Raw genomic sequence first — 288,358 nt, 5'->3', positions numbered from 1 at the left:
CAACTGCTTGGCACTGTATGTTCAGGAAGGCATTCTTATCTCTCCTTGCTATTTTCTGAAATTCTGCATTGAGAACCTTGTATCTTTCTCTTTCCCCCATAACTTTTGCCATCCTCCTTTCCTCAGCTATTTGCAAAGCCTCTTCAGATAACCACTTTGCTTTTTTGCGTGGCGTTCGTGTGCTGTGCGATGTCAGCGCACGTTAAAGATCCCCAGGTGGTCAAAATTACTCCGTAGCCCTCCACTACGGCCCCCCTTTCTCTCTATCCACTTTCACTCCCACCTTCATCCCTTCCCTTACGGCGCGGTTCAGGTGTCCACAGAGCAAGTGTGACAGATACTGCGCCTTTCCCTTCCTATGAACCAACCAACCAACCAACCATTTCTTTTGCTTTGTAACTACCTTAGTAGCAACTTCTTGTATTATATCACGAACATCAGTCCATATCTCTTATGGCGCTTTGTCTTCTAGATCTAATTCTCGAAATCGATTCCTCACTTCCACAGCATATTCTAATGGAATTTGATCCAGATCCTGCCTGAAAGGCTTTCTAGTTTACTGCGTTTTCCTCAATCGAAGCTTAATTTTGGCAACAAGAAGCAGTTGATCGGTGCCACAATCGGCCCCAGGCCTTGTTTTTACTGCTTGTATAGCGCTTCTCCATCTCTGCCGGCAAAGAATATAATCGATCTGATTCCTGTACAGACCGTCCGGTGAAGTCCATGTGTACAGGCGCCTCTTGTGCTGTTGAAAATGAGTATTCGCTATGGTCAGGTTGCTTTCTTGACAAACCTCTACTAGCCTCTTCCCAGCTTCATTTGGCTCACCAAGACCGAACTTGCCTGTAATTCCGGATATTTCTTCACTCCCGACCTTAGCATTCCAGTCTACAATGAGAAAAACGACGTCTGATGATGGGGTGCGGTCTAAAAGGCATTGTAGGTCCGCATAAAGTCTCTCAACGTCAGCTTCTTCAGCAGTAGTGGTCGGTGCATAGACTTGGATAACTGTTATGTTGAAAGAAAGGGTGACCTTGGATCCGAAGTGAAATCATTCGGTCGTTTATGGGGTTGTACCCTAGCACTGCTTTGCCCATTCTCCTGTTTACTATGAGAGCGACCCCATTCCTTCTCTTGGATTCGTGTCCACAATAAAAGACATAATGGTCGCCGGAGTTAAATTCTCCATTCCGGTCCACTTGAGCTCGCTGATACCCAAGATATCAATGTTCAATCTGTCCATTTCTCGCTTGACGACATCCAGTTTACCTTGCGTCATAGATCTTACATTCCATGTTGCTATGTGATATATCTCCTTGCAACATCGGACTTTCCGGTCGCTTCCCGACACATCCACAACTGAGCGTCCTTTTGGCTTTAGCCCAGCCGCTTCATTCGTTCTGGAGCTACTAGGAATCGCCCTTTGTTCATCCTCAGTAACATGCGGGACGCATTCCAACCTGGGGGGCTCATCTTCTGGCGCCATATCATTAATGGTATTGTGACTGGCCATAGGGTTTTCTTGGCAGGAAATACTGGAGTGGGTTGCCATTACCTTCTCCAGTGAATCACATTTTGTCAGAACTCTCTGCCATGACCTGTCTGTCTTGGGTGGCCCTACACAGCAGAGCTTACAACTTCATCGAGTTTCGGAAGCCCCTCCGCCACGACAAGGCAGTGATCCGTGAAGGGGAATTCTGTACTTACTCCATAAGGATTAGCAGTTTTGTCCTAAACAAACATAACTTTGTTCTTCAAAATGTTTTTAAAATCTTAACTAATTACTGGAACAGTAGAACCAGTGTCTACCAACGCCATCATAGACAAACCATCAACAAGCACATTGTTCTTTAACATGCTCACAGACGCAGGAATAATAGGTGGCAGCGCATGTTGTCCAGCGACCCCATTGGCCGCACTGGGTAGTTTTCCTGCATTGGAGGCGGAGATCGGCGCCGGGTAGACGGGGGCACATGAAATAACGAAGGTGTCACAATACGGTCAGACGCTGTAGAATGGCTGCGGAGCCCTTCGTTTTGAAAACGGCCCATCCGGGAGGGATGTTTTGGCTGTCGATGCAGGGCGGCGCGTCGGTTCGATGCCGTCGGGGGATACCTGAACGACGCGCGCCGATTGCACTAGCGGGAAATGTGACCAGCGACACCACACCGGTAGCACACGGGAATAAGCCGATCAGAAAGCGGCGCTTCCTTACAAGGTAGGACGCGGCGAATATTCAAATCTTGGTTCCGGGTCAACGTAGTTTTTCCGCGGTAGGCGCGGTTGGAGTAGGGCCGAGGATCCCTGATGATAAGAGGACTGCCTTGGTCGCGGGGTGTCTTCGCGGCAGGCGAAATCGGTGTCATTGGCTGGTATATAGCAGACGGTGGTGGGCACGTACGTGCATGGGCTGGAAAAGCATATGCTTCATGTAGTCAAGGGTTCGACGAAGGTTCGTCTGGTTAGGCATGGTAGTTGAGTAAAAAGAGTTGCAGTCACTGACCAACTCAACATGAAAAAAGAAGACGTTTCGGAACCCCTACGGGTTTCTTGATCGCAATGAGGCGGACAAGCCGAGGGAATGGAAATTTAAAGGTGAAGCTGGTGAAGTAATGATTGTGAATAGATTAATGGCATGTTTCCTGTTGTGCAATTCATGACTCCGGTTGTCGTCTGGATGAAAGACGACTCAAGCAGCAGCCGCGTTGTCAGATTGTTTTCTTTAGCTAGGATTGTAGCATCATCCCAGGCAATTTGGTGCCCCGTTTTGTGCGCGTGCTCTGCCAGTGCACTTGCAGCAATCTTATTGTTCCGGACGTCACGCTGGTGTTCTTTCAATCTTCGTGTGAATTCCCAGTTTCACCGATATAAACTTCACTGCAATCGCCACAGGGTATCTTATAAACCACACCAGGGAATTGAACAGAAGGCAAGGGGTCCTTAACATTAACAAGCATATTACGAAGCTTGCAGGTCGGCACGTGTCCAATGCGCAAGTCATATTTTGAAAATACGCGGGAAAGAGCTTCGCTAATACCACGCATATAAGGGATCCTTGCGCTGGCCGAAACAGTCTTGGGAGTGGTTATCCTTGGTTGCAAAACAGTTTTCGAGGATTGAGAAAACTGTTTATATATATATATATATATATATATATATATATATATATATATATATATATATATATATATCGCTGGCGTCGCTTTGATGTCGACACCCCGTCTGGCACCACCTCATAAGTGACTTTGGTTAAACGTCGCTGAACAACATAGGGTCCGAAGTATCACCGCAAAAGTTTTTCGGAAAGTCCACGGCGGCGAATAGGCGTCCAGACCCACACTTCGTCGCCAGGTTTGTACATTACGTGTCGGTGTTTATGGTTGTAGCGTTGTGCATCATGCTCTTGCTGATTTTTGATCCGCACACGCGCTAGTTGGCGAGCTTCCTCTGCACGCTGAGCGAATTCCTCGGCGTCCTGATCGAGATCATCGGTGTCGGCATTCGGGAGCAACATTGCATCCAGCATAGTTGTTACTGGTCGCCCGTGAAGCAGGCTGAATGGTGCCATGCGAGTGTTGTCTTGGCGTGCCGTATTGTAGGCGAACGTGACGCAGGGAAGAATTTCGTCCCAATTATTATGGTTCACGTTGGCGTACATGCAAAGCATGTCTGCGATGGTCTTATTGAGGCGTTCCGTCAACCCACTGGTTTGAGGGTGATAGGCTGTAGTTTTACGGTGACTGGTACCACTGATGCGAAGAATGGTCTCCAAACGTTCGGCCATAAATGCAGTTCCTCGGTCAGTTATAATGAGTGCCAGAGCGCCATGCCTCAGGAAAATGTTCTCAACGAAGAACCTAGCTGCTTCGGCGGCGGTACCCTTGGCAGAGCCTCGGTCTCCGTGTAGCAGGTCAGTTAATCGGTGGCGACAATTATCCATTTATTCCTGGCTGTAGACGTCAGAAATGGTCCGAGGACGTTCATGCTAATTTGCTTAAAAGGTGTCGTTGGCACTTGAAGAGGGTGGAGTAGGCCGGCTGGTTTCACAGGGGGTGATTTACGGCGTACGTACATAGTTGTTTCACTGTTGCCGGCAGTTCTGGCCAGTAGTATCCGTGCTGTACTCTAGCCAATGTGCGGGTGTAGCCCAGGTGACCGGCGGTTGGCTCGTCGTGGCACGCTTGCAAAACTTCAGTGTGGAGAGCCGATGGGACAACGAGTAGATGACTGTTTCCCCGAGGACGGAAGTTCTTCTTGTAAAGTACGTTGTTGCGAATAAAGAATGAAGAAATTACTCGGGCGAAAATCTTAAGGAAAACCGTAGTTCGCTTCTCCAAGAAATCAATAAGAGGGAGCAATTCCTGGTCCTCTCGCTTCTGTTGGGAAAGCGTTCGCAGTGTCTTCGTCGGTCATAGTGCAAGGTTCGACCGGTGCTCGCGAAAGGCAATCTGCATCCGCGTGCTTGTTTCCATTGTAAATAACTGCCATGTCGAATTCTCGTAATCGAAGACTCCAATGCGCAAGTCTCCCTGAAGGGTCCTTTAAGTTCGTCAGCCAACAGAGAGAGTGATGGTGACTGACGACTTGAAAAGGGCGAGCGTACAAATAAGGGCGGAACTTCATAACCGCCCATACCACTGCAAGGCATTCTTTTTCGGTTGTCGAGTAGTTCGCTTCTGCTTTATATAAGGTCCTCCTGGCGTAAGCAATTACTTTTTCCACACCATCCTGGCGCTGCACCAGCACAGCTCCTAAGCCCACGCTGCTGGCATCCGTATGAAGCAGTGTAGGGGCGTCGTCATTAAAGTGCGCCAGGACAGGTAGTGTCTGTAGACGCATCCGCAGCTCATTGAAAGCATGTCGCTGTCCTTCACCCCAGCGAAAGACAGCGTTGTTACGCGTCAGTGAAGTTAATGGCCAAGCAATTCGTGAGAAGCCTGCAATAAACGGACGGTAATAGGCGCAAAGACCCAGGAAGCGCCGCAATGTCTTTTTGTCCGTAGGTGTTGGGAACTTGTCGACTGCGGAGAGCTTTTCAGAATCAGGCCGGACACCTTCTTGGCTAAGAACGTGACCTAAAAACTGCAGTTCTTCGTAACCGAAGTGGCACTTCTCGGGTTTTAGTGCAAGGCCCGCAGATCGTATGACCTGAAACACAGCTAGCAAACGGCGTAGATGCTCTTCAAATGTGGCCGAAAACACGATTACGTCGTCAATATGCACCAGACATGTTTGCCACTGAAGTCCCGAAAGCATAGTGTCTATCAGCCTCTGGAACGTTGCTCGTCCGAGCATAAACCGAACGGAAGGACCCTAAACTGATACAATTCGTCGGCAGTGACGAATGCTGTCTTCTCCCGATCCCTCTCATCTACTTCGAGGTGCCAATATCCACTTTTCAAGTCCAATAATGAGAAGTAACGTGCACTTCGCAGGCGATCAAGGGAATCGTCCATGCGAGGGAGAGGGTACACGTCTTTTTTGGTCACTTGGGTGAGTTTGCGATAGTTTACGCAAAATTGTAAGCACCCGTCCTTCTTTTTTGACAAGTACCACGGGGGAAGCCCAGGGACTCTGTGACGGCTGGATAACGTCGTCTCTAAGCATTTCGGCCACCTGGCGCTGAATGGCTTCACGTTCTTTCGGAGCCACCCGGTAAGGATTTGGTCGAATCGGGCGAATCGAGTCATCCGTGATAATTCGATGTTTTGTCAAAGGCATTCGGCCGATCCGCGGTTGTGAAGCAAAGCAGTCTCGAAATTGGCCTATTAGATGGTCTACGATGGTTACGGGCGTCTTGCGAACTGATCCTTCCTGTTGCAGTAAGCAGCAGTGGTGCGCATCTGGGAGGCAGTCGAAAAAGGCCACAGTTGTGCCTTTCGGAATTTGCTGACGCTCGTCACTGAAATTTGTCAGCTGCACTTCGGTATGCCCATTGGTCAAGTTGACTAGCCCTCGAGCTATAGAAACACCTCGGCTAAGTACCAGGGTAACTGCCTATTCGGCGACGCCATCGCCTGTATGTGCCACGTCGCATTTCACTTCAACAAGAGAGCATGATCGCGGAGGTAATGTCACCATCTCATTGGCGACGCGTAAGGGCATCGGCGGTACTTCCGCATAACCAAGGTCTTTGTTGTTATTGATGAAGGCAACGACGCTGTCAAGAATGCTTATTACAGCCCCATGAAGACGCAGAAAATCTATGCCAAAGATGAGGTCGTTGCAGCAGTCAGGCAGAATAACAAAGCTGCCAACAAACACCGCGTTTCCTATTCCTATCCGGGCAGTGCACTTCCCTGTCAGTGCCAGTAGCTGACCCCCGGCACTTCTTATTACTGGCCCAGTTTATTAGGGCTTTACTTTGCGCAGCGTGTCAGCCAGTGTCTGGCTAATAATTGAAAAATCCGCTCCGGTATCCTTCAAAACATGTACCTCCAGCCCATCAATGGAAACGGCGAGATCAGCGCTAACAACGTTATCTGGGTCGCTTGTCCCTTTCGGCATTTGCGGCGGAAGTGCGTCAAGGTCGGCGCTGTCAGTTTCGTCGTCATGGCTGATCATCTGGTACGGCATTTTCGGCGGTGGGGCGGCAATTTCTATGTTAACGGCGGCGTCAGAAGCACTGGTTGTCGGCAATTGCGGCGGTGGTGAAGGTTTTGACACTTTTCGACTGGTTACAACCTCCCCTCGCGAGGTTGCGGCTGTTAGTTTCCCCGGTGAGGGCTTGGGGACCGCCGTCCGCTAACGTCAGCAGTGGTGCGACGCATCGGCGAAGAATAACGCTGTAGCGATGGAGAGGAGCGGCGGTGGAAGCCCGGGGATTCGGTTTCACTGCTGACCGGAGGGTTGTCCTCGATTTGAGCAGAGTCAGCGTCGAAGCAGCGGAGAGAAGAAACAGGCGGAAAGGCCTGCCCCTCTTCGCGCTGGCGGCAGTAGAAACAGAGTGGTCGGCTGTCATAACTGCGCCATCTGTCAGTTCGGCGAGGTTGAGAGCACCTGGAAGGTGCCCACTGAGGCCCCTGAAAGAACCGCGTCTCCTGACGGCTAGGTGAGCTCGGTGGGGCGTGGTCTTGAGGCGGGCAACGAAGGACCGTGGCATAGCTCTCGGGTTGCAGCTCGTGGTATGGTGCAGGAATGTCGGCCGTGTAGCTTACCGGTTGAGGAGCGTGGTATGGTTCGGAAATGGCTGCCGTGTTGTCCACTGGATGAGACTCGTTGTATGGTGCAGACGGTGATAGGGCGTACCGAATTTCATTCCTCACAGCTTCCACGAGGGCCTGTGATGACTGAGCTTTCGTAGCCGTAATTCGCTGCAGCTCCTCAAGGACAATTTCTACAATTTCTCTGTTGCAGTCAGCGCCGCCGCAGTCGTCGAGACACAGTTGGCAGATCGGTTGTACTGGCGGCACCGGTCTTGGAGGTATCGCTCTATAGCCGTAGCGGCCTTAACAAACTCACTCATGGTTTTAGGTGGGTTGCGTACCAAGCCGGCAAACACCTTCTCTTTGACACCGTGCATGAGATGCCGTAGCTTTCTTGGCTCACTCATATCAGAGTCGGCACGGCGAAAAAGGCGAGCCATGTCTTCCGCAAACACAGCCACGCTCTCATTCGGCTTCTGGACGCGCACTTCAAGCAGGCGCAGCGCATTGTCTCGTCGATCAGTTCTCGCAAAAGTGTCTACCAGGTGACGGTGGAAGTCATTCCACGTGGATAAGCTAACCTCGTGGTTTTCAATCCACGTGCTAGCATTATCCTGAAGGGCAAAATAAACATTGAAAAGCATCTGGTCTGCGCTCCATTGATTTATCTTGGCCACTCGCTCAAACTGGTCAAGCCAGTCCTCAACATCTTGAAACGCTTCTCCGCGAAAGCACTCTGGCACCTTGGCGTTCTGAAGAGTCACCGGCGTAGGGTTGGGATGTGCCTTCGCTTGGGAGACCTGATGAACTTGGGCGTTTGAAGAGTCGTTCGGCAGATGACTGCACTCCGGGGCTAGGCCTAGAAGGCGACGGCTAGAACGAAGGACAGGCGTGTCGATGTCTGGGATCCGCTGTGGACTGCCAAAATGAGTCTTACGCATACCCCAGCGCGCTCCATCAGCGTCGCGTCTCGATAGAACGCTAAGGAGGGCCTAAATATAAGACGGTTTTAATAGTAGACTAGAACGAGTCTTGCGCTCAAGCTTCCTTCTCTTCCAGCCTCGCGCTTGTGGTCACAGGCGTCAACTTTTGAGTCGTCTTCTACGCGGCAATATGAAGGAAAAAAGCCAACAGTCGGCGAGGCCAAAGAAAGCATTGGGGATTGTACTTTATGCCTTTTTTTTTTAATTTTTACTTCTGTAATCACTTAAATTATTACTGTAATCTGTTTAGGGGAAAGATAAACAAGCACGAACTAGAAGAAAAAACAACGTGCCGATGATGGAAACCGAACCGACGGCCTCGAAATATCGCGTCCGGTGCTCTTCCCTCTGGGCTACATTGGCCGCTGTCCCTCCTGCTATTTTCTTGGGTATTAATGTTGCCTGTATACGAGCCTTGAGGGTGTTCACCAGCGCCACCCTCAACCATAGCGGTGGACGTGGAGAGAGAGAGAGAAAACTTTTAATGAGCATATAATCAGTAAAAATTCGCAGGAGCTGGGTGGTCGGTGCCCCTAGTCCAGGGCTCCGCTGGCAGCAGCTGATTTGCGGACTAGCTGGATAAACCAGGCTTGCTGGTCCATGTTGTCGCTGGTAAGGGCCGCCTCCCACTGCTCGTGTGTCGGGCATGGCACTATTAACGTTGGGTCAGGTTTGTCAGGACGTGGAACGTCCTGTGTTACCGCCAGCGTCACGTAGAACAGACGCGATATTCGGAGGTCGTGGGTTCGGTTCCCACCATCGGCACGTTATTTTTTCTTCTACTTTGTGTTTATATATCTTTACCCTACACAGATTACATTACTAATTTATGTCATTACCGGAGTAAAAATTTAAAAAAGACAAAGTACAATCCCCTATGCTTTCCTTGGCCTCGCCGACTGTTGGCTTCTTTCCTTCATGTATTACAGTCATACATGGCAGTAATTGAATTACAGTAATAAAATTACTGTAATTTATTATTTTTCAGTAATTTGAAATTAAATGAATTACTTTTTCGGTTTGGTAATTTAGTCATGTAATGAATTACGTTTTGGCAGTCATTTCGCCGCATAAGTAATTAATTCCTTTCGAAATTACTTTTACCTAAATGTACCATTACTCCTTCAATAGACAACAAAGTAGAGTGCTGCAAAAGCAGGAACGACGTGCCACAAGCCAAAGCCAGCGTAACGGATCGGCAAAACGAGAAAACATTGAGCAAGACAGTGCGCCTGAGGCCTGTGTAGCAGTTCACAGTGTGGCTATCCCATGGCAGCCTTTCTCCAAGCAGCAGGAAACAAGGCGTCAAGGGAATGACGAAGGGACATGGTGCAAGAAGGCCGGAGTTGAAAACTAGTTGGAAGCGCGGCGTGTTGCGTCGGCTAGGGCACAGTTTGTGCCTGGTTACACTCATCACCGCGGGGCGAGGGAGGGTTGGGGCGGGGTAGACAGGCAGAAGGGTCCATGCCGTGAGCCGCCGTGGCGTGAGCATTACTGAGCGCAAAGTCCCGAGGACGATTCTTCGGACTACGGAAGCAATAAACAGCCTAGCTTCCTCGGGACCTTCGAATGGCGGAGACAGCTCCGGGCCAGCAAGACGCTGGGTTCACCGCTCATTTCACAACCGTTCGACCATGCTTCTGCTTTTGTTGTTTTTCTTTTTGTGGTTGTCTTATTTTTTCAACTTCAGGTGCTGTAGGAAAGAGGGAAGGAATAGTTCTCGGGGACGGAATTTGGCGGGAAGATGAAAGAATGTGCGTCTGGAGAACAAGTTTTTTGTTTAGTAGCTTTACTTAGTTTTTGCATGTATGAAAACTAGAAACTAATTTATAAGTAATTGAACTACTCAGTTGAAGTAATTGCAATGTAAATTCATTACCTTTCAGGAGCAGTAATGAGTAATGTAGTTTAATTACTTTTCTGCGATTTTGAGCAAGGTAATTAGTAATGTAAATAAATTCCTTTTCAAAAGTAATTTTTACCATGTATGATTATAGTGAGTACCCTCATTTCCCCTTCATTTATCTGCTTGTAGCTTACGGGGGTCTCGTTTCTGGCAGTCTTGAAGCCATAGGCATCGTAAGAGGGTTCTAGCACAGCTTTCGCCCTCGCTCTTGATCATGTTCTACGGGACGCTGGCGGTAACACAGGACGTTACACGTCCACCGCTAAGGTTGAGGGTGGCGCTAGTGAACACTCTCAAGGTTCGTATACAGACAACATTAATACCCGAGAAAGTAGCAGGGGGTACTGCGGCCGATGTAGCTTGGAAGAGCACCGGACGCGATATTCGAAGGTCGTGGGCTCGGTCCCCACCATCGGCACGTTGTTTTTTCTTCTACTTTGTGTTTAATTATCTTTGCCCTAAGCAGATTACATTACTCATTTCTGTGATTATACAAGTAAAAATAAAAAAAAAGACAAAACATAATCCCCAATGCTTTCCTTGGCCTCGTCGACTGTTGGCTTCATACAAGTAAAAACTAAAAAAATAGACAAAACATAATCCCCAATGCTTTCCTTGGCCTCGTCGACTGTTGGCTTCTTTCCTTCATCTATTATAACGAGCACGTACCCTCATTTCCCCTTCATTTATCTGCTTGTAGCTTGCGGGGGTCTCGGTTCTGGCAGTCTTGAAGCCATAGGTATCGTAAGAGGGTTCTAGCACAGCTTTCGCCCTCGCTCTTGATCACGTTCTACGGGACGCTGGCGGTAACACAGGACGTTCCACGTCCGCCGCTATGGTTTAGGGTGGCGCTGGTGAACACTCTCAAGGTTCGTAAAAAGACAACGTTAATACCCGAGAAAGTAGCAGGGGGGGGGGGGGGGGGGGACAGCGGCCGATATAGCTCAGTTGGAAGAGAACCGGACGCGATATTCGGAGGTCGTGGGTTCGGTCCCCACCATCGGCACGTTGTTTTTCTTCTACTTTGTGTTTAATAATCTTTCCCCTAAACAGATTACATTACTCATTTCTGTGATTATACAAGTAAAAATTAAAAAAAGACATAAAACAATAATCCCCAATGCTTTCCTTGGCCTCGCCGACTGTTGGCTTCTTTCCTTCATCTATTATAACGAGCACTCCCATTTCCCCTTCATTTACCTGCTTATATATATATATTGAAGAGGGGTTTTCTTGGGGGTTATTCGAAGGACTAGAGACGGCGACCGGTGACACAAGACTATCGTAGAGCGAAGCACAATCTCGTCCGAGCTCTCAGTGCGCGCGCCAGCTGATCGGCGTCTTCATCGTCGTTAGTGTCGGCGCTGAATCATATTCTTCCTTACAATTGCCCCGGCGGAAAGAGGGGGCCATCCTGCCGACTTAAGGCGAGGGTATGACAAGGGAATAGCAGTATGGCTTAAGTCGAATGACGTGAACAACTTCTCGGTCGCGGTGACGGTGGTTCGAAGAAGGCGTTGCTGGTTCCACGACGTAGTTAACCGGTGATGTGCGCTCTAATACACAATAAGGACCATTATACTTTGCAGAGAATTTGGAATCAGCCGGAATACAGAGCCAAGCGAGGGTGTTGGTATGAAAGTCAGCAGCGGGCTTGCCGTGATCGCTCTCATGTCGGTGAAGATCTTGAATGTTCGACTTGAATGAGCGAGCCATCTGACGGCACTGCTCAGCATTACGGGCAACAGCAGAAAGAGAAGTGTACTCTGAACTGTCGGGGTGGTAAGGAAGTATGGTGTCCAGTAGACAGGAAGGCATGGCAAAATCCAGTCGTTGTTTGAGACGCTGTGTTATAGGCATGAGTGACGTACGAAAGCACCTGATCCCTATTAGACGCGTCAGAATAAACGTACTGGCGAGCATGTCACCAAGAGTTCAGTTAAACCTTTCTGTGAGGCCGTTGGTTTGAGGATAGTAAGCTGTGGTGGTTCGATGTATTGTTTGGCATGCTTCCAACAGCTCGCTGACCACTTGAGATAGGAAGACGTGGCCGCGGTCACTGAGAAGTTCACGAGGCGCCCCGTGACAGAACGAAGTGACGCAGGATGAAGGAGGCGACGTCACAAGCACTAGCCGTAGGCAGGGCTGCAGTCTCCGCGTAGCGAGTGAGGTGATCCACGGCGACTATTATCCAGCGGTTGCCTGATGTCGAAGATGGAAGGGGGTCATAGAGGTCGATGCCGACACGATGAAAGGGTCGCGCTGGACAAGGCAATGGCTTTAATGGGCTGGCGGAGGAGCGCGGAGATGATTTCCGCTGCTGACAAGCAGTACAGGAGCGAATATAGCAGCGGACAAAGTTGTACATCCCCCGCCAGTAGTACCGCTGGTGGAAAGGCTAGTATGTCTTCAAGCCAGCATGTGCACTTTGCGGAGCGACGCTGGCGGTACGAAGAGAGTCCAGAAGACGGGGTGGTAACTTTACGAAGCGAGCGGCAAAAACTTTCGCTAATGACGGAGAGAGTGGCCCCTGTATCGACGAGTGCAAGTGCACGAACACCGTCAACAAAAACTTCGAGAACGTTCGGCGGAGACAGACGAGGACTTGTGGTAGGCGAAATGTGCGCAGTTCGTGCCCCAAGAACTGCGGCTGCTAGTTTTCCGAGTCTAGTGTCACGCTGCGACGCCGCATTGGCAACAAGGACCGACGGCGAGGGGACGGCGAGCGGTGCAATGGAATGTTCTGGTGGCCCGATGAGCTGTGCGGCTGCCCTGGAGATTTCACCGAAGGTGGGCGCAAGGTGTCGCATACTGATAATTGCTGTCAGCCATAGTGCGTGCAGGGGCAGAACGCAGAATACGACGGCACTGGCAAGCGACGTGGCCTGAAATACCGCAGGCATAGCAGATAGGCCGGTTGTCATTCGTGCGCCAAGGATTGTAGGGAGGCGGCGTATATCGGAACCGTGGAGCGACAGTCGGTGGCGCCATAGTCGGCACATACGCAAAGGACTGTGGCGGCGGAGGGCGGGCGGTAACTTGTGCATAGGTGGGAGGCATTTGTACTTGCACAGGTAGAGGCGGCACGACAACAGGGGGGCTGTAACTCAATGGTGCAGTGAGAGGTGTGGGCTGCAGTGGAACAGGGTCGACATGAGGTGTGACAGGCTCTGGCTGGCCGAAACTGGGAAGGGCTTCTGCAAACTCCTGCGATCAATAACACGGAAAGTTGAGCTAGTTGGTACATAATTTTAAGGAATAACAGCGCGGAGACGAAGGACAAGGAAGAAGACAACACCTGCGCTGACTATCAACTGCAGTTTATTAGAAAGAAACACGCAAAATATACTCTTTTCACAACCAATAACGCATGTGCGACACCAATCGCCAAACAGATACCTCAGTCTTTTGAATCAAGATAGATTAGTTCACAGTCATGGACAGATACAGAAGGGGTGCTTACACAGGAGTCATGATTTTTATGAATATGAAAGGCTTCACTGATTTCCCTTGTTAGTTTATCTTTGTGTTTGTACAGAATTTTTGTTTGATTAAAAAGGGGAACACATTAATTTTTAGAACAATTCAGTTGGTTGTTAAGCGGACAGTTCCTGTAATGCAGAGCAAGATTTGAGGATGGGGCGCCCTTCAATGAAGTGTTGTGGTCTCGTAAGCAGGTATTTAAGCACCTTCCCGTTTGACCTATGTAGGTCTTCCCGCATGTAAAAGGCACTTCATACACAACTCCTTCTGCGCAACCGACAAACCTCAAGTCATGCTTTATCTGGCACCCTCTTTTCATTTTTCTTTGTTTCTTTTCATCTTCCCTAGATTTTGCTTAACCATGGCGCATATTTTTCCCAGCTTTTTGGGGGCAGAAAAAAGAACATCTACTCCATATCTGCTACCTACTTGCTTCAAACGGTGAGACATTTGGTGAATATACGGCAGGACTGCAATTTTATTTTTCTGTTTTTGGGAATGCTGAGGTGATAGTTGTCTACCGCACGATTTCATCCCTTTTAGTATCTTGCTGCATGCAAGAACTATGGTATCATCCGGAAACCCCGCTGTTCTTAGTCTTTGAACCTGTCGATTAAAACTGTCACTGATAGTATGTACACATGACTTATAAATGGCGGCACCTAAACAAGAAACAGCTATACCACATTTTACAATCTTGGAATGCGCAGAATAATAACTAAGTAAAGGCTTTTCAGATCTCTGCAGAAAGGACCAGCACACATGATCCGGCTTCATTTCCAGTCTAATATCTAAAAATTGCAGCTCATTCCCATTAGGCTTTTCAAAGGTGAATGTAAGGCCGTGTCCACTGTACTCAAAAACCTTTAACACGTCAATGAGCTGCCTATTGAAGTCACCGGGATCCACAAAAAACAAGGTAATCATCGACGTACCTGAAGATGCGTTTTGTTTTGACCGACAGGTTACTTACAATGGCTTTATCTACATAGCTAAGAAAGATGTTGCTTAGTACCGGAGCCACCTTTGAGGCAATGCATGCCTGCGTGATGATGTGTCGGATCGCAGGGGTACGTAGCTGGGCTGTAGACGACGGGCGTGGGCCAGACAAAAGCCCAAGCTGTCGGGAGACCTCATCTCGAACAAAATATTTGATGTCCGCCAAAAGGTCGCTGTTCAAAGTCAGGCCAGAGATGGACGCAGCAGGTGCGGGAGAGCGACGAGTGCAGAGGCGTTGCTTGAGCATTTCGTCGAAACTTTGGCAAAGGTTGTATACTGAGGCCACCGCGGTTGGGCTCTTTGCCCACAGCATGTGAAATGCATCGACATCAATGCCCTTCATTATGTAGTTTATCTTGGCAGCCTCATCCATAGACTGGTCGACACGCTTGCATAAATTTACGAGGTCTTCAATGTAGCTTGTGAAGGTTTCCCCTTCATGCTGAACTCGTACGCGCAGGGCTTCTTCAGTGCGTAGTTTCCGAACTGTGGGACGACCGAAAAAGTCCGTGAACTTCGCCTTGAAGTTGGCCCAAGTTGGCATGTCGGCTTCATGATTTCGGTGCCATAGGTTAGCAACGTCACTCAGGTAGAAGATGATGTTGTTGATCTTCATGCGGTCATCCCAGTTGTTATGATGACTCACCCGCTCGTACGAGGCTAGCCAATCTTCGACGTCCTGGTCGCCCTGCCCGCTGAAAACTGCGGGATCTCGCTGCCGAATTGTACCGGACTGCGCAGCGGCTGCCACCGGCTGTTGGCCTACCTCGTTTGTCGCCATAGGTATCGTACGACTGCAGAGCTCCACGGTGATCAAGAGTCGTACCCAGGTCACGTTCCACCAAATGAAGAGGGGTTTATTGGGGGTTATTCGAAGGACTGGAGACGGCGAGCGGTGACAAAAGACGATCGTAGAGCGAAGCACAGCCTCGTCCTAACAAGACAGTCCGAGCTCTCAGTGCGCGCGCCAGCTGATCGGCGTCTTCATCGTCGTTAGTATCGGCGCTGTATCATCTTCTTCCTTACAATATATATATATATATATATATTGCAAAAGAAGGCTAGGTCGAGACGGCGAAGTCGTGACGGCAAGGACAGCGAAGCCTTGTCTAGCGTTTTAATCTGGTCACGAACCCAACCGCGCGCCAGAGCCGGCGCCGCGGGACGATGATGATGGTATGTACAAATGAAAGAAGATCATGGCATGTACAAATGAAAGAAGGTCCACAGAAGGCTCGCAATATATATATATATATATATATATATATATATATATATATATATATATATATATATATATATATATATATATATATATATATAAAACCGATTTGCCCTATCGCGGTGAAACAAATTCAAAGCTGTTCAGAGTCGCTTATACTAACCTACAGTACTAACCTACTAACCTACAATGGCTCATGCTCGCGGCAGTGTACATCCGTGCGCTGTAATTGTACCAGCTGTGGCCTCTCCTTCACGCAGCGGCGCACCCTCCTCCTCTCCTTAGCAACCGGCGCACCGGTGGGGGCCGAACTGTGCATTTCAACCGTGACGTCACACAGTAGCGGTAGAACGAGCGCGCGCTCGTCGGTGGTGGTACCACCTCGTGAGACGCATGGCTCCGAAGCGGCCCTAAAATTCCGCCCCAAGCAGTACGGGGAAGCAGCGGCGTACACCGGATTTCCCAAATTATCGCCGAAGAGCGTGAAATGCGGGCACAAGTCCCTCGTTTAATATGAAGACCTTTGGGTAATTCAAAGAGATATCAGCGAACACTGGTGACCATTCCACTGGGCCGCCATGTACAATATGGAATAACCAGTGTGTTGATCACAAGGCTTTCGCCAAGCACACTTTAGAATTTCCAAACTGTCTTCGGTATATTTTTTTCGTTCTCTACAGTTGATTAATCAGTAAAGGCTGATTAAGATTTTTTTAATTATTGGCTTCACAAAAAAAGCGTCAATGCGAAAGTTGTAGATCTAGAAGAAGAGCTCGCTGCGTTGTTTCCATCAAACTAGCGTTTACGTAAAGAGATATTTTACCAGCTGATAACGACACCTGGCGCAATAAATAAAATTCCTCGTCACAGCGGCGTCATTTTAAAGCCTCGAGACGCGTCCGAGATAACAAAACTTTTCTTGGCCGTGCTCTCTACACTGAAACTGGTTGTACGGGATGGTGAATGATTTAATATAACAGCTAGTCACGTGACAGCATTTTTGAATTCCTTATAAGTCGTAGCATGATGAAAACAACGTAGCTATGAGTTTTTCGAAAAGATCTATAAATTTTGCTCTCCCACTTTTTCTCTGAAGCCAAGAATTAAAAAAAATAGCTATTAGTCTGTATTGATTAATCAACTGTAGGAACGAAAAGGTACTGAAGTTGAGCATAGGTGACTCTGAACATCTCTGAATTCGTTTGACTGCGCTAGGGCAAACTGTTTTTGTTTTTTTTTTAACTTGGTCCGGGTTAGCTGGGACACTCTATATATATTGTGACGTTGTTTGTGGGCCCAAGTCCGTTCCGGAGCTCTGGGCAGGTAACACGTCAGGCAAACGAACACACGCTTTTCTTGACAGCTAAACAATAACCACTACACATATACAGCCTACACTTAAGGTCTGATGTCGAGAAACGGCCTACTGTTTCTTGGGAACACTGTTGGATAGATGCAGGTGACGGTTCCCTGCAGTCGGGCGATGGTCTGCAGTCGGATGCAGCGCTGCGCATGAACCCAGAGACCGGGGGCCGGGTATGACGCTGGCCCTGTTCAAGCCCAGTGCCAGGTAGTGCGGTGGGTCACGACCCAGATACTGCGGCGTATTAGATGCAGCGGTCAGGTGCGTTGGCGCAGGCGAGCTGACTAGCCCACAGGGTGGCGGAGCGGGCACCAGAGCCCGGTGTCTGGCAGGTGCTAATCTTCACCGACTGGCTTCAAGGAGAGGTCAGCATCGAAGTGGTGCACAACTTGAGCTTTCGCTCTTCCTTGCGATGCGCATGAATAGCACTCTGTCGGTTGACGGAAGGGGTTCGCAAGCTTTTGCTCACTCTGACATGCCGCAGTCTTTCGAAACAATGCATTTGGTGTGGAGAGGACACGTCGGTGCTCTTGTCGCTGTGTGATTCAGTCGCGCGAATCGCGTGCGTGAAAGCTGGCACACGTCCAAACACGTGCTCGTGACGCAGCTGCCACTTGCTCCTCGATCATTTCGCCATGAAACGTCTTTCCGCCCTGTCGCCCTTGTCCCTCCTATTTCCGCATAAACTCGGTAAGGTTTAGTAGCTGCTCAATGAAGACAAATGGGTTACAGAACTTAAAGAGAAAAAAAACTTGGCTGACTATTCACAAATACTGTTTCAAAATCGCCCCTGCATTGCATGAAGCGGCATTAAGTGGACAGTTTGGCCCTGCGCCGAGAGTGACAAAAGAACTCGGAAATAAGCTTTAACTGATAAGGTAACAACTGCGCGATTTGTATTTCGAACAAATTCAAATTAGTTCAGTATTTCCCATAGGGCGTGAAGTTACATTTAGGAAAATAAAAGGATTATATATTTTATCATTCAAGAAATGCTACAATATGATTTTGGACCATTAGAAGGGGCGAAGTCACGCTATTACCAGTAGGAGCGCAGTAAGACTTCAGTATCGAATAGGAAAAAGCAAACGCGAAATACATTCCCGAGAGATACTCAGTGTGAGTTAGTTAAGAGGCAAATGTCGCACTGAAAACAGACAACAAACTCAGTACGCCAATAAGAGCTACAATAACGTCACTTTCCGGAAAATAGAATAGGTGAAATGAAACGTGTGACAGCTACAGCAAAACAGAGTTGCCCGATAGACAAAATCCATCGAAGCTCAGCTTCCACCTTGTCTGTAGTGTGGACGTTCGGCTAATATAGGTGAGGCATGTGATTCATCTGTCTTTTTTGGAAATGTACAATTATTTTACGAACATTCTTTTTTTTTTACCTTTTCCGAACGAAAACGAATGGACATCGATGTTCTGTTTTATAATAATCGTTTTAGAGGTTATTTAGGTTATTTGAAGACGCCGATTAGATAAGCAAATTTTCTGCATGGGAGCCTGAGGAAAAAATATTTCACGTTATATTGCGCGCTCATTTAAAATAATTAACAATTTTGCATTAGTAACCAAACACCAACAGAAAGGCAACAGATGTACAGAAATCAGAACAGAAGTAGAGCGCCGTACGAATAGGGGGCAGTCATATACAGGTGTCTGCACGTAACACAAATGGAGCGCTGAGGAAATGTCACTGGGAACATACAGATGAAAGGCACAGGCTTTTTAATTCTTTCCTGGCTTCCTTCAGGATGGTCATATCGTTTAGTTCGGGAGGTGTAGAGTTAAACATAAAAGGCACATAGTTTGGTTTGGTAAAACTTTATTTCCCACAGTAGGGGTCCTGGAGGACACTCGGCTAGGCGCCAGGTGTAGTTTACCATAACTGGTGTAAATTCTAGGTATGCTGTATTTTTCTGCCGTCTTAGTGTTTTTGGTTTGGTAAGGGGTGTTTTATACTCTGTTTCGTAATATCTTGAAATAAGAACGGCATAACTGCGCAGCTGCTGTATGTTTAACTATTCAATTTCTTTCATTACGTTACTTATTTTCAGGTTATGCAGTCTACTGCCGTAGACTATACTCCGAGCAATTCTGCGTAGGCACCTGTTTATTCTTTCCTTTCTGTTAGCTGAACGAATGCCATACACACTAATGCCGTATCGAAGCACGCTTTCCTCAAGAACCTCATATATTTTATACCTATAGTGTGAGCGCCAGCAGCCTCACGCAGTCTACGAATGTATGACGCTGCTGTTCGAAGCTTTTTACAGATATGTGTAATATGCTCTTTTCAGTTTAGAAGCTTGTCTAGGCATAAACCGAGGTATTTTACATGTGTGCTGTAGTCTAGAGATGATATGTCAGTCTATTACGCAGTACGCATTCAGGCGCGCTTTCACTGGCTATATTCATACAAAAGCCGGTTTTTAACCGAGTCAATGAGCGAAATTACGAATGCAACTTTTCCCTAGTTGCGCTACTGAACTTCTTTCGTAGCTGTAACCTCCAAACTCAACCTCATAGGTGCAGACATTTATTTATATGTTTTAATCTCGAGGGTGTGGGCCATGCCATGTGTGTTGGGCATGATGACATTTTTTCAAATAAATGGGGCTCATTGGCTGCACGGCGTCGTCCTACGGTGGACCATTCTCGGAGGGGAGGGAGGAAAAAAAAACGAACAATGAGGGTGACTGCCGCTCGTAGCTGTGTGAGGTGATGCTGATTGATACAATGCTTGCGAAATAAGATGCGAAGGTTCGTTGGTCTGAAATATTAAACAAACGTCCCATATGAGTAAGAGAGCATTAAACTGCTCCACTATTTCGTTCAAGAGGGGCTCAAAGATGAAGAGACAACTTTGTTATGCGTTCCTAGTGCAAATGAATGTTATAATACGCGTGACCTTTCAAAGTGTGCGTCGTGTCCCGTCTTTCCAAAGCTCGGAATAAAGCAGCTGAATTTTTGGCTCTGAACAAATCCAGGCGCCGAAAAAAGCGGGCGGCGCACCGTAGCGTGGCAACAACAGACACGCCAGCTGCAGCGGTCCGCGGCGGGACACTGCTTTGAAATAACGCAGGCAGGGGTAAACACTGCTGCTGAGGACAATGTGCAGCATATTTTTTAAACAAACAAAACAATCGGAGGTGGACGTAACAAACACATTGCCGATTCTTTAGGGGCACTCTTGCAAGGAGTGTTTACTGTCTGCGAAGAGATGAGACTCTTTATTTAGCGTCTCAACAGCGGCAGCCAGCAATGCTCGTCAGTCACTGACTGAAGAAGCGGCGGCAATTCTTCAGTGCAGAAGCATGCATTGCCTCCATCCCTGTTTGCTGCAGTCAGTGTTAATTACTCCGCAATTTCGAAACAATGTGTTTACATTCATTCATAAAATATTTTCAAGCGCGATTCTTATAAACACATCGAGGGTGCTTCCAACAGCCAATAGTAAATGACAGCGTGCCTTGTACAGCTGGGATGAAACAGCACTGAACAGGGGTGGGAGCCTTGGGTCGAAAATCCGAGCCAACGTTTCGACAAAGGGGACTTGTCTTCGTCTGGGCCAAGGCGAAGACAAGACGAATGCAAAAACTGCTGTTCTTCTTTTGTGCATCCTACTATAACCATTTCGTACAACAGGCTAGCTCACCAGCACGCTGGTGAAGACGCAAAATGCGCAGCCGACATAATCCTCAGTACAGTCTCTGTTAAGAGTGAACAGGGCGTGCTCCTTGGCCCTGCTGTGTGGCCATCGTTCGAACAATGCATCGACACCGTTACAAGTACCTAACGAAGAGCTATGGTCCTCACATCGCCGAATGTCAAGGCGTTTACGGTTGATGCAAATACCTGACTTAGCAAACTGGAGGCAAACATACTTCATGGACGCTTAACCAAGATAAAGGCTTTTCCTTTACTTGTTGTAGCGTTCAGTGCCTTCCACCTCCCTGGGCAATCGCCACTAAAGATTATCGCAGGTCATCAAAAGGGACCGAAATTCCAGCGGCTGCTGCTCTTCGCGTTCCCGTTATTGTTCACGGTGTATGTGCTGACTCTTGAGCCTCGTACAAACCTCCATTGGCAGTTGCACTAGGAGGAACAGTTTCGAGGCACCTCCGCCTCACCGCTGTATCGCCCAGACAGAAAAAAATAGGTCTCCCTGTGACGTAGTTTCTTGAGTCTCTTTCACGCTCCGTTTAATTAATGCCGTCGAAGATTAATGACCCCCACGGAAGACCCAACAAATGCCTTCGAAATTTCCGCGGTGGCGGGGGCGATATATTCTTGCCAGCGGGTTTGCTTGATGGGTTTACAGCACAAAGAGGGGGATTTCTGGAGGAGCCTATGCAGGGCAGAGAGTAACGAGCTGTGACAGAAAACTTTCGGAGAGCCTTGCTGTCTGGGGAGCCATAAGAGCCCGCACCTTGCCAGCCGAGTGTCGTAGGGAGCGCTGGTAAGAATAATTGGCGCACGTCTGGTTTGGCATCCAGCTCTGCCGAAGTGATGCAAGCCGGCCACCACGTAACGTACGTCGCATAGCCGCCAGACCGGCGTCAAAAATTTGAATTTGAAAACGTAAAGGGAAACAAGGTGTTGGAATCTTCCATCACGGTGAACATCGCCGAACATACGTTTGACTACCGCCGGTCTCTTCTGTCCACGCTTCTGTGCTCCGTTTGTAAAAGGGTCTCTGCAAAGTACAACGCCTAATCTTTGGCGACACTTGAAGGAACGTTCTTGCGGGCTAGTTTGTCACTTGTTTTATGACGTTGTTTATTACCACAGGGCGTAAATGAATATATGTAGAAAGAAAATTAAAAGGGTATTAAATGAAAAAACAAATGGTTGGCTACTCTAAGTTTAAGAGGGAACGATGATGTGGGCCCATATTCTTACATTGGGTCATGTTCGAGCGATGAAAAACGGCGCTAGAAGATGAAGCTGTTTTCGTTGCTTCCCATTCGTCGCCTTGCAGTGCAGTTGTTCGGGTATACTTCAGGTTGCGTAGCTGCCTATAGTCACCGTCCGCGAGCTGCTGAAGCGCCTCCCATAGAATCACGGTCTCACGGAGTGGTCACAGAGAGAGAGAATAAACTTTATTTGTGTAAAGTAATTACGCGGCTGGTTCGCCCAGGTCTGGGGTGGTGAAATTACAAAGAGGGCACCGGGTGTAGAATTAAGAAGGAAACATTTCACACGAAATGCATAGAAGATTGCTTAGTAGCGAGAGACTGTGTGGTACTGCATGCCTCCAATTTCGCTAGCACTCTGACTTCCGCGTTTCACCAATGTTGTCGTCGTGAAGAACACGCCTCTGGCTGTTTGGCAGGTGACATGCCAGGGCACTGACTGGATTGGTCCAATGAGATAACCGAACTGGCGGAAGCACCACTTTTGAGAATCGAACCCTCAGGGATCCCAAACCAGACATGGCATGGCTAAGCGGGGAATATACTCTAGTTGATTACGAACGTATGCTAATACGTGCATAAAAGTGGGACCTGAAACCAAAGTAAAACCCGGAGCGCTAGGGCACCTAATTAGAATTTGCCCTATCCGCGCTAAATATGTCGCAATTTTTGTAATCTGAATTCGCTCACCAACAAGCCCAACTCTCCGCTCTACTAATGACACCTTGAAGAGAACGCACAAGACGTACCGCACCCGTCAAAGCAGTCTATTGTGACAAAAAACAACAACAACAAAACCAGTACACCATACATAAAATGGAAATGTGGATGCAATAACTGTGAACGCACATGCGTGTCTCTTTTTTTGTATTCTCCTATTCTTCTGCGGCCTTCCTTTAAACCTGACCTCGCGAAGAGGAGGCTGAGAAAGAGAACTTTACGTACAGAACATTACTTAGGGCTGGTCTGGGTTGATATCACAGTGCTCCGGTGAGCGAACGTGGAGAAATGGTCGGCGGCGGCGTTCCAAGGAAGCGGTGTCCGATTGGTTTTGGGACGATGATAGCAGGATGACATACAAGGAATTCAGGCGGGGCTACTTCCCTATTTCTCGTACCAGAATACTAGAGGAAGGAAGAACAGAGTGCCTATGGTGAATGTTTACACGCCTAAGCGATGCGGTTTAATTCAGCTCTGAACGAAGGGATCGGTGATTCCCTAGTTAATTCACCAGCAATTATAATTGCGAAGCTGAAGCTTCAATTTAATCGCACATCTGCTACACGGTGATGATTGTGACCCGTTAAAAAGTCGTCTAAACTATCTGCATACTCTGCGGAGAAGTGGCACCGCTGGAAAATTTCGATTGAAAAACTTCGAATAATTAACCTTCCTTGTTTCATTGTTAATTGGGTTTCAACATACCTCACTAACCGAAAACAGTTTGTTAGTATCGATACTTATCATTCCAATGAACTAGGGTCTTTATTATTTTTAATTTATTTTAATGACATTGCCAGGGCGGTCACAGAACCAGCTCAAATAAAATTGTTCGCTGATTTTGTGTACTGTTCAGTGAGGTAACCGGTCGCGATGATCGGATAACCCTGAACAATCAAATTCAAAACCTTCTTTCTTGGTGCAATCTTTGGAACATGGAGGTAAATGCTAACAAAACAGTTTACAAAAAGATAACTAAAAAAATAAGCAGCATATCTTTTCCTTATACTCTTGGATCTGAGCCACTAATCGAGGTTAGGGAATACAAATATCTTTGCGTCACAATAACTCATAACCTGAAATGGAACATTCACATTTCTAACGTATGTGAGTCAGCCTTTCGTAAACTTTGTCTTCTACGTCATAGACTAAAACAAGCTCCCGCTGAAACTATATTTTTAGCCTACACATCAATAATAAGACCAAAACTGGAGCATGCCTGCATAGTGTGGCACCCTTACACAAAAACAAACATTGATGCACTAGAAAGAATACAGCGTAAAGCAATCAGATCTATTTTTTCGAAATACCTTATAACTGATTCCCCGATAGAAATAATGAGACAACATGGCATTCAGACATTGGAAATAGGAAGGAAAATACAACGGCTGAAATTTATTTTTCTTCTTAAAAATAATCTCCTCACTCCTGAGCCTTATGTAACGCCAATGGCAGCACGCCGAACACGTCATCGTCATGCTGACTCCCTATAATGCCAGAACTAGAATTTTTATTCTTTTTTGCCACGCACTACAACTGATTGGAATAATTTACCTCAGTCGCTACTAAACAGTATTGATTCCGTTGACCGTTTGAATTACTGATTTCATGTTCTTGTGAATTAGTAATTACTCAAATTGATCCTTGTGTTATATTCCTTCTCACTGCTTAAACTATACTGACGGTTCATTTGTACATTTACTCTTCACTTTTTGTTTTGGGGATTGTTTTGTTGCAAGAGCGAGTGTTGCTTTTACCCATTTTGTTATCGCAGCTGGTAGGCTGCATTGCTATTGTGCACACAATTAATTTGGTCCTTTTGTTCTTACGTCTGCTAATGTAATTAATCTATACTTCGTATGCCCATCCTGCCTGGGTCGCAACGAGGCCTGCAGCATTGTATAAATAAATAAATAAATAAATAAATAAATAAATAAATAAATAAATAAATAAATAAATAAATAAATAAATAAATAAAAAATGTCACCAAGCTTCGTGTGTGTTTTTCAGTGCACTGGTTTTCCCCCTTCCAAGCATTCAATTAAGACACGCCTTATTTGCAACAACGCTGAGAAAAGCAAAATATGTTTTTGAGACGCAGCCTGGAACGCTGAAGTACCTTTGCTGCTATGGGGCAGGCATTTTATTTTTCAAAATATTTTTTAAATCATTACAAAAAATGGTCAGGCCAGCTAACGGGCAAATTCGGCGCTTTTCTCTTCATATTTCTTGACTTACTAATTGCATCACATTCGATCCTCGGTGTCCCCTGTCTCCGACCGAAGAAAATGATTTCCATAAATAAATGTAAAAATGTTTTGAAGAAGAAAAACCGGCAATCTAATTCGAATCTAGTTTAACGGCCAAAAACGACGTTCTGGTTGACGAAATGGAGTATGCTTTGCAAGCGATATTAAAGAAAAAATAATCTTAGCCGCTTTGAGTGGCTGAAATAGAGACTGGAAGTGTCTGCGCACTTTGGAACCAGAATGTCAGCTGTAGAGGCTAAACTCGCTCGTTTCGTTCCTTTGGCCCTGCATGAGACGTAGAATGACACTCTGGTATGTTATTACTAAAACATTGAAGAGGATCTACCGCTGAGGAGAAAAGCAGACGATTGCCCTCATGCATGTCCTAATAGCAAACGCATTATGGACACTAGCGAAACTTGAGAAACAATTTAAGGCGATAAAACCCTCCTTAACTCCGACGTCAGCGTCGACTGGAATATGTAAACATTTTTTTGTAGATCGGTTTCGTTCCAAGCTTACACGACAAGTCCCGAAGGCTAGTAAATCGATTTGTAGAGGGCAAAGTAAAATACATATGTTTCAGGTATGCAATTTCTTTATGCCAGGCTTGTCGTAGAGGCTTGTCCCAAGACTCGTATTGTCTGTATTTTTTATATAATAATTACCGTCGTACTCCTCATGCAAAGACCATCAGTCGTGTGCTGTAATTTTGCCCTCATAACTTGGTAATCCGACGCACCAATCTAAGGTTTCAGAGGCCATTAACTAATGGCACAAACCTTCTAAAGCCTCTTAATCGTGAAATAAAGTGACCACATCACCAGCTTAGCCGTTCCGGTTTGTATAACCATAGTCCTACTATGGGGACGAATATAATAATATTAATAATAAGTAATAGTAATTGGTTCACAGGAAGGGAAGTATCTGTCACACTTGCTCTGTGGACACCTGAAGGGAGGAAGGCAGGAGTGAAAGTGGAAAGAGAGAAAGGGGAGCCGTAGTGGAGGGCTACGGAGTAATTTCGACCATCTGGGGATCTTTAACGTGCGCTGACATCGCACAGCACACGGGTGCCACTTCGTTTTGCCCCCCTCGAAACGCAGCCGCCGTGGTCGCTGAGTAGCATTCACAGATATTCCTTATCACAGTGCACCAGGCTTTCCACATGGTGTGATCAAGTCATACCTTCGTAATCGCATCATCATCATCATCATCCTTAGGAGGAAAGTATCTCTCGCATTGCTCCCAGCTGCATCCACTTGACCTCTGCGGTATTCCGCTCACCTAACTTTCTACGCTTTCGTTCCCTTAGCATCCGTCGGTTGTCCTTTCTTTGCACTGCATGCTCATTTATTCTTGATTTCCACTAGAATATTATAACTGGAGCTATTTTTTCTGACCCACTGTGCCTGCTTCCTATCGCTTCACGTTACACCTACTCTTTTAGTTTCCATAGCATTCTGCGTTCTCCTCAGCTTGAGTAGAGCCCTTTTAGTTAGTCTCCACGCTTCAACCCCACAGGTGAGTACAGGTAACATGCAACTGTTATATAGCGATACCGGTAAGCTGCTAGTCTTAATCCTCGAGTACCCGCAAATGCACTCCGTCCTAATCTTATCCTAATGGTCGCTTTTATTGTCCGGACCTACCATTACTACCACACATATTCGCCTACCACTTCCAGTATTTCGCCAAGCCAGGATCACCACCGAATCGAACAATACTGAAGCATTCTCAACAAACCCTTATCCCTAACTGGTCCCTTTTTAAGTTCTTGAATACAACCTCTAAGCAAGATAGAAGAGTATTGGGGAGATCGTGTCGTCTTGTCTAACACCTTTTCTTATGGGAATTTCGTTGCTTTCTTTATGCCGAACTATGTTTGCTGTGCAGCCACTATAGATATATTCCAGTAATTTCACATACGGCTCATCTATACCCTTATTTGGCAACGCCTGCACGAATTCGCGGGTTTTGACTGAGTCAAATGGCTTTTCAATTAATGCTATGTATAAACACCTTTTGTCTATACCAACTAGCCCAGCTTTTTGCTTTGGCTATGTATAAGGGTTATATTCCGAGCATTTTTCTATCACCTGGTTGATGGTAGAGATAGGATTGATGGTAGAGTACGCCTTCCGAAAAGCTGCTTGATCCCTTGGTTGATTGAAGTGATGCCATGATTCTATTTTTTCTGCCATGATCTAGTAAATACCTTGAACGTAATGGATACTAAGCGGATTGGTCAATAATTTTGAGTCGCCTTCTCATGAATTAAGGTAATGTTTGCGTTCTTACCTGATTCCGGTGCCGTCGATGTCGCCAGGCATTGCGTATACAGGGTGCCCAGTTTTACTAGCACGATATCACCTCCGTCCTTCAACTAATCTACAATTACCTGGTCCTCTCCAGCTGCGTTCCCCCTTTTCATAGTTTCTAATACTTTCTTGACCTCGTCCTTCGCCTTATTGGCTTCTGCTGCTACCAACGTCATTGTTGCCCTGACTACTTAGGTTCTTGCATATGTTAGTAAAACTTTTTCGCTCGCTCCTAGTAAAGTCTAAACGATTATTCTTTTCATCGACACTACCTTTATTAATCCGCAACAACCCTAAACAGTTCTGGAGGATTATTAACCCAAAACGTTCAAATACACGCGTCTTCTTAACTAACGAGTCAGGCATTCCTTTATCTGATGGCGACATTGCTGAGGCCCTCAATCGTACTTTCACTGCAGTTTTCACTCGAGAGACTAACGCAAACCTCCCTCCCTTTTCCATTTTACCTCATCCGAACATGACGGACATCACATTTACACCTCATGGCATAGCAAAAATTATCGACTCTTTGAAGCTCACATCATCGTCAGGAGTTGACGGAATCAACACAAAGGTTTTGAAGAACACCAAGCATATAACTAGCATAATCCTAACACACATTTTTCAGCAGTCTTTATCATCTGGCACAGTCCCTCAAGACTGGAAAGTGGGCAAGATCGTTCCAGTTCCTAAGAAGGGCTCAGGTAACACTTTTCGCCCCATTTCTCTCACAAGCGTATGTTCTAAAATCATGGAACACGTTATTTACTCACATGTCGTCAACTTCCTAACATCCATCAAATTTTTCCATCCCAATCAGCACGGTTTTCAGAAAGGCCTTTCTTGTGACACGCAACTTGCATTGTTTTTAAACGACATTAGTTCCAACTTAGACCTTAATATTCCTACTGATGCACTCTTCTTAGATTTCGAAAAAGCATTTGATAAGGTTCCCCACAAGCGACTATTACTAAAACTGTCAAGAATTAACTTAAATGCATCTGTATTTAATTGGATCGAAGATTTCCTTACTAACCGCTCCCAGTTTGTTCTCGCTAACGATTACTCTTCCAGCCTCACCCTTGTTCTCTCCGGTGTACCCCAAGGTACCGTACTTGGTCCTCTTCTTTTCCTTATTTATATTAATGACCTACCCAACTCCATCTCTTCTAATATCCGCCTTTTTGCCGATGACTGTGTCATTTACCGTCCCATACATAACCCTAATGATAATTTGGCTCTTCAGGCCGATCTGGCAAAAGTCGAGGAATGGTGTCGAAATTGGTTAATGACCCTAAATGTTAACAAAACGGCCCTAATTACCTTCCACAGACGCCAACACTATTCTTCGTACAACTACTTACTAAACGGAACCACTATCTCCTCGGTATCCTTTTTGAAATATTTAGGTGTCACAATTTCCAGTGATCTTACATGGCATTCTCACGTTACATCCGTTACTAACGATGCTAACCGCACACTTGGCTTTCTTCGGCGTAACCTAGCTCAGGCACCTTCTTCTGTTAAACATCTAACTTATGTAACCCTTGTAAGGCCCAAATTGGAGTACGCATGCGCATTGTGGGACCCGCATCTTCAAAACTTGATATCTACCATTGAATTAACACAAAACCGTGCAGCTAGATTTATCTTCTCTGACTATTCTCGTAATACTAGCGCCACTAATCTAAAAGCTAATGCCGGTCTCCCAAGCTTGCAAGCACGCCGTAAAATATCCAGACTCTGTTTATTTCATATATTTTATCATGCCTTATCATCTAGCACAGCAGTCATCATGCCGATTCATCGAACATCCAGTCGCATCAGCCACACCTTTGCTGTTTATCCGCCACATGCCCGAACGACAACGCACCTCAACTCATTTTTTGTAAGGACAGCCATTGACTGGAACGATCTTCCCGCTGACATCGTCGCTCACTCTAACCCAAGCCATTTCAGAACCGCCATTGAAAACTTTTTTTGTTAAATACTGTCAAGCCTACCCCTCATGTAAAACCCCGTACTCCTGGGGTCTTTGAGGTATTGGAAATAAATAAATAAATAAATAAAAACTCTTCGCCTAATTTGACTATCTTGTATATTGTGTACATTTCCCGTCTTGCCCCTTAGCTCATATACCTGGTATTCCCCCTTCACCTCTTTAAGGCTCCACTGTTCTTTAAAGCATGCTCTATTTTCTCCATGTTTGACACTTAGCACCTTTTTGCAGGCTTTGGCGTTTTTTAATGAAATATTTTGTATGCTCACATATTTTACCGGTATCCTCTTTAATTATCCTACCGTCTACTTCCGCCGCTCACTGACTAATGATATGTCGGAAGGTACTGTCCATGTTGATTTGTAAACAGAAGCAAATGCTCTTCCTAAATATGCGAATAATATTGTTAAGGGAAATATAAAGATCTTACATTATGCTTATTGGCGTATATTGTCACGTAGTGGTGACAAGGCCGTAGACACCCAAAGAAGACACAGGCTTGATGGTACTGAAATAACTCTTTATTGGGCTGACTTGCGCTCTCAAAAGAACTAAGCAACTCAGCGGCGGCGATAGCACCAAACGTGCCCGTCGATCGTCGAACAAAGAATGCCCGTCGCACTCGTCAACGCTCAATTTAGACTGCTCAGAACGATCTAGATAACGTAATAGAGAAATGGATTGCGTAAAGAGCGGACACTCTGCGAAATCTGGCCGCAGGAAATGACGCATGAATGATAACGCTAGTAACAGCTTCACGCACTACGAAATGGATGGCGCCACCAGCATTTGTCGCGCAGCGTGCGCGGGCGCTGGTGCTGCCGGCGCAGACCTAAGCAGACTGCGGAAGGGCCGTCTACGCGGGCTGCGTGTTCGTGAGGTCTGACTGCGGTTTCCTTGCCTTCGAAGCGGAACTACTGCAGTTTGTCAGGACGGCAAGGTGTGGAACGTTATTTTAGTTTAAAACGTTGCATTTCGAGCAGTTTATGCTGACCGCGCCGGCCGGTTTCTTGAATTGCGCACGTCATGGGTCGGCCAGTTCGTGACACCCTGGCAGCAAAGGTAAGATGCAAACAACGCTGCATTTCAAGCAGTTTAGCTGAGCACTCGCGGTTGTGTGCTCGGTAATGGCGTAACAAGGGCTCGCCGGTTACTGCGCACTTAGATAAGAGCGAAACCATGTTCTTTGCTTGGTTTGCCTAGTGGTTACTTCTGCCTGGTTTCTCGTTCAGTTTCACGTGTTGGGGTGTTTTTTATGGCCTTCACTAGTGCACAATCTCTTTTAGGTGATCTGTTGGCCGAGTGAAATCTGAGCATCGAGAGTAGGCTAATGTGTTAAAGCCGAGCGTTTTCGTGTGGCATTTACGGGACCGTTGTTTTTAGCACGGCAGGAAAAAAAAGGTACCGCACAAAATCTGGACAACTAGAAACTTGTGTGCCGAGCGAGGATCATCTGCAACGAAAATCCCGCGTTGAATGCGCTTTAAAAAAGGCGATAGAAAAGGAAATGCCGAGTGCTTCTAAAGGTGGATTCACACGACGGACCGAATAGCGAAGCGATCGGTCACGTGACCTCTGATCCGAGGTCCGTCCGTCCGCGGCGAGCATTCACACGGTGGGAGAGAATAGCAGACGACAGAGCGGACTTACTCTTTCTCCCAGGCACTGCGCGAGAGGAGAGCCTTGTTCTGGCGCGCTGTTATCGAGGGTAGCCTAGGCTATGCATGGACGGTGGGTGAATGCGCGGGTTGCGGCGGCCTACAGCTACTGCTGCTGCGCCGTTTTGCCAAAGTATTGTGGTGACTGTTTCGCTCGATGTGGTATACTACGCAGGCAGTTCTCTGCAGTGCAAACGATCGCGCTTACTCTATGAGAGCTGCATGAAAATACTGCTTTCAACCCTTGGAAGACGACCATTCGGACTGCTGCCCCTATGCTCCCGGTACGTGCCAAATGCCAAAACTGATGCGCGCCAAAACGCTTGAGGAAAGCGATGAATACATTCAAGCGACTGCTCTGTGCAGTCACAAAACTTACGCATTCGGTATCGCGCAGTGCAAGAGCCTGTCACTGTAAATTCTGTGAAAACCATGTACTGCGAATGAAGGCAAAAACAGGCTAGTTCGACTCCAAAATAGAAACGACTGCCGTCAGTCGTCAGAAGCCGCTTCTCGCTTTCCTCCAGCGTTTTAGTGCAATGTATGTTACGTTGTCTATGCTTGGGCACCGGGAGCATAGCTGGAAAGCGTTCCGCGAGAGAAATAAATAAATAAAAAAATGTCTTGTCCGTGAAGGATCCGAATTGTGAAAAGGACTCTCGACCTTGTCGCGAATTGCTGCTCGCGGACTGAAGCGAAGCAGCGGAAATCACTGACGTAGGGCCACGTCACAGCGAATCGTGAGAGCGATTCGCTATTCGGTCCGTCGTGTGAATCCACCTTAAGCAGCTTGATACTAAAGAAGTGGCGCGCCGATAATTCCGTCCTCTCCGTTTCTGAAGACATGCATTCCACCCGCGCATTTATTTTCAGTGCAACTAACGCGCACTATGGTAACTCCTGTGTTGTTGCCGCCAGGTATCAAATATTTTTATGGAATGAAACCAGTAGTCGGCTGTCAATGCAGCTTTTAAAACCAAAGACTAACATCGCAAAATGAAGCAGTGCTCAAAACATATTCGCGGCTCCCTCACAATACTGTGTATTATTTTAAACACAGATTTCAAACAAATATACCTCAAGTAGTCTTGGGAATTATGCCACAGACACATTGCTTTTAGCTTAAATCCGTACCCTTCTCCATACAATCATGTGTTTTTGGATACGATTTGGCAGTAAATTCCAGCAGACGGTTACGTCTTTCATCCTCAGCATCACCTTTTTCAGAAAGTTCGAAGGGTTCCTAATCACAAATTGTCTGTAAGCCCGAATTAATTTGGAAAACATTGACTAATGTTACAAAGTGCCTTGTATTCATTTTACAATGACAGTGTAACTAGCACTCATTAAAGGGCAGCTGCATCACTTTTTAAAAAGAAAGAGTTCGGAATACAGATATACAGTTTACGACCCCCTGAACACGAATCCGACATTAAATGTAGTCATAAGTGACCGCAAACTACTTTTTAATCAGAAAAACGTGCACCAACGCCGTGGGGCGTTTTGAAAGTGGCGCTCTTGCCTGTGATTGGTAAAGCGCGCCGTGACGTCAATGACGGCGTGCCATTCAGTGGTAGCGGCGGTCCAAGCGATTGTACATGCACGCACGTGCTTTTCTGTGGATGTATGCTGCTGAACATGCAACGATCACGCTGCTCAGGGGAATATGATATTGAGCCGTACTTGTTAGAACCAGCGGCGGCTTCGAACAAGGTCACACTGGCGGCAGCGGCGACATGACGAGAGAGGAGAGCGCTAAACTTTCCCCGCATGGGAAATTCACAATGGTACGTACCGCTGCGCTGCACTGCTGTATGCGCCTGTGATCCGCTCTCAATTGAACATATCTGCGTTACCCGTGCCCTAAATCTCCTGCCAGACTCGAACCAAGCAGTGTCACGTCAATGCGCTTGATGTGACGATTGTAAACAAATGAACTCATCTAGACGAGCCGACGCCCCAGTTTTGTTGCGTGAATTTAGTCATTTATATGTCAGCAAGAGCAGCAAAAGTCATGCTCGGCGGAGAGGTGCTCTTGTGTGCGAAGACAGGAGGCACAGCACCGGTTTTCAATCGCTCAGATTTGTTCGGTATCCCAAAAGATCGCATCAACGACAAGCTTTGTTGATAGTCACTGTCGCGAAAATTATCTGAGCAGATCAGCGACGATTTTGTAGGCTTGAAATCCTTCCTATTGACCGCGGCAACCCACTGCGCCGATAGCTTGCGCTCCTTTGGGAATTTATGAAACGCGACATCCTCTCGGCCGCCAGTGTTCGTGCAGCCATAGGCTGCGCAGAACCACGGCATGGTCGTTATTTTCGTGAAGAACGGTGCAAGATGCACTGAAAAAGCTTGCGGTAACGTTCTCAAGAAGAAAACAAGCGCGAGACAAGAAAAAGGTTGCACTGCGTATAGCCTGCAAGCGACAGGTGGTGCACGGCCTGCTCGGGCAATAGAAGCGGAAGAGTGGTAGACACCGTCCTTGACGTCACTACCACCTGTCGTACTCCTGTCGTCTGCTACTGACATCCCCCCTCCAGCGCTGTGCACTGCGGAGAAGCCTGAACGGGGTAGCAACTTTAATCGATGACTATTTCAAAAGCCAAAATATTTCGTATACTTAACATACAAACCCTGCAGATTCGACCCTCTGAAGAGCATCAAATTCTAAAACCGGTGCAGCTTCCCTTAGCCAGAATGCTCAACAGTGTAAATGTAAGAATGGTTCCTCTATTATGCGCGTCTTTATAGCCAGGGTCTCTTTAGGACGGTATATAGAAACCTATCAAGCTTAGCTTGCAATGTCGACATATGGTCACTTTGTTGGTATGTGAAAATATTTACTGATATTAATATTTCAGGAAACAATTGGGACATTTATTTCATGCCTATTAACCCATTTTTCATGTTAAATAAAAATTATATCATAGTAGAAATACCTGATGTGCACATTAAATCACGTGAAATGGCTAGCCGAAAGTGAAACCTCAAACCTATCGATCGATTCCTGGAATGCGGAATATTGGTCCGGACCTCTTGCACGTATGCTGCAATGGTCTCACCAGGGCACACAGCAGAGACTGCCGAACTCCGGCAACAGCTGGAAAATTTACAGTAGAAATATATGTCATCGTGATCCACATTTTACTGACTTTGTAAACAGATTAAACGGGAGAAATCTGTAAAGGAATAAAGTTACGACTATTCGTCAATGATTTATCGAATCTCGCGTACATACCCACGTAAAATACACAAATTAAGCTACACGACGAAGATTCCTACCAGTAATTTCCGAGCATTGCTCCATTTTCCGACGTTAGTCTTTGGTTTTAAAAGCTGCATTGACAGCCGACTACGCGTTTCCTTCCATAAAAATATTTGATACCTGGCGGCAACAACACAGGGGATACCACAGTGCGCGTTAGGTGCACTGAAAACAAATGCGCGGGTAGAATGCATGTTTTCAGAAACGGAGAGGACGGAATTATCGGCGCGTCACTTCTTTAGCATCACGCTGTTTAGAAGCACCTCGGCGTTTTCTTTTCTATTGTCTTTTTTTTTAAGCACATTTCCTGCGGGTTTTTTGGAGCAGATGATGATCCTCGACACACAAGCTTCTGGTTCTCCAGACTTTGTGCGATACCTTTTTTTTTCTACCGGCTTAACAATAACGGTCCCGTATGTAGCACATACAACGCGAAAACGCTCGTATTTAACACATTAGCCTACTCTCAATGCTCAGATTTCACCCGGCCAACAAACCACCTAAACGAGATTGCGCACTGGTGAAGGCCATAAAAAACACCCCAACACGTGAAACTCAACGAGAAACCGCGCAAAGGTAACCGCTAGGCCACTAGGTAACCACGAGGCCAACGTCAATCGTGGGTTCGCTCTTATCTAACTGCGCCATTACCGAGGACATACAGGCCTTCTCTTCACAACCGGGCCAGCCAGAGTGCTCAACTAAACTGCTTGAAATGCAGCGTAGTTTGCAAACATAAAAAAATACCAAACCTTGCCTTTGCTGGAAGCTGCCGGGGTGTCACGAACTGGCCGGCGCGGTGAGCATAAACTGCTATAAATGCAACGTTTTAAACCAAAATAACGTTCCTCACCTTGCCGTCCTGACAAACTGCAGTAGTTCCGCTTCGAAGGCCAAGGAAGCCGCATTCAGACCTCACGAACACGCCGCCCGCGTAGACGGCCCTGCCCTTCCGCAGTCTGCTTCGGTCTGCGCCGGCAGCACCCGCGCGCGCGGCGCGACAAATGCTAGTGGCGCCATCCATTTCGTAGTGCGTGAAGCTGTTACTAGCGTTATCATTTAAGCGTCATTCCTTGGGGCCAGATTTCGCCGAGTGTCCGTCTTTACCCAATCCCTTTCTCTATGTGCCAGCGGCTGTCGAACTGGAACAAATAAAGATTTAAACAGTTCGCGGCAATATACCGCCTGCACCCTGTGCTATGCGCCGTCAAATGGGCGCCAATTGAGCCGTGCGCTGCTCTGACGCATTTTCTTGAGCAGAGGCGTGCCGTACTGCTGTTCGAGGGGAGCAAAAAACTTGAAGTTCGCCTTGTAGGTATAGAAACGTTCTATTACCACAGCCTTTCCATACCACGATATATTTTTATTTCTATAGTTACGTTGACTATGGGGGACGGAGCCATCTCACTTCTTGGGGGATGCCTATAGTACTCGCAATTAAGGGCTTAATATCGGAGATACAGCTTTGTTCTAAAGTGTAGAGCCCAGAGGGCTGAGCCGCGTAGTGGCGCTGATTCATCATTAGCGGAGGTCCTTCTTATTGGAGATGACAAGACAAAAAACTCCCCAACAACCAAAGATTCGGAAGACTTTAAAGGCCCACTGTCCACCCTCTGGTCGAAAATATTTTCTTCCCCGGTGACTGTGAGGCTTTACCCCTAGAACGCAAGTCCGCAAAATGTTTTCGAAAAGAGTAACTAATAACGCAATCACCCGATTCTGTCATGCTTCTCTCCTTCCGCTCCCTCGCAAAGGACTGTCCACTGGATGCCTGAGTCTTCCGGAGAAGGCCAGAGAGTGTTTTGCTACGTGCCCTTCTGCTGTTATTTAAGCATCCCCGAAAATACATCCGCAACACAGCAAGCTAGCCTGCACAGTCCGCTGCGATTTCTAGCGGGCGCATATTTGGCAATGGTCCCCACGTGTTTTGGACGTATGCTTTGGAAGCAAGCTTCAGAGGGCCCACCAAAGACCATAGGCGTTCCTTGTGGTCGCGTTGGGAACGCAGAATAGTTCCGAAACTGTACCGCTCTTTTTGGTGGCAGTGCCGTCCTTCTCTTCCCTTGTTCTTGCTTCGCAGCGAGCGTGTGCATGAGGGCATGTCCAAGCTTAGCTCCTTTCTGCCCGGGATCAGACACACGGCTTTTCCAAGTCGTCACAATACCGTTGTTTACAGCCGGCTCGCGCGAGGGGGAGAGAGAGCGGGGCTAGTAAACACGCGTTGGGCCATCTCATCATCCTCCACGAGCAGCGGTGTCGCAAGAAGCTTCCCGCTAGCCCGGACCCGTGAGTCACAGCTTGGCGCGCACTCCAGGGCTGCCAGCGCTGCCAGCGACTGTCACCGCCGGTTGATGGCAATCGCAGCACCCTCACCATCCTCCTCACTACCAGCGAACTCCCGCGGCACGGAGCCATTCGTCTCTGCGCCACGGCTCAAGAAAGCCGCGGAGTCCCGTTTCTCGAGCTTTGCCTTGGTCTCCAAACGCGTAGGACGCCACTCATTTGTCTCAACCACAGCCGCCCCTTGAAGACTTTCGTGTCTCGTTATCTGCGATGAGGCCTAACGCTGTATACTACCAAAGAACGCCCCAAATCGTTCGGCTAGGAAACGGCAAAGGTGGCAGCCGGCTACGGTGCACCAAGAACCGAATTACGCTACGATCACTCCACAAAAACTGTCACGAGTCTACAGGAAACCGATTAGCTACACCGTTCCTATCGGTCGATTCCGACCGGCAGACTTCTTGACCAATAGGAGCAGGGAATCAGGGGTAGGTTAGGGCAGTTTTTGTGATGTAATCTTTCATTCGGTTCCTGTAACCCCTAGCTTTTCTGAACGCATGATGTGAAGGATGGGATAGGAAGAGTCAGAGGCGCGGGGTACTGCGTGCATGTATACAAAAAAGACAACTCAATCAGTTCGGGCCAATATGGGATAATAATGCAAACACGGGGGCCAGTTGGTTGATCATTCTGTGAAATACAGCGCTACTTGCGTCTTCCATTTGCCTCTGTATATCAAGTAGCGCAGTATTTCACAGAACCCATATGGGATGCCGAGGCCATTTTCTTCCTATCGCTTTCTCTTGCCATCGAATCAGCGTTTCAGTTTACTTCTCGGCTGAGTGACAGCGAAGCGACCTTGCCAAATTCCTAGCGATTGCGAGCCCTAGGACGCTCCAGAGCTGCTAAGGGGCTGAAGTTACCGCAGCAAGCCGCATCTTTGGCAGCTTACCTTGCGTGATTCTTCAAGATGGCAAGCGATTATGTCCTCGCAGACTGCACAGAAATGCGCCAGCGGCACCTGTGACTGGGCGGCTTTGACGTCACTACTGGGGCATGTCAAGACTCTCTCCTTGTCACGCCTTCAAAGCTTAATGTGCAGAGACGGTTTCGAATGTGTATTATATTTACACGTTATCTGATATTTTGAGAGCTCAGCATCGGTTTGCAGCACCAATTAGACTAATTTACCGCTTAGACGTTTGCACCTCCGGAGGATCATGTTCGACGCCATCGATCTGGTTGTTCTACTTAATGTGCTCTCCTGCACGATGATGGCCGTGCTTTCGTCAACTCCGTTGTTAAACAGCTCACTTGGTGACATACGCGTGGTTGAAAACTGACGGGGCTCATCAGCCTCAGGGAAGCCTCTCTAATCCTAATATTTGGTTTTCAGCTAAGTTTAAGAGGCTCAAAGCAAGTAAGCAGGAACTATTACACCGACTTATTTTGTATCACTGCTGCATGAAGCTGCAAGCTCCTCACTAATGGACACACGGCTTCATCAGGACTCATCTGGTCTCAATTCTGGTTGCATATCATTGCGGTCAGGTGGTCGTGAGCATCCGTACTAAGCGGAGAAATATGGTTTCGCTTTTTTCGGCTTGTCTGATGACTCGGTCCTTGACGCCACATTCGAGCGCACTGCCCTGATAGGGTGGTGACATCGGCTGCGTCCCAAAATGGGCAGAGTCACCGATGTAAGGCCCAGTGGAGTGTTGGCTGTAAGACTGCATGGAATTTATTGGCAGAAGTTTCTTTCTCAGTTGTCGATATTTCATATGATGCTGGCAGAACGCAAGCCTGAAAACTCTGCGAATTCACTAGACGCACAGAAAATGTCACGAAGCGATAGTGATGTAGCGGCAATAAAAATAGAATAGAAATAGAAGAATGACCAGCTATGCGTTGTCTCTTGATCAGTAAACGGTCAATGAGTCAGCTTACCTAGAGCTCAATACGCTAGCTTCCTCTACAAGATGCAGGCCCGTGCAAATGCTAAAATTTAGGGAACATTCGCTCCATGCTGTATACCCTGCGATACTGGATTAGATAAGGTTTAGTGGATGGTTGGTAACCATGAGAGCAGTTTACACCAGAGCTGATGACTCGAAATGTCCGAAACAGCGCCGTCTTCGTGCATATATAGCATGCAGCATGGCGCCTATGAACATTTAGCCAAACGGCTCTATCATCTTTCCCAGGAAGGCCATTCAAGCTCGCCCAAAATGCCAACCAGAGTTACAACTTGAAGGAAGTCTGCGGCGATAGCTGGGCTGAATTCTTGAGAAGCCTTACACTGGCGATGTTAAAGTGACAGAAATTTACAGCGTGCAGTGGAGGAAGACACTAGAAACGGAACGGCGAGACACGCGAGTGTTGACTGACCGGAGTTTATTTTGAACCTCGTCCCGGCATATATATTTTCACGTACTCAGTACGTAACGGGGGTGTTTATTGGTAGTCTAAAGCGCTGCGAGTCACGCAAGGAACACCAGCACACACCACTGTGTCTTCCGTTTCTTCTTCTCTCCAGCCTCTTCTTCCTTTCCTGACGCCCCGAAGCACGTGACACTTCCCCCCTCGCAGACGAAGCCCCAGGACAAACAGTTTAAGGAAGGTGCCGGGGATGGAACCTTTTTAGCCGAGCCACATGCACCACCTGGGTCCGGCGTGAGCATCGGCCACTTTCGGTGCGGCGTGAAATTACATAGTTCACGTCACTCAGGCGCTCCAAAACGACAAAAGGGCCGCTATAAAGAAACAGCAGCTTCTGGGCTAAACCACGCTTGCGTAGTGGCGTCCACAGCAACACTAAATCACCTGGCACATAAGAGACATGTGGGCGGCGGTTGTCATAACGCTCCTTCGAACGTTCCTGTGAGTCCAGGATGCGGAGGCGGGCAAAGCGGCGAGCTTCTTCGGCTCGACATAAAGTAGTGGCGATAGAAGGCTCGTTGTGGAGGGAGAAAGGGAGGATAGTATCAAGACAACTGCGGGGAACTCGAGCATACAGGAGGTAAAACGGACTGTAGCCAGTCGTCTCATGCTGTGCAGTGTTATACGCGAATGTAATAAAAGGGAGGATTTCATCCCAGTTATTGTGATCAGAGCCCACGTACATCGCCAACATAGTGGTCAGAGTGCGGTTGGTCCGCTCAACAAGTCCATTCGATTGCAGGTGATACGGCGTTGTATGACGGTAATCGCAGGTGCATAGACGAAGGAGTTCTTCGATAACTTCAGCAATAAATTGGCGCCCACGGTCACTGATCAGAACTCGAGGAGGGCCATGGCGCAGGACGAGAAATCGCAGAAGAAATAGGGATACTTCGTAAGCAGTGGCTGAGGGTATTGCGGCTGTTTCTGAATATCGAGTGAGATGGTCAACACATACCACTATCCACCGGTTACCGTTAGAAGATCGCGGAAAAGGAGCCAAGAGGTCGATGCCCACCTGCTCAAAGGGTGTGGTCGGAGGCGCAATAGGGTGCAGCAGTCCAGGTGGACGGGAAGTAGGGAGCTTGTACTGCTGGCACTTGACGCAACTGGCTACATAGCGCTGAATGACTTGACGCATTTTCGGCCAGTAAAAGCGTTCCTGTGTGCGATGAAGGGTCCGGGCGACACCCAAGTGGCCCGACGGGGTATCGTCGTGCATCATTTCAAGAACGGGAATGCGGAAGTTTTCCGGCACGTCGAGGAGAAAGCGTGCACCTCCGCGGTTGAAATTCTTCTTGTAGAGTAGACCGGCGCGAACGCAGAAACACGCATCTCTTGAATCATGAGCGGCAGAGAAGAGCGGTGCCAAAGTCTGATCGTTGCGTTGTTCTGTCTGGAACAGTTGAGGGTCAGGAAACGTTGCCGAGATAGGTGCCAGGTAGTCATCAAAGTTGTCACCATCACTACCAGTTGATGAAAGCGGCAAGCGTGACAGACAGTCAGCGTCAGCATGTTGGCGGCCGCTTTTGTATGCCACAGTGAAGTTAAACTCTTGCAACGGCAATGCCCATCGAGCGAGCCGGCCGCAAGGGTCACGAAGATTTACGAGCCAACAGAGCGAATGGTGGTCAGTGACGATGGTAAAAACATTCCTATATAGGTAGGAACGGAATCGTTGCACCGCAAAAACCACTGCGAGGCAGTCTTGTTCAGTAACGGTGTAGTTGCACTCCGCCTTGCTCAACGAACGACTAGCATAAGCTATCACGTGCTGATCGGTGCCATGACGCTGGAGGAGCACAGCACCAACACCTACGCCACTAGCGTCGGTGTGAACTTGGATGGGGCGGAAGGACAGAAGTGACGTAGGATAGGTCCTGATGTCAGAAGGAATTTGAGGTGGCGGAAGGCAGAGTCGCAGTCAGTAGTCCAATTGAACGGTGCATCTTTGTGCAAAAGGCACGTGAGCGGGTATGCGATGTCAGCGAATCTGGGCACAAACCGACGAAAATAGGAACGCAGTCCTAAAAAGCTCCGAAACTGCTTCACTAATTTCGGTGCTGTAAAGCTGGTTACAGCCGCAATCTTCTGAGGATCCGACCGAACACCAAGTAACCAAGAATAATTGTTTGGCGTTCGCCAAAGTGGCACTTCTTAGAGTTGAGGACGAGGCCTGCTCTCTCAATGCAATCAAGAACGATGGCGAGGCGGCTATTGTGTTCCTGAAAGGTCTTGCCGAAGATCACAACGTCGTCCAAATAGCACAAACAAATTTTCCACTTGAGTCCGCGCAGAATGGTGTCTATGAATCGTTCGAACATGGCAGGCGCATTGCACAATCCAAAGGGCATTACGTTGAACTCATAGAGACCATTCAGTCAGTTCAGTTCAGTCGTTCAGTCGTGTCCGACTCTTCGTGACCCTATGGACCATTTCACGCCACGCTTTCCGGTCTCTCACTATCTTCCTAACATCACATAACTTCATCTGCAGTGCCTCGAGGATGCCATCTAACCATCGCGTTCGCTGCCTACCCCTTCTCCGGCGACCGTCAACCTTTCCCAACATCAAATCTTTCTCCAGCGACTCCTCTCTTCTCATCAGATGACCATACAGACCATCGGGGGTCACAAATGCCGTCTTTTCTTTGTCGCTTGGGTTCATCAGTATCTGCCAGTACCCCGATCTCAAGTCTACCGAGGAGAAGTATGACGCCGAATGAAGACAGTCGATTGCATCGTCAATACGTGGAAGTGGATATACATCTTTTTTGGTGAGGGCGTTAAGGCGACGATAGTCCACACAGAAACGCCATGTGTTGTCTTTCTTTTTAACGAGAATAACTGGAACCGCCCAAGGACTTGAAGATTCCTGGATAACGCCCCGTTGGAGCATGTCATGAACTTGTTCGTCAATAAGCTGACGTTCGGCCGAAGACACACGATAGGGCTTCTGTCTGATCGGGCGAGAAATTCCAGTATCAATCGAATGATGGATGCGAGAATTTGGAATCGGTGGCTAATGATCTCTGGCGAAGTCGAAAACCGAAACATGCTTGGAGAGCAGGTCTGTCAAAATTCGGCGCTCCTGTGCTCCCAACGCTGTGTTTATCATTGCCTGGATTCGAGACTCTGCAAAATGAGATGTTTTCTCTTCAGGAGCATGGTTACTTAGTGCCGCCGCGTAATTCGACACACCTTCCTCGTAATGAGCGAGCCTCATGCCACGAGGCAACACAGCTGGCTCGTCTGAATAGTTTACAGTCCACAGCAAAGTGTGGCCTCTGGTGACTGAAACTATGCAACGAGGCACCAAGACACTCTTCTTTGCACAGGCCAGCGTAGATGAAGTAACTTGAATGAATTCTCCGGACATCGCAGGTACATCTGTATCTTCAGACACAGAAAACGCTCCTAAATCGAGCGACGAGGTTTCTACAAGGGCCGACATCAACGCAGCATTAAGCGAGATCGGTCCACTACGGCAGTCTAACGTTGCACCACACTGTTGCAAAAAAGTCTATACCTAGAATTACTTCATGCGTGGAACGAGGCAACGCATTGAATTCCGTTCGAAACGATTGGCCCCCAATCACAACTTTCGCATAGCACACACCCAAAGGCACCAATGATTCACCGCCAACACCGCGGAATACCACAGCTTGATTCACGCTAAACATCACTCTATGTCCTAATCGATTCTTGAATGCTAAGCTCATAACAGAGACTGTTGCGCCAGTGTCAATTAGTGCCATGGTGGGGATGCCGTCAATGGATACTTCGAGTTTGTTCTTTAACATTGGGAACGTTGATTTTCCGGCGACCTCACCCCCATCGGCCGCGTGTTCCAGTTTCCCGAAGGGGAAGAACGGCGCCGAGGAGACGGTGATTGTCGCTGTCTTTGGGTTGGCGGCGTCAAGCTGCAGTTCGAAGCAGGCGATCCGTTTAGCATCTGTGCCGGGTATGTATCCAGAGTCGGTGGCGGATAAGATTCAGTGTCGAAATGATTAGAAACGTTGGGCAGCGGTCGATGATCTTGTGGTAGCAGGATCCGCCGACGGCAATACCGGGAGATGTGTCCGGTCATGCCACAGCTATAACACACGGGTTGCTGGCCCCACCGGTCCGAGTAAATGCGGGCGGAAACTGGTTCTGGTTGGCGGTAGTAATCGGGACGGCGTTGCTGACGAACCACCTGGCGTGTGTAGGTGGTTGTTCGGCCCATCCGTGGCTGAGAAGCGCTTAAATCGTTATGCTGTCTGCCCTCGCCAAAGCGTGACGCATTTAAAGCCGGAGTCCAGGCAGTTGATGGGGTCGCGGGTTCTGCTTGCAGCGCGCAACCGTCATACTGGTGTTCGTCCCGGCACGCAGAGTCTTTGTCACGCAACAATTTTTCCCGCACAATCAAGCGTATCAGATCAGCCATGGACTCCGGAGCACTGACATCAACGCTCGCAACAGATGTGACGTTGGCCAGTCGCCCAAATTTAGGAGTGATACGGCGCAACTTCAAGGTTTCAAAAGTGTGGCAGTGCCTGATGAAGTCAGCTATAGAGTTCAAATTGTCTTTGCTGATAAGAAAATTATAGACATCTACAGCGATACCTTTAAGCAAGTGCCCCACTTTATCTTCATCGGACATCCGAGGGTTTACCACCTTGCACAATTTCACAATATCCTCGATATATGCGGTGCATGTCTCGCCAGGCACCTGGGCCCGCTGCATCAACGTTTGTTCTGCGCGTTTCTTCTTCGCGGATCCGTCGCCAAAGCAGTCCTTTATCTCCTCTGTGAAACAATCCCAGCTGGTAAGTGAGTCTTCATGATTATCAAACCAAACTAGGGCAGTGCCTTCCAAGAAGAACACTACGTTCGCTAGTTTCATGGTCGCGTCCCAACGATTGTACCGGCTCACCCGTTCGTAGTTGGTTAGCCACTCGTCGACGTCCTCGTCAGATTTTCCACCAAATGTGCGCGGCTCGCGGTTGTTCTGCCAGTTGCTCACCACAGGTGTTGTTCGGTCAGCGTCGCCGTCTTGAGCCATGTCAGATGGTAGGGGTGGCAAATCAGCGAGCCGGCGGCTTCGTCGAAGACAACGGGGATCCGTGTTGATCTACCCCGCACCTCCATCACAACTGTCACGTACTCAGCACGTAGCGGGGGTGTTTATTGGTAGTCTAAAGCGCTGCGAGTCACGCAAGGACACCAGCACACACCACTGTGTCTTCCGTTTCTTCTTCTCTCCAGCCTCTTCTTCCTTTCCTGACGCCCTGAAGCACGTGACAATATATATAGATAACCACGGCTGACATGACGTGTACTCCGAAAGTGTCATGTGGTTTGTGTCTTCGTCCACAGCGCGGTATTCATTCTGCTCATGTTACACCAATATGTCCAAATTTCCATTTAATGGCCGTGGAAAGTCGCGATTGCTTCCGGTGAGAAGAAACGTAAAATGCCCAGCCTTGTTAAGGGGTGGTTCAAGGAGATCGGGGTCTGTGCAGTGCAGGCTCGCATAGATGCTTGCAAAAAGTGCTGAAAATGAAATTGGGACGGAGCTCAGCTGCGTGTGAGACAACAGAGTTAATGGCTCCCATTTCAAGCCCTTTCCGTTCGCGCACTCTGCTACTGGCTGATCATAGTTTGTTATCCCACACTTAATGATTTGTATAGAAGCAACCACATTAAGCGTATGACCACCCGATGCGAAGCACCACTTCAACCAAGCCGACGAACAGGCCTGTGTGTCGCTGGGGTGGCTCGGAGTGCACGGCTAGGTTCCATGTTCGACTCCCCTCCTGCTCTCCCGCCAGATTTTCTAGGGAATGGAGGGTTGAATGCTGTCACCTCATTATACAGTTTTAGTGGAACGTATTTGCGCCTCCGCTCTTTTCAGCCGGAGAGCGGAATCGCTACTGCGCATGCGCCAAACGTGGGTCGGCACCTCCTTTTCACTCGGACGGCTGATTGGGCTAGTTGGTAAGGATTCATAATGCAAAAAGACGACGGACAAGAAAATGGCACACAAGGCGCTGACTATAAACTGAATTGTATTGGGAAAAACGCATCTCTCTCTAAAAGTGTCCCTGTGCTACAAGTCACGCGCTTAAACAACATATGACTCTGGTCAATCAACTATCAACATGAACGGTCAATAAACATGAATTCCTTTTCATACAAAGTCAATGTGGTGCTGCTAACGCAGCAATCCCCCGCTTTTTGTTTTTGAAAGCCTCTGCCACATTTCGGGTTATTTTATCCCTATGCCTCAATAGCACTACTGTCCTCATCAAGTCTCTTTTCAAAAATAGACTAAGCGCTAACAAGACATTCGCAAGAGTCTAAAATCTCTGACGAAGTTAGCAGAGTTCTTTCGAAGGGGTCGAAGTTCAGCCTCGAACCTGCGAGTGTGGCCCATGAGCCTCTCTCATTGAATAGGAGTGTTACGGCGTCGCCTGAAGACCGCGAGAGATGCTGTCAAGAACAGTTCCGAAGAGAGCCGCTCTAAGATCGTCACTTTTTTCAAGGAAAGCGGCTAATGTAAGTGGGAATCTAGAAAGGCCTGGTTAAAAACATTTTGCCCCCTCTGTACAAACGATTGCTATAAGCATGTTTCTCAAGACAAGTTTCGTTTCGTTGCATTGTTAGTGAGCGCGAACGGCATATAAGCCAATTTCTCTTGAAACATCTGAACTCGCATGAAGTACAGGATCTATGTGCTACAAAAAACTCCACTGATGTTACAGGTCTCTTACAGCCCTGTGGAACTGTAGGCAGCTTTTTCTCAGTAGGAGTTAAAGATCTTTTCCATTCTTTTTTCACACAAACAACTATTTTTAGCGGTTAAGTCTTGTATTGAAAAAAAAAAAGCTATTGTGCGTTTCCGTAATGCATTGGGCATGCCAATAGATAGGTTTTTGACCTTGTTGGAATTTTATCTTAGAATGGTTCAATTTGAGGATCAGGTTTGCATACAGAAAAAGGGCATTTGCATTGGTTCTTGTGTTGCTCCTGTTTTAAGTAACATTTTTCTCTAATCCTTTGGCACAGTTCTCGACAGTAATTTTGATATAGGGAACGTTCTAAAGGTGTTCAGGTATGTATATAATTTTCTAATAGTGTTAAACAGACGGGAACCATCTACTTACCAAGCCTCTATAAATGAAATTCCAGATGTTTTTAGAGTGTAGCCATTCCTTGAAGTACACCTTTGAACTACCAGAAATCAATAAGTGCAGGTTTTGGATCTAGATCTCTACTTTCTACAAGGAGGAACTTGCGGGATGTACCACCACCCAGCATAAAAAGCGCTTTTATCTTACGAATCGGCCCACTCGGATGGATGGGATGGAATATAGGGCGTCCCCTTTTAAACGGGGTGGTAGCAGTAGCTATCATGCTCATTTTTCTCCATATATCTTAATTATTGATTTAGAATGGTTAACTAAACCATCATTCTATTTATTAAATTTTGCTCCTACATTACTAACATTATGTCACTTCTCTGCTTTTAAGCCACCAATCTTCCAGCCGTTTTTTGCTAGTTTCCACCGCCGGTTTATTCACCCGGCCACTGTTATCTCTAAACCCCAGAGCTTCAGGAACAGTGATTGCGCCTGCATCAACTTCTGGATGGATACCATTGCATTCGAGTATAATATGGTCAATTGTTTCACTGGAGTTTCCACATACAGCACATGCGTCATCTCCATTGTTAAACTTCTTTTTGTAGCTGCGTGTTCTAAGGGACCCTGATCTAGCTTCAAAAAGTAGGGCACTGCCTCTTGAGCTATCATAGAAATCTTCCTTCCTGATCTGCATTTTCCACTTTCGGTATAATTCCACAGACAGTAAAAAGCGCCGTAGCCACATCAGTGTTGAACTCCTCTTTAAGCAAATCATTTGAACATTGCATGCAAAGTGGCTTTGAACTTCAGATTGAAAGCCTTCCCGTAAAATCTGCTGTAGTTGAGTCCTTGATTAAAAAAAAAAAATACAAGAGGTACAGGCACTCAAGATGATTCTTGGAGGGTTAAACTTGTATTTTTCCCCTATTGTTATCGCAAATAAGGTCGCAAATAAATTCAAAGTTTCCATAGTACTTTCTGCCCCTTGCAAGCTGGCCTCCTTGGGCCCCTCGGATTAATAACCAGAAACCAGGAAAAGAAACATGAGGAACCCGCCATGCCCAACCATGCCCAAGGAAGGCGTTATATATCAGATGCCCCTCACATGCAGTAAAGTATATGTCGGCCAGACTGGAAGATGTTTGAATGAGCGTTTGAAAGAGCACGAGCGATCGCTTGAGATAGGCACTGGATCCATTGATTGCAAAAAGTGTAAATGCATGCCTGGCTTAAAAGAAACTGCTGTACTGGATAGAAGTCGAGACAATGTCGCTCGTGAGTTAAGCCTTCTTCATCAAAATGGAAAGGTCTAGATTACGTTAGCGAACCATCCAAAGTGAGTTCTCCTTTTTAGAAGGGCGCAGTTGAATTTTGTGCATGAATTTAGAACCACAAAAAGATGCGCATACCTGATGAGTTGAAAACTACTACCTTTTTGCTAAGGTGATTGAAGTATTTTTCTTTTTAGTCGTTTGGTAAGTTTTAGTTTTTTATCAATGTCAGTTTTTTATCAATTTTTTTTGTTATCGTCTTGCGTTTTGTGTTTATCTGGCCCTATACACCACGTACCATAGATAAGTTTGATTCCTGAACCATCGTTTTTAGACTAATTCATCCGATCATAACTGTTTTTATCAGTTTTATGCGTTCTTTCTTTTATCGATTTTATGCTCTTTTCACCTTGTGACATTTTTTGCCTCTGATTAGCCCCGCCACAGTGTCTATTGTGTGCTTTCCTTCAATAAAGGATCAATTGTCAGTGAGCGCTTGACCGTGTCCCTTTTCTTGTGAATGGCTTGTTAGTGCTTCGTCCCTTTTTGAAATGTTGCACCAACTAGCCAAGCAAAAAATTATTCTTGTCCTGTCAAGAAAAGGCGAACACCCTTGGTATGAAAACCCTGCGCAGGGCCCATGCAGGGCTGAGCTACACGCCAAGGGAGGCTATGGCATTCGGCACAGGTTCAGGAGGAGGAAGATGAGGAGGAAAGGCAGGGAGGTTAACCGGTAAAAGAAACCGGTTTGCTATGCTGCACTGGGGGAAGGGGATGAGTGGGCCCATTGACTGAAATTAAGATTTTAGGTCCCTGGCCACGGCGATCGTCTGCGGTGAAGTCTTCCCAGGTACTGCTCCGCTTTATGAAAAGCACAGGCCTAGTCGAAACACTATGCGTTTGCTGTTATGTTAAGTGACATGACTGTGACGTGATGTAATGTGGCATGTCTGTTATGTGACTGTACTAAGTTCAATTATCCCTCTCGCACAAGTTCAAGTATGTCGAATGTGCCATAGGGGTTGTTTACAGCATTCCGCTGAAGTGCGCAAGAGCACAAATAGGTCAAACGGACAGATGCCTTAATAAAAAACACGGGAGCATTATCGTTCACTCTCATGTCGGCCCTTTAGAAACCTCGCCGAGCACTGCAGTTCATGCCAAGGATGTTCGCCTTTTCTTGATAGAACAGTAGTGCTATTCAGGCATAGAGAGGCCCGAGAGCTTGCAGAAGGGTATCAAATACAAAAAACTGGGACTGATGCGTCATCAGCACGACATTGACAGCATGAAAAAGGATTTGTTTATTGACCACTCATGTTGATGGCTCATTGACCAGAGTCATGTCTTGTTTAAACGCGTGACATGTAGCACAGCGACACATTTAAAAAGAGATGCGTTTTTTCCAATAAAATTTAGTTGATATTGTTGTGGGACGCTGTGCCCGCCTAGAGATAGACACAGAAGAACGGAGGACACCAGGCAAACACCACTTGCCCCGGCGCTCTTCTTTTGTTCTCTAACCCTCGCGCTGGCGCCGCGCGCTCGTCTCGAGCTCGTCCCGCGCCTCTTCTTTTTCTGGCGCAGCGCTCCGTAACATCTTGAGATGTTACGGAGATGTTACGGCGCGCCGTAACATCTTGAGATGACCTCCCCTCGAAGCCTTCTGCCTGTGCTCAAAGGAGAGGCCCACGTATTTATGCTTAACGTCAGCCACGCACCTATCGTGCTGACTACTGGCACTTAATTGGGTACAGCCTCAATCCTGAACTCCGGATCACCGGTTGCGTCTCTGCAACCTGAAGCACTGCCTCAACACCCTCCAGCGCCGGCGGTCCTACCATGGGAAATATTTAACCTTGGCCCCACCCTCACCGACGCGGAGCTTGCCTCTCTCAAGGCCTTGCTGCTCGAACATCGCAGTTGCTTTGCTCTAAGCGCTGGTGAACTCGGGTGCACTTCCTGGGCCCAACACCGGATCAACACCGAAAACCGCGGGCCCATTCATCACCAACCTCGCCGTGTAGCGCCAGCCGAACGGAGAGTCATCCAGTGTATGCGACATGCTTGACCAGGGAATCATTGCCCCGTCTTGTAGCCCTTGGTCCTCCTCTGTAGTCCTTGTGCGCAAGAAGGATGGAACACTCCGCTTCTGCGTTGATTATCGCAAGTTAAGTGCTATTACTCCCCTCGACGTGTACCCTCTTCCCCGCCTCGACGATGCACTTGATCGCCTGAAGGGGGCCCGTTATTTTTCCACCCTAGATCTGCTCTCGGGCTACTGGCAGGTACCTGTTCACCCCGAGGATGCGGAAAAGACGGATTTCGTGACTCTCGACGGCCTTTACTAGTTCAACCATATGCCCTTCGGTCTCTCCAATGCTCCAGCTACCTTTCAGCGCCTCATGGACCGCGTCTTAGGCAATATGAAGTGGACTATGCGTTGGTCTACCTGGACGACATAACTGTCCACTAAGCTACGTTTGAAGAACACCAAACGCGACTCAAACTCGTTCTCGAAGCCTTTACCTCTGCTGGGCTTCGCTTAAAACCAAAGAACTGTTTCTACGGTTTTGCAGAGGTGACGTACTTTGGTCAGGTTGTGAGCCGGCATGGCATCCGTTCCGACCCTGAAAAACTAAAAGCGCTTACGGCTTACGAAGCTCCCACCACCGCCAAGGAGCTCAAAAGTGTCCTTGGATTTGCTTCGTATTTTCGTTGTTTCATTCCGGAGTTTGCCAAGCGAAACGCTCCGTTGACCGCCCTGCTGAAGAAGAATGCAGCGTGGAGTTGGACGCCGGTCCGACAGCTCGCGTTCCTTGACGTCAAGCACGCCCGCCTCAAGCCTTCCACATTGGCCCACTACGACGAATCGGCCCCCATTGTCCTCCACACGGATGCCAGCCAAGATGGGCTCGGCGCTGTCCTTCTGCAGGAAGACAAGTCTGGTGACCACAAAGATCTAGCTTATGCCAGCCGCGAGCTTTCCGACGTAGAGCGCCGCCGCCACTCTTCGGAACTCGAGTGCCTCGCCGTTGTCTGGGCCGTCGAGAAGTTCCGTTCCTACCTGTACGGCCGTCATTTTACCATAGTCACGGACAATAGCGCTCTCACTTGGCTGCAGTCTGCAAACACTTAAATGCCAAGATTGCACGCTGGTCACTGCAACTTCAAGAGTACGATTTCACCATAGTGCATCGGCGTGGTTCTGCCCATCAAGATGCCGATTTACTTTCTACCCACCCTTGTCCCGTGACGGCTTGGACGGATTTCAGGACTGCACAAACGCAAGATTCCGACATTGCGGCCATAGTCCAATCCCTTGGCACCGCCGCCGGCGCAGGTCTCCGTAAACTGCGCCGGGTCTATCGAATTAAAGATGATCTCTTGTGTCATGTGAGGCGGCTCCGTGGTCGACCACCCGTGTCGTTGCCAGTGGTGCCAGCAACACTGCGGTCGCAAGTCTTGCGCGGCCTACACGACGCTCCCACAGCTGGTCACCTTGGTCGCGGCAAGACCTACGCACGAGTGTCCGAGCGCTTTTGGTGGCCTAATATATCCAGAGACGTCAAGGAACACGTTGCGTCCTGGCAGACGTGCCAATACCGGAAATCGTCCACACGAATAACCAAGCCACCCCCGAAGGCTTTTTCGCCGCCGAGTTTACCTCCTTTCGAACTGGTTAAAATGGACCATTTGGGCCCATTCCCGGAGACGCCCGCCGGAAACAGGTATATTCTGGTTGCGATCGACTACTTTTCCAAGTGGGTCGAAGCACTGCCCGTTCCAGTCACCTCTTCCGCTCATGCCGTTTTGTTTGTGGAACAGCATCTCGTTCTTCGGCATGGTGTGCCCCGACGCCTCATCACGGACCGTGGGAGCTGCTTTATGTCCCATGGATTTGAGCGAGCCCTCCGCTCCTTCGGCATTGCGCATTCCACTACATCCGTCAATCATCCCCAGTGCAATGGCCTCGTGGAGCGTGTTAACCGCGCCCTCACAAATATACTCGCCTCCTACGTGGCTCCATCCCACAGAAACTGGGATCGTTTTGTTTCTGCGGCAGCTTTTGCACTCAACACTGCGAGGCAAGAAACATCGCATGTCACGCCGTTCTCAGTCGTCTATGGCAGAACACCCTCCATCCCTCTCGACGCGCAGTTGGGCCTTTCCCATCAGACTGCGTCACGAACTGACTCCGCCCAACGACTTCGTTACGCCCGGCTCGACGCTCAGCGCAACCTTCTCACGGCTCATGCGCGTGTGCAAGTTGCCATTGCGGCAGCACCACCACTTCCCTCCTTCCGGTCCGGTGACTTGGTCCTCGTTCGCCGCACCATCCGCGCGACTGGCCGTGCCACGAAGCTCATGCCCTGATACCGCGGCCCTTACCGTGTCGTTGAACGGCTCGGCCCCGTGACATACCGCCTCGAAGACCTCCCCGAGCATCGACCATGCGGTGTGCACCGCATTTTCCCGGAGCATGTGTCAAACATGAAGTGATATGTCAACGGCGCCAGCATTGACTCTGACTTAGATACCGGGTCATCACCACTACTATCGTCGCCTGCTGCCTCATGCCTTCCCCACGAAATGCCGCCCCATAAGTGGCGCGCCTGCAGCAGCTCACCGATACTCACCGACACTTTCTTCCCCCCACCCCGGTGGAAAGATGTTACGGCGCGCGCCGAGGAGCGCTGCGCCAGAAAAAGAAGAGGCGCGGGACGAGCGCGAGACGAGCGCGCGGCGCCAGCGCCAGGGTTAGAGAACAAAAGAAGAGCGCCGGGGCAAGTGGTGTTTGTCTGGTGTCCTCCGTTCTTCTGTGTCTATCTCTAGGCGGGCACAGCGTCCCACAACAATATTTAGAGCCTTCTGTGTCCTTTCCTTGTCCGTCGTCTGTTTGTGCTGTTTTTATGTGAATCATTTCCGCTCGTACGCGGTCATAGAGGAACGCGGAGCGGACGGACGAACACGTGGTACATGGAAAAGCAACATGTGTCATCGTCGGCTTCACAAAAACTACCACGGCCCGCTCAGTAACAGCATATGCTTCTTGCTTGACATGCTGTGACATATTTAGGCGCGAAAATATTGCTTTGCAGTGGGGCGGGAAAATAAAAAGTATTTTTTTGTTGTTGTTGTCCAGTTTCACTTTTTATAATCAACTCGCTCTTTGTGCCGCTCGTGTGTGCCTCCGCTCAGCTAAAGGAGACAAAAATTGTCACCGGTTAGGCTCACGGCGAGCGGAGCGGAAGCACCAACACGCTTCGATTCAGGGTGCGTGTGATCTCCAAAATAAGCCTTCAGGATATTTCCGGGCAGCGACATAGGCCAAATATTCCGCCACGTAGCCATCACACGACAAATCTCTAATGCTCGACCCATGTGATTTTTCTTTTCTGCGTAAAACTGATTGAGAAATTACCCGTTCTTGTTTGGACAAGTATCTCAGTAAATTTAATATAATTAAACACCGGCAGTTTTTCTTTCGTTTTGCTAGCTTGGCTGCCGTATGTTTGACTGGGTTTGTTGCACATCGTTTGAGCAATAGCGGATCGATGTTTTGAGCCTTGGACGCGAATATTCATACCAATTGCCAGAAAAAATTCCAACTTTACATCCCTGGTGTCAGTCACGACGCTTCGATGCTGCTGTCCCTCCCGGGAATCACTCACTATCCTGAATGCGTCTTGAATGCCTATCCTGCAGGCATTTCACATTTTCTCAAGGCAACCCTATTGAAAAATCCCGCATCGCGACAAACGGGTTTGAACCGGTCCTGTATTATCCCGTATAAATTTGATACCGGTGTGACCAGTCCTGTATGAAGCTTAAACGGGTTTATATCGGACAGGTCATGTCCGGTATGAATCTCAATCCGGACGGTCCAGTCCGGAATAGAATTATTACAGGGCAGACCATTTCCGGTATGCAACTTATACATGACATCAAATCCGGTATTGATATGAAACAGGGCGGACCAGTCCTGTATGAAGCTTAAACGGGTTTATATCGGACAGGTCATGTCCGGTATGAATCTCATTCCGGACGATCCAGTCCGGTATCGAGTTAATACAGGGCAGACCACTTCTCGTATGCATCTTATACACGACATCCCAGCCCGGTATGGATATGAAACAGGGCGGACCAGTCCTGTATTGAGCTCATATACAGGACAGGTCATGTCCGGTTTAACAGAAACCGGACAAATCCGATATGAATGGAACTGATACGGGACAGAGTATTTCCGCTTCTCAGTACAACTCGGGCGGATCGTGAAGCTCAGCCAGGATGACCACGTCGGAATATGCCTTCACGCTAAATAAGCATGAAACCATACATAATATACGTTAAAACTTTTCTGTATATGTGGAGTACGCGTTGTTTCGTACCTACCTAGAAGATATGAAGCCGTGGATGTGTGCGCTAGCAAGTACATAAATGCATCGCGTTTTGTTTTTGCGTGTGCAGCAGTCGCTGCAGCTTGTACGAACTTGCGGTGCATCTTCATAATCTGCGACTGAAGATCTGCCACCTTCAACGCGAAAACGCAAGCAAGAACGTAGCGTTTCGTTAGCGCGGATAAAATACGCTTGAGAATAAATGAAACATCGCTGACCATCGAAATATGCACAGGTCAGCCGAATATCGGGAGTCGCTTCCTCGACTGTTTACGCATGCAAAACACTTGGTCAGAAGTAAATTCATTGACGTCGCGGCTCGCTGGCAGCAGGTGAAGCTAAAACAAGCAGTATTACAAGTGTTGGTGCACCGCATATATCTATATGTAGCAAAAATTGCATGCGTTCGAAGACGATGACAAAACACATCAGCACTAGTAAATTGTGACATTCGGAGGTTGGTCTGCAAGAAAGCGATACATTGTAAAGATGCGGGACACGGATAACCCGTCGTGATAGGCAGGAAAAAGATGCAGCGTGTTTAAAGGGCGATCGTTCAATTACGACCACAAATTCTACACCCTACAAAAATACACAAACTACAAAAGAGCAATCTCGACTACATAAGCAGGTATATAATCACTATCACCGTCTTCTGCCGTGGTGTAGTGGTTAAAGTGCGTACTTGCGAGCCGAAGTTCGAATCACATGTAATTTTCTTTTCTATTTTCTTTTTGTTTCTTTTTCTTTTTTTCTTTTCCTTTTTTCTTTTTCAAATGTAGTAGAGTTATGTATTGTTCAGCCTGTATCAATTAACCAGAAACCGGACGAACGCGTCATTTCTGGAACTGATACCGGGCAGAGTATTCTGCTTCCGAACAGAAGCCGGGCCGATCGACGAAGCTCAACCAGAATGACCATGCCGGACACGCCAGCGCACTAAATAAGCATGATACCAAACATGTTATACAACTGTTCTTTATATAAAGGGCGCGCTTCGTTTCCCAAATACCTCGAAAATGCGAAGCCGTCGAAGTGTGCGCTAGCAGGCATATACGCGCGTCGCGTCGCTTTTGCGCGTACAACAGTCGCTGGAGCTCGTACGATGTTGCGGTGCGTCTTCATATCTGCGACTGAAGATCTGCCGCCTACAACACGAAAGTAGAAGCACGAACGTATCGTTTCGCTAGCGATGACAAAAAACTGTCCGAGAAAAAATAAACAAACATCGCTGACCATCGAAAGATGCGCAGATAGCCGCACACCGCGCGACGCGTTCTCAAATGTTTACATATTGAAACCGCTCATTCGGATGTGTATTCACTGACATCGATGCTCTGCTGGTAGCACGTGAAGCTAAAACGCCCAGTATTACAAGTATTAGTGCAGCGGATATCTCTATGTAGGAAAACTTACAAGCGTTCGTAGACGATGAAAAACACATCAGCACTAGTAAATTATGATATCTCGAGGTTTGCCTTCAATAAAGCGACGCATTATAAAGATATGGCACATTTGTAAACCCTCGTGATAGCCTGCAAAGATAGCGTGTTTAAAGGGCGATCGGTGAATTACGGCCACAAATTCTACTGCCAAGGAAAATATACAAGTACGAAAGAGCAAAAGTAGCTACATATACTAAACAATAACCAGAGTACAGTCCACTCTGGTTATTGTTGTGCATCTTAGGTGCGACAAGGTAGTAATATTGATAGGAGACTTCAACTGTGTTTGTTTCGCTCAGGACCGCGCAAAAAATTTGCCAGTGAGGGATAAGAGTGCTCAGCTGCTGCACTCTTTAATTAATGAGTGTAATCTCGAAGACGTTGGCTATTTGTTCTCTTACGACGCACACCCTAAATACACGCATTTTCAAAGGGATAGCCACGCCAGATTAGATCGCATTTATGTCTCTGTTGAACTGGCTTCATTGTGCACAGAGTATGACGTTAAGCCCGTAAGTTTCAGTGACCATTGCTTAGTAATTGGAACATTTGGCAGGAAACAGCGGAGGTCACGATTTAACTGGCACCTGTGGAAATTTAACGTGAAGCTTTTAGAGGACGACAGTTTTGTAAGAGAGACAACGAAAGAACTCGATAAATTACTTTCGACGCAGGCCGAAAGCTATATAGTTGAGTGGGAGGAGCTAAAGCAGAGAGTAAAGCTTTTAGCTATCAAAACTGCAAGCGCAATTCGATATGAGGAAAAAAGAAAAGAGAAAGAAATGCACGAGGAGCTTGAGTTTTTGCTTAGCATGGATAGCATCCAGCCGGGAAGATATGCAGAAGAAATAAAAGCCTTGAAACGACAACTTGAAAACATTGACACTGAAAAGTATAAGGCAGCAGTGATAAGAGCAAGGTCGGAAAAATTTTGGGCGGGGGAGACGCCAACTAAGCGAGCGCTGTCAGATGAGAAACGGCACGCGTATCAAAAGGAAATACGGCAAATTGACAACCGAGGTGCTGTAACTAGTGACCCTGCTACTATCAAAAATACCTTTATAGAACACTACAATGAATTGCTTGGCCGTAAACGCGAAGTCAAAAATGGCTTTCAGGCAGAATTTTTGCGCCAAATGCCAAAGCTCGATGAGGATGTTAAAACGCGTCTAGAACGACCCATAAGTTTGACAGAAATAGAAAGTGCGATAGACGACCTTCCAATGGGAAAGTCGCCAGGACCTGATGGGCTTGGCGCTGCTTTCTACAAAGCATTTAAAGATTACACAGCCCAGATTTTGCTTAAAGTGCTAGATGAGTCATACGAACGTAAGCAGGTCCCACCTTCGTTTTCTACCTCGCACATTGTTTTGATTCCGAAGTATGATGAGCCAGGAAAACGCTTGTTGGTGGGTTCTTATCGGCCGATAAGCCTCACCAACGTGGATTACAAAATATACATGAAAGTGCTGGCGAAAAGGCTTCAAAGTGTAATACCGAGTCTGGTTGGGCCACACCAGACGTGCGGCATTAAAGGTCGAAGCATCGCAACTAATGTGCACGTGGTACGAACTGTTTTGGAGTGTTGTGACGCGATTGGATCTCGAGTGGCAATGATACAGCTGGATCTCGCCAAAGCATTCGATCGCGTTTCACACGATGCCTTGTTCGAAGTATTGACACACTCAAACATAGGGCGAGTGATTGAGGAAGGTGTTCGAATGGTGTATGCGAACTGCACGACACGGATAATTGTGAATGGAGAGCTCACTGACAGCATTCGTGTGCTGTCGTCAGTGAGGCAAGGCTGCCCCCTGTCACCCCTACTGTTCGCGGCCTACCTCGAGCCTCTCTGCCGGTCTATCATAAACAATGAACGTATAACTGGTTTTATGCTGCAGTCAGCACAGGTCAAAATGCTGGCATATGCAGATGACATCGCTGTATTCTGTTCAAGCAGAGAAAGCATTCAAGAAGTTACTGCCCTTGTTGAAAAATTCTGCCGACAGACAGGCTGTGAAGTAAATTGGGAAAAAAGTGCCGGTTTCTGGCATGGAGACTGGGATGTTACGCCTGAATACTTTTCTCGTTTGCAATGGTCAAAATTGCCGACCCAGTATTTAGGCGTGCCGCTTGAATCGTACCAAGATCCCACCCCATTCTGGGCTGGCCAAGCAGAGAGAGCGAGAGAGAAAGCTGATTCATGGCAGGGCAAGCCGTTGTCAATGTTCTCACGCGCTTATGTGTGCAATGTTTTCCTTGTGGCAAAGATATGGTACGTAATGAATGTGCTTTCGGCGACGCGTGTTAGCATTCAAAAAATTCATCGTGTCTTTGCCGTTTTCATGTGGTCATCAACATGGGAAAAGTGCAGCAGAACCAACCTCTTTCTGCCTGTTAAGGCGGGGGGCTTGGGCCTTGTGCATCTCTTTTTGCGACAGGTTGTCTCGCGTTTTTTTTTCCTTCGTGATCAAAACGACAAATTCTTGAGGACGGTCATGCAAGTACGACTGTGTAAAATGCTTCCAGAATACGTTGTCTGTTCTGGTGAGAATATGAGTGGCGCTTTAAAAGGGTACATGCGCGAAGTTGTCTTGTCTTTCAGAATGTTGCATGCGCGTTTTTCAATGGAATACTTGAGCAAAGTGTGTAAGAAGAAGCTGTACAAAGATCTTCTGGATGTGATGATACCGTTGCCGATTTACCGTGCACCACACCGTGGAGGCCCCGGACAGGATGTCTTAAAGCGTGTGAAAAAGATGCCAGTTAGGCCTTCAGTTAAAACGTTCTTCTTTAAGCTACATTCCAACACATTACCTGTTAAAACCTGGTTACATGAAAGAGGCTTATTCGTTCCCTGGACAACAGATTGTCTCCTTTGCAAAAAACCAGAGACAATCGAGCACGTCTTTCTGGATTGCTGGGACCCAGTCTTTCACTGGGATGTTCTCCAGAGAACACTAAAGAAAGACCTTCCGTTAGATCCGTATGGCATACGGTTCCTTCCAGTCGAGAGTGAGGGTATTCCTTTGGATTTAGTCATGGTCCTGAGCCTCCACAGCCTGTGGAAAACAAGGATGCAGGTGCAACATGCAGATGTCAACACGCGTTCTGTACGCGAGAACTTTATCGAGAGTGTGCTGCTCCTTAGAGAAACGTATCGGGTGCTTTCTGATCCACCTGACTGGATCAGTGTGCTTGATGAACTGGCTGTCCTCAAAAAAATTTTAAACCTTTCGTGACAGCCGAAGTCTGGTTGTTGCGAGTTTTACCATTATCGTGGATCTTTTTTGAATTGATGTGAACTCAAAACAGGCAATAAAGAAAAAAAAAAAAAATAACCAGAGTAGTGGTTAAGGTGCCCGTCTGAAGACCATAAGGACCGAGGTTCGATTCCATAATCGGTACTAAATTTTTTATTTTATTTTTAATTTTATGTATTATTTTAAATGTAGTCGTTTTATTTTATATTGTTGCATGCTTTTTAAGAAGAAGAAATGGACATGGGCAGGACATGTAGTGCGAAGAGAGGATAACCGATGGTCACTGAGAGTAACAAATTGGATTCCAAGGGAAGGAAAGCGTAGCAGGGGGCGGCAGAAAGTTAGGTGGGCGGATGAGATTAAGAAGTTCGCAGGGGTCAAGTGGATGCAGCTAGCACAGGACCGGGTTAAGTGGAGAAATATGGGAGAGGCCTTCGCCCTGCAGTGGGTATAATCAGGCTGATGATGATGATGATGATGCTTTTTCCACCCTGGCGACGCGTTTCTTTCCGGAAACGGGGGCCATCAACCATAAAGGCCATTCCCTGACGTAAGCACGATGCGGTGGCGCTTCTATCGCCAGCGTGGTCCGACTGGGGGTGAAAAATAAGCTTAGCTCCCATAGGAATACATGGAAGCGAAATATTCCAAAGCAGTTTTCTAATTTCACGGGTCATCTTTGATGTCGTTATTCGGTACAGAGAAACCATGAACGCCCTGGAATAGATCGCGGAAGTGTGAAATCTCATTACCGAGGCGAAGTATTTTTAAAACACCGCGAAACGTATCGGGGTGCGAGTTGAGAGGGCGACCCATAGAAATACATGTAAACACAACTTCCCGCAACATTTTGCTCGGTTCAGCAGCGTTGAACCCTTCTCATTTTTTGGTGAACGTCTTGTACGACACCCCGACGTCATGTTGCATGACACACTACATTCTCTTGCAAGTAATGCAAGTCTGACGACTTGTGGGACCACTCACAGCACGATAAACTGACCGCGCACATTTGCAGACGACAATGCACCACCGCTGTCGTTAGCAGACGCTCCGGAGCTGGAGGCGGTCGCGTTGGGTATCGCCAGCTACGCTGTCGTCTGCTGCAATGGGCGAATCTCGTTCGGTTCATATTGTCGTATGGCGTTTGACAACTGCTTTTTAAATATAATTCTGTCTAGCATGTATCACTGGAGCGACAGTATTATCAAGCCTAATTACCCTATGGGGCAGCATATCAGACTAAGCAAAACTGCGCGATTAGCTACACCCAGCTTGCCTTTTGGCGGTGTCTGGATTCATAGAACAGGTTATTCGGGGAGTTTTAAAAGTAGACCGCCTCCGTAATGACGCACCATACTTTATCACACACTTCTTCAAAGCCCTGGTCAACGTTTAACGACCAGCCACCACTTCTGATGCCCTGCGAAATGAGAAAAATTTTCCGGTAAGTTGTGTTTACATGCATTTCTACGGGTCGCCCTCCCAACTCGCACCCCAACATGTTTCGCAGTGTTTTAAAAATACCTCGCCTCGGTAATGAGATTTCATATTTTGACAATATGTTCTAGGATGCTCACAGTTGCTTTGTACAGAATAACGACATCACAGGTGCCCCTTGAAATGAGAAAACTGCTTAGAAATATTTCGGTTCCATGTATTCCTAAGGGCGCTAACCCTATTTTTCACCCCCAGTCGGCTGCGACGCCGCGAGCGCCCCCTTTGTTTGTAAACACGGTGTTGGTCTATACGAGCTCACTAAGTGCCAATGTGTCTTTAAAGAGCCTGTCTCAAGAATATCTCATCGTGAGATCTCACACGTTCTGGGGCCAGAGAAGGAGGTTACCTTTCCTGGTAGCACTGTACGGCCATTCGAGTACGATTCGCCCGCAGCGTGAATCATCAGGCCTCGAAGGGGCTGGCAGCTAAATTTGCGCTGAGCCAGCGAATGTCGGCTGCAGCCTGGGTGGCGTTTCTCCTTGCTTCTCGCTCCGACGCCTTCGTGCCGGGACCGGAAGACGGAAGTCGCTGGCTGCGATCCAGACTAGGTGTCTCTCGCCTGACATTGGCCCGCGGAAATGCACGTTGGTGTCAAAAGAACTGCAGTCAGTGGCATAAAAATCGATGCCAACGTGCGGCCTTTTTCTACTCCATGATGCGCATTACAAAAACCTCCAGTGTGAGTAGTTGGTGCAAGAAATTAGGTTTTGGTATGATGCCAATTCATACTTGGAAAGCGTGTGTTTTGGTCATCTTTTGCGTACAGGTGGTGGTTCTGCAGGAAAAATCGTGGGGGCGTCATGAAGCGAGAGCTATATAGTAACACTTGTGAAGGTGTGACTATAGAGCCATAAAAGTGCGCTCAGGTATGTAATTCCCTCCGAGGCCGTGCACCCTTCGTAGGCAACATACAATGCCGACGTCGATTTGCGCGGGTGATGCTCGTCAGGTAACGATTTAGTTTTTAGCATTCTTGCACTTTGCAGGAGCGCACGATAGTCTGAGCACGTTGTAGCCGCATACTCGCCTGCCAGTCAGCGCGAGTGTGGTCTAAGCCCGAATGCTCACGTCCCCTACTCAGTCGACCTTCGCTGAGGCCGGGTCGAAACAGAGCGGCCGCTGGGAACAACAAGTGCACCACGTTCAGCAAGGGAAGGCAAACACCTCGAGAGTTTTGTACCCAATAACCTTCTGAGCACCACATGTCCCGACTTTCTGTATAATACTGTGCTACATGATTATCCGCCCACTGTACGTGAGAATATCCCTCCGGTTTTTAACTCGATAACGTAAAACGTTCCGTTCCCTAGAAAATTCTGTGTGGGTACGTTGCGAGCGAGAAAAATATCCTGGATTTAACCTGACTAAACCAATGATACCATCTGCAAGCTGTGTTTGAATAACCCGCTCAGTACATGTGAACTGTGATGTCATGATAGGCGGCGCAACGGGCAATAATTAGCCGAACGAACTGCACAAGCTATCGTGCAAAATTTTGCGTCTATACGGACTGTAGCTTCAAGACGCGCGGATACCCTCGCTGTAGGATAACATGAATCTGCGCATACCGTAACAGTTAATTTCGGGGAAATTCACTTTTTTGGCATCGACGATAAAGTATGCACAACTTTTTTTACACTGCGCTACATCTTAGCACAGTTTTGGCATGCTAGTTGGTGAGGCCTCTTGTCTGAAACCCAGGTAGTCACAAGAGAACAGAAGGTCGGCAAACACAGCGCTCCCTAAAAGCGCGAGGCGCTATTCGCCTGATGCGCCAAGTCAGTAAGAGAAGCTTTCAAATGAAGAAAACGTGTTTTTCTGTCACGGTATGAGTATGGGCTCCTAAACAAAGAACAATTTCTCACGCAGTTTTGAGCTGAGGTGAAATAACTTCAACGAAGCACGAATATGGTTACTGTAGGAAAAAAAACAACAGATTTAATAATTACAAAATCATTGCAGCATTCAAGAGGAGTGCTTACAGGGTAGAAACTAAACAGCCGGACGCTCCTAACGGCACAAAAAAATTTTCGTACCACAGTCCAGTAAAGTCCGGCAGCCTCCGTAGAATAAAGCAAAATAAAAGAAAGTTGGCCCGCACAACACGTTTGCGGAAAGTTCTCGGTTATACCAGCTGTAGGGCCGAAGCCTCTCCAATAGACATCATATTAACCCCCTCCACTCCTTGCTTGACTTCACTCTTGCCAACGTCCTAATTTAATTCACCATCTAACTTCCTGCCCCGCCCCTGCTGCTCTTTCTTTCCCTTAGAAGGAAATCAACTTCTCTCTAAAAAAATAAAGAAACGCAGGACAGCTTTCATAGCGCCGATGTCAAAGTGAAATGGCACGACTGAGATGCGCATTTCACGAGTGGCAAGGGAAAGCCGTAACGCGGAAATGGTCTAGATGATGCACAGCTAAAAATCGCGTCACCAAAGTCTGAATAAGCCAATGTGAACAGGTTTGTATCAGGAAACGACTGTTTTGTAATCTACGCGAGTCAATGACCCGCAGTAGAGTAATGCAATTCTGAGTGTCAAATATAACTTCTCGAGGCACTTTTTTTTTTCTTTCTTTATAACAGGTAGGGAAGTTTTGTTTACGAGTAGTTGGTTTTATTTACAATGGTGGTCATGAGCTATCTCCTGGCGACCCCTCCTTGCGGTACGTCCTCCTCCACTTGCTATAACTATCTGTAACTTAAGTGTATGATTGAAATATCAGGAAGTGAGGAAATTTATCTGTTGATGTCTACAACGTCATGGACTTCGCAGCAATTTTAATTCCTAATTTCAGCCTACAGAAAAATGCCTAAATTATGCGCACATCCGTTGATTATGACCTTTTGCTGTCACCACTGAGCTAATGTGGTAAAAGCATGCGAGACATGAGAAGAGCACAGATCCCTGCAAGCACTTCTGGCTGACTCCGTATATACGCATCTCCAGCAAAACTATTTTGATATCGCGCGCTTTCCAGTTCGACTAAAATTTTGAATAGAGTTTCCGTTACCTAAACGATCTCATTCGCGCTTGGTGTAAAATATACAGCCGCGTCGATATGAACGGGATAGAGTAGTTTGCAGAAAATTACAATTTAATCAGAATTTTTTTCTACTAAAGCCAGTAATGAATTTCTATATTGTCCCAAGAGGAATTCTGGAAGCGTACAGGAGGAACATTACTTGTCACAAATAATTCATATAAATGCTGAAACATCGTTTCCAATTTTTTTTTATTCCATTCCCATTAAGTTTAATTCCAACTTATATAGTATTAGCGAATGGTGTAATAAATGGGGAATGGAATTAAATGCTGACAAGACAGTATTTATGCGGATTACGAACAAAAAGAACCGCCATTCTTTTTCATACAGTCTTCCCACCCGGAACCTTTCAGAAGTCGAAGATTACAGATACCTCGGTGTAACACTAACGAATAAACACAGCTGGAACAAACATATTGACACTGTATGCTCATCTTCTTTCCGTAACCTTTGTTTTCTTAGACACAGTTAAAACAAGCTCCTTCCGACGTCAAACAGCTAGCATATAACACCATGATTAGACCTAAACTTGAGTACGCGTGCACTGTTTGGGATCCACACACTAACATTAATGTTCTCGAAAGAATTCAACGCAAGGCTGTTCGGTTTATATTTTCTAAATATCGCAGCACTGACTCACCATCTACCCTAATGCTTAAACATAATATACAGTCCCTTGAATCAAGGCGCAGAATACACAGGCTAAAATTCCTCTTTCTACTAAAAAATGATAAATTATCAATGACTCCTGATTTGTATCTTAAACCGGCATCGTCTAGGGCAACAAGAAATACGCACACCGAATCACTAACACCTTACTTTGCCAGAACTAATATTTTCAAATTTTCTTTTTTCCCGCGCACCACAACCGAATGGAATAACCAGCCATTATCATCCCTTCAGGACTTTGATTCCTTAGAAAAGGCCGTGCATTGATTTGCCGTCTTGCTTGTACTTGTGTAAATTTTATGTTCATGTTTTTGCACTTTATGCTTTTCTGTTTTCTTTTGGAATTGTTGCCCCTCCTACCAGGACCCTTCACTGGGTCTGTAGTATGATCAAATAAATAAATAAATAAATAATAAGCGACCATGTACAAGGAACTGAAAGTTTCTTCTCGTCTCTGGAGTCCAAAATCTAAAAAAAAAGAACTATTTTAAGTAGCCTAGTACGACTACCGATTAGGATACAATGCTGCATGAACTCGCCACGCGGACCTGCTCTTGAGTTTCGCGGCACACGGTACTTGCACCTCCTCCAAATGATATTCAGCAGCGGGATACTTGCGGCCCCCAGCAGATGCTCTTCCCCTTTCAGCAGCAGCCGAATAAAGCAAGGCGACGCCTGCCCAAGACAGACAACTCTCCGTAGCGTTTCAGGGTGCACACCGCGCGCACTGGTAGTCGGCGTCCCTTCTATCTCCGCCGCGTCGAATCCCGTCAGCGGTGTCGCAGGACGGCAATGTCGCTTCGCCCGGCACACGAAAGTCCTGCAGGAAAGCGCCCCCTCAGCCTCGCGCTCGCATGACGCACGCGAGACAGCCGGGAGCAGCCGCAGACAGCGGCAGCAGCAAAAGCAAAAGCGGAATGCGCTCATCCGCGCCGCATCGCCATCCGCCAGGGGCGCGGCTACACTGCAGCCGCTATACACTGCATCGACGCAACGATACGAAAGCCAAACACACCCCACTGGGGCTTGACATGATTACAGCGCCATCTAGTAGCGCAAGACGTGGTTTATTGAGCGAGCATTGTGATCACCAAAACTTGAAAGCGGTCGATAACAACCCCGCGCCTTTCAGTTGCTACGTTCTACGTTAGATGGCGCCACAAACACAATCATCTCGCATAATTTGGCCTTTTGGCAGCTGCTCCCTAAACCGTCCCGCCACCGTGCTTTCCGCTCTCTCCGCGTTTCAGCTGTTGTAGGAAGGGGGATCGGCCGCGACGCGCGGTGCACGCCGGGATCGGCGCGATCAAGATGGCCGTCAGGCTGGGATCCCGCCGTGTGCGACGGAAAACGGCACGGGTGAGCAGATTTCCCTTCTTGGAGGCTGGGACGGCGCGTCGAGCCCGGTGGGGTTTTGCTCCGGCCGCCCTTGGAAACCGGGCGAGTACAGGAGCTTGCGCAACCCACTGGCAGCTCTTCGCTTACGGCGAGAGGCGATGCGCGCTCGGCGGTGGAGCCGACGGGCCTCCCCGTCTCCCGCGCGCCGAGAAGCCCAGCACCTCCGATGCGGCGCCACAGACGCGCCCTGTAGAGACATTTTTGCGGCGTGCCGCAGCAATCCTGGGCGTGGGTGAATACGTTAATCTGGTACACTCCACATAGCCCAAATGGGAAACCCACAGCTGGGGTCCAAGTCTCGGCGTCCGCCTTTTTCGTGTCCAGGCGCACCTCTCCTTCAGTGGAGAGCCCGCGTAGCCGCCCGTGTCCACGCCCGGGGATTGCTGTTGAATGCTGCCTTCCGTGCTTTGAGAGCCCTGTTGCTATAATAATGAGAATAGGGAAACAATGTACGTGCGCCCTGAGTTCCGTGAGCGGCGATCGGTGCAAACTATGGATGGGGACGAAAGAGCGTTGGAAGTTGTGTTAGCAGAGTAATGGGAATAGTGCTTGAACGTGAGAAATGCCCCGTTGACGTGTTTACAGTAGAACCCATTTCATTACTTGAACGTCGTTGAAGGGGCAACAATTTCCTTAGAAAACACATTTGGGGTGCGTAAAAATCGCGATTCTGAGGGCCAAATGAGCATGTCTCTTCACATTTGAAGCCAGTACGCCGCACAAGCTTTGTTTTTAACATATGGCTGTGTGTTATTTTAGCTCCCAAGACCCCTAGCCTTGCGTTTCATCACTTCCATATTACCAGGCATATAGCACTCGTGTTTGTCTTTGGAATTCGGATCTTAGTTAATACTAATAACCGCAGACAGGTTTACTGTGCACTGGCACGTCTATAAGCTTGTTACGAGAACCCAATTTTTACTCCTTGAACTACTTCGGCAATCGAACACTTGTGCGCCTCCGTTTCTGACACCTAGGCAGACACACCTCCAACGCCCGGACCACTGACATTTTCTGGTTATAGTGTAGTAAAAAATATACCCTCATGAGCAGTTATTACTGTTTAAACATAATGTTAAGTGATAACTGTTATAACAATCCATTTTAGTTGAATAGGTTAGCACAGCCGAATAGGTGAGTGACATGGAGGTGAAAAGCAAGACGCCCGTGTGCTGTGCGATGTCAGTGCACGTTAAAGAACCCCAGGTGGTCGAAATTTCCGGAGTCCTCCACTACGGCGTCTCACTACAGCGTCTCAGTTGCTTTGGGGCGTTAAACCCCACAAACAAACAGACAAGCAAGTAAACAAATGGGTGAGTGAATGGGTGAGCACAGCCATTGGCTCCTATCATCGACATCACTCCATTTCACCACAAAAGGCTTTCTCTATGTGTCCAGGAATCTGCTGAACAAAGGTGCATCTTTAAAATTAAAGAACTGAGGGACAGAACTGGCAGTGGCAAGGTAAATAATTTGGGCAAATGATCACTTACGCATGCTACTGTTCTCAGTAAGATCATGTATAGAAAATAAATTTTTTATGATATGTTATTCTCCTTGATTAGTCAATTCTTGTAATAATTCCTATTGCCTGAATATAGGGCTACAGGAGAGCAGAACTGTGTCAAGATGAAAGAAAGAAAGGAACCATACGAGAGGGGCTGATGCAAAAGTTTGCATCGATTACCAGACCGGAGTGCTGCGCGTAGGATGCAGCACCCAGTTCAGCGTTGTTTGAGGCAGCAAGCGCGCCGGAAGTTATTTTGATACAGCACTCAGGCTTTCCTGCGTCACTTGTCAATCAGCCTTGGTGTTTAAGCACCTCCGAAGCGCTCTTGTCACGAGAAATAAATTAGCTCTGGAGCGCGTTTCTTGGCAGAGAGCGTGTTTGAATCCTGGCCGAAATTGTTTTCCTTACGTTCTAAGGAAAAGCTAATCTGAGCCAATCGATTGTTCACACTATAAAAACACCCGGCCCATAATTTTTGGGCCCGACGGAGACCAAAACTGCGTCAAAGAACGACATGTGAAGGGAATTTCGTCACAGCTGATAGGGCTCGTTCGGCCGAAAAGCCACCGTTGTGCCCAGGAATGCCCACTTGATTTAGTGTCAAAAATATGATCCAACCGCTCGTTGCGCAGCGGTAAGATGTGTGTCATACCATCTCATATCTAATTCAGTATCCATGTGCGGTGGAAGTTTATCGATTTCGAGGCTAGTTTGGGATTCGCGCCGACAACATATGCATCTCCCATTGTATGCCGGTAATGGTGTCCGCCGAGATTTGAGACAGACACTGCGCCTTTTCCCAAAAAGAGTTTTAGAAACGCGTAGAACTCGTCGTCATAAGCACACCTTAGCGCCATACTACGCGCATAATAATGCTTTTAAAATTTCTTTGTTGTTTTTTTTAGAGCGATTGACGAATGCAATGCCCTGCCTCCACGAGTGTTGATTTTGGCAATGCACTTTGTGTGCTATCTTATATTATAGAATATGTACTGCATTACGCAATATTAATGTTCTTTTGTTTTACTGGTGTAGCCTGCTTTTCTGATTGTATTTTTCTGCCCTCTCTGCTTTGACCCAAATGAGGGTATCCAGTATGCGCAAAAAAATTAATAAAATAAATAACGGAAGATAGCGATTATTTGATATAAGATTTCAGTGATATCTTGCTGAGCTTTTCAATGTCCATGCTCTAACGTTTTGTCACCGTAGATGTGATGTATCATTTTTTACTTAAAGGGTGGATTTAAGTACTGAAAGTCTGCACCACAGGCGGTGGTTTCCATCGCTTATAAGAGTGCATCTAAATCGACTCTGTGACAAGAGGAAGATGTAGCGCAGTTACATAAATACACGACGACACTTCCAGAATGTGCCGTCAAGGAAAGCAGGATAATCTAATTTCTTTATAGTAGTAGTCGTCCAGTGATTTGCATCGCATAACAGGTGGAAACGAAACAACGAGCGATAACTTGGTGTAACTTGTCATTGCGTGTGGTCAAGGCCATAAGTCATAGGGCGTTTGGAATTGTTTTCATTCGCGACTCCTTGTCTGAGAACAACATGCTCATGGAATGTGAAAGCTTATTTAGAATATCGTGCTTATTGGTATTATTCAATGGTAGGATAACAGAATGCACGGATATTTTTTGCTCTCTCGGTTCGGTCAGGTCTGCACACTGTGTTCTACAGATTTTAGATGTTAATGGTTTGAGACCTTATGGAAGACATTTGGTGAGTGGTAATTTCTACGTAATTACGCAACGATCTTAGTGTTGGCGTCAAATTTGGGAGCTATGTTAATACTTAAAGCCTAGAAAATTAACTTTGACCATTTCAGGATGTGGCCATTTTTAAACGAAATGCGCAGCTTCGCTCCATCTGGGCCGCCAGTTATCCGCTAAACGTCTCTATGCGCTACGAATAGAAATTTCTGAATCCCCTTCATGCTTTTAGGATGTCAGAAAAGTCTTGCACGCCGGTGATTCTTTTTGGAAAACAGCTGTTCTCCTTCTATGGTGCCTGCGGTGTCTTGTATTCCTCATGGGACAGAAGTAAAGACAGTGTTATATTCAATATTACTGGAAAAGCTCATAACAATTCCCTTCTATCTTTTTTGCTTAGCACAGAAACGGGCATCAGCGACAAACGTTTACGACCCAAGTGCACATATCATAAGTGGCAATTGAATTATTTAGAATGAATAGGATTTTCGCGGAAGAAATTCCTGATGGCTCCCACTTACGCTCAAGATGCTTTATGTTGAATAGACAAACTTTTCAGCAAAGTTGCATTTGTTTGTTCATTTTACATTGGCAGACAATCTCCAGACGTACGTACTACATCTTGAATGTTCACTTTCTGTCCCCTCATATCCGCGGTTATTTGCGACTCTCAGATTTGAACGCTGTGACAAATTTGTTTCTATCCGCTATGTATATGCCATTTGATGTCGTATGCAGCGAGTTACACGGCATTGTATTTCTTGTGTGATCTGTCAACTGTATGTCGTCCCACTAAATGTTTCACACCTTGCCGCGTTCAGTGCGCATTGTGATTTTTTCGCCGGGCTGGCAATACATTTATTTATTTTTTTACTTATTTACAATGTAATTAAATATTACCTAAGAGAGATTATTGTACTCTCCCAAATAAGACAGGATGCAAAAACAGCAGGCTTAAACGCATCGTAGCTGTTCGCACACTCAACGTCACTCCGCGGCTCGTTCCAAAGTTTAATAGCCCAAATCAAATGGGAGAATTTGTACAAGTTAGTCCTGCAGTGACTTAGGTATATTTTGAAGGAATGAGTGATGTATAATTCAGAGCGAATATGTTGAAGGCGAAATGCGGGAGTGCTGTGGTAGACTTTGAAGAAATAGACAAGGAAAGAAGTGCGTCTGCGCTGCTCAAGTGTTTGTACATTCAAAGATCTGCGGAGCTGTGCTATACTGGAGAGTGTGTGATTCCTCGTTATAAAATGCACTCCACGATTCTGCAACGATTCCAGAGACTGCGTTTAGTAAACCTGATACGGGTCCCAAATAATAGAGGCATATTCGGGCTGAGGTCTGACTAGAGGGTTGTATACCACAAGTGTTTTGTCAGGTGTAGAGTGTATTCCTAGTGTCTTACTCGCTTTGCTAGTGATGTATTGAGCGTGCTGATTCCAAGATGACACCGATGTATTTGAACTGCTTAACCCGCTCAACTGAAGCATTATTTGTAATATAAGAAAATGATAAGATAGAGTGACGTAGTGAACGTCATTTCTATGCTTATTAGCCACGCGTCACACCATAACGATAATGGAGTAAAATCCTCATGCAGAAGAAACTCTTCGTTAGGTGCATTAATCTGACGATAAATGGTACACTTATCCGCATAAAGGCGAATATGTGACAAGATACTATTGGGTAGATCGTTTATGTACGAAAAGGGCGTAATGAACTCCAGATTTAACAGCAGTAGCTGATGATATATTATTATCTAGTACAACAGCTTGATGAGATCTGTCCAGTAAGAAATTTGGAATCCAGTCTAAAGTCTTCTGATGAAGGTTAAGCGTGCTAAGTTTTACAAGTAAGCGGCTGTGAGGAACTTTGTCGAATGAAAAATGTACGAGCACAGTGTCAGTCTGACCGAATCAGTAAATCACCCTTGAATATGAGTGAGCAGTTCAAAAGGGCGTGTTTAAAGAATTTTCCTCGCTGAAAGCAATGTTGTTTTAGAAACAGTAGGCTAGTACTTACTAAGTGCTGCATATTATTGCTGTACAGAATGGGCTCTAGAATATTACATGGAACTGACGTTAGTGATACCGGTCTGTAGTTACCACAATCATTGCGATTGCCTGATTTGTCGATGGGGATGACGAGCGCGATTTTCCAATCATGAGGTAGGGTAGTGTTATCTATAGACTACTGAAATAATTTGCAAAGAAACCATGATGAATATGGAGTAGTAATCTTGAGTAATTTAGTGCATAAACCATCTGGACCAGCACTTGATTTGTAGGACTCCCGCTGGACACACAATCACTTCCGGTATATAACAACACTGAAAATAACGTGACATGTACGACGAAGACATGTTCCTTTCAGTAGTAAATACGCTGGCAAATGATCTATTGAGCTGGTTAGCAGTTTCAGCTTGTTAGATTTGCTGTTTCGCGTCCTGCAGACAAGGCTGGGTTCTAAACTTACCAGGCTTTCCTGTTTTTCAGCAGCGCTTGAGATTAGTCTTTACAATTCCTGGTGGTGTGGTAATAAAGAAGTAATGTTAGATACTGAAGAGTTTGTGCGTAGATACAAGGACAAATTGGGGAAAAAAAAGGCGACTTGCCCTTGTGTCTACTTGCAAACTTTTCACTATGCATGTAAGCCAACTCATCCATTTTGTCGTTCTCCTAATGTTTAGATGTTTTTATTTCTGATTTACAAAGGCCTACAATGTTTCCATACCTCGTCCAGGCATCAGGCATGCCAGTATGCATAGAAGCTCGTTTTTTGTTTCCTATTCAAATGACGGGCAAACCATGGGCTGGGACAAATACATAGTCTAGGGATGAACGCATCGCTGGTGCGTAAAATTATGTGTTTAAATAGTGACCAGTTTTCTTCAATAAGGCATGTGTTAGGGGTGCCAAAAATCCATAAGAACCCTACAGGTTGCGCCGATGTTTGTCGTAAATACTGCTTACTTCATTGTGGACTAACCAGTGATCCATTCGAGAATGTTTGCAAAAACAGCGTCAGGATGCCTTGTGCGTACAAGATGAGAGTCTGTGTTCTTTCACAATATGGTGTAGTGAAAACAAGTGCAGAGTCTCAAGGAAATTGTGACATTCATGTCTTTTAATTCGGAGGTCAAGAACAGAATGCAATTCGGATCGGAGACGATAACAAACACCGATAAGGAAGGTGATGAGGTGGAGTGTACCCAGCAAGTTTCAATCGAAGAAGCACACTTTCGGAATGAATTGATTTCCGAATAGCCACAAGAACACCCCCACGTCTCGCTTTCCTGCATAGTTGAAATCAGTATGGAACACCAAAGCACAGAACTCACTACTAATGAGCCATGTTTCGCTGCATATTAAAACGCCGGTTTCACTTGATGACAAACCTTGTTTAGAGAAATTACTGCGAAAGTTAGCTGGCATAGCGGAGGAACAATTTTATGCTTGGATTTGGATTTCAAAAGCGTAACAATGTCATATCATTGCAAACCAGTGGGCTGCGTGGGGTATGATGGCTTGTTTGCTAGGGAAACAACAGTCCCGAGGAATCAAAGATTTTTCAGGTTTGGCCATTACCTGAAAGTTTATTATATTTCACTTTTAATATTTGTCCTTGGTCGCGGGATGGTTTACCGAAGTACCGTCAACTGTTCTCTGATTCCACGCATTTTTATACCAAATGTTGTCCTCGAGCCACACCTTGTGCTTAAGGTGTTAAGTTTCGAACAGCTGGCAAGCACTTTCTGATTGCTTTTGAAATTTAGAAACTGAATGATGATTAGCCTGTTGAAACCGCTTTTTGGACGCCCCGGGAGCACTTTCAATGTTTCTTATTTAGAGACCCAGTTTATCCGAAACAACTTGTCATTTGGTTTAACACCAGCCGCGCCGCGGTATTCCCTCTATAATCGTCGGGCGAGCCACCGGGAAACCGCAGTATCCAGGTAGGGCGGCCACAGACCTAGAAGCGAGAGCGGCAGAGTTAGCGATATACTGGTATGGTCGCAAATCCCAGCTTATTAAAGCCACAGAATGTGTCACAAATTAAACAAATTAATGAAAAAATGTAAATGCTCGCTCCGAATGACCAATATGAATTAACATTACGGGCAGATCAGGGATAATTCATCACTTGTCTCCTGCACCTTCTGATGAAATTGCGCTAGTCGGGATACTGCTGACAATGCGCAACGTTGTGTGTATGCGATGAGGTCCGTAAATGTTGACTGTCAGGGCCAAATTGTCGAACATGGTGCACCTTAAGGCCATACAGCATGTTTAGCAGTACTTATGCACAACTTGCTGGACATGCATTCATTCGTGAAAGGGGAGGGCATGATTTCACGTGTACACCTTCCGATCCGGTTCAGCCCAAGCAGCAGCCAGGGCAGTATTCAAGTATGGATAAGATGCCCCAAAGACAGCGGATAACATTTTCTGCGAACAGCTGCTTTTGGAGACAGTGAAATCCTTGCCAGCAACTTTCAGAATAGCGAAGCTAGCATGCTATACAATTTTCTGGCGCTGTTTGGCAGAAGAGCTTGAAAGAGAAACGCAACCCAGGCTGGCGTACATGGAAATTTTTCTTTCTCAAGAAAGTATACCGTCCCACGAACTGAGCGCGTCAATAACACAGCAGATTGTTGAGCTAGAATCGTTGTCTATCCAGCTGCGTTTTTCGTGTGACCGCATGAAACAAAAATTACACGCATTGGTCTTAAAGTTGAAAGCCTTACCACTGATCCCTTAAAATCCATAACATGATTCGATTTCGGGTTCGCTGGGTAGGCAACATAATTCAATTGAAATAAAGAGTACATAATTACATCAATCCCGGCAATGCATTATTAGGCGCTTTCACAATCCCTGCTTGCTTCAGGGAATGAAAAGGGTGATATTCTAAACCAAAGCGCTGAGAAACATCGTTGGCGTTTTTTTTTTTATGAAAGTTTCTAACTTGCACTTTTTGCCAATGTCTGAAAACTTATTAGAAATATATTAGGATTAAGAGGGCGACCGATATGTCGAATAGGCATTGGTTTAGAAAGATGGTAATCACAAAGATGATAAAAAAAAATCAATGGACATTGCTCTATGCCCCCTCCTCATGAGACGGTGGGTCCGCTTTCTTGGCTAAGCCGGAAGCAGGCTGGTCGACACGGCCCTTCCTCTCCAAGCCAGTGGATTAAACGCCTGGAACGTTGTCTTCTGGGGGGGTCTGGACTTGCCTCTGTTTTGACAACGTCAGAGGCGTTTACATAAGGGGTGTGTCGTCGGCCCCTGATGCGTCCCGATCTCGTCGGCGTGTGCTCGCCCGAAATGCGGCTGCCAGTGGGTCGACGCGGCGGCCGCGTCGCGTTCCCTTTCGGGCGACACCAATTAGGCGTTGACGTCTCTTCCTCTCTCTCCTAAAACGCCGTGACTCACTGTCGCGCCGGCTCTCTCGACGGGGGACGGAGTCGACAGAGCGCTCCTTCTCGGCCGCTGATTGGACAGGTTGGTTACTAGGGCGAAAGCCTGCCCACCTTATTAAAACTTCGTCGCGCAGCGTTGAGGACGGTCTATGCCATTTCGCTCTCAAACATCTATCTGACGGCCAAGTTGGAGGCTATTAAGCGATAGGAATTCGAACCGTTCCATTGTCAGTGTAGGTGTCCACCGAGATAATACGTCCTTCATATCCCACCAAACTAGAGGATCGAAGATGCTTAACGCTTTCTGCGAACCAGTGTCTGAACGGTAAATTTCCCAGCAAAACCATGAAAACACTGCTTTCGCATGTAAATCGGTTTACAGGGGGCTAAACACATGGTATTATTTGTTTGGTTAACAGGGTTTAACGTTTCAAAAGGACTCAGGCTATGAGACAAGTCATTGTGGAAAGCTCAGGAACTTTTCATCACCTGATTCTTATAGCTTGCACTCCGCAGAGTGCACGGACACATTGTTTCTTGCCTGCGTTTAAAAGTGGCAGCCCGGTCGGGATTTGATCCCACGTGGACAGGTATAGGTTGTGGCTGTTCTGGTGGAACCACTAATAAAGTGTTGTACATTTACTTCTTTATTTTGCTTTCATTCCCTAATACCTCCGAGTTCTTTTAGACGCTCTCGAGTACTGAATGTAGCTGGCAGATTTACCACATACGCCAACTGCTTTTAGCCTCGCGAGTGACCCAATTCAGTTTGCACCCACCGATTCTTAGGATGAAATTATCCTTGAGCTCAGCCTCGCACTCCAGCCGCACCATCTCCAGTTTTATAGTGTACAACTCTTGGGATATTTAGGGCACATGTTGATGGTCTGAACGTTCATGCGCAGAAGAGTTTTCCTCGCACCGAGTAACTGCCAAATGGAGAAGCTCTATTTTTATTAGCTAGTTGCAGGCATTAAAGTTTTTAAGATACTTTTATGAGCATACGGATATAAATTGCCTAAGCTTCCAATCCACCGCGAAATACTTGCAAAGCTTTTTCATACTCGCGCGACTATAAATACGACTGCCATGTCGAAATCCAACTGCCTGCGTTTTTAAGTACCTTTAGGGAAACTGTTAACATATTAATAGAAACGGTAGCTAAATACTTCGCTTCTGAAATTTATAATGCATCTTTTTAGGCTGCCGTAGAAAACCAACCGTTTCGGAAGAGAAATAAAGATAAAATTCAAGCCATCTGTGGACACATTTCTATGGTGCAGTTAAAAAATACGTATGTAGAAAGCTACGTTCAAAAACTTTGCTTTAAAAATTGCCCACACTTTCTGAGCATCGGGTAGTACAATTGCTTAACAGTCAACCGCAAAGGTATACGCTGTGCGATTTAAATAGTTTAGTCATCTCACAACTGAGGGGTGTGGTACCTCGTTCACACTCACTACAAGAAGTGGCTGGTGTCTGCAGTCACCTTGTATCCTTGTCACACTTTCGATCCCGATTGCATTCGATCCGTATCAGTGCTTGGGAGCACGACTGAAACATCCGGTGCTGCAGAGGCATTTTCAATGCTCGCATTTGCCTCGCCTACTTTGGGTGGTATCCGCAACAAGCTAAGCCCGGCAACACCTGAGTAAAATTACACTTAGGCGGTGCACTTTCGTCATATGCCACGGCGCTTAATTCGCGGCGCTAGAAGTCTGGTACTTCCAGCAGTCCATAAGAGTTGCACCCATTTCCCATGATGCTTTTCCCTTAATGTTTTTTTTACTAAGCTTCAAAAATGTGCCATGACGTTGTCTTTCCGTTTCTTTTTCTGTTCTTTTTTTTTTTTTTTTTGCCTACATAGCTGGCAGGTTAGAGCTTTGGTCGACGAACTTGGCGATGTCAACATCGTTGTCTTCTGTTCCGGCGTCAGACATAATATATATTGTAGGTGTTTTTTTAGGTTGTTCATTGTTTTAGAAATTGAGAGTAAATAACAATAATTTCTAATAATAACAATAATAACAATTTCTAATAAATGTGCCCTGGATGGTACAAAGATCGCCGATCAGTTGTGCTCCTCATAACTGCTTCGTTTATCCGTGAGCGAGCCAACTTACGACTGGCGTGTGTCATAGCAGTCCACAAGCAGGGTATTCACTTGCTCTGGGCAACCTATCATCTCAATTCACCACGATATACGTGCTGCGAAATACTGGAACACAAATTCGCTCATTACAAAAGAAATGTTATTTTCTTCAGTGCAATAACTTGCGGCCTTTATGTCCGCATGATTTTCGACAGTTATTGTCGACAGCAACAATTACCTAATCGCTTCAGCGCTTCATCCTTTCAGGCAGGCTGATCATATCCTTGTCTTCAGCAAAGTATTGGTTTGGGTCCCTCACCGGGAAGTTATTAAAAGGGTAACTAATATAAGCCTTGCTGCCATTATTATATATAGGAAAAGATCATACCTTGCGAAGTGTACACCATTCATGGATGTTTTGGGACACGCCTCTTCTGTTTCACCATTTCCGTCTGCAATACAGCAAGGAAGCATACGGTGCCCAATTATTTTCCTAACTAACGTCAGTGACATTATTAGTGCAATTAGCTGCCCAACCGCAGTGGCTCTGTAGTTAGGCTGCTCAACTCCTGAACCCATGGAGGCAGGATCAAATCCCAGCTGCCGCTTGTCAATGGAGACCCAAAACAATACCGTCGGGCGCTGGCGATATCAGTGCACGTTAGAGAATCCCTGGCGGTAGAAATTTCGGAGCTGTCCACTGCGGCATCGCACATATCCTAAGTCACGTTGGGAGGTTCAACACTAAAAACTGAACCAAACAATCCACAAGTTAACATCACATTTCTCGTTACCGTCTGTCGAACATTTAAAGGGTTGAGTGGCATGGTGATTAAGTTCAGGTGAACAATATTTTAACGTAACCTAATGAATGGGCCGCCGATTAGTTAATGACCTTAAACTTTGAAAAATCTGTCTTTCCTCGCGCCCCAAACAAGGAACGTGATTTAATTTTTCTGTTCCATCATCATCATCATCATCATCATCATCATCATCATCCGCAGCAGCAGCAGCCTGACTATACCCACTGCAGGGTGAAGGCCTCTCCCATATTTCTCCAAATTTGCCGGTTCTGTGCTAGCTGCATCCACTTGACCCCTGCGAACTTCCTAACCTCATCAGCCCACCCAACTTTCTGCCGCACCCTGCTACGCTTTGCTTCGCTTGGAATACAGTTTGTTACCCTAAACAACCATCGGTTATTCTCTAATCGCACTACCTGTCCTGCCCATGCCCATTTCTTCTTAATTTCTACTAGAATGTCAGTAACTTGAGTTATTTCTCTGACCCACTCTGCACGCTTCCTATCTCTTAATGTTACCTCTACCATTTTTCGTTCCATAGCCCTCTAAGTTGTCCTCAACTTAAGTAGAACACTATTGGTTAGCCTCCACGTTTCAGCCCCATATGTGAGTACAGGTAAGATGCAACTGTTGTATACTCTCCTCTTGAGCGATACCGGTAAGCTGCTAGACATAATCTGCGAGTGCATGCCAAATGCGCTCCATCCCAGTCTTATTCTTCTTGTTATTTCCTTTTCATGGTCCGGATCTGCGGTTACTACCTGTCCTAAGCAGACATTATCGCCTACTACATCCAGTGCTTCGTTATATACCTAACGTAAACTGCTGTTCCTTCCCGAGGCTGTTGAACATTACCTTAGTCTTCTGCATATTCATTTTTAAACCCACCTTTCTACTTTTCCTGTCTAGGTAATCAATCATTATTTGCAGTTGATCCCCCGAGTTGCTTAGCAAGGCAATGTCATCAGCAAATGGCAGATTACTGAGGTATTTTCAATCTACCCTTATCCCTAACTGCTCACATTCCAAGTCTCTGAATACTTCCTCTAAGCAAGCCGTGAATAGTACTGGAAATAGGGTGTCTCCTTGCCTAACACCTTTCTTTATGGGAATGTTGTTACCTTCTTTATGCAGACCTATGGTTGCTGTGCAACCACTATATATATCTTCCAGCCCTTTCACGTACGGCTCGTCTACCCCCTGATTTCGGAATGCCTGCATCACCGCCGAGGTTTCAACTGAGTCAAATACTTTTTCGTAATCAATGAATGCTATGTATAAGGGCTGATTATATTGCGAGCATTTTTCTATCACCTGGTTGATAGTATGGATTTGATCGATAGTAGAGTACCGTTTCCGAAAACCTGCTTGATCCTTTGCTTGATGGTAGTCTAAGGTTGTCCTGATTCTATTAGCGATTACCTTAGTAAATACGTTATACGTAACAGACAGTAAGCTGATTGGTCTGTAATTTTTAAGGCCCTTAGAGCCCCCTTTCTTGTGAATGAGGATAATGTTTGCGTTCTTCCATGGTTCCGGTACCGTCGATGACACCAGGCAATGCGTATACAGGGTGGCCAGTTTTTCTAGCATGATACCCCCCCCCCCCCCCCCCCCCGTCCTTTAACAAATCTGTAGTTATCTGATCCTCTCCAGCTGATTTCCCATTTTCATAGTTTCTAATGCTTTCTTGACCTCGTCCTTCGTCGCTGGTGGAATGTCTGACTGTTGTCTGACAGTTTTTCCCTACCGCCAATCTCATTACGCTCCTGACTACTTTGGGTACTGTACAGATCTGTATAGAAGTCCTCGGCTACTTTGACTATCTTTTCCATATTAGTGATGACGTTGCCGCCTTGTCCCTTATCGCATACATCTGGTTTTTGCCTATGCCCAATTTCTTCTTTACCGCTTTAAGGCTTCCCCCGTTCTTTACAGCATGCTCAATTTTCTCCATGTTATACTTCCTTATATCGGCCACCTTGCGCTTATTGATTAGCTTTGATATCTCGGCCAATTCGATCTGGTCTGTTGGATTGGAAGCTTTCATACTCTGGCGTTTCTTAATCAAATCTTTCGTCTCCTTAGACAGCTTACGGGTATCCTTTCTAACTATCCTACCGCCTACTTCTACAGCGCACTCAGTAATGATATCTCTGAAATTATTGTTCATTGCTTCTAAAGTATAATGTCGTATTCTTCGATTAGAGCTGAATATCTGTCCTGTAGCGAGATCCTGTACTCCTCTGCCCTTCCCCTCACCGCTAATTCGTTGATGGGTTTCTTTTTTATTAATCTGTTGCGTTCCTTTTTCAGATATAGGCTAATTGGGGACCTCACTATCCTGTGGTCACTGCATCGCACTTTCCCGATTACCTCTAAATCTTGAATAATGGCGGGGGTTGAACACATGATGAAGTCCATTTCATTTTTAGTCTCTCCATTAGGACTTTTCCATGTCCATTTCCGGTTCTTCCGTTTGCTGAAGAATGTATTCATGATTCTTAAGTTATTGCGCTCTGCAAACTCAACTAGTAACTCCCCCCTCTTATTCCTAGAACCGATGCCAGAGTCACCTACTGCCTGGTCTCCTGCCTGCTTTTTCCCTACCTTGGCATTGAAGTCGCCCATTAGTACAGTATACTGCGTCTTTACTTTTCGCATTGCTGATTCTACATCTTCGTAGAAGCTTTCAACTGCCTGGTCATCATAACTACATGTAGGTGCATAGACCTGTACAACCTTCAGTTTATACCGCTTATTAAGCCTAATTACGATGCCTGCCACCCTCTCAATAATACTATAGAATTCGTCTATATTACCCGCTATATACTTATTGACAAGGAAACCTACTCCTATTTGTCGCCTCTCTAGTAAACCTCGATAACACAGTACATGCCTTCAGTACAGTATATGCCTCATTCGGCCTTCTAACCTCACTAAGCCCTATGACATCCCATTTCATACCCTCTAGTTCCTCTATAATAGCAATGCTAAACTAGCTTCACTAGCTTGGGTTCTAGTGTTAAACGTTGCCAGGCTCAGTTTCCAATGGCGGCCTGTCCAGCGTAGCCAGGAATTCTTCGCACCCGCTGCTGCGTCACAGGTCAGACCGCCGCCTTGGTCAGTTTTTCCGCAGCCGCTGGTGACTGAGGGCCGTGGTTTCATGGAGCTTATCATGAGAGAGTGCAGCAAATTACTGCGCCAGGGTGGCCAACTCCTGTTCTGGTGAGGGAGTGCGTTGCCGGAGGTGTTCACCGGCATCAGGTCGCACCCGAAACCTGTTTATGCCGTGTACAAATACAGCGTCTGCTCTTACATTTCTCCATTCTTTGACATTGTGCTGCGGATGCTCTACGACTCCGTATGTTCGCGGGGAGAGCGGGCTGATTACCATCCCTGGCCCGGTTCAACGAGCGCTATTCACAGAATGCCTGCCAGGGATCGTGACCAGCCCCCTTGAGTCAGCCGCAGCGTCTTCTACGATTAGCCCCTTGGCCACCGACGAACTTGCGACCGGCGCAGCAGCACTGCGTTCCGCCTGCGTGACGTTCCTAGCGAGCGGTCATTTATTTGCATATGTGCCAAAGCGGAAGCCGTCGGCTTCTCTGGCGCCTCCTTAATACGCTAATGGCGCACGGAAGTTGGAGGGAAAACCATTACGAGCTGCTTCCTGGATGCAATGATGCGGCTACAGTGACGTCAGCTATAAGCGTCGCGCCGTTACCTTTTTCTCATACAGCTTTCGCCTGGTAACGGGTCTGTTCCACATTGACTTCGCAGTCTTTCCCTTTGGCGTCTGACAGTCTGAGGAGCATTATTCGCTTAACTGGCTGCAGATAGAACGGGCACTGCTTCTCCGCGCATACTCTAGAGGTGTCTGTTGACGGAAAGAGAGCGGGCCCCGCAACCGACCCTGAGCGTGTCTGGAAGCCAGCGCAACGCGGAAGGGAATTCGTATGCGAGTCTTCTGAATATCGTGACCTTCGAATAAAGCCGCTCGCAGAATTCATTCGCCAACTACATCGATTAGGCCCTTTCACTGTTTCTGGCCAGTGTAGCCGCCACTATGCTCCGGGAAAAACTCTCAGGAGGTCGATACAGGCCATACAGCAGTCGACGTGAAATGAACCAGCACCTGCAGCCGTCACTGTGGTGGGGCCACCAGGAGGGCTTTAAATAAAACATTACCTACTCTACTATCGGCCGAACCTACCTGGGAATAGGTGTGTGTCGCCTGCAACAATCATCATTGGTGGTGAAATTGTGGTCCGCCCGTTTGAATTGGAGGGTTCTGAGTGGTGTCAAACCAATGGGCGCCGTACGGCACACAAAATTGTTTTTCGAGTGAAATCTTAACATGTGCGAGGAATTCGCATAGGCGACCTTTAACCATGATGGGTGCGCGTGGTGGTTGGGGTCATAGAGAGGTACGGGTGGTACCAAAGGAATCCTTGTTTTGTGATGTCAGTACTAGAATTTAGGAATAAATGCTGCAAAACTCGCGCTCTTAATCGTAGGCCTGCGGCGGTCCAACTTTTTCTCTCTTTTTTGTTTGAATTCATCTTCTTGGCTCCAGGGATTAACTATGGCGATTAACGAAACTTTTACCATGAAGCTTTTGCCACAGAAGACAAACAAGGAACTTAGGCGCCGCCTTTAAAGATAAGACGTCACAATGTAATGGCCTAATCTATGGCAAGGCCGGTGTCGAGGAAGAGCGCGCGCTCTCCCTCCAGACCGGCCGTGTCTGTGGCTCCTTTAGGGTCCAAGTTCCCGTGCAGTCTTTGTCAAAAGCAAACGCCCGAGGCGTTTGCTTCAAGCCGTACCGTTTGGCTCGTAGTGCACTCCTAGACTACCAAATCTCCTGAGGCTTTTTTCACCGGAATGGATTTCTGCAATGCTAAAGGAGCATCATTACACGGCTTTGAAGCAGACAGCTCGGCTGTAAACGTCTGACAAATAACTTCTGGCCGCTACTGTTATATGAGAGCACACGCATTTACTCTGCCTTCTAGTGGAAGAGTGTTTTTCTCCAAGTTCAAGAATATCTTGCCGAAAGGGTTTCCATGCAGTAAAATTCTTCTCTATTCCCCCCTTCATAGCCCCTATCGAAAGGCTTCCGTATGCCGGTGATGCGAGCCATTTGAAGCAGCCGACGTCACAGCCCAACTCTTATCGCTCGAAGGCGAATCAGCCGGCCTTGGCGACTCCATGGAATGGCTATGCGCATGCCTATAGCGTCTGCGAGATCCTCTCGGCTGATACGACTTGTGCACTTTATCAAGAAAAATCAGTGGCGTCAGTGAAAGAGGCCGGACAGTTACGGTCGGCACTAAAGCACCTCTAAAGCACTCAAAACACCGCTCAAAAACTGCAGAGCACAGCCCGTTTCTAAGGAGAACGGGAGTGCATGCTCGGAAGAATCATTCTCCTGAATTTCTCGACAGTCGCCAGTCAAGGCTTTGTTCGCTATCACCTCTGACGTCATGAACCAATATCAACTGAAAAATCAGTCTATGGAGAGAACGCGCGAATAAAGCGATCACCATTTACGATGTCGATATTCGTCCCTTCTGGTACTGGCGTTTCAACTGTGGTAAGCAGTTTCAACTGTGGTAAGTGGTGTGGCAATGATGACATTGCCTTGCTAAGCAACTCCGGGGATGAACTGCAAATAATGATTGATGACCTAGACAGAAAAAGTAGAAAGGTAGGCTTGAAAATCAATATGCAGAAGACTAAGGTAATGTTCAACAGCCTCGGGAAGGAACAGCAGTTTACATTAGGTAGCGAAATACTGGAAGTAGTAGGCGAATATGTCTACTTAGGGCAGGTAGTAACCGCAGATCCGGACCATGAAAAGGAAATAACAAGAAGAATAAGATTGGGATGGTGCGCATTTGGCAAGCACTCGCAGATTATGACTAGCAGCTTACCGGTATCGCTCAAGAGGAAAGTATACAACAGTTGCATCTTGCCTGTACTCACCTATGGGGCTGAAACGTGGAGGCTAACCAAGAGAGTTCTACTTAAGTTGAGGACAACCCAGAGGGCTATGGAACGAAAAATGGTAGGGGTAACATTAAGAGATAGAAAGCGTGCAGAGTGGGTCAGAGAAATAACTCAAGTTACCCACATTCTAGTGGAAATTAAGAAGAAGAAATGGACATGGGCAGGACACGTAGGGCGAAGAGAGGATAACCGATGGTCGCTGAGGGTAACAAACTGGATTCCAAGGGAAGGAAAGCGTAGCAGGGGGCGGCAGAAAGTTAGGTGGGCGGATGAGATTAAGAAGTTCGCAGGGGTCAAGTGGATGCAGCTAGCACAGAACCGGGTTAAGTGGAGAAATATGGGAGAGGCCTTCGCCCTGCAGTGGGTATAATCAGGCTGATGATGATGATGATGATGATGATGAAGCAGTTTCCGTTCTGTTGACGGCGCGCTCTTTCAACTGCCTATCAAACGATAATGCAATTTTAATACGACATTGAGCGATTGATCTGTAAATAAAAGACGAGTTCATTACTGCATCAGTGGTCTCGAAGACAAAATGCCTGAATGTGCGTTCTTGACAACTTGCAGTAAGTATCCATAAATATACAATGCGCGACCACATAGATTCTTGTTTCCCTTGTTATAAGCTATACAGCACTATGGCATTGTTGTAATCAGCACTTATTAGCCTTATTTTGTTCGCAAGGCCGCTATCAACCAGTGTTAAATTATCGGACATTAAGTTCAGTTCTGTCGTTCAGTCGTGTCCGACTCTTCGTGACCCTATGGACCATGTCACGCCACGCTTTCCGGTCTCTCACTATCTTCCTAACATCACATAACTTCATCTGCAGTGCCTCGAGGATGCCATATAACCATCGCGTTCGCTGCCTACCCCTTCTCCGGCGACCCTAAACCTTTCCAAACATCAAATCTTTCTCCAGCGGCTCCTCTCTTCTCATCAGATGACCATGAATACACATGAATATATTCTGGCAATGTATTTGCTTTATCGCAAAACGCAATGTGGGTTCCTTTAAAAGTTCTTTATATACGTTGAATAGCATTGTTTTGTGCACTTCCGGGATGTGTATTACATTCAGTATCCATCAAGAACAGGTTAGCACAAAACAAGACAACAAGACGGACATGAGAGACGAACAGAGGACAAAGCGCGTCGTCCTCTCTCGTGTCCGTCTTGTTGTAGATCGAAAATATGCCAACTAAGCCAAAAAACAAGTTTTACTTGAGTAGATTGAGTTCTCAAACCAAAAATCATCCGTGTAGCTGTCATGAAAAACATTCATTGTTGCTTGTCGGGAATATTATGCGATTTCTAAAGTTCCGCGATTTGGTTTCGTAAGTGGTGTATAACCCACGCCAGATGGCATTTGGACGAAGCAAGAGTCGCCGACCCCTGAAAAAACAGTAACATTGGCAGAGGCTTAGTTTGGTTAAGCCCGGTAGGTTGCGAAAGCAATACCTTCCGAAAGCATTAGCTGTGTGTGACCGAGCGTTCTTCTTCTTCTCTTTTTCTTCTTCATCAGCCCACATATAAAGCCCCGCTTTAACCAACCGATATGAACGTGCTTTTCCTGTCTAGGTCGTCAATCATTATTTGTAGTTCGTCTCCCGAGTTGCTTAGCAAGGCAATGTCATCAGCAAATCGCAGATTACTGAGGTATTCTCCATTTACCCTTATCCCTAACTGATCCCATTCCAAGTCTCTGAATACTTCCTCTAAGCAAGCTGTGAATAGTAATGGGGAGATTGCGTCTCCTTGCCTAACACCTTTCTTTATGGTAATTTTGTTACTTTCTTTATGCAGAACTATGGTTGCTGTGCAGCCACTATATATATCTTCCAGCACTTTCACGTACGGCTCGTCTACCCCCTGATTTAGAAAGAAAGGTATTTAGAAAGAAAGGTGATTTAGAAGTAGAAAGGTAGGCTTAAAAATCAATATGCAGAAGACTAAGGTAATGTTCAACAGCCTCGGGAAGGAACAGCAGTTTACATTAGGTAGCGAAGTACTGGAAGTAGTAGGCGAATATGTCTACTTAGGACAGGTAGTAACCGCAGATCCGGACCACGAAAAGGAAATAATAAGAAGAATAAGATTGGGATGGAGCGCATTTGGCAAGCACTCGCAGATAATGTCTAGCAGCTTACCGGTATCGCTAAAGAGGAAAGTGTATAACAATTGCATCTTACCTGTACTCACCTCTGGCGCTGAAACGTGGAGGCTAACCAAGAGAGTTCTACTTAAGTTGAGGACAACCCAGAGGGCTATGGAACGAAAAATGGTAGGGGTAACATTAAGAGATAGGAAGCGTGCAGAGTGGGTCAGAGAAATAACTCAAGTTACCGACATTCTAGTGGACATTAAGAAGAAGAATGGACATGGGCAGGACATGTAGTGCGAAGAGAGGATAACCGATGGTCGCTTAGGGTAACAAACTGGATTCCAAGGGAAGGAAAGCGTAGCAGGGGGCGGCAGAAAGTTAGGTGGGTGGATGAGATTAAGAAGTTCGCAGGGGTCAAGTGGATGCAGCTAGCACAGAACCGGGTTAAGTGGAGAAATATGGGAGAGGCCTTCGCCCTGCAGTGGGTATAGTCAGGCTGATGATGATGATGATGATGATGATGATGATGATGATGATGATGATGATGAATGTGCTTTAGTGGCCTATAGGGGTAACGTGAATGCCAGGGTCCTAGCAGGCTGATTCTGACATAACCGTTCCACATGAAACGAGAGACCCAAGTTGGCAGCTTCTGCCAGCCCGTGTGCCACGTGGGGTGTGACGTCACAGCGTCACGTGACGCGCCGTGGTTACCGCCGGGACCACGCCGACGAGCCGAGCTGGTCTTCTGTTTTTCCTCCGCTCGGTGTGATGTCACTAAGGGGGTCGTCTAAAGGTCAAACGTGGTTACCGCCGGGACCACGCTGACGGCTCAAACCCTAGCGTAGTATTGCTATGTATTCCCATGTACATGAAACGAGAGATCCAAGTTGGCAGCTCCTGCCATCTTGGGGTCGTCTACGGGGGTCGTCTAAATGTCAAAGGTCAAACGTGGTTACCGCCAGGACCACGCTAACGGCTTGAAAGATTTCCTGTTGATATTTTCGCTTCCAGCACGGGGCCTTATTCAAAATGGTAGTCACCGCCAGAAGTAGGTCACTGTTAACATGTTTGTTTAAGTAATCACTAGAAGGAACGTGCGCATGCAGATTGGGTTGAGGTTACCGTCGTTTCTTTTTAACCTGCGTGATGTGGTCTGTGTGGCTAGTGATTCCAGGTGAAGTCGAGAAGTTACTTTTTAAGTGGCAACGATCCTTGCATGGTCCTAGTAACACCAGATGGCAGTAGTTTACTCATGACAAAAAGAATAACTATATATAAGATGCATTATTTTGCAAACATCGCACTATAGAGGTGGTGCCGCTGACAGGTGAGAATTTAAGCATGAAAAATTGATATCGGTACCCTAGGACATATGGTGAGTAAACAACACATGACATTTTAGGACAAACACAATGAGGTCGCTCAAACTATTCAACTCCAGTGAACCTTGTTGTTTTACCCGGTGTGAACAGGACAGCCTTTGTTTTATCTGTATTGACATAAGGCATGAACTTCACTCTTTGACTGTGATGACTTTAGTGTATGCCTTTCGTTATAATCCCGTGTTATGTTACCTTATTTAACAGAAAACTGAAGGTGAAATGAGGGGCTCGTTATGGGTACACCATGGAGAGAAGCCGACAGGCTAAGGAAAGCAAAGAGAATTTTTTTTACTTTTATTTTTTTATCAATTTTTATAAGTTTTGAAATATCCTAATGAATAAAGAATAGGAGCATACGGCGATTTCTTCTTATGATAGAAAATAGCGCGAAAGTACACGAAGGACGGAAGGAAGTAAGACGCGGACAAGCGCTAACTCGCAACTTAAGCAAACTTAACTCGCAGTGTTAAGCAGAAAGAAAATCCGTAGTCAGAACGGTTAGGCCTGATTTACTGGAGTGTTCACTGTGTTCGGTTGAGTGTGAACTATACTATTCTATACTATACTATACTATACTATACTATACTATACTATACTATACTATACTATACTATACTATACTTTACTATACTATACTATACTATACTAGCCAACTGCATTTGTGTGTATGCTATTAGACTTCAGTTCTAAGAGAGCGAGAACATTTAAGGCAGAAGTCTAAAAACTGATTTGCCCCGGTTCTAACGGATACGCGTTTTATTTATTACAGATAAAATTAAAAGCACGGAGAGGAAATAAAGGTGAAGAGGGAAAGTGCGAAGAATGAGGGCTGTGAGAGCAAGTAGGTCGAAAAAAGGTACGCGGTGATGGATTGAAATTATTTTTTTATAATAGTGGAGAATGACTGCAGCTGATATCGTTTCAAATTCGATGTTGGTGTGGACACATAAGGATGACATAATTTGTGAATAGATTTATCTGCACTCCTCGTTCTGGCCCGAGGCTGCATTGCAATAATGCAAAGTTAGAATTGTGATCATGCGGTGAAATGAATGTTTCATATAGAGCGATCATGTCCGTGGCACGTACTATATAATTTGGTTTGTGAAGCATGTTAAGTGCTCTTCTTACGTTACCAGAAAGGACCCCACGATTGGCGGCGCGAACATGTAAATGAATCTGAGCCGCTGTCCTTCGCGTTTTCCTGGGACGAAAGAGACACTTGGGACCGATTTACTCTCCCTCTACCTGGCGTATACATGAGATCTCGGATTGTAGCATTTCAATCATTCATCGTCATTATGTGCCGGACTAAATTCACTGCATGCGAAGGCCTCTCCAATTTTCCTCCAGATAACCCATCCTGTGCTAGCTCTATCCACTGCAAACTTCTCAACCTCATTCATCCAGCTAATTTTCTGCCGCCCCTGCTGCACTTTCCTGCCTTTGGAATCCATATAGTTACCATGGTTATCCTCTCTTTGCACTACATGCCCATTTCTTCTTGATTTCAACTAGAATATTGATCAATAATGAATATCCATTCATAATTATTCAGCAAGGCTACACCCTTATTCAAACACCGGGACTGGCGTCACTGGAATCGGTCGTGTTGCTTTCCGTTTCTGAACGCCTCTGCCTGGTTTGGATTTGTGCATTGGTCAGTGTCCGAGTTCGCAGAGCGTGATTTTGAAAAGAGATCATTCTGTTAGTTATTACGCTACGTGAACATCAACAAGTTCTTCTACACATGAGCAAAACGAACGCTTAAGCGGATAACCTGAAAGTTGAGTTAAGGGATGGTTGTTGTTCGAAGTAAGTGGTTTCACATGTTCATATTGAACTGGTCATAAGGGCGGATATTGGATTGCAAAACATTTATTTCGTCAAAAAGGCAGACGATCTGTGCTAGGTGGCTATCAGTCTACGAGTAGCCCATTCAATGACCCTGGTTTCAACTCCCAGCTGACCAACACGGCCTACCACTGCTCGAGAGTAGGAACTTGTATTGGAGATTCCGGGGGTGGCTCCTTGTTACAATTCCACAATATGTGAACATAAGTGGCTATTTCACTACTTAGTGTACATTCCGGGTAGTAATCACCGAGGTAGAATTTTGACAACAGGTAAGGAGTCATAAAGAATCGTGTCTGGAGTCGCCTCCTTTTTTGGTCTTGTGCTCCTTATCCAAGACTTTGTCTGGACAGGAGGAATATTCTCCTTTGAAGCTTAAAATTATTAGTAACGTCGTGAAATGATGCTGGGTCGTCCTCCTAAAAACTATCCGTAACTACCGCGTCCCCTGCTCGGCTGACGAGTCATCGAACTTTAATGTGTGCCGCTTCCTTACCTGGGTTCCCCGAGGAAGCCAAGACCCATATAAATTCCATAAATCTGTCTAAGTGCTTGGTTTCACCCGATATATTCACTGGTGCGTGAGAAATTCTCCCCCTTGCATAATTGCGTATGGCAAATTTAGAGCCGCTCACTATAGTAGTAGCTTCGGGGTTAATGATTGTCGCCTCTTCTGCGTTTCCGAGTATCTCGTTTTGGCAGCGCCGGATACGTCTGCCTTGCATGTTCACCGCCGCTAGTGGGAACGCTTGATATTCTGCGGTATCTACATATACCGGAAGTTCATATTGGTTGTATATGCTGTGTAGAATAACGACCTGGGGGCCGAGTTGGTACAGGATGGAAAAGAACGGCGGCGCAACATGGACACAGACAAGAAAGGGACACCACAAGCGCACTGCGCCGCCGTTCTTTTCCATCATGCTGTGTACAGCTTTTGCCCTAGCTTTTGTTCTTCGCTCCTGGTGAGCAGGAGGTTTATTCTTAGGTTGTGGTTGCCATAGCGATGCGTTCAGGTATCTGCGCCTTAGTATCTCGTGGGCGGGGAACAAAACAAGGATACAGACAGAGTGGGGCCTCAAAAATGATAGTAACCTGCGTCTAGTCTTTTGCATCTTCCTTTTGCGTCAGTCTATTGTGAACATGTTAAAGAATTTGTGGTGGTTAATTTGTTATTCAGCAAAGCGCTTGCGGTATCCTTCGTACAACACGATACGGATATATATACGTCTCACTAGGCCTTAGCCAGTAATGCCTAGATCCGCACGATCTTCTACATGACTGGCACTTGAAACAATTAGGGCCATTAGGGCGGGTACGCTTATCCACTGCAAATGGAGAATTGTGGTTTAGGGGACCTCCCAAAAATGTACTCTCAATTCTCCCATTCACAACCGGCCTCTGCACCTGCTTTTCTCATTTTCGAGTTACGGAGGACGCTTCTGCCACCTCGGCGGCACGCGAACTATCGCCGCCCATCAATGGGAGTTCTCTCTGGCCAGCATTCAGCAGCCAACCGTGGTCGGCAACAAGAGGCCGACGCTCGGTTACCAGGCCCCGTTAACGATCGGCCCCGCGTTGACGCCTGTTTCTCTCGCTTCTTCTCTCCGCAGTGTTGTCTGGCTGAATGACTCTTCATCGAGCCACGCGACAGTTAGGCCACCCACTTCGGTAAACTCCAAGTATCACTGCTTCGAGGTTATGGCTCCGCGGGTGACGCTGGATTGTTCGTCGTGTGATACACCTTTCCTTTTAGTTCTGTGTAATCGTAGACGTGTCACTGCTCGGCGAGGTATATTCACCGATATTACTTTTGTCTTACCCTCCTTTGAGTTTCCTGCTTATTCTTTATTATTCAGAATTTAATGTAATAATTGATGATAAACTTTTTCATCTAAACCCACTGCCTGTACACCACGTCTATTAATTAAGCCCATCGGATACGGTCTCGTCGTACTCGGCTTTTTGGTATATGTAATATAGAGTTTGTGTACTGGTTTTCGTGTAGAAATGGCAGAGATAGAGCGCTAATCTTTTCAGTTAAAGGCACCACTTCACCGGTGTTTGAAATCCGCCGACTTTCCACTCTACGGGGAAAGGGGACTGGGTCGAAAACGAGGCAGAAAAGATGTGCAGAGATTGGACAAGTGCCATTAAGTTTAAACGCAGATGCATAACAAATCCAAAAATACTAAAATGTTTGAAAATAATCAAAGGTGAACGAAAACGACCTAAATATAGGCTCACAAAGTTCACTGTGTGGAGAGTAAGCAGTAAAGTTGAGGGAAGTTTTAGACGCGAACATAACCTGAATAGGTACATAAAGATTTATTTGCCCGTCTCGGCTGCGTACGACACGCTCAGGGACTCTTCCTTCGTTGGAGCCATTTGGATATGATGTTCAAAATAAGCAAACACATCGGCTGGTCATGTAAATAGAATACTATCCTAATAGGAAACTTAATAGTTATCCTACCCTACAGTTGCAGTTGCCGCAATCAGGGCTGTTCATGTGCTCTAAGCAGAAACGTAAATCGCCGTGAAAGCAGCATTTAGGCGATGTCGATGGTAAACAGTCCTCAAATGCCGAGAAAGTGCGTGTGGTAGGGTAGATGTGTAGTGTAGTTGTGGAGGTCGCCAGGCAGGGGCGACCGCTGCCACATTTGAGAAGCTGAAGAGGCGGCGACGGCAGCGTCCGGCCGAGGCGAAGATCTCGAGCGTTCCGAAGCACTCGTGCTGCCTCTTTCTCTTAGGCCGGGCGCCTCTCCTTTTCAGGCGCCAGCGCATGTGGTTGCTCCGGCGCCTGTGGGATCCACTTCATCTTTAGGCGAGCGGCGGACGCATGCCACGCGAGTCGCTACAGGGCCCCTCCGCTAGACGATTAGTCGAAAAGAAAGGAAAAGAAACTCGCAGTCTATGCAAAAGGCACTGCTGAAAAAAAAGTTGGAAGAAAGCTATACACATATGTATATGTTAAGTTCGTGTCGACATCGTAGTCTAAGGGGCAAGCAGGTTTCATCAGTGGCTGTTCAGGAGGTCGCGGCTAAGTACAACGTAGTGGTAGAGGAACTGTTGAGGGGCGTGCGGAAGCACCTTGAATTGTCTGCTTGTCAGAACTAAAGTTGTGACTGGAAACATTAGGACGCACGTGCGCGCGCATACAAGATGTTAAGCAATTGAGCACGCGGTCTCTCTCATTGTAGTATGTTATGCTGAGTCGCTTCCGCCCGGCCGCGAAGGCCGGCTACAAAGACTGATTTGAAAGGGGCGGGCTAGTTGCGGTAGGTTCACCAGGGTGTCGGTGGTTCCTGTGACGGCGATGAAGGAGGGGAATTGTGCTCACAACTATCTGGCCGAATGGAGGCTGCCAAGCATTGCGGCGAGCGAGTTTTGGGGAGGGAACGTAACGAAGAATTATGTACAGTTCTAAGCGAAGCACGGGAGGGCGAAATTAGGCGGGATGAAGACAACGGCTGTGGGCTGTGATGTACGCACGGGCCACTTGCGGTGGGCACAAGCTGACATGTTGTTGCCGCCTGATTGGGGCTTGGCAAAGCGGGAGGTGAAGCTAAAATGAGGGACACGAACTAGTTGCATCGCATGGCGTTCGAGCGAGGTGGCTGCCATCGCGGTGGAGCGCGATTGCAGACGATGAGCACTTGGTGCAAGGAATCGAGGTACGTGCTCACACGACTCGCATGCCAGCACTTGAATATGTCACTGGTATTGGGAGTGTGACAGGACGGGACAGCTGAGGCTGCGCTTCCTGTGTCGATACATGTGGGAGAGTAGCTGGGCGGGAGTGACAAGAAGCTGGCTGGAGACGGCGTGCTGTGGCCGTAGACGAGAGCGATGCTGGTTCGGGCGCAGATGCTGGCGCGAAAGCTTTCGCCGAAGTACGCCAGGATGGCGTAGCTCATCGTATGGCCGGCAACAGGCGACTTGAACTGCTGGATGATGGTGCAGTTCTGGTACATCCGAACGTCGGAAGCGGCGGATCGAAAGCCGGGCCTTGTCCATTCTGGGACGTGTAAGTCGACATGCAGGGGCGACCGCATTTATTTGCCTCCGGCACGTGCCTTTTCTTCTCAGGCGCATGTGGTGGCGCTACAGCGAATGTGGTTGAACGGCAGTTTGGGCGAGTTGGTTATAAACCAGCGTGAAGACACGGGACGGAACAGAAGAAAAAGACACACGCGGCGCTGAACTTGTTTCTTTGTCGGACTGCAGCGCTTTAAGCTGCTTCTCAACCAGAGCAAGGAGCGAAACCGTTTACTTTGTCCCCTTATTAACGTCACTACAGCATCTTATGCACTCAGAAACACATTTTGACCGCTGCTGCCCTAGAAGACACAATGCGCGCATAACCATGTTTTTCAACAGTCTTCATACCGGTTCCCAGGCAAAACTTTGGTCCTATAGGCGCAGGGTATTCTCATGGCGAGGTTCTACCGTGACGTCACCAAGCATCAAAAGTCTCCCTTCAGGTTGCTGCCTCTTGGCTGCATTTGAAAGTTCAGCGCCGTGTGTGTCTCTCTCTTTCTTCTGCCCGTGTCTTGGCGCTGGTTTATAAAACAATATGCATGTGGTTGCTCCGGCGCCAGTGGGATCCACTTCTTTCGGCGGACGCATGCGCTACATAGTATATGTGGATATGCAGATGTAGTAAAGGAAGCATTAGTTGTGTGTCGGCAAGCTCAGGGGGTTTGTTGTCTCCGTCATGATATATTTTACCCATGTTGTACGTCCCTGACTTCGTGAAGAAAATCAGCTCGTGGCTCCGATGCCGAAACCCTCTTCGGAGCTCCCTTTGCTGCGTCCTCGAGGAACACGACGAAGCCGTTTCTTTCTTTAGTCGCCCTTTAATAGTCCTCGCTGGGGAGCTAACCACGAGTTTCTATTCGCTGCGGACGGCAGCGCTGTGCATTGCCATCGAAGGGCAGGAATGTGGCGCCTTCTACACGAGGTGTGACGTAACTAATGCGATGGCGCTGCTGTCAACAGGCTGGGCTGAAAAGAAGGACCAGCGCTCATCGGAATGCATGGAATGAAAAGATTTCAAAGCAGTTTTATGAGTTCACAGAGCGTGCGACGTATGGTCGCCATTCGGTGCATAATAACTGTGAACACCGTAGGACACATTTTGAAACTGTAAAACCTCATAACAGAGGTGTAGAATTTTGTACGCAGGTGCAAGTCGGGACCCACAGAAACTCATCCAAAGAGAACTTACCAAAATAATTTTGCAGTTTCGGAGAACACAAATAAACATGGCAGATGGTTAAAGCTAAGCAGAAAATGTGTGACAAACTACGCTAAGTCATTTTGAAGCCAATAAATTTTTAAAGTGCCTCGTTAAATACGCATTTTAAAGACCGACATGCCGGAGAAAAACTAGCTATCCGCTGGCTGCTTCTCTTAATTTAGACATGTTCTCTTCTTGCCCGACAGGCTACTTTTCCTCCTAAATACTGCCGCTCAAATGATAAAAACTTGTAAGCTGAAAGGCAGTCGTCAGACAACACGACAAAACGAACCGCGCGCAGCAGCAGACGTCCAAAATGTAAAGCGGACGCCGGCGTCATCCGCACTCGAATACCATACGCGTTTTGAGAAGTGCCTTTTTTAACTCAGTTTTTTAACGACCTTTTATACGTCATTAGTAGGCAAATTCACTTTAGCGTATCAGGGTGCAAGAGCAGCTTGCGCATTTGAGAGATCCTTTTTTCTTCTTCCCTTACACAATTGTTAACACACGCCTAGAACTGGTATAGTCTTAGAAATACTTAGGTGTAACCCTCTCTCGCGATTTGTCTTGGAGCACACATGTCACTAACATTATTTCCTCGGCTAACAAAACCTTAGGTGTTCTTAAACGGAATCTGTGGAATGCCCTGACACAGTTACTAGCAATAAAGTTGCTAGCATATACTTGTTAGGCCGAAACTCGAATACGCATCCCCCATCTGGAATCCGCATCAAGCATATCTCTCCAACGCATTAGAATCAGTTCAAAATCGCGCTGTAAGATTTGTTATACTCGTATAACATCGGCGTTCCATCTCTGTCACTTTTATGTCAGCGTCGCATTTCCAGCCTTTCATTGTATCACAAGTTCCTTTTTCATCCCTTAATCAAGCACATCAAGTTGCGCGCCTTCATTGCTTCATTCTTCTTCCGAACCACCTTCCCCACGCTGCTACTACTTGCCCATCTTCGTTTTGCCAATAATTACTTACCATTATACTTACTGTTTGTATAAGAACCCACTCCTTATGTGATGCCCCTACGGGGGACTTTTTAACACAGCGAAGCGCTCAAAATCACATAGCACGAGGAGGGGACAGGACAATAGCGCATTTTCAACAGTGCGCTATTGTCCTGTCCCCTCCTAGTCCTATGTGATTTTGAGCGCTTCGCTGTGTTGACGAACGCGCTCAAACATTTTCCCTTCTGAAGGGGGACTTTTAACTGAACTGAAAGCGGATAGTGAGACTGTCGGTGGTGTGTAGGCTTCACAACACGTATTTTTAGATGCATTTTAAATATAGATTGGCTCTGATATGATGTCACACATTTTTTCAATAATCTTGCCATCGTTTAATTACCGGCCACATCTGCTGGTGCCCTGCGAAATGAGAAAAAAGATGTTGCGGTAAGTTGAGTTTGCATACGTTTCTATAGGTTCGCGGTGTTGTAAAATTACTGCAAATTGAAAATTTTTTTATGCTTTCACAATCTGTTTCATGGTTGATCGAAAATCGATGTCATCGCTGCCCCGTGAAATTACAAAACCGCTTCGAAATCTTTCGCTTCCACTTGGACTAATCTGATGTATCTTTGGTTCTGCACGTGGGTGTCAGATAAAGATTATCGCCTTGTGTTTTTGAATTTTTGGTGGCTTTTGTGTTTGTTGTTTTTGTTTTGTTGAACTGCGTTTCTATTTATTTACATGCTTTTCTCGAATAAACCTTAGTTGCAAGTTATGACCAGTCCTTGCCGTTCTTTCTCCGTCTCCAGCTCGCGCTTTTTTCAGCTATGAATGTCAACCAACTTGCCCAACTTTCTGCTCACATCACTATGACGTTTGACCGCTTGGCCACTTTAAATCCGACAGTTGAAAGCGTTGTATCGTGCCTTGGGGAAACGCAACCTGCGGCATAGTGCATCACGTAAAGAGAATGGTACAAACTAGGGTTAACCATAAAAGGCCATGTTTTAGAGCATCCGCCTCGAACTCGGGAGGTGCCAGGTTCGATGTCCGCTTCCGGCCACCGGTTTCGAATGGGTACAAGCTTTCCCTGCAGGTGAAATGTTTAGAAAAGGGCCAGAAGAAAAAAATGCCGCACGAGGCGGAGTTATGCAGGTGCAACATTTTAGAAGGGCTCAGCCGACACTTTTCCTAGAAGCTAAGTGTCGGCCGGGGATCACTCCTGTCACCGTCAAACAATCTTGGCAGCTCTCCCACCGCGGACTTGTACGGTGCTTTTAAAGAAAATTTCTGTCTCCTTACAGAGCATATCTGTTCTACCTCATTTTCCGAAATACGTTCACAAAAAGAACAGTGATTTTATGTTTTCCAGCCGAAACCTGGACGGATATAAATTGGTAAATGCTGATTAGAAAGCGAAACAGTATGACAACACCGAAGGCGCTGTCCGACGATCGGCAGCCATTTACATTCGAAAGAAGATAACTAGTGGTGCTATATTGACGTCCGTAGTTGGTAACTATATGAGCATATATTAGGCCAAACGAGAAGGGAGGTTGGCTCCCTGCTATCAGTGTATGGTATCTGTTGTGCATTGTTCTACTTGCATTTTCGAAGGCCAGTCAACGGCTGTTGCACGGCAAACTTTATGGGTGCCGCAGAGTATTGCCACCGCCGAAAGATATTCGTGCGATGAGTTACAAGGCTTTCGCTTTAAAAATGGTGTCCATTGAAGTTGGCCGCTAACGATTTTTTTTTGCACTTACAGGCAGAAAAACGTGTGAAATGAAAGACTAGTAAAAAAAATATATATTGTCATCATTCATTTAACTGCGACAGTAAAATAAAAAAAAAACATAAAATTCCGTATAACAGAAAATTTTCGTCAATTTACAAAACATTTCTATTAGTTGTAAACAGAAAAAACTAAAATCACAGAAAAATTAAAAACAAAAAACATAACAGAACAGAAAATTTCTGGCAGGACAGCTGGAGAAAATTTGTCTTTTTCGACAAACATTTTTTACTTTCCACTGCGTTGGTTGTGTGTGGGACCAAACCACAGGCTCGGACAGGCTGGGTAGCAACACTTATCATAAATAAAAAGATAAGCGCAAATAACATAGACACAGACATCTGTGTCCTGGCTTCAGACATCCTGTCTTCTCCTATGTCTGTGTCTGTGTTATTTGCGCTAGTCTTTTTATTTATGATGACACACCAACTAGCCCAGCTTTCTGCTTTGATAGCAACACTTGTGGTGCACCTTCATGACGTGCACCCCTACCAGACGTCCCCGACTTCGGTTACTCTCCGTGCCGCGCTCCAAGCGAGAGGCCGATCCTACCATTTCTTACACCATTTTTTTTGTCCTGTGTGAGCCGATGCAATTAATTCATCACTAATAAGCCGTTCATATGGCGTGGCGAAGCTTGACGTTACAAAACGTTTGACTGCATCCATTTTGGGGACATTTCTTCCTATTTCGCAGATGAAGACTTTTCTTCCGGGGTCCTTTTTACCGGGGACGTTTTTACCGAAGCCCAATCACACCTCAAGTTGGGATGAGGTGCCAACTGGCGGCGCTCATTTGGAGTGGGAAAAAGCGATATGAATCAACTTCCTTGGGTGTAATACCCCTTACCATTCAAATCTTTATTTCTTAACAGCCACCAGCATGCGGCTTCATCACTGTGACTGCATGCATGGAAAGATTTTGTATCGCGAGACGCGGCTTTGTCATTTTCTTTGTGACACAAGCTGCGCGAGATCTGTCTGGAATGATTCCGTTACTACAATCTTGCAGATTGCTTTGGTCGCGTCTTTGATGCTTTGGCGCAGACTTTAAATTGGGCATTCGTAAATCGACGACCGAGCAACACGATAGCTGCTTTGGAAGCCGCCGTGTTTACTCTTTCGCGGGCGCCAGAGTCCGGTTGCTGCTTTCGACATTGTCACATGAGAACATCTACGCCTGGTGGTCAGCTGAATGACGTAGTGGGCCTTTGGGCAATCGAATTTTTTAGATATTATAGGCACAAGGTAATTAAGTGAGCTGGAATACTTGCGAGGATCTCCAAGAGCACAGCCAACCTTCATATATCTTTAGAGCGTTGCCGAAGCCGCTGAGTGATTCTAACAAAACCGAGCTTCCGCCCGTCACGCAAGGTTCAGATAAACCCTGTAGTAATTGATCTATGGCCCAAAAGTAGATACACAATAAATGCGTCAATTGAAAAGCCTCCCTAAGCGACGGCGGTTCCGCATAGCCGGACATGGGTTGTTCGACCTTGAACTGCTGTCGTACACCGCCTGCCGGCCGCACTCACTTCTCTGGACGTGTGTTTTGTCATACCTTTGTACTCAACCCGAAAGAAGAAGCTTGCTTGAAAAACGGTCGTGGGAGACATTTCGAATAAGTAATTTTCGAGATCCCCACAATGAGTCCCGTGACGACCCACAGTTGCCGCTCACGGTGGCTTTTCCGCCGCTATGGTGTAGCGCCGGCGAAAGCTCTCGAGGGAATACTTCACAGCTTGGTTGGTGAGAAGCGGTGCGCAACATGTGGTGTTTTTTTATTCCGATTACTAGTAGACTCTCTGCACGATTGCACTATTATTTCTCATTAATCAACTCTGACACACACACACACTTGTTGCCAGCGGCTGTGTGTTCTTTTCGTATGCGTTTCATCTTATAGCATGAGTTGTGGTAGAGTATTGCATGAGCGGGGAGGTGAATATGCAAAAAGTCGGTGCATATGTCAAGTATCTATTTATTGCAATACCCACAGCGCCGCACTACTGAGCTAATTCATGTGTTAGTCTGGAACGTATACCTTGGTTGGTGGGATATATGTGTGCTGCCGGCTACACATTGCAACGCCATTTCGAAACAAAAATCACAGGTAAATCATGCCAGACATCCTCTGCCGTGGCACTAAGCAGTTCCCTGCAGGAAGTAAAATCGGTTGTACACAATATATATCGTATCAATACTTGACTCTACCTGTGGCGCTCGGGATATCCTTGACTGAAAAATAACTTTCAGCGAATAAAGCGACAGTAGAATTTAGCCCTAGTATATGTTCCCGGAATTTGTAGTGAACATTTAGTGAAGCCTGTGGTAAGGAAAGCCTCCGCTCGATTTGATTTGAGAAACTTAAGAAAATGCGAGGAATAAAATTTCTTGATTCTCGAACAGCTATACGGTGGGATAAGAATTTAATTTTACCCGGTTAGGTTTCAGACTACACCATGTCTGCAAAAAAAAAAAAAAAGTAAAACAGTGCGAACCACTTTTGTATCGTGTCTCTTTATTGTGCTGTGCAGTGAACATGACTGCAAGTTATATTAATGTGACGTAGTCAAAAACAGCGCACAAAACACGCAGAACAGAAGTAATAAGGGGCACCTGTTTCTGCACTCTTGTTAGGTGCGTATTCCTGATATCTGCGACACAGGAACGTACACTTTCGACAGGTGTATTCTGGTTATATCCGTCATTATTGCTGATCATGTCATTGAACTTGAAGGTTGTATGTTCATTTCTTTTTCATACCGTGCAAACCATCTTCTTCGTTTCGTTCTACCTGAAAACTTAATTGTGATTTATAGGAAGAGAAATTGCCAGGTTTCCAAAATCCGAAGCGGAAGAATAAAAAAACGTCAGCGGAGAATAGGGAGATCCCACAGCGCGAGCAACGTCCAAGTCTGCACCAATCGTCTACAACAATGCAAGGTCAGCCTGTACGGGTAAACCGAGCTTTAGCTTCGAGATATATACAAAATGGCTCTAAGCTGCTTAGAATCTTTGTTCCCTGCCTTCCTAGCTAAATTGGGGATAATTATAATTCGCACTTTTTCTTTTCTCTATTTTCATCCTGTATCTATGCTCCGCTTTCACTATCATATACTGTGGCGGTAAATGCTTTTTATCCCCAACGCGACCAAATTGCTGTCAGGGTAGTTAGTTTCGTAGTCGAGGGTTCGACGGCATACCGTCTGGTCAGGAATCATGGTTTGTTGATCGATTCACTGGTCACTGACCATGGTCAATTTTAAAACAAATGACGTTTAGTAGTTACTTTCACGAATAATTACCGACGCTTTTTATCACTGTGAGGTGTTGTACTCAAGAAATCGTCGAAAAACAGACCAGCAGAGCGTGCGCGGATCGCCTAATTGTTTCAGGTTGTGTCCTAAACTGAGTAAACATCACCTAAAAATGATTTTTGCTCTCTGCACAAAATATTGTCGTAAACTGAGTAAACAAAAGACGTTTAAAAATTATTTCTCGCTTTTGTACAAAACTATCATAAAACTGGACTTCGGACTCTCTCTCTCTCCACCTGTGCTTGAACAGTAGAGAAAGCCTGGCTTCGATGGAGCCAGACTTTAAGATCTGATTATATCAGGAAATCATAACTTTTCTGAAGCAAAAAGAAAGTGCAGAGTACCCTTGTTTAATCGTAGCGTTTAATTCGCCCAATGCTCACCCGTGGTTTGCAAGGGACGGCGAAGATGAGGGCTGGATTGATTTCCGCCATCTCGGGTTCTTTAAGGTTCATTGATTACGAATATCGCATGAGCGGGTTTTTCGTTCCGCATACGCAAAAATTTTGCCTCTGTGGCCGAATTTGAAACCGGTTCAGGAGCTAAACACTTTATTGATTCCCCGTGGGCGTTTCAAACGGCGTGAAAGGGCTCAAAAACCTTATGAGAGCTTCAACTCACGTCGGTGTGCACGCGAATCTGCTTGAAGGTAATTGTGACACGTAGTTCTAGAGCCCAAGCAACCCTACAGAGCAGACCCAGTGCATTTGAGCCGAGGTCCTGAATGAAAGCTTACAAAAACGTCTACACCGAACTATAGCGGCGGCGCTTCCGATTCCGTAGCCTGGTCGTCCCGCTAGGTGAGCTCTTACACACATCCGTCAGTGCAAAAGGATGGCACTACGCAGCCACCTTTTTGATTCGATGTCCTCCCAAACACTTTTTGAGAACCATTGTCCAAGTGATGCGTCGCTGAAGCTTCCATGTAACACGTTTGGACCAAAGTTTGGACCGGTGACAGCTGCGCACCCAGCGGTGCGTGTCCACTGCCGTGTGGGCCTCTCCTCCGGGCCATATGGCCGATGTGAAGGGTCGAATGGTGCCGCTGAGCACGTTCCGGGAGTAGCGCGCCCCCTTTCGAGCGGCCTCTGCTAATGCCAGATTCCGCCCTCGTCACGCATGCGGCGCTTGTCCCCCTTACGATGCGTGCGCGTCTACAGAATGTGCCCACAACACCATAACTAATTAATCATGCTGCCGCAAATGAATAACAGTACTGCAGCTGTGTAACTTTTATCGAGTATAATAGATACAAGCGTTATACCGTTTAATGGGTAATGAGTCTAATGACAATTAAAATAGCGCTGCACAAAATGTACGTCTAATTAAATAACGTTTTTACTTAATTACGGTTAAAGTTTGAACTATACACTGTATTATCAAGTCATATATGTTATTGAATAGCTTATATCGTGTATATTTCCATTGAAATAATAGCGGGTCTGAATTGCTTGCCCTTATTTACTTCATTATGACTAAGATCTGAACTTTATGCTACAGCATCATGCCACGCATATTTAGACAGCTTATAACGAATACGATTTCACTCCACTAAATGCGAGTCCTGATTTAGTACTGCAAATTAGTCTACTGTTATTAAACACTGAAGAACACGCTACAACGTCTTCAAATATCGTCTCGACCAGTAGAATCAAACGCTAAACCACGCAAAAGGACAAAACTAACGCTCGTCTGACTCGGTTCAAACAAGGGATGCTTAGCGATTACAAATTCACATCACATAAGGAGAGAACCCGATACGTTTTTTTTTTTTTTTTTTTTTGCAATATACTTTCTTGGCAAGCAGTATCAGAGAATGGAAAATAATAGACTGCCCTACGTACTGCCGCTTTCATAGGTAGTCATTTATACTTTACTTTGTTTGAATGAGTAATTTTACAACTTTCATAGGGCAGCGTCACCTGTCTTTACAGCCTTGCATTGTTGTTGTTTTTTCCACACCCACCCCACAGGAGCGGTACAGTGCGTAAGCTTATGTTGTTTCCAGACGCCAAGCCAGGGGAACAGGAAGCTTTATTACGAGGTGCACGCTCGCAGCCTCCAACCAACAACAACCGTACATGGAATCTGCACGACGTTTTATACACTGAGTGAGCTGCCGGAGCATGCGCAGTCAGACATGGCGAACATGTTTGGAAGGGCGCTGCAGTATTTAGTTACAAAAGCAGGCTGGCGTTCAGTGTTGGCCTTTGGTCGTTTGTTGAGCGCATTCATTTCGGTTTAAACTGGTCGCTTTCTGAAGGGCGATATTAAGGGAGCTAAATGAATAGATTTTTTTTAATTTGTGTTGCTTTCAATAAGTCTAGTGCGTTAAAGTAAACATTATCATTGCTACATATTCTTCTCGTCCGTGTCGCCTCATGCTAGAATTATTTCTTACTGACAATGTCCCGTGTGATGAGTGGTGCAACCTAAGTATTGTTTCTTTTCCAAATTATTACAGCGCAAAGAACCGGACACGCGAAGAAGGCGACACACAAGGCGCGCTTCTTTTCGTGCCTGGTTTCCTCGAGCTGTGTTAATTTGTAAAAGTCTGTGAACCCAAATCCTCACTGAACGTATTGTTGCTGATCCGTTAAATGCCTCTATAATGAAGTTTAAGGTTTTCATTTTCCACAGACACAGTGGGGTCGAGAAAATCGACGTTCAGTGGGGATGACCATGGCAAGTAAATTTAATGTTGCTGTGTTAACTATTCACATGAGAGCCGTACTGTTAGCGTAACTCCATCCATGCTGCTTTGTCATAAAGATGTCTTCAATATAGCAAAGGTGATTTTTCTGGGAATGAGATTACTATTTTGGATTCGAGAACTCCCGTGAATATATTCACGTAAGTTGGCGCGAATAGAATGTTCATGCCGGTTATGAACACCCGAAGATAGAAGGATGATTCAAACCCGATATGATCTAAAGTTAGGAGTAGTTTAAGAGCGATATATACACTTGAAAGGTATATGGCTGGGCATTGCTTATTAATACTTGAGAGGGCTCCTCGATACCTTCAGTAATTTACATTCGAGAGTTCTGACACACCCATGAAATGCAACCATTGTTGTAACGGATTCACTTCGTTTAGGCTGTTGTAGTTTTAAGTAACTTGGTTTATTCACAACAAACAAGTAATAAACCAAATACAACTTAAGAGGGGAGCTCGGAAAGAGGCTCATCAATGGGGCTCCCTGCATTCCTTTTTCCTCCGCTTGTCCCGGCCCCTCTCCCATGGCATCCCGCAGAGGGTGGTCAGGGGAGGAGCTGTCGCCTGTTTTGTGTCAGGCAAACACTTTTACACAAAGGGAGAGTACACATTTCTAGAGAGCAAAAAAGGAGAAAAAACGCAAGTTTCAACGAGCATCACTTGAGGGCAACTGTGGAATATTGAAAGGTATGAAAATAATTACGCGAAACGCCCAACCTTTCGGTGCGTAGTGAATTGGTGTTTCGGCCAATAAGAAGCGGCATAGAAACCGATCAGGCTGCGTTTTTGGCAACATCATAAAACTACAAACATCTCCAGAGAGGATAAACAGAACCCTATATGCGCAGGAAAATAGCGGGAAAAAATGCGCTTGTCTGAAATTTGTCGGCAATTGGCTTTGGCGGCCGCTACATTTATTTATTTATTTAACAGTCACTGGACGCCTTCACTCTAGCTATTAGCAAAGACAGACAATATACAAGAAATCAATGGCTAAAACGCCGGCCACATACTGACACATGGCGATTATTGTCCTCTTTTCCCTTGCATCATGTGACGAAGCAACAGAGTGCACTGTGGTACATCACCGAAAAGAAGAAAAAGGGCACACCGCTCGCCGTCGGACATCGCGTTTCCTTTAAGCATGCTCGGCTCCTCTGGACCTGCGTTCCGGTTTTTAAAAAATGCCTTACCCGCGCAACAGCGCCACACAGCTACTTTTTTTCCTTTTTTCTTTTTAGTGAACTGATACACCGTCTTCACCGCGCCTATAAAATTTAGGTGACCCTGGCCACCAGACCGCGCAAATTGAAATTAAATCAATAAACTTCTGTCAATCAGTTGTATGTCTTCGACTGTGCAAGCGTGAATTTCTGGACGCTGCAGTTTAGTTTCCCACACAGTAAGATGGCTTTCAATTGATCACTCTTCGAAGCAGCCGCAAACGCAAAATAACTTCGTGAGGCAGACAACCTATCATAATGTCACGTAGTGGTGACAAGGCCGTACACATCAAAAGAAGACACAGGCGGGGTAGTACTGAAATTAACTCATTATTGGGCTCACTTGCGCCCGCAAAAGAACTAAGAACTCGGTGGTGGTGATAGCAACAAACGTTCTCGTCGATCGTCTAAGAATGCCCTTCGCACTCGTCAACGCTCAATTTAAAGGCTGCTTAGACCAATCTAGATAACCTGGAACATTGTGGAAACATACGCGACTGGTCGGAATCTCCGAGACAGATCTTGACGCATCTTGCGCGACAAAGGAACTGATGCGTGTCGCGACATACAGAATACAGAATAAAGAACACAGAATTGATACGCGTGCCAAAATCAGGCTGATAAGGCCGCATGCCGGCGGCTGCTAAAAAGAACAAATACAGTTTTGTAGGTTTCGCGGCAATATTTATAACGCATGTAGTGACATATCTAATATCCTGTGCAAGAAACGCGTGATTTTTGCTCGTCTGTCTTATTGCGTGTTTAAATTTCATCTGGAAGCAAAAAAAGAGGGATGAAAGTTGCAGCGTGCTAGTCATCACGTACCATGGCTTCTTTCCTCGTAACACGGCTGGGAGTCATCCCACAATGGTCTCTGAATGGAGCGCTTCGATAAAAGGTTTTTGGGAGCGGCGGGGAGCCACCTCTACATTGTGGCCATAAATCAACACCCCCTTACAGCTCGACCTGCGCGGGGTTTGTCAGCCCGAGGGGAACAGATTTCTTTCACGAGAGCCAGGTGCTGCCAGTCCACAGAGGAGGGACACGATTGTGTAACCTGTGTTCCGCACTTGAGAAACGTCACCTGGTAGTGCGAGACGACGTCTGAAATGCCCGGCGTTGATTTCCTGCACATCTTCATTTCAGCTGCTTTACGCGATACATCGTATACAACCCGTTCGGTCGAAAAGCTGTCGCCCTTACTCAGTATTCAGAAACGCTTCTAGGAAGAAATACCCAGGCGATTCGCATATAAATTGCGACTCAACAGTTCACCTGATCGGCAGACCACGTCGCTCCCCATTATCTGCTACTCATGCTTGCTCTAGCCATTGGATATGACGAACCTTTAATTTTTGTCACTTTCTGGGCCGTCAGACGTAAGTGTACACCGACATGTGAGACAGACACTGCGTCTTCCTGTCTTGAAAACCCAATCCAAGTAAAGACGTTCCGCACTTTCCCGAACGCCAGAAATTGGCGCAGTAGAACGGCAGCGTTGAAGATGCTATGGCGTCTGGTCTTGAGGCGGAGCTCGTGAGTACTCCTAATTTTCAGTCAGCCTCTGGCCATATAATTACCTATTCGCAACCCTTACACCATCTTCCGCACCAGTTTGACGCCTCGTTGTTTTTGTTTTTTTTTTGTAACGATATTTATTGCCTCAGGGCATCAGTAAGGTATGAGATGAATAATGAGCTAATGATTAAATGAATGGAAAAAGGTTGGCTGATTATATGAAGTCCAAGAGTGAGCGATGATGAGGTCCCTGAGTTCAAGCGAGATACGAGGCAGGATTGTTTGCTGAAAGGCCACCTATCGTCAAGTGCCAGATACGTGTTGGTTTCAAAGCTGGGCAGAGCCACAGCAAATGGTGAATGTCGGCTTCAACATTTCCGTCTTTACATATCGGACACCCTGGGCGGGGATACAAGTATCGAAAATGAGATCACGTCCGAGTGACAGCTGGTGTGAGGGCAACCCCACCCGGATCCTCCTAAGCGCAACCTCCTCTGCACGGGTAAGACTGCGGGGGAGGGATACCGCACACGGAGGGATCAGAGCACGTGTGCGGCGCCGGAGGTGTTCCTTTCTTGATAAAAGGAGGGTAGCGTCGTCCACATCAAGGAGCCGTGGTAATGATGAATCTTGGGTCACGAGGCGCGTCGCTAAATCAGCTTGACTTTGTGAAGGCAGAAGGTTCCGTGGGACCTACTCAATACGTATTGACTGCGGGAGGCGCGCCGCAAGCTGGTGAATGTCTTGACATATTTTTGGGCAACGGCTGACACGTCGGAGTAAACGCACCGCTTGAAGTGCATCAGTGCGGATGACAACTTGGGCTGTAGGGAGCATAGTAATGGTAGCCACGGAGCAGAGCGCCTCCTGAATTGCCACGAGCTCAGCGCAGAAAGATGTAGGTTGTTCCGAAAGTTTAAACGTAGATGTCTGATTCAGGCTAGGTCTCAACGGACAGTAGATTGCTGTTTTTGCTTGACAGCCTTATACGCTTGCCTCCATGTACATTACAATGGATCCTTGGGGCAGGTGAGCATCTAGCTCTTGAAATCTCTGGCGAAGGGACGATGCCGAGTTGCCAGACGTTGGTCTGCGGTTGGCGTATTGTCGCCTAACTGTACAAACATCCAGGGAGGGAGAATAGGCGCAGGTGCCTGCTGAATAATATGTGAAGTTGCATACGCCCTCAGTGCTTGCATGAAATCTGATAAGGAGGCGCTGCTGCACCAGCTCATCGATGGTGTTGAGCTGCGCATTCTCCTGTAATGCTACGACCGGAGTGGAAGGCATGTAATGGTTATCATTGCTTCAAGGCGATCCCATTGTGCTCTTGTAAGATGCTGGAACTGGGCTTGATAAACAAAACGTGGCTGCAGCACCGCCCGCACCAACTGGCGTGCAACAGGCGAGCCAGCGCTACCCGTTTTAGGCGAAATTCTAATCAAACCCACAGTCTGAATAGTCTGTACTTTGCCTGAGAAAGCCAAGCCGTCGCTGATCCTGATTGGTGAATCGTGAAGCCCAGAAGTTTTACACTCGGATTTTCCTCTAGTGGGGTGCCTGATAGACAGAGACAAATTGGATTTGCAGAAGGTTTACGGCGTCCCCAGCGGTTAGCGACATACGTGTATGTAGTTTTACACGCGGAAAGCTGAAGGCCAATGGAAGAAGCGCAATCAGAGGTAATATATATAAAGCTGATTGAAGAGCAGCCTCCTGAGTGAGCAGATCTTGGTGAGTGCTCCATACCGTGATGTCATCAGCGTATTGCAAAAACTTGATTTCAGAGATGTCATGTAAGCGCCATGCCAGTGGGATGAGAGCAGTGACAATACTGATCCCTGGGGCATGCCACATAGCGAAACGAATGAACCAACTGCGTCACCACTGAGGCGTATTGGAAATGTTCTAGCCCGTCCAAAAATGATGCGACAAAACTGCGTACTCTCAGAGGGAGGTGGAGCAAGTCAATGGCATTCAGGATTCCAGCATGACTGATGTTGTCGTATGCTTTTTCAACGTCCATTGCAATATGATACACACATTGCGGCTGCGGCAGAGGTGGGCAACCTCATGAGGTTTCGACCTCATGAGGTCGACCTCAACCTCAAAATGACCTCAATCTCACGGAGTGACGTGAGGTTGAGGTGAGGTCGGCGGCAGCTCGAAATTTTTTGAGTGAGGTCACGAAATCGGACCTCAACCTCACGCGTGAATTTGAGGTTGAGTGAGGTCGTCATTGCGTGAGGTCGAAATTGTGAGGTCCAGGCTTTTAGCTGTTGCCGCGGCTTACTTCGAAAAGAGCTCCTTTTGACGCGGAGTTCGAGCGTACTGCCGCGGTGTGCTCGCCGACTCATGGTGTTCGGTTACCCCCCGTTCGGACGACCTGATGCCGCAGCCCCTTCCCAGCTTTCGGTATTCCACCGTAATGTCTGCAGCCCCAGGACGCTTCCCTCTGGTCTTCTTGGAAGGAGAGACATATACTTTTTTTTACTTCACGAATTCCTCGTGCCCCCCGCCCGCCACCCCCGTTTCTTCTGACTTGTTTGTGCCGATGCTTGCCGCCGGCTCAAACACCCAGGTGCGCGCGAACCACATATAGCTCACGGTGGCCCACGGCGCTTTTGTCAGATGCCGCAAACTAAAAAGCGAAGCAAATTGTCTTTGCGCAGACGGCGCGGAGCAGTACTGTTTGTCGTGTGCATGCCCGTTTCCAGGCGCTAACGTCACGGCTTCTGCCTTACATTCGATAAAGGAACCTGCTGTACATTACACGGAAACTTAACAGAAAATGGTGCAGCGAAATTGTTAGACAACGTGATACGGACAAATAAAAAAGAACGAAGACATGAACAAACCAGGAAAACCGGCAAAATATCGTCAGAGAATTTTATCGAGGTCCTCCCTTTCGAATTGTACGCCATCGTTCTATATTCCGGTCCTGTAAATTTATATTCTTATATTCTCCAGAATAACCTCTCTTTGGTCTTGTGCTGCTTGTTCCTTCTAACAGATTCACAGGTGGCCCAGAACAACTGCAATGGGATGAAGGTGCTAGCGTTCCTTATGTAACCAATGTAGCGGTAAAAAATGCAAGAGGATGAAACGGACGGCACAGCTTATAAGACGCAGCTGGTATACAGGAAAGAAGCCTACGCATGTTAACCATTTGCCAAGCTAGAAGAGACAAAAAGATTGTATGGGTCTTGTATCAGCAAAGCCCATTAAAAAAAAAAGTTTTTGTACCGTTAAGGCCCTTTGTTTCTCTCTCAAATTCTAGTGAAATCAAGGAATGCAGGAGGAAGGAGGAGAGTAAGGGATTCTCAACTTCATAATATCAGGTCTCTCTTGAAATCTCTCATTCAGGCGCAGAAAAAAAAAAGAAGCGTTCTCTTAGATGTTTTTATGAGCTAGAAAGTATTGCGGTGGTTTCCGGCTCGACATTTTGGTGTCTAGACGGACGAATTGGTGTAGTGAACTGAGCGTATCTCTTTTGAGGCGGACAAATAAATCGGATGAACATTTTTGTGGTCAGATGTCGGAATAATATTTTCAGACATTGGTTTTTTCTTTAAAAGTCAATTTAGATATACGTAAATGAAACCAATTGCATGCTAGCACAGAGGAATGCAGTACTAAGTCGATGTATCCAACCTTCTATACACTCTGGGAGGCGTTGTTATCTTCTGTTTTTAGTGTGCGACATTTGTTATTACTTTCGTCAACATGCTATTTTTTATATATATTTTCTTGTATGTCATTTAAGTTCGTACACTGCCGAACAGAGAACAAGCTTCTCCCTCACATTTGGCTCTTTCTTTGGCATCTTTTCAGAGGCCCGTAGCCCAACCCTCCTTTCCACTTACCGGCGCGGTCATTTAGTTTTTCTCTTTTTTTGCAAGTATTGTAGAGCGATGTAGTCTCTGAAAGCGGAGCTGACAAACATACGCCACTGCCTTTGGTGTGTATTGGTGACAGTACGGCATTCACCGCATGAGACACCACCGTGCAATTTATTAGCTCAGTCTTTAAAGGAAAACAAGTGAATACCACAAAGAGGCTCGTCTCAGACTTGTCGGCGAAATGGTATCCAGTATTCTGTTCGGACATACAAGTATTTATATCGGTACTTTTTTTTTTTTAGGCTGATGGAAGTTGGACATTTTGCTCCGGCAAAATTTGATGGGCGAGCCGATGTTTGCGACAGCATGTGGGTTCACGTTAAACCCTCTTTCCTAGCAGTTCCGACCCCTGTAATTTTTTAATGTAAGCGTGATGTTCGAAGAAGCAATTTCGCCAATTCTTGCAGTGCGCCACAGGATCACAGAATTATAGACGAACACCTAGGAGGGGCCGGTTGGGACTTCATAACATAAACAGCATTCCTCTTCGGAATTTTGGGAAGGTACATTTGTTTACTCGGCGTTGGTCGAGTTTTATAATTATTTGGTGTGTTGCTGTCTTTTCTTCTTTTGTTTGTTTTGTTGGGGATTTAGTCTTCACGACGAGTCGTTTCATGAGTGGCTGTTATGGAAAATTCGTTCCCCGTTAATATGGAAGACCAGAATTATGGACAGTTTTTCTGGGGGCGAAACTTTTTCAGTGTATTTATGCCTCGTTAATATAAAAACTCGCTGTCTGAACAATGGACAGGGGAAGAATGCACACAGCTCTCTTGGCCCATGTATTTCTGTCTCGTTAATATGGACATCGTTTGAAAAAAGCAGGGGAGTCCGAAAGCAAGTTAAAGAAGGGTGCGCAGCAGGCCGGGAACCTATGCGACAGCCGATACGGCCGGATGCCTGAACGAGTCCTGTGGAGTTCGAAAGAACCAAAGCGGGCGTGTCGTCGTTATAGAAAAAAAAAAAAGGGGGGGGGGGGGGGGGGGTGGAAGGGCGCAGGAGCGGAAAGGAAAGGAGGAGGAGAAGAAAAGGAGGGCGGAAGGCAGGGATCGTACACAGCAAACCGAGGGTCAGCTAAGAAAGACTCCGAAAGGTGGGATACTGGAGATTTCTGGGTGCAGCGGCAGCGCCGCAACGAGAGGCCGCAATAAATTCTGTTGAACGTGAACAGAGAGACCGGTAAAAGCGTAAGAAAGAAATAATAGGAAGAAAAACAAGCGCCAAAAGTTGGGGTGGGAACTGAAGTTTTTCTATTCCAGAACACAAAGTGTGTTCCATGAAGCCGTTAACGCTTTTTTTCGGTCAGGGTTAAGACACACTCACGAAGTAAAGCGACAAAAAAATAAGCGTCCCGTCCTGGACGCCCTTCCTTCTGATGCTCCTGGTTTTCGTCACTGTTGCGCTGCCGAACTGCCACATCTTGCCCCACAGGCGGTCCACATGTCGGCTTCGCCTTGAGTCAATGATGCGGCCTTGACAAGGCATGAGCTCTTCGTAGTCGGCTAGCCGTCGTTCTAAACTGTACTTCAGCTTGCAGTGTTTGTTTTATAGGAACACACAAACGGCACAGGAAAGGGCTGTTCGATAGCCCTCTGTATAGTAAGTAGCCTGCCAACTTGACTCCCTCGCTTCCTTACAGAAACAGTACAAGGAAAAAAAGAGAGAAGCAGAAGAACGGAAAGTCAGGGAGGTTAACTAGGCCAAAAGAGTGCAAAGAATTAGGAGCCTGTAACCCTCAACTTTAGTCTGACTTTTGGCATGGCGGGAGTTAAACGCAAAAGAACGGAGCTGATTGTAGGCGCGAAGCGGGACACCTGTGAATACAAGCGGCAAAAGCCATCTCAGTCAATCCAAGCCGTGAGGGAATGGACCCAAGTTCAACTAGGTCTCAGCTTCGCCAGGTCGACGGTAGCATCGATACTACAGGACTCCGATAAATAGCTCAACGCCGGCATCACAGCGTCAGCCACAGTCCGACAGCACCCAGCACAGTTCGAAGAAATGGAGCCAGGCTTGTTAATGTGGTTCGGGAATGTGTGCGCGAATGGTGCTGTCGTGAACGATGAAATGCTTCAACACAAGGCTCGCTGCCTCGGTAAATTATGGATGCGTACCGTTCCTTCTCCTCCGTCTTGATAGGTTTTACCTGTGATGACTTACGGAATTTTTGTTTAGTAAAACAGGGTGATGTTTACTGAGAAATATTATTCTATGCTCTGTCTAGGCCTTACTGACTTCCGCTACTCAAAAGGATGGCTGACAAGGTTTAAGAACAGACATGATGATTCGGGTCGACGGATTCATGAAGGGGGTGGCATCGACAGCTCGGCTGTTTTTAATTACAAATTTTATTGAAACAGCAGCCATTAATTATAAATGTTTTCTCAATTATGTACTATTCGTTTATATTCCTGACTCGTTATTATGGATGACTCGCTTTATGGACAGTTTTGGTCGGAAATCAAAGCGTTCATACTAACGAGGCATGACTGTATCCCTATTTTTTCCTAATTTAATGTATTCGGTCACAAGGCAATGTACAGTGTAATAAAAAATACTTGGCAATCATCAATTTTTTTTTCGAATTAAGAAAAAGAGCATATCGTCATTGTTGTCATCGTCACTAGGGTCAACAGCATTTGTCTTTTCAGTATATAGTAAGGGCTGGCTTGTTTTATTTCTAATACTAATCTTATTCACGTGGGCCAGATGGGATAAAATCTTTATATTGCATTATGAGCCTATGCGCAGTAACGTGGTATCCATGTAGGCCCTAGAATGAAACCGACCACAAAAGGGTAGGCGAGGAGGGGTAGAGGATTGCCACTTTAGTGCAGAGTTCGACATGTAGTCTCCGGAGTTTTTCTGCTTTTATCCGGGATAATAATTGCTGTATAAAATTAAGAGTGAAATACAGCCTTCATACGACAAAATTCTGGCTTGCCTATATATTCCAGGATTACCAAGAAATGTATATTTGCTTTAAGTTACGATTTAATATAAGGATTTTTTTTTTGAGGTCGAGCGCCTAACCTCAACCTCACATTTTGAGTTTGAGGTGAGGTTGAATGAGGTCGCCAAATATTTTTTGAGTTTGAAGTGAGGTCGAGGCTTTTGAGGTCAAATGCCCACCTCTGGCTGCGGGTAGATGACAGTACTGCTGATGCCAACCCGTCCTCTGTACCTATGTATGGATGAAATGCAATTTGAGCGGGATGATAAAAACCGTGCTGTTCCAGCCACCAAGAAAGTCGTGTAGCCAGTATTTTCTCCGCAAGCTTGCACAGCGTTGATGTTAGTGAGATTGGTCGCAAGTTAGCGAGGTCTCTTGGGGGCTTTGCTGGTTTGGGAATAGCGATCACCACAGCGGATTTCGAGCTCTCAGGTACGACACCATGCAGCCATACATTGTTTATAGTGTCTAGTAGTTGAGGGAGTGCAGCGGCACTCAGGTTCTTGTAAACCTCATACTGAATTTTGTCCGGGCCGGGCGCTTTTTTCCGTTTCGCCTCAGCAATTGCAGCCAGTAAGTAGCTCAGGCATAGAAAAGGGACTCGCAATTCCATCTGCGTGTAGGCATATGCAGGGATACTTGCAAAATTAAAATTAGCAGCTGAAGGAGGCAATGTGTCATACTTTGGGAAAATTTTCGTGCTGCTTTTTTGGCGAAATCATCCGGCGACAAATTAGCTGCAAACCATGCTGTTACTGCTGCGTCAGTAGAATGGCGACCATGTTCCATTGCACGAAACGTTCGCCAGAGTGAGGCATTCGAGGTTTTAGCCGAACATAGTTCGCACCATGCATGCCACTGGCGTCGCGAGAGATCGCATTCATATCTCCGAGCCTTAGCAGTAAGATAATGCAGTCGTGTACGTGCCTGCGTCGAAGTAGGGTCTCGCAACCAGTTCGGCTTAACGGCAGGCAGCCCACATGTTAAGCAGGCCGAGATCTGGTGCCGGTCGATCCAGGTAGTGGTCGTAGCGCTATTTAGTGCGCTTTGTATGCGCTCAACAACGAGTGACGACGAATCTGAAGACAGACTATCGAGACGTGAGCGAAAGCTGTTGATCACAGAACATTTGCGGCGTAAAGGGCGATGATGATAGGGTGCTGATCACTTCCCCAGCCATGTGCCGGAGTTCCCGCGCCCGACCACCACGTCAAGTCCGGAGCATAGGTAGCATTACGTATGTGACGCACAGGTAGCGTTGCTGTCCCAGGGTGATTGAGCAGTGAAGGCCTACCACGAGGGCTTGCGATACCCCCAATCCGGATGAGGGGCATTGAAGTCGCCTCCGACTAAAATCGGACACCCGGGGTATTGTCGACGGACAATTAATAATACGAGAAGGGGAGCCTCCGGCTGGTCTAACGTAACAGGAAACAATCACTACGGTTCCTTTGGGAAATTTCAGAGCAACTGCTACAACCTCTTGATATGAAGTGCATCAGGTTTCGAGAGAAAGGCGTACATGAGGAAACCGTTCCCGGGGGAGTCTGCAGACGGTTCGTTTCTTCTGCCTCTTCCAGCACCTTGTTTTCAATACATTATTGGATTAGAATGAGTTCACTGACATTGTAATGCAACTACTCCAACAGTTCGACTTTTGAAATATTTCACAAGTTATTCGAATGAAGTTTTCCTATACTTTTCGAATTATTGGCACAAGGTTTTAATAAGGCTCACAAAAGAACGTTTCTCTCACGGGAATCAAGTGGACGATGTTTTACTCGTCCGGTCCTTTTCAACCACTTGATGCTGTAGCGCAATTTTTAACTACAATTCAATTATTAACCGTAATTATTGAGGACCTGCAATTATACTACACAGCTACTAATGACTGTAGCTTAAAGTCCAATTAATATTCGCAGATAACTAACTAACGACGTACAAATAATCGATTGAAATTGTGCTCGTACTCACCGAGATAACGCTCGACATAGGCTAAGCTGCTGGCGTTGAACACCGGTGATGCGCACATGTCGTTCATTCCTGGCATGAAGGAAAAAAAAGAAAAAGTCCCAAAACTAAAGAAAAAAAGGAAAAATTGTTGGACTTACGTTAAGAAGAAAAGGGAATAAAGTTTTCCTTGAATAATAAACGGCCAGTTGGCGATGAGAGTCAGTGTTCTTCCAAATGCGTTGCAGCAGTCCTTACACTTGTGTAACGAACGGATTTTACTGCAAATACATTTTGAGCACGACACGCATGTATCCCGCATTTCAATCACACCCTGTTTGCGACATCTTGAGAGGCCTTAGGGAGCAGAAACAAAACTTGAGCATGCAGTAACTATTCTATCTTTTTCTTAGTGTATGCATAGTTCCCCCTTTTTTCATGTTTCTTTCGTCTGACTTCGTTGTCACCTACTAGCTTCGGCGCAGCAGGTTTTGCTCCAATTCTATACATGGTAAATGAAGAGAAAGAAAACAAAGGAAAATGAAATCTGCCCAAAACCGCAAGGCAACTCGTTAAAATCGCATATTTAGATAGTTGTATGGGATTCGCGTAGCAGGAGAGTCCTGCCCTTTTCTATCCCGTTACGAGCGCTTTGGTGAAAGGCCGACGAGGGCAGTGTAAGGGGGAGGGAGTTTTCAAGTCAGAAAACTAGCACCATTCCGAAGCTGGAATAGAATGGTGTAAAACGAGAAAGGGCTCAGCGGCATTAGGAGAGAAGGGGAGCACTCAGCGGCATTAGGAGAGAAGGGGAGCACCGTCAAGCACGGGCTATAACTGCGGTGGGGCCGCAATGTCATCGCTTCTCGCATGGTTTGCTAAACTTCGCACCGTCCGCCCGCTTTTGTTCTGACTGTTTCGGACTAGCTGCTCGGCATTAAAACGTCTTCTCTCAATTATCGCCCCATTTCGCTATGAGGTACTAGCTGCAGAATGCAGTAACATATATTCTCTAACCTCGGTAATTTCCTCAATTTTAACTCAGTTTTCACTCCTGACACAACGGATTCGGTAAAATCGTACTCCTTTGAGGCCTATCTCATATTAGCGCACGTAGTGGGCAGCATTTTAGATCGCCAACTGCGTGTTCTAAAAAGCATTTCATAAGGTATGCCAGTAGCTATTACTTTTAAAATGGAACCCTTTAAGCATAGATTATGATTACCTAAAGCGGCTTGACCGTGGTTTTACTGACTGCTCTCAATTAGTAATTGCTTATGGTTTTAACTCCTATTCTACCAATGTGAGCTGTGGCGCAGCAGAAAGTGCAATTGTTTTATTTCTTATTTGTATTGCTATCTCTTCCTCATAAAATCTAATATTCACCCATTACAAAATAAGTGTGTCATTCTACGGGAAATAAATAATAGTGACAACTCTTTACTTTTGCTCGGTGACCTTACTATGGCTAATAAAGCTAAACATCAACGAGTGTAAATAGCCTCAAGGATGGCTAAATCTCAGGCTTCCCTTGAACCACTCTTTTGCTCTAAATACGTTTTATACCAGTGTGAATCAAACACGGCCGCTCCATATCTGTCTACGCCGTAACTTTCCAAGGCCCTCACACACTACTCCTTTACATGGCACTGTCAGAATAAGAATTGCCGAGGCCGGATCCCTACCCCGAAAACAGCCAAATAATTCCCTTGAACTCGTTCAAATCAACTATGTTTTAATCTCTCAAACAACAAAATGAAATCCGTACTTATGTGGCCGAGGTTCGGGGGCTTCACCGCAGTGGAACCATGAGGAGCCGAGACGACGGAGCAGAAGCAGCCAGGGAGGAGAGGCAAAGAATAGCGTTTTATACAACTATATTTACAGGTCAAGAGAGGAAAACTGAGCTGTCTGTGGAGACAATTTTCACCGCTTAAATACAGTCGGTTTTCCCCACTTCCCTAGCTGGGGAAACAAGGTTCAGTCGGTCAAGTCCAATCACCGGGGCACAAGTAATCACTGGAGGTGTCGCCCACTGCCGAGGGTGGGGCTCGAACCTCCTCTCACATCTTTCGGTGGCGAGGGCAAACTTCTCCGACGTCGATGACGATCTTGTGCTGGTGGTGGACATCAAAAACATCCCGCGAAGTCGCCCGCTCGCGGCGGCCATTTGCCCCGCGTAATTACAAGGAGGTCACCCGCTTGCCTCGAGAATTCGGCTGGGTCAATGCTGCTCGGCGACGCGCCTCATGTCCATTCAGCACAAGGATAGTTTCCCTGTTGTCGCCAAGGAGATTAGCCCGAAAGGCTCTATCCCGAAGGAGGCGGGAAGGGTCGGTCGCCGCAGCCGGAAACAAAGGTCACTCCGCCGCCGTCGCCACCGCCTCGCTGCCCAAGACGGGGTCGCTTGCCGGCGTCCAGGTTTCTCGCTGTTGCCGTCGTGGGTGCCCAGGGAATGCCCGAAAGGCAGCCCGTCTTCATCCCGAAGGGTGGGAAGGGTTGGCCGCCGCAGCCGGAAAAAGAGCGTCACTCCGCTGCCCTCGCCGCCGCTTCGATGCTTTTGGCGGCGGTCGCTTGCCGGCGTCCGCTAGGTGCGCCTCCATTTTCAGCTGCTGAAGTCTGTGCATACCTCGGCCGGAACCCCGGTCACAACAGTACTCAACATTCCGTCCTGTCATTGCGTAGAACTCCCTGTCTGAGCCCTTTTGCTGCACTGTGCCATGAACTCAATCTTTCCTCTCGATACGTACTTAAGCGCATTGACCACCATTACGAAATCGTCGACAGTTTAAGCTTTCGCTCAATCATTCATATTCCGTACAGGACACAGAATGAGGCACGTTTCCGCAAAACGTTTGAATATTGAGTATAACCATCGTTTGACACCCATGCTAACACTGTATATTAAATTTTCTTTCCATATTTCATCATCATCATCATCAGCCTGACTATACCCACTGCAGGGCGAAGGCCTCTCCCATTGTTCTCCACTTAACCCGATTCTGTGCTAGCTGCATCCACTTGACCCCTGCGAACTTCTTAATCTCATCCGCCCACCTAACTTTCTGCCGTCCCCTGCTACGCTTTCCTTCCCTTGGAATCCAGTTTGTTACCCTAAGTGACCATCGGTTATCCTCTCTTTGCACTACATGTCCTGCCCATGCCCATTTCTTCTTCTTAATTTCCATTAGAATGTCGGTAACTTGAGTTATTTCTCTGACCCACTCTGCACGCTTCCTATCTTTTAATGTTACCCCTACCATTTTTCGTTCCATAGCCCTCTGGGTTGTCCTCAACTTAAGTAGAACTCTCTTGGTTTGCCTCTACGTTTCAGCCTCATAGGTGAGTACAGGCAAGATGCAACTGTTACATACTTTCCTCTTGAGTGATACCGGTAAGCTGCTAAGCATAATCTGCGAGTGCTTGCTAAATGCGCTCCATACCAATCTTATTCCTCTTGTTATTTCCTTTTCATGGTCCGGATGTGCGGTTACTACTTGTCCTAAGTATTCGCCTACTACTATATATATTCGCCGAGACATATTCGCCTACTACTTCCAGTACATCGCTACCTAATGTAAACTGTTTTTCCTTCCCGAGGCTCTTGAACATTAACTTAGTCTTCTGCATATTGATTTTCAAGCCTACCTTTCTACTTTTCTTGTCTAGGTCATCAATCATTATTTGCAGTTCATCCCCTGAGTTACTTAGCAAGGCAATGTCATCGGCAAATCGCAGAATACTGGGGTATTCTCCATCTACCCTTATCCCTAGTTGCTCCCATTGCAAGTCTTTCATTGTTCTGTGTTCATAACATATAACTTTAATTTGTCACCACTTACTCTTTGAGGGGCAGAGTTTACACTTGTGCGCCTAAGAAGCAGAGGTGAAATAAAAGTAACGTGACTTCCCTCTGTGTTACGATCGGGCGCCTTAGAACTGGAGTTTCTGCAAGCAATCTGGGAACGAGCAACGACGCTTCGGTTTTGTCCTGGCGTGGATAGCGTTCCGAGGTCGAATGTGGCGCTTCTGTTATCAGCCCCCCCTTACACAGCTGTCGTCTTTTGGCTGCCATTCTGGACGAAGATGTATTTTATAGACGGAGACGGACGAAGATATAGTGGCTGCACAAGGGAGGGAGGTATATTCACAAAGCAAGTAATAAAACTCCTGTAAAGAACATTGTCAAACAGCGCCACGCAATCTAACCACTGCTATTCTTCATCAGCCTGGCACTGCAGGGCTTCTTGCGTTTGCGACTTGGATTCAGAGACCTGACGGGAACAGTTGAGGATAAGCGTTAATAGAGAGTACCTTAGTAATTTGTGACTCGCTATGTATACTTAGACAAGAAAACTTTGCGCAGAATGCGATAGGACAAAGTTTTCTTGAATATGTAGATCCACCAAGTGACCCTACTAAGCTGCACTACTAAGCTTCATGTAGACTTATCTTTGCTAAGTCACTCACGGGGAAAAGTAAGAGGCATCATTGGAGGAAAAGCAGAACGACGATTGTAAAAATTGCTGTTTGGTATAAGCTAAAGCAAAGTTAAACAATTTCGAAAGGGATCCGAAGCTTTTAATAGGCAGCAAGAGTGACAATGGGGTGGGATGGAGCGCATCTGGCAAGCGTTCTCGGACCAATGAATGGTAATATACCAGCCTTCCACAAAAAATAACCCCTGCAAGTAGGCCAATGAGGCAGAAACGGACAGGAAAGGCATGGAAAGGAAGAATTTCAGGGCACCGCCTTACGTCACCTTACGAGAAGCAAAACGAAAGCATTGTAGTCACCCTCCTCCAATCCTTGCAAGAGCCCTGATTTCTCTTTCTCTCTCTAGAGGAAGGGAAAGGCTCTCCCTCTCTTCACACTCTTCTCTCGCTTCAGAAAGAGGGAAGAGGGAGATAAAAAAGTGAGAGATGAAGGGTCTCTCCCAAGAGTCATTCTTTCTCTCGTCAGATGAAGAGAGGGGAGGGTAAAAGAAAGAGGTAGAGGATTATAGAGACTCTCTTTTTCTCTTGTTCATCACTGACTATCAATATCAATCACTATACCGATATCCTGCGCTCACAGTTTCTGCAGGCGCCACTGTTAAAGGATTTCGCCACTTACATTTGACGACACCCCTGCTACGGTTCAGCAGCCGTCGTGGCTGTGCCTTCAGTTGGTTTGACCTTTAGGGAAAGCAAGCCTGCCTCCCTACGATGCAGTCCAGGGTTGTCTGCTCGAATCCCCATCACAAACTTGCCGACAACTTGACTTGTTAGGGGGACACTGATCGCTATTTCCAGACCAAATCGTTTTTCTTTTGACATCCGAAGCACATTTTAGAGCGCCGAGCGACATACGCTGTGGTGTAACGTGATAGGTGCAACATTAAAAGGAGCAGGGGGGGTTAAACTCCAATTAAATATATGCACGTAAAAATTAAAAAAAAAATAATAAACAATATGGCAGCATTATACTTAAGGCGTAAATGCGAAAGCATTGCTTGCTCCGTGCCTAGTTCCGTCACGACCTCGTTCTGCGCTTCGTTGCATTTGTCACGTGAAAAGCCACAAAAGTAAAAAACCACCCCCTTTTATCAGTGTCTGTTTATAGTGGTTATTTTTGTTTTTGGTTCTTTTCATTTTTTTTTATTGCTTCATTTCATATTTCTGCAATATCTTTTCTAATACGTTAAAAAACCACCGACGATTACTTTTACGCAGCTCATCAGCTGTTCCAGCTTTTGGACAGATTGAGGCGAAGAATTCGAGCAAGACATGTATACAATTACAGACAACTCTTAGCGAGGCAGTGGCGAACGGCGGCTATGCGTTTTCTCCCGGGCGGTGCACATATCGAGATTCGCTGCCACCGATCCGGAGCTCTGATTGCCGCCGCACATCGGTGGCATTGGAGGAGGAGCGAATAGAGCAATGAAGTTATCGGGAGGTCGTGAGAGGCAACGCGTGGGCCCATAGGAACGTTGCGCGGCGAACAGATAGCAGCGACTGACTAATGCCGCTGACGCCGCTAGCGAGTCAAGTCAACGTGACTCTGTGCTTCGGCTTGGAATGCTCGCACCGTGATCCGCTGATCCAGAGCCGGGGCTTCGGCAACCGAAGAGCACTGTTGCCGCCATGCAGGAAGAGGATGGGTGCACGTAGCGGCAGGAGCGCGCGCTGCCCTAGCTGCGGAGCTGGTTACGTGGGACAACGCCAACGGCGACGCCGACGCGAAACGCAACTGGCGCCAAAGAGCTGCGCTTTAAAAAAAACGAATTAGGAGCTGTCTTTCAGCTATTCTAGGGAAAGGCAGCGCACCAGCACAAACAGGAGGAGAATGTCCCAGCAACTCGTCCATCAGTCTGCGCTATTTTTCATCTGCTACCATTATGATTGTCTACGCAGGTTGCCATTGAATGCGCGGTCTCGTATACGCGGGCCAGCCTGGCTGTTAGCCCCACAGGCGAGAAGAAATAATAATTGCAAAGAAGGCTCGTGACGTGTCCAAGTGCTTCCGTGACCCGATCGCGTTGGGCTCCCAGAGGGGTGCGCCCCTTCCCTTTCTTTCTTCGGTTTTTTTCTTTTTCATAGCAGCAATTGTTTAGGGAGGGCAGGGATGAAGCGAACGGAGCGATTGAAACTGCACTGATCGTGTGAGCCGGCTGGCCAACACTAAGCTGTGTAGAAAATAGAATATTTTCTTTTTTTTTCTTCTTTTTTTTTTACTTGGGGCTACACACACGCGCAGGTGAAAGACAGAGCCTCTGAGCCATTCAGATGCACATTTTGGAGCTTTAGAGCATGGTGCTTCGTTTCTCTCTTTTCCCAAGCGTGCTGTGTCTTTTGCGGTTCCCTGTCAGCAAAATGTTTCCGGTAATAGGCCGGTCTTGTTCTTTATTAGTTTATTTTCGGACTTGCGTGCATATTATATCCATCCATTCATGGTACTCGCTCGAGGGATTCCGTGAAGCTATATCCCGTTACGTACTAGCCCCACAATGCGGGCTACTTTAACCAGCTCTTGAAACATTGTGGGACGGAAACATGGCGATGGCATGACAGTCATCAATAAGCACCTCCCTGCCTGCGTAAAAATAGAAGGTCGGGAGCAGGGATGGCGTGACAATGGCCGTTGTAGACTCGCAGTGAGTGTTCCGCGAAACCTGCGGATCAGCCGGCTGCTTCGGTTTCCGCCATCGGCAGCGCTCATTTTGGAGGGAATCGCCCTCCGGCCAGGCCATGGGTCGCGTTCGCGTGCGCGCGCTGGGAACGTTGGACAACGTGCATTTCTTCTGGGTTGACTACAGTTACAGGTGAGCGCGTGCATAGCGTTGATAAGCGCGCATCTTCAGAAACGACAAGTAACAATATTCACTCGCAAATATGTCGAGAAAACCATTTTTGGTCATTTTCAGGCCGTCCTAGGTACTATGCCAATGGCGCGGTTAGGCCTCTCTCTACTGATTCGTCTGAGTGAACGAGCCTTAACACACTTTGCATGCCATCGGGAGTCGTCCCGCAAAAAGTGTGTCACAGAATGACGTTGCATATTTTCGTACGTTAAGAAAGAACGCGCTGTTGTTTCTACACGTCGGAGAAGATCTGGATTTAGGGCAGAGAAATGCCGTTTCGTCCCAGGTCGTAGTTCATTTTAAACGGCTACGCAGCTTTGTCGTAAGTGCGCAGTTTACAAATGTGCTGCACTGTTAATACCTTTCTAGGCTATTGAGCTCTGGAAATGTTCGCACGAACTGACAGAAGAAAAAAAAGTGTCTCCCACCAGGGGTCGAACCAATCCATACCCGAAGCCTAGCGCGGAAACCACGCCGAGCTTTTTATTGCAAGAGAAATCTTCAAAGCAGGTGCCGAGAAAGTAAAATAGCCCATGAAACAAATCACCGAGCTGCTGTAAACGCAAGCCCGCTATAATAAAGTAGATCCCCATCATAACAAATGTCGAAATTTCGGGAAGCACGCACAAGCATCGAGATGTGGTAGCCAACTAGCCTCCAGGACAGCATACACATAGCTTCAATTTCCTCACTGGGCGCTTTTCTTTAGATTACCATTATAGCCTATCCTGAAGGCAGATGACCGAGGTCCTTACTGAGTTTTTTTTTTTTTTATTACCGTTCTATCAGTAACCATATCAGGAGTTTCTTGATGTTTTAAACCGTGTTAAGCTCATGTGCGATCTGTTTGCTGCAAAAACCTTCTTTCTTTGAATTGCATCCATCAACGCTCGCTGTTAAGGCATGTCTTCACGCCTAAGAGACGTTTGTGCCATATCCAGTGAATTGCCGACTGTGTAACACGCCCCAGACCGTTGACCACGGCTGAATTGAGTGCATGATGCTACATATTGCAGCGGACGCTTAGAAAGGACATTGAGATTCCATATAGTATTCGCTCTTTGCCTGTTCGGAGAAACTGTGACGTGCCTCATGATTTGCTTATGTTGAAGAGCGTGGAAGAGCCGAATCATGGACCGTCATGCTGAGCCACCGCGATCAACGAAGTCTTTATCGCGAGAGCAGTGCGCTTTGGTGCGGTCCTTAAGGAGTTCTCTAGAGCCCCTTCACACGTCCGTCCAGTAAGTGAAGGTAAATAAGGCAAGTGAGAACTAAGATGCCTAATAAGCGCAGATATTAAAAAAGAACGGTTTTTCAATTTTAAAAAGAAAAAAAAAACACGACATAGCTGAAAGACGAAGAAGTGAATAAGGCCTATTTGCGCCAGACTCTATGAGAAGCTGGTTGTGACAACGTATGAGTTCCCGTAGAGAGCACCACATGAAACTTGAGAATTTTGTCTATTGCTTGCACCTTCTTTCTCGCCCAATGTAGAACTTTCAGAGCGTAGTCAAGCTTTTCAAGCAAGATTGCTTTGCAGAAGGCCACGTCGGCCAGGCTCGTGCGAAACCGATCGTAATTCTCGTCTGAGGAATATAGTAGAGATCACAATTACGACCCATTCACTGACAATGATAATGGTAATAATATGCAATGACTATAAAGGTACGATGATAGTAGCAATAGTGATGATGATGATCATCAGCAGTAGCCGGAAAATACTCCCTGCAGGGCAAATCTGTACAGTGCACAATGTTTCTGAAATGCTTTTACGGTTTGGGACTTCTTGAGCCGCTGCAGTGTGCCGATAGATATTGAAAGCGCGTCTTATCGCTAGAACTACAGAAACGCAGTTTGTACGCGGAGGATGTGCTAACGATATCTGCCCACAAAGGAATGCACAACGAAATTCCGCGACCCGACGAATTTACAGTTGGCATGTATATCTTTTCCTCTGTTCTTCTTATTATTTTTTTTACGAAACTAAGAAAGAAGGCCACTTTAGCGCTCTTCTATCCGCTGTAGAAACCTGGGGCCCTATTCTCGACAATTGGCCATTTTGTTCAAATTGTAACGTACGCTTGACGTGTGCGGTAGGACGGTACCAGGTTACGTAAGCACACAATCGGGTTACGCATTCTGAAGTGACAGAAAAAAGCGCGCCAAGTATGAAAAACGACGGTGCTCCTGCGGTGCATTCCGTGATTCGGAAGCCTCGGGCGAGTGAAGTATGTCGCGGTGTCATGGCGGTCGAGCGTTGGGCATCGCACGGAAAGGCTGCAATGGAATATTCGCAGTGGTGCAAAATGGGAGCGGAAAGTAACATTGCTGTTCATAAGCGCCGATGAGTTCTCACGTTCACTTATCAGCGGCTTTTAAATCCAGGAACTAAAGCGTTTAATGACTAGGTCGTAAACAGAAGGAATCGACAGATTTCCAAAGTAGCTCCAGCACTGACGAAGAGGCGTCGGTAATGTCCATCTCTGAGGACAACGCTCGCAGTCTCAAAGTATCCATTACTGTTAGGTAGTTTGGTTTGTTTGGTTTGGGGGGTGTAACGTCCCACAGCAACTCAGGCTGTTTGAGACGCCGTAGTGGAGGACTCCGGAAATTTCGACCTTAACGTGCACTGACATCGCACAGCACACGGGCGCCTTGCTTTTCGCCTCTATCGAAAAGCTGCCGCCGAGGCCGGGATTTGATCCCGCGCCCTTGGGAACAGTAGTCGAGCGCCGTAACCACTGCTTCCCCCGTAGTGGCTGCGCTACCCACCTCTTTCGAAAAGCCGCGTCATGACCAGCAACCGTCAGGTTACCAAGTCTGCTTAAGTTTCTAACATATTGTGTCGGCTTGAGTTGTATAAAGCGCGGAAAGCAGCGCAGAGAGGGAGATAGAAGGAGAGAGAGAACGCGCTGTACATCCTTATTTTCCTCTAACACTGATCTCAGCGCCTCCACTTTATAGCGTCGGCGGGCGCTATAAGTCTTCTACACACACACACACGAAGTGGAAGGCATACGCTGGGCCTAACGCCTGTAGTCGGTTCATGCGCTGGCGTGCGAAAAGCTCTTGCGAAACGCACAAGATGTCCGAGAAAGAGAACGAACCAAACAGCAGAACAGTATAGCAGAAAAGTTAAATAGGCGATTCGCAGGCTACCGTACACCTGCAGAAGGGGATAAACGGACAATAAGGAAAGAAAGCGAAACATGACTCAAGAAACCATGGCATGAAGCTAAGGCGGCGCCGCGCGCGCGTATTCCTTACGGTCGAAGCGGTAAAATGCAAATCAATAAAGCAATCAACACAAAATGTCAAGCAAATACATCGATTAAAGCGTACCGTCATAACGGGCTCCGGAGTACTTATTTTTTTTTCGAAAAAATGAGCAAATGGTGAGCCCACATGCATATTAAAAGAAAACTTTATATATAAAACACATCACATCATGTGCTCAGTAGTACTTGCGAGCGGGCCAGTTCGCTTTACGACTCCGACGACCTCTGGCGCTGCATGGTTATACACAAACACAGCACACACACAAGAGAATTAAACCAAGATGTTCACACAGATGATGCGCTGTATAGCCATGCAGCGCCAGAGGTCGTCGGACATCACATGTGGCAAGCAAACATGTACCATGTACATGGAACATACGTTTCTTGCTTTGCCCATCGTGGAAAGGCTGTTCAATTCATTAACATTGCATTGAGTGCATAGTGCAAGGCAAAAAAGGCAGTGTTTAGGGCCGACGTTTAGGACGGTGACCCCTCGCTGCCTGTCGCGCGAAGTTCCTGCACAGCCATCAAACCATATGACTCCTTAGGTTGTACTCACGAACCGATCAGACAGATAATTAGAAAGAATCGCGGTGCTCTCTGAAATACATGATGGTTTAGTGGGCGCTCTTTAACACAGAGACAAAGAGAAGGAAACAAGGGACTGGTGCCTTTATTTCTCTTCTTTTCTTTGTCTCTGGTTTAAAGAGCGCCCACGAAACCATCGTGAACAACCTACAACTCGCCCAACTTCCCCTTCTGTTGCTCTCTGAAATGCCTCCTGACGCGCAGATCAAGCGCTTGAGTTAGCGGGCCGCATTGCTGCGCTTGGCACCGACGGCGCGGATCGATGGTTTCTCTATGAGAGCAATGCATTCGCAACGGGAGGGTAGCTACGACCTTCGCGTGGCTGTAAATCTGTAAAACTGTAAAACTAAAAATGAAATACTGTGAAATGAAAAATGAAATATGAAATACTTCATACTGTGCTCAAACCCCCCCATTATGCAAGATGCAGAGGCAATCGGGAAAGTGCGATGCAGTGACCACAGGATGGTGAGGTCCCGAATTAGCCTAAATCTGAAGAAGGAACGCAACAGATTAGTAAGAAAGAAACCCATCAACGAATTAGCGGTGAGGGGGAGGGCAGAAGAGTTCAGGATCTCGCTACAGAATAGGTATTCAGCTCTACCCGAGGATGGCGACATTACCCTAGAAGATATGAACAGTAATTCCAGAGATATCATCACTGAGTGCGGGGTAGAAGTAGGCGGTAGGATAGTTAGAACGGATACCGGTAAGCTGTCTAAGGAGATGAAAGATTTGATTAAGAAACGCCAGAGTATGAGAGCTTCCAATCTAACAGACCAGGTAGAATTGGCCGAGATATCAAAGCTAATCAATAAGCGCAAGGTGGCCGGTATAAGGAAGTATAACATGGAGAAAATTGAGCATGCTGTAAAGAATGGGGGAAGCCTTAAAGCGGCAAAAAAGAAATTGGGCATAGGCAAAAACCAGATGTATGCGATAAGGGACAAGGCGGGTAACTTCGACCGTAATGAGATTGGCGGTAGGGAAAAACAGTCAGACGTTCCACCAGTGACGCAGGACGAGGTCAAGAAAGCATTAGAAACTATGAAAAGGGGAAATCAGCTGGACAGGATTAGATAACTACAGATTTTCTGAAGGACGGGGTGGATATCGTGCTAGAAAAATTGGCCACCCTATATACGCAGTGCCTGGTGTCATCGACGGTGCCGGAATCATGGAAGAATGCAAACATTATCCTCATTTATAAGAAAGGGGACTCTAAGCACCTTAAAAATTACAGACCAATCAGCTTACTGTCTGTTACGTATAAGGTATTTACTAAGGTTCTCGCTAATAGAATCAGGACAACCTTAGACTGCAATCAAGCAAAGCATCAAGCAGGTTTTCGGAAACGGTACTCTACTAACGATCATATCCATACCATCAATCAGGTGATAGAAAAATGCTCGGAATATAATCAGCCTTTATACATAGCATTCATTGATTACGAAAAAGCATTTGACCCAGTTGAAACCTCGGCTGAGATGCATGCATTGCGAAATCAGGGGGTAGACGAGCCGTAAGTGAAAGTGCTGGAAGACATATATAGTAGCTGCACAGCAACCATAGTTCTGCATAAAGAAAGTGTCGTGACGCTGGGACTAAGTCGACCCGGCCTTCACTTGGTAACGTGCAGAGACTCCGGGTTGATGAAGGATTGAATCTTCGAAGTTGGTAAAATATATACAAACAGGTTTAATGGCACTTTGAAAAAACTTATTTACATGAAAAAAAAAGGGTATATCAGAAAATGGCAAGCGTTAAGAGTTCACAGCGAGAAACGTCGGATGAGCCGTTTACCCAGGGCTCAGAGCGTCATTTCGTGCTATGCAACGTCCTTAAATCCCCTATGTCCAGCCTCTCTCTGAAGATGCTGACCAATCAGTTCCAGGGCACACCCCTCAGATATCGGCAACCAATCGAACACATCACTGCACTGATGGTCTGATGCACTGACTGGTCCAGTATTGTTTCGTCGGGCGTGGTCACTTGTTGTCAGGTAGAGCTTGGGAACGGCGAGGAGGTAAATTTCGATTCTTCTGCATAGATCCGCTATGTTGGTTCCGGGGAGTGGATTTCCTTCTCAGAAACCCAAGTGTACGGCGGGCCACGAATACTGCTCCCAGCATTGTCCCTTTCCGGCAATTGCAACTCTTTCCTGCATTCACGGAAAATCCTCCAATGACCGTAGTCCTCATGCTCCTTTCTTCTCCTTGAACGTCAGCGGACGTGTCACTCTGATCGTCTCCTTTGGACAATAGGCATTCCTCACTTGACAATAGCGCCTCTCGACGGGAAGGGTGAATAGTTGAACAAAAGCACTTCGGGCTATTTCTCACAGGGTGACGTTTCTTTGTATTTTTCTTGATGTTCCCTTGACAGGGCCAACTTGGCAGTTGTAGGGTCACGACAAAGCAAACGATGCTCACACAAAAAGATTCATGTGAACACGCTCACTTAGAGCCCTTGCACAAACAGCACATATCAATACCATGGCCATAGGCGCACAATAGTTCGCGCAAGCGCGGACCATGCACGGTCACAACAAAAGTAACAAAATTCCCATAAAGAAAGGTGTTAGGCAAGGAGACACAATCTCCCCAGTACTATTCACAGCTTGCCTAGAGGAAGTATTCAGAGACGCAGCTTCCATTTTCGGATGTTTCACGCGAAATAATATTTAGCGGCTGTCAAGCCTATTGCAGCGATTATATTCTACTCGTCAACGCTCACTCCTTTACTATTCATGCGTACGCTAGCTTGCACCCAGGCGCATATATACTTCAAAGTAGTTAGAAAGTTATAAAATGCAAACCTTGTAGCCCTGTTCCTTATTTACAGCGGACATAGTATGACTCAAACTGCGGCAACCTTCAGCGCAAAAGGACACATCCACGCACAAAATCTTCCATTAACGTTGCGCCTGAAGCATATACCACGTAGACGAATATGGCTGCTGCTTCAAGAACATCGCAGCGAAAGATATCGTTTGATTTTTAGGCCTATAGAGCGCCAAGGTGGCGTCGGCTGCGAGGAATGTCGTAGAGGAGTGCTCTGGAAATTTAGACCGCCTCAAGTCCGACGCGTTGAGAGAGAGAATAAGTGTACTGGGTGACAAGTATAGCTATCAAAGAACTTTCTTTTAAACGCGGCGTTTTTAATTATTAATTTTTGTTCAGAATGTTCGGGGCTTCGTGCTGTAGCACATCATTCAAATTTATATGTTGATGGGTTGTGCTGCGTTTAGACATTCTATAATATGTGCTTCAAGCACTGTCTTCATCCCTGCGCTCCTGCTCTGGTTGCAATGCCTGCAGTGTGGATGTAAGGTATTTAATCTATGCACGTATGCAATTAACAAGTTAATAAACGTGCTTTTTTCAAATGTAAAAGATATGTGGCAGACGTTGCTGGCAGCAGTGAAAAGAAATCTCTCGTAACACTGCGTCAGCAGCGCGAGTCGAATTTGTACACTGCGCGGCACTGGTCAGGTGTCGTGGCTGTACGTGTGTGCAGTAAAGGCTTGGTGCGGAGGCTTAAAACATGCCTTTTTACGTGACACCGTATGCACGTAATTTGGATCGAAATTGTGATTGTGATTGACGGTATTGGGAGTAATGTCATACCATTTCGCACCATACCTACTCGTCATGTGTATAAGGCCAGTTTGTGATTCGAACAGGTGTGCCTCCAACTGTGTGTCGTTCAATGTAAGCGTGGATGACCACCTTCCCCAAAAGTCAACTCCTCTAGAGACGTTTAACAGCTTGCCAAACTTCGTGCCCAATCTCTCAATGGCGAACATTACTAGAATAAAAGGTGGTATTGAAGCGTCTGCTCTTGAGGCGAAGATTAAGCGCCCACCCGATTTTCTTCCTCTACTAAAAAGAGAGCAATGATTATGGCGTTGATTATCCTGCTGCCTTTCTCAGCCTCGTGTCGTGTTGTCTCCCTTGTGCGTGTTTTCATGCTAAGCTGTAGTTCCATATAGTTATGCACCAACTAGCTCAGATTCAGATTTGCCTGCAACACAGTTTCTTCGGCGTAGGCGCATTAAAGTGCAGCTTCTTCGAGGGGAGTAAGAGGGGCGGAGCTGACTAAATCAGTGGCGAGGAAGTATGCGTCACCCACTCTTTCTCTCTCACAATCCTCTTACGCATCCGAATTCATGTGCGTCCCTCTCATCGTCAGAGGAGCTCCCACTTGGCAACTCTGAAACAGACGCGGGTGCAGCGCAACTCACGATGTCTCCTGGAGGGTGTTTTCTTTTGTCAGGTAGTTGTGTAACCGGTAAGGGCACACATGGGATCCGGCAGCCATGGGCGACGACGGGGCGTCTATTTCGGCCGCTGCCACTTTGGTTGCGGAGTACCGAAATAGAAGCAGCCGTGCCCGCTTTTAAGAACTCGAGGAATCCCGAACAGCCGCCTTTTGTCTCACTCCGTGTCCACAAGCAGCCGCTGTGTCTCCTTCAAGTATGCCCAGGGGTCCGCGTCACGTGCGTCGCCTTCCGCCGTACATGGCTGGTTCGGCGTGCGTGCAAAAGCAAATGTGATGCAGAGGTTAGACACGTCAAGACGAAGTATACGCTAAGTATAAATATTGCCTACAAGGTCGCATCTCTTTTGCAGCGCTTAAGACTGCCGACCAGACAAGGTATCGCATTACAAAAACGCCCTGAGATAAAATTACGTATGCGAATACACAGGCAGATATATATTTTTTTTTTGCCGATAATACGGGGATCGGAAAGGATGACCAAACTATGTGGATATGGAAGAAAAGACGGAGGATAGATTATTTGCATGCGGCTACAGAAACACCTGATCAGTGAAGCTTACAACTGAAAAACATTTTCACTTACAAAATTATCGATCATTTCGACAAGATCGGCAGTCAGGAGGTGATGGGTTACTAATTCTAGTTTCTTCAAAATTTTGTCATAGGGCTAAGATTTGTTTTCAATATTCTACTTTAGATTCTGAATTATTGGCTTTAGATTTTGAAATTCCAGGGTTCACTCCGTTTACACTAGCGAATGTTTATTTCAATGCGAATGTAGCGCTCGTGTGTGTTCTTGCTTGTTCCTTGTCCTGTCTCTGCGCTATTTTTGTTGTCATTCATCGCTAGACCACTTACTAGTTAATTGTCAAAATTCGTTTATTTGGCTGGGGATTTTAATTCGCACCATGTTTCGTGGGGTTACAAGACGGAGCCCTGCGGCAAGCGTCTGTGGGATTGGCTTTCAAATAATAACCTTAATTGCATGAATTCTAGTTTATCTACTTTCGTACGTGCTCACAGTCAATCTGTGACAGATTTAACTTTCTCCAGCACTAGTGTTTCTATACTCAATTTGTCGACAATTGATCGTGGCACCTCTAGCGACCATATGCCTATTGTTTTTGAGATTAACTGCCGCTTAACTCCGCCGACCTCTCAGTTGAGATCATACGTTAATTATAACCAGTTTCAGTCATTTTTGAGTTCGTCTATTGAACCAGTGGTTAAGGCTACGGAAGAGTTAAAATCGCAAAGATTATGCCAGGCTATTGCATCCTGTCGCAAGAAGGGTGAATTCCTAGTGCGTGCATCAAAAGGCAATACATCAACAAGATGGTGGAATGCAGATTGTTTGCGTGATTATAGAAGAAGAAAGGCTGCATGGAAGAGGCTCCTTCACAACCAGTGCCCCAAAAATTGGCATGGTTATAATTTTTTTTGCAGCTACATTGAAACGCACAGTCGTACAAGCGAAAAATAATTATGATACTGAGCATTTCAATTACCTTTCAAAATCTAATAACCGACGTGCACTTTCCTGGATTTTAAAATCACGGAAAAAGGTTCCTGTCTCACAAAATTTACCCTCATGTGCTTCGACTCCAAAAGAAGCTCTCAAAACAGTAGGAAACATTGCTAAAGGTTTAGGAAAGCGTTTTTTGTTAACACTTCCCAAATCCCCTATGTTTGTAGGCCCACTAGATACGGTTAAGGATGTCCCTAAAATTACATTTTCTGAGCTTTCTTCGATTGTATTGACATTGCCAGCTGCTGCTCCTGGCCCTGATGGAGTAACGTCAAAAAATTTATAGATCCTCTTTGAGGTGTCTCCAAATTCCTTGTTAGAGTTGATAAATTACTCAATTATTCATTCTTCGATTCTTCGGTGACTGGACACTAGCCAAAGTGATTCCTTTACTGAAACATAATGGTAGTGGCTATACCTTGGACAATATCACACCAATTTCATTACATCAAACTTGTTAATTGAAAGGGTCGTACAACGGGTTACCGAGTTTGTGGAACAACATATTCTTAGTCCCTGTCAAGTCGGATTTCGCGCAAAATGTTCAATATGGAATGCGCATACTGACCTTGAGAGTCGAATTCTTCTTGCACGGCGCAAAAAAATGCATGCTGCATTGGTGACTCTCGATATAGAGAAGGCTTATGACAGTTTAGAGCCCCGAAATTTATTGCAAAGACTAGAAACTCTACGTTTTCCACAATATTTAATTGAGTGGATATCTACATTACTACAAAACAAACAATTTTACTGTTCATTTAAAGGTGTGCATTCTGGCAGATGTCAACAAACCAGAGGTGTTCCTCAATGAGCAGTTCTCTCGCCCGGGCTCTTTAACATTTCAATGAGTTCTAATCCCACTCATCAAGACATTCGTACTTATGTCTATGCGGATGACATCGCGTTCTTTACAGCTGAACCTGACATTCAATCCCTCAATAGGCGCCTGCAATCGTACCTAAGCTCCCTTCATAATTGGTTATGTGACTTAAGATTTACATTCAACGTAAAAAAGTGCGCTTTCGTTGTTTTCCAAATTAAGGATCCGGTAAATCTTTCTCTAACATTTCAGCAGGAAATGATTCCTCAAGTTAAGTCTTTGAAGTATCTAGGGGTGATTTACGATTGCCATCTGGCATGGAGGGATCACATTGAACATGTTGCAGCGAAGGGGGCACGTGCTGTGGGTATGTTGCGCAGGTTAAGCAATCCAAGGTCTGGGATGCGGCGAGATGCACTTTTAATGATTTATGTTATGTATGTCCGCCCAATTATAGAATTTGGATCTGTGTTATTTTCTGGTTCACCTGCTTACAAAATTCGTCCGCTTGTTCTTTTAGAGCGGGAAGCGTTTAGATTATACCTTGGGGTCCCCAAATTTGTGGCTAACAATATATTATACCTTGAAGCCAGAATACCATCGTTGTTAGCTAGATTACAATTCTTGACTGTCCAGACGTATCTAAAAATATATGAATCACAATTCCATCGCTCCCTATCAATTTTTTATTGCAAGCCAGCCTGCTTTTTCGGAGTCAGATGGCCTCGGTTTCATACCCCACTGGTAATACTAGTGCAAAATCTCTTACAACCTTTGCACGTAGTCCTTTCTAACATCCTTCCAACAAAAGTAAGTGGATCTTCGGTTCAAATTGTCTATGATGACATTTTCCCGAACAATGCAAAACATTATCACCTCGAATTTTAAATAGATTATTAGAAGATCATTTACAAAGTCTTCCCGTTAGCATAATGATAGCAACTGATGCTTCTCAATTTCATGAAAAGGCCGGCTTTGGAATATGTTGTCCGCTTTTAGACTGGGCTTTTTCAGTCCGTCTCCCGGATTTTACCACAATTTTCTAGGCGCAGGTGCTGGCGGTGGTGCTTGCTCTGCGCAAACTAGACCCACCATACTCAACAGTGGCTGTAATTACAGACTCTTATTCCTTGTGGTTGTTGCTTTCTTCGAATATGGATTCGCCAATATTAAACACCTTTCTTTCATTGCCCTCCTGACATTTGAGCCTCATACATATAGCGTGGGTACCAGGCCACAGTAATAATAATAATAATAATAATAATAATAATAATAATAATAATAATAATAATAATAATAATAATAATAATAATAATAATAATAATAATAATAATAATAATAGTAATAATAATAATAATAATAATAATAATAATAATAATAATAATAATAATAATAATAATAATAATAATAATTTTTATTTAGTATATTGAAAGCAGGATACAGAAACGAAATCGCCGAAGCCCCAAGTGGGCTTGTGCGGCGACAACCGGCAGCCGCGGCAATGTACGCGCAATGTACTCCGTCAGAGGCAAAAAAAAAAAAAAAAATGAAGGAGAAAATAAAACAAGGCAAAAAAAAAAGATACATTTGGCACAACATATCATCAAGACTGCACTGATAACACCAGTACATATTAAAGGTTCTCTAACGCTTAAAGAAAATACATCGTCCGGTAGTTCATTAAAGATAGCTGGAACATAATAGCTTCTTGTTGCTTTACCGTAATGAGTGCGCACTCTCGGTTTAAGATAACGAGGAACATGTCTCAACGGTACCGGTTTCGTGTTTATGTGCCTGTATGCACTGCTCCAAGAATATTTCACTGCTACAATGTGTTTAAAAAGATTGTCAAAAGAAAGAAAACCAGCTGTTCTAAAGACATCATCATCATCATCAGCCTGACTATATCCACTGAAGGGCGAAGGCCTCCCCCATATTTCTCCATTTAACCCGGTTCTGTGTTAGCTGCATCCACTTGACCCCTGTGAACTTCTTAACCTCATCCGCCCACTTAACTATCTGCCGCCCCTGCTACGCTTTCCTTCCATTGGAATCCAGTTTGTTACCCTAAGCGACCATCGGTTATCCTCTCTTCGCACACATGCCCTGCCCATGCCCATTTCTTCTTCTTAATTTCGATTAGAATGTCGGTAACTTGAGTTATTTCTCTGACCCACTCTGCACGCTTTCTATCTCTTAATGTTACCCCTACCATTTTTCCGTTCCATAGCCCTCTGGGTTGCCCTCAACCTAAGTAGAACCCTCTTGGTTAGCCTCCACGTTTCAGCCCCATAGGTGAGTACAGGTAAGATGCAACTGTTGTATACTTTCCTCTTGAGCGAAACCGGTAAGCTGCTAGTCATAATCTGCGAGTGCTTGCCAAATGCGCTCCATCCCAATCTTATTCTTCTTGTTATTTCCTTTTCACGGTCCGGTTCTGCGGTTACTAACTGTCCTAAATAGACATATTCGCCTACTACTGACAGTACTTCGCTACCTAATGTAAACTGCTGTTCCTTCCGGAGGCTGTTGAACATTACCTTAGTCTTCTGCATATTGATTTTCAAGCCTACCTTTTACTTTTCCTGTCTAGGTAATCAATCATTATTTGCAGTTCATCCCCCGAGTTGCTTAGCAAGGCAATGTCATCAGCAAATCGCAGATTACTGAGGTATTCTCCATCTACCCTTCCCTAACTCCTCCCATTCCAAGTCTCTGAATACTTGCTCTAAGCAAGCTGTGAATAGTACTGGGGAGATTGTGTCTCCTTGCCTAACACCTTTCTTTATAGGAATTTTGTTACTTTATTTATGCAGAACTATGGTTGCTCTGCAACCACTATATACATATTTCAGCACTTTCACGTACGGCTCGTCTATCCCCTGATTTCGCCATGCCTGCATCACCGCCGAGGTTTCAACTGAGTCAAATTCTTTTTCGTAATCAATGAATGCTATGTTGACGCATAGAAGACGACGCAAAAGATGACGTCTGAGACGACAAACGCGAGCCTGGAAAAGAAAGAAGCTTGAACGCAAGACTCGTTGTGGTCGACCATTCAAACGATCTATCGCTAGGCCCTCCTTGGCGTTCTACCGATGCGGGACACTGGTGGAGGTGCTGGGTATGCATATGACTCCTACCGGCAGTCCACAGCGAATCCCAAACATCGACACGCCTGTCCATCGTGCTTGCCGCGCCGCCGCCTTCTAGGCCTAGCGCCGTAGTACAGCCATCTGCCGAACGACTCCTCAAACGCCCAAGTGCCTCAGACCTCCCAAGCCATGGTACATCCCAACCCTACGCCGTTGACTCTACAGAACACCGAGGTGCCAGAGTGCTTTCGCGGGGAAGCGTTTGAAGATGTGGAGGACTGGCTCGACCAGTTTGAGCGAGTGGCCAAAATCAACCAGCGGTGCGCAGACCAGAAGCTTTGTAATGTTTATTTTGCCCTTCAGGATAATGCTAGAACGTGGTTTGAAAACCACGAGGCCAGCTTATCCACATGGGATGACTTCCGCTGCCAGCTGGTCGACACTTTCGCGAGAACTGACCGACGAGACAATGCGCTGCGCCTGCTTGAAGTGCGCGTCCAGAAGCCGAATGAGAGCGTGGCTATGTTTGCGGAAGACATGGCTCGCCTTTTTCGCCATGCCGACCCTGATATGACTGAGCCAAGGAAGCTACGGCATCTAATGCATGGTGTCAAAGAACAGGTGTTTACCGGTTTGGTAAGCAACCCACCTAAAACTGTGAGAGAGTTCGTTAAGGACGCTACTGCTATAGAGCGAGCCCTACAAGACCGTTGCCGCCAGTACAACCGACCCGTTAACTGTGCTTCGACAACTGCGGCGGCGCTGAATGCAACCGATAGGACCACTCTTCGAGACCTCATTAGAGAAATTGTCCTTGAGGAGCTCCAGCGAATTACGGCTACGAAGGCTCAGTCATCACAGGCCCTCGTGGAAGCCGTCGGGAATGAAATTCGGTATGCCTTATCACCGCCTGCACCATGTAACCAGTCTCACCCCGTCGACAACGCGGCAGATATTTCGGAGCCATACCACGCTCCACAACCGGTCAGCTTCACGACCGACGTTCCTGCACCTTACCACGAGCCGCAACACGAAAGCTATGCCGCAGTCCTTCGTCGCCCGCCTCCAGACTACGCCCCACCGAGCTCATCGAGCCGTCAGGAGATGCGATTCTTCCATGGACCTCAGTGGGCGCCTTCCAGGCGCTTTCAACCACGCTGAACTGACTGGTGGCGCAGTTATGATAGCCGACCACTCTGTTTCTACTGCGGACAACCTGGCCACGTGTATCGGTACTGCCGCTACCGCGAAGAGGGGCAAGTCTTTCCTCCTGCTTCTGCTCGCCAACACTTCAACGCCGGCTCTGCCCAAATTGAGGACGACCCTCCGGTCAGCAGGCAAACCAAATCCCCGGACTTCCGCCGCCGCTCCTCCCCATCACCACAGCGTTATCCTTCGCCGATGCGTCGTAGCATTGCTGACGTTAGCGGACAGCGGTCCCCGAGCCCTCACCGGGGAAACTAACAGCCGCAACCTCGCGAGGGGAGGTTGCAACCAGTCGAAAAGTGCCAAACTCCTCACCACGGCCGCAACCGCTGACAACCTGTGCTTCTGACGGCGCTGTTAACATTACCATTGACATTGCCGCACTACCGCCGAAAATGCCGCCTACATTACCGCCGAAAATGCCGCCCCAGATGAGCAGCCCGACGACGAAGCTGACAGGGCCGACCTTGCCGCACTTCCGCCGCAAATGCCGAAAGAGACGAGCAACCCGGATGAAGTTGTTATTGCTGACCTCGCCGTTTCTAATGACGGGCTGGAGGTACATGCTCTAGTGGATACCGGAGCGGATTTTTCAATTATTAGCCAGAAACTGGCTGATACGCTGCGTAAAGTAAGACCCGAATGGACTGGGCCAGTAATTAGAAGTGCTGGGGGTCAGCTACTGGCACCGACAGGGAAATGCACTGCCCGGATAGGAATAGGAAACGCGGGGATTGTTGGCAGTTTCGTTATTCTCCCTGACTGTTGCAAAGACCTAATCTTGGGCATGGACTTTCTGCGCCTTCGTGGGGCTGTATTCAGCATTCGGGACAGCATCGTTGCCTTCACCAATAATCATGGAGACCTTGGTTATGCGGAAGTACCACTGATGCCCTTACGCGTCGCCAAGGAGACGGTGACCTTACCTCCGCGATCATGCTCCCTTGTTCAAGTGAAGTGCGACGTGACGCATACCGGCGATGGAATCGCCGAAAGGGCAGTCACCCTGGTACTAAGCCGAGGTGTTTCTATAGCTCGAGGGCTGGTAAACTTGACCGATGGACAGACCGAAATGCTGCTGACAAACTTCAGCGACGAGCGTCAGCAATTTCCGAAAGGCACAACTGTGGCCTTTTTCGACAGCCACCCAAATGCGCAGCACTGCTTCTCACTGCAACAGGAAGGGCCAATGTGCAAGACGCCCGTAACCATCGTCGATGTGAGTCCAAATTTGTCTTCTTCCTAACGGGACCCCTTTTTGGATCTCATAGATCAATTTCGAGACTGTTTTGCTTCAGAATCGCGGGTCGGCCAAACGCCCTTGACAAAACATCGAATCATTACGGATAACTTGATTCGCCCGATTCGACAAAATTCTTATCTTGTGGCTCCGAAAAAACGTGAAGCCATTCAGCGCCAGGTGGCCAAAATGTTTAGAGACGACGTTATCCAGCCGTCACAGAGTCCCTGGGCTTCCCCCGTGGTACTTGTTAAAAAGAAGGACTGCAGCTTACGATTTTGCATAAACTAGCGCAAGCTCAACCAAGTGACTAAAAAAGACGTGTACTCTCTTCCTCGCATCGACGATTCCCTTGATCGTCTACGAAATGCACGTTACTTCTCATCAATGGACTTGAAAAGTGGGTATTGGCAGATAGAAGTAGACGAGAGATATCGGGAGAAGACAGCATTCGTCACTCCCGACGGATTGTATGAGTTTAAGGTGCTTCCGTTCGGTTTATGCTCAGCGCCAGCAACATTTCAAAGGCTGATGGACACTGTGCTCCCGGGACTTAAATGGCAAACATGCCTGGTGTATCTTGACGACGTGATTGTGTTATCGGCCACATTTGAAGAGCATCTACGCCGTTTGCTAGCTGTGTTTCAGGCCTTACGATCTGCGGGCCTCACCCTAAAACCCGAGAAGTGCCACTCTGGTTACGAGGAGCTGCAGTTCTTAGGCCACCCCGTTAGCCAAGAAGGTGTCCGGCCTGATCCTGAAAAGCTCTCCGCAGTCACCAAGTTCCCAACACATGCGGAGAAAAAGACATTGCGGCGCTTCCTGGGTCTTTGCGCCTATTACCGTCGGTTTATTGCTGGCTTTCCACGAATTGCCTGGCCATTAACTTCATTGACTCGTGACAACGCTGTCTTTAGCTGGGGTGATGAACAGCAACAAGCTTTTAATGAGCTGCGGAGGCGTTTACAGACACCACCTGTCCTGGCACACTTTGATGACGACGCCTCTACACTGCTTCATACGGATGCCAGCAGCGTGGGCTTAGGTGCTGTGCTGGTGCAGGGCCAGGATGGTGTGGAAAAAGTAATTGCTTACGCCAGCAGGACCTTATCTAAAGCAGAAGCGAACTACTCGACAACCGAAAAAGAATGCCTTGGGCGGTTATGAAGTTCCGCCCTCATTTGTACGCTCGCCCCTTTGAAGTCGTTAGCGACCATCACTCTCTCTATTGGCTGACGAACCTAAAGGACCCTTCAGGGAGACTCGCGCGTTGGAGCCTTCGATTACAAGAATTTGACATGGCCATTATTTACAAATCTGGAAGGAAGCACACGGATGCTGATTGCCTTTCCCGAGCGCCGGTCGAACCTTCCACTATGACCGACGAAGACACTGCGAACGCTTTCCGAACAGCAGCAAGAGGACCAGCAATTGCTCCCTCTTATTGATTTCTTGGAAACGTGAAGTATGGTTGTGCCTAAGATTTTCGCCCTAGTAATGCCTTCGTTCTTTATTCGCAACAACGTACTTTACAAGAAGAACTTCCGCCCTGGGGGAAACAGTCATTTACTCGTCGTCCCATCAGCTCTCCTCAGTGAAGTTTTGCAAGCGTATCACGACGAGCCAACCACCGGTCACCTAGGCTACACCCGCACTTTGGCTAGAGTACAGCACGGATACTACTGGCCAAAACTGCCGGCGACAGTGAAACACTATGTACGTACGTGCATAGACTGCCAGCGCCGTAAATCACCTCCTCTAAAACCAGCTGGCCTACTCCACCCTCTTCAAGTGCCAACGACACCTTTTAAACAAATCGGCATGGACCTCCTGGGACCATTTCCGACGTCCACAGCCGGGAATAAATGGATAATTGTCGCCACCGATTACCTAACCCGCTACGCGGAGACCAAGGCTCTGCCAAGGGGTACCGCCGCTGAAGCAGCTCGGTTCTTCGTTGAGACCATTGCCCTGAGGCATGGCGCTCCGGCACTTACTATAACTGACCGAGCAACTGCATTTGCGGCCGAACTTTTGGAGACCGTTCTCCGCCTCAGTGGCACCAGTCATCGTAAAACTACAACCAATCACCCCGAAACTAATGGGTTGACGGAACGCCTTAATAAGACCATCGCAGACATGCTTTGCATGTACATTGACGTGAACCACAAGAATTGGGATGAAATACTTCCCTACGTCACTTTCGCCTACAATACGGCACGCCAAGACACCACTCGCATGACACCATTCAGCCTCCTTCACGGACGACCAGTAACAACTATGCTGGATGCAATGTTGCTCCCGAATGCCGACACCAATGATCTTCAGGACGCCGAGGACTTCGCTCAGCGTGCAGAGGATGCTCGCCAACTAGCGCGTGTGCGGATCAAAAATCAGCAGTAGCATGATGCACGACGCTACAATCATAGACACCGACATGTCATGTACGAACCTGGCGACAAAGTGTGAGTCTGGACGCCTATTCGCCGCCGTGGACTCTCGCAAAAACTATTGCGGCGATACTTCGGACCATATATTGTTCAGCGACGTTTACCCGACGTCACTTATGAGGTGGTGCCAGACGAGGTGTCGACATCAAAGCGACGCCAGCACCAAGCTAACGTCGTCCACGTCGTACGTATGAAGCCGTACAACTCGGACTGCTCTCATCTAGACGATGCTTCCTGAGGAGGGGGGCAAATGACGCATAGCAGACGACGCAAAAGATGACATCTGAGACGACAAGCGCGAGCCTGGAAAAGAAAGCAGCTTGACCGCAAGCCTCGTTCTGGTCGACCATTCAAACAATCTATCGCTAGGCCCTCCTTGGCGTTCTACCGAGACGTGACAATATTCCGAGCATTTTTCTATCACCTGATTGATGGTATGGATATGATCGATAGTAGAGTACCGTTTTCGAAAACCTGCTTGATCCTTTGCTTGATTGCAGTCTAAGGTTGTCCTGATTCTATTAGCGATTACCTTATACGTAACAGACAGTAAGCTGATTGATCTGTAATTTTTAAGGTCCTTAGATTCCCTTTTCTTATGAATGAGGACAATGTTGGCATTCTTTCATTGTTCCGGTACCGTCGATGACACCAGGCCCTGCGTATACAGGATGGCCAGTTTTCTAGCATGATATCCCCCCCGTCCTTTACAAATCTGTAGTTATCTGATCCTCTCCAGCTGATTTCTCCCTTTTCATAGTTTCTAATGCTTTCTTGACCTCGTCCTTCGTCACTGGTGGAACGTCTGACTGTTTTTTCCTACCGCCAATCTCATTACGGTCCTGACTACTCTGGCTACTGTAGAGATCTGTATAGAACTGCTCGGCTACTTTGACTATCTCGTCCATATTCGCGATGACGTTGCCCGCCTTGTCCCTTATGGCATACATCTGGTTTTTGTCTATGCCCAATTCCTTCTTTACCGCTTTAAGGCGTCCCCCGTTCTTTACAGCATGCTCAATTTTCTTCATATTATACTTCCTTATATCGGCCACATTGTGCTTATTGATTAGCTTTGATATCTCGGCCAATTCGATCTGGTCTGTTGGATTGGAAGCTTTCATACTCTGGCGTTTCTTAATCACATATTTTGTCCTCTTAGACAGCTTACCGGTATCCCCTCTAACTATCCTACCGCCTACTTCTACCGCGCACTCCGTAATGATATCTCTGAAATTATTGTTCATTGCTTCTAGGGTAATGTCGCCATCCTCGGTTAGAGCTGAATATCTATTCTGTAGGAAGATCCTGAGCTCTTCTGCCCTCCCCCTCACCGCTAATTCGTTGATGGGTTTCTTTCTTACTAATCTGTTGCGTTCCTTCTTCAGATTTAGGCTAATTCGGGACCTTACCATCCTGTGGTCACTGCATCGCACTTTCTCGATTACCTCTACATCTTACATAATGGCGGGAGTTGAACAGATTGTGAAGTGAATTTCAGTTTTAGTCTCCCCGTTAGGACCTTTCCATGTCCATTTCCGGTTCATCTATTAGCTGAAGAAGGTATTCATAATTCCTAAGTTATTGCGCTCTGCAAACTCAACCAGTAACTCCCTCCTGCTATTCCTAGAACCAATACCATAGTCACCTACTGCCTGGTCTCCTGCCTGCTTTTTCCCTACCTTGGTATTGAAGTCGCCCATTAGTACAGTATACTGCGTCTTTACTTTTCGCATTGCCGATTCTACATCTTCGTAGAAGCTTTCAACTGCCTGGTCATCATAACTACATGTAGGTGCATAGGCCTGTACAACCTTCGGTTTATACCGCTTATTAGGCCTGATTACGATGCCTGCCACCCTCTCATTATTACTATAGAATTCATCTATATTACCCGCTATAGTATACTTATTGACAAGGAAACCTACTCCTAGTTGTCGCCTCTCTGGTAAACCTCGATAACACAGTACATGCCTTCAGTACAGTATATGCCTTATTCGGCCTTATAACCTCACTAAGCCCTATGACATCCCATTTCATACCCTCTAGTTCCTCTAATAGCACTGCTAAACTAGCTTCACTAGCTTGGGTTCTAGCGTTAAACATTGCCAGGCTCAGTTTCCAATGGCGGCCTGTCCAGCGGAGCCAGGAATTCTTAGCACCCGCTGCTGCGTCACAGGTCTGACCGCCGTCGTGGTCAGTTGTTCCGCAGCCGCTGGTGACTGAGGGCCGGAGTTTTATGGAGCTTATCATAGGAAGTTGTGGCCAATTACTGCACCAGGGTGGCCAACTCCTGTTCTGGTGAGGGAGTGCGTTGCCGGAGGTGTTCACCGGCATCATGTCGCACCCCAAACCTGTTTATGCAATTCTATGGGCACGCGGATTTTCTTTTTCTTTTTTTTAAATCCGGTGGAGAATTGCGTGGCACCGGGATTTTAATCCCTGTCGTCTTGCAAGCGAGGCGGATGTTCTACCGCTACACCACCGCTGCACTCCGTGACACTGCTGGGCACTGCTGGGCACTGCTGGGCACTGCTGGACAAATTCTCCTGTGGCATTTACAGGACGCTTGTAGCGATGTTTTTCAACATCCTATTAACTCGACATTTCCATGTGAAAGAGCAGTTAAAAAAACAACACATACCGTATCTTAAAACACTATACCCCAGAGCCTGGGCGATTAGTTTTCTGATAGAAAAAGGCATCATGGTTTTTAAATTAAACAACAAACATGCAACACTTCTAAGTTTCTTACAAATGTGGGTCAACTGAGTATTTCATATCAGATCGCTGTCTATGTGCACACCAAGATACTTAAATGACGGGACGCTAGCTATAGGTTGACAGGAACACAAAGAGCAATATGGGGGTGTAAATATATGGAACCTACACTTGGTACATCTTCGTGCGGGTTAGAAAACAGACAAGTCTGGATTTGGTGCTATTTATTTATATTAAGTTTGAGGCAAATCAATCACTAACTTTAATAGCGTCCTCCTGAAGGTTAGCCAGGGCGCTTGAAAACTCAGGGTTGCTTGATACTAGTAAAGTGTCATCAGCGTAAAGGAATACGGTGGATGCTTTCACGTGGTCACATATATCATTCACAAGTTGAACAACAAAGGAGATAAAATAGACCGTTGCGGGACACCACACAACAGACTTACCGCGTCACTGCAGATAGGCCCAAACATGACTACTTGTGAGCGATTTTGAAGATAGTTTTTAATTAGTGACAAAAAAGGACCCCTAAGTCCATATGAGTACAGTTTAGAGTTTAAAATTTGATTATTTGCTGTGCTGAAAGATTTTTTTACGTCCAAAAAAAGCCCAAATGCTACCTCATTGCTCTCCAGGCTCTGGTGCAGTAAATCAGTTTTTCTAATAGCACCTGTGTTCCTGACCCACTGACAAATCCGTACTGATTCACGCTCAGCAGGTCATGTTTAGCAATAAATGCATCCATCACAGAAAGTGCGTGTATTTCTAATATCTGGGATACGCAGGAAAGAACAGATATAGTGCGGTAGTTGGCAATATCATTCTTTTTCCCACTTTTGTACAGAGGAACAACACGAGCCCTCTTCAGTGTTTCTGGCCATGTACCACTTGCAATTATGCCGTTTAAAATAAATAGCAGAACATGTTTCAGAGCTGTAATGTTTCTTATAAGGTCACCTATGAAAATGTTGTCAAGTCGGGCAGATTTATTACGTTTCAAATGCTGAAAAGATCACATTCTGTCATAAGAGGAAGGAAGGCTGATGGCGATACACTCTTTGTAATTTTTGTCGAGCTCAAAGTTTGGACTGCGACCCGTTGCTCAGCCGACAAAACGCTATTGAACTCATTTGCCAAAATAGGTGACACTACACCGAAATTATGTTCCACTGATTCCAGGATGGACAAGCGTATGCTACCGCGTAACTGGTTTATCAGAGACCAGGAGTTCCTTACGTCACGATGAGTGCTTTGAAACTGCTGTGCAAAGAACTTCCTCTTTGATAAGCGAATAAGCTCAGTTACCTGGTTTCTGATGTAACGATATTCTGCTCGAAGTTTGTCATTTTTCGGCGCCCTGCGGCATCGAGACCAGATAGTGTCCTTTTCTTTGGTATCAGCCAGGATTTCAGCAGTCAGCCACTGACAGCCAATTTTACGTTTCTTTACAACCACAGTTTTTTTGCACACTTTTTTTATTTCGCCTAATAATTCAGTAACATGATTATCGAACTTTTTTTGGTCTAGAATGGTCATAACACACCTCGTAGAGTTGGCGTGCTGCATAGAGTTTGTTTTCTTAAGACGACACGCAATGTAATAATGATCTGCCAGTTTCTGTCTGATTACAGCTCCGGACACTGAGGAAATGTCCGACGCACGGACGTTAGCGTGGTCAATGCAAGTAGTTGTAATGCGATTATTAAGAAATTCTTCTCTAGTAGGATCGGCGATCTGTGGTTCAATGCCAAATTCTGAGAGCACGGTTAAGTAACTCTCAGTGCCATAGCGATCACCCTTCATCAAATCGATATTGATGTCCTCTATCATGCACACGTTTTTAGCAACAAAATTGGTTTTCAATATTGCTTGTAATTCTTCAATAAATCCCGACACATTTAAACCAGGAGGGCGATACATAGCAAGAAGGTAAAATGAAATACCATGACAGAATATTTCAAAGGCCATGATCTCTGCTGTGCCAAAGGAAACGCTAACCTCGGAGGCCATCAGCGATTCCTTAAAGTATACCGCAATGTCACCACCCCTGCTGTTGTTGCATGTAAGGAAGTAGGCATGTTAACCGGGAAGACCAAAGGCATCGGTTAGAGTGTCGGTAATGTTAATTTCGGTTAGTGCAAACACGTCAACAAAGTCACTGAGAGCCCAGGCCGTAACCGCAAATTGATCCCAGTATTTCCTGATGCTCCGAATATTAATGTTAAGAATAATACAAGAACAACCCAACGCTGGCTGAAAGGTCTTAACAAAGGAGTCGAAATCTGGAAACGACATACTCTTTTGCGAGGAAGTACTAATCTTAGACCATCTTATCAACGTCACTTACAGACATGATTTTTAGAGCTGTAGCACCCTCGGCCTTCTTCGCAAATATTTTCCCGTTTCGCACCCAGACAAATTTAAATCCCCTTGCTTTGCCTTGAACCCTAGTCCTCGATAAAAGTTCACTGTTCGCACGAGTCAGGTTCTCACTGAAAAAAATGTCAGTAATCTTTTTGTTTTCAGCTAGTCGAGCCCTTGCCTGCAGCATTTGTCTCTCAATTCTGGTGACGTGAATCTAGCCAATACCACCGGCGTCTTTCCCTCCAGATAAGCGGTACATAGCACTTACTTGTTCCGCCGTATGGTCATGCAAATTAAGCTTCATAGCCAGGTCCGACAAGACTGCCGGCAAGTCCTCATTTGCCGTGACCGGTAATCCGCTTATTTCCAGGTTAGCTCTGCGAGTATACTGTTCAGTGTCATTTATTTGCGCTTGTGACTGATCTGTTTTGCTTGCTCCGATACAGTTTCTTTATGTGACAGCCAATGAGGTTGCTGATAAACTAGCTAAAGAATCTCTGAATGGCCCTGTGTTGCCTATCCTCCCGGCAACAGCGTACATAACAGCAGCACGATTTCGTAGGCGTTCCTTATTAAGCACGCAGTCTGAATCTGTTTTATCATCGGACCTGCATCTCAAGTATTCCTGGAATAGGAAATCATGTCAATCAAGGCAGACTATGGTCTCTCTAACCAGGCTGCGCTGTCGTATTCCACCCCTAAATTTCTATATGCACAGGTCTGGTTCGGCGCTTTCTCCCATCTGCGCATTCTGCGGGGAACCGGAAACAATAGATAATTTCTTGCTATTTTGACGCCGTTTCACCATGATGAGAAAACGGTATTTGGAGAAGCCGTGTCGTGACGCTGGGGCTAAGTCGACCCGGCCTTCACTTGGTAGCGTGCAGAGACTCCGGGTTGATGAAGGATTGACTCTTCGAAGTTGGTAAAATATATACAAGCATGTTTAATGACAATTTGAGACAACTTATTTACATGAAAAAAAAGGGTATATCAGCAAAATGGCAACGGTAAGAGTTCATAGCGAGAAGCGTCTGGATGAGCCGTTTACCCAGGGCTCAGAGCGTCATTTCGTGCTCTGCAACGTCTTTAAATCCCCCATGTCCAGCCCCTCTCTGAAGATGCTGACCAATCAGTTCCAGGGCACACCCCTCAGATATGGCCAGCCAATCGAACACATCACTGCACTGATGGTCTGATGCACTGACTGATCCAGTAATGTTTCGTCGGGCGTGGTCACTTGTTGTTGGATAGAGCTTGGGAACGGCGAGGAGGTATATTTCGATTCTTCTGCAAAGATCCACTATATTGATTCCGGCAAATGGATTTCCTTCTCAGAAACCCAAGTGTACCTGCGCGCCACGAATACTGCTTCCAACATTGTCCCTTTCCGGCGATTGCAACTCTTTCCTGCATTCACAGGAAATCCTCTAATGGCCGTAATCCTCATGCTCCCTTCTTCTCCTGTACGTCAGCGGACGTGTCACTCCGATCGTCTCCTTTGGACAATAGGCATTCCTCACTTGACAATAGCGCCTCTCGACGGGAAGGGTGAACAGTTGAACAAAAGCACTTCCGGCTATTTCTCACATGGCGACGTTTCTTTGTATTTTTCTTGCCATTCCCTTGACAGGGCCAACTTGGCAGTTGTAGGGTCACGACAAAGCAAAGCATGCTCGCACAGAAAAATTCATGTGAGCACGCTCACTTAGAGTCCTTGCACAAACAGCACATATCAATACCATGCCCACAGGCGCACAATAGTGAGCGCAAGCGCTGACCATGCACGGTCACAACAGCCTCCTCCCCCGCCAGAAGAGTCACGGAGGGCAGCAGTCGCAGCTGCTGCATGAAGAGACGACTTAATGGCCTGCACATGAACGCTTGAAGCTCGCTGTCGCTTGTCGCGTTGTCTTCATTGTCGTAGGCCAAATTGCTTGAGCTGTCTCTGAAACTCAACCACATGTCTAAGCAAGCACTCGGCTCCCGTCTGAAGAGACCAGGTCAAAAGAAAACTGCCATCGTTGTCCGAGAAAAGCCCACACGGTCAGCTCAACACGCTCAACACGCTAAGGACCCACGTATGCCTAGAAAACCAAACGTGCTGCTTTACATAGTCACATATATACAAGCGCACGAAAAAAAAAAGAACTTCAGTATCAATTTGGATACATGGTGAGGAGCACCTCGGACCACTTAGAAACAGCGGCTAAGTACGTCCGAATTCCCATTTAACTTCCCCTTTTTGTATCTTATTTCAAAATTGTACTGCTGTAAAATCAAGCTCCACCTCAGAAGGCGACTGTTCTTCGATGTCGCAGTTTGCAGCCAAGCCAGGCGACAATGGTCCGTCTCTATGGTGAATTTGGCCCCTCCAAGACAGCACCGCGATTTTTGAATAACCCATACAATGCAAGCGTACTCTTTACGCCTACCGGGGATTTTCACTGCGTAGTTAGTGTTAGAAAGCTTTGCAAAGACTTCAGCAGGTCCTTCCCACTGTACTTCGAGCTTATTCTGCCTTGAACCACTCAGCAACATCACCTGGTCCCCGATACGAAACGTCCTTTGACGGAATGACTTATCATAGTACACTCTGGAACGAGCCAGGGCTGACTTCATGCTGGCCTCAACGAGTTCCTTAGTGTTATGTAAGCGATTCAGGAAGTTCAGAATGAATTCTACTACTGTTGGGTCTTCTCCGCGCCCCTCCCAGGCTTCGCGCACCATTCGCAAAGGTGAGCGCAGTGACCTTCCGTACACCAACTCGGCTAGGCTAAATCAAGTGGACTCGTGCGGCACTGACCGCAAAGCGAAAAGTGCAGCAGGCAGGCAGGTATCCCATTCGCGCTTGTTTTCATTGCACAGTCCCCTCAGGAAACGTTTGAGAATAGAATGCCATCTTTCTACGCTGTTGCTCTGCGGATGGTGGATCGAGCTGTGCACTACCTTTGCCGCATCGCTCGAGAAATGAGGTGGTGAGGACACTTGTGAAAACGCTACCCTGATCACTTTGGACCTCGGAAGGGAATCCAACTCGTGCAAACACTGACAGCAGCGAATCCACTACATTCTCGGACGTCACCTCGCGCAGCGGAACAGCCTCTGGAAACTTTGTGGCTGGGCATAACATAGTGAGGATATTACGGTACCCTGACTCTGTCACAAGAAGCGGCCCAACTACATCTATTACTAACCGGTGAAACAGCTCGGTAATGATTGGTACTAACACCATCGGAGCTTTCCACTTATCTTGCGCCTTTCCAACCCGCTGGAACGTGTCGCATGACCGTACAAAATTTTCCGTGTCCTTAAAACATCCAGGCCAATAGTGTTCTTGCAACAGCCTCTGCTTTGTTTTCCTTTTTCCAAGGTGACATGACCACGAGCTTCCATGGGAAAGTCGCAGTATATCTTCGCGGTACTTTTGGGGAACGACTAATTGGTCCTGCTCTACTCCGCGCTTATCTTTGAATAAGCGATACAGCACTTCCTTTCTCATTTCGAAAGAAATATTCTTTGCTGTCTTAGTGGCGCGGTGGCGCTCCCTTATCTCCTGTATCTTGGGATCATTGGCTTGCTCCATAGCTAAGTCCTCTCGGGTTCCACTTAGAAGTCTCGTGAGATTACTAGTCACTGGCGGCAAGAGGTTACTCTCAAGAACGTCCTCATTCCTGGTCTCATCACGCCCACTTTCAAGTGGACTTATCTGAGATGCCTCGCTCTCAAAGTTTTCTGACCCGCTATTTTCCGCATCGACCACTGTTTTAACTGCCGTTTCTTCCGCTGTGGAATTTTCTGGAATGAGCAGTGTAGCTAGTTCTCGCGCCTTTGAACGTGTTAAGGCTTGCACAACTCTGCCTCCGAAAAGGATGCCCATCTTTCGCAGCAGCATGTCCGATTTGTTGGAAAACAAATACGGATAGCACTTCGGAAGCTTTCCTGAAACGGCAGCCTCGGTTGTTAACTCGCCGAAAGGGCTCTCGATGACCACGTTCGCGATTGGCAAGCACACACTCTGTTCCTCCACTACTTGGCGGATCCACGCACACTGTCCTGTATAGTCGGAAGGCGACACATACGCCGGATGGACAACATCCATCGTTGCGGCCGAATCGCGCAGTACCTTGCAAGGCTTCCCGTTGACTACTAGGTCATGCATGTAGGGTTCCAAAAGCTTCATGTTTTCATCGCAGTCACTCACATACGAGAAAGCACTCTTTTCTTTCTTGCAGTTGACGGCAATGTGACCTTGCTCATTACACCTAAAGCATGTGAGCGGCTTCCTAGCCTCAAGCTTGTTCTTTGTGTTCTGCGCGTTGGTCACTTCCCCACATTTCTCGCTGCCGTCCTTTCTAGGGAGTTTGCCTGAAGAAGCCTTCCTTTCTTCGTTTGCAACTCTAGCAAAGTGCCTTTCCTGACGTTTATTCACACTCAACTTGGGATTTCGGGCCCTATCCACTGCTGGGTTGCTGAATTGTCGGCGCGAAGCGTACTCCTCAATGAGTTCGGCAGCTTCAGTTGCCGACTTAATGTCGCCTCGGTCCTGTAACCAATTTCTTTCTTTTTCTGGGAGGCAGTTATAAAACTGCTCCAAAAGAATTCGCTCGACTACAGCGTCCCTATCACTGTAGGAATCAGTGCTCTTTAGCCACTCGCCCAAATTGACTCTTAAATTGTACAGGAATTCAGGGTAACTCTTGTCCCTGGACTTAGTAGCGTTCCGAAAATATTGTCTGAACGCCTCGGCGCTAAGCCTATACTTTCTGAGAAGGCAAGCCTTGACCTTCTCGTTGTTGTCCGCGTCCTCCTTGCTTAGCCGCGCGACAACCACCGCTGCCGCGCAGGGCAGAACCGTCAATAATCTCTGAGACAAAGTGTCTCGCTGGAAGGACAGTTTTTCGCAGGTTCGCTCAAAGCTAGCCATATACAGACCGATATCCTCTGATATCACATATGGCTGCATGTACTTTGACATCTTGAAATCTGCCTCCTTGTTGAGAAGAAGTACCGCTAGCTGGGGACAATTGCCCGACCTCTTGCTCAACTCTACTTCTAATTTCTAGAGCTCAATTTCTTGCTCCAGCCTTTTTGCTTCTCTCTCAATTTCACGCTCATGCCTCTTTTCCTCTTTTTCCCGCTCCTTCTACTGTCTGAGCTGCTCCTCCTTTTTTTGTCAGATGAGGTTCCATGCTTCACTGAGCTCCTCATCATCAGTTCCCAAATCAGTGATTGCCTTTAAAATCAAGGGTTTTCGTGTCAAATCACTTGTATCCATTCCCAATTCCTCACACAATAGCAACAGTCCCGGTTTCTGCAGCTTTTGTAGGTCCATGATCGCTCCGAGTGTCGGCTACTTCCAAAACAACTGTGCAGACTACCAAACCTAAAGCCGTTTCAACACTCTTTATCAGTTCTAAAATCTAATCCTGTTCTAGAACCTGGTCCACATCAGCAGAAAAGCCAAGCACTCACCCACACATGCGATCGATGTTCCGAGTTGCTCTCTTGTTGGCCGATTGTTGCTCCTGCTTGTTGCTTGGGATGCCACCTCCGATCACCAGATGTTGTGGCTTGTAGATTCTGATCCACCTCCAATCACCAGATGGTGTGGCTTGTAGATTCAGATCCCAACGCTGGTCACCAGTTGTCGTGACGCTGGGACTACGGCGACCCGTCCTTCACTTGGTAGCGTGCAGAGACTCCGGGTTGATGAAGGATTGAATCTTTGAAGTTGGTAAAATATATACAAGCAGGTTTAATGGCACTTTGAGAAAACTTATTTACATGAAAGAAAAGGGTATAACAGCAAAATGGCAAGCGTTAAGAGTTCATAGCGAGAAGCGTCTGGATGAGCCGTTTACCCAGGGCTCAGAGCGTCATTTCGTGCTCTGCAACGTCCTTAAATCCCCTATGTTCAGCCCCTCTCTGAAGATGCTGACCAATGAGTTCCAGGGCACACCCGTCAGATATCGGCAACCAATCGAACACATCACTGCACTGATGGTCTGATGCACTGACTGGTCCAGTATTGTTTCGTCGGGCGTGGTCACTTGTTGTCGGGTAGAGCTTGGGAACGGCGAGGAGGTATACTTCGATTCTTCTGCAAAGGTCCGCTATGTTGGTTCCAGCAAGTGGATTTCCTTCTCTGAAACCCAAGTGTACGTGCGCGCCACGAATACTGCTCCCAGCATTGTCCCTTTCCGGCAATCGCAACTCTTTCCTGCATTCACAGGAAATCCTCTAATGGCCGTAGTCGTCATGCTCCTTTTTTCTCCTGTACGTCAGCGGACGTGTCACTCCGATCGTCTTCTTTGGACAATAGGCATTCCTCACTCGACAATAGCGCCTCTCGACGGGAAGGGTGAACAGTTGAACAAAAGCACTTCCGGCTATTTCTCACAGGGCGACGTTTCTTTGTATTTTTCTTGCCGTTCCCTTGACAGGGCCAACTTGGCAGTTGTAAGGTCACGACAAAGCAAAGCATGCTCGCACAAAAAGATTCATTTGAACACTCTCACTTAGAGCCTTTGCACAAACAGCACATATCAATACCATGCCCACAGGCGCACAAGTGCGCGCAAGCGCGGACCATGCACGGTCACAACAGCCGTTACAACAGCTGAGTCTTAATTTGAGCAGCCAGATTTTATTATCGTTCGGTGCCACCATGCTTGGGTACCACAGGTCTGTTTTTAACGCCATTCAAAACATCTTAATAGAAACCAAACGTCTGTCTTGCTAATATGCTTTGAATTTTTATTGTGTACATATAAATCTCAGTATTCTCCTACTGTGTGCTTTAGTAATTACCCTTTTTTGTTTTGGTTTTTTATATTTAAATTTCCTTCTCTATTCCCTATGATTAATTTCTATTTTTTTTTCGATGGAATTATGCATCTCAGAATCTAATATCTCTGCACCCCAATTCTTGGCCGATCCCCCTGTGTGGGTATGTGCTATTAAATCAGAGGAGAACAACAGCAGCAGTGAAGCAGGGGCAGGCTCGAACGCACTTTTATAATGTAGCATTTCGCGGCAGTGTTGCAGCCTCGACTTTTTAAACGGGGACCTCTCATTTGCTCGACGTTGACGGCCAAGCGCGCGCGCTGAGACAGCCTCAACGTTCGCCGCCCTTCTCATGACGCATTTGAGAAACGCCAGAATGGGCTCTTATTCGAAATAGATGTCTAGGCGCCATTCCTCATGACAGCCGCCTTTTTATAAATACTGCCATCAATTACTAGGGCATGATGGGAAGCTCCACTGTGCGGCCGCCGCCACGATGACCGGCGCTTTGTGACCGCATTCACTTAGTCTTTTGCACCGCAGCATAAGGGCACCACGTCATAGAAAACTTGACTTCTGAGGCGTAAACGCCTCTTGAATTGACGTCTGAGGCGTGAACGAAAAATCCTGAGGTCTAAGTTTGACGTTCGACTCCCCATAGTGGCGCGAGCAAACGGCGGGCATCGGAAAACATCTGAGATCTGATGTTCGACGCTGTCCCAACAGTATGGTTAGCCGGAATAAACGACATGGCCAGAGGGCCACGCCGTGTTCAGTGTTGATAGAGCAGAGTTTGTCACGCTCGGAATATATAGTGACATTGTCACACATTTGGGTCCGGCGTACTAGATGCATATGAATATATGTGCTGTAGGCTTACCGCAGGAATACACGGAAAACAAAAACACCGAAAACAGGACACAGGGCTGTGTCCTGTTTTCAGTGTTCAAACTCATGCACCAGCTAGCCTGCAATAATGATCTGGCAGAATATATGGGATCCACCCAGAACCCAGTCCGAAATTATCTCAGTGTAACGTATGAGTTTATTCAGCGCTCATTTCTGATACAGCTGATACACCATAGCAAAACATCGCGGGGCTTCCCTCCCCCTTCCATATACGTTGATCTGAACGATTCGAATCTCTACGCCAATTTCGTGCAATCCGCTGCTCGCATGCCATATGTAAAATGAAAAATAACTTTTAAAAGAAAGAGGCATATACTGTCCATAAAGGCGGCAGTTTTCTCACGCGCTTAGCATTAAATCTGCTTGCATGTTACTGACTGGGATTCCAAATATGTAAATCCCGCTTTAATTGGCGTTCCTTAAAATGGGACCACATGATTCTTCCTGAACTGTGTGACAATAAAATGTCAGTGGACAAGGAAATACATTCAAGCCCACTCATAACAAACCGGAAAATTACTCATAGTGCGAAACAAAGATATACAGCGGAAGGAAGTGACGCAGGACAGGCGTTAACTTCATCTGACTTTATTCGGTGAGCAGCCGGCAAATGCGTAGACAGAGCGAAAATGTTTTGTCGACCAAAATGATCTAAATAAGACATCCGAGTCTTCAAAATGTTCACCGAAGTATCACTGACGCAATCGTTTCCTTTTTTTTATATGAAAAGCTACTAAAATCTCCCACGCCTTCTCAGTTCGAAGCCGCGGTTCACACTTCTTATATCAGGCAGCAATTTTTACCTGGCGAATGTTCCGCCGCTATGTCGTGCGCAAAGCATTCTGCAGAATGTTGCGCTAGATGCGGTCCTCCTAGCTCTTTAAGCGACCAGGTGTGCTCGGCTGCTCGGTCATTTACACATCGCCCTGTTTTGCCTGCATACGTTTTCCCGCAGGTCATTTCATGTGCAAGCGGGCTTCATTTGGAATGCCGGTGATGTGAAGGTTTGCGGAGCTTCCATCGCTATAGATGTGATGGCATGTCGAGAGGAAGAATTTCTGGATGTGTATTTAATGATTACTTTTTTCATCAATACTTTCAGCCTTCAAGGAAAAGCCTCAGGTAAACTGACCAAACGCAGTCGCGAAAAATTAAGAGGTAATTGATGAGGCGATCATTTCAGCTGTGCTGACAGCAACGACGAACAGAGGAATCTATGCAAAAGAAACTTTATAAGGGAAAGAGTCCGTCCGGAACTTAATGTTTGCCAAGGGGAATGGGCAGGTTAGATTTGCGATATGGGCAGCATATGTGCAGCCTAGTTAGGCTCCCTGTAGAAACGAAATAGGCTGTGAATCAATCAAAGCTGGCTGATAGAAATTTCCTCCAGGAAAGAAAACAACATTGTAAGCTAATATCCTGTCATTGCTTAATTTTTTTATTGGAATGAGAGATATACCCCGTTCATAACAATTTTTTTGTTATAACAGTAATACTTTCTTTCGCACCTCTATATTGTATAAGTGGTTCCCCTGCCCAAAGCTGAGCACGATAGCCATGGCCTCGATCGCAAAAGTATCGTCCCTTTTCATGTGTTGTTCTCTCACATGCAATAAAAAAACAACCTATGCTTACCGAAGACTCATCCAGAGCTCACGTTCACTATTTAAAATAAGGCTTTGCTAGGATACGCTGAAAAAGGAGAAAGAAAAGAGACAACTGGTTTCCGAGTCCACACCTGCGTACGCAAAGCCAGGTGGAAAGAAATGTCCTATGCCGCGGATGGTTTTAAACTTGCCACCAAAAATGCTCCGTAATCCGCGTAAGTTACTAGGAAGTAGGTGCCATAGTTACTTGCGAATCTAACTTGTAAAAGTATGCGCAGTTAGAGTAAAATAAACCTCAGTTCTTTGGGGCAGATTATTCGGTGCTGTATTTTCAAATTCGCCTTTTTCGTGCCACATTCTGAACTTCAAGGCTACACTGGTGTCCAGGTGTAAAGTGCACTGTTCTGATGCGTGCGCTTAAAGGGCACGAAGAACAACCACTGAAGTTCACTTTGTCATTGCGCGAATAGGGCGCTCAAACTGGGACTGCATAGTTATGCGGTTTGTTATAAATGCTCAATTTTAGACTGTATACACTGATACTGTGGCCATAATGCGTGCATAGAGAGCTTAGCAGGAGTGTCTGCCACGTCACCTGCGTCGCGCAGTTTTTTTCCTTCATTCCAAACCGCCTTCATGTCTCTTTTTTACCCTCGCAAAGCCGGAGACTGCTCCTCCGGCTGTGCAAGAGTTCTTTACGCGACCGGCCGAAGGGAACGCGTAGAATGCGACCCTGTCAGACCAAGTGGCCGAAGCCAGCGCATGCTTGGCGAAATCCCACCGCTTACGCAACCTGTCCAGCAGGAATTGAGTCTGTCGCCAGCCCCACTGCGAACGTTGCTTCCTCTGCCACGTACGTCTGCAAGGCGTCGCCCACGCGAATGCAAGGTCCCCGTCAAGTGCACTTCTTGCTGGAAGCGCAGCGAGGGCTTCGCAAATTTTCAGGGCTCCTGCACACTTTCTGGCTTATGCGTCGCATGTGGCAATCGAAGGAACTAGGCTTAGTGGCGTCTTCCTTCCCTACCTGATGAGCCGAAAGTCCGTGCTCATTAGACCGTTGCTGCAGCGACTTTCTCCGTCAAAGAAGACTAGTTATTGATTCTCATTTATTGTTCCATTATCATGTAGCAGAAACCGAAACTAAATTTCTTCTGGGTTAGGCGCAATAACTAAAGGCGCAAGCAATTCCAGCGAGAGTTTTGTCGGGCTAGTTCGCTTGGATCTTGTAATTCTATGAAATGTTATTGAGGTCGTCCTGTCGTGTCTGCTGTCTTCGTGCCGTCCTTTATGTGCATAAACTTTGATGGTGTTACAAGGCCGAAACTATTTCCTTATCCACGTATCATCCTCGTCCTCAACCGCTTAAATATCGCATCTCATCCTGGGGAACGCCATTCATATTTGGCCCTTAATTGAAAAGCAATCAGCCAACACGTCCCAGACGAAGTGTTGCGCCGTCGTTCCGCATCTCTCGCCCCAGGATTCGTTCGTTCATTGATCAGTTGCGAGCGGCTATACGACTCCGACGACCTCTGGCGCTGCATGGTGTGTATAACCATGCAGCGCCAGAGGTCGTAGGAGTCGTTCATTGATCTTCCACCGTTTGGTGTTGGGGAATCCTGCGCTTATCCCAACCACTTGGTGCGGAATCACTGTCGCTGAGGAGCGAGGAGGGTGTGCGTCGGTGTGGGGAAGGTCACAACTGGCACTGTTCCAGCCTTTGGTATTAACAGGCGGATGGTCATCGCGAGCATGAGCGCCTTGATACGCATCGTAACCTCAAATGTCACCTTCGCCCATTTTGTTCTACCCATCTCGACCCATCATTTTTATAATACCGGCATTCTGCTTTTTTAAAATATTCTTCATAATCTACACCGGTCAAACCTCTGTCCTCCCGAAACAATCCTACACAAAAGCATCACACAGTTCGCGCTGCGTAATAACTTTCTACTACCTCAGGTCAGATACAACTAGGTGATGTTTTCGTCTATATCATTTTGGAATTCTTTTACTTTAGAAAATAAGCAAAAAAATGTAATTTCTATGTTCAATAAGTTTAAAGTAAAAGATTTCCTTCTGAATATGTGATTTTCATGATATTTATCCCATGTATCGCGGCTTCCGTAAGTTTTTTATAATAATAATAATAATAATCCTTTATTTTTCCTTTACTACAAGGAAAGGAAAGGAGCAGCCGCTAAAAAGCTGCTTCGAAGAGCAGCTTGACGGGGCGGCTGCCCCTGCATATGACGGCATTTCACAGCAGAGAAGTCACGCCCACACAATGAATAAACAATGAATGGAGAAATAATTAGACTACAAAAAAGCACTAGGTAAATCAGGAAAAATACATGAAAATAACACAGACACGCCGCAGGACAGAACACCTAATTTAAAAATATGTATTTATAGAAACATTTCGCGGATTAATTTAATGGGAGGAAGAGAAAAATCTTTACCACTGTTAGGAAAGTATTGTTTTAATATGGTAGGAAGCCTGAAGCGAAGCATCTGCCTGCCATAGTTCGTCTGCCACGCTGTAACGTGCCAATGCTCTGGGTTACGGGTGTCGTATGTGTTTATGTTGTCTTGAAGCGCTGCTATGAGTGTTAGTGTGTTGTCCTTTTTATTGATGCCTTGTTTATATAATCGCAAAAGCCTGTAGTTATACAAAGATGTTACTTTAACCATTTTTAGCTACTTAAATATTTGTCCTGTATGTTCGAGGTAAGAAGCTTTAGTAATATTTCTTATAGGCAAGCGTCATGTTTGTAAACAAAGGTGGCGCTGCGATCGGCAGCGACAGGGGGTGTAGGCAAAAACGCAGCGTGCCTACACTGCGCCAAGCGACGCCTCCTTCAAAACCAGTTCGCGCGTGCAAATATTCTGAAGCGTAAGCTTTGATTGTGCGTAGAAATAGTTTGATCTATATCTGCGTAATTCAACACTTTATTAGCCGATTACTGCTGCAATTACCTGGCGAGCAGCGCTGCATTGGCTTCCTTCTCCGTGGCCTCAACAGCGCGCGGCTACGGTGGGCGACTATAGCAACGTTGGATTGTAGTGACTGATTAAGTTAAATGAAAACGAGAAATCACGATGTATAAGAAAAACTAATATATTGTGAATACTTTCGGGCCTATTGGTAGCGCATGCAAGAACGATGATTGGAAGTGCGTTTTTCATATGACGACTATTTTGATGGGTAGAATTTCTGCTGCACATTGACTCTAAAAAACGATATTACCGGCAACTATACTTAACTAGAAATCGTATTTTTAGCTCACTGTATACCAGCAAATTAAGTCATAGAATTTCACTGAATAAGAAGAACTCAATCTTCTAGTTCTTCGTAACATTCGCCTAGTGGGCGCGCTGCCAACTTGTTTTATCCTGATCGATAAAAAGATGTTCGACGTCTGTTTAATATCGTTTAATATCGCACAGACGTAATCAGGGTCATCCACAGGTTAATATATACGTGAAGGCTCGTAAGAATGCTGTATTTTGTGTTTTGCCTTTTTTTTTTTTTTGCTAAGAGCGCAAATGCCCAATGTTCTCCACGATGTCTACGATCACTTGCAACGCAATTTGCGTGATCTGCTGAGGATTTTTTAATATATCGGGGAAATTTTTATTCAAATGCGCGTCTCTTATTCTGCTTATTTTTCATCCCTCATAGTCAATTCCACTTTAGGACATTAAACTTAATGTACCGTATATATACCACAATTAAATATCTTTCTCAATCAGAGCCGGTTGTACGTGGTTAATTCGTTCATTATGATCTTAGTGACCTACAAAAATAAAATTTAATACTTTAAGAAATAGCGCTGCTTGACTTTGTCCGGATCCTAACGATGTTCACTCCATTTCTAGGACCGTTGATGAAGGGCACATCACTCGTTGACATTCGGGAAAGTGAAAACAGAGAGAAGCTACTTCGCAACTATATTGGCCTGTTTCGGCAATATATAGCGCTGGAGTGACCGCTCAAGGTAACTGCAGTTGCCTTTGCAGCAGCTTTTGTGCCCTTTTCTGTACGAAAATGTGGTACGTAGTACCGCAGATGAATGGAACTCACAGCGCGGTAGCTGCGTTCGATTAAGATCATACGCGCACGGAATATCACGCCTAAACTTCTTACGGCCTGGTAGTATATACACCAAAACGTGAACGAGCTGCAGGCGTTTGTTGTGCTATTCGCCATGTGGCCGAAAAGCAATCACGACATTTAAAAGTTGCAAGCGAACTGATCAAGTTTCAGCGCAGAAGTGCAACGCACGTTAACTGCCAAGACAACCTGTCGCCGAAGGGTCTACTTCTCGCGCTCAACGCCTCTGTCATTCACTCTCATCTTTATCCGACAAGTGAAAACAGGTACCATTTTCTTTTTTTGTACCCTGTGGCGCAACCAACCGCACCACACATTGCAAGAATATCGGCAATTATGCTCGAAAATGCAGCAAGCGCCGCGCATCCAATGCCTATGCTTTTGCCTACACCACGAAAGTCACTGCTGTCGTCAGCGCCGCCACATCTACACTGAAGTCACGGGCTGACGCTTGTCTATTGCACGTTTTGGAAGGAGTAGTAACTTTGTAATGTTTTCTGCTGTTGTTGCCCATACTAGAAAGGAGAAGTTCAGAATAGACAAACATAGTGAATTTTAAAGCATAATGTTAATGGTAAGTGGAAATACTGGGAAATGTCGGCGTAGAGAGCCTATTGTGCGTGATAGTTTGTTGACTAAATATTCTATGTGAACGTCCCATGTCATGTGCTCTGAGAAGTACACGCCTAACGTTTTCACAGAGTGAGCAATTTCTATTTTCGTGCCACTGAGTACTAGAGAAGTCAGCTCGAATGCTTTATTTCTGGGATGGAAGAGAACGGCTTTTGTTTTACTGACAATAAGTTTTAGACTGTTTTGACACGCCCAGTGTTCAATTTTTTGCAACGTTATGTTAGCCCTACTGGATGGCTCTATGCCTGAGTGACCAGAGAAAAACAGACTTGTATCAGCGTAAATAATGTGTTTTGCAGATAAATCTATGGAAACAAGATCATTGATGTAGAGAATAAAAAGAAGGGGGCCTAAAAGACTGCCTTGTGCAACACCCGAGATGACTGGCTTGACTGTAGAGGAGAAACCGCTCATGTCAACATATTGTGTCCTATTGGCTACGTTCGAAGATATTAAGGAGTAGGCTGTGCCACGTATGCCATAGCTGTCTAGTTTATTGAGTAAAGTTTTGTGGTTCATGCTGTCGAACGCTTTGGAGAAATCTAAAAATATGCCTAAGACGAGTTTCTTTTCTTCAAATTTTTAATATATTCTCTTTTTGAGCGACAAGGGCAAGCGCAGTATATCTGTTTTTCCGAAACCCGAAATAAGCGAGGTTTAAAATATTATGATGATTAATAAAGGACGTTGTTTCTTACAAGGCTGCATGCTTCACCGCTCGCGTTGGCCCGTATACCAACAGTCCTTCCTAAGATCATTTTCAGAACTTCTAAGTGCGTTTAAGTGAGCCGCAAGACAAGCAAAAATTAACTTTTCAAATCATTTTGAGAAGGTAGGCAGGATAGATATTGGGCGATAGTTGGAGAGGTCATTTTTATTGCTTTTTTTTGTATAATACTGTGACCCTCGCCGATTGCATGTTACGTGGGAACACGCCTTTTGATAAACATAAGTTGCAAATATGTGTCAGGCAGTTTGATATATCAAGAATAACAAATTTTACTGACATTATCTGAACACCCGCGCTATCCTCAGATTTGCTATTGTTAAGACTGTTGAAAGCCGCCACCACCTCTCCCTCTGAAACTGGATTAAAAAATATTGAGTTATTGCGAGAATAGTTGAGCGGTACCTCATCGCAAGATGAAGTTTTTGGCAACAGAAGTGAAAAAATCTTTGAAAGCGTTTGCGAGTTCATGTCGCTCAACCTCTATACCATCAAGAATAAGTTTGGTAATTGGTTCTGGTTCACATTCACAAATGATAGAGTTCACATTCTTCCAAGTCACTTTCGGATTATTCCTCGAAAAAACAAACAGATTCTCATATTACAGTTTATTTTGCAGCTCGAAGCTCTTTTGTCACTTTATTTCTAAAAAATTTGAAAGCATTCAATGCATCAGGACATTTCGTTTTTAGTAATTGGCTGCACAATTTGTCATGTTCTTTTATTCGGTTAAGTAGCGTACTGCTGATGCAAGGCTTACGAGCTCGCCGTGGACAAGTATGTATTTTGCGGGGAAAACAAGTAGAATATATGTGTTTGAATAATGTGATAAAATTATCGTACGCTGATTCAGGATTAGTTTCGTTGAAAACTTCGCTCCAGACCGCACCAACTATCTGCTCACGAAAGTTATAAAGCGCAAACGAATTGATGTCCCTATAAGCGTATTGTTTCAAGCTCATTTTAAGATTAGGTTCATGGTTGACAGACAGAAATATAGGGAGGTGATCGCCAATCGGCAGACTGATTACAGCGGATGTTATGTGATTTTGGGTATTTGTAATGAAAACATCTAATTATGTCACTCTGGTTGGGGCATTTGTATCTAGTACCTGTATTCTAATTTCTGTATTTAAATCTGGTGGTAGCAACATATGCTATGCTTTGTGATGCTTGTTTAGTTGCCTACTGATGTATATATTTTCATGGGAGACACCACCTGCGGGTTTGTACAACGGGACCTCTCTATTCTTGTAGCATGCTTTGGATTCCGTAATGAACATCCAGCGAAAACTTTCAACTTTTCAACTTGGACGGAACGCAGCCAAGTGCAAGAAACGCGTGGTTAGTTTTGGGCCGCGACGTCTACACGGGTCAAGCTACCCTCATTCCCAGATGAGAATGTCTCGCAATGACCCCTGAAGATCTTGTTCAATGAAATGTTTCTAGTCAATATATAGTCACAATTAAACACGTACACTGGGAGTTTTGGGCAATATTTTCAGCTGTTATTCGAAACCCTCGCCAGAACGTGGTCCGCCGGTCTGCTTAGCGCCAACCTCAACGACCAACTCTGGGCCATCCTCGAGGCAGCGAAGAGACCAGGGCCCGTATTCCGATTTTGCGTCATTATCGAAAGTGTCGCTATCTCCCCTACTTCGAGTTACCTGATTGGTGGAAGCGCCGGAGCATGATGTTGCCATCTCTTTCGGTTCCGCAGTGGCAACACCCAGTTCCGGCGTTTCGACCAATCAGATGGCTTGAAAATCAATATGCAGAAGACTAAGGTAATGCTCAACAGCCTCGGGAAGGAACAGCAGTTTACATTAGGTAGCGAAATACTGGAAGTAGTAGGTGAATATGTCTACTTAGGACAGGTAGTAACCGCAGATCCGGAACACGAAAAGGAAATAACAAGAAGAATACGATTGGGATGGAGCGCATTTGGCAAGCACTCGCAGATTATGACTAGCAGCTTACCGGTATCGCTCAAGAGGAAAGTATACAACAGTTGCATCCTGCCTGTACTCACCTATGGGGCTGAAACTTGGAGGCTAAAGAAGAGAGTTCTACTTAAGTTGAGGACAACCCAGAGGGCTATGGAACGAAAAATGGTAGGGGTAACATTAAGAGATAGAAAGCGTGCAGAGTGGGTCAGAGAAATAACTCAAGTTACCGACATTCTAGTAGAAATTAAGAGGAAGAAATGGACATGGGCAGGACATGTAGTGCGAAGAGAGGATAACCGATGGTCGCTGAGGGTAACAAACTGGATTCCAAGGGAAGGAAAGCGTAGCAGGGGGCGGCAGAAAGTTAGGTGGGCGGATGAGATTAAGAAGTTCGCAGGGGTCAAGTGGATGCAGCTAGCCCAGAACCGGGTTAAGTGGAGAAATATGGGAGAGGCCTTCGCCCTGCAGTGGGCATAATCGGGCTGATGATGATGATGATGAGATGGCTCGAGGTCACGTGAGATATCGACACTTGGATAACGACGATACGGGCCCTGATCTCGACCTTCCCACGTGGGGCACCTAGGCCCGATCGCATTAAACGCTGCCGGAATTTAAACTCACTCACGCATTCAATCAATCATTAAGTCAGTCAGTCAATCGATTAATCAATCCGCCCACAAGAGCACGTGGGCGCTGGTACCCGAAAAAGTAAGAAAGAACGCAAGGAAGCGCCATCCGTAGCGCATAAGAAAAGTACATCGGAACGCCAGGAGATTGGAACCGCCGAGGAAGGCGAACTCGGATTGTGAATAAAGTTATTTTGGAAACAAACAATGTTTAAGAAATCTGATCCCAAATTATTTTCGTACCAGCACTAACGTTGAATCGAAGTGAATGCTTCCACAACTGAAGGCATTTCAAAAGACCTGCCATCCGTCCAAACACTTTATAAAGCTTCTTTCTCTTTTGTTTGCCCACATGGATGCATGTGGCGCGCTTCAGCCGAAGTGATTGAGGGTCGGCTCCCCGTACTCTTGCTATGTGCGTTGCAGCGATCAGTCGTGTACTCCAACATCCGACGGCTGCTTTGTTTTCATCCTGTCGTCGCCTTCATGACATCTTAAAGTGGTGGCATATTCAATACTGACTTGAGTGAAACAGCACGAAAGAGCGCTGACTGACAACTGAATTTTATTGAACGAAACTCGTACAATATATAGGAAGGCAGTGGAAAAGATAATCAGATGCCGTCAACGTCACATGGCGGTAAAGAGCCAAAGAGCGAAAAAAAAATAACAGGGTGATAACGCTAAAAGTGTGCTGATTTCAACAAGAGATGAAAACAAAATGAACAAGTTAAACTTGATGACAAAAACAGTAAAAGGAACATGGTGTAAAGAGCCAAAAAACGGTAGAAGCTAAAGGTCAACGGAATTCGAAAATGAATGTAAACAAAGTGAAAAAGTTAACTTTAAGACCTAAACAGTCAATGAAACATGGTGTAAAAAACCATAAAACAGATAAAACATTGCTAGCAGGTAACAAGTATAAAGGCGATAAAAACTGACGAAATGAAATTGTGGAAAAGATAAAAAATTATAGAAAGTGACCACGTGTGGATAAAAATTGCGCACAGACCTTCACGAAAAACGAAGAAATCAACGATTAAAACACGCGTAGTGAGCGAAATACCTAACAACGTTGTTCCAGGAAGGCAAGTTCACTCTCGTACAAAGACTTTGAGGCATCGCTCACACAATCCGAGCCCTTTCTTTTTATGAAGAACGCTTCTTTCAACTCCCGGGCTACGCTATCCCTACTTCTATCTAGAACAACTGTTTCGCGTAAACGAGGCATGCATTAGCATTCTCTGCAATGAAGTGCTAAATTAGAGCCAGTGCCGTTTCCAAGTGAGCGCTCGTGTTCCCTTAAACGTTCGTTCAAGCACCTTCCGGTTTGTCCGATATAAACTTTGTCGCATGTAAGCGGAATCTGCCACAGGTTTGTTCTCTTGGTTTTTCGTTGTTAATCCTATGACACAACGTAGCTAGCTTGGAAGGGGCAGAAACACTACAAGAATCTTGTACTTATTGGCAACTTTTTTCAAATTATGGGCTACACGGGGGGAATACGGGACGACGGCTGGTCTCGCCCTCCTGTTGCTTTCTTGAATAACATTTCTCTTTTTGCCTTTAACTTTTTGGAGCAAAGCTTCAGTCACTGCCGATATCACTGTCTGCGGAAAACCTGCCCGTAGTAGCCGTGCTGCCTGAGTTGGAAGCTTTCCTGCATGCAGTGCTCACATGATCTCATTATTGCAGAACCTAATCCTGATGTGGCTGTCGCTCGTTTGACTGTTTTTGAGTGAGCCGACTCGTAGGGCAACAGCCCTTTTGACTCCGAGGTTTGTACATCCAACAGAATCTGTCTGGTTCCAAGGAGAGTTCCAAGTCCAAAAACTGTAACTTGTTGTTTTGTGGCAATTCACAAGTGAATTCCAAACCATGGCTGAGTTCTTTAAACGTATCTAGAATTTCATTTGCAGCGGCTCTGTAAGTTGGTAAATCTTGCCTGATTAACACAACTAAAAAATCGTCGACATACCGGAAAACATTTAGGACTTTGCTCTTGTCAAACCTATCATCCACACTCCTGTCCACTGCTGCGAGAAAGATGCCACTTAACACAGGCGCTACGCAGGACCCTATGCAAATTCCTTTTTTCTGTATGTACACCCGATTGTCAAACTCGACCACTGTGGCACTAAGGTAGAATTCCAACAAAGATAGAAAACTCTCCATCGAAATACCGGCTGAATTTTGAAATGAAACACCTTTCTTTTCAATGCAAGACTGAACAGCCGGGAACTGATTTTTGTGTGGAATAGAATAGAAAAGGTCCTTAACATCTACCGAAAACACGCTATCAATGCTTTTGCATGATTGAAAGAACGCAATAATTTCCGTCGAGTTCTTTGTTCCGAAGGGATCATCAAGGACAAGCGAGTTTAAATGCCTTAACAGGTATTGGCTAATGAGCTTCTGGTAAGCATAGCGCTCACTAACAATACATCGGAACGGAATCTCTTCTTTATGGATCTTTGCAGTGAAAAATATGCTAAGAGTCTTTTCTTTGCACTTATAGAATTTGCCAACTGTTCCAACTCCAAGGTCCTGCAGAGGGTGACAGCTCGCGATTTCACTTTACTCGGCTTGAGGCTCGTAAGGGTGAAGTTCTGTTCCACCGCACGGCGGCTCTTTTCATCGTATATTCCGGGCGGCACCACGACGAACCCTCCTTCCTTGTCAGATTGTAGTACCCGCAGATGTCTTTCCATGAAAAAAGTGACGACGGTGTGGAATCCAGACCGGTCGCTTGGAGATTTTTTCGATACCGTTCTTGATAGAGCATCCACTCTGTCCAGCAAGCAGCGCTCACGGTTCTCCGGGGACGCTTTCCCAGCAATACACCTATTCAGTGCAATGTGCTTGTGTGCCCTAATCGCCGGTTTGATGCTGAACTTGGGTCCTTTTTCAAGAACGTTTTTGACTTAATCCGTAATCTGAACATGCCCCAGCACCTTCACGGCTGCGCTTCTGGGTTTCTTGCCAGGGGCCTTAGGAAGATGTGGCGCCACCGGAACTCTACAGCCTGAGCTGCAACTCTTCTACGACGGATTGCGTGTAGCATGTTACAACCAACATCCTGATTGGGTTGCCGAGAAGAAGTTTCGGGAATATAAACGACTTGCAGCTCATTGTAAGCGTTACGTGCCGGCGTTTGATGCCACGTGCGTGGGGGAGGCACAAGGTTAGGGCGTGAGATATGTGAAACATACCACATTAGCAGGGAAGGCGATAAGTGTGTAAGTGCGCCTTCAATCACCCTTTCAGAAAAAGAAAAAGTGTACTTAAGGAACAGTTTGCCCCCTTTTGATTAGTTTTTGATCGTTGGCTTTGACTAGAGTGCGCAAGTGCCACCAAGTGCTTTTATGTTCCCTTTTTTGCAAGTAAACCCTCAGTTGATGTTTAGCGCTCGTCCTGTCTTCTGCTATGTCTGTGTCTGTGTTATTTGCGCGAGTCGTGTTATTTATTTGTGACCCATCTCACACATTTATGCACTAAAGAACTACTGGTCCTTGTCTGAAGTTGCAGGTATCTTCACAAATGTTATCAAGTCTCTTTTTGCGTGACGTTTTCCTCTCCGTATTGTGGTATACATGAGGATGCCAATTTTAATCGATGCCAAGAAATTACAGGAGCAGGGTGAATTAAACTGTTGTGGTTTTGCGGAATAATAGCGCAACTGTTCTATTTTATTTATTAATAATATATCTTTCAGTTGTTAACTTTCTATCGGCACCACACTTTAGAAAAAGCATTCTCCTATGCTTTTCTTGGTTGCACCAACTTCGTATGTGCGTCTTTCCTATACACCGTTTTCGCAGGTACAGCTATAATGGCGGCGGCGCAGCATCGTGCGACGAAGAGGAGGACGACAACAACAACCTGTCCAGCTACAGGATCACTATGACCAGCGAAGACCTCCTCCAGCCCGGACATGTCGTCAAAGAGCGATGGAAAGTGGTGCGTCTCAAACCTCGACGCTTGTCCACTTGTCCATCGTACATACACAGCTCCTAAAGTTCTATGTATGAGACGTTGTTATATATATATATATATATATATATATATATATATATATGTGTGCGTGTGTGTGTGTGTGTGTGTGTGTGTGTGTGTGTGTGTGTGTGTGTGTGTGTGTGTGTGTGTGTGTGTGTGTGTGTGTGTGTGTGTGTGTGTGTGTGTGTGTGTGTGTGTGTGTGTGTGTGTGTGTGTGTGTGTGTGTGTGTGTGTGTGTAGGAACACAACTAACATCATGATGAGAGTGGTCATCAAGGACACATCGCCTTTAGATTGTTTACCTTTGCCTCATCGATCACCTAAGGGTCCTGCGTGAGAAGATCATCGGATATTATAGCCACGTAGATAATACGTTTAATGTACAGACCTTCTTACATTTACTGTCTTCAGCAGCCTCTTTGGAAAAGCCGACTTTTTTTTAGTTATTTTGCCCTAAATTTTAGGACTTTCATATATTTTACGCCATGAGTAAGATTGTTATAAAGCTGAAAAAAAAAATCTGGGCTTGTGCGTAATTATGTTGTAATTAATAAATGAGTGGCGATACTTTGTTGCCTCTAACTTTGCCGATGGCTTTAATAATTTTGTTGTTTACTCCTACTATCGGGGATAAAAGCCTATACGACATCCTAAAAGTGCTGGAGGCAACGATCACTCCAATTGACTGTTTCACAATGTAGACAGCGATACCATCTTACGCCTCGTCAAGCGTGCTCCTGGGCTTACAACGGACCTATCAGTATTGTTCGCAGCCTAACTATCCTGCACGGAGCCTTTTCGGGCGGCAGTACATACTGCAACCGCCTCGGTAACTTGTCGTTAAGCCGGAATACCGTAAATAAGGTCAATGTTTATTTAGATGCATGTAGGAGGGTTTCGATATTTCTGTTTGAGTAGAGTATTACTTAGTTTCCGTGTAGCGTGAGAAATGTTGTCGCCGTACTTTTTCCAACGCATATATTTTCGACGTAATGTTGAGCGAGAAACAATGCTGTACATTTCGAACGCTTTGCAGATGAAGAAGATCGGCGGGGGTGGTTTCGGCGAGATCTACGAAGGCGTGGACCTGGTGTCCAAGGAGCTTGTGGCGCTCAAGCTTGAATCCGCCAAGCAGGCCAAGCAGGTTCTTAAGATGGAAGTTGCAGTGCTCAAGAAGCTTCAGGGTGAGCCAGCAGGAGGCGCTCGCTGAACCATTTTTAACATGTTGCCTTGAAACAGGGCCGCCAATCTAAAAATTAATTTGTGCCGTCTCTACCCATAGGAAGTATACGAAACAAAGAAACCGAGGGGCTGCAAAAAAGCAAAAAACCCGAACGACAGCAAACTTTTGTTTGCCTGGGATAACAATATATAAAAAAAGCGTTAATCAAGCATGTAGCCCCTGCCTTCGAAGTGTCAAGATGGCGCAAATAAAATTTGGAGCGAACTTTGCAGAGAAACTCATTTTGTTTGCACGATTGAAGCTGATTGTGCGATGTTCTTCTGGATTTTTTTCTCCCTGTGGACTTATATGGACCCATTTTGGCGGTTGACTGAAAATGTCTGAAGAAAGGGATTTCTTTTGGACTCGTATGTAAATGAGCAACTCAGCAACTTTTCTTGCTTGGCTTTTTCAATACATTCATACCTTACAATACAATAATACCTTTTTGCCGGTATTATTACTTTTTGGATGTTTTTTTTGTATGGTTTGCATCACCCGTTTTAAATGTAATTGGCTGTCTTGTGCCATAAATACAGACAAAGTGCAGACGCGGCCTTTATTTTTTACCGATCACTGACATGGCAATAATTAACTTGCTGTGGCAAAATCCGAAAAGGTATCTCCTTGATAATTTGTAATGCATTGAAGTACTGGCAAATATTATTTTCGTAGGTAGAATAATTAATTACTTTAGTGTTGATTCTATTCAAGCAATCATGGCTGCTTTTATGACGAGGGAGGTTGACGGGTCTTTCTTCCGGAAAATGATAGCGAAATTTCAGGCTTCCACATTTGCTCCCGGTTGCTTCTGTGGTTCAACGACCTGATAAATCCAAAATTCTCGCTGCTTTGTGCGCTTAAACAGACAAAAGAAAGTCAATAAAATAGGAGTGCCTTTGGTAATGTAATGTAATCACACTTTTCCTCTATAGCAAGGTGATGGTGGGCGCAGGTCGTGAACACGTGTGCCGCTTTATCGGGTGCGGCCGCAACGACCGCTTCAACTACGTGGTCATGCAGCTTCAGGGCAAGAACCTGGCCGAGCTGCGGCGCGCCCAACCACGCGGCGCCTTCTCCCTGAGCACCACGCTCAGGCTGGGCCTGCAGATACTGCGCGCCATCCAGAGTATCCACGAAGTGGGCTTCCTGCACCGGGATGTCAAGCCGGTATTCTTTTATTTTTGGACCAATAGGGGCGTCATCTAGAAACATTTTTATTTCTCCACTTTTTACTCATCCTCTCATGTTATGTCGATGAATTTTCGATACTGCATGTTTTAACTGAAATTGTTGCCATGTCGTTGTGCGTTTTACTTTAATGGCGCGTTGAGACAATCCCCCGAGCTGCCGTCAATTTAGAGCTCTGCGTCCATTTGAGAGCCACGGGCCGAAGGGAATTTCTCACAACTCTCCTCACCTTTTTTTCAATTATTTGCATTAATTTACAGCAAAAACAATATCTGTGCTCAAATTTCGCCCTATAGAGTATCGTAATCGTGCTTAGAATTTGTGGTACATAAATCCTGTGGAAAGTTCTGCAACACGTGGTAAAAAAGAGATCCTTACTACACAGTGAGGGAAACGGATTCAGAAACGGACGGCGAAATTGCAGGCAGCGGCAATCAAATTCGGCAGCACTCGGGCTTTCTTATCGCGCCCTGACATTTATTTATTAGAACCTCAAGAGTGCCCAGGTGGGACATTACATGAGGGTTGGGTGCTTGAATGGCGGTTAACAATAGCTTTTGCAAGGTGATTACAAAAATGATGAGGCTTCTTCGATGGCAGTCTTCAAATGAGCAGGGTCGGAGATTAGCGCAAGGTTGCTTTAACACCACTTCTTGGGCTATTTGGTACATACTTGAATTGGTAAAAAACCGCGCCGAACGAAACACACCACAAGAAAGAAGACGGGACACAAGCGCATACTTGAATTGGAGAAAAACTGCGCCGAACTAAACACACCACAAGAAAGAAGACTGGACACAAGCGCATACTTGAATTGAAGAAAAACTGTGCCGAACTAAACACACCACAAGAAAGAAGACTGGACACAAGCGCATACTTGAATTGGAGAAAAACTGCGCCGAACTAAACACACCACAAGAAAGAAGACTGGACACAAGCGCATACTTGAATTGAAGAAAAACTGTGCCGAACTAAACACACCACAAGAAAGAAGACGGGACACAAGCGCATACTTAAATTGGAGAAAAACTGCGCCGAACAAAACACACCACAAGAAAGAAGACGGGACACAAGCGCATACTTGAATTGGAGAAAAACTGTGCCGAACTAAACACACCACAAGAACGAAGACGGGACGCAAGCTCATAGTTTAATTGGAGAAAACCTGCGCCGAACAAAACACACCACAAGAAAAAAGACGGGACACACGCGCATACTTGAATTGGAGAGAAACTACACCGAACGAAACACCAGAAGAAAGAAGTCGAGACGCAGGCGCTGTGTTTCGGCATCTTTCTTGTGGTGTGTTTCATTCGGCGCAGTTTTTTACCAACGCAAGGCTGCTGGGAAGGTCATTCCAGTCGCGAGATGTGTACACACACAAAAAAAAAGACTTCTGGAATGCAGTAGTGCGAGCACCATGTGGGATGACGCCGTTAGAATGGCCTGTGCGGGATGTTTGACGCGCCGGCTGTCGCGGGAGAAGTATAAAAGAAGTTGTCATAAATGCAGAGACATGAAATTCAGCGACAGGAAGCGAAAGAAGGAAGTTGAAGCTTTAAGGCGGATATGCTAGAATACCTTGAGTAGTTTGAAAGGATAGCGAGTAGCACGGTTCTGTACAGATTCAAGAGCTGTGATAAGGTTACGTTGGTGCGGGTCAAAGATTGCGCTAGCGTATTCAAGTTTAGGTCGCACAAGTGTTTTTTGAGTTAATAGTTTTAAATAAGAAGCCGTGCGCAGGTTGCGTCGAAGGTAGCCAAATTGTTCGATTAGATGAATTTATTATGTGATTGACGTGGTATTTCCATGATAAATCACTAGTGAGGTTAATACCAAGGTATTTAAAAGAGTTAGTGGAAGTAACGGCAGAATCGTTAATTTTATAAGCAGGCCGAGTTGGAAGGCTGTAGGAAGAAAATTGTACTGTCTTTGTAGTATTTAAAGAACATAGAGCGCCACTGGTGTATGCTGTTGACGCCATTTTGAAGGACAGAAGTGTTGTCGGTGTTAGTTATAGGGCTCTAGAGTACACAGTCATCCGGGAAAAGGCAGGTGGTAGATATTGCCGTGGAAGGTAAGTCGTTAATACATATTAAAAACAGTAATAGGCCCAGGACTGTGCCTTTAGGTACTCCTGAAAGAACGTGCGAGTAAGTCGATGAGAAGCCGTTAGCGAAAACAAATTGCATGCGGTCTGTTAAAAAGCTTCGGATCCAGTTCAAGAGAATCGAGTGAAGATTTAAAGCGGACAGTTTCAGTAAGAGGCGGGAACAGGGTACTTTATCGAATGCTTTCTCGAATTACAAGAATAATGATAAGTTGAGATATTGCAGTCAAGGTGGGATAAATACCATGCAGAAACAAAGCTAATTGGGTTTCAAATGAGTGACATTTCCATGCTGGTTTGGACGGAAGTTGACCGAAGTCAGAAATGCAGCGACATTAGAGTATATAGGATGTGTTCCATGATTTTAGAGCATACACTAGTTAGCGAAAGGGGTTGATAATTACCTAGAGATGATCAGTTATCTATCTTTAAGACTGCAATGACCTTGCCAATTCGCCAGTCAAGTGGAACGGAGCCAGTATCAAAAGACTGCTGAAAAATGAGTGAAAGAATAAGACTGCAAACATTTTTAGTGTTTCTCAAGACTTTGGAATTAATTCTACTGATGCCACAGGACGATGAACATTTCAGCGAATAAATAATGTAACAATAGCATACGAGTTGAATGTGATGCTCTCCATTGGTGGATGCGGCAATGGCGGAAGGTTGGGGACGTCGTGAGTCTCTCCGTTCCTTTATTTATTTATCACAATACCCACAACGCCTTTTGGCATTACAGTGGGGGGCGATACGATATGAGTAGTGCTACATGCTGGCAGGAAGAAACAAGGAAAAAAGAACACGGAAAGTATGATACAACATAATTTCGCACAAGCAAACACGTATTAGACGAGTGAGGGAAACATTTCATTACATTTCGATGAAATGACTTCTTTGGGCAGCTTATTCCATTCATTTATTGATTTTGGGAAAAAATGACATTTTTAGTAAGTCTTTTTTGAATTTTATTTTTGTTTCTTTGAACCTGTGGTCCCTACTTGCTGATGTATAATCTTGCGGCAATAAATAAAGGTCATACCTGTTTTAGAATGAAATATGTAAAAACTGACGTTGGTTGGCTGTGGCTCGGGTCCTCTGGGGGACTGACTGGCGAAGAAGAGACATGGAACAGAGAATATTAGGAGAACTATCAGTATTAACACAAAGAGTAGCATAGAAGTAGACGTCACATGGCAACCACAGAGGGGAAAAAGAAGAACAATGAGGCAGGGCGCTCTTATGATAGAGTTCAGTCCTTCAGATCACGCCCTTTTCCACCAATCAGCGGAGCTCTCTCATCTGCGTTGACGCTGTGAACAGTCCAAGAGGCGGATAGGTCCAAGCCCGTTGCTGGGGGCTCTTCTTTAGAATTTGTTGTTGTCACACGAACACAGGCGCAGCCATCATGTGCCTCAAGCATTTCACACAGGGAGGCAATCGCAGCTCAGGCATGTATCCAAGTTTCGTAGGATGTGCTCTACCGCTTCCGCCGCGACGGCACAATCGTCCCAACCTTTGTATCCCGTCTCGCATGGCGTTGTGGATGCGCTGTTGGAGAACGCAGCCATGAAAAATAGTGTTTTCGCTGCAGCCACAAATGCCGGCTGCTGGTCGTCTCCTCGAGGCATCGACGGTACGGCTTGCTGGGAACGCTCGGGTTTCCGGGTGGAATTCGTCCGGCAAACAGCTGGGTCCACAAACTCAACACTGAACAGAATGTGAAGTTTTTATACATGGGACACGTCAGATACGCGTACTGGCAAGCCGCGGCTGTAGTATCTGTATCAGGGTTAATTGTTTTCCAGAAGCGCTTTGGGTTGGCTCGTAACATTTCAGGGAGAGTATTGGAAAAGGACTGCAATGGTGTGGTATTTGTTTCATGCACATCTAGTATTAAATATATTGGCAGAACAGAAAAGGCGTTTTTTCTTGTTATTTAAACGTTTTAGTGTTGTATTAAACCAAGGCGAGCATGTTCGTTCTGTTATACTGATGGTAGGGATGCAGTCTTATCAAACGCAACATTTCAGATTTGAAGAGGGACCAGTTAAACTCGATAGGACGTGAGGGATACGCAGAAGCAAGTCGTTATAGAATGCAAGGAGGTCACGATTCAAGCTAATGTAGTCACATTTATCGTACACTGTTAGTATTTTTTTTTGGATTTGGGGATTTTGGGAAGTTAGCAGAGAAAGTAGTATGAATTACAACGTGGTCACTAAGGTCCGTAATGTACAAAGGAACGCAGATTGCGTCAGGGTGAGTAGTAAAAATACGGTCGAGATTGCTTACTGAATGATCAGTAGTGCGGGTCTGCCCAGAGACAATTTTATTCAGGCCGAAAATTAGGCATGTGTTCAGGAATTCGCTAGATGCGTGACTTTTTGTTAGGGTTTGGGCCATATCGGTCCAATCTATGGACGGAAAACTGAAACCACCGGAAAGCAAAATAGGGATGTGGGGAGAAGAAGAGATAAGCCATTCAAGCGCGTCATGAAACAGTGTCATGAGGGAAACTGTCCGTATCAGGTGGTCGATAGCATATACCTATGAGTATGCGGGGGGACGAAGCATGACAGCTCACCCAAATCATTTCCAACGAGGTGACTATGTTGATAATGGAACAATTTAGGGAGCATTTGGCAGCAATAAGAACACCGCCGCCACGGCAGCCGTCAGGTCTGTTCTTCCTGAATATATGAAACTCGGGCAAATCAGGCATGATTTTGAAATCAGATATAGGCGAACTTAACCATGTTTCAGTTAGCAAAACGAGGTTACTAGATGATGAACCGATAAGACTACACAAGGATTCATGTTTGGGAACTATACTGCGAACGTTAGTGAAAAGAAGGGATAATCATTTTTGGGCTGCTGGTTAGAACTGGTAGCTGCTATGACTTACGTTGAAGAACTTTCCCGGCTGCGTGGTCAAAGATGTAGGTTGTACCATTAGAAATTAGTCTATTGTGACGTAGCTTGTAAGATATGTGCTATCCTTTTGCAAATTCGATAAGACTTTTGCGGGCGAGACGGGTTTTAGCAGAGAAATTTTCACTAACTGCATAAACGGCGGATTTAAGCTTATAGACTGATGATAAAATTCGTTCTTTGTCTTTGAAATGCAAGAATATGACTATGTTCGGGCGCTGTTTTTCGTGTTTGAATGTGCATATAGGATGCGCTCGCTCAATATCCTCCCTTTCAAGGGGTATGCTGAGACGCTCTAGACAGAGATCTGTTACCAGTTTTTCAGATTCACTCCAAGTTTCATTTTCTGCATCCTTGAGCCCATAGAACCCTAAATTGCTTCGGCGGGGGATGTTTTCGAGGTCGTCAGTGCGAGCAGTCAGAGCAGATACCTGAGCTGAGCAATTAGCGGTAGCACTCTGAATGTTGTCAATCTGAGAATTTGCATATGAAATAGACTGGGAGTCGCACTCAATCTTCGAAAGCCTAGTGGCTAGGTCCGCGAACGCTTTCTCGTTGGCTGCAATGGTTGACTTGATAGAGCCTTGTTGGTCAAGTATTGTTGACTGCCCGCATAGAAAAGCTGAAAGCGCGGCAAGTACAGCAGGGTCAGCTACGTCTCCGGCCAACAAAACTAGTTTCAGCAGCATGTAGGAACACTCATAAAATATTGTTAAAGATCGCCGTGGGCCCGGCAGCACAAAGAAACAGCGGCCGCTGGAGCGCTTAGCGTAGAGGTTGTGACAGTTTATTACCTGCGTAACGAAGACAGGGCGCTCCATATCTGTGGTGCCGCCAAGCCCACTAAGCGCCGAGATGATTTAATCGAATTCAGGGGAGGGAGCGGCGATTGCCTCAGATAGCGGTGATGAGGGACTTTGAAGATACGGTGGCTGAAACCATGTGTCCGTGCTTGCAGGCAATGGTTGGCCCTCGGATCTGACAGCTGCTGTTCCGCAACCGCAAAGGCATGCGCAGACGGAAGCACAGGCAAAGCGTTGAATGTGGATGGTGTGCAAGTGAACAGCACTTTTATGAACAGAAAACAACCAGGACCAGGAAAGTGAGGGGAACTTCGTAAAGAAGTGGAGACAGTTAGGGCGCTCTATTTCTGTGGTGCCGCCGAGTCCACTCATCGCACTGTACTGGGACGTATCTGCATATGGTGGGACAATTTGTTTCGTATTCATGCTGGAATTTAGCGCAGCAAAAACGACAGGCTAAGTGTAAGGGTGCTCGTGCTTTCTTTCCCTCGGTTTCTGCCTAATCGTGTTTGTTGCGCTAACTGTGGCGATGACTGCATATCGCCTCCATAGTATATGACCCTGCCTGGATCGGATTTGCGAAGCTCAGTAACACGACAACCACTCAGCAACGCGACAGGCTATGAGGCCGATGCAAAAACTTGTCATGCGTGGCCACACGCGGTCGACGTGCCTGCGCATCGTTTCAGAAAAGAGGATGTATGAATAATGCGTGTCGTTGTGTTAAGGTGCTTGCACAGCGATGCGTTCAGACGCCTGAGTACGGTCGCCGAGGGCAGGGTCCTTGGAAAGAAGGATCACACGACCCATCTGCTTCACCTGTCTCATTTGGGAATAATTGAGCGTTTTCTGTTTAAATTCCGGTCCATCGAGTGCAATACAAGCCATTCAAAGACGTATTAATCTTAATTACGTTAAACCAATGAAGCAATAATAAGGAGATAACAGTATGGAACCTAAAAGTGATACGAGCAATGGGGCGTATAAACACGTGAATTTTTTTCAGATACTGGAAGTGCATACATCATGTACACTCGAAATAACCGAAACTTATGCACGTTGCTCGCTTTCCTTCTCGATTTGTCGCTTTTTATGGACGATATTTACTACACTTAACTCTTCTGCTGCCGACGATTAGTAATGCAGAATAAAGTCGGCCTCAAACGTGCCGCCGATTTGATGCGGCTGAAGTGGAGTGCAAGAATTCAGGATCATCGTGAAAGTTACCACAGAGAGTAATTATTGGGGCACTCAAGACCCTTTATGATTGAAAGGGGCTGATTCTACTGTAGTATTTATTTGCCCGTACCCCGCCGATCACATAGTGCTTCTTTCGTGCCGGATTCGGGGTGATAAGCTCCACTCGGTGGCGAGAGTGCACGCTCGTTGCGCCACTTAGCCTTCATGACTAACGGCAGATGGCGTGTGCCAGGAGACATGTTGCCATGGAGACACCAGGAACCTAGATAAGGAAAACTAAGGTACAGTCTTTGTAGAGCCCAGGGGGTCTGCTTCTGAGTCACTTCGTGTGGCTTGTAATGCATTTCCAAACCTCCAAATCTTTTAGTGGTAAGATTTTTTGTCCTATCTTCTACAATGGGCAAAGACATTCGTGACGCTGGGACTAAGTCGACCCGGCCTTCACTTGGTAGCGTGCAGATACTCCGGGTTTATGATGGATTGAATCTTCGAAGTTGGTAAAGCCCAGGGGGTCTGCTTCTGAGTCACTTCGTGTGGCTTGTAATGCATTTCCAAACCTCCAAATCTTTTAGTGGTAAGATTTTTTGTCCTATCTTCTACAATGGGCAAAGACATTCGTGACGCTGGGACTAAGTCGACCCGGCCTTCACTTGGTAGCGTGCAGATACTCCGGGTTTATGATGGATTGAATCTTCGAAGTTGGTAAAATATATACAAGCAGGTTTAATGGCACTTCGAGAAAACTTATTTACATGAAAGATAGGTATATCAGCAAAATTGCAAGCGGTAGCGAGAAGCGTCTGGATGAGCTGTTTACCCAGGGCTCAGAGCGTAATTTCGTGCTCTGCAACGTCCTTAAATCCCCTATGTCCAGCCCCTCTCTGAAGATCCTGACCAATCAGTTCCAGGGCACACCCCTCAGATATCGGCAACCAATCGAACACATCACTGCACTGATGGTCTGATGCACTGACTGGTCCAGTATTGTTTCGTCGGGCGTGGTCACTTGTTGTCGGGTAGAGCTTGGGAACGGCGAGGAGGTAAATTTCAATTCTTCTGCAAAGATTCGCTATGTTGGTTCCGGCAAGTGGATTTCCTTCTCAGAAACCCAACTGTATGGGGCGCCACGAATACTGCTCCCAGCATTGTCCCTTTCCGGCAATTGCAACTCTTTCCTGCATTCACGGGAAATCCTCTAATGGCCGTAATGCTCATGCTCCTTTCTTCTCCAGTACGTCAGCGGACGTGTCACTGCGATCGTCTCCTTTGGACAACAGGCATTCCTCACTTGACAATAGCGCCTCTCGACGGGAAGGGTGAACAGTTGAACAAAAGCACTTCCGGCTATTTCTCACAGGGCGACGTTTCTGTGTATTTTTCTTGCCGTTCCCTTGACAGGGCCAACTTGGCAGTTGTAGGGTCACGAAAAGCAAAGCATGCTCATACAAAAAAGATTCATTTGAACACGCTCACTTAGAGCCTTTGCACAAACAGCACATATCAATACCATGCCCACAGGCGCACAATAGTGCGCGCAAGCGCGGACCATGCACGGTCACAACAGCCTCCTCCCCCGCCAGAAGAGTCACGGAGGGCAGCAGTCGCAGCTGCTGCATGAAGAGACGACTTAATGGCCTGCACATGAACGCTTGAAGCTCGCTGTCGCTTGTCGCGTTGTCTTGATTGTCGTAGGCCAAATTGCTTGAGCTGTTTCTGAAACTCAACCACATGTCTAAGCAAGCACTCGGCTCCCGTCTGAAGAGACCAGGTCAAAAGAAATCTGCTATCGTTGTCCGAGAAAAGCCGACACTTAGGACGCTCAAGACCCACGTATGCCTAAAAAAACCAAACATGCTGCTTTACATAGTCACTTATATACAAGCGCACGAAAAAAAAAAGAACCTGAGTATCAATTTGCATACATGGTAAGGAGCACCTCGGACCGCTTAGAAACAGCGGCTAAGCGCGTCCGCATTCCCATTTAACTTCCACTTTTTGTATCTTATTTCAAAATTGTCAGTTCAGTTCAGTTCAGGCGTTCAGTCGTGTCCGACTCTTCGTGACCCTATGGACCATGTCACGCCACGCTTTCCGGTCTCTCACTATCTTCTTAACATCACATAACTTCATCTGCAGTGCCTCGAGGATGCCATCTAACCATCGCGTTCGCTGCCTACCCCTTCTCCGGCGACCCTCAACCTTTCCCAACATCAAATCTTTCTCCAGCGACTCCTCTCTTCTCAGCAGATGACCAAAGTAGCTGAGCTTTAACTTTAGAATTTGACCCCCCAATGAGCAGTCAGGGTTTATGGTCGACAATATCGACTGATTTGATCTTCTGGCAAAATTGTACTGCTGTAAAATCAAGCTCCACCTCAGAAGGCGACTGTTCTTCGATGTCGCAGTTTGCAGCCAAGCCAGGGGACAATGGTCCTTCTCTACGGTGAATTTGGCCCCTCCAAGATAGCACTGCAATTTTTGAATGGCCCATACAATGCAAGCGCACTCTTTCTCTGACGAGCATTACGCCCTCTCTCTAGAGCTCAGTTGGTTTTTTTTTTTGAGAAGCTCCTGAGCGTTGCTTTCTTCTCCACTGAGGCAAATCAAGTTGTCACCCATCTCCTCGGGAAGGTTTAACGTTAGATTTACCACGGCTTCCCTCTGCACATAAGGCTTCATGAGATTGCATTGATTGCATTGCCCACTTTTTTACGCCTACCGGGGATTTTCACTGCGCAGTTAGCGTTAGAAAGCTTTGCAACGACTTCAGCAGGTCCTTCCCACTGTACTTCGAGCTTATTCTGCCTTGAACCTCTCAGCAACATCACCTGGTCTCCGATACGAACCGTCTTTTGACGGACTGACTTATCATAGTACACTTTGGAACGAGCCTGGGCTGACTTCATGCTGGCCTCAACGGGTTCCTTAGTGTTATGTAAGCGATTCAGGAGGTTCAGAATGAATTCTACTACTGTTGGGTCTTCTCCGCGCCCCTCCCAGGCTTCGCGCACCATTCGCAAAGGTGAGCGCAGTGACCTTCCGTACACCAACTCGGCTGGGCTAAATCCAGTGGATTCGTGCGGCACTGACCGCAAAGCGAAAAGTGCAGCAGGCAGGCAGGTATCCCATTCGCGCTTGTTTTCATTGCACAGTCCCCTCAGGACGCGTTTGAGAATAGAATGCCATCTTTCTACGCTGTTGCTCTGCGGATGGTGGATCGAGCTGTGCACTACCTTAATGCCGCATCGCTCGAGAAATGAGGTGGTGAGGACACTTGTGAAAAGGCTACCCTGATCCCTTTGGACCTCGGAAGGGAATCCAACTCGTGCAAACACTGACAGCAGCGAATCCACTCCACTCTCGGACGTCACCTTGCGCAGCGGAACAGCCTCTGGAAACTTTGTGGCTGGACATAACATAGTGAGGATATAACGGTGTCCTGACTCGGTAACAGGAAGTGGCCCAACTACATCTATTACTAACCGGTGAAACGGCTCGGTAATGATTGGTACTAACACCATCGGAGCTTTCCACTTATCTTGCGCCTTTCCAACCCGCTGGCACGTGTCGCATGACCGTACAAAATTTTCCGTATTCTTAAAACATCCAAGCTAATAGTATCCTTGCAACAACCTCTGCTTTGTTTTCCTTATTCCAAGGTGACATGACCACGAGCTGCCATGGGAAAGTAGCAGTAAGTCTTCGCGGTACTTTTGGGGAACGACTAATTGGTCCCGCTCTACTCCGCGCTTATCCTTGAATAAGCGATACAGCACTCCCTTTCTCATTTCGAAAGAAATATTCTTTGCTGTCTTATTGGCGCGGTGTCGCTCCCTTATCTCCTGTATCTTGGGATCATTGGCTTGCTCCATAGCTAAGTCCTCTCGGGTTCCACTTAGAAGTCTCGTGAGATTACTAGACACTGGCGGCAAGAGGTTACTCTCAAGAACGTCCTCATTCCGCGTCTCATCAAGCTCACTTTCAAGTTTACTTACCTGAGATGCCTCGCTCTCAAAGTTTTCTGACCCGCTATCTTCCGCATCGACCACTGTTTTAACTGCCGTTTCTTCCGCTGTGGAATTTTCTGGAATGAGCAGTGTAGCTAGTTCTCGCGCCTTTCACGGCAGCCTCGGTTGTTAACTCGCCGAAAGGGCCCTCGATGACCACGTTTGCGATTGGCAAGCACACACTCTGTTCCTCCACTACCTGGCGGATCCACGCACACTGTCCTGTATAGTCGGAAGGCGACACATACGCCGGATGGACAACATTCATCGTTGCGGCCGAATCGCGCAGTACCTTGCAAGGCTTCCCGTTGACTACTAGGTCATGCATGTAGGTTTCCAAAAGCTTCATGCTTTCATCGCAGTCACTCACATACGAGAAATCACTCTTTTCTTTCCGGCAGTTGACGGCAATGTGACCCTGCTCATTACACCTAAAGCATGTGAGCGGCTTCCTAGCCTCAAGCTTGTTCTTTGTGTTCTGCGCGTTGGTCACTTCCCCACTTTTCCCACTGCCGTCCTTTCTAGGGAGTTTGCCTGAAGAAGCCTTCCTTTCTTCGTTTGCAACTCTAGCAAAGTGCCTTTCCTGACGGTTATTCACACTCAACTTGGGATTGCGGGGCCTATCCACTGCTGTTTTGCTGTATTGTCGGCGCGAAGCGTACTCCTCAATGAGTTCGGCAGCTTCAGTTGCCGACCTAATGTCGCCTCGGTCCTGTAACCAATTTCTTTCTTTTTCTGGGAGGCAGTTATGAAACTGCTCCAAAAGAATTCGCTGGACTACAGCGTCCCTATCACTGTAATAATCAGTGCTCTTTAGCCACTCGCCCAAATTAACTCTTAAATTGTACAGGAATTCAGAGTCCTCTAATGGCCGTAATCCTCATGCTCCTTTCTTCTCCTGTACGTCAGCGGACGTGTCACTCCGATCGTCTCCTTTGGACAAATAGGCATTCCTCACTTGACAATAGCGCCTCTCGATGGGAAGGGTGAACAGTTGAACAAAAGCACTTCCGGCTATTTCTCACAGGGCGACGTTTTTTTTGTATTTTTCTTGATGTTCCCTTGACAGGGCCAACTTGGCAGTTGTAGGGTCACGACAACACACACGAAAAGATTCATGTGAACACGCTCACTTAGAGCCCTTGCACAAACAGCACATATCAATACCATGCTCACAGGCGCACAATAGTGTGCGCAAGCGCGGACCATGCACGGTCACAACAAGACCTCACTCAGCGCCACTACACGGCTCGGAAGCTTACCCCCCCGGGCTCTGCACTTTTTACAAAAGCTGTAAATTTCTCACGTGGCGCAGTCGGTTAACGCGCTCTCATGGTAATCGGAGAGGTAGGAGTTCGATTCCCGCTGGGGGATGGTATTTTGCTTAAAAGGTAAACATTTCACTGACAGGTTGAGTGCGACACTTTCTGTGGACGGACGCCCTCACGCGCTTCCGCTTGGCTGCCGCCTAGGTGGAATTATCACCTGACTTGTCGCGAGAAGATCGCGATGATTTTTGTAATAGGCAGTGAAATGCTGCTCTTAACAGTGCCACATTTTCGGCCCATGGGGTTGAGAACCCTACGCATCGGCGATCTTGTAGTGTTCCTAAAGAAAGGCAGAAGGGACGAAGAAGAAGGCCTGAAACTTGGGTTGCCGTGCGAGCGGAGAACTTTTCCAGTTCTCGGATTTATTTTTCTTCCTTCCTGAGAAGGCAGTAGAATAGCAGCTCGCAGTCGCAGCTTTGCGATCAGGAAGTTTTACTCATCAGCATAATTACTCATTGTTCAACTTGTTACGATGGAAAGCTCAAGGTCTTTCTCGGAAGCTTTGTAGTTACAAAAATTGCCTTTTCCGGTGTTCGAACCACGGTCTCCCTTCGGCAGTTGCTGCGGGTATATAAGACTCACCGAACTCACCACTGCAATTCACCAAAGAGCAGCCAGAAGCCTGCTAGTCATCCTAAGTGATAAGCTTAGTTCATACAGCGACTGTAGCCGACAGGTGAAGGCCTAAGTTTGAATCCAGGACGAAGGAGCTTTCCGTCACCTACGGCGTTTCTGAGAAAGCTCAATAGCTTTCAGTTCTTGTAGCCACACGGCTGCTGTTAGATTTCGCTATTGACTAATTACTCCCTTAATCAAAACCGACTTGGGTATTCGCGTAAACCGTGGGCCATTCGGAACTTTTGTCCAAAATTCTCCCTCGAAGCTTGCAGACCAGGAACTCGGTCGCGCAGTCGCTCCGCCACCCCCCCCCCCCCCCCCCTCCCTTATCATTTTCTGTTTGTCAGAAATAAAGGCAAGAAAGCACGAGGTTTGTACTAGTCTAAATACCTTATGTCGGAGTTGACCCCTCGAAGTGCTCTACTGTTCGCTTAGTTGCCCAGGGATTGTTAATATCGCAGCCTATCGTTTCTAGTTTTCGACAATGATTCATTAACTCAGGTTTCTGCAGTCGGTAGACAATTTTTCGTAAACTGACCGTTCAGACACTGCATTTTTTAATTGTCGCTCGAACAGCATATTTGCCTAGTACAATACATGATGCATGCAGCTAAACACTACTGCTGCGAAGAAAATGCAAATTTCTCGTGCTAACGCAGCTTACATCAGCTAATATGTCCATAAATCAGATTTCGAATTTGTGCCATTAATTTGGCCTTAACGCAGCAAAAATCTCATGGGAAAAATACCATGTCGAGTGCTTAAATTGGTGATGACAGGGTTTTTCGATTTATTGCGGTTTTACATTTCTGCAAACAATATTCAAGTCTCTGTTGCTAGTCGAAAAGTTTTAGTTCCGAGCGAAAACAAACGCGATGCGAACCAATACCGCGAAACTTGCCCACCAAGGGCGGCCGCTGTGTTGATAAGCTCGTGTGGCGTCAGAGGAGCATAGACGTCTGCAATGCAGTCTTCACATCAAGAGACGTTTGGATTTCTTTTGTTTTTGAAGTTTAACGTCCCAAAGTGAGACGCCGTAGCGGAGTGCTCCGGAAATTTTGGCCCCCTGAGATTCTTCAATGGGCACCGTTTCACCTCCTTCGAAAAGTGCCGAAGCCAAGATCCTGGGGCAGTCGAGCGCCCTATAACCACAGCGCCGTCTCCTTTTGTTTGATGATGGATTGAAGTACCGATTGCATCTGTTGCAATATATGAGCATGCTACTGCAGAAAAATGATAGTCAATTGACTGCGTGCTTAGGTTCCTTATATTTTACCGACACACTGAGCTCACGCATTATTCCGACACCAGCACGACCAATGGTCGCCTATCGTCGTAGTGTGAGGTTTTCGGCCCCGCGACATAGACGAGAGGATGGTCGCCCGATCTGTTCTGGTGAGATCTGCGGCTGAGCGAGAACCCGATTGTATGAGCCCAAGTCTGGCTGATAAGGAGGGAGACACTGATCCGCTGATACAGCGATCAATCAACGTCCCCAACAGATGCGTTTGTCGATACGGCTTAACCGAGTTAGAAGGAAACAAGTAGCTATATTTCATATATTGAAACCCTCAGCAATGAGCTTGGCCAGAAATGTCAGTAAGTGCCGGCTAGCGAGTAGTGTATAGTATACAGCCGACCCGTTCCGTGAGGTTTAGGCCTAGCGAATCCGCGCGGTTCGGGTCTGCACTTTCGATTACAGAGAGCGCATTCACTAACTTGAGCGGCTGCAATGTGGCCATTGTGTGGCAATAGTGATCCAAATAGACAACTGCTTGAATCACAAAAGCCATGCAGATTGAGCGAGGAGAGCCCCTGACTGGCGAGCAAAGTTGAAGGCAGCCTGCAGTTGTCGCCGCTGCTTGTGGGCACTCATCGCTCGCAGGAGACGTAGCATCCTCGGCTTGCAGCGCTGTTGTAGTTTGTAAAAATTGTGGGATTCTCTACGGGGCTCCGCTCTCAGACCAAACAACGCTCCTCAGACCACAGTGGTGGCCCCAAGAACAACACGGACACCGAGGACCAAAGGGTTCCTCGGCCGCGCGATCGAGCAACGCTGTTTCCCTTCCTGGACGCGTCCGTTCAGCTGGCCCGCCCGGTTCGCACTACTACTACTTCTTTGGGATATTCTTGGGGGGATACCGGACACGGCTTATGCCCCTCAATAAATTAAAAGTAGCGCCAACATGTCAAGTTTGCCGCTCGCCTCCTCTCCGGCGCTCTCATTGGCCGAGCGCTGTCACGTGCGCGCGCTTTTTTTTTTTGCTGGGCGTGCAGCTTGCTCCAGCGTTGCGGGCGGCGAGCGCGCGGCACATATCGCGGTGTGTTTTGCTGCCACGCGGACTGCTACTAAATTGTTCCCGCCGGCAAGTTAATTTTTTTTTCAAGCATGTTGCGCACTTTGGCTGGCGGCTGATAGAAGCACGGTGGTGAAGGCGAGTTCAACCAACGCCGACATCGCGTACGAATGGTGTCACGCACTGACAGTTGAAAACGGAACCGTTTCAGCGCAAAATATTAAAAAAGACTACCACGCTTCTCAAGTTTAACGGTAGCTTACAATTCAGTCCAACCTGCAAAGAAACCACACAGACTGCAGCTTCCACAGCCTAGGTAATTTTTTTTCAAGCATGTTGCGCACTTTTGTCAACGGCTGACGGACTCAAGGAGGTGAAGGCGAGTTAAACCGACGCCGAAATCGTGTACGTATGGTGATACACCACGACAGCTGAAAACGGCACCGTCTCAGCGCCAAATATTAAAAAAAAAAATAACTGCTACCACCCTTCCCAAGTTTACCGGTAGCTCACAAGTCAGTCAAAGCTGCAAAGACTCCACACAGACTGCAGCTTCCGCCGCCTAGTTAATTCTGATCTGCAGCTGAAGTTGAAAATACATGGAAGACAGCTGCTGCCACACTTCTCAAGTTTACCGGCAGCTCGCAATCCAGACAACGCTGCGAAGAAACCATACACAGACTGTTGCAAGATTGTTCCTGCCCGCCGCCTAGTTACAAATTTTATAAAGCATGCCGCTGAGTTTGGTCAAAGGTGACGAACACACGGAGATGACGGCGAGTTGAACCAACGCCGATATCGCATACATGTGGTGTAAGACACTCACAGCTGAAACTATTCTGGCGGGAAATCCCTCTCAACATTCGCCGTTATGTTTCAGCTGTGAGTAATATTTCAACCTGAACACATTGCGACAGAATGCAAGCTGAAATGCTCAGGTGCGACCCGGCGCCAGCGTTTTTACCGGCGCACGGCTGTGACCGGCGCCTGCTCCGGAGAGCGCGCGCTAGTCGCGCACCCCGTTGGTGGAGCCATGGTCGAAATGCGAGAGGAGGAGCGGCGCCGCCGGAGAGGAGAGAGGAGATGGCGCTACCTTTAGTTTATTGAGGGGCTTTAGTTATGCCGGCCTTATGTCGCGGCGGTACTCTTGGTGTCCGGGGGAAGGGGAGATGGGATGTTGGGAGCAACTGTCGAGCTCGTACTCGTAGTGCTCGTAGCACACACCACACACGCACTCACTCTCCCCGAAACCACATCCAGCCAACACACACAGCGCGCGCCTCCCTTGCCGTAGCAGTCAAGGGAGAGAGAGGAAGGAGGATGCCACATGATCTGGAAAGGAGAGGCAGCGCTTCACCCTCGCCGCCGCGTCGTAAGCCAGGAGAGGAGGGAGCCGTGATATGTCTGGTTTGGTTTGTGGGATTTAACGTCTCAAAGCGATTCAGGCTATGAGAGACGCCGTAGTGGAGGACTCCGGAAATTTCGACCGCCTGGGGTTCTTTAACGTGCACTGACATCGCACAGCACACGGGCGCCTTGCTTTTCGCCTCCACCGAAAAGAGGCCCCCGAAGCCGGGATTCTATCCCGCATCCTTGGGAACAGTAGCCGAGCGCCGTAACCACTGCGCCACCCCGGCGGGGCCGTGATATGTGCCTTCCCACAACATAGAAAGCTGCAACTGGCGCGAAACAGGAGGGATGATTTTTGATATTTCAAGCTCAGCTTGCGTTTTATGCCGTGCGAACGAGCAGCATACAGCCGTTTATATACATATCATATTTATTTATTTATTCATACTGTTAACCCTTACTGAGGGTCACAACAGGGAGGGAATCAACAATACATATAAAATCAATAACACATCTGAAATTTCAAATGACAGAACACAGTAACAAATACTTTGAGTTACAATATGTAAACAATTATCCTGGAGGCGCAGTCTAATCCGTGAATCGGCTTAATTCAGCGAGAGTTTTGGGCACACACGGTAAATGTTTAATAATATACGTTGAAGCACTCACGAGTCATTTGCTGGACAAGCACCTGAAAAAAATCAAGTGTAGGCTCGGGAGCCGGTGGCAGTCGCGCACGGCGGCTTTTGATCGGTGCGGGCGGTGAAGGGTTCGCGTTGGGTTTTGACGGTACTGAAGCGCCGGCTGCGGCGCATGTTTGCGTGCACTACCATGGCCAGGCTAAACTCTGTTCTGAAAAAAAAAAAAAAAAGAGGGCTTTGCCAAGTGAAAATATTTACAACTTTGACGCACACGTGCATGCATACAAAACAGCGTCTCAAGCAAGTACCGCTTGGTTGAAAACCTTTTCTTCCTCTAATGTCACAAGCTGTGCTCTCGCGTCAACTTACGCTTATTTGGGTTTTCTTAGTATTTGGGCCCAAAGAGCAGCGGACAATCACTCAGAAATCAGCAACACAACGCTAACTCCTTCCCTCTTTAGCGGCGCTCATGGCGGAGGGAAAGATTAGACCTGTCGCTTTTCATGTGCGGGAGCGCTTGGTTGCTAAAACAAGGAGACTCTCATAGCATAAGAATTATTCTGATTGTTTGTATTGTGGAAATCGCTCTCACGTGTAACCCGAGCGCTAATTCTTGAAGTACGTTTTGCGCGTGTCCGATGTTTTATGACAATTATTTACCTAGGTGAACTGCATATTAAATGACCTTGGAAATCTGCCGGGGATCCATAAAAATAGTGCCCTGTCCACATGACTTATCTTCTGATGGCTGCTTCAGAGAGGCTGGCTTCTTATGCACGCTTCCTTCCGTCGATTGTGCAGTCCAACTTCGCCATGGGGCGCACGCAACATTCGTCACGCAAGGTGTACATGCTGGACTTTGGTCTGGCTCGCCAGTACGTCACCACCACGGGCGAAGTGCGGCCCCCGCGGGCAGCCGCCGGCTTCAGAGGCACCGTGCGCTACGCGTCCGTCAACGCCCACAAGAACAAGGTGAGATGACATGCCGTGTGAAAGGGTTCAAGGGGTCGTGTTTACGGGAATGGACAGCATTGGGCGGATATGCAAACACTTTTTGGCTAACAAGAAAAAGTCGCCGGTACGCGGCCCTGGAGAGGAAATAAGGAACAGCGTTATCTTACCACTGTTCATCTTTCGAGTCAGAAGTTTGAAGTTATGAGCAAAAATAGGTATGCGCTAGACTGAAAACGATGCTGCCAGCCTTGGACCGGAAAGTCAGGGAGCCAACCACGAAAAGTGAAGAGCACGACTTAAATGTGATAATTGCATATCCCAGTAAAAAAATATATATATGTTTGTGTTTTAAGTAGCGAGACCGAGTAGCACGTGGGAAAGCTTTCACACACAGATCGAAGTTGATGGAGATGACGTACAACGTACACCGCTAGCGTGTGCAGCAGCTAACATGCTATGCGATCGGCTGCTACGATAGCTTTCTTGGATAGGTCTGACATGAAGATAATTGATATTTTGAAAGCGTGTACCTGAGTTTATCAATATATTTACAGAAAGTGATGAATTTGAATGTTTTATAATAGGAGGTATTGCATGCAAAGTGCTCATTTTTGCATATTTGGCAAGCCTTCAGTGTTCATCAAGTAAATGCAATAAAAACAAAAATGAAAAGCTACGATAGCCACGAAGTTTCCGTACTCCCTTACCATGAGAAATCGCTTGGTTCGAATCTGTCCGGCTTCGAAGGCGTGTTTTTTTGTTTTTTTTTTTTTTTTTGCCCGACCTTGGCAGATGCAAGCCAAAACGATCCTGTTCGGTTCTGACGTTAAGAAGAAGTGCTTTCGCACTACAAAAAAAAAAAAAAAAATAAGCGCGCCTGTCTTGGTGATGCCAAGAACCAAAAGGCATCCTGTCGTTTGTTTAGGCAACGACAGGGCTCGTTCCTGTGGTTTGTTCCTTTCGTCCCCGTTTGTTCGCGCTGTTTTTTGGATAACACTGGACTTGAAACGAGGGCGCGCTTAGCAGTAGAGGTTCAGGCGGACAGGTAACACGCGAAACTTTCTTGAGGGAATGACGGGAAAGCTTGCAGGCACCTGACACAAAAAAGGGCGAGTGTGCACCCAGCTTGACGCCTTGCTTTGTGATGGTTGTCGTGCGGCAAAGGGGCTAACTTTTCAGGGTGGAAACTGCCAGCGTGTAGTGAGGGTCAGGGCAAGGTTGATGACGTCATTGACCAGGACTTCTTTGAATATCTGGGGACAATCAGTATTGCTGCGTGCACGCGTTAAAATTGTGGAGGTCGATGCAAAAATCCAAATAGTCCGCTAAGCTGTGAACCGGATACAGCTACGAAAATTCAGCATAAGGAACAAAAATGCAGACGGCGATAATGTCTATAAAAATTAGGAAGAGACATCCGCCAACTCTGTCTTGCGGACACAGCAGCGGCAGACGTGGAAGTCCTATAAGGGAGTAAAAATGGAGTAATATGCCCCCTAGAGCAGTCCGCATATGGGCAGTATATTCTTTTCAAGCCCAGAGGGTAGATTTCCACGCATTAATTGTACAGAATTCAGTGCTGTTGGCAGCAGAGGTATATTAGTGCTGGAGCGCTAATATCGAGTTTTAGAGCCCATCAAAATCGCCTTATGTTCGCGTGTCCGCAAACTAACCACGCAGCACGCACGCTCGCTCTCGCCTGGGCAAGGTCACCGGCATCCGAGACAGCATCCAGTGCAAACAATATATCTCGGAGGCAGCACACAAAACCATGAAGGTTGCTTTCGTTGGTTATAACAATGTTTGAGCTCGAAAAACCCTCCGCCAATTTTTTTCCATGTCTAACAACGATCATTCGATGTAATGAGCAATCGCAAGGGGATCTTATGCAATGCACGAGACGTCTTGTGGTTTGCAATTAGAAGAGATTGACACATCAGCGAAACTCTTGGTCGCTCTACTTCACTTCGCATACTTCGACGTGAAATCTACTTCCGTTGTCGGCCATTGATATCCCGCATTTCGTTATCATCGAAAACTATCCCTGGGCAGTACCCGATCAGGAGTGCGCTGGAGGATACGCCGCTGCCTCTGTATTCTCCTATTGGGCATTTGTGTTTTGAGGATAGGAAAAGGACTAGCAAGCAGAGTGCAGTTCTGGAGAGCGCCTTGGCTGTTTTGCCTTTTGCGTTGTGGCACTGAAAACAGACGGATAATAAGCTTTCTTCGGCGATGGTTGGCCTCCGGCTTCGCCGATGTACTCCGGGAAGGCTTTGCGGGAATGGAAACCGAATCGACAACGCAATGCGCTGCAGGGACAAAGATGCTTGATGGGCAATGACACTGGAGAGGAAACATCTGTCGGGCAAACAAATTCAGTTTTCGGATTCCGCCTAACATTTCATCAAGTGTTATTTTCAGTTTTTCGGAAGCAGCTGTCGGGACCCTGGATACCATGAATTGATCGCCTAACTCCAAGTGCTACATCACTTGGCCATCACTGACGAACTTGCCTTTGGCTCAGCTCCCAGGGTACAGCGGCGTCTTATAGCAATCATCGAAGCAGCTGTACTAACCACTACAACGGCAGCGATTACGTGACTGAGAGGGGACAACGTGGATGGTTTCGAACAATTGAGTGGCAGATCAGACCCACCGCTTGGAATTCCGGCCAATTTCGAATCCGCGCCTACGCCTGGCTTTGCGGTTCCGGCTTCCACCCTGGCTACTACGGGGGTGGGAGTAGTTTTTCTGGGTCGTTACGGGTTTGCATCGCAATTACGAACCCCTTTTCGTTTGCTATCGGCATGGCTGGTTGGAATGTTTGCGGGTAGGAGTAGACTGCAAGCAATATTTTTGTTTTGTTTTTGTTGAATGCCTTGCATGCAGTGCCGAAAGGTCATCTCAGTGCCACGCGTGCTGGCAGAGATCGATATATTCCGAGAGTGGTCGCGGCGATCATTTGCCGTGCACTACTTTCTCCAATTGTTGAGAGGGTCTCCCTTGCAGCTACATTTACATCAAGACTCGGCTCCTCTGTCAAAGGGAAATTGTAAACACATGGGGGAAGAGGAGCATTCGCGGGTTTCCTACTCAAAACCAGCTCTTTCTCGCGAGTCATCAGCTCGACCCGCTTTGTGTGAAATTGTCGTATACTACTGCGGTTATTCCGTTTTCCCTTTCCTTCACCTTTAAACCCCCCATATCTTTCCTCCGGTGCAGAAAAATAATTAATCAAATCAACTAAACTATATTGAGCATTTGTTATCCTGATGAACAGAAAAAGAAATGGTAGGGTAAGAACGAAAAGCTACAAGCGCAATAGTTTGTCGGTTTTTCTTCTCCACGAAGTGTACACGGTGCTCGAGCAGCCCGTAATATTTGCAGTGGATGTCTCGCAGGAAATGGGCAGGCACGACGACCTCTGGTCTCTCTTCTACATGCTGGTGGAGTTCGTAAACGGGCAGCTGCCATGGCGAAAGATCAAGGACAAGGAACAGGTATGCCTCCTTCGCAGCCACAGAGCAATACGTGGCATGAATAGTTGTATAAAACCCTCAGTCAACAGCGGCTGCGGCTGGTCAGATACTAACAATTTTCACCGGACAGGCCGCCATTGGAAACTGACCCTGGCAACACTAGCTAGCGAGGCTAGTTTAGCAGTGCTTTTAGAACAAGTAGATGGTATGAAATGGTATATCATAGGCCTTAGTGTGAAGCCGAATGAAGCATATATACAATAGTAGTGAGGGCATCACCATATTGCTCGCTGGTCTATTGTGTGCACGCGACGTCAGTATGGGGGAACCAGTTTACAACAGTTCAGAGGGAACAACCTACTTGCCCGATACAAAGGTCTATTGAACGGGCGTGTACTCTGTTATCGAGGTTTACCGGAGAGACGAGAACTAGGGGTAGGTTTCCTTGTCATAAGATATAGCTGATAATACAGATGAATTCTATACCACTGATGTGAGGGTGGCAGCTAGGCATCGTAATTAAAGCTTAATAAGCGGTAGAAACTGAAGGTTGTATAAACATATAGTCATGATGACAAGGCAGTCGAGAGCTTCTACGTATATCTAGAACTGGCAATAGGGAAAGTAAAAACGCTGTCCGGATGGGCGACTTCAATGCCAAGGTAGGCAGAAAGCAAGTTGGGAATCAGGTAAGCATGGCCGTGGGTTAAGGAACAGCATGGAGGAGGTATTAATTGAGTTTCCTGAATTAAATAACTTGCTAATCATGAATACCTTCTGGAAAACAGGGAAGTGGACATGGAAAAGCCCTAATGGGGAGTCTAAAGATGAAATTGACTTATACCCTGGAATTGTGCAGGATGTAGAGGTAAGCGGAAAGGTTCGATTCAGTGGCCACAGTATGGTGAGGTCTCGATTTAATATGGATTTAAAGGAAGAAGTCCTTCATAGAATTAGTGCTGAGGGGAAAGTAGAATTCAAGCTCCCGCTGCGGAATAGATATTCAATGTTAACCGAGGAAGCCGACCTTGGCCTAGAGGCAATAAAAGTTAATTTCAAAGATATCATTACTGAGTCGGTGGTAGAAGTTGATGGTAGAATTGTTAGAGATGATATCGGTCAAGTATCTAAGGAGATGATAGATTTCATTAAAAAACAATCAAGTATGAAATCCTCCAACCTAACAGACCGTATAGAATTGGCAGAGATATCAAAGCTAATCAAGGTGACCGACATAGAGAAGTATAACATGGGGAAAATTGAGCATACTCTAATGAACGGCCGTTGCCTGAAAACCCTAAAGAGAAAATTAGGCATAGGCAAAAATCAGATGTATGCACTGAGCGACAAGGCGGGCAATGTTGTCACTAACACGGACAAGATAATCAAGGTAACCGTGGAGTTCTATACGTATCTTTACATTAGCCAAAGAAGCCTGGACAAAAAATGAAATTGACTGTAGTGAAGAGCAATCGACATTCCGCCAGTAACGAAGGAGGAGGTTAGGAAAGTCTTAGATGCTATGAAAAGGGAAAAAACAGCTGGAGAGGATCAGATATTTACACATTTGTTGAAGGAGGGAGGGAATATCGTACTAGAAAAACTGGAGTCCCTGATGGCATCCAAAGTACCGGAATAATGGAAGAATGCTAACATTATCTTCACAAGAAAGACTTGAAACATTACAGGCTAGTGAGTTTACTATCTATTTCCTGCAAGGTATGCGTAATCGCTAACGGGATCAGGACAACCTTAGACTTTAATCAACCAATGCATCAGGAAGGATCTACCATTGCTCACTATCGACCAGATCGAAATATAACCAGCCCATATATATAGCGTTCATTGACTACGAGAAAGAATTTGACTCGATCAAAACCTCAGCAGTCATACAGGCATTGCGAGATCCGGGTGTAGGTGAGTTATATGTGATAGTACTGGAAGATACCTATATAGCTGCTCAGGGACCGTAGTTCTGCATAAAGAAAGTGATAAAATTCCAATAAAGAAAGGTGTTAGGCAAGGCGACACGATCTCCCCAGTGCTATTTACAGCTTGCTTAGAGGGCGCATTCAAAGACATGGAAAGGAAGCAGTTACGCATCAGGGTAGATGGAGAATATATCAATAATCTGCGATTCGCTGATGACATTGCCTTGCTAAGTAACTCAGGGGACAAAATTGCAACTAATTATTAATGATCGAAACCATAGAAGCAGAAAGGTAGGCCTAGAAATTATTATACACAAGACTAAGTCTGGGAAAGGAACAGTAGCTTTTAATAGGTAGAGAAGCGCTGGAAGTGGTAGGCGAAGTGGTGCAGAGCATTGGCATGTGGCCTAGACGAGAGAATGGGACAGACACAACGCTGAACTGACAACATAAGTTTATTCAGGACGCCATAGCTATATATACTCCGGCATCGCAGAAAAACACAAAATGCACACATGTAGCAGGAAGGTCAACCCATATCGCTCTGACATGGAGATTTGTCTTCAACTCTGACGATTACAAGATAGCAGATAGTTTTGCTCTTTCTCCGATATTTGCCGTTGCGCTGCACTACTTGAAGATCTTTGACCAACTAACCCTCCAGTTCCTGTTGTGCAACATTATGGCTAGCAGCTCACCGGTATGATTTGAGGAAAGTATATAACAGTTGCATCTTGCCTGTACTCACATATGGGGCTGAAACGTGGAGGCTAACCAAGAGAGTTCTACTTAAGTTGAGGACAACCCAGAGGGCTATGGAACGAAAAATGGTAGGGGTAACATTAAGAGATAGAAAGCGTGCAGAGTGGGTCAGAGAAATAAGTTAAGTTACTGACATTGTAGTTGAAGTTGAGAATAAATGGGCATGAACAGGACATTAGCGCGAAGAGAGGATAACCGATGGTCTCTAGGAGTAACCAATTGATTCGAAGGGAAGGTAAGCATAGTAGGGGGCAGCAGAAAATCAGGTGGGTGGAAGAGGTTAAGAAATTCCCAGGGGTCAAGTGGATGCCGCTAGCACAGGACCGGAGTAATTGGAGGAAAATGGGAGAGGCATTTTCCCTGCAGTGGGTATAGTCAGGCTGATGATGATGAGGCTGACATCTCTGAGTATGAGTTTAAGCAACGAACCATTCCTCAACATTTGTTTCTATTCTGCACAACGTTTTCCAAGAACATATAGGCCAGAAATGTGTTCGTGATTTGTTACGCGAAATCAGGGGGAAAAAAAAAACGATCTGGTATCATTCAGAAAAGGAAGCAATTTGGAGGCAAAGTGGCTGCTAAAACAAGACAAGAGAGAGAGAGAGAGAAAGAGAGAGGAGGCAGAGAGGTTAACCAGGAAAGCTTCCGGTTTGCTACCCTGCACTGGGGAAGGGGAATGAGGAAACAAGACAAATTTCACCAAGGGCAATGAGGATGTTAGGACGAAATATTATATTATAAAACTACCCGTCACTAGTAGGTAAAGCCTACTCTTATGATGCGGTACTACAAGAGCAAAATGAACAAATAAATTCTTATTTCGCGTCACCTAATCTATGATAGTCTTTCACGAGGACAATGGGTTGCCTTTCTGCAAGGTTTAGGTGTCTGGCTCGGTGGTGTATGGAGGTCGTGGAGTGTAAAGGTAGGAAGGGTTTTTTTTTTTTTTTTCTGCAGGCTGCAGGTTTTGTTCTCCAAGACTTCACAGCGATTTTCATATTACTACACTGCTTCAGCTAAAGGTAAAAAAAAAACACTTAGCATACCAGTGATTTGTGCCCAATTCGCAGGTTGGCCTGATGAAGGAAAAGTATGACCACCGGCTGCTGCTGAAGCACTTGCCGTCAGACTTCCGCCAGTTCCTGGAGCACATATCTTCCCTTGACTACTACGACCGGCCCGACTACCCAGTGCTGGCAGGCCTCTTCGAGCACTGCATGAAGCGCCGAGGCGTTCGCGACTCGGACCCCTACGACTGGGAGAAGCCCTGCACCGACAACTCGGCCACGCAGCCGGCCCCCGGCGCTACCATCACCACCGCGCCGCTAGTCTCCAAGGGAGCCCAGCAAGGGTGACCATTCTTACTTCCTTGGGTTCTTTAGCTGGCCTCGTCTCTGCCGGTGTTAGCAGTCACAGCCACCGCAACTAAATGACCACGCAACGCTGCCGCAGGTCCGACTACGAGGACCTGTTACGCTAGCTTTCCGATTTCAGCTGCCAGCCGTCAGCAGGAACCTCATCTGAATTGGTTCTTTCGGCTTGGCTGTATGCCTCTTGCACTATGTTAGAATGTGTGTGAGAAAATACTAGCGGGTAGAATTTATGCTTTCTGTGAGCACCCGACGGTTCACTTACCTGAGAGCAGCCACATGACCGCAGCGATACTAACTAGCGTATTCGGAAGAAGTGTGATTGGGCCACGTTTAGGAACTTGAAGAAACACTAGATCATTGCTGCTGCCAAATGTTAATACGAATTTAATGAAGCACTTCTAAACGCATAAGAGGTCTTCATTTTTGGTGAAGGGTGATGTCTGCGCAGTTGAAAATTATGCATCACACCTCAAGTACTACGTTGCAAGTAGCTTGCTTCGTACTCAGTAGTCGTTTTACACCGCCATGTGTATTCACGTAACTTTTACCGCTGGCTTTCGGGTTTTCTGGTTTCGACGGATCCTGACACACTGGCGTCCTCTCCGAAAGCGCTGTTCCGGCTCCCACCTAGATTAACGAGCTGGGAGACGACTTCGGTGATAATGCGCGTAATATGTGTTAGTGATACAAAAATATTCATTCAACTATTCCATTTACTCCGCTGCACGTGAATGTCCTCGTCGGATAGAAAGTGTTAAAAAAAAAGAAAAACTGTTAGCGCGAAGTCTTCAAGGGCTCTGTGCTGCGAAAACAACTGGAGGTACTGCAGCTCCGCTTTTGTGGTTATGAGCCTTTATTGGCTGCTCTCGCGGATGCTCGTTCGCTAATTGCGTACTTTTCTAGACTCGCTTAATGTGTACCTCCCACATACGCACTCATTAGGATGGAGTGGAAGGCCACCTCATTAGGTTAAAGACATGTGTACTCGAAATTTCATCTCCACCCGAATGGTGCGAAAATACTTGCGTGGTCCAAGAGTTGCCTATCTGACACCTGGTTCAAATCCCTCCGATTTCGATGCAGCTACTCGAGTACGCAGCCAACTTGGACATGTCTCATGACGTCACGAAGGCCGCCATTTTATTGATGAAAATAATTATCCAGCGCCTGCCAGTTACCAACTGCGAGAGACATGCTCGTAATTTTTCGCCAATGCCAGGTTTTTCCATCAATGGGGACTTTAACGTGCGCACATTAAATCCAGTCGTGTGTGCGCCATGCAACATGACCTGAGGCGTGTCGAAATCGTAGGCGGCTAATGTCACCTTCGTGATCCATAAGAAAGAGGACTGCAAGCACTGCAGTTTTGTTTCCAACATGTGCGATGGCTATGAGGGCGAAGTGAAGTTTAGCACGTGAGGAACGAAACAAAAAAAAAGTGCGAGCTCTGCTTTTTCACTTGTGATTCGCGAGAGAGGCTGGTTTGGCCTCACGGTAAATTTTAGTGAGTGTTTTAACGCCACTTTTGCACCCCTGACGTGAAGTAGGCTCTAATTAACAGCCATCGTTCGGCTGTTGTGATAGGAAGCACACCAGATAAGTAAATGAATTTGATAATTACCTTATGCATCATTTCAAAGTATAAAACATGCAACCAAAATGACACGTCTGCACTCCTCTGAGCGAATTGCACACGAGTGTTGCGAGTTTCAAAGTGAGATAGTCTAGAACTAGGCCAGAGGGGCGCCGAAAGTGACGTTATTGTCGCTTGGGACGCAGTAGTGCTCTACTTCCTGGCGGCACGGAGCATCTGCTGGACGACAACATCATGGCGAGCTACGATGAACGAGGGGACAACATGGCGGCAGAGCCGCTCTACGACGGGGCGCCAGCCATTTCACCGGTGCGTCTGCTCTTCCTCTAAGCGTATTCACCTTTCTGTCTGCGCAAGCTACAGCGTCATGCGGTTGCTGGGAAACCCTAATGTTGCATATCGTACATATAGAAACCAATATTTTCGGGAGCCGCCGCTAAGCCTTAATTGTAGTTAACCAAATGGTGTCGCCTAATTCCAAAGGCTCCTTTAATAAACATTAGACACATAGCAATGAAAGCTTTCTTTTTTTTTTTTCACTTTGCTGCACGGCAACTAAGTAAATGGTCGCCACTAACAAGTGCGCAACAATTTCTCACTAGCACTTGGTTCGGGATTAATAGCTCCCTTTGCATGACGGCTTTGCCTATAACCAAATGCGGTTCCTTCCAGCCGATACAGACTTCACAGATTAGGTTGCGATGGCGTGCATGAAAATATGCAGGTAGAGGGTGAACGCCACTGCCAGCGTGATTCCCCGGCTTGCCCGGAGTCTTGTGCGGGCAGGACAGGCATGCCCACCTGCTAGACCAGCCGCATCGCTCTTAAATTTACGACAGACACTTTTTTGGCAATATTAAAAGCCCGTTCATGACTTCTCTCCTTAGCAGGCTCAAGAACGCCGATGAAGAAAAGCGTCGACTTTTATGAAGCAGCCAATATGGATGCAAATGATGTCCGTAGAGGCCAAGGAGAGCAAAGGCCTGAACTTGCTGGCTGTGAAAACTCGACGTCAGCAGTTTGTAAATTGAAGTAAACGGCTTAGCTGCGCTACCAGACAGGGAGAGGAGGTAGCAGATGTCTGTTAGCATTATTCATTGATTTCCTTCAAAAAGCCCTACTCAGCCCTATTCTTCCGTCTTGAAAACAACTTTACAAATATACAAAAAAAAAAAGGAGAATCACGCTCGCTATTTTCGCCAACCTCATTCCGAAAATTTTACTCGAAATTGCCATGATTAAAATCCGCTGCCAGCCCAGCAATATCCTGCGTGTTCATACATTTTTATGCGGTACCGTGTTAGGTGCTCACGTTGTGCGCACGCAGGCCTTGCTGTCCAAGGAGGCGGGCGGCAGGGCCGCGCCGGCGATGCTTCGGGGCCACATCCTGCCTCACTGGGAGGCCAAGAGGGAGGCCGACAGCAGCAACCAGCCCGTGCAGAGAGAGGTGCCCCACCAGATGGCACTCACCGAGAACAACAACCGGAACAACAACAACCCTTCCAGGGAGTGTCACTTGGCGCACTCAGCTAACAACGAGCTTGTAAGTACTCCTTCGTTCCGGCAGATCATGGCCGGTAGCTTAGAGCCTCCCGACTGCATCTAGAGCCGCAGTGGAACAGCCTCGGAACCTAAGTTTTGTTAGATTCCGGCGAACGAGTGGCGCCAGACGGTTTTTTCGCGATACAGAAACGCTTTGGAAGAAGCAAAACGGAGGTACGAACTAGTCGTGGGCAGCTAGTTAAACTGTGAGATTCCTTTGTCCGCTGTAGACCTGTTTTCAAGCCAAAGGGTCTCGTTCCGACATTGGGGAAACGAAGAGTGATGACCAAACTGTGTCGCATTTCACCAGGACGGCTCGGAGCACAATGTTTTAACACATCGCCTAGAAAATGAACGGAGTACGTCTCGGTGTGACTCGTTTTGTCGATTTCTATGCTCTCTCTCTGCTCCTTGAGCGCTCCGAAACCCACCCAATCAAGCGCGCGACGCCCACGACTCCCATGTGTGAATGTGCCCTAAAAGGCGTTTTCAGCTCAACAGAATCTGAGAAGGAACGAGGCTTTTTGGTTTCCGCGAATTGGACGATAACGAAAATATGTCGCCAGCGCAATACAACGGCGCACCTGTAGCTCGACACCACTGATACGATTGAGTGACTAATAAATACTTATTGTTGCAGCAGATAAGGAGACCCCATATTCACCACCCCTAGCACGCAGGCCTAGGGGCAGGAATCTCCGCAAATGTCATGACTCTTGGCTGTTTCTTCCGCCAGTCGAATGGCTTGCTGCACACATCGCGTCAGAGATTTCACTAGTGCAAACCAAATATTGTTATAAATGAAAATATTTTCCTAAATAAATGGCACGAACAGGCTGTCACTGAGTTTGGACTTCACATGCCTCTCGATCCAGCGAGCAACTTACGTCCCCTGCAGCACACTGAGCAAGCATGTCGCATATATAAATAAATAAATATATATATATATATATATATATATATATATATATATATATATATATATATATATATATATATATATATATATATATATATATATATATATATATATATATATATATATATATATATATATATATATATGCTTTGTCGTCTATTAACATTCGTTTCCGCGAAGCAAGAAGCACCTCTTCGGCCTGTATTCTTATTCTTTGACTGCCTTTGCTAACTTCTCAATAGACGAGCAAAACCATATCCGTATATACATCGCATGCTACAGCGCAAAACGATGGTCAACAGGGAACCGCTTCATTTCACAGTACTGATAATACAAAGCATAGCATATAATTACCTGCGGACGCACTTCCTACACCGTGTTGTCGCTCACGTAGGAAACGCCTTTCGTGGTCAATAATCGCAGTCATATGCTCTACAGTGTAGAGATTGCTTCATGAAATTCAGTGTTGCCCATTTCCAGGCTGGAATGGAGGCGGTAGATTGCGATGCGTCTGCAACAAGCCGCCAGCGTCCCACTTCTGTCACAGATGTGCCGTGCATCGAGATGCAACTTGAGTTGCGAACGTTGCATTTTTTGTGCTAACGCGACAGCGTTCAGGTTCCCGTGTCACATAAAATCCGACGTCAGTGTAGGTGGCGTTGGATATGAGCGAACAGCCTTTATTCGTGGACAGTGTCCTGACGTCATAACCCCATACATGTCCTCTGGCGGGAATTTCGAACAAAGTCACGCGTAAAATGCAAGCTAGTAAAAGGTGAGATTTAAGGCGAAGTTGCTGCCGGCCTCAAATTGCTTTCTGTGAAACAACAACTCAGAGAAATAAAGAATGGAATCGAAACCACCACCTTTGTGGCACTTTGGAACCGGCAGGCTAGGTTTATGTGCATTTCGAGTGGTAGTGTGTACGCTAGTATGTACGTGCGTAATTATACAAAAAGTTTTTTGGGCGGCTGAAAATTGAAAAAAAAAAAAGCGACTGACTTCGGTATAATTTTATCCCTGGGGTTAAAGTGAGTGCTACGGAGGACAGCAGGTAAGAGCCAGAGGATTCAGTTTTCTTACTAATTAACTAATTACGTTATTCAACTTTTTAAATTTTCGTTTGAGTAGTTGTATTGTATCTGCAGAATAGGAGCTGGTCCTGAAAGTAGTACAGCTGCGAAAAACATTTCTTTATTTCAATTGTAGTGTGCGTTATAAAGCCCCCGGCAGGCAGCTTCTCACGGCGCCACGGGCGCGTCTGGCGTAGGTCGCTCGGCCAATGTGTATCTTGAGGCCGGAGTGCAACGACCTCAGGGCTATCCCAGCAGAGGGGCGAAATCTCTGGGTGGAGAGAACACAGGCGTTACTTTAAGCGTGCTACAGTTCATTTAAGGAAATTTGTCTTCACGGCTATACTATTTCGAGGACGGCCTACAATTGTACAAAGGCAACATATCCCATAATACAAAAATTAGAGTTTATAGTTTTTTATTGAACTAACTGATGCACTCTGCCTCTTACTTGAGGTCCACCGCAGCCCTCAATACAGCACCAGGGCTAAAATAAATCTAAAGCAAATAACCCTTGTCTTAAAATTTTGGACCTTCTAAAAAAATAACACTGGGTAGTGAACCGCGGGAAGCTGTGGCGTCATGCCCTTAAAAGGTTCTTCCTTAATTTTGGTTTGTGGAATTAGGCAGTTTTAGGACAAAGGAGAGGCAACGACTTGAGCGATGCTTGTAAGGGCGTTGGATCCCAGGTAGCACAGAATGTGGGGCCCCGGTAGGTCCGATGTAGGCAAGTGGGGCTGGGGCAACCATCATAAAACCTGCATCGGTCCCCGATGGGGCTAAAGTGGGCAAGCCCCATTTGGGCTTGCCCCTGCTCCTCCTGCATGGGTCCCATAGCGGCGTTTCTTGGGCTAATGCAGAGCCCATTCCTGCATCCAGACCACAAGGGTCCCTTGCCGGATATTTGAGGGCAATCCAACCTAAATGTGGGCTTTTTATGGGAAAGCCCTCATAGATCCGAAGTGAGGCCGCCCCCATTAAATCTTTGTGGGACCAACATTGGCCGTAGTGGGGCAAGAAAACGGACATGCCCACATACTGCCCCAATCGGCCCCTTGTAGGTTACTTGAGGGCAGGTGAAATATGAATAAGGGCTCAATTTGGGCAAGCCCTCGTGAAGCCCAAATGAGGCAGCCTTAGCTAAACCGCTTTAGGTCCCACATAGGCTGTAATGGGGCTGGAAGGCGGGCGTGCCCGCATGGTACCAAAATCGGTCCTTTGTGAGGACTTTGAAGGCCCGTGCCACTGCAGGTGGGCTCTAGGTTCAAAAACAACGTCCAGCCCAATTGGGGCTGCCCACATAAAACTGCTTTATATCCCACATGGGCCGTAATGGGGCTGGAAGGCGGGAGGGCCCGCATGATACCAAAATTGGTCCCTTGTGGGGAATTTGAAGGCACGTGCAACAGCAAGTGGGCTTTGGGTTCAAAACCAACACCCAGCCCAATTGGGGCTGCCCACATAAAACCGCTGTAGGTCCCACATCGGCCATAATGGGGCTAGAAGGCGTGCGTGCAATTGCGTAATCATTGTTTCCAACTTTTATTTGCATTAGATGTTGCCCTAAATTACTATTATAGATGATTTGTATAACAGTTGTTGTCATGTTTAGTCGATTAGAAATTTACATGGCTTTAGTTCTCGCGCTCATGCAAATTGCGCTACAAATACTAAAACAAACTGATTGCCAACTGTTGCCTCTTATGTGGTTGCTTTGGACAGCCTGCAACTCGCAGCACAATATTACTGTTCAGAACACACATCTCAGCCTGAACAAGATGCACATGAAGTCATTTCGGCTAGATGAATGTTATGAATTATTGTAAAATTTAATATTGTGGCTGTTTAGAAAGTGCAGAAATGTATAAAATAATTACTTAATTATGTGCATAAATATTGATTGGGAAAATTTGGACTAGGGCTTTCCACCAATTTCCTACGTTGTACCCTTATGAGAATAATGTGGGCAAGCCCAAGTGCGGCTAGCGCTATAAAACCCGCATTGGTCCTATGTCATTATCTGAGGGGCTAACTGAAATAAAAAAAAAATGTTCCTCCAAAGCGGCTGCCCAAATCGGTCCAAAGTAGGACCATCGCGGGGAGTTGGCGCATGTGCCCTTTTAACAATGCCGGAAAAATGTGGGCAGCCCCGCAAGGGCTGCCTGCATCGGCCCCTAGAGGGGCCCATTGGGGCTTTGTCGACAGCCCCTTTCGGGCCTACGTCGGCCCCTCTTGCAGCACCCACATTGAGCCCACCGGTGCGGTCCTGCATTGCCTACATCGGGCCCACCAGGGCCCACCCTTCAGAGCCCACTTTGTGCTACCTGGGATATTTCAACAAATGGTATTGCTAAACGTTAACACATTCCTGTGGAAAAAAATTCATAACCGGGTCAAAGAAAAAAAAAACGACAAAATGTTCTGTGATTATTTATCACTTTTTTGTAGTCTTGTAGTTTTTATATAGTTGTTTTTTCTAGCCTAGTACTGTAATACGTTTCTTTTTTACCTACTAAGAATGCTGATGGTACTGCAGAAACTGATATTGTAACAGCAGGTTCACTGTCAAAGACCACGCAGAAATTTTTCTGTGACAACAGAAGATTTTGCATAGTTTTTAAGGCAGGGGTGTTTTACAGAACGCTGATGGTTCGGCTTACTCTGCATTCATGAAATTCTACAGCAGATACTTCACCCTGCAGAGCTTCCTAAAGTACTGAAGAGTAGGTGAAAAATTACGAGAAACGGGTCTGTTTAGTGCTTTTTTCATTCATTGGCTTCGGCGTACAATTTCGCCATAGTTGAAGAAAGAAGAAAGGTGAGAAAAAAGACCAAAGCACTCTAAATCTGCTGGCGCTGTTTCCGCAATATTCAAAAGAACAACTTCATTTTCACCCAAATAATTAAGCAGAGTACATGAATGAAAGCCATGACAGTGAATTTTGGCGATCTGATTATGTATTATTTGTGCACCATATCAAATATGTGCCCGAAGATGAGCTGTCCAGCTGTTGTTTTTTCCATTCATGTACATGATATATAAATGTGCATTGCAAGGAACGACCTCTTTAATTCAATAAACCACTCACCGAGAAAATCTAGGCTGGTGAAGTACTTGGAACACAGATAGTGCTGTCTTATGTCGTTATGAGAGATTTGTAAAGAGTGTCAGTAGCTTATTATGAAATTAAATGAAAATGTCTGTTTGCCGCCTGATCTTATTGCAAGGTGGACTACTGTTATGAAGGCTTATCCTTGGGAAGCATGACGGCTCGGTTGTAGACTTCAGGAATTTGTAGACTTTGTAGACTGGCATGGTGGGATTCATTTCAGTTTCATTTTTGCCTCCTAGTTCGGTTTCCAAGGTCAAGAAGGTTGCTGAAACAAGTGATTAAATTCAATTACACTTTTATTTCCCAGAATATTCTGGTCGGCTGTCTGGGCTAAGAGCTGTGAGTAAACAGCTTGACGAGGCACAGGCAGTCGTTACAAGCAGGCCAGCATACATTAAAATAATACACATACATATCAGAAGCAAATACTTTTTTTATGTATTAAACGCAGCAAACCAGATCACTAATGTAAGTAATGCAATGCAAACATAGGTATATCACAACAGAATCTAAATATCAGTTCAACTAGCAGAACAAACTAGCAGGATATATTCATACAATCACTGAAAAAAGAAAAAAGAAATGACCGGAGATAGTGCATACTTTAACGACACTTTAAATGCAAAATATAACAGAGGCCATGAATGAAAATAAGAGAGAACTTTATAACTGTGGAAAATACCATCGGGTTACATAACTACAAAACAATGACGTAGTGCAGCTTTTGTGGACTTATTTATGTCTTTGGATTTATTTAAAATTGTGAGAAGAGTATATTCTAATGTCTGTAGCCTATAGTCCGCGCAAAAAAATTGTACCAGCCACTTGTCTGTGTCACGTGTGTTCATAAGATGTCTATTTTCTTTCAGCAGGGTGGTATCTTTGACCATAGTTCTGAAACTGAAAGGAAAGTAATATGACAACAGAACTCGAAATTCATACATATTTTGAGTCTATACTACATTATATGTCTGGAGAGCTTGTCGAGTATGGGCTGAGTAACCTAGATTTGCTATATGACGAATAGCTTTCTTTTGAAGGACATAAATTTTCTCTATGTTTGTTTCAGTAGTTGTGAACCAAAATAAAGAACAATAATCCATACGCGAGACGAATAATGCGTTATATAACTGAAGTTTTATTTTAAAAGGAAAAAAGGAGCTCAGTGTTGGCACACTATAAAAAAGTATGGGACCGGTTGCCGGACACTAAGACGCCAATGTGATAGCGGTGCGATAAGGTCCATTGCTCACTAATGGAAGCGGCACAAAGAACGACATGCAGTGAACAGTGCCAAACACGTTGCATGTTGGCTGTGGGGTGGGAAACTGCGTCTAGTGCTAAGGAAACTGATTTGGCCGCGCTGTCACGGGAACAAACCCCACTCGCAGCTGTGTCAGCATTGTCAATAAATTATTTCATTAATTTATGGTGCCTTTAAAACGAAAACTTAGTAGAATACGCCGTTATGCGCTGTAGCAAGAAATTTTACTTAATTACTTCACGAATGAAAAATATATTTGCCGTACACCCTGTCACTGCCGGTTTTTCCATGGCAACAAAAAGTTCATTTAAGAATGGATATGAGCACAGCGTTTGTTCTATAAGGGCATTGGAGCTGGGCTAGCTAGGAATCGCTACGACATAATGACGTTTTTAAATATACGAATAAAGGCAGACAATACGAGGGCTCGTACTGTCTACTTCTTTTGTTTCTGTTTTATCACGATAGTATTTATGTAGCATTTATTTCAGTTGGCTTATGACAGTCAGGTAAGAGGCGTGCCATGTGCCAGGCCTGCGCTGACATTTGGTCCCTCTTTTCGCAGAAGGTGGCGAAGGACAAGAAGGCGGATCTGTCTTGCGGTGCTGAGAACGGCCATGGCAACGGCCTCGACGAGAGGCCTCAGCCCGCGCCTCGCATCATAGTCGATACGGGCACGGCCTCCACCAGAGACACCCCATCGCGCGAGGAGCGCTCCCCGAAGCGCCCTCAGCTTCCGCGCCTCCACATCGGCGCCTCCAACTTTCCGGAGAGGGTCGCTCCCTCCGAGGTCGAAGAGGCCGCGCAGCCGGAGACTGCTGACCTGTCCAAGGGTCCTTCGCCGCTCGACGAAGTGCTGCAGCTCGCGGCGGCCGCCGCAGTCGGCTCCAAGCAGCCGGCGCCGGTCAGCACGCCTCCGACGGACCCGAAAGCCACCAACTTGGAGCAGCGCCAACAGCTTAAAAGGCTGCACCGCAGCAGGCCATGCCACAGGGACGTGTCCCTTACGCAGTTCGCGGTGGCCGACGACGACAACATATCTGCCATGCAGCAGGTCACCAAGGGCGGGGCTGCGGCCATGACGCTGGCTTCCAAATGGCAGGCGTCCTTCGATGACAGCGAGGAGACAGACCATGACGAGATGGATGAGAATGCTCCCTTGGCCTCTCCCGACCACCGAATAGCCAAGAGGGATTCTTCCGGGTACGGCCTGGACAAACTGGCAGCGAGAGCCTCCGGCAAGAATTGCCACGTAAACGGCGACGACGAGAGGAGGAAGAGGCTCGAGGAGGGGCGCATGGTGATACAAGAAGACGCCAAGCAACCCGTGCGCCGCGCCGTTTCTCAACCGGCAGACTACCGCATCACCCTGGCGGGGTTTCCGCTGCAGGGCCCAGTGCCCCTGGGTCTGCCGCGTGTTTGGAGCTGCCCTTCGATGGGGCAGCACATCCGCTCTCATCTGCAAGCACCACTGAGACAGCAGGCATCGTTCGACGACAACGTCTACGAGGTCGATGTGGCTCGAAACGTGGCCGCCAGATGCAACGAAGAGGCCGAAGAGCGAAGGGCATCGCTGCCGTCTATCCACCTGCGGACGACCGAAGAGGATGCGAAACAGTCTAGAACCCTCGAAGCGCGCAACCGGGAAGAATCGGTCACCGACAGTCGCTCCGTGCAGCGGTCGGCGAGCGCTACGGGAGTCCCTGCGCCCAAGAGCATACTGAAGAAGCCCAGCATGGAGCGGTCGCCTTCTCTGGGAAGTCGCCGTGACGACTTCTCCAACCAACCACCAGCGGACCAAGCGCGCGTGTGGGCAGGAAACCTCTCTCGGATGCACTCGGATGAACCTTCCATATACTTCGACGCACCGGCGTCTCGGGAAGACCGATGGTCGCTGGGTAACATCGAAGAAGCCGGCCTATGGCGGAGATCGGGCACCGACGCCGACGACGAGAACTCCAAGGACGAGTATGAGACGCCTCCTCGCGACGACCATCATGTGTCGGTTATCAGCCTGTGCGAGTTGCCCGAGGCCTTCCGCCTGATGGGCCTTCACGACGCGCCTCCTTTTCCCAGGCGAGAGTCAGCGCCCGACGAGCGGCAACGCAGGCCAGGATCGGTGAGTACTTGCGGCACAGGCAGCCTTCGCAGTTTGGCGTTGACCTGGTTTGATGCTGAAGAGGGCTGATCAACTCGTTCAAGGTTTTTTTTTTTTTTTTTTTGTAATGAATAGAGAACAGCGCAAGTACGACGGGAACACTGGGGCCGAAAGACGGAGCTGTAAGAAAGATCTACGGCAAAAGAAATAGAGCCGTTTTTTTTTGCAATACTTCGGTCTCTGTACTTCGTCTCTAATGGGTGTTCTTGAACGAGAAAAGTTGTTTCTATATGGGGATCGCTAGCACGATTCAAGTGATAAGCTTTGGAAGTGGTACAGAAAAGCTTGAAAGCTGTAAATTCGACACAGCCAAATAAAAATGTCAAGCCTTGGTTATGCGTGAAAATTGCAACCATTAACCTTTGTAGCCAGTGTTGCAGCTATTGAGAGGCCTCTAGCTTGACCTATTTAGTACGGCGAAAACACACAAGCCGGACATGCAGTCTACAACTGTGATTGTTAAGCTGTGCTAATCAATTGCGCATGCGCCTTTTTCTTCGGCGGGGCCTCGATATATTTGCTCTGCACATCATGTATTGTCAAAACCAACTTGTCCACTTTAACGCCATACTCCTTTTAGCGGAAACTCCCTTGTTAAAGTCAAAATGTATTATTTCAGACAACACAGTTACGGTTGTCTAGGGGACAGACCAAAAGAGAAATCAGTGCTGACGAAGAGTCTGCCCTCTCCTTGCTCCATCTCAGGAGCACAAGACATTCGAAGCAGAAGGCACACACTCTGTGCAAATTCATAATTGGACATAATGAAACGCCTTTACGGTGACGAACGAAAAAGCACAAAAAATAACCTGACAAATGAATGAAATGGTTACGCCTGGAGTGACAACAGGTACAAAACGATGTTCTTTTTGCAAGCGTTCAAATACTTGCTTTAATAAATAATGTTTAAAGCAGGACTATGATTATTTAAAAGACTGGAAATTCTATATGTGAGTTTCTGGGTGGCGTAGTTAGTGCGAATTATTGCTTTATTGAAATTTGTGCCGGGGGTAGCCTTGTGTCAGAAAACAGAACGACTATTTGGTTCATGGCGAAAAAGCCCAGGAACGGAAACAAAAAGACGATGGCAGTGTTTTAGTGAAGGTTTAAGCCCTGTATTGCCATCTTGGCAAGGTATACCGAGCATACCACGTTAGGACAATAATTTCGCTAGGTGCAAGTATAGGGGAGGAGGGGCTTAGTTGTGTGTTGTATTGACTTAACTGCAACTTAATAATGTTGTAATATCGAACAAAAATTTCGTGAATGTGTTTAAAGAGAGACCGCTGAAGGGAGCCCTTAAGTTTTTCGTTTCTTATATTGTGATAAATTTGTTCTTGTGTTCTGTGAAGACCTTCATTCTTTTTTTTTCGTGATTCTCTCGCTTTTTTCGTGGGTATAGAATTCCAGCAACATGACAAGCTAAGGGTATTCGGGCCGTGTAGCTGCTCTGACTGGTAGCTCTCTCAAGGTGGCTCAGCCCACGTGCTTTATGAGATGAACAAAATTCAGTACTCATTCTAAGTGACCTCTTGCCTGCCTTGTAGCGACCGAATAAAACAGGGAAGTGGTGCAAGGAGACGCCTTCGTTATGAGGAGTACGGCTCTTTCAGAACGCTTTGAAAAAATGGGCGTTGAGGAACAACGCGCAGTAGAGCGGGATACAAGAAAAGGAACGGCGAGAGACACGCGAACGCTGACATTAGAGTTAATTTTGAACCTCGGCCCAGCATATAAGACAAACACGACCACCATCACGCATTCTCGACAAGCGGAGCATTCAAGTGATGGCGGAGGTACAAACATTTTATTGGCTTTGATACTCAAGAATCACCTCAACGATCTGTCACTTCGACGTTCCTAATTTCGCGAGTCAGTTTACATCTCTTTAGGATATTACAATACAGCCTTGGTAGACGGGGTGGCATGTGGAATCGAAATTTGAGGCCCACCTTTTCTTCAGTTTGCGTCTGGAAAGCCACCTCGCTTTTCAGACGCGTCGTAACGATGATTCCCGGAGCAGTTCATTAAGGCACCTTCCGCTTTGGCCAACGTAGTTTTTCTTGAATGACAAAAGACTCTTGTACACAATGAAGTCGGAACATTCCATGAACTAGGTTCGGCGCTTCTGTTTGCCCATCTGACATCTACTGGTCAACGTGTCGATGATGTCATCCTTAACGGCACTTGTTCAGAACACACCATCGCATCCCAACATTCCACCAAAGAGATTGCTGTGAGTCCGTACTTATAAAGCTTTTCCCGCCGCCTAAAAAAAAATCGGAGAACAGGCGAATGGGAAGGTTTTTTTTTTTCCTACCCCAGACACGCTGCTTAAACTACGCCGTTTGACATAGCCCTGTGGAAACAAGAAAGACGAGTGCAAAAAGAAGCACCTAACCAAGTTCGTCGAACGTTCCCACTCAGTTGTGTACACAATTCCTTTGTGATGCGGGAACAGGTACGCTGTCAAACGCGGAAGATGCCCTAATGAACGCCTGTGGCAGCATTGTTACAATGCGTCTGAAAAGCGAGGTGGTTTTCTGGACGCACACTGCAGAACATGTAAGTCTGAAGACGACAGTGTAGACGATTAAATGTGGTCAAGTTCCCACGTGTCATCCCGCCTACCAACACCGTACTCTAATCTCCGAAACAGGTGTAAACTGAATTGCAAAATTATTGAGGTAGAAATGACAGATCGTTTAAGTGATACCTGTGTGTCGAAGCCATCAGTCGCTCTCATCCGAATTAAACTATTTTAACTCCGCCAGCCCACCATTACCGTCACTGCCTTCTGAAAAGCGCTTGTCTTTCTTATTTACCTCTGAATTATTTCGGTTTAAGTAGTTTGATAGACAGGTAGTTGGGAATACATAAACAGCCTGAAAGTTTTCAAGTTGGACGCAGTCTACTTTAATGGCTGGTGGTGGCGCCACTGTCAGCAAAGAATCAAATTCGGCAGAGTGGCTTCTTGGGCGAGTTGGTTGAACATTGTGTTAAAACAGCGCTAGAACATGACCTAGACAGGAAAAGTAGAAAGGTAGGCTTGAAAATCAATGTGCAGAAGACTAAGGTAATATTCAACAGCCTCGAGAGGGAACAGCAGTTTACATTAGGTAGCGAAGTACTGGAAGTAGTAGGCGAATATGTCTACTTAGGACAGGTAGTAACCGCAGATCCAGACCATGAAAAGGAAATAACAAGAAGAGTAAAATTGGGAAGGAGCGCATTTGGCAAGCACTCGCAGATTATGACTAGCAGCTTACCGGTATCGCTAAAGATGAAAGTATACTACAGTTGCATTTTACCTGTACTCACCTGTGGGGCTGAAACGTGGAGGATAACCAAGAGGGTTCAATTTAAGTTGAGGACAACCCAGAGGGCTATGGAACGAAAAATGATAGGGGTGACATTAAAAGATAGGAAGCGTGCAGAGTGGGTCAGAGAAATAACTCAAGTTACCGACATTCTAGGGGAAATTAAGAAGAAGAAATGGACATGGGCAGGACATGTAGTGCGAAGAGAGGATAACCGATGGTCGTTTAGGGTAACAAACTGGATTCCAAGGGAAGGAAAACGTAGCAGGGGGCGGCAGAAAGTTAGGTGGGCGGATGAGGTTAAGAAGTTCGCAGGGGTCAAGTGTATGCAGCTAGCACAGAACCAGGTTAAGTGGAGAAATATGGGAGAGGCCTTCGCCCTGCAGCGGGTATAGTCAGGCTGATGATGATGATGAGAACATGGACATATAGAAAGAGGCAGCGCAATATGTGTCTCTATCTGCCCTAGCTCGGTTTTAACATAACCAAATTCGGACTAACTTGGATCGCTGGTTTTTTAATCAACACTATAGCAAAACGGGCAAAACATACTGAACGGGAAACAGCGCAACCGACAAACACAGAAGAGAAATACAGGATGAGCAACTGGAAGTTTATTCAACGAAGGAACACAATGTATGGAAAAGTAACCACCGCATAAAATTTAATAATGGGCCCTATTAGATGTTTCGCAACTAGCAATGAGCAGCGTCTGGCCACAGATCGCACAGTAAGAACCTCTGTGTCTGCGCAGGTGGGCAGCAGCGGCGCGGACGAGATCCCCTCCCGCATACCGGTGGCCCGGCGAAGCATCCTGGCGCGCCGTCGGCCGAAGTCCATGATCGAGCAGGGATCCGCTGATGGCTCGCGGGAAGTGCAACGGAGCAACTCGGCGGGCCTCGTGGTCAACGGCCGAGGGACGAGGCCTCACCCGGGCGAGCGATGGGGGGGCATCCTGCACGTGCCTGTCGTAGTCCAGGTGAGGATTCATGAGACTCGGACTTCGAATATACTGGCCGAAAAGACGGGGTGCATTTCACGAGTCCGTGCTCTGTTCAGGGACGTATGTGCGTTCGCCTAGCTCTTTTGTTTCAATCTTATGCAAGCGGGGAGGGCGCTTAAAACTGCACCATTTCTCAGTAAGTTTCAGCGTTGCACGGAGGTTAACTCTGCTTAAAAGAATGACTGCATTTGGTACAAACTGTTCAGGTGCCCACCGATGGCAGCGCATTCTAGAAAAGCTACTACTCGTTGTAGCTGCCCTTACCTTATCTGAAGCCTCACCTTACCTTACCTTATTTTGTCTACTTACTTCCTTGTGGATTGTTGTGTCTAATGTCCGACACTGCGCCTTTTTAACTTGGCTCAGCGTTTATCAACAACGACAAAGTTTGCAAATTTAGCACAGTTTCCATTATTGACCGCTGGCGCAGCAACAATCCGTAAATTCTCGATTTTTGACAAGTTCAGACCGCTGCTTTTTAATTTATCAACAAAATGCGAACTTTCACAGCTGGTCATGTTAAAAGGCTCTGCAGCAGAACATTTCCAATTGCACTTTTTAGTACTTTTAGATTGCATCACATTCTTATACCCTTCAGTTTGGTAATGTCCACAGCGTTCTAGACTAAACAAAGTTTTTCCACGATGTTATCGTCATGAGTGACAACCACCATGACATGCATTAAAACAGCGAAATGTTTGCTGCCAGTTGGTTTTTGTATTCGTCTGAGGCTCGAATGCACATAAGTCACCAGTAAATTTGAAAATATGCATTAAGGGTACATTCTTCAATATGGTTAAACATTGTGGCCATTTACAGCATATATGTGTACAGAAGCGACTGCTGCAGCGATAAATGTTTCGACGCGGAAATGCTCGGTTGTGTGTCAATATTGGCTTATATTGTATCATGCGCTGACGACGAAGACGCGCAGAGGTGTGAGAGAACGAAGTGTGCTAGCTCCAAGACTCTAACGCTGTTTCTGAACTCTGAGCCTGCCCCGGCGCAACTGTGAGGGGCCTCGTTTACGCGACATTTGGTGGAGCTTTTGGGTACGACTTTCATGCGCCGGACACCCCCTACAAGCAGGAACCCAAGCCCAGGACGCACGCCTCAAGTAGAGACCCCAGTACATCAGAGCAGTCGCCGACTGACAGGTCTTCCCCCCGAGTGCGGTCCTCTCTCTGACCACAAACTAACAAGGAACACTGGTGTAAGCGCGATGAATCCGCCGGCATTGACAACTCCGGTCTTGCTCCACCAGCAGCGAGATCCACCACGTTTCCACGGCCTGCCCCATAACGACGCCGAAGACTGGCTGGAGCAGTTTGACCGAGTGGCTGTCTTCAACGCCTGGAACGCTGACTCCAAGCTGCGCCATGTCTACTTCGCGCTGGAAGATTCTGCGAGAACATGGTTTGAAAATCACGAAGCCGGACTCCGCACATGGGGCACATTCAAGGTGGAATTCTTGCGCACGTTCACCGACACATTTCGCAAGGAAAAAGCGGAACTTCTTTTAAACAGCCGAATACAACATCCAAATGAAAGTGCGATGGTATACACCGAAGAGATGAAGCGACTCTTCCGACCATAAGAAAGTGCGCCTTTTGATGAAGGGTGTTAAAGAGCAGTTATTTGCCGGCCTAGGGCGAAGTCCACCAACAACATAGACGAATTCATCAGGGAAGCCACCACCATTGAAAAGCCGCTTGACATGCGTGCCCGGCAATATCAACGTACTGCTGTGTCTATGATCGCCGCCAATGCAAGTGAATGCATACAGTTTTCGACTGAATCGTTGCGTGATACGATCCGGCGATAGTCCGGGAAGAGGTGGCTAAATACCTTCCGATTCCACCACAGCCACAGGTCGGAACAGTTTCTGACATTATTCGGGAAGAAGTACAACAAGCGCTGGGCGTGCCCGCTCCCGTTGTGCCCACACCAGTCTCAGCTACACCGCCACCCCAGACCATGAATTACACCGCGGTCACCAGCCGCTACCTTCGACGCCGTCCTACGAGCCACGCGCACCGGTCACCCGTGGGTCGTCTGGACAAACGTACGCCGTCGTGGCTTTCGAAGGACCGATGTCTGGCGAACACCCGACAACCGACCGTTGTGCTATCATTGCGGGGAAGCTGGACACATGTTTCGCCGCTGTCCCTACAGGGAACTCGGCCTCCGTGGGTTTCATCTTGATGCCCGTCGTCCGTTGCCTGGACAGCGGCCACGCGAAATTGCAGAATACATTTCGCATGTCGACCCAGGCCCAAGCCGCTTCCAATCACCGTCGCCTCGCAGGTACAGCTCACCTGGGCGCCAGGGGCAATCGCAAAGTCCCCGTAGGGGAAACTAGATGCAGCAGCCTCAGGAGGTGCGGCTGCTAAAGTACGAAAATTGCAATATCCTCCACAAACGCACTACAGTTCTTCGCCGCACACCAAAGTTCATTGCACACAGACACCAGCAGAACCGACGCCTAAACAACTCGCCAATCGCCAACGTAACCACGACGCCGACCTCCGAATCACCACTCCTTCAGAGCATCGAAGCCGAGACCGGACGCCTCGAAAATGTCACTGCACGGCACCACAGACTGCCGACCTACAGATCTCCGTCGATGACACAGACGTCACTGCTCTCGTCGACACTGGCGCCGATTATTCAGTTCGGAGTGGACAGTTCGCAGCAGCTCTCAGAAAGGTCACAACAGCACAACTAATACGCACTGCTGGAGGACATTTAATTATGCCCATGGGAGTGTGCACGACGAGGATCCCTGTCTGGCGACGTTCATGGTGTTCGCCCAATGTTCCCGCGATGTCATCCTAGGCATGGACTTTCTAACGGAAAACGGGGCAATTATCGATTTGCAGAATCAGTCGGTAATATTTTTCCCTGCTGCGCTTCACATTATTGATTACCATGTGAGTGTGCCCCCACGTTCTAGCATTATGGTGTCCGTACGTTCTCTCCCAATGCAAAATACAGAAGGTATCATCGAGACGAAACAGAAACTGCTCATAGAAAGAGGCATAGCAGTTGTTAGGGCAGTTGGTTTCTTTGAAAATGGCAAAGTTCATGTTCTTCTCACGAACTTCAGCAATAAACATCAACATCTGAACAAAGGGACAACTGTGGCATATCTCGATGCCATAACAGACACTAGTTCTGCACGTAGTGTAACCAGCGCTTCAGCAACAGAATCCTATGACACTGAACCGCGGTATGACGTAAGCCCGGCATTACTTCCGAAGTATCAATACAAACTACGCAACCTGCTCAGTCGCTACTCTGATGCATTTGCCAGATCGTCACGAGTTGGCCGAACGCACCTTGCAAAGCATCCCGTCATTACAGACGAAGCTGGTCGACCACTCCGCCAGTCGCCTTATCGGGTTTCCGCAAAAGAACGTACAACCATCAGAGTCCAAGTCAAAGAAATGCTCGATAATGATGTCATTCGACCTTCCCGCAGCCCTAATTGGGCTGCACCTGTGGTACTTGTAAAGAAAAAAGACTGCGCATTCCGTTTCTACGTAGGCTATCGTAGATTGAACAACGTTACGGAAAAAATGTTTATCCCCTGCCGAGAATAGATGACGCTTTAGATCGTCTGTGCAACACAAGGTACTTCTCCTCCATGGATCTCAAGTCTGGATACTGGCAGATAGAGGTCGATGAGAGGGACCGCGAAAAGACGGCTTTCATTACACTTGATGGTCTATACGAATTCCAAGTTATGTCCTTCGGCCTTAGCTCCACGTCCACAACCTTTCAGCGACTCATGGGCAGCGTTCTTGCAGATCTGAAGTGGACAACCTGTCTTGTATACTTGGACGACGTAATTGTTTTTGCCCCGAATTTCGAGGGGCACCTTCGTCGCAGCACTAGAAGCCATCCAATCATCGGGCCTCACTCCGAGAAATGTCATTTCGGTTACGAAGAGCTCAAGTTTTTAGGCCACGTCTTGAACCAGGCAAGAGTTCTGCCGGATCCTGAAAAACTGTTGCGATAGCCAATTTTCCCACACCGCGAAACCAGAATGAAGTTCGACGCTTTTTTGGATTATGTGCATATTACCGGCGTTTCGGGAAAAATTTCTCCAAACTCCCCTTACACTTCTTACTAAGGCTGATATACCGTTCACAGCATCATCTTTATCATCATCATCAGCCTGACTATACCCACTGCAGGCCGAAGGCCTCTCCCATATTTCTCCAATTAATCCGGCTCTGTGCTAGCTGCATCCACTTGACCCCTGCAAACTTCTTAACCTCATCCGCCCACCTAACTTTCTGCCGCCCCCTGCTACGCTTTCATTCCCTTGGAATCCAGTTTGTTACCCTAAGCAACCATGTACTACATGTCCTGCCCATGCCCATTTCTTCTTCTTAATTTCCGCTAGAATGTCAGTAACTTCAGTTGACTGCGTAGATCACAGTAGATTGTGGCAAGCTCTCCAAGAGACGGGAGTTCCAAATCACCTCATATATCTCCTCAGGAACCTGTATGAAGGGCAAGAGGCCACAGTAAGAACTGGGCATAGTCTTACTGATTGGTTTCCGATTGAGAAAGGAGTGAGACAAGGCTGCATACTGTCGCCCTGCCTATTTAACCTATATGCTGAGTGCATCATGAGGAAGGCCGGTCTGGACGAGTCTTCAGCTGGAGTGAAGATTGCTGGGAAACGTATCAACAACCTTAGATATGCGGATGATACCACGTTATTGGCAGAAAGTGAAGTGGAACTCAAGAGAATTCTGATGCGCGTACAAGAAGAGAGTGAGAAGTTTGGGCTTAAACTGAACATTAAAAAGACAAAGATCATGGCGTCTTGCCCCATCAAGTCCTGGAGCATCAAGGGACAAGAAGCGGAAGCTGTGACAGATTTCCTCTTCTTGGGCTCCAAGATAACCCAAGAAGGAGACTGCAGCCATGAAATTAGGAGACGCCTACTTCTGGGAAAGAGAGCCATGGTTAGCCTTGACCGCCTAGTAAAGAGCAGAGACATTAGACTGCCAACCAAGATCCGTATAACTCGTGCTATGGTCTTTCCAGTTGTGATGTATGAATGCGAGAGTTGGATGTAAAGGAGGCTGACCGCCGAAGAATTGGCGCGTTTGAATTGTGGTGCTGCGGAGAATCTTGAGAGTTCCTTGGATGGCCAGAAGATCAAATCAGTCGATATTGTCGACCATAAACCCTGACTGCTCATTGGAGGGTCAAATTCTAAAGTTAAAGCTCAGCTACTTTGGTCATCTGATGAGAAGAGAGGAGTCGCTGGAGAAAGGTTTGATGTTGGGAAAGGTTGAGGGTCACCGGAGAAGGGGTAGGCAGCGAACGCGATGGTTAGATGGCATCCTCGAGGCGCTGCAGATGAAGTTATGTGATGCTAGGAAGATAGTGAGAGACCGGGAAGCGTGGCGTGATATGGTCAATAGGGTCACGAAGAGTCGGACACGACCGAACGACTGAACTGAACTGAACTGAACTTCAGTTTTTTCTCTGATCCACTCTGCACGCTTCCTATCTCTTAATGTTACCGCTACCATTTTTTGTTCCATAGCCCTCTGAGTTGTCCTCAACTTAAGTAGAACCCTCTTGGTTAGCCTCTACGTTTCAGCCCCATACTTGAGTACAGGTAAGATGCAACTGTTGTATACTTTCCTCTTAAGAGATACCGGTAAGCTGCTAGTCATAATCTGCGAGTGCTTACCAAATGCGCTTATTCCCAATCTTATTCTTCTTGTTATTTCCTTTTCATGGTCCGGGTCTGCGGTTACTACCTGTCCTAAGTAGACATATTCGCCTACTACTTCCAGTGCTTCGCTACCTAACGTAAGCTGCTACCTAACGTATAACAGCAAACGAAAGCATTTCGAGAGCTTCAACGTCGTCTGCAGTCACCTCCAGTTCTAGCACATTTCGATGAAACGGCAGACAACGAACTGCACACCGATGCAAGCAATGTCGGTTTGGGCACTGTCCTAGTACAGATACAGCGCAGTCAACAGCGTGTGATCGCATACGCTAGACGGGCTTTGTCTAAGGCCGAGGTAAACTACTCTGCCACTGAGAAGGAACGTCTCGCCATCGTGTGGTCTATTTCGAAGTTCCGACCATACCTATACGGCAGACCCTTTAAAGTGATGACGTACCATCACGCGCTTTGATGGCTGACACCCCTCAAAGACCCTTCTGCACGTCTCGCAAAATGGAGCCTACAGCTTCAAGAATATGACATCACCGTAACCTACAAGTCAGGCCGTAAGCATTTGGACGCGGATTGCCTGTCTCGCGCTCCTGTGCAAGCAGCTTCGGACCCAAGTGGTGATGACGACGCATTTCTGAATGCAATCAGTACAGCCAACTTTTCCAATAGTCAACACAACGATCCCGAGCTTCGACAGGTAATCGACTTTCTTCAAGGTGCCGGTAGCATGATCCCTAAATCTTTTCGTCGCACTATGTCCTCTCTGTGTTTACGTGACGGCGTTCTCGTCAAGAAAAAATTTACCGCCAACAGTCGCCAATACCTACCTGTTGTACCAGCAAGCATACGGGACAAATCTTTTCAAGCTTGTCATTATGAACCCCCATCCGGCTACTTTGGAGTCACTTGGACGCTATCCAGAATTAAAGCACGGTATTATTGGCCTCGTTTATCAAGCGATGTCACACATTATGTTCGAACGTGCCGTGATTGCCAGCGCCGAAAGGTTCCTCCTCTGATGCCAGCTGGTCTTTTAAAGCCCATTACCCCACCGTTCAGATCATTCCCGCCAATAGGGATGGACTTGCTTGGACCGTTTCCTACTTCCACCTGTGGGAACAGGTGCATTATAGTAGCAACTGATTACCTGACCCACTACGCAGAAACCGCTGCTATTTTATGTGCTACCGCCTTTGAAGTTGCGAAATTCTCGGTTCTTCAAATTCTCCTCAGACATGGAGCACCAAAGGTCTTGATTACAGACAGAGGAGCAGCAGTTTCTGCAGAGCTCATCCAGCACATCCTTATTCTGAGGGTCACCAACCATCGTCGGACATCATCATCATCATCAGCCTGACTATACCCACTGCAGGGCGAAGGCCTCTCCCATATTTCACCACTTAACCCGGTTCTGTGCTAGCTGCGTTCACTTGACCCCTGAGAACTTCTTAATCACATCCGCCCACCTAACTTTCTTCCGCCCCCTCCTACGCTTTCCTTCCCTTGGAATCCAGTTTGTTACCCGAAGAGACCATCGGGTATCCTCTCTTCGCACTACATGTCCTGCCCATGTCCATTTCTTCTTAATTTCCACTAGAATGTCGGTAACTTGAGTTATTTCTCTGACCCACACTGCACGCTTCCTATCTCTTAATGTTACCCCTACCATTTTTCTTTCCATAGCCCTCTGTGATGTCCTCAACATAAGTAGAACTCTCTTGGTTAGCCTCCACGTTTCAGCACCATAAGTGAGTACAGGTAAGATGCAACTGTTCTATACTTTCCGCTTGAGCGATACCGGTAAACTGCTAGTTATAATCTGCGAGTGCTTGCCAAATGCGCTCCATCCCAATCTTATTCTTCTTGTTGTAGTAATCCCGATCGCCATCATCAGCCAATAAACACTTCACATTGTTATTTCCTTTTCATGGTCCGATTCGATGGTTACTACCTGTCCTAAGTAGACATATTCGCCGACTACTTCCAGCACTTCGCTACCTAATGTAAACTGCTGTTCCTTCCCGAGGCTGTTGAACATTACCTTAGTGTTCTGCATATTGATTTTCAAGCCTACCTTTCTACTTTTCCTGTCTAGGTCATCAATCATTATTAGTTGCTTAGCAAGGCAATGTCATCAGCAAATCGCATATTACTGAGGTATTCTCCATCCATCCTTATCCCTGACTGCTCCCATTCCATGTCTCTGAATACTTCCTCTAAGCAAGCTGTTAATAGTACTGGGGAGATTGTGTCTCCTTGCCTAACACCTTTCTTTATGGGAATTTTGTTACTTTCTTTATGCAGAACTATGGTTGCTGTGCAGCCACTATATATATCTTCCAGCACTTTCACGTACGGCTCGTCTATACCCCCTGATTTCGCAATGCCTGCATCACCGCCGAGGTTTCAACTGATCGTCGGACAACTGCATACCATCCCCAAACAAACGGCCTGACGGAACGTCTGAACAACACCATTGCCGACATGTTGTCGATGTATGTGCACGTCCATCACAAGACGTGGGAAGAAGTATTACCTTACGTAACATTTGCATATAATACCGCCGTTCAAGAAACGACCAACATGACTCCGTTCAGCCTAATTTACGGATGAGAATTGACGACCGCGCTCGACGCCATGCCGCCTCATATCGACGAAATTCCAAATGACGATGTCGCTTCTTTTCTACAGCGTGCCGAAGAGGCCCGCCAACTTTCCCTAGTGCGAATTCAGTAGCAGCGAGGCCGAGATGCAGAACGCTACAACCTGCGGCGGAGCACTGAAGAGTATCTTCCAGGGGACCTTGTCTGAGTTTGGTAACCTATTCGACGACGCGGACTCAGTGATAAACTCTTCCGCCGTTATTTCGGTCCCTACCGCGTTCTTCGACGCGTTGGTGATGTGGACTATGAAGTTGTTCCTCATGAAGAACCAGAACCCCGAAGTCCCAAGCGTTCTGAAGTGGTCCACGTGGTCCGGTTGAAGCCTTTGCATGCCAGACAACAGCGACTGTACTATTCTGCTCCCACTTCAATGTAGCATTGCGGCGATATTTCTCAAACGGGGGGGGGGGGGGGGGGGGGGCTAATGTAACATGCGCTGACGACGATGACGCAGAGAGGTGTGAGAGAATGAAGAAGTGTGCTAGCCTCCAAGACTGCGCTCTAACGCTGTTTCTGAACTCTGAGCCTGCCCCGGCGCAACTGTGAGGGACCTCGTTTAGGCGACATTATGGCAAAGCTCGTGGCACGAGCGACTGCCCAGGCCACAGGCGTTCTACGTTTTTGCAGTGAATACAAATCTTACGAAACGACCCTCGGACTATGACGTGAAGGAACAGTTTAAAAACCAGGTCATAACTGCACGCGTACTAAAACATTGAATATGCCTGCTTAGATTTCGCTGAATTTCCCGATTTACGCAACAAGCATAAAGGCCATATTTTAGTTCTTAACATGACACGGCTCATTCGTGGAGTGTACAAAAAGTTTGTACGCAGTGTACGTAGTGGCTGTTTAGCCTATGTCGAGTATAAAAGCCACAAGTGTTGTATTCCTGGAGAGTTCTGTGGGGCATAATTTCGCTGACCTGGTTGTTGGTCTTAATTCAGTTCAGTCGTTCAGTCGTGTCCGACTCTTCGTGATCCTATGGACCATACAACGCCACGCTTTCTGGTCTCTCACTATCTTCCTAACATCACATAACTTCACCTACAGCGCCTCGAGGATGCCATCTAACCATCGCGTTCGCTGCCTACCCCTTCTCCGGTGACCCTCAACTTTCCCCAACATCAAAACTTTCTCCATCTACTCCTGTCTTCTCATCAGATGACCGAAGTAGCTGAGCTTTAACTTTAGAATTTTACCCTCCAATGAGCAGTCAGGGCTTATGGTCGACAATATCGACTGATTTGATCTTCTGGCCGTCCAAGGAACTCTCAATAGTCTCCGCCAGCACCACAATTCAAACGCGCCAATTCTTCGGCGGTCAGCCTTCTTCACAGCTCAACTCTTGCATTCATACATCACAACTGGAAAGACCATACGGATTTTGGTTGGCAGTCTAATGTCTCTGCTCTTTATTAGGCAGTCAAGGGTGGCCATGGCTCTCTTTCCCAGAAGCAGGCGTCTCCTAATTTCATGGCTGCAGTCTCCTTCCGGGGTATTCTTGGAGCCCAAGATGCGAACATCTGTCACAGCTTCTACTTCTTGTCCCTTGATGCTCAAGGACTTGATAGGGAAAGCCGCCACGATCTTTTTAATGTCCAGTTTAAACCCAAACTTCTCACTCTCTTCTTGTACGCGCATCAGAAGTCTCTTGAGTTCCACTTCACTTTCTGCCATTAAAGTGGTATCATCCGCATATATAAGGTTGTTGATATGTTTCCCAGCAATCTTCACTCCAGCTGAAGACTCGTCCAGATCGGCCTTACTCATGATGCACTCAGCATATAGGTTAAATAGGCAGGACGACAGTATGCAGCCTTGTCTCACTCCTTTCTCAATCGGAAACCAATCAGTAAGGCCATGCCCAGTTCTGAATGTGGCCTCTTGCCCTTCATACAGGTTCCTGAGGAGACAGATGAGGTGAATTGGAACTCCCATCTCTTGGAGAGCTTGCCACAATCTGCTGTGATCTACGCAGCCAAACGCTTTCGCATAATCGATAAAGCAGAAGTAAATGGGTTTCTAGAACTCTTGCTTTTTCCATGATCCAGCGAAGGTTGGCAATTTGGTCTCTAGTTCCTCCACCCTTGCGAAACCCAGCTTGCACGTCCGGAAGTTCCCGATCCACATACTGCTGCAGCCTACCTTGGAGCATTTTCAACATCACCTTGCTAGCATGCGAAATAAGCGCGATCGTGCGGTAGTTGGAACAATCTTTGGCACTGCCTTTCTTTGGAATGGGGATGTAAACTGACCTCCTCCGATCCTGTGGCCACTGCAGGGTTGTCCAAATTTGCTGACATAATGTATGCAGAACGTTAACAGCGTCATGGTTGAGGTTTTGAAGCAACTTAGTTGGAATGCCATCAATTCCGCTAGATCTGTTCTTAGCAAGGCTGGCTAAGGCCCATTCAACTTCACTCTTCAGGATGGCTGGCTCGAGATCAGTAATCACAACCGTCTTATGTTGGGTTTGCGCATCCGGGTCCTTCTTGTACAGTTCTCTGTATCCCTGCCACCTCTTCTTTATCTCTGAGGCTTCAGTGAGGTCTCTGCCTCGTTTGTCCTTTATCACGCCCAGCTTAGCACAGAAGCTTCCTTTGATATCTTTGATTGTCTTATACAGAGGTCTTGTGTTCTTCAGTTGGCTGTTGTCCTCGACTGCTTGGCTCTGTAAGTTCAGGAAGGCATTCTTGTCTCTTCTTGCTATTTTATGAAAATCCGCATTGAGAACCTGGTATCTTTCTCTTTCCCCCATAACTTTTGCCAGCCTCCTTTCCTCAGCTATTTGCAAAGCCTCTTCAGATAACTAGCTTCCTTTGTTGCATTTCTTTTGCTTTGAAACTACTTAGAAGCAACGTCTTGTAATCAGTCCACATCTCTTCAGGCTCTCTGTCTTCTAGATCTAATTCTTGAAATCGATTTCTCACTTCCACAGCATATTCTGATGGAATTTGATCCTACCTGAAAGGCCTTATAGTTTTCTGCGTTTTCCTCAATCGAAGCTTAAATTTGACAAGAAGCTGATGATCGGTGCCACAATAGGCCCGAGGCCTTGTTTTTACTGCTTGTATAGCGCTTCTCCATCTCTGCCGGCAAAGAATATAATCAATCTGATTCCTGTACAGACCGTCCGGTGTACTCCATGTGTACAGGCTGTTGCTGTTGAAAAGGAGTATTCGCTATGGTCACGTTGTTTTCTTGACAAAACTCTACTAGCTTCTGCCCAGCTCCATTTGGCTCACCAAGACCGAACTTGCCTGTAATTCCGGATATTTCTTCACTCCTCACCTTAGCATTCCAGTCTCCTATGAGAAAAAGGACGTCTGATGATGAAGTGCGGTCTAAAAGGCATTGCAGTTCAGCATAAAATCTCTCAACGTCAGCTTCTTCATCAGTAGTGGTTGGTACATAGACTTGGATAACTGTTATGTTGAAAGCGTGACCTTGGATCTGAAGTGAAATCATTCGGTCGTTTTGGGGGTTGTACCCTAGCACTGCTTTGCCCATTCTTCTGTTTACTATGAGAGCGACCCCATTCCTTCTCCTGGATTCGTGCCCAAAATAAAAGACATAATGGTCGCCGGAATTAAATTCTTCCATTCCGGTCACCTTGAGCTCGCTGATACCCAAGATATCAATGTTAAATCTCTCTATTTCTCGCTTGTCGACATCCAGTTTACCTTGCGTCGTAGATCTTACATTCCATTTTGCTATGTGATATATCTCCTTGCAACATCGGACTTTCCGGTCGCTTCCCGACACATCCACAACTTAGCGTCCATTTGGCTTTAGCCCAGCCGTTTCATTCGTCCTGGAGCTACTAGGAATCGCCCTTTGTTCATCCCCAGTAACACGTGGGACACCTTCCAACGTGGAGGGCTCATCTTCCGTCGCCATATCATTAATGCTATTGAGACTGGCCATAGGGTTTTCTTGGCAGGAAATACCGGAGTGGGTTGCCATTACCTTCTCCAGTGAATCAGATTTTGTCAGAACTCTTTGCCATGACCTCTCTATCTTGGGTGGCCCTACACAGCAGAGCTCACGACTTCATCGAGTTTCGCAAGCCCCTCCGCCACGACAAGGCTATGATCCATGAAGGGGTGCTTTTAATTAGCTATATTTAATTAGTTATCCGTGACTGAAAATTGGACTTTCCGCTATAGTATCGAGTCATATATCGTTGGATAGACTATATCGTATGAGGGTAGAATTAACTAGCCAAAAAGACGCACAAAGGAAAAAAGAAAAAAAGCAGAGAGGAAACCGGACAGCGCGTTACTGGATATATGGACATCGTCACACCACCTATCAGGTCCGTACACGTCAGAAGGGCAATATAATTATCTAAAAATAAATTCCAAGTTTAACATAGCGTGCCTAAAACCGATAAAAACACCGATGACTCTTTAAAAACAAAATGACACGTGGTGTAAAGTGCCAAAGTAACATAAAAAAACAATAAACAATAAAAGTCATGTTTAACATAGGGTGAACTAAACAAATAAAAACAACGATGACTGTTTAAAAACATAATGACACGTGGTGTAAATGTCCAAAGTAACGTTTTAATGAATAACAAGAGAGCGGAACGTAAAGGCATAAAAACCGACCTCGAAACCCCGAAAAAATCATGTAACATCCTAAACCTTCTTTAATGTTTTAAACACTAAACACCTTGTGCCACCGCAAAATAGGCAAACAAAACTTCTATGATGATTGGAACCCAGTGATATGTTGAGAAGTGAAGACCAGATAAAAAGCGCGAGAAAACATAAAAAGCAGAACAAGCACATGCAACAGCTTAAGCATCCACCAACGGTTTCGTCTTCTGAATACACGCAGTATATAGTAGCACAACTCGTACTGATGTTTTCGTTCAGCCACATTTTTGCAAAAAAACTTTCCTCACTCTCATACAAGGAAACTGAGGCATGGCTTACACAATTTTGGCCCTTTTTTCTCATCCAAAAAGCTGCTTTCAGTTCACAGACAACACGTTCGCGGCTCCGGTCCAAACCCACTGTCGTTTCTAACATGGGTTTGCACTGACGGAGATCCTAGTCCTTGCAATGCAGCGGCAGATTAGACCTCGTTCCAGCGTTCACTGAACGTTCTTTAATTCAAACATCGCCCCATTTGCTCAAAGTACGTCTTACCACAAGTGAGAGGAACCTGATATATAACCCCTTCATTGCACTCTACGTGCCTATGCCTATGCTTTGTTCCAAACGTTCTGTCTTTCCTTTTCTCTGGGTGTTTATGCGAGGACAGAACGCGGCCACTTTACAGGGGGCAGAGAAAACTACTGCTACCTTAAACTTGGAAGCTACTTTTTTTCAAGTTAAGGGCTACGCGATGGATATAGGGAATTATCACTGGCCTATTTATTTCAGCTTCAGGATTGGACGTTCATTTTTCTTTCCTTTTGCTTTTTGAAGAGGCGACTCCACTACCCTCGTCATGACTGACTGAGGGAAGCCTGAATTCTGAAGCCTAGCTGCTGGAAACGTGCCTGCATTGTATGGGAACATGAATTTACAATGGCTGCCTGTAGGGCTGATGTTGCAATAGCTCGCTTGCCTCTTTTGGAGTGAGCTGATTCATAGGATAAAAGTTCTTTCTGCGCACGCGTGGTACATCCAGCATAACTTATCACCTGCTATAGATAGCTGCAAGTTTAAAAACTGTAATTTACCGACTTGCGTAAATTATAATCCTTCTCCCAGCTTACAAAATATTTCAACCCTTTTATTAACTGCGTAGGTGCTTATCCTGCTTACTTAAAATAGTAAAAAAAAAATGGTTTACAAACAGAATTTTGGTGGTTCTCGGCAAACTACCAAGGCCACCAGAAGGAAGCTGTGAAGGTACTCGCGGGGAGGCTCGTCTGCCGGAGCCTGGTGTTGGCTAAGGACCAAAGTTCAGTCTCGAGCAGTCACCCATGAGCTCTCAACAGAACAGCGGCGGGAAATTCATCGAAGCAAGATCGGGAGCGTTGCCTGTTGGATGCGCTCTTGAAAACAGCGTTGGTCAAGTACTTCAAGGACAATGGTCTGCAGTTGGTGCAAGGGAGGACGTTTCGTCGTGGTACCAACGGGAATTTATAATGCAAATGCCCGTTGTGCAGTGGAGAAAAACTTGGAGCATTCGAAAGTCAGGCCTACCAGGGCGAAGTCAAGGGCCCTCTGCAACGAACTGGATCTACCAAAGTCTATAAGTGTCTGCAAGGGCAAGAGCATATTTTTTACGATCAAGACTCATAATGAAGGTGTGCATCGTAAGCGAGCGTGGATCTTGGCAGCGCCCCGTAAGTCAGGGATACTTTCGCCACAAAAACTATTCGGAAATAATTACGTTTCTTCAAAATAGTCAGCAGGTTGGGAATTTCTTTTCTGTTGATGCCAAGGAATTTTTTATTACATTTCCCATGAAGAATTGTTCTTAGCTGTTCGCGAATGCCTAGAAAAGAACGGGATCGTGCCCTTTCAGAATGCAGCCGGTGTTTCGCTTGAAAGTTTTATGTAATTTTATGTAATTACCTAAACGCTGCAGTTGTACAGTTTAAAGGCGGGGTTTTCATTCATAGAAAAGAGATATGTATAGGCTCTTGCATTGTGCCTGTTCTGAGTAACATTTTTCTTTCAATGATTAATGGTAGGGTGGAAGAGCATTGAAAAAGCCTTGAAGGTGTTCGGGTTTGTAGACAATTTTTTTATTATTTTAAGTAAGCACGATAAGCGCTCCTACCTAAGCACAGTTAATGAAAGTGTTGAAATATTTGTAAGCTTGGAAAAGGATTAGAATTTACGCAAGAGCAGCCCGAAGGCGGTAAGTTACAATTTTTAGACCTGCAGCTATATATAGCAGGTGATAAGTTATGCTGGATGTACCACCCACGTGCGCAGAAAGAATTTTTATCCTCAGCGCACTCAAAGACAGTGAAGCGAGCTATTGCAACATCAGCCCTACAGGCAGCCATTGTAAATTCATGTTCCCATACTATGCAAGCACGTTTCCAGCAGCAGATAGCTTGGCTTCAGAATGCAGGCTTTCCTAAGTCAGACATGACGGGGGTAGTGGAGTCGCTTCATAAAAGTAAAAGGAAAGAAAAATAAACAGTCCAATCCTGAAGCCGAAATAAATAGGCCAGTGGTTATTCCCTATTCGCCGCGAGATCGACCTAGAGGTGGCGCCACCGTCACTCCGGTAGTGTAGATCGGCAGCCGGCGGCGCTCGCAGAAACGCACGCTGCGTAGGTTTGCTTCCGAGTATACGGCGGGTTTGTTGGCGATGAAAACGTGTCTTCTGCAGTAAAAGAAGAGACATCTGGGCGAGTTGGTATGGTGACATGATAGAAAAACAGCGCAAAAGACGTGCACGGAGGAGAAGAACGGACAGGACAAGCGCTGACTCACAACTGAAGTTTATTGAAAAAAACACGTTATATATCTGTGTTTTTTTCAATAAACTTCAGTTGTGAGTCAGCGCTTGTCCTGTCCGTTCTTCTCCTCCGTGCACGTCTTTTGCGCTGTTTTTCTATCATGTCTTCTGCAGTATTTCTGCAATATTGCATAAAAAGATCCAATGATTTCGCCAATGCAGCAGAAGAGCGGATTTTAGGAAAACAAAGCACGCAACCACCAGTCTTCTAGATTTACTTTGCACGTTTCTTGAGCTGTACCGCGCTCACGCGCCTAATGCTTGGACCTGCCTAATGACAGCTTTGTTTTCATTATCGACTTCTAAACAGTTTGCACGTGCCTCATGCGGGTGAGAGCGGCGAATTTAGTGTCAAGCCCACGCAGATACAAGGTTCGTGCTGTGACCTGCAGTAATTTAGATTGAATCGAGAAAGCCTGGTTAAATATATCGTACTTGACTCGAGGATTAAGCAGGTTAAATGTAGCATTGGCAGCGCACTGCATGGCGAGTTGCTTTAGACTGAGTGCACATCAATTCTGGCCCAGACAACCACGCACAAATATTCCCCAAATATGAGATCACGCCGACACTATACAGGAAACCTCACCACACAGGAAAGCTGATTGTTCACGTGTACAGCGCTGAGTGGATTGAATTTGCCGAGATGCTTTTTGCGGCCACTGTCATAGAATGTGATAGTGTATTAATGCATGCGCCACTAACTGGAAATGATTTCCTGAAACCGAGGAAAGTATAAGGGATTTCTGATGTGTATGTTCTGGGAAGCAATTTTACAGGCTGAAAATTTCTTTATCACTTATTATTTAGCAGTGACTAAATATTATGCGAAGTAAAATATTAGGGTTGCTTCCAAAACAGATGCCGGATATAAAACTATTCCGAAAGAAATGGAGGTCATCTTATCATGCGACTATAAAAATGTATTTATTCCCGAACTAAACACTGATATTCGGGCCCGCATGAAGCTGTATTACTCCCTCTGTCAGAAATGACGAGTTTTGTCGGAAGACAGCACTTGGACGAAAAGGGATTATAATGATTATAATAGGCTACCAGTAAAGTACATTGATCTATGTGTATTATGTAATATTTAGGGTGACAATTAGGTGCAGGGAATATGTTTCCCAAACATTCGAGCATTTCTCTAAAGCAAAATGTGCTCACTAAAACTTTTACGGATGCACAGAAGCCTTCAACAACAAAAGAAAAGAAATGCATATTGGCCCGGGTTTAACGCATGAAAGCGGCATCGGCTATGACGGATGATTGCAGAGGCTGGTTTTCGTGTCGTTTTTTTTTTCATTAATAACACCACATTTACCACGTGGGATTGTTTATTGTGCAGTCAAATCCCACAGCAGAGGAACGCCTTTCGAAACGGTTGTGATTGAATCCCCCGTTCTCGAAATCAGCAGTCGAGCGCCCTTACCATTGAGACACCGCGACAGAGGTTTAAAAGAAAAAAAAAAAAAAGTACTCACACAACTCTATCGTGCATACAGACGGCACAGCAGGCATAGAGTGGTCTGTTCAAACTGCATTCTGCTATATGAAGCAGTCTGCGGTGGCATATGTTTTAGTAGCTGCGGTATTCCAAACAGAAACGGGAATATGCGATTTCTGAGCGTTTGCATTATACCTTTTATTGACCGCAACGACCTGTTTTGCTTTGACACGACGGTGACGACAGTACCACTTCGTTTCAGGCATTGCATGTCAAAGGATCTCAAGCGCCGAAGACCGCGATGGATGATGTCCTTATCCAAGCATGACATGCTCGATACGGACAAGTATATATATTTTTTAATGAAGCGTGGGGTTATAGACTGTTCATATTTATTTTGCAAGAGGCGTATAGGTAAGCAAAAGCGCACAGGAACCACGAAACAAACAAAATACTCCTGTACACGCCGCATGCGTGTTGTAAATCTCTGCGGGCTGGCACGCGACGCGAAAACGCATCCACACTGAGTAGGTTTCGCCGCTGAGCCGCAAGGTGGCGACTCTGCTCGATCTCGAGGCCAATACCCATTGCGAGCCATCGCGTAGCCCTTAACTTGAAAAAAAGTAGCTTCCAAGTTTAAGGTAGCAGTAGTTTTCTCTGCCCCCTGTAAAGTGGCCGCGTTGTGTCCTCGCATAAACACCCAGAGAAAAGGAAAGACAGAACGTTTGGAACAAAGCATGGGGGTTATATACCAGGTTCCTCTCGCTTGTGGTAAGACGTACTTTGAGCAAATGGGGCGATGTTTGAATTAAAGATTAAGGGAGCACGAACGTTCAGTGAACGCTGGAACGAGGTCTAATCTGCCGCTGCATTGCAAGGACTAGGATCTCCGTCAGTGCAAACCCATGTTAGAAACGACAGTGGGTTTGGACCGGAGCCGCGAACGTGTTGTCTGTGAACTGAAAGCAGCTTTTTGGATGAGAAAAAAGGGCCAAAATTGTGTAAGCCATGCCTCAGTTTCCTTGTATGAGAGTGAGGAAAGTTTTTTTGCAAAAATGTGGCTGAACGAAAACATCAGTACGAGTTGTGCTACTATATACTGCGTGTATTCAGAAGACGAAACCGTTGGTGGATGCTTAAGCTGTTGCATGTGCTTGTTCTGCTTTTTATGTTTTCTCGCGCTTTTTATCTGGTCTTCACTTCTCAACATATCACTGGGTTCCAATCATCATAGAAGTTTTGTTTGCCTATTTTGCGGTGGCACAACGTGCTTAGTGCTTAAAACATATCAAGAAGGTTTAGGATGTCATAATTTTTTCGGGGTTTCGGGGTTGGTTTTTTTGCCTGCAAGTTCCGCTTTCTTCCTATTCATTCCAACATATTACTTTGGCACTTTACACCACGTGTGATTTTGTTTTTAAACAGTCATCGGTGTTTTTATCGGTTTAAGTTCACCCTATGTTAAACATGGAATTTATTGTTAGATAATTCTGACGTGTACGGAGCTAATAGGCGCTGTGACGATGTCCCTACATATTGTGTGTGCATTTCAATTAAAAAAAAATCGGTTCCCAGTAGTGCGTTGTCCTGTCTCCTCACTTGTGTTTGTCTCCTTTGCGCTTACGTTTCTCCCGTACGATCATGAACGAACTAGCTCAGCAACAAGTTTTACTTGAGAGAGGAAACAGACCAGCTTCTTTCCTGTCTGCTTCTTTCTTTTTCATTTGTGGTTCATCCTATCTAAATGCAATGCACCAGTTATCTCAACAAAGTGTTGTACAGATTATATCGAGTACGACTGCACTGCAGCCATTGGTGGTTATTAAAACCTTTAATAATTTTGTGTCATCAACCATTCAACTCTACGCTACAAGGCTAAGTCATACGATCTCGATGAGTGAAATCCAAACCCAAAATCAGCATAACTGAACTAACGGTTGTGCCTGTTTTTTGAGCGGTCTTGATTCGATTAGAAAAGCGCAACTAAAGCGAGAGAGTAACACCTAATGCTTGTACATTGACACTTTCTAACTAAACTATTTTTTTAAATAACCTGCGAGTTCTCATCGTACTGATTCAAAGTGAAAGCTTCCCTTTTGAACGAGCAGGTGCAGCCCACCATCGGTGTAGACGACGGGGAGGACAGCGGAGATGGTGGTCGCAGCTGCAGCGCTGGGCCCGCCGAGTCGCGAATTCCTCGCCCGCGCGTCAGGCAGCCCGAAAGGCCCCGGCTGTCCGTGGCTCCTCTCAGCCATTCGGCGTCCGCTCCCATGGTTCCCGACTGGAGGCCGTCCCATGATGCGCCGCAGCCACCGCCGGGAAACCCGCCCCCGAACCACTGTGTGCCAGCCAGGTTGGTTGCCGCTATACCTATCGTGCCATCTGTGGCCGTATTGAGAGCCCATAATATTTCAAGGTCAATGCTCATTTCAAATGGTCAGTCAGTCATGTTGTCATGCGCCAGCTTACCAGACAACTGGCTGAGTCCCAGTTTGACATTGGCTCATCTCCACGAAATAAGCATTTCTCGGGTTTATGCAGGGATCAGTAAAAGTACTGCTCTAAGCTGGCTCTCTGTAGATGCAGTGGTCGTCAGTCGGTGTTGTATTCAATGCTTTCTTTTATTGCTTTAAAGGCTCCGGTTTGGTGGAATTGAATGCTGTGGCAATTTGGCAATTTATGGGAGCAAGTCAGCATACTTTCTCTAAGAGTCTCATCATCATTAATATAATCAGCCTGATTATACCCACTGCAGGGCGAAGGCCTTTCCGATATTTCTCCAATTGATCCGGCAATTGATCCGGCCCTAGCATTTTTCGTTCCATAGCCCTCTGGGTTCAGTTCAGTCGACTCTTGGCGATCCTGCCGCTCTTGCAGGACAAAACAATGTTTTATGGGGGAAACACTTTTTACCTCGGTGACGCAAAAAGCGCCAGAGCGACGGAGAACGTTTTCGGTGTGTCGCTGCCGCTGAGTTCGCTTGCGTGCCAACCAGCCTTCACGCGGACAGAGTTCTCGGGTTTCGAATTTCGGAAAAGAGCAAAGTGATGTAATTTTATTTTTTATTTATTTATTTATGAATACTGCAATCCCATGCGGGATTTTAGCAGGGTGGGATACATCCTTATAGACAATAACATAGGCAACAACAACAAGAATACAAAGTTCAATAAGAGGCGGAAACAACAAACAAAGTAAGTCGTGGCAAAACAGATGGTTGTAATGATTACACAAAACCGGACAGATTAAGGCGTGAACAAAATAAGTTTACAGATGGCTGTGAAACAGTGTCATTGTCTAATTTATTCCATTCGGTGATAGTCCTGGGAAAGAAAGAATATTTGAAGCAGTTATTGCGAGTGGAATAAGGAGCTGTTGTTAGGGCGTGTCTTTGTCTTGTGGCATATCCTGTAGAGAAAGAAATTATATGTGACACGTCAACTTTGTAATCACCCTTTATCAACTGAAATAGAAATTTTAGGCGCAGTGCTCTGTTCCTTTCGGTAAGAGAAGGAAGTTTGGCCTTTGCTAAAAGTGTTGTCATTGAGGTGCGCCCAAAGCTATTGTAAATAAAACGGACTGCCCTCTTCTGCAAATTTTCAATCATATTGGTGTGTTTTTGTGTATAGGGATACCAGATAATAGAGGCGTATTCTATGCTTGGAAGGACAATGGTTTTATAAGCCATTAACCGGACAGCGGGTGTGGATAGTTTTAATGCTCGTCTTAGAAAAAAGAGTTTTTGATTAGCATTACTTTCTACGTATTTAATATGATTTGTCCAGCTAAGATCTTTTGAAATCCAAAGACCGAGGTATTTAAACTGCTCAACTTCAGATAGAAAAATATTCCGGGCTGAATACCTGAAATGAAGAGGGTTCTTTTTATGGGTTATTTTCATAAATACTGTTTTCTCAAAATTAACCTCCATTTGCCATTCTTCACACCATGAAACAGCTCTTTGAAATGATTCATTTAGCTTTAACTGATCATTAGCGCTGTTAATTTCAGAATAAATGACGCAATCGTCGGCGTAGAGGTTAATCTTAACATCAATGTTATTTGTAATATCATTGAGAAAAATCAAGAATAAAAGAGGTCCAATAACAGAGCCTTGCGGCACGCCGGAGTCAACTGAAACCTTAGAAGAACTCTGATTCTTAAAAGAAACATATTGTTGTCTGTTCGAAAGATAGCAAGAGATCCAATTAATGAGCTGTGGGTTTGCTAATATTTTATCTAACTTAAATAGTAACTTTTTATGTGAAACTTTGTCAAAAGCTTTTGCAAAGTCCATAAAGATTGCATCGATTTGTTTACCTGAATTTATTGTAGCTGCGAAATCATGTACGGTAATAGCTAACTGTGTGGACGTGGAAAAACCTCTTCTGAAACCATGTTGAGCGCTTGATAGAATGTTGTACTTGTCAAGAAATTCAGAAATATGTTTGTGTATTATATGCTCAAGAAGCTTACATGATGTTGAAGTTAATGAAATGGGGCGGTAATTTGTAATTTGATTTTTCTTACCACTCTTATGGAGAGGCTTTATTTTTGCTGTTCTCCAGTCTCTTGGAACTTGACTGTCACACAAAGACTTAGAGAACAAAGCACATAAATACTTTGAAGTCCAGGGAGCATAACGTTTCAGAAAATCATTGGGAATGCCATCTGGCCCGGGTGATTTTTTAACCTCTAGATTTAAAAGTAGATTGAGTATGCCTTGTTCAGTGATGTTAATGTCATGTATTGGTGGATATGAATTATAGAAGTTTGATAGAATGCCATTGTCTTTAGTGAAAACAGACTTGAAATGGGAATTAAAAGCACTTGCAATTTGACAACCATCTTCACATTCAACACCATTAATTTCAAACACTTCATTCGTTCTACATGTAGGTGTAATCAGCCTCCAGAATCTCTCGGGGGACGATGAAATGAAATTGGGAAGTTTTACACCATAGTATTGATGTTTGTCAAAAGCTACTTGTGCCTTTAGCTGAAAAGAAATTTCAGAAATTTTCTTCAGTAGTGCAGGTAGATCCTTAGCAGTACCTTTCTTATGCTTTAAACGCTTAAGTTGCCTTTTCAGTTGCAAAGTCCCACGAGAAATCCAAGGGTTCCGACTTTTCTTTTTCAAAATTTGAGGAACAAAACGATCAATGCAATGGTTTATGAGGCACTTAAATCTTTCCCACAAAACATGAATATCATCGGTGCTGTTCAAAAAGGACTCAAACTCAAAAGATAGCATATCTATTATTGACACATCATCTGCACGCGAGAAATTGGGCACGGATATTTTCATAGGCTGCTTACGTAGAGAGACATCGGAAAGCGTTAATAACACAGCCTGGTGATCTGAAATACCAGGGAGAACTTCACAGGTGCTGTTTGTTCCAATTGCTCCACTTATGAAGAATATATCGAGTATTGATCTCGAGTTAGTTGTTATTCTCGTAAAATTTTCAACGACTTGAAGTAGATCAAACTCAAACGCTATGTCTATCATCATTTCGCCACATTTATCTCCCCGAACATTTTGTGAGAAGGAAAGCCAGTCTACGTATGGCAGGTTAAAATCTCCGGCCAAAATAATCCGATCACCAGGCTTCACATCTTCAATCATATAGTTTCTAAGACCATCTAGTACTTCAGGGGAAGAGTTAGGTGGCCTATAAATAGCACCTATAATATACCTAATGTTGTCATGATAGGCTTTGCAGAATATTCCCTCGACGTTTTGTATGTCGGGCATTCTTGCCATCGTTAGACAGGCTTTGAAAAGGACACCCACCCCACCCCCTTTGCTACCACGATCTTTTCTATGGATATAGTAACCGCGAGGCACAAATTCGCTATCGTAAACGCTTTTGCTTAACCATGTCTCCGTTAATATAGCAATGTCCGGGTCACAGGCTTCCAAGAGTACTTCTAATTCTGTGCATTTATTAACAACGCTCCTACAGTTCACGTTCAGGATTTTCAGTACGCGAGTGTCACGCATATTCCGTCAAACTGCCATTTTTCTTTACTTTGACTCGCATGCCCTTTACATCATCCCAGTAATAAAGCACACCATTTACACTGAGCTTGTCGTAAACTAGCTTTACTTTTGCTTTATCGCCCCTTTCTTTTTCTGAGCTCTTCCACAGGTTTTTGCGCTTTTCACGAATTCTAAGCGAGAAATCTTCTGAAATAGACTCATTAGAGCCCTTCAGCTTGTGTGCAGCCGCTAATACCGACATCTTTTCATGATGATCGAGGAATTTCAAAATTACAGGTCGGTCTTGATTTGCATCGTTTTTTCGCCCAAGTCGGTGACATCTTTCAATGCTTGATGCTTTTATCTCTAGCTTAGTTTCGAAAAGCACACCCACTGTGTTCAGGAGTTCTTGAGGTGTTTCGGTGCAAGGTTCTTTTATTCCATAAATAATTAGATTATTCCTGCGACTAAAATTTTCCAAGTTATCTATTTTACTTGTTAGGGAAGCTAGTGCAGATTCAATTCCGTTCATATTTTCTTCCATATCTTTTACTTGAGCAGTTACCATACTAAATGCGTTAACCTGTCGCTCCACACCATCGACACGTTCCGTTAAAGAAGAGATTTTATACACTATGTCTTTCTGGGTGGTTTGTATATCCTGGATAGCTAACTGCATTGCGTTTTGACCAGCTAGCAACTGTTCTAGCATTTCTTTTTCACTAGGGCCAGGATTATATTCTATGTCCCCACAAGCTAACAGGTCAAAAGGAATCGAACGAACACATGTAACAAGGTATTTCACACATGGTGGGCAAGGCAGCAGCAGCAAAAATCTGTTGTCATTACGATAACATTTGACCGGTAAGTACCTACTGACCTGGATCATGAAGCAAAAAGGGTTGCTAAGCATGTTGCCTGCACGGCTGCTGCCAGGCCCACTGGTTCGATGCGGCATCCACGGTTGTTTTATACCCATCGGTGAGCTGTCGTAAGGTGACGTCACTTTAGATTGGTCCCAGGGGGGCGCTACGGTGGTTAAACTTGGCTGTCCATTGATGACGCAGCAGTTGACGGGAGGGGACGGTGATACCATAGGCAAGCGTAGCTTCTCGGTGCAGATAGCGGCAGGATAGCAGGTGCACGTGGAAGACGCCTCCCAGCTGATAAAAGCCATGACCTGGATCATGAAGCAAAAAGGGTTGCTAAGCATGTTGCCTGCACGGCTGCTGCCAGGCCCACTGGTTCGATGCGGCATCCACGGTTGTTTTATACCCATCGGTGAGCTGTCGTAAGGTGACGTCACTTTAGATTGGTCCCAGGGGGGCGCTACGGTGGTTAAACTTGGCTGTCCATTGATGACGCAGCAGTTGACGGGAGGGGACGGTGATACCATAGGCAAGCGTAGCTTCTCGGTGCAGATAGCGGCAGGATAGCAGGTGCACGTGGAAGACGCCTCCCAGCTGATAAAAGCCATGACCTGGATCATGAAGCAAAAAGGGTTGCTAAGCATGTTGCCTGCACGGCTGCTGCCAGGCCCACTGGTTCGATGCGGCATCCACGGTTGTTTTATACCCATCGGTGAGCTGTCGTAAGGTGACGTCACTTTAGATTGGTCCCAGGGGGGCGCTACCTTGACCTACTTCTTCACCACGAACCGACTTTATTTAACGAAACAATGAATACACACTGAGCATTGTATTATTTAATTAGAGCTCTGCGGAATTGTGCCGGTTTGTAGTTACAAAATCCATGGCGTCAGATGCAGTCGAGGGCAGCCATCGGAAACGTTCTTCTCTGCAGATGACGCGATCTGTCAGAAAATGATGGATTCGCGGCTATCTTTCGACGACGACGCTGCATTTCGGCGACATTTTAAACGCAGCCTGATAATCACAGCGCTGAGTCTGGCGCACTCTTTGAAATCGATTTCATGCTTCAGTCTCATTTATATCGGGATCATTTTCGCAAGCAGATTTGATAAAGAGTAGGAGGATGTTGATGTAGTGTCCGCAGTCACAAACTCAATGCGGACTTGCCGTCATAGCTGGACGCGCAACAATCAAATGCAGGTGCTAAAGGGTTTTGTCAAGGCGGACTTAAGGGGTTTTTACCCGCCACCTCCTTTTCTTCTTAAGCGAAATAGTTTTATTTAATAATTCCCGAAAGCCTCCGCTGCTTGCAGGTTCTATTTTTAAGCTCCGATATTTGGTTGCAGCATATTAATATACAGCTGCAAGAGGCTATTGTTTTGGGATTTGGTATGAATGCCACCTGAATAGAATCAGACATCTCTAAAGTTCGTGTTTTCGTACAAAAACATAGAGACACATATGCGTGACATTGACAAACGCTCATGTGTGTCTCTTCTGTCATTGTCCAATAATTGGCGCTAACCTCCTCTAAGCCTCACACTTCTGTCCTCGAAAAGTGGTAAAACACGTTAGTGCGTTTATTTACTCCCAAGTGACTTAGGCTTATGAGAGCAATCGTGTTCCTGTCATGCGCAAACAGCATCGTTTTTACAATGTTTATTTATTTATTTAAAAATATAATACCAGCCTGAGTCTGAAGCTTTAGGCAGGAGTGGGCGTACAATGCATACATTGTGTCATAAAAAAAACACAAAAAAACAAAGGAGTAAATACATAAAGAGTCATCACTTGTTGTGGGACTGCCCAGCACTGAAACCAACATGAATCCGGCACCTAACGGTAGCTGGCTTTTCAGAAAGCAATCCTTCCTCATCACTTGCACGCAGGGTCCTCATCATCGCTCACTCATTTCATTTATTTCATTTTATTTACATCACAGAGATGCGGGCAAGCTCAGCCAAAAAGCGAATTATTTTCGCTTGAATGATACCCTAGCCCCCCTGTACATGGCCATACATCGAAGACAACAATTTATACACTGCTAATTATGGATCAGAAACAAGAGCAAGAAGACACAAAAACACCCTTTTGTCAATTCAGATTTAATAAGTTATGGCAATAGGCATTTAAACGTCGCGGCATGGTTGGCACCCAACGTAAGTTCTAGAACGTGCCAAAACTCTTGCTGTCGAAGTGGATAAGTGGAAACATATGCCTCTAAATTTACTAGCTGCAAAAACGCATGCTAATTTTTATTGAGAGACTTCTTATACCTAACACTTAAACAGTATGAAGGAGATTAAATGGGTCGCACGTCGAGCCGACAAGTGTCTTCGTCTGGGCAAGTAGTCATATAAGAGTTATGTACCGGAACGACACTGAAACGTTGGAATAGTTTTTGAGTATGGGCATAAAAATTCACATTGGCAATACAAGGGAATCGCCCTTTTTTGCAGAGGGAATATTTCACTAACATTTTCATGTTTAGAGTTCCCCCACACCAAAAAACAGTAATTAAGATGCGAAAGAAAGAGTGTGTTGTAAATCGTATGCTTTATGGAAGCGGGAAAAAAAGCAGCGAAATGTGACAAGTATTCCGGCACTTTTGGAGAGTTATGTTTCGACATACTCATAGTGGGCATCTATGACATTTTAGCCTTGCACCAAGAGGTTTCACTGTATCGAGAAGCTCTATTCGGTAGTTACCAGGATACAGTTCATAATCTGCTGGCACCTGGTAGATTGAAAAGGGCGGCATTTGTTTATGAGTTAGATTTACTCCAGTATTAAATAATACTGTCAGGGTGTTATTGGCAGTACGCACCAGAGATTCGATGTCGCTGCCTCGAAAGAATTAACTGGTATTGTCGACGTAGATGACGTATTCCGGGTTACTGCTAACAGATGTAATGTCATTAATATACTTCCTTGGGGAACACCTGTACAGATCTGTTTAGAGGAGGAAGTGGCGTTTCCAATGGTAACGCACTGTACGCGGTACTGTAGATAAGGAGGTGGGGGGCTGTTCTGCGAATTCCATACAGTTCTAGCTTTTTAAAGGAAGTTTGGTAATTGAGGCGGTCAAAAGCCTTCGAAAAGTCAATGAAAATTTTGATGCACAATTGGTTAAGTTCAAAGGCTTTTAGAATGATTTCTTTCTGTGTCAGCAATGCCGTTTCCGTAGTCTTGCCATAAAGAAAGCTATGCTGCGATGGGCTCAAGAGTTGAAATCTCCGACAAAAGCTTGACATTCTTTTTTAAATAATTTTTTCCAAAGGTCTTTGGCCTGTAGTTGCGTAAATCATTTCTATCGCCACTTTTAAATAAAACCTTGTAAAGTTGCATCAGCTTAGGGAAGCAACCTGTCGATAATTGAATGTCGTCAGTGTTGTTTAAATTTGTATAGATATCTGGCACTTGAAATTCATCCGTAGGCTCTAAATATATGCTATGGGTATTTCTGTTAATTTCGCATGTCACTGCGCTTGACCTGCAACTTCCTTCAAGAATGCATTGAATTTTTCAGCAAGTATATGACGGCTTTCCACAGTAAGACCTTTAACTACCGAAGGCACACGATTTAGCAACCCATTGAGCTTCCTCCAAGCGCCCTTGCAGCAGTCACTGCGAAATTGGCGTTACAAATGCGTGCTTTTTTCATTCTTCAGAATTGAGTTGAGCTTGTTGCGATACTGCTTGAATGTTTTCAGGTCATGGATAGATTTTGTTTTCACAATTTTTTTATATAATTTGATTTTACGTTTTATCCGTTTCAGCAGTTCGTGGCCGATCCATGGCTTTCCACTTCTAACGTTATTTCTTGTCGCGCGTTTTCAAGGAAATGTTCGTGATAAATGCGCTTAAATATATAAATAAATGTTTCATAGGCAGCATCTGCGGTGTCAGTTTTTGACTATAATACACTGCTCGTCCCTCAAGCTAGTAAGAAAAGCTTCGAAGTTTTGGGGCGTGATACTCTAATATTATATTTCTACACTCGGACGCATTAGTTCTACGGTACTTTTCAAAAGGAAAAAGATCGGAAAATGATCACTTATATCTGAGCATAGCGTACCTGATAAAGTATCGTCTGCATTTATATTCGTGACAAAAATATCAATGAGCGTCGCTGTGCATGCGGTAACCCGGGTGGGCGTGTCTGCAATAACGGCATGACAATTGGATTCCACTGTCGACAGAAACACATTTCTTCCGGGAACAGATCAATGTTAATATTACCTCCAAGTAGCAACGTACATCTATTCTCATTAACATTCTGGCTAAGAAGACTGTCAAGGTGACCGATAAAAGAATTCAAATCCCCATCCGCAGGACGATACATTGCACAATAAATGTAAGTGCGAGATGATAGAGACAAGCATTCGATGTCCTGTGAGGTAAAAGAAATTCGGGAATAATTTCGCATTGAATTTCATTTTTCACTAGAATAGTAACGCCTCCTCCACGTCGGTTTGCCCTATTTAGAAAAAAAAAAACGTGTATAGCCCTCGCGCTTGCATATTTCAATATCAGATTTGTACCCTGTTTCTGTTAGCATTATTAAATCAAAAGCAAAATCGAACTCGTCCAGCAGCACTGACAGGTCATAACCTTTGTGCCGTGCGCAGATCGAGTGTTTAGGTGAAAACAAGTAAGGCTGCAATTTCCAAAATGACCTGACTTTGTGATTCACGTTTCCGGGAGAGACCGTCATTTTCGAGGAAATGTCAGCAATAAAATGGTGCATTTTACGTTATCTTATCAACGTCGTGAATGGTGCGAATGTAGACTATGGATGATGTTTCTGTTCGCTTGGCCAGTATCTTTCCACCACTCATCCAGACATAACGCCATTTCAGAGATTTCTTTTTTCGATGATCATTCCGAGCAACTGTTCCACAGCAGCGCTTATGTGCTCATTTACGAAACCAGTCTCTTTGGTGTGAGGCCAAAGTCTTTCGTTGATATGCGCGTTTTCGTTTTTCGCTTTGTGGAGCACTTCGTCGCGCTTTGAGCGCCTCTTAAATTGAACCACTATGTTTGGTGGCCCTTTAGATTCAATGCACATGGTAACTAGCGCTAAATCAGGCACAGAAGAGAAGGGGACACCACGAACGCTAGACTTGGTTTTATTCCAAAAAACACATTCAATATATAGGCAAACAGTGTAAAAATATCCAACCCATGTTCTGATTGAGGAATTGTATTTCTTTGGATGATAGAGATAACGACTGTCGCTCAATATCAATGACCAATACTCCGAGTATTGGCACATTTAGAAGTTCCCCGTTCGAGGGTTTCAGGGAGGCTCTCTAGTTTAGGCATTCCTTTGACATCTGCGGCTGTAATCCTTTGCTCGAGCTCAATGCCATGCTTTTTCAGATGATCACAGCTAACGTTTCATTGGCTTCCCTTAGATCCTTGTTCTTTTTTTTCACTTTGCTGCTTCTTCGCTTCCTCAAGCTCTGCATTAAAGAATTCCAGACTGTTTTGAAACAATTATTTCCTTCCGAAATTCACGTTCCATGTTAGCTTCGAAATTGCGGATTTCCTATTGCAGTTTTTCAGCTGCGTCCGGCATTAATTAGCGCTCACAAACAAGTGAAAACGTTTTTTCAAGAACGCACACTGATATGGCAGCAACAGCAAATTACTTGCCTAAAAACGGCAGTTACAATGGAGAAGTTCCCAACCTGTAACAGCACAGAGCGAGCTTAGAGCGACTTGCTTCCGCAGCCTTCACTGCGGCCAAGTCTAACTTCGTTTATCCATTCATTTAACCATTTATTCATCCTTCATCTCATACCCTACTGATGCCCTGAGGCAATAAATATCGTTACAAAAAAAGTACATGAAACTGTAATTAATCATCATAAAAGAAAAACAGCGTTAGGCCAGCAGTAAGTAAATTAGTCTGTAGAACAGAAACAAAAAAAGATTGTACAAAGACACATCTTGCAACATAACTCACAGGCAATCTGGCCAACTTGACGCCAAGATCTGGATAAATGTCAGTACACAACAATACATTAAACGTATTCAGTATTCAGCCCAGGGCGCGTCAGAATGATGAGAACGCTGGACAACATCAGCCGGTATTCCACTGGCGAGCCGTTCTTTGATAAATATTGCTTTTACAAAAGCATTCTTTAAATTTTTTAGAGTGATAGGATCATGCTGCGCGCGAGTTAGCAGTTTCAGTTTTTCATCAATTCTTAATTCATCATCATCATCATCATCATCAACCTCAGCCTGACTATACTCACTGCAGGGCGAAGGCCTCTCCCATATTTCTCCAATTAACCCGGTTCTGTGCTAGCTGCATCCACTTGACCCCTGCTAATTTCTTAACCTCATCCGCCCACCTAACTTTCTGCCGCCCCTTGCTACGCTTTCCTTCCCTTGGAATCCAGTTTGTTACCCTAAGCGACCATCGGTTATCCTCTCTTCGCACTACATGTCCTGCCCATGCCCATTTCTTCTTCTTGATTTCCACTAGAATGTCGGTAACTTGAGTTATTTCTCTGACCCACTCTGCACGCTTTCTATCTCTTATTGTTACCCCTACCATCTTTCGTTCCATTCTTAATTCTTAATCGGTGATGCCGAAACAAGCAAAATATTTTCATCTTTTCCTGGTAACGCCTTGAAGCCAGGCTTTCCAAGCTGGCGTCAGAAACGACCTGGACTGGGGATGTGTGGCAGTCATACGTATTATAAATGAAGCTTATTACCGATTTACGTTGTACCTTTTCCAATTCGAAATGATAGTTTATGTGTAGGGGTCCAAAACAACTTCCGCGTATTCCAATATCGGTCTGATGTATGATTTATGTGCCAAAAGTTTTATGTCGTATGTTGACTTTGCCAGCGTTGTTCTCAGGTAACAGAGTTTTTTCATTGCGCTTTTTAAAAGCATATCATACGTGCTAGTTCCATTAGAGGTCGTTAGTAATTAATAATTCAAGATATTTATAACTGGTTACTGCCGCTAAATAATGATTGCGAATGAGATATGGGAAGTGTCAAGGTTGCTTTTTGCGAGTGGCATTCATTGCGAACGTTTTATGGCTATTTACCGTGTGGTGCACTATTCTTATATGTGGTTCAGAGATACGTTTAAATTTACTTGATGGTTAGATGTAACGATTTCATTATACAATACACAGCGTGTGCGAAAAGTTTGATTTTTACTGGGAATGCACAAGCAATGTCATTAATGAAGATAACAAAAAAGGTTGGTCCGAGTACCGTTCCTTGAGAAGCTCTTGACTCAACTAAAGGAAGTCCAGAGGGCACATTACCAGCCTTAACATTTGGACGATGACAGAAAAAATAAGCTTCGATCCATACAAGTAGGATGCAATATTTTTAGTAGCACCTTCAGCTCCAATAATATATTAAATGGGATGCGCGATAGAAAGATGTTTGGGAATCTAAAAAGATAATGTCGACCTAGTTCTGATTATATAAGGCTGAAGCGAGATTGTGAATTGTTTCGAGCAGCAGGGTTGCAGTGGACGTTCGCTATCGCACTGATTTACAGCCGTGCATCGGAATTGTCTCCCCGACACGGAGATTATCCGTAAAAATGGGCTTTCTAGAGCGCTGTACTACTACAGCGTGCGAGGAAGTTGGTTGCGGTGATTGCATGTCGATCGAACAGAATTGAGACGACCACATCACGAGGCCCGATTGTGACTTGGAATGTTTATTCGAAGCCTTTGAGCTGCAGGGCAAATGGGGGCCCGTTTAAACAGGACGCGGTGGTGGCTTGCCCCCACTTCCATCCAAGACGCCTAAAATTATTACACAGCAGAAGTTCGTATGTCTACTTTCGTGTGGGAGCGAACACAATAGCATATACTTGTCAATAGAGAAAAAGAAAATATGTATTTAATAAATCAGTCCGCTATTGCTGATTCCTGCGATATCTTGTAATTTCAAGCACACTGGTCACAACGTCACGGAAGATGTAAAAATATTCCTTAGTTTGCACCCAACTCGGCGTCTTCTACAGAGTGGTCTTTCGTTTGGTGCCACGACGGTGCGAAGCGGAGCAGACCATTCAAACTAATTAAATAGATTAGCGAAGGCGCGTCCCGTTATGTCTGCCTGCGATGCGCGCACGAAAGTCAGCGAAAATGTTTCGTAACCACTACTATGCACTGCGTTTATGATATATTTAAGGAAACAAATTCGGACCCTTGCCGGGGTAAAATGAATTCTTGTATTAGATTTTGCGTCCTTATGAAGCTTTCAGTAAACTCCCTTTTTTGCGGTCTTCTGAGGCCGAATGCATAGGAGAATACTTGCGTGTGCCCCTGCATATGGGCAATGTTAATGTCTGAACCACAGTGGCACTTTTCTTCACACAAAGCTGCTGGAAAAAGAGTACACATCCTGCGAACATGAGGGGTTCATCAGGTGATAAATCGCCTGATTGTAACATGTTTGGACGTCTTGCACACTTGACGCCGTCTGGACGTCTAAGCCTGAATAAATGACCGTGTTATGGATATATCAGGTCGTGCACACAAAAGCATTCAGGTTTTTCATCGAATGTAACCACATACTATACGGATAAAGTCAGAATTATGTTGCGGGTCACGGATCTCTGCGAGATTTGAGATGCTGGCTAACAAGAAGCAGGGCGAGGGATAAGTGAACACTGAAGACAGGTTTTCCGAGCTACGTTTTCGGAGAAGGGCACCTGGCTGGAACATTTGGGTGTGTCTGTTCAGGAGCGCCTCCCGGTACAGCCGGTGGACGACCCCTTTCTCGTCAGGAGCCCACAGGGTGTCTCAAGCTTTCTGGAATCAAAGAGCCAAATATGTTTCCGTCCATTATCTATTGGCATCGAGAAGGCGCAAGGATTACGCGATCGTGTCTTGCGTTGGTGCCTTTGACGCAGCAAGTTTGCACAGTTTTCGGGCCACTTGGAGAATATATTAGATGCTGTGAAGACTGAACACTGGCATTTGAAGCATCAAGAAAACGTTTTCGAGCCTCTGTAGGCCTTTTTCATCGACCAATTTGAACATTGACCGAAACTTGTCAGCGAAAAAGCACCAGCATGGCGCCGGCAGGCTGACATGGCTGAGCAACCCTACGAATGGCTAAATAGGGCGTTTTTTATATGGGAGGGTTATATCAGAATCTTCCGGCCTTATACACGAGCTGGTAGCCTACGCTATCGCGTCATACCCATAAAGGTGGAGCTTAAATGTCCTCAATATATTTTTGGACCACGAGATCGTTTATATCAAACCTTTATCCCCACCATGTTTTCAACACATGGGGGACTACCGAAAAAAATGTTGATAAACAGATGGCTTGTCGAGTCCCCAGCCCCATATAAAAAGTGGAACAGCACGAGGGGATCAACAATGGCAATAAACAATTCAAAACAGTTCAATAGACTCGATCAGTGCAGAATAAAAGTCAAGGCCGGGTTAAACAAGCATCAAGATAAATAAAAACAAAGTTTCTCAATCTGCAGCAATGTAACAACTAGATAGAGTTGATTGATACTAGTTCAAAAGTAAGGCCAGAGAATACCGCAAACCTTCATTGCCAGAATTCAAGCGTGGTATAGCGCCCTTCCAGTTTTTTCATGTCTAGTAGCATAGTAATGCTCATTCTTCTCTAAATGTGCCAATGAATCAAGGCTATATATATTACTCTTCATTTTGTAGTAATCCCGATCGCCATCAGCTCGCGCGCCAACCCGAAGAGGTAGACGAAGTGGAGCCGGAGCCTTGTTGGCAATGCACTGTTTCGAACGCTACCCCCGTCGCTTTGGTTTGCGGACGTTGCCTACGGTCTTGGTGCTCCAATAAACACTTTACACTTGGTGGAGGTGCTTCGATCGTCGCCCCAGTCCTCCTCGCAAATTTCACCCTGGAACTTCGGAACCGCACGCCTTCGGTCACAACCGTGCAGGACGTTCCCAGTCAACCATCGGCGCCCATCCCTGCCACTCCTGCCACCATCTTCTGTCCTGGGGCACAACGCCCCCGTGACTCACCTTTCTTCAGTGGTACCGACGACCATGACGTTGACGACTGGCTGGCCTCTTTCGAGCGCGTCAGCACTTACAACCGCTGGGACGATTCCATAAAACTGAGCAACGTCCTCTTCTACCTCACGGACGTGGCAAATCTGTGGTTTCGAAATCACGAAGCCGATCTTTCGACGTGGTCTGTCTTCAAGAAAAAACTTCGCGGATGTCTTCGGCCGTCCTGCGGTACGCAAACTACGTGCCGAACAATGCCTCCATGCACGGCTTCAACTTCCCGAGGAAACGTTTACCAGCTACAACGAGGACGTGGTTGACCTCTGCAAGCGGGTCAATCCGTTCATGGCCGAGCCCGAAAGAGTCACACGTGTTCTAAAAGGTCTCACTGATGATGCGTACTATATGATGTCGGCCAGGGACCCTACTTCCGTATCCGGTATTATAACCCTGTGCCAGAGGTTTGACGAGCTACGAAAGCAACGCGTTTCTACGCGGCGGGCTGCCGCACATGCCGGCTTTGCTGGCTTGGCACTGGCTACGTCGTCTGCGGAACAGTCTCAATTTATGCGGAATATCCTAGACTTCATCCGCGAAGAAGTTTCACGCCAGCTGTCCCTCCTCCATCCAGTTCAGCTGACAGTCTGCACTTCGCAATTAGCGCCGACCAACGCGCCATCCGCCAAGTTATCGAGGAGAAAGTCGCCGAAGCGCTGCCTTCTAGTGTTCCCATCGCTACTGTGCAAGCCCCACTCACTTACGCTCAAGTAACCGCTGGAACGCGTGGTGCGCTTCCTACATCGTCTTACTAGAACGACCCTACATTTTATGATCCACCTCGTTTCATGGCCCCTCAGTCGCCGATCCCTCGACCGCGACGCCGCATTAAGAACCCATGGCGAACCGCCGACAATCGCCCAAATTGCTATGCTTGCGGGCTCCCGGGTCACGTCGCTCGCCTTTGCCGTCAGCGCCCACTTCATCCTGAGAACACAGTCCGTCAGTACCACTACGACCCCGAGCCGCCCTTGAGCAACGTCTCTTCTGGGTCGTCTCCACCTCGGGCTCAGTACTCGACACGCCGTTCGCCTTCGCCTCGCTGACGTTCCATTTCGCCGATGCTCCGGCGACAGGGCCCTACGCAAGGGGAAAACTAAATGCCGCAGTTCCGGAGGCAAGAACTGCGCGTTTGACGAACACTTTAAGTCCTCCGCCTTTCCCGCCAACGTCATTGAAGTATTCGTAGAAGGTTTTCCCGTTCTTGCGCTGGTGGATACAGGTGCTGCCGTTTCCGTAATTAGTGATGCCCTTCGCCGCAAAATTCGCAAGGTCACGACGCATCTTTCTGCCTTTTCGCTTCGTACGGCCAGTTCAGAGCGCATCACCCCTGTGGCAGCGTGCACGGTACGAGTTTGCATCAAAGACATTACGTATCTCGTCGAGATGGTGGTGCTTTACGCCTGCTCCCACGACATCATCCTCGGCTACGACTTTCTGTCGACTCACAGTGCTGTTATTCATTGTGCTCGTGCTGAAGTTGAGCTTTCCCCTGTGTGTAGTGTTGCCTTGTGTGACCCGCCTGTGCGCCCTGCTTAACTCCTTGTAGCTGCAGACACCCACATTCCTCCCTTTTCTTCTGTTCTCGTTCCCCTTATTTCGACATCTGCCCTCCCTAGCCCTGTTCACTTTACGCCCAAACTCGCCTCCGCCCATTATAACCGCCTCCTTCTTCCTTTCGCCGTTCTAACGATTTCTGATGGCAGCTGTGTCATCTATGCTTCCAACCCTTTTCCCTGCCCGACGGTTGTTCTTCGCGGGGAGTGTCTCGGCTACATTGAAGAGCTGGACCCTGATCGCACTTACATGTTCTCCGAACCTGAAGGTTTTCCTCACGTCGCTGCCCTGACATCTTGTGCTGCTACGAGTGATGAGCTTCCTGTCGACGCCCTTCATCGAGCTATCGCGACTGACCTTCCGTCCGCCCAACGGGACCAAATAGTCGCCCTCCTTCAGCGCTTCAGTGCATCTTTTGACGTGTTGACAGTTTCTCATGCAATTGACACTGGTCCTCATGCTCCCCTGCGGCAGCGACCATATCGCGTGTCGCCCACTGAGCGCCGCGTCATTCGTGACAATGTCGCCAATATGCTTCAACGGGGCATCATATGACCATATCATAGCCCTTGGGCCTCCCCCGTAGTATTGGTGATGAAGAAAGATGGCACGATCCGCTTCTGTGTGGACTACCGGCGTCTGAATAAGATAACCCGCAAAGATGTTTACCCACTCCCACGAATTGACGGCGCGCTAAATTGTTTGCAAGGAGCGCAGTTCTTTTCGTCGCTAGATTTGCGCTCTGGCTATTGGCAAGTACCGATGGCTTCCGCTGACCGCCCGAAAACAGCCTTCATCACTCCCGATGGCTTATATGAATTCAATGTGATGCCGTTCGGACTGTGCAACGCCCCCGCCACCTTCGAGAGAATGATGGATAACATTCTCAGTGGGCTCAAATGGGAAACGTGTCTTTGTTATCTATATGACATTGTCGTTTTCTCGAAAGATTTCCCTTCCCACCTTCTGCGCCTTCAGTGTGTCCTTACGTGCCTTACTGAAGCCGGCCTCAGCTCAACTTGAAGAAATGTCACTTTGCCGCTACCAATCTCACAATACTTGGTCATGTCATATGCAAGGATGGCGTTCTACCGGATCCTACCAAACTTCGTGCCGTCGCAGACTTCCCCAAGCCCACAACCTTGCAAGAACTTCGCAGTTTTGTCGGTCTATGTTCGTATTTCCGCCGTTTTATCCGAAACTTCGCCAGTATCATCGCCCCTTTAACGCAACTTCTCGCCGGAGGCCCGAACCTCTCCTCTTGGTCACCAGCCTGTGATGCTCCGTTCAGTACACTACGCCGTCTACTGGTCTCTCCCCCTATACTCCGCCATTTTGACCCTGCCTGCTCGACCGAAATACACACTGATGCAAGCGGCGTATGTCTGGGCGCTGTTTTTGCTCAACGGAAACCTGGATATTCCGAGTATGTCGTCGCGTACACTAGTCGTACACTCACGAAAGCGGGATCGAACTATTCTGTGACCGAAAAGGAGTGTCTGGTCATCATATGGGCCATTACCAAGTTTCATCCTTATATTTACGGTCGCCCATTCTACGTTGTTACCGACCATCACGCGCTCTGTTGGCTCTCCTCCCTCAAAGACCCCTCCGGCCGCCTCACCCGCTGGGCGTTACGTCTTCAGGAGTACGATATCCACGTCATCTATCGATCTGGACGCAAGAACACCGACGCTGCTGCCCTTTCCTGTTCACCGCTTCCTAACGACTCGACGGCTTGCTTCGTTTGTGCCTACGATATGTCGCCGCTCAACATTACCAACATGAAGTCTGAGCAGCAGAAGGATCCATCTATATTCTCCCTCTTAACATTCCTGTCTACGCCCGCAGAGCTGTCTCCGTCACGTGCATTTCGTCGTCAGGCCCACCACTTCGCCACTCGTGATGGACTTTTATACCGCCGCAATTACCATCCTACAGGGCGAAAGTGGCTTCTCGTTATTCCGCGACATCTCCGTGCTGAAATCTGCGCCTCTTTCCACGCCGATCCCCAATACGGCAATGCAGGTGTCATGAAAACCTATTCTCGACTGCGTATGAGATATTACTGGCGCGGCATGTACCGCTTCATTCGTGAATACATTCGATCCTGTACCGCCTGCCAACGTCGCAAGAATCCACCCCCTCAGCCAGCCGCTCCGTTGCAGCCATTGCCTTGCCCCAGCCGCCCTTTTGACCGTGTCGGTATCGATCTGTATGGCCCGCTTCCGACCCCTTCGGCTAACAACCGCTGGGTCATCGCAGCCGTTGACCACCTAATCCGCTACGAAACATTGGCCTTGCAGTCTGCCACCGCACGGGATGTTGCTTCGTTCATTCTGCATCGCCTCGTTCTTCATCACGGCGAACCGAAAGAATTGATCAGTGACCGCGGACGTGCGTTTCTTTCCGACACTGTCGAAGCCCTCCTCAATCAGTGCTAGATCATTCACCGGAGCACCACAGCGTATCACCCCCAAACGAACGACATGACTGAGCGATTTAATCGCACTCTTAGTGACATGCTAGCCGTGTGCGTCGATAGCGCTCACTCTAATTGGGACCAAGTGCTGCCTTTCGTAACGTACGCCTACAATACGGCTACGCAGACTACGACTGGGTTCTCCCCCTTCTTTCTTTTATATGGTCGTGAACCCACGTCCACCATGGATACTATCCTGCCCTACCACCCCGACGCTTCAGAGACCACTCTACTGTCTGAAGCGCATACATTTGCCGAAGAATGCCGACAATTGGCGCGCTCCTTCACAACGGAGAACCAGGCTCAACAAAAGCATAACCGGGACCCTACAAATCCAGCGCCTCCATATCCCTCAGGTGCCCTCGTTTGGCTCTGGGTGCCTTCCTCAGCACCCGGCCTCTCATCCAAACTCCTATCGCGCTATCATGGACCTTACCGCATTCTCGAACAATCTTCTCCCGTCAATTACGTAGTAGAGCCCTTGAACCCATCTCCAGATCATCGCCGCCGCGGCCGAGAAACTGTACATGTCGACCGCCTCAAGCCGTATTATGATCCCCCTACCCTTTCCTCACCATGAGTCGCCAGGATGGCTCCTTTTCCGCCGGGGGGTATTGTAGTAATCCCGATCGCCATTAGCTCGCGCGCCAACCCGAAGAGGTAGACGAAGTGGAGCCGGAGCCTTGTTGGCACTGCACTGTTGGCAAGCTGTTGGTTCGAAAGCTACCCCCGTCGCTTTGGTTTGCGGACGTTGCCTACGGTCTTGGTGCTCCAATAAACACCTTATAACTTCATTATTAAATCTAGGCCGCTACAGTCTGAGTAGACTGTAGCGGTATACTTTGCGAGCTGTAATAACATGAGCACCGTGAAAAAAGTCTGTAGTGGTAGCGTTATAATTTGCATTGTATACATGGAGTAAATATAGTTTTTGTATAACGAATATTTTTTGTATGTAAGAAATGTAGCGGTGCCACAGACAAGATGGCAGTAATTAATGTATGAATAGGCAAGGTAATTATAGACCATTATTTTAGTTTTATCGGAAAGCATGTATCTGAGACGACCGACTACACCAGTTATTATGCGAGAAAATTTGGTTGGAAAAGCAAGTCATTTTGAGATTCCCAGGAGATATTAGGAGTAATCATTACACCGAAACATTTGAAATGGTCAACAATATCAACTGGATGAGAATTTAAAATAATATCAGCATGAGGCGCAGGAGTATTTTTCTACTTTGACACTGCTCGGTTTAAAATGACTGTTCGACGTGAGTCGATGCCTCTGACGAAGAAATTCAATAAAGCTGAGCGTATTTTCACCATAGTTGCGGTGGCACTGTCACCCTAGCCGCGGAATCGGCTGAGTAGAAAAAACCAGCTCGTTAAATATGAACCCGCTGTGGGCAAAGGGCTTCATGTGCACACTGGTCTGCACACTCTGAAAGGAAAGAAGATGCCATCATTTCCACATCAACATGTAAAACATGTCAAGTGAAGCAAGCACACTGACACTATCTATGGTTATGTTTGATTATTTTTTCATTGCTCAATGTAGACCTTGGTTCGTTAGTTTGTCCGTGTTCTGTGCGAAATTGCCTGTGTGCCAGCAACCGGTGATTTTTGCTACCTGTGAAGTACTGAAATACAACATTACTCGCAAACGTAACTAACCTTGATCACTACTCCAAATTAAGTGGGAGAAGTATATCGTCTTTTAAATCTCCTGTTAGTGACACAGACGAAAACTCTGAAAAAAAAAAAACAAATTCGCAGTGGCTTAGTTCGGCTATGCCAGAAGGTGCAGCCGGTTATTCTTAGCTTTCTCAGCACGTTTAGCCTTTTATGTTCGTTTTTCGTTCAACCGCCAACAGCCAGGCAACTACTCCGATGAGTCTGCGCTCTTATGCGCCTCTGAGAAGCAATTTCGCTCTCATTCTTCACAGCTATACGCCCTGCTATATGCCCCCACTGATACCTCTCTGTATGCGCGGCGCTATCAAGCAGCTCCAGCATCAGACTTGGCTACTGCGCAACGAGGCGCACAGCTGAGCACGGCAACAGCGCGTCTGCCTAGCCCCGCTCATGCCCCGCTCCATTGGGTGCCCGAGCGGCGCGCCACGCGCACGAACCTACGCTGGAGTCTGCGCATGCGTGACGCACCAGGTGCGAGCTGAGGCGCGCACGGATAATCTGGCCAGATATTTCGCGGCGCTCGGGCTGGCGCAGAGGAGGCTCGCCGCTCATTGGTTGCCGTGCACCACTCAGAGGATGCTTTTCGCGCAGTCTCTGCGATCTCTCAGATTTTTTTTTTCTGACATCGTGGATGGGGTGCGTAGAGATGTGCGTACAGTCAAACGATCGACAACGAAAGGTTCATCGCCGACGTGTAGCGGCGGCACTCGCTGTGGCTGAGGGACTTTAGCTGCGGCTCGCCACCCACAAACAACATAAAAATAAATAAGTTAAAGAAGCTATGTGCGAGAGGTAGCGTCTGAGGTGCTGCCTCTACTGCTGCCGGGAGAACCGCGCAGGTCAGCGCTTTGTTTACTGCAAGCAGTGAATAAGTGAAATGCGCTTAAAAATCATCGTCTTGCAATCGCGCAGACAGCATCGAGCGTGTGCAAAGGCGATGGAAGTCGCTCCGGGACAAGCTTCAAGTAGCAGTCGAACTGTTTCGGCCGGTTTTAGCCTACGAAGTCTTGCAACAACACAGGAGCGAGCGCGCCAGAGATACTTCATGGAGATGCGCACTTTTTCCATCGTTGTCAGGGCGCGGCACTGGACACGTAGGCGCCTTGTCGTGCGCCCCATGGAGGCCACGCAGACTTCACTCCTCTGGAATTCGCAGACCGGCGAGGCGCGCGCGCGCGGGCAGCGTCAGACGACTACTACGCAACGTAGGCACACAGATAGGCACGCGAGGGCGCCTGTGAGTCTGCGGCGGCTAAGACGTCACTTCTATGGAATGCGCAGACCGGGGAGGCGCGCGCGCGGCGGTGGCGCCAGCTGCGTGCCGTTTGACGTCACTGCTCCTTGCCACGCTAAACTGCTCAACCTCGGACAATGTAGCTAACACTACAAAAAGACATTTACATCTATTTTCTAGACCTCTTTTCGCTATTGGGATCGCAACTAAACATCGACGCTCCTCACGTTGGAGTATAAGCAGGCGTTTATCGCGCTGCTCCTCAAAGTGTGCCTGGCGAAGACTGCAATCACAAAGACATTGCTTTCAAAGATGCAGGTAGAACATCCGCCTAGTGTGGTTCGAACCCCGCTGCCGCGTAATTCCTAACCGGATTAACAAAAAGAAAAGAAATCCGCATGGCACTGCATAAGTAGGTGTGGAGTGTGACCGCTGAACACCTCCAGAAACGCACACCCTCACCAGAGTATGATTTGGCCACCCTGATGTAGTAATTGGCCGCACGCTCCTATGAATACTCCAACAAACCACTGGCCACCAGCAGCTGCGGAGCAACTGTCCCCGGCGGCGGTCAGACCTGTAACGCAGTAGGGGGTGCTGAGAATCTGACTCCGGACAGGCCACCATTAGAAATTGGCCCTGGCAACGTTTAATGCTAGAACCCTATAGCTGGTAAGGCTAATTAAGCAGTACTGTCAGAGGAACTGGAGGGTATGAAATGGGATATCATATGGCTTAGTGAGGCTAGGAGGCCAAATGAGGCATATACTGTACTGAAGGGCAGAAATGGTTTACCCGAGAGATGTGAACATGAGTAGGGCTTATCAATGAGGATACAGCTGCTAATATTGAAGAGTTCTATATTAGCAGTTCTATAGAAGAGAAAAGCATTAATGAGAAGGCGATAGGCATCATAATTAAGCTTAATAAGCGGTAAAAATGGAAGGTTGTACAGGCCTACGGGCCTACATGCATGTAGTCATGACGACCAGGCAGTCGAATGCTTCTACGAAGAGGTTGTCAGGTCAATAATCAGGTTTTTAACAGTGAAGAGCAGTCAGACGCCCCGCCAATGACGAAGGACGTGATTAAGAACGATTAAGAGACAGTAGAGGTGCTGCATGTTTTGTGCCAATAAAAGTGATGAGACCAAACAGTATCATTCTGGTAAACGCTTCCATTGTTCTTTCATCGGACATACATGGGAACAGTGTAGCTACTAGGAGTAAAGTGCAGAAAAGGTGTAACTCATATGCTCAAGCCAGCTAAGAGCACAGCAACCGAGCTGAACTCACCGCAAGGCAGAAAGAACGGAAAAGCGCTTTCAGCGGACTCGTACACGTCTTCTGTTCGACATCGTTAGGAGCTCTGAAACGAACTGGAGCGAGGAAGACGTAGATTTGAGGTGGACGATCCCGCGGTGGAGCCTGAGATGTAGCTCAACGTGAAATGGGGTTTAATGGGCAACAAATGTTTGTCTAATTATAGCCAACTACACAAAGACAGGCGGCAACTGAGCAACTCCGCTTTCCCACATTATCAAATCTTAGCCTAAACTTTGTAAATCTTTATTTGGGCTCTTTTTTCCATCTGTGTTCTTAGAGCCACCGCCCTAAGCTCCGTGAGTGCCCCATGTGCGCACAAGGCAGAGGTAGCTTGGTAGAATTAGAAGTCACAGGGTTACCGGATGTCTGTAACAAAGGCCGTCATTGCTTACAGATCCGGCAACACTCCGTCTTCTCGGGCCCTCAAAACCCTTGTGTTTCAGTTTCCTTGCATTGCTTAAAAATGTTTGCAATCTGAAAAATTCTTAACTGTTTAAAGAGGGCCGTAGACGACATAAGACGCTTTTCTCGATTGCGGCGCTGTCTACGTGCTCTGCTATTCTTTCAACTGGTGCTTCTTCATGAATGCCACCTTCGTAGGGCGCTTAGTGGAGGAGTGAGTATATGTTCATATGAAAAAACAGCCCACGACAAACCATGAAGGGACCACGAAGAAAGACAGACAAAAAATGAATGCGATTGGAAATGCCCTGAAGTGAACTTTGAGGGGCTCTTGTTTTCTTGAGGGAACCAGAAACACGCGCCCTTGAGCGGCGTACACGGGACAGTACATAAGATAATGTTCTATATTCCCGCACGCACCACACGTGGATTACAGCGGAGAGAATCTAACCTGCATAACAGTCGAGGACAGTATCGAAGATACATGTATCTTGGATACTATCTTTAGATACATTTTGTGTATTGGTATTAGGTATTGTGTGCTGAAAATGCAAGTATCGGAGTATCGGTATCGAAAATACATTTTTAAAGTATCGTGCATTTTGAAGATACTCAATACTAAAGAAAACTTCAAATATTGAAACCGCTGTGAGACTTCGCGTTGACGGCGCTCGCTCAGACGGTAGTACATGCCTTGAGAAAGCTCGGCTTGTAGTACCGCTTGAGTTCCCTCCAAATGCCCCTCCCTCAGCGTCAACGACATTTCCGGATTCCTTTTCTTTAAAACTGAAGGAGGCAGCGGTAAGCAGGTGCTCACGAGGTGCTTTACTTTTGAGCGCGAAGCTGCTAAACCTTTAACCGACACACAGAGAGGTATGAACAAAGCGGAAACGCAAGGTGAACACGCAGTAGGGATCAAGCACATTGCTGTATCCGCTGTTCCTACCCTTCGCTATCCGCCCCCGTCTCTGAGGCGTTTGATTCTCGTCAAGCAGTGACCTCAGTGTGCTGTCGGGCGCAGTAACTTATGCACAACCCAAAACCCCTTGGTTCCGCGTGCCGGCTCTGCTTGGCGGCAAGAGCACAAGCTTTTAAGGCCTTAGTCCACCACGATGCAGTCGGCTAACCACGTACTTGCAGTTACGGCGTTTCAAGGAAAATGAATCCACAGGAAACAGACTTCCACTAGACCTTTTTTTCGGAAACAATATTACGTCCAAAATTTTATGAAGTGCATATGAAACCTATGAATGCAATTTTCCAGCACAGCTCGTATAACAAATTATGCGTTGTCAAACAATGTTTTGTTTTTTTGTGAAAAACATTTGTGAAAACCTTGGATAAAACTTTTAAAGATAGCTCTACCTTAAAAAAAAATAATTTTTAAAATATGCAAATTGATTGACACCATATTAGCCACTTTCTGTTAAAAAAATATACTTCTATCCTTTATTACAACCAGCCGTAGTTCTCTAGCGTCGCTAGTGAACCTCGCGTTGCCTAACTACCTCCAGGATGCTTGAGTCAATGCGGCTATGGTTCACTCTTACACTCTGATAAAATGCATCTTCATCTAATACAACACTGCGGTGTGCTCGTGTGCAGAGAGGAGTTTCTTATTTGCGTCGCTTTTAGCACGCCCACATCGCACTCTTGCCGGACTAAATAGCTTTCAGCCATGTTATTTTTCTTGTTTTCCTTCTAGGTTTTAACAATTTAAGAATTTTCTACCACTAATGGCAATATAACTACCCAGTTCTCCAAACGCACGCAGATTGCACCTTTGTGCCTGTATGTATAGCCAAGGGCTTACAGGTCAGTTCACATGAAGAGCATTAGTTAAAAAAATTATTTCGCTGGGCTGCTTGTGCAAGTAATCGCTTTACTGTAACCATGGCTTCAATTCAATGTGAAGTTCTGACAAGGACCCAAACAATAACTCCGAGCTGGCGTATTTATTAAGCCCGTTCAGAAAAACTACGCTTTAGGAATGCTCTAAAAATTCCAGAAAGCACAGTAAAATTTCCTAATGCCGCTAATCGTATTACCACCTTTATTATGTTATGATTTCAGTGATGTATCGAAGTATCGGCGATACAGTGCCGAGTATCTGTATCGAAACTCCATTTCGATCGTGTATCGGCATCGGAAATGCAATTTTACAGGGTATCGTGTATCATACTTTTCGAAGTATCTTGCCTAACCCTGCTGCATAATCGCAGAAGTTGATGGCACGAAGCCACTCATTACACCTATTGTGATATTAAAAGTTTTCAGAATTTCAACTTAATGCATTTAGCGTGCAGTCAACACCTTCATTACGAGTTAAATGCCCGCCTCTGAGGATATCATAAAAGGTTGGCAGAGCACTTCGGGCGTAGGTTGAAGCGACTGTGCCTGAGCAATTTTCGCGCCGAAAATTTTACTGCGCCAAGCTCAATCATCATCATCATCATCAGCCTGACTATACCCACTGCAGGGCGAAGGCCTCTCCCATATTTCTCCACTTAACTCGGTTCTGTGCTAGCGGCATCCACTTGACCCCTGCGAACTTCTTAACCTCCTCCGCCCACCTAACTTTCTGCCGCCCCCTGCTACGCTTTCCTTCCCTTGGAATCCAGTTTGTTACCCTAAGCGACCATAGGTTATCCTCTCTTCGCCCTACATGTCCTGCCCATGCCCAATTCTTCTTCTTAATTTCCACTAGAATGTCGGTAACTTGTGCTATTTCTCTGACCCATTCTGCACGCTTCCTATCTCTTAATGTTACCCCTACCATTTTTCGTTCCATACACCTCTGCGTTGTCCTCAACTTACGTAGAACCCTCTTGGTTAGCCTCCACGTTTCATCCCCATAGGTGAGTACAGGTAAAATGCAACTGTTGTATACTTTCCTCTTGAGCGATACCGGTAAGCTGCTAGTCATAATCTGCGAGCGCTTGCCAAATGCGCTCCATCCCAATCTTATTCTTCTTGTTATTTCCTTTTCATGGTCTGGATCTGCGGTTACTACCTGTCCTAAGTAGGCATATTCGCCTACTACGTCCAGTACTTGGCTACCTAATGTAAACTGCTGTTCCTTCCCGAGGCTGTTGAACATTACCTCAGTCTTCTGCATATTGATTTCCAAGCCTACCTTTCTACTTTTCCTGTCTAGGTCATCAATCATTATTTGCAGTTCATCCCCCGAGTTGTTTAGCAAGGCAATGTCATCAGCAAATCGCAGATTACTGAGGTATTCTCCATCTACTCTTATCCCTAACTGCTCCCATTCCAAGTCTCTGAATACTTCCAAGCTCAATCACTGCAGCGTAAAGAATTCTCTTGTTTGTTCAGAAGCCACATATGTCACGACCGCGATAGAAAACAACCTGCGTGGTAAACCCAAACAATGAAAATATCGTCCGAGTACCGAGGTAGTTTTACCTGCGAACGATGTGAAGATTATTCCGGAGAGCATGAAGAAAATATTCATTCTGGTATCTGCTGGTTTCGTAATATGCGAAACTGGGTCATGCAGATTAAATCTGCATGACCCAGTTTGAGGACAATCACGTGCCCCAAAACATAGTTGTTTTCATGTTCTATTGTCTAGCTGTCGAGCAATCGCCAAGTGCTCGCTGGTATCGCACGCGATTGGCATTATGTTTTCGTCGTATAAGGTCTATGCATCATTTCTCGTCTCTTTGTTATAGATGCGTCGCCTGTAAGCGCGTCGCGAATGAAGCTTGGCTGGTTTTAATCGGCAAGTTGATTTTGAGCTTCACAAATGTCAGCTGCGTGTTTTCTATGATCAGTTCATCCAAGTAATAGCGCTCTTTCGAGCTAGCAGATTTTATTCTGCAGATATTTAAAAAGAGACGGTTTCATTATTCAAAAATGAAATGCTAAAAGACGCCACATAAACAAGAAAACCACGCGAGATGAGCTGTATGCTTAACTTTGTGCTGTAAAGTACGTCAGGTCGTTTACTTGTCTTCGCGCCGTCCTTAGGCTTTATCATTCTACAGCTTCCTTTTCCACAGCTTGTTATGTCGGGGTGTGGAAGTCCTACAGGACTGTATGCACCTTGTTGGGGAACAGTGCTGCTTACATGGCTTTTGCTTCTTCTTCGCATGTTGTCCGGAACCTGCTCAGGAGGCGTCGGTACCGGCCCCTGTCTCCCAGTGACCTCCAGATGACGGGAAGCGAGTCGTCGCGCGGCAACTCCCCTGACTGATGTTGCTGAGTGAATGTGTGTGAATGTGCGCGCGTGGTGATTGCCCCCTGGGACAGCAAAGCCTCAACGGCCACGTTGTGATGCGGGAATATGACTTTCCGCCTCGCCTTTGCACCAACTCCGGAAGCCCCGACGTCGTACTTTTCCGAATGTTTTTCCTAGTCAGGTGTGGTATCGTGTCATGCCGACTGCACTGTGGAGTTGGCCGAGGAAGGACATTGGACGCCCTGATGAAAACGAACGATCCGGTTCAGGGTGCTCGCAACACCGCTGAGTTCCTTCCGGTGATCTGACCGTTTCGTCATTGCAATGTTCTTCTCCCGTCACATGCCTCTAGAAAACAAAGTCATCCTGGATGTATTTATTTGTGAATGTGGTCTTGAAATGGCCGGATTCTGTTAATTTCGTGTTATTATTCGAATGAAATGAGAAAACGTATTGTTTCGAAGGACGTTCCGAGAGGTGATATAAAGATCAGAAATACTGTGGGTCGTGAAAAGGAATCAAGCTGCTGCTTTCATTTCAGAAACCGAACACAATGCACTGGACATGAATGCAATGCTTCCTTTTGATGTGTTTTAAGGCAGTGCAGTTACTGAAGGGTTGCTGGTGCACCTTTACTGCGAATTAAAACGCTCTCAAACCCACGAGCATCGATGCTCTTCCTTTCCTGGAAATCCTACCGTCAGCTGTCTTAGTATGCTCATCAGTAGGTCATATGCGAATTCTTTCTGACTGGGACGTCTGGCACCAACTAGTGCACGGGATTAAAGATCACATCTAAGCTAATGATCAATATCACATGTGTGTTTCCACTGGCTGCAGAAGAAGCCGTGTAGATGGGTAATCAACAGCTAGTCTAGTCGTCGAATGCAGAAAGAATATTCATCACTAATCGACGGGACATTTCCGCATAAAAATTGCATGTGATGCCCACGAACATCGAATCGTGGCGTTGAAGTTCGTGATAGAGAACTTATGTGAGCCTACCGCGGCATAAAGGGGCACTACAGAGCGGCACAGCACTAAGCGCTGTTCTATCACACTTTTTGCTATATCCAGTCGTAGGTGCTTATTGAAGTGATAATAGAAGTCTCAGGCCTGCTGCTGTTGCCGGTCGTCACTCAAGAAAAAGCGTTATGACACTGCGCGCCGTCGTCCCGCGTGTGACACTACGTGGCGACCTAGGTACGCGCAGTCGGGCCTGCGGTGGTGGATCGCTGCAGCTCTGTAACAAAAGTATGAAAAAAACACACAAGAGAGTCTCAGCCAAATATGATAACTCTTGTAGAAGAATCTTTGTAGCGTAAATTCGCTTACATCACTCTCGATCTCATCGCAGAGCTGTGCTGTATAAGCGCTTTTCCTAACAAAGAGAGTAGACTCACGTGCTCAACAGTCTCGCACAGCTCTTGAGGCAGTGCTCTGGTGGAGTAACGTCGAAGAGACTACATTGGAGAAGACCTGCCCCAGCGTCCATTGTATATCTTCTAGAATAGCTATGGCTTACAGTACAGCTTCAAAAGAAGAAACCGGAACTGAGCAGCATGATATTTTTTCTGCCCCGGTAGCTGTACGCTCCTAAATTATAAGCACAATTCTCTTTCTAATTTTTGGCCCCCTCCACAGAAACTGGTGCGCCCGAGACAAAGTGTTCTCATGATAGGTGACGATCTCTGTTGTCACTTCAGAATTTCGATTACTTATCAATGCTGTTGTTAAAAGGTGATTTCCAACTGCATACACTTGCAGGGTGGAGACAGGGAAGACGCAGCATAGGCCGTCAGCCCTCATGATTGTAGCTAAAGTTCAACAGAGAACGGCAAGAAAGATGCGACAGGGACATGAGGGTTCTCGCTGTGTGTTAGAAAATATATTTTGTATGCTGGGGTGCATAGCACCTCTAGCGCGCACAGGAAATATTGCTGAGTTGGCCTTAACGGACTATATCAAGCTACATTCGTGCGTAGCACTCAAATCGCAATTAGGGCACCGCTACCACAGATTACTAGCGCTGGAAAAATGAGAGTTGATGATTGGCACAATGATCTCCTCGAAAAATGAACGGCTCTGAAACTCTAGGTAGCGGTGGCAAAGTTTATCTCTCGTTGTGGCGAGTCTCGCTTCATCCAGCCATGAGAAGCAGCTCACGCAATGGAAAGCCTCCTTGCTAAAGAACAAAATATGGCAGTCGTTTGCAGCCAGAACGCAGTGTTTCTTCGCTGCATCCATGCCAACCAGCGGCGAGGCTGTATCAATGCGCAGCGCTCTCTTGCTTTTCACTGCGTGTGAACAATGACTTTAGTAAAAGTATCGGTCTTTTTAGGTCCTGTAGGGCTTTAAGCTGTTTTGAATTTATTCGGTGTGCGGAGGAACCTTATTCCTACGATACTTTCTTAGACGAGTATGAATAGTGCGTCCTGCTGTTTGTGCACATTTGTCGTTCTTTGCTAAGGGAGATGTTTCACTTTCTAAAGTTGCCTAAGAGTTATACACAAGCGTCAGTACGATTCTCAGAACGTGGGAACTTTTTTTGCCAGAATATTTCGCGTGCCGTTTTCTATAAAAGCAGACACGCCTACGCGCAAAGAATGGTGGAGGTAGGCCTTCTAAAAGGTTCGACCACGAAACAGATCGCTCACAGCGACACTAAATTTTATGTAGTGCTTATCATAAAAACCCGGAAATACCCACACGTAAGCTAAAGAACGAGCACCGCTGCTTCCTGCCTTTCCAGTTTGGCATAGCATACCACCCAGCCATTTATTATCCTCTCTCCTTAATAACCGTCGGAAATTCTACAAAAAAGGCGCGGCAAAGAAAATTGTATCAAAATGAGAAACGAGAAGACAGGTGCGCCGACCTGTATCTCCGTTCCGCGCAGGTCTCTTCAATATGAAGAAAAGCTTAGTTAAAACATTAAATAATTATTGCTTTGTAATTATGATAAGCACATTGCATCTTGTTTTATAACCACATTTGCTTTTGGATATCGAAACCTTACATTAAGCTATAACAGACAAGTAAAGAAGAAACGTTCTGTGCTATTAAATTTTTAAATTTCATATTGAAGGCACTTGTACACGTCCCGTCGGATACCTTTACACAAAGAATGGTAAACCTAGTCGCCCATAGTACTTTCTAAGCTCTTTAATGATTTTCAGTTCCATTCGAGCAGTTCCGAAATTTACGAACTCGCAAACATCGCTGGCTTATTTTTAGCGATGTGCGAATTTGCTTTTCAGTGCAGTACAATTTCATGACGTCGTCGTATAGTGTGTTCTTTGTTATCGGCGTTTGCCTTCTCAGTCACGATGGCATGGTTCCAGAAGTTGGTATATTTTTTTTAAATCAGAGCAAAGAATTAGCGTAGGCAGCGGGGTCTTGTTTGCACCAACGCAGTAAGCAACCTCAAATATTAGCGAAAATTGTGCGATGCTTGGGTAACCCACCGATAAGCGGGCAGAAGTTTAGCTTTGCATGAAGAACTTGCAAAAACTACAAACTGAATGATCCCTGACATAGCTGTGTGGTGCTACATAAAATTTATCGTGTTTCAATGAAATGCGACGCACTCATCTTGATAGTGACGTTTCTTTATCGGCTGTGCATGGGCGATCGAAATTTACGTAGTGAGCGAGGACGGCTCATATTTGCCATGCATACTAGTGCCAACATTTGTGCAAGTGTCGCAAAAACAACAAAAGAAAAAACTTCCCATATCATTAACCGAGTATGTTTTGTTCGTTGAAATGGAAGCACGCTTTCAAGGTAAACGTTCAATTTAATAGTGTCACTGGGGAACTTTCTTCCCGGTGTCCTTGCTACATGTGCGAGGTCCGATCCTTAAAATTTTGTTCGAGTGACTCTAAACCGGAGAAAGCGTGGAATGATACACTAAAACTTGGGTGCCAAGTTAGAATAGAGATACCGCGTCGTATTCGGGTCGTTTCAAGAAAAGCTATGACTATCTTGAAATGCCAGGCAAACTGATTGCAAGTGGTAGTACCGGTTATCAGCTGCCAGCATTAAAGTAACTTCTGTTAACGGCAGCCTTGACTTGCAGTAGAGCATTTGACGAACATCTTTATAACACTGCATGACGATAGAGTTAGCATACTTCTCGTTGACAACCTCAAGTTTATATATTAGTTACTAGTAGCTCAGAGTAAAAATAATCTCTAATGAACTCGTATTCACCTAGGGCAGATGCGTGAAAGGTCTCAAAGACAATGCTAAACGCTCGTAGAGTAAGGGATGTAGGTGTCAGGAAGGAAAGTGCCTGCCTTGTAGTTGCCTCGTTCTTTTAAGCATTCCACTGCTCATTAACGACTATTTTGGTAATGTAAAAGAACTTTACTTATCAGCGCGCAACACACGCTGAATCTATCACTTTCAGCAGGACACGCTGAACGATTGATTACACTGGCTGTCTGCTCATTTAATAAAAATATTGTCACGTTCTGCCTCCAGCTTTCACAGTGTCATCTCAAAGACTCCGTGAATATTTTCTTGTCGTTTTGAAAAAATAGAGAGTTCTACTTTTCTTGCCGTATTAGAGAGTGCAGAGCCACAGTATGCGATATTATGTAAACAATATTCATTTCATATAATTAACAGTAATCATTTTGTAGCCAGAGGTAATTTAAATTCTTGTTTTTAATAATATTTTACTGAACAGGCTAGTCAAGGGGCTCGTACAGAGCCGAGACAGTGGTGGTCGAGCTAAATGGGAAAATGTTGACGCTGCTTGCGTGATGTGAGTAATGGATATTTACTGCTCTTGCTTTTCTGACAGAAAGATTTGTAAATTCATTTGTAAATACGCATGTATAAATACGTTTTGCATGATGAATTAACAAGTGCTTCATAGTAAATATTTCAATATTTTTGACCATAAAGGAGAGATAGGAAAAAATACGCGTGTTTCTGCGGGTTGCACTTAGGGAAAGCGCGATTCAAAAGTGAAGGCTGGGAATGATGGCACATCCAGCAGTAGAAAAATGTGGGCGATAGGAAGGCACACAACATCCAATTATCGCATGCCTTCCTCCCGTCCTTGCTTTTCCTGCGCTGTTGTCTTATTTCAGTTTTTGCTCCAGCCATTAGATGTACCCGAAGTAGTGAGCACTACGCCACGCATTGAACGGCCTGTCACTGCGAACTTGTCTGTGACAGGAGCATATATTTAGAGTAAAAACAGCATAAAAGCCGCCGCACTGTAACTTCCCTCGATTATATGGCACCTGCCTATTATAAATGAGTGTGAAACTAGTCATTTTTCAGCACTTCGAGAGATGGTTTCAGTTGCTCTTGCGCACCACAATAAGGTGCAATCGTGTTCGACAGAAATTAAAAATATCTTGTTCTGGTTTTAATGCATTTCTGGGTGCGTTATTTCAATAACAGGAAAAGCAAGACAGCTTAAATGTGAGCCCATTTTCACTTTGAAGTGGTTCACACACACAGAAGCCAATGTGAAATGCGCATCTAGCAAAAAAAAAAAAAGCGCTAGCTCGCATTATTAACAAATTATCGCAGCTACCAGATAGAAGATTAAGAAATATAATGTTTTCCACAAACAACATGCATTTTGAAGGGTTCTTTGCTGAGTTTCTTTAAGGGTTTGAAGCCCGAGTAGGAGAGGTTAACCGCCGCTTGAAAAGAATTGATAAACGATGCAAGGGAAAATCAATCAGGTTATTCTTATAGGTTGTTCTTTCCGTCTCAAAACTAGCGTCTACAAATTTATTTGAAAGGAGATGCATGACTCGAGTTTAGCAAAACCTATTAAGGAAAAGTGCTCATCACTCACTCAGTGATACGCACTCAAACAAAGGCCCACTTTTTGAAAATATTTTTCCTTAAATCGATGCCTTTTATTGCTGTTATCGTATGTGCATTCTGTGTTTTTCTGCTGCACACACAAGCCTACAAGAAAAGCACGTCCATACATAGCGGCAGGATTAGACATCACCAAACACAGTTAACTGCAGTTTACCTTAAGTTGCAGAACCTTCAGTTTGATAAAGTGTGCATTAGTCTCGTCATTGCAGTTTATATAAACCTGTTATTCATCTTCGTTAGGCTGGTTATGTGTCCCTCATCAATGACGAATCACTTCTTTTCTCTGTTACAACAGTGCATCTAAATTCGAACTTGTCACGATTCCTGTTTGAGCAGGAACACGTACACTTTCTTTACCAATAAAGTTTTGAATTATTAAAACAAACTACTTTTGTCTGTGACCGCTGCATTGAAAGAGTGCACAGAAAACCATTTGTTCAAAGCAACAATAAAAAAATACTTGCATTTTACTGCAATCCAGAGTGCCATTAGATTTCATTATATCCTTGCAGCGTACGAATGACCAGAATGCAGTTTGAACAGTCGGGTCACTTTTTCAGCTTACGCGAGGTTTCCTGGAATGCGAAGAGATGATATATAAGTGTCTTGTAAATAATTGTAATATAGGATGTTAATACTAATTTCATGCAACTCGACGTAGAGATAATACTACAAACGACCCGTATAAAGAATTATTTTGTTTGTTTTCTTGGAAGTGAATGCACCTACAATCGCTGAAAGAGCTTCAGCGTGTCGATGATGTTTCGATGCACCTCGAGTCTGATTTGTTGTACACGGTCATAGGGGGAACAAGGGATCGCTCTCGTTGGAGAGGATTTTCTTCCTACGAAGCGAACTACAGGACGTTCAAAGCACCGGGTTCCTCGGTGACTACGACATTTGGTTTGATATGCGGCCGTATGATGTGAATGTCGATTCGAAGGTAGAGACCACCTCCTTGCGTGTTCGCCATAAGAGTGGGTGATGCTGTACATTTTTCCCATCTTTTCTTGAGCCCTGTTTCAGTCTGAGCTGAAATGTACCCTTTCACATATGGAGCCTGCGAATAAAGGTGGTGGCAGCCCTCACAGTAGGGAGGGAAGCACTTGTAAGGCAAAATACAAAGTTGTTGGTAGGAAACGGAGCATGCGACAGAGCTTATATCATGCAAAAAACTGCTGTTTGTTTTGGAACCTAATAATAATGGGCCATGCAATGTAATTCTCTCTCGACATTGTAAGAAGCACCACTGTGCAGAAAATAAATGACGTTTTCGACATCACGCCTTCCACATTGACATGTTCAGTCTTCCGGTTACTGGGCTGATCGTCGGCCCGCCTAGCCCTGCCAAAAATCCTCACATCTAGAAGGGTTATGTCGACAGTTCCCCTATAGTTGTGAAACGGGACTTATTTGACGACAGGTTATCGACAATCGTACCAGGCCCAAAGTTGACGCTGGTGCGCAACGGAGAAAGCTGAACGCACACTGCGACCTTCTCCCCCCCAAGACTCTATTGGTAAAATAATTAGCTTCTGTTCTAATTTATTTATCAAAAGAAGGGGGGAGGGGGAGAGGAGTTGGCTAAGCGTGGCTAGTTGCGGCATCGAATCGTCTGTTAAGCATGGTTTTGCATCATTTAGCAAGGTTGTACACGGTTTTGATGGTTTGAATTAGAGGGACGCTCAAGCTTCGCCTTAGAAGAAGATGTAATAGCGCCTTCAACACCAGCCTTTAATGCGGCAGTTCGTTGTATTTTTGGGCTTTTTGTGGAACCTGGATGATTAATTATTCACTAAGACTGCGGGCCAAGTGGCAAGATCATTTGCGACGCGGAGTTTAATTAGATATCTTTTTGGCATAGTCATCTTCATAATACATTTTGTTCGATGGCTGAGTCCGGTGCACACAAATTCACTGACCGAATGGTTTAGATTTGGATACTTTGAGTGCGAATATTTACGAAAATTATCGTTATATGAACAGAAAATAAGAGCTGTGAAGGGGCCACACACACACACACACACACACACACACACACACACACACACACACACACACACACACACACACACACACACACACACACACACACACACACACACACACACACACACACACACACACACACACACACACACACACACACACACACACACACACACACACACACACACACACACACACACACACACACACACACACACACACACACACACACACACACACACACACACACACACACACACACACACACACACACACACACACACACACACACACACACACACACACAAACACACACACACACACACACACACACACACACACACACACACGCGCACATACCCCCCCACACGCACAAACATATATATATATATATATATATATATATATATATATATATATATATGTTTGTTTCTCGCAACATATATACATACACATATATATATATATATATATATATATATATATATATATATTATATAGGTTGCGAGAACATAACGTACTAGGCTGCTAAAAGAGTATATAGCGAAGTATACGCTTCATTAAAGGAAACATTTTTTATTTTTCATTTCACTCGACGTTTCGATCGGAGACCGATCTTTCTCAAGAGTGAATCTTCTTGGATGGTGTTGCCGCTTTTAAGCTTTTGGACACAGACCACACCTGGGTAGGAAAACAAAACGTGAGAGACAGACGAAAGAGACAGATAGACTGGACAAAGTATGCAGTAGGGAAGGATGATGTCCAGGTGTGCCATCCCAGGCGCAGCTCTGAGCTCAACAGGCCTGTCGAATTGCGCTGACATAGGTGCCTGGATGCATATAGCCTCTGCTGCGAAAGAGGGAGGCTATTGTCACTCTTCCTGGCCATGACGGCCGGAGAGATCGCCACCATCGTTGCCGCTGCAACTGAAAAAAAGAGGGGGGGGGGTGGAGGTGGATAAGGAAGGGTGTTAGCTTTGAAAAAAGTCGGAAGCAAGCGAAAGAAAACAGAAAGGGGGGAGGGCGGTAGGAGGGAAGTGGCCTTGACAAAAGACGAGAACACGCAAACACTTTGGCATTCAAAAAAGGTGATGACCTCAGACGACTTGGCTACGTGTGCTTTGTGCATTACAGCTGGACTTTTCATTGCTACGGACAAAAGGGCTAGACGTGCCTAAAAATACAGGGAGAAGCTGTACCAGCAGAAAGTGTTCCGCACAGAGCACGCGAGCAGACTTCAGCGTCTTTTTCTCCCAGGCGCCAACTAAGAATCTCAGAAACACCAGGTGGCATTACTCCCCCTCCCAAAAAAAAAAATGAAAGCAGAGGCTGATCGCGAGCGATGGATGATGCCAGAGAAAACAAAAGGATCAGCACGGAAACTAAATAGAAAACGGAAGCGGGGTAACGTTTCCTACACGACAACGAAACAAGCACATAGTACACTGCGCATTACCGCGTGAAATACAGCTTCATGCGGACAACGTGCACCACCTCGGAGCGTGGTTGCCGACGCGAGGGCTGCACAGTACCCGCTGGAAGAACTTCGTAAATCACTTCCGTGACACGGCGTGGAACTTCGTAAGGCCCAAAGTAACGCGACATTAGTTTTTCAGACAAGCCGGGCCGGCGCACCGGTGTCCACACCCAAACTTGCTCTCCAGGTTGGTATGTGAAGTGTCGATGACGGAGGTTGTAGCGACGCGTGTCCTTGCCCTGCTGTTGCTGAATGTGAATGCGGGCAAGTTGACGCGCTTTCTCGGCGCGCTGAGCAAACTGTTCGGTGTCTAGCGTGAGAAGATGATCATCAGTGCATCACAGAAGCATGGCATCCAATATCGTCCGAACGTCACGTCCGTAGAGCAGGCGAAATGGCGTAAAACGCGTCGTCTCTTGGATGGCAGTGTTGTAGGCGTATGTGACGTACGGGAGAATCTCGTCCCAGGTCTTGTGCTGGGAGTCTATGTACATTGCAGTCATGTCGGCGATCGTTTTATTGAGCCTCTCTGTGAGGCAGGTCGTCTGTGGACTCATAGGCAGTGGTTTTGCGAGGGCTCCTGTGACTGAGCTCCTGGTGACTAAGTTCACGAACGAACCCCGTCATCTTTTCCGCGCTACGGCAATCGCATTCGCCGACTACTTAGCGAACGTCTCTGAATGTTTTAGGTTCGGTGCAGTTGAAAATGTGCGCTCATCCTTTGACCGTCTTGATATTTGTAGAGATCTCTCGGAAACACAGCAGCGCAAACTCCGATCTCTCCTCCTAGAATACAGCGTTTGTTTCGTGACCTCATTGAAAATTCGGCGCCTCTTGTGAAGCACCCCATAATTACGCCCGACGATGCCCGCCCTATGCGCCAGCGGCCGCACCGCATCTGAAAGACGGAACGTGAAGCGATTCAGGAGATGCTTTGTGATGGTGTCATCCAACAAAAGCCCATGGTCGTCCCCTGTCATGCTGGTAAAAAAAAAAGGATGGCACACTTCGCTTCTGCATTGACCAAATATTGAACATCGTTAAAAAAGACGTTACCCCGAACCTCCACCAAAATATGTCACGGACAATAGCGCTAGACATGCCTAAAAAGACAGGGAGAAGCTGTACCAGCGGCCAGCGTTCCGCACAGAGTGCGCGAGTAGACTTCAGCGTCTGTTTCTCCCAAGAGCCAACTAAGAATCTCGGAAACACCAGGTGGCAATATATATATTGTGAGACAGCACTTGCACAAAACGTCTGTTCTATTCCAGAACCAGCTGGCACACAGCGCGCGACGCTCCGAGCAGCAGTCAGCGATGATGATGATAATGATGATGGATCTATACAGATGAAAAAGGTGAAAGTTCACGCGTTGCGCTCACACAAATCCCCCCGACAAAAGAGCGGCCACCCTGGTCGCTGATTTCAGGGATGAGGGACGACGGGCATAGGGCTTCATGCGCGAGACGTGGACGATCTCTTCGGAGCGACGACGTCGATCTGCGACGGTGTGCGAGGGAATAACGCGATAGTTCACCGGAGACGTTTGTTGGAGTACCGTATAAGGGCCAATGTAACGATGGAGAAACTTCTCACACAGGCCAGGAATGCGGATTGGTGTCCACAGGAGAACTTCATCACCGGTGTAAAAGGAGGGAGTTCGATGGCGTTGATCATACAGGGCTTTGCGTTCTTGTTGAGCATCTTCAGTGTTCAAACGGGCAAGTTGGCGACACTGGGCCATACGAGTGGCAAATTCTTCGCCCAGAGATTCAGACGTAGAGGGAGCAGAGAAGAAAGTAGTGTCTAGTACTGTCGATGGTTGACGGCCATAAACTAAAAAGAAAGGGCTATAACCAGTAGTCCGCTGAACAGCGGAATTGTAGGCGTAGGTGACGAAAGGTGAAACGTTGTCCCAGTTCCGGTGATCAGGAGCGATATACATGAATATCATGTCGGACAAAGTGCGATGAAACCGCTCGATGAGTCCGTTGGTCTGAGGGTGGTAGCTAGAAGAAGTCTTATTGACGGTGTTGGCTGCGCGCAGTACTTCCTCAAGGACTTGAGAAAGAAATGCCTTTCCACGGTCGCTAAGGAGAATACGAGGACCACCATGACGCAAAACTATCGCACGCAGGAAAAAATCGGCGACTTCAGAGGCGGCACCGGAGCGAAGAGGTGCGGTTTCAGCGTACCGCGTTAGATGGTCGATGGCAGTGACAACAAAACGGTTGCCGTCTGACGTCAAAGGGAGAGGACCAAACAAGTCAATGGCGACCGTGTCAAAAGGCACAGATGGGCAAGGTAGAGGTTGCAGTAGGCCAGCAGGAGGGGATGTTGAACGCTTGCGATGCTGGCAAGACGGACATGATGAAATGTATTTGGCGACGCTGGCAGAAAGCCCAGGCCAGAAGTAGCGGCTCGATACGGTCGTAAGTTTTAAAGTGGCCTAAATGTCCAGCAGTGGGGTCGTCGTGGTAAGCCTCCATAATTTTAAAACGAAGGGAGCGAGGGACAACGGGTACCCAGCGTTGACCCGTAGGGTGATAAACGTCGCGGTAAAGTGTTCCATGGTGAAATCGGAACCGACGAAGCTGACGGCGCAAGCGACTGTTTGGGACAACTGATTCTCCATGGAGGCGAGCGATGATTGTGCGGCAGTAAGGGTCAGTCAGCTGCAGGGACGAGAAATCAGCATTGTTCTCGAGTGGAGCTATAGCGATGGGTGCAACATTCAGGTGGCCAGCAGAAGCCTGACTCGGATGGCAGCAGGGAGAGGATGCATATGTGGGGTGGATATGTGGGGCCACGTCAGTAGGTAGCAATGGGCAGCGGGAGAGGGCGTCAGCGTCGAGGTGTTTTCGCCCAGATTTATAAGTGATGGTGAAGGTGTATTCTTGAAGACGTAGTACCCAGCGAGCCAGTCGACCCGATAAGTTCTTCAGCGATGACAGCCAACAGAGTGCGTGATGGTCTGTGACAATAGTGAAGTGGCGGCCATACAAATAAGGTCGAAATTTTTTAACCGACCAAACAACGGCGAGGCACTCTTGCTCGGTAATAGTATAGTTACGCTCAGCTGCAGTAAGCGTACGACTGGCGTATGCGACGACTTGCTCTTCAGACACTGCGTTGCGTTGCAAGAGAACCGCGCCAATACCGTGGCCACTGGCGTCTGTGTGAAGTATGGTGGGCGCGTCAGCGTCAAAATGGCGAAGCACAGGGGTGCAAGTGAGTGCCTGCTTGAGAGCTTTGAAGGCGTCTTCACATTCAGTGGACCAGGTGTAAAACACTTGGGAAGATTCAAGCTTGTGTAGCGGGGCAGCAATTGTTGCAAAGTTCCGAATAAAACGGCGGAAGTTGGAGGCTAAGCCGAGGAAGCTGCGAAGATCTTTCTGACTTTGGGGCCGAGGAAAATTAACGACAGCCGTAATTTTTTCAGGATCAGGCTGGATTCCTGCCTTACTGACGACATGGCCGAGTACTTTGATGGTCTTACTGGCAAAGCGGCACTTCTTGGTATTCAGCTGAAGCCCCGCCTGGGCAAGGGACGTGAGGACATCAGTGAGACGCTGCAAGTGCTGAGTGAAGTTTGACGAGAAGACAATGATGTCGTCGAGATAGCATAGGCATGTTTTCCATTTCATGCCGCGAAGCACGGTATCAATCATGCGCTCAAAGGTGGCCGGCGCATTGCAGAGTCCGAAAGGCATCACGTTAAATTCGTAGAGACCGTCGGGGGTAGAAAAGGCAGTCTTGTCCTTGTCTGCATCGTGCATAGGAATTTGCCAGTATCCCGAGCGGAGATCGAGACTGGAGAAATACTCGGCGCCTTGGAGACAGTCTAATGCGTCATCAATACGAGGCAAAGGGTAAACATCCTTGCGCGTGATCTTGTTAAGTGCCCGGTAATCCACGCAGAAGCGGACTGAACCATCTTTTTTGCGAACGAGGACCACAGGTGAGGACCAAGAGCTCGTGGATGGTCGGATGACATTTCGAGCAAGCATGTCAGCAACTTGCTCCTCAATGATTTTGCGTTCTGCTGCTGAAACGCGATACGGCCTTCGTCGAAGAATAGCAGAGCCGTCCGTCTCTATGCGATGAGAGGTGACGGAGGTCTTCTCCAACGCTGAGGCGCACACATCAAAAGACTCTCGGTGCCACAGGAGGACGTCTAGCAGAGCTGTGGACTGCTCGGATGTAAGGTCAGGGCTGATGGCGGCTGCGAGCGCAGAGGATGTCGGAAATTGAGGCTTGGCAGCAGGCGGTAGTGCACTGGAAAGTGTATTGAGGGGAACGGGATCGCAGTCAAAAATAAAAACAACTGTGACTCCTCTGGGCAGTAAGAATGGCTGGAGAGTTGTATTCAGGGCCGCAACCACCGCGCAACCACGGGTGAAGGAGGTGAGGCACGAGGCAAGGCTAGGCCGTCGGAGGTCCACCGATGAGCGGGCATAACGAAGGCTTCGCCATCGAGAGGGTAGTCCAATGCCACGATGATCAGCTGCTCGCGTCCTGGGGGCAAAACGAAACAACTGCTGCGAACACGTGTGGTGGTGAACAATCAGAAGTCGGTAATATATCGGGGTCCGCAAGATGAATAAGGCGCTCACGGCAAGAGATGAGGGCGGACGCCGACGATAAGAAATCCCACCCGTTATAACTTTGCGCAGATGAGAACACAGAGAGAAATGCATGACGGAATAAGCGGCGCCGGTGTCGATGAGGGCCTCAACGTACAATCCTTCAACAATCGCTACTAACATATTCGACGGTCGCCCAGGAGGAATTGTAGATTTCGAACTCGAAGCAGCTTTCCCTCCAAAAACTGCTTCGGTTAGTTTTCCGTTATAGTTTGGAAGGGTTGCGAGGCAGGACGAAGCGGCGACGTGCGGCGAAAAGGCGAAGGGGATCGGCGTCGGGATGGACGCGAGGGCCGTGAAACATTGGTGGAATTCGGAGGAGAGTAAGAACGCCGGTAAAAGTCTGAGTAGGGCAGTGCAGAATCATCAGGCTGGCGCACGCGGGCACGTTCAAAGGGAGCATAACCCTGTTGCTCGTCGTGTTGGCGGCGGCGACAGACACGGGCAATGTGGCCACGTATGCCACAATAGTAGCACACAGGGCGGGAGGGGCGCCAGGCTGTAACAGGACGATGCACTGTAGGATATGGTGCCATGGCAGCGACGTGACCGCACACGGGTGCCGAACAAGTCGGGGAAGGCGGAGTGGGTTCATCATCATCATCATCATCAGCCTGATTATACCCACTGCAGGGCGAAGGCCTCTCCCATATTTCTCCACTTAACCCGGTTCTGTGCTAGCTGCATCCACTTGACCCCTGCGAACTTCTTAATCTCATCCGCCCACCTAACTTTCTGCCGCCCCCTGCTACGCTTTCCTTCCCTTGGAATCCAGTTTGTTACCCTGAGCGACCACCGGTTATCCTCTCTTCGCACTACATGTCCTGCCCATGTCCAATTCTTTTTCTTAATTTCCACTAGAATGTCGGTAACTTGAGTTATTTCTCTGACCCACTCTGCACGCTTTCTATCTCTTAATGTTACCCCTACCATTTTTCGTTCCATAGCCCTCTGGGTTGTCCTCAACTTAAGTAGAACTCTCTTGGTTAGCCTCCACGTTTCAGTGAGCACAGGCAAGATGCAACTGTTGTATACTTTCCTCTTGAGCGATACCGGTAAGCTGCTAGTCATAATCTGCGAGTGCTTGCCAAATGCGCTCCATCCCAATCTTATTCTTCTTGTTATTTCCTTTTCATGGTCCGGATCTGCGGTTACTACCTGTCCTAAGTAGACATATTCGCCTACTACTTCCAGTATTTCGCTACCTAATGTAAACTGCTGTTCCTTCCCGAGGCTGTTGAACATTACCTTAGTCTTCTGCATATTGATTTTCAAGCCTACCTTTCTACTTTTTCTGTCTAGGTCATCAATCATTACTTGCAGTTCATCCCCCGAGTTGCTCAGCAAGGCAATGTCATCAGCAAATCGCAGATTACTGAGGTATTCTCCTCTACCCTTATCCCTAACTGCTCCCATTCCAAGTCTCTAAATACTTCCTCTAAACAAGCTGTGAATAGTACTGGGGAGATTGTGTCTCTTTGCCTAACACCTTTCTTTATGGGAATTTTGTTACTTTCTTTATGCAGAACTATGGTTGCTGTGCAGCCACTATACAGGGTGTTTCATCTAAGATTTTACCTATTTTTTAAAAATAGGAAAATTAAGCTTTATTGTCGATTCTTCTTTTAGCTGTTGTATTAAGAGTGGAGAAAAAATCAGGAGTACTAAAGCGTACTAATTAGCTTCATAATTAACTAAGATAAACTAATGAACTTTTTCTTTATACAAATAGAAGCTACCTTCAAATTGCAACAGTGAGCTACCGGTGTGAGAATGCCAAATGGTATTTTAAACGACAATAAACGTGCATTTATTAAGGACTGCAGCACTGGCAATTCTGGCCACTTTCGACGCACGAAAACGAAACCTAGCAGACGAAGCGCGGAATTGTACGCGCCCACGAGTGACGCAGTCGTGACGTCGCCGGGCGAATCAAGCTGTCTGAAGGCGGCTGCTGCCGCTCGTGAACTACTCGTCTGGCGCTGCGTTATCACATCCAGTGGTGCGATATCTGTGCATGCACTGCTTTTCTTTTTATTTCACCCTCTGGGAGCCAAAGCTTTTAGTCGAGAGGGAGGGCTGATTTGCCCATACCATCAGCGCTACGCCCGCACCATGACAAGCTTCGTGCGCAATGCGTTGGTGATATCTCAAGATCCTACCAGACCATGACGCAGCTCCAGGCGCGTATTTCGCGGGCGGCAGCGGCCGCCTCCAGACGGCTGGTTTCTCTCGGTGACGTCACGGCTGCGTCACTCATGGGCGTGCATAAGTGCGCGCCTCGACTGCTAGGTTTCGTTTTCGTGCGTCGAAAGCGGCCAGAATTGCCAGTGCTGCAGTCCTTAAGAAATGCGAGTTTCTTGTCGTTTAAAATATTATTTGGCATTCTCACACCGGTAGCTCACTGTTGCAATTTGAAAGCAGCTCCTAGCTGGTATAAATTAAAAGTTAATTAGGTAATCTTAGTTCATTATTAAGCTAATTAGTATCCTTTAAGGCTCCTGATTTTTCTCTACTCTTAATACAACAGCTAAAAGAAGGATCGATAACGAAACTTAACTTTCCTATTTTTTAAAAATAGGTAAAATCTTAGATGAAACACCCTGTATATCTTCCAGCACTTTCACGTACGGCTCCTCTACCCCCTGATTTCGCAATGCCTGCATCACCGCCGAGGTTTCAACTGAGTCAAATGCTTTTTCGTAATCACTGAATGCTATGTATAAGGGCTGGTTATATTCCGAGCATTTTTCTATCACCTGATTGATGGTATGGATATGATCGATAGTAGAGTACCGTTTCCGAAACCCTGCTTGATCCTTTGCTTGATTGCAGTGTAAGGTTGTCCTGATTCTATTAGTGATTACCTTAGTAAATACCTTATACGTAACAGACAGTAAGCTGATTGGTCTGTAATTTTTAAGGTCCTTAGAGTCCCCTTTCTTGTGAATGAGGATAATGTTTGCGTTCTTCCATGGTTCCGGTACCGTCGATGACACCAGGCACTGCGTATACAGGGTGGCCAGTTTTTCTAGCACGATATCCCCCCCGTCCTTCAGCAAATCTGTAGTTATCTGATCCTCTCCAGCTGATTTCTCCCTTTTCATAGTTTCTAGTGCTTTCTTAACCTCGTCCTTCGTCACTGGTGGAACGTCTGACTGTTTTTCCCTACCGCCAATCTCATTACGGTCCTGACTACTTGGGCTACTGTAGAGATCTGTACAGAACTCCTCGGCTACTTTGACTATCTTGTCCATATTAGCGATGACGTTGCCCGCCTTGTCCCTTATCGCATACATCTGGTTTTTGCCTATGCCCAATTTCTTCTTTACCGCTTTAAGGCTTCCCCCGTTTTTTACAGCATGCTCAATTTTGTCCATGTTATACTTCCTTATATCGGCCACCTTGCGCTTATTGATTAGCTTTGATATCTCGGCCAATTCGATCTGGTCTGTTGGATTGGAAGCTTTCATACTTTGGCGTTTCTTAATCAAATCTTTCGTCTCCTTAGACAGCTTACCGGTATCCTCTCTAACTATCCTACCGCCTACTTCTACCGCGCACTCCGTAATGATATCTCTGAAATTATTGTTCCTTGCCTCTAGGGTAATGTCGCCATCCTCAGTTAGAGCTGAATACCTATTCTGTAGCGAGATCCTGAACTCTTCTGCCCTCCCCCTCACCGCTAATTCGTTGATGGGTTTCTGTCTTACTAATCTATTGCGTTCCTTCTTCAGATTTAGGCTAATTCGGGACCTCACCATTCTGTGGTCACTGCATCGCACTTTCCCGATTACCTCTACATCCTGCACAATGGCGGGGATTGAACACATTATGAAGTCGATTTCATTTTTAGTCTCTCCATTAGGACTTTTCCCTGTCCATTTCCGGTTCTTCCGTTTGCTGAAGAAGGTATTCATGATTCGTAAGTTATTGCGCTCTGCAAACTCAACTAGTAACTCCCCCCTGCTATTCCTAGAACCAATGCCATAGTCACCTACTGCCTTGTCTCCTGCCTGTTTTTTCCCTACCTTGGCATTGAAGTCTCCCATTAGTACAGTATCCTGCGTCTTTACTTATCGCATTGCCGATTCTACATCTTCATAGAAGCTTTCAACTGCCTGGTCATCATAACTACATGTAGGTGCATAGGCCTGTACAACCTTCAGTTTATACCGCTTATTAAGCCTAATTACGATGCCTGCAACCCTCTCATTATTACTATAGAATTCATCTATATTACCCGCTCTATACTTATTGACAAGGAAACCTACTCCTAGTGGTCGCCTCTCCGGTAAACCTCGATAACACAGTACATGCCCATCCTTCAGTACAGTATATGCCTCATTCGGCCTCCTAACCTCACTAAGCCCTATGACATCCCATTTCATGCCCTCTAGTTCCTCTAACAGCACTGCTAAACTTGCTTCACTAGCTACCCACTAGCGGAGTGGGTTGCCGTGAAGTAATCTCGGCATAGGTTGGCAGGGATGTTGGGGGGCGTTGGGAGGCGGCGAGAGAGGTTGGGAGGCAATGGGAGGTGGGGCAGGTGCCACAGTGCAGTTGAAATTCGTCAGTTCATCTTTGATGATGCTGCGCAAATTCACCGTTGCTGGCGGAAGAGTTGGAGATACTGCAGAGGGGTTGGTGAGGCCGTAGAGCTCCTCCCGGATCATGGTGCGGATTAGGGACCGCAAATTTCCATCTATGAGGGAGCCACCATCACTGGGGTCTTGCACGAGGCGGCAGGACTGTAGCTGGTCCAGACGTTGACATGTGGATGTGATGTCAGATACGGACGACGGGTTTTAAACACGAATGCATTGATAGCAGCAGTGTTGATGCCCTTAATTAAGTGGCGAACACGCTCAGATTCAGGCATAGCAGCGTCGACATGGCGACAAAGGGCCAGAACGTCCTCGATATACGACGTATAGGACTCGCCGGGCTGCTGGAGACGAGCTTCAAGTTTTTTCTTTGCCTGCTCTGAGCGACCAGCCGGAGTGCCGAAAATTTTCTTTAGCTGGTCCGTGAATGTAGGCCAGTCAGCGATGTCATCCTCGTGATTGAAGAACCAGGTTTTGGCGACGTCAGCCAAGTAGAAGAAGACGTTTAGCAGTTTATGAGCGTCATCCCAGCGGTTAAATGCACTGACCCTGTTGTAGTTGTCGAGCCAGTCGTCGACATCTTCACCGCGAAGGCCAGCAAAGATTTGGGGATCGCGCTGGCGGCTGGTGACAGTCCAGGCAGGGGCAGCCGCAGTAGGAGGAGGAGACGCCGGGCGTGAGCGAGCACCGTTGCCCTCATCCATAGCACAGGACCGTGGACGCAAGCGAAGGCCTGAACAGAGCTCCAGGGAGAACGGTAGGCGGGTCTAAAGCGAGAGGTGGGGAATACGAATCGCACCTCCGCCACTTGTGAGACAGCACTTGCACAAAACGTCTGTTCTATTCCAGAACCGGCTGGCACACAGCGCGCGACGCTCCGAGCAGCAGTCAGCGATGATGATAATAATGATGATGGATCTATACAGATGAAAAAGGTGAAAGTTCACGCGTTGCGCTCACAATATATATATATATATATATATATATATATATATATATATATATATATATATATATATATATATATATATATATATATATATATATATATGTATAAACGTCTTCTTCCTTGGCCTCGCCGACTGTTGGCTTCCTTCCTTCATGTATTATAACGAGCACCCTCATTTCCCCTTAATTAATCAGCTTGTAGCTTACGGGGGTCTCGGTTCTGGCAGTCTTGAAGCCATAGGTAGCGTAAGAGGGTTCTAGCACAGCTTTCGCCCTCGCTCTTGATCACGTTCTACGTGACGCTGGCGGTAACAAAGGACGTTCTACGTCCGCCGCTATGTTTGAGGGTGGCGCTGGTGAACACTCTCAAGGTTCGTATACAAACAACATAAATACCCAAGCAAGTAGCAGGGGGGACAGCGGCCGATGTAGCTCAGATGGAAGAGCACCGGACGCGATATTCGGAGGTCGTGGGTTCGGTTCCCACCATCGGCACGTTGTTTTTTCTTCTACTTTGTGTTTATTTATCTTTCCCCTAAAACAAGATTCCATTACTAACTTCTGTTATTATCCAAGTAAACATTAAAAAAAAAAAAAAAAGACATGAAGTAACATTCCCAACGCTTTCCTTGGCCTCGCCGACTGTTGGCTTCCTTCCTTCATGTATTATAACGAGCACCCTCATTTCCCCTTAATTAATCAGCTTGTAGCTTACGGGGGTCTCGGTTCTGGCAGTCTTGAAGCCATAGGTAGCGTAAGAGGGTTCTAGCACAGCTTTCGCCCTCGCTCTTGATCACGTTCTACGTGACGCTGGCGGTAACAAAGGACGTTCTACGTCCGCCGCTATGTTTGAGGGTGGCGCTGGTGAACACTCTCAAGGTTCGTATACAAACAACATAAATACCCAAGCAAGTAGCAGGGGGGACAGCGGCCGATGTAGCTCAGATGGAAGAGCACCGGACGCGATATTCGGAGGTCGTGGGTTCGGTTCCCACCATCGGCACGTTGTTTTTTCTTCTACTTTGTGTTTATTTATCTTTCCCCTAAAACATGATTCCATTACTAACTTCTGTTATTATCCAAGTAAACATTAAAAAAAAAAAAAAAAGACATGAAGTAACATTCCCAACGCTTTCCTTGGCCTCGCCGACTGTTGGCTTCCTTCCTTCATGTATTATAACGAGCACCCTCATTTCCCCTTAATTAATCAGCTTGTAGCTTACGGGGGTCTCGGTTCTGGCAGTCTTGAAGCCATAGGTAGCGTAAGAGGGTTCTAGCACAGCTTTCGCCCTCGCTCTTGATCACGTTCTACGTGACGCTGGCGGTAACAAAGGACGTTCTACGTCCGCCGCTATGTTTGAGGGTGGCGCTGGTGAACACTCTCAAGGTTCGTATACAAACAACATAAATACCCAAGCAAGTAGCAGGGGGGACAGCGGCCGATGTAGCTCAGATGGAAGAGCACCGGACGCGATATTCGGAGGTCGTGGGTTCGGTTCCCACCATCGGCACGTTGTTTTTTCTTCTACTTTGTGTTTATTTATCTTTCCCCTAAAACATGATTCCATTACTAACTTCTGTTATTATCCAAGTAAACATTAAAAAAAAAAAAAAAAGACATGAAGTAACATTCCCAACGCTTTCCTTGGCCTCGCCGACTGTTGGCTTCCTTCCTTCATGTATTATAACGAGCACCCTCATTTCCCCTTAATTAATCAGCTTGTAGCTTACGGGGGTCTCGGTTCTGGCAGTCTTGAAGCCATAGGTAGCGTAAGAGGGTTCTAGCACAGCTTTCGCCCTCGCTCTTGATCACGTTCTACGTGACGCTGGCGGTAACAAAGGACGTTCTACGTCCGCCGCTATGTTTGAGGGTGGCGCTGGTGAACACTCTCAAGGTTCGTATACAAACAACATAAATACCCAAGCAAGTAGCAGGGGGGACAGCGGCCGATGTAGCTCAGATGGAAGAGCACCGGACGCGATATTCGGAGGTCGTGGGTTCGGTTCCCACCATCGGCACGTTGTTTTTTCTTCTACTTTGTGTTTATTTATCTTTCCCCTAAAACAAGATTCCATTACTAACTTCTGTTATTATCCAAGTAAACATTAAAAAAAAAAAAAAAAAAAGACATGAAGTAACATTCCCAACGCTTTCCTTGGCCTCGCCGACTGTTGGCTTCCTTCCTTCATGTATTATAACGAGCACCCTCATTTCCCCTTAATTAATCAGCTTGTAGCTTACGGGGGTCTCGGTTCTGGCAGTCTTGAAGCCATAGGTAGCGTAAGAGGGTTCTAGCACAGCTTTCGCCCTCGCTCTTGATCACGTTCTACGTGACGCTGGCGGTAACAAAGGACGTTCTACGTCCGCCGCTATGTTTGAGGGTGGCGCTGGTGAACACTCTCAAGGTTCGTATACAAACAACATAAATACCCAAGCAAGTAGCAGGGGGGACAGCGGCCGATGTAGCTCAGATGGAAGAGCACCGGACGCGATATTCGGAGGTCGTGGGTTCGGTTCCCACCATCGGCACGTTGTTTTTTCTTCTACTTTGTGTTTATTTATCTTTCCCCTAAAACAAGATTCCATTACTAACTTCTGTTATTATCCAAGTAAACATTAAAAAAAAAAAAAAAAAAGACATGAAGTAACATTCCCAACGCTTTCCTTGGCCTCGCCGACTGTTGGCTTCCTTCCTTCATGTATTATAACGAGCACCCTCATTTCCCCTTAATTAATCAGCTTGTAGCTTACGGGGGTCTCGGTTCTGGCAGTCTTGAAGCCATAGGTAGCGTAAGAGGGTTCTAGCACAGCTTTCGCCCTCGCTCTTGATCACGTTCTACGTGACGCTGGCGGTAACAAAGGACGTTCTACGTCCGCCGCTATGTTTGAGGGTGGCGCTGGTGAACACTCTCAAGGTTCGTATACAAACAACATAAATACCCAAGCAAGTAGCAGGGGGGACAGCGGCCGATGTAGCTCAGATGGAAGAGCACCGGACGCGATATTCGGAGGTCGTGGGTTCGGTTCCCACCATCGGCACGTTGTTTTTTCTTCTACTTTGTGTTTATTTATCTTTCCCCTAAAACAAGATTCCATTACTAACTTCTGTTATTATCCAAGTAAACATTAAAAAAAAAAAAAAAAAGACATGAAGTAACATTCCCAACGCTTTCCTTGGCCTCGCCGACTGTTGGCTTCCTTCCTTCATGTATTATAACGAGCACCCTCATTTCCCCTTAATTAATCAGCTTGTAGCTTACGGGGGTCTCGGTTCTGGCAGTCTTGAAGCCATAGGTAGCGTAAGAGGGTTCTAGCACAGCTTTCGCCCTCGCTCTTGATCACGTTCTACGTGACGCTGGCGGTAACAAAGGACGTTCTACGTCCGCCGCTATGTTTGAGGGTGGCGCTGGTGAACACTCTCAAGGTTCGTATACAAACAACATAAATACCCAAGCAAGTAGCAGGGGGGACAGCGGCCGATGTAGCTCAGATGGAAGAGCACCGGACGCGATATTCGGAGGTCGTGGGTTCGGTTCCCACCATCGGCACGTTGTTTTTTCTTCTACTTTGTGTTTATTTATCTTTCCCCTAAAACAAGATTCCATTACTAACTTCTGTTATTATCCAAGTAAACATTAAAAAAAAAAAAAAAAAAAAAAAAAAAAAAAAAAAAAAAGACATGAAGTAACATTCCCAACGCTTTCCTTGGCCTCGCCGACTGTTGGCTTCCTTCCTTCATGTATATATATATATATATATATATATATATACATATATATATATATATATATATATATATATATATATATATATATATATATATATATATATATATATATATATATATATATATATATATTGTGAGCGCGCAACGCGTGAACTTTCACCTTTTTCATCTGTATAGATCCATCATCATTATTATCATCATCGCTGACTGCTGCTCGGAGCGTCGCGCGCTGTGTGCCAGCCGCAATATATATATATATATATATATATATATATATATATATATATATATATATATATATATATATATATATATATATATATATATATATATATATATATATAGCCCTAGGAAATTGTTCTGTAATGCCGAAAGTTGGGCGAGTTGGTTAACATTCATGATGGAAAATAGCGCGAAAGTACACGAAGGACGGCGTCTTACTTCCTTCCGTCCTTCGTGTACTTTCGCGCTTTTTTCCATCATGGAAATTGTTCTACTATATATATATATATCGTGAGCACCTTATTCTTCTTGCGGACCCCGATATATTACCGACTTCTGATTGTTCACCACCACACGTGTTCGCAGCAGTTGATTTCGTTCTGCCCCCAGGAAGCGAGCAGTTGATCATAGTGGCATTGGACTACTCTCTCGATGGCGAGGCCTTCGTTATGCCCGCTGCTCGGTGGACCTCCGACGGCCTAGCCTTGCCTCGTGCCTCACCTCCTTCACCCGTGGTTGCGCGGTGGTTGCGGCCCTGAATACAACTCTCCAGCCATTCTTACTGCCCAGAGGAGCCACAGTTGTTTTTATTTTTGACTGCGATTCCGTTCCCCTCAATACACTTTCCAGTGCACTACCGCCTGCTGCCACGCCTCCATTTCCGGCATCCTCTGCGCTTGCAGCCGCCATCAGCCCTGACCTTACATCCGAGCAGTCCACAGCTCTGCTATACGTCCTCTTGCGGGACGGAGAATCTTTTGATGTGTGGGCCTTAGCATTAGGAAAGACCTCCGTCACCTCTCATCGCATAGAGACGGACGGCTCTGCAATTGTTCGACGACGGCCGTATCGCGTTTCGGCAGCAGAACGCAAAGTCATTGAGGAGCAAGTTGCTGACATGCTTGCTCGAAATGTCATCCGACCATCCACGAGCTCTTGGTCCTCACCTGCGGTTCTCGTTCGAAAAAAGATGGCTCAGCCCGCTTCTGCGTGGATTACTGGGCACTTAACAAGATCACGCGCAAGGACGTTTACCCTTTGCCTCGTATTGATGACGCATTAGACTGTCTCCAAGGCGCTGAGTATTTCTCCAGTCTCGACCTTCGCTCGGGATACTGGCAAATTTCTATGCACGATGCAGACAAGGCCAAGACTGCCTTTTCTACCCCCGACGGTCTCTACGAATTTAACGTGATGTCTTTCGGACTCTGCAATGCGCCGGCCACCTTTGAGCGCATGATTGATACCGTGCTTCGCGGCATGAAATGGAAAACATGCCTATGTTATCTATGTGTGTCATCAAACTTCACTCAGCACTTGCAGCGTCTCACTGATGTCCTCACGTCCCTTGCCCAGGCGGGGCTTCAGCTGAATACCAAGAAATGCCACTTTGCCAATAAGACCATCAAAGTACTCGGCCATGTCGTCAGTAAGGCAGGAATCCAGCCTGATTCCGAAAAATTTGCGGCTGTCGTTAATTTTCCTCGGCCCGAACGTCAGAAAGACCTTCGCAGCTTCCTTGGTTTAGCCTCCTACTTCCGCGGTTTTATTCGGAACTTTGTAACAATTGCGGCCCTGTTACACAATCTCGTGTCTTCCCAAGTGTTTTACACCTGGTCCACTGAATGTGAAGACGCCTTCAAAGCTCTCAAGCAGGCACTCACAACAACTCCTGTGCTTCGCCATTTTGACGCTGACGCGCCCACCATACTTCACACAGACGCCAGTGGCCACAGTATTGGCGCGGTTCTCTTGCAACGCAACGCAGTGTCTGAAGAGCAAGTCGTCGCATACCCTAGTCGTACGCTTACTGCAGCTGAGCGTCACTATACTATTATCGAGCAAGAGTGCCTCGCCATTGTTTGGCCGATTACAAAATGCCGACCTTATTTGTATGGCCGCCACTTCACCATTGTCACGAACCATCACGCACTCTGTTGGCTGTCATCGCTGAAGAACTTATCGGGTCGACTGGGTCGCTGGATGCTGCGTCTTCAAGAGTACACCTTTACCATCACCTATAAATCTGGGCGAAAACACCTCTCGCTGCCCATTCATTCCTATTGACGCGGCCCCACCTACGGCCTCCTCTCCCTCCTGCCACCCGAGTCAACCTTCTGCTTTCCACCTGAATGTTGCACCCATCGCTATAGCTCCACTCGAGATCAGTGCTGATGACTCGTCCCTGCAGCTGACTGACCCTTACTGCCGTACAATCATCGCTTACCTCCGTGGAGAATCAGTTGTCCCAAACAGTCGCTTGCGCCGTCAGCTTCGTCGGTTCCGACTTCACCATGGAACACTATACCGCAACATTTATCACCTTACGGGTCAACACTGGGTACCCGTTGCACCTTGCTCCCTTCGTTTTAAAATTATGGAGGCTTACCATGACGACCCCACTGCTGGACATTTAGGCAACGTTAAAACTTACGACCGCCGCTACTTCTGGCCTGGGCTCTATGCCAGTGTCACCAAATACATTTCATCATGTCCGTCTTGCCAGCATCACAAGCATTCAACATCCCCTCCTGCTGGCCCTCTACATTGCCCATCTGTGCCTTTTTGACAGGGTCGCCATTGACTCTTTTGGTCCTCTCCCTTTGACGTCAAACGGCAACCGTTTTGCTATCACTGCCATCGACCGTCTAATGCGGTACGCTGAAACCGCCCCTCTTCGCTCTAGTGCCGCCTCTGAAGTCGCCGATGTTTTCCTGCGTGCGATAGTTGTACGTCATGGAACTCCCCGTATTCTCATTACCGACCGTGGAAAGACATTTCTTTCTCAAGTCCTTGAGGAAGTACTGCATGCCGCCAACACCGTCCATATGACTTCTAGCTACCATCCTCAGACCAACGGATTCATCGAGCAGTTTCATCGCACTTTGTCCGACATGATATCCATGTATATCGCTCCTGATCACCGGAACTGGGACAACGTTTTACCTTTCGTCACCTACGCCTACAATTCCGTTGTTCAGCGGACTACTGGTTATAGCCCTTTCTTTTGAGTTTATGGCCGTCAACCATCGACAATATTCGACACTACTTTCTTCTGTGCTCCCTCCTCCACGTCTGAATCTCTGAGCGAAGAGTTTACCATTCGTATGGCCCAGTCTCGGCAACTTGTCCGTTTGAACACTGAAGATACCCAACAAGAATGCAAAGCCCTGTATGATCAACGCCATCGAACTCCCTCCTTTTACCCCGGTGATGAAGTTCTCCTATGGACACCAGTACGCATTCCTGGCCTGTGTGAGAAGTTCCTCCATCGTTACATTTGCCCTTATACGGTACTCCAACAAACGTCTCCGGTGAACTATCGCGTCATTCCCTCGCACACCGTCGAAGATCGACGTCGTCGCTCCGAAGAGATCGTCCACGTCTCGCGCATGAAGCCTTATGCCTGTCGTCTCTCATCCTTGTAATCTGCGACAAGGGTGGTCGCTCTCTTGTTGGGGGAATTTGTGGGAGCGCAGTTCGTGAACTTTCACCTCTTTCATCTGTATAGATCCATCATCATCATCATCATCGCTGACTGCTGCTCGGAGCGTCGCGCGCTGTGTGCCAGCTGGTTCTAGAAAAGAACAGACGTTCGTGCAAGTGCTGCCTTACAATATATATATATATATATATATATATATATATATATATATATATATTGTAGCGTAACGTTACACAGAAGGCACTCTAGCATTCTAGTACCGAAGAACACCGACTACCAGTCAGGTCACCACAAAAGCGGAGCACAGTTTCGCTCCATCGTCTTCGCCCAATCGCCCGTTCAAATCTTCGTCGTCGTCGATGAATGTCTTGGCAGCATCGCCTCGATGCTGCAAATGCGGCTCGATGCGATGAGCTAACAGATGGTATGCTAGGTTGGTATGGAATACCAGAACACAAAACGGGGCGCCATCAGCTTTAAGATCAGTCAGCCGGTCGTGGTAGGGTTTCATTCGGACGACGTGTACAACATCAGTGAACATGCGTCGTCAGCGGCTTGAGGGGTCATGGGTCGCGGATTCAACTTCGTAAATAACGTCGCTGAGGCAGCGGAGGTCACAGTATGGGCCGAAGTACCGGCGCAGCAATTTTCCAGACAGCCCACGATGACGAACGGGCGTCCAAATCCAGACATAAGTCTCCAGGCTCGTAGGCAGCGAAGTGCCGTCCCTTGTTGTAATGGTCAACGTCTAGTTGCTGTTGTAGGTATATGCGCTGCCTTGCCAGCTGCTGCGCTTCTTCCGCACGCTGAGTAAAACTAGCGACGTCCAGGTCAAGCTCATGTTCGTTGTTGGTGTATACGGGCAGCATGTATCCAGGGGAGTGGTCACTCGACGGCCGAAGACAAGCTCAAAGGGAGTGAGCCGCGTCGTCTCCTGAAGTGCCGTATTATATGCGAACGTGGCATATGGGAGAATTTGATCCCAGGTCTTATGCTCTATATCCACGTACATAGACAGCATGGCGGCCAGAGTTCTGTTTAGCCGTTCCACCACGCCGTTAGTTGGTGGGTGGTATGCCGTGGCCCGTCTCTGGCTAGTGTGGGTAAGGTTCAGCACAGCCTTAGTCAGGCGGGCCGTAAAAGCTGTCCCGCGGCCCAGATTACCGCAAGGCACTCCTTCTCCGTTGTCGAATAGTTCGCCTCCGATCGTGTGAGTGTTCGGCTCGCGTAGGCGATAACTCGTTCTACTCCGCCTTGCCACTGGATGAGTACCGCCTCGAGGCCAAAATTGCTGGCATCAGTATGTACGTCGGTTGCAGCGTCTTAATCGAAATGGGCGAGTATTGGGGGTCTGTGTAGGCAGCTTCTAAGCTCCTGGAAGGCTTGTTCTTGATCATCGCCCCACAGGAAGGGTATGTCTTCTCTGGTTAGAGCTGTCAGCGGTTCAGCTATCTTAGAAAAATCTTAGACGAAGCATCGGTAGTAAGAACAAAGACCTAGAAATCGCCGAAGTGCCTTTTTGTCGGTGGGGCGTGGAAAATTTGACACTGCGGTAGTCTTCTCGGGATCAAGAAGAATGCCCTATGCACTGACAACATGGCCTAGAAAGCGTAGTTCCTTGAAAGCGAAGTGGCATTTCTCAGGCTTGATCGTTAGTTGCGCGCCTTTGAGTGCTTGAAGCACGATGCGCAACTGGTCCAAGTGTGGCTCGAAAGTAGGCGAGAAAATAACATCATCATCTAAGTACACCAAGCATGACTGCGACTTCAGACCTGATAAAACCGTGTCCAGCATACGTTGGAACGTGGTCGGTGCAGAGCAAAGACCAAACGGAAGCACCTTAAACTCGTATAGGCCATCGGGCGTCACAAATGCAGTCTTCTCTCGGTCTCTCTGATCCTCGATTTGCCAGTATCCGCTTTTGAGGTCTAATGAGGAGAAGTATCTGGCGTCGCTTAGTCGGTCGAGGGCATCATCAATCCTGGGAAGCGGATAGACGTCCTTTTTGATCACGGTATTTAACTTTCGGTAATCGATACACAATCTCAAGGTGCCATCTTCCTTTTGGACAAGGAACACTGGCGACGCTCATAGGCTCGTCGAAGGCTGGATCACGTCGTTCGTAAGCATTTGATCCATTTGCGTTTAAATGGCGTCCCGTTCCTTAGGAGAAACCCGGTACGGGCGCTGGCATACCGGTAACGTGGTCTTATCGGTGATGATGCGGTGCTTGGCGACAGGATTACGACCAACCTTAAGAGCCTGTGGCGAAGCAGTTTGCGAAATCGTTCAGAAGAGCCGAGAGAAGATTCCACTGATCGGGCCTCAAGTCCGGGCTAATTGTGACGGTTTGCTGAGCATAACAAGGTGCGGCCTCTTCTTTAGAGTTCGCCCCGGCGGTGCATAAATGAGGCAAGGCAGTAACATCGTGAGGAACGGCAACAGCCGTGTCCTTGGTGAGATGCCGCATCTCCTTAGCAAAATTTGTCAGGAGGACAGTAGCACAACTGTTCTGGAGTTGTGCGAGTCCTCGAGCAACAGCTAATTCCTTCTCGAGTAGTAGCGGGAGGTGCCCATCCGCGATGCCCTCTTAATCGTGGAACAAGTCATGCTTTACAAGAGCCAGCACACTAGACCGTGCCGGAACCCTCACGTCATCATCGACTATACGTAAAACGTTCAGACCCGGATCCTCGTTTTCAATGCGCTCTACGGCTCGTTTCGTCGAAAAGGAAACGCGCTTCTTTCAGGTCAATGACAGCGCCGTTGGTCGGCAGGAAGTCTAGACCAAGGATCAAGTCTTTCGAGCACTCAGGAAGCACGATGAATTCTCCAACATACACAAAACCACGGATGCCGACCCCCGCTGTGCACTTGCCTGCAGGTTCAATCAAGTGACTTCCCGCCGTGCGAATTTTCGGGCCGGACCAATGTGTCAAAACTTTCTTCAGTTCTCGGGCGAGACCATGGCTCATTACTGAATAATCGGTACCAGTGTCGGGTAACGCGGTGACATCCACTCCATCAATCGTTACTCACAAACCGGAGGCAGTATGCCGGATGCTGTCGCTACCTGACACAAGCGAAATCTTGTCGGGTCGGCCTGACGATGACGGAAGATCTTCACATTTCCCGATATCAGCGACCCTGCCTCCGAAGGCCGCTGGTATTAGTTTTCCCGGCGAGGGCTGGGAGAGCGGCGTCGGGAATAGCTGAACTTGTCGAATGGTAGCTCGTCGGGGACGTAGACCGACGCTCTTGGTAACCGGACGTAACGGGATACCATCGCGCTGCAAGGTCACTTGTGATCTCAATAGGCCGTTCGCCATTCCGAGGGTCCTCCGAAACGAAATCCCGCATATTGACGCGGCGGTACGGGCACAACCGGTATAGGTGATTGGCTTCACCGCAATGTTAGCACAGGGGCCGACGGTCCCGGGGCCGCCATACTTGACTTTTACGGAGTCGCTGGTAGATTGGCGGAGGCGAGTAGCGAGGCTCCATGCGGCTCCATGCGAGGTCCTCCATGCGAGGACCCTGCGGCTCCAATGCTGGAGCTGCGGCGTTTATACTATGGTCCGGCGGGGGAGCCTTACGTAGGACGAACGCGTAGGGGGGTCTCGCGTCGAACATCTGGTGGGAAACGCGCTGATGGGGAACGTCAGCAACTTGCTCAGCTGCCATGCGCCCCTCGTCCCGGACGACTTCAGCCAATGAAGGAAAAGATGTTGTGTTGCAAGTCATCCGGAGTACTTGCAGTTCCTCCCGCACGACAGAACGGATGAGATTGCGTAGTGCGTCCATGCGTAGTGCGTCCACAGGGGGTGCGTCCGACCCAATGATGGTGCACGTCACGGTTGTACTGACGGGCTCGGCGTTGCAGCGTAGTCTCCATGGTCACAGCCTCGCTGAGAAACTCCGCCACAGTGCGCGGTGGATTGCGCCCCAGTCCCGCGAAAAGTTCTTGTTTAACGCCCCGCATCCGGTGACGCTGTTTCTTATCTTCTGTGGGTCGGCACGCTTGAAGAGGCGTGTCATGTCTTCAAAGAAAATGCGCACGCTCTCGTTCTGGCGCCGACTGCGCGAGTGCAGCGCAGCTTCTGCTCGCTCCCGGCGGTCGGCACTAGGAAAAGTGGCTTTCAAGTCACGACAGAAGGCTGCCTAGGATGGAAAGGAAGCCTCATGGTTTCCAAACCATGTCCGTGCAGATCTTTAAGAGCGAAGTACACGTTGTGGAGCTTACGCTCATCAGTCCACCC

General features: G+C 46.5%; 1 protein-coding gene across 2 annotated transcripts; it reads left to right on the top strand.

Annotated features, from left to right (window-relative positions):
• The first annotated feature begins 64,944 nt into the window (after positions 1-64,944).
• Positions 64,945-258,326, top strand: Asator (tau-tubulin kinase asator). 2 transcript variants are annotated; one of them, XM_084580671.1, is made up of 13 exons: positions 64,945-65,047; positions 165,695-165,833; positions 166,906-167,053; positions 168,047-168,261; positions 186,372-186,542; positions 189,926-190,024; positions 193,770-194,050; positions 195,855-195,975; positions 196,994-197,209; positions 204,143-205,696; positions 209,810-210,034; positions 229,448-229,692; positions 257,110-258,326. In XM_084580671.1, exons 2-13 carry the CDS (start codon positions 165,777-165,779, stop codon positions 257,189-257,191), a joined length of 3,414 nt encoding a protein of 1,137 aa, XP_084436797.1. In that variant the 5' UTR covers positions 64,945-65,047; positions 165,695-165,776; the 3' UTR covers positions 257,192-258,326. The 2 variants fall into 2 exon arrangements, with proteins under 2 accessions (XP_084436797.1, XP_084436796.1); XM_084580670.1 differs by having other exon boundaries at positions 195,852-195,975.
• Positions 258,327-288,358: the final 30,032 nt, after the last annotated feature.

This window comes from Amblyomma maculatum, chromosome 10 (assembly GCF_055883805.1).
Source record: "Amblyomma maculatum isolate TAMU_Amacu chromosome 10, ASM5588380v1, whole genome shotgun sequence".
In the NCBI taxonomy this organism is placed as follows: Eukaryota; Metazoa; Arthropoda; class Arachnida; order Ixodida; family Ixodidae; genus Amblyomma; species Amblyomma maculatum.
This window is presented reverse-complemented; position numbering and strand designations above follow the sequence as displayed.

Excerpts from the sequence above, each read along its gene's own strand:
- Asator (XM_084580670.1), top strand. The coding sequence starts at position 165,777 with ATGACCAGCGAAGACCTCCTCCAGCCCGGACATGTCGTCAAAGAGCGA. Across the intron at positions 194,051-195,851 it reads TCCAAGGGAGCCCAGCAAGG|TAGTGCTCTACTTCCTGGCG; the intron begins GTGACCATTCTT and ends CTTGGGACGCAG. Across the intron at positions 195,976-196,993 it reads GGGCGCCAGCCATTTCACCG|GCCTTGCTGTCCAAGGAGGC; the intron begins GTGCGTCTGCTC and ends GTGCGCACGCAG.